The sequence below is a fragment of the Sarcophilus harrisii genome, chromosome 1, assembly GCF_902635505.1.
Source record: "Sarcophilus harrisii chromosome 1, mSarHar1.11, whole genome shotgun sequence".
Taxonomy (NCBI): domain Eukaryota; kingdom Metazoa; phylum Chordata; class Mammalia; order Dasyuromorphia; family Dasyuridae; genus Sarcophilus; species Sarcophilus harrisii.
In genome coordinates, this window is record NC_045426.1 from 551,570,280 (window position 1) to 551,858,637 (window position 288,358).

General features: G+C 34.1%; 6 protein-coding genes and 1 long non-coding RNA gene across 21 annotated transcripts; 3 read left to right on the forward strand and 4 right to left on the reverse strand.

Annotated features, from left to right (window-relative positions):
* Positions 1–909: 909 nt before the first annotated feature.
* Positions 910–65,776, reverse strand: SYCP2L (synaptonemal complex protein 2 like). Of its 6 annotated transcripts, none has more exons than XM_031946857.1 (31): positions 65,657–65,776; positions 64,874–64,898; positions 60,483–60,568; positions 60,025–60,113; positions 57,107–57,141; positions 56,344–56,486; positions 52,894–52,946; positions 52,387–52,432; positions 48,403–48,495; positions 48,239–48,299; positions 45,476–45,627; positions 43,561–43,651; positions 41,492–41,583; positions 36,540–36,597; positions 36,373–36,457; positions 33,818–33,869; positions 30,711–30,769; positions 28,643–28,694; positions 27,447–27,502; positions 24,660–24,708; positions 20,608–20,758; positions 19,868–19,917; positions 18,671–18,794; positions 17,927–17,997; positions 17,692–17,761; positions 13,260–13,367; positions 10,328–10,416; positions 8,864–8,955; positions 5,925–6,024; positions 5,764–5,822; positions 910–1,007 (listed from the first exon to the last, which is right to left on the reverse strand). In XM_031946857.1, the coding sequence occupies exons 1-31, from the start codon at positions 65,759–65,761 to the stop codon at positions 983–985; spliced, it is 2,421 nt and encodes an 806-aa protein (XP_031802717.1). In that variant the 5' UTR covers positions 65,762–65,776; the 3' UTR covers positions 910–982. The 6 variants fall into 6 exon arrangements, with proteins under 6 accessions (XP_031802717.1, XP_031802716.1, XP_031802715.1 ...); XM_031946856.1 differs by having other exon boundaries at positions 36,373–36,460; XM_031946855.1 differs by having other exon boundaries at positions 41,492–41,586.
* Positions 65,777–74,055: 8,279 nt separating this feature from the next.
* Positions 74,056–84,818, forward strand: GCM2 (glial cells missing transcription factor 2). The gene is made up of 5 exons (XM_003760187.2): positions 74,056–74,145; positions 78,975–79,227; positions 80,952–81,064; positions 81,944–82,066; positions 83,917–84,818. The coding sequence occupies exons 1-5, from the start codon at positions 74,056–74,058 to the stop codon at positions 84,796–84,798; spliced, it is 1,461 nt and encodes a 486-aa protein (XP_003760235.1). The 3' UTR covers positions 84,799–84,818.
* LOC116420642 lies at positions 79,275–126,533 on the reverse strand. The gene is made up of 4 exons (XR_004231023.1): positions 126,349–126,533; positions 124,733–124,806; positions 93,247–93,366; positions 79,275–79,690 (listed from the first exon to the last, which is right to left on the reverse strand). It is a non-coding gene; the product is annotated as an uncharacterized LOC116420642 (long non-coding RNA).
* An 18-nt stretch (positions 126,534–126,551) lies between these two features.
* On the forward strand, positions 126,552–205,680 carry MAK (male germ cell associated kinase). Of its 9 annotated transcripts, none has more exons than XM_031946861.1 (15): positions 126,552–126,632; positions 146,718–147,045; positions 148,414–148,468; positions 150,842–150,963; positions 158,786–158,865; positions 162,817–162,949; positions 165,826–165,997; positions 168,677–168,844; positions 172,531–172,836; positions 177,495–177,667; positions 181,557–181,702; positions 192,039–192,170; positions 194,649–194,765; positions 197,249–197,278; positions 200,090–201,626. In XM_031946861.1, exons 2-15 carry the CDS (start codon positions 146,945–146,947, stop codon positions 200,242–200,244), a joined length of 1,890 nt encoding a protein of 629 aa, XP_031802721.1. In that variant the 5' UTR covers positions 126,552–126,632; positions 146,718–146,944; the 3' UTR covers positions 200,245–201,626. The 9 variants fall into 9 exon arrangements, 8 of the variants coding, with proteins under 8 accessions (XP_031802721.1, XP_031802720.1, XP_031802724.1 ...); XR_004231022.1 differs by lacking the exon at positions 126,552–126,632 and adding an exon at positions 126,646–126,810 and having other exon boundaries at positions 197,249–197,400; positions 200,090–200,264; XM_031946860.1 differs by lacking the exon at positions 126,552–126,632 and adding an exon at positions 126,646–126,810.
* Positions 205,591–215,300, reverse strand: LOC100923659 (transmembrane protein 14C). Of its 2 annotated transcripts, none has more exons than XM_003760182.4 (5): positions 215,159–215,300; positions 211,426–211,502; positions 209,559–209,660; positions 208,457–208,544; positions 205,591–206,075 (listed from the first exon to the last, which is right to left on the reverse strand). In XM_003760182.4, the coding sequence occupies exons 2-5, from the start codon at positions 211,499–211,501 to the stop codon at positions 206,018–206,020; spliced, it is 324 nt and encodes a 107-aa protein (XP_003760230.1). In that variant the 5' UTR covers position 211,502; positions 215,159–215,300; the 3' UTR covers positions 205,591–206,017. The 2 variants fall into 2 exon arrangements, with proteins under 2 accessions (XP_003760230.1, XP_012397099.1); XM_012541645.3 differs by lacking the exon at positions 215,159–215,300 and adding an exon at positions 213,059–213,081.
* A 6,715-nt stretch (positions 215,301–222,015) lies between these two features.
* On the reverse strand, positions 222,016–239,459 carry PAK1IP1 (PAK1 interacting protein 1). Its single transcript, XM_003760183.4, has 10 exons — positions 239,136–239,459; positions 235,943–236,105; positions 234,782–234,902; positions 234,601–234,675; positions 233,882–233,934; positions 232,724–232,869; positions 232,505–232,602; positions 227,189–227,288; positions 225,051–225,186; positions 222,016–224,581 (listed from the first exon to the last, which is right to left on the reverse strand). Exons 1-10 carry the CDS (start codon positions 239,217–239,219, stop codon positions 224,385–224,387), a joined length of 1,173 nt encoding a protein of 390 aa, XP_003760231.1. The 5' UTR covers positions 239,220–239,459; the 3' UTR covers positions 222,016–224,384.
* A 14,593-nt stretch (positions 239,460–254,052) lies between these two features.
* On the forward strand, positions 254,053–256,958 carry C1H6orf52 (chromosome 1 C6orf52 homolog). Its single transcript, XM_003760184.3, has 4 exons — positions 254,053–254,207; positions 254,667–254,856; positions 255,507–255,543; positions 256,641–256,958. The coding sequence occupies exons 1-4, from the start codon at positions 254,137–254,139 to the stop codon at positions 256,781–256,783; spliced, it is 441 nt and encodes a 146-aa protein (XP_003760232.1). The 5' UTR covers positions 254,053–254,136; the 3' UTR covers positions 256,784–256,958.
* Positions 256,959–288,358: the final 31,400 nt, after the last annotated feature.

Sequence of the window (288,358 nt, forward strand, 5' to 3'; positions counted from 1 at the left end):
AGTTTGCCATTTTCTTTTCCAGCATATTTTACAGATGAGGAAACTGAGGCAAATATGATTAAGGGACTTACCCTGAATCACAAAGCTAGTATACAAGACCAGATCTGGCCTAGTTAAAACTTAGTAAATACTTATTGACTCACATCCTGGCCCTTCCAATTTCTACCGATATGATGATCTCTTCTGTACTTCCTAAGGAGTACATTTCATCATTAACTGCCTGTGGAGTTTGGATTACATGACTTTCAATAGCCTTTCTAGCTCTAAATGCATTGATCTTAATCTGTTTTCAATGGTTTAAACTGATTAAAGTATATTTGGCATATTATAAACAAAATCACTGCTGAAAGAAGTGTTTTGACATTATGATAATTCAAATATTTAACTATGTAAATGATTTCATATGCTAATCACAGAAATTTTAAATTTTTTTCTATTTTGAAAATTACTTGACTTCATTATATCAGTTTTTAAGAATCAAAACTCACACCTGATGGGGAAATGAAAAATGTTCCTGTCTAAATGAGAACCTTTCTAAAATTTAGCACTTTTCCCTCTTATTTTTCCTTCATTTTTCCAAAATAAAAAGATTTAAATTTACCTCTAAAACAAATTTTAAGAATAGACAGGTGAAAATTAAGAACAATGGAAAAAGGAAATAAATAACTTTGGCAGAAAGGAAAGCAGATTTTAAAAATTACGAATCATTTCAATTGATTTTTTAAAAGAGTTCTTAAAGTTGTTGACTTTATGAACATTCATTCTTTTGACCAAAGTAAGTGTTTTGTGGATAAATAGCTAAACAAAAAGCCAATTTCAAACCAATGCAATATTTCATATTCAGTTCTAGTTCAAATAACTCAGCAATGGAAATAGAACAGAATGGTATCAACACCAACTGCTAACAGCTGCAATGTCAGTGTATCATTTATTTAGTCAAAATTATTTAGTAAAGAGAAGAGAGTGATCAAGCCATCTTCATTCATCTTTTCCTCAGGTAGTTTAGTCTGTGGTAGGAGAGAAAACACAGATGCAATGAACAAAATCTGACAGAAAACCTCACTTCCACCCAATTCCCTTTAAGAATTGCAATTAAAAAAAGACATTCCTTGCCCTAAGATACACCACAAGATCACTGAGAAGTGAAGATCTAATTCAGTTCCAATTGATCAGTGATGGACAGAATCAGATACACCCAGAGAAGGAACCCTGGGAAATGAATATGGACTACTTGCATTTTTGTTTTTCTTCCCAGGTTATTTTTACCTTCTGAATCCATTTTTTCTTGTACAACAAGAGAACCGTACGGTTCTGCACACATATATTTTATCTAGGATATACTGTAACATATTTAACATGTATAAGACTGCCTGCTATCTAGGGGAGAGGGTGGAGGGAGGGAGGGGAAAAGTCTGAACAGAAGTGAGTGCAAGGGATAATGTAAAAAATTACCCATGCATATGTACTGTCAATAAAAAGTTATTTAAAAAAAGATCACTGAGAAGTTATGGACTAGTCATGGAATGGGAATTCTATCATTGTGGACCAAATAAATGTGATCTTTTCCCTTTCCTTCTGAATGGTGCTATTTAAGGATTTAGTTCAAACTCATACATTGCATTTATCCATTAAAAAAAATCTTATGTATATGATATATATATATATATATATATATATATATATATATATATCATACAGAGAGCGCATGGAGAGAGAACGAGAGAGAGAGACAGACATTTTATAATTTATCCTGTATACACACTTGTTCCTTCCACATCATGCCTTTCCCTGTGATGTTCTTGAATTTTGTGGATTGGCATCTAAAATTATTTGAGAATTTGTGGGGTGTTTTGCAGAAACTGTAGATGGCACATGAAGGTCAGCAGATGACACAGAGCCCAAGACCAAATACTTAACCCAAATTGTACAAAAAGGTAAATGCCCCATTAAAAAAAGAAAAAAAAATCAGACTTCTCCAATACAAAAGGAAGGCCAAAAACTTTTATGTGGATTTTTCAGATCATAGACGAGCCATACCTCTTAACCCCCTTGATGTGTCTAAAAAAATGGAAATAAAAATACTTGCACTACACCTCTCACAGGGTCACGGGAAGGAAAGCACTTTGCAGAACTTTAAGGTGCTACAGAAATATTGAATGAAGAGGTATGTATGGAGCATTCTGGCTGCTAATACTAGGATACAAAGAATCCTAGGTTACAGGAGTATCCATTTAGCTTTAAAGTGACCTCATCTAATCTAAAATGAGGTATAGTAAGGTTAAGTGCTCAAGGTCACAAAGTGGCAGCACTGGCATGCCAATCAGAAATCATGGATTCCAAGCTGGAAGGGACCTTAGAGATCATCAAGACCAGCCCCTTCATTTTATAGGTAAGGAAAATGAGGCTAGCAAAAGTTGGATGATTTGCCCAAGGTCATGCAGAGTTTCTAAATGATTCAAGTAGAAGTGGAGCTCAGATTCTCTGACTCCAAATCTAATGTCTTCACTATTGTACCATACTGTTTCTCAAACAAAAGGAACAAAATGCACAATCCATGCCCTTGAAGAACTGATAATCTTAATTAAGGCAGGTAGAATGGGAAAGTCTTGCTAGTCATAGCAGTAAAGTAGGATCTTAAATAGAGAGTATATAAGATAGTATTCAGTGCTTTACTAGGAACTGTCATAGGGAGAGGGGGAAAAAGAAAAGACATGATAGAGCTTTCATTTGAAATTTCCCTCATGCTAGGCTAAGGTTTAAACAGCTTTGCACTCTACAATTTAACTCATTGGGGGAAAATTCATATATCTCCAAACAAAGAAATGTATGTACTTACTCTGGAGTTACAACATAAAAGTGATGTTATTGTGATTGAATGAAGTAGTCTGGAAAAAAATTTGGCAGTCTCATTTTCTGGATTCATAGCCAATAATTAAATTGACACCAATCACTAGAATATATTTTTAACTCATTGAGATTAAGTAAAAATCTCAAAACAATTATAATTTCAAGTGGCTTTTAAAAGTATCTTGTCTAAAAATAACTATTTTAGTAGCCAGGATTCTAATACTATCAGACATTCAAATTTTGAATTTGTCCTGAGGATTAGTATCAGTGAAGGGTAGAATTTTTGAATCTTCAGAAATCTTCTTTAATCTACCACATTTCCTCAAGGTAGAATTTTTCTGATTTAATTTGGGTAAAGTTAGGCATTTCAATAAAATCTTGAGTATTCTTTTGTTTCCACTGCATGCATTTTTCTCTACTAAGGCCTGAACTAAATCAAGTTAGACACATCTGATCTTAACCTCCTCGTAATTTATCAAAATGATAGCTCTAAGAATACTTAGAAACTTTATAAGCCAAAGACTTAATTTTGCTAGAAACATTGAATAAGGAAGAAGCCTCAAGGGCTTCAAATCGAGACAGAGTACTATTAATGGTAGAATGCCTTTTGTGGATGAGGTATTCTGAAACTCACAAGATAGCTGGGCCAAGTCAGGAATGAGAAGGGAAGGAAAATGTTCACCATTAGATGAACTTAACAAATAACTTACTAAAGTTTATTATCAAAATTAAGCAATTCCAAGTTTCTCAAAACTAAAAAGCTAGTGTTTATAGCCAGCATTTATTTGGACTTTGGAAAATTTATAGAAAGAAAGAAAAACAGACAAACAGAGATTCAGAGACAGAGACAGATATAGGTAAGTTTTAGATATCAGTATAAATAAGTATATAGGTAGATATAAAGAGATATCTCCATAAACTATAAATACATATTGACAGAGATGATTAGATATTGATATATATAGCAATATAGATAAAATATAGCCATAGGTAAATTCTCATACTTGAGTCTCACAACTGCCCTCTGAGATAGGTGCAATTTTATAGCCTCATTTTATGGGAGAGGAAAATGAGGTTGGGAGAAGTTACTTGCCCAGGTCATACAGCTAAGTATCAAAATGGTTTTCTTGCCTCCAAGGTCAGTGTCCTATCCATTAACTACCTGAAGATGGTGTTTATGAAGACACACAAAAGAACAGTTTTTTGTACTCTAATTCACAGAAAACTATCGGCATTGAAGCCTAATAATAATTTTTAAAAATATATGACAACCATGAGTAAATATTCTTTAAAGCACTTCAAAAATTGTAAAATACTATGCAAAAAAAAAACAAAAAAAAACGCTTGTGTCTTTTAATTAAAAGGATAGCAAGAACTCTCCATTATAATGGGACAGAGATGGGGGCAAGCATGTGGAACTGGAAAGCTTGTAATTTACTCCACTAGTACATATCATCAAATTTAAGATATTTAAATTTTTTTTTTTTTGCTAATGAAAAGTAGAAGTGCTGTGAGGATTGCAAAGTTGGAAGAAGCCTCAGAGGTCATCCAGGCTAACCCATTCCTGAACAAGATTTCTCTCTATAGAATCATGGGCATGATGTCTACTAGCCTTTGTTCCAAGAATTTCAATCACTCCTGAAGCAGCTCATTTTATTTGCCAAGTCTAGCCCAGAAAGCTCCCTAGAAAGTACCATGGGAATAGCAATTTGTGCTGGAGGAGTTTTGTGGTTAACTGTATTTTTTGTGTGTGTCCGTAATATTTTTATAGATATCTTTTGTAAAATTTTACTGAACTTTATTTCCCATTATTTTCCCTTCCTCTTCTCTAGTACCCAGAGAGCCATTCTTTATAATAAAAAATAAAAAAGAATGGGGGAAAAGGGGAAATAGTATAGCCAAGCCATCATCTCTGTCTGACAATACATACGATATTCTACAGGTATATTCTTCATTCTCTGCAAAAGTCTTACAAATATGAATTTTGAAAACTATCTTTACATGTATTGGGAAAAATAAAACACTTCAGAAAAAAAATTAAAACGAGGCAGCTTAGATGGCACAGTAGATAGAGCACTGGCCCTGATATTAGGAGGACCAAATCCATCCTCAGACACTCAACACTTACTAGTCATATAACCCAGGCAAGTCACTTAACCCCACACCCAAATGTCTCATCTAGAAATAACAAAAAAAAAAATAAATAAAACATAAAAATGTAATTGGAAAATATTTATTCAATAAAATAAGTAAAAATGCAATACTATATATAATATATGTGTGTGTGTGTATATATATATATATATATATATATATATAATGCTCATTTGCTTTTTCTAAATCAATAGGCTGCCTTCAGGGATCTATTTTCTACTTAAATTTGACATCACTGTTGTATTGCATTAGACTAAGAATTAAGAAGACTTAAATTTGAATCCTATCCTAAGATACTTATTAATTATATGAGCCTGGGCAAATTACTTAATGATGATAACTAGCACAATTATAATGCAGTCAGGTTTGCAAAACATTTTACAAATATTCTCAAAAATGAATATAATATCTCAATATACTGAAAACTTATTAATACCTATTCCCTGGTTGAGGAAACTGAGACAAAGGGTGTGACTTTGTCAGGGTCAGAAAGCTAATGTCTGAGATCAGATTTGAAATCAAGCCTCCAGGCCTGACTTCAGATCCAAATTGAAGAACATGCTCCAGAACCAAGAGTCTATGCACTGAACCACTTAATTGTCATGACAGCTTTGTCCTTCCCTGCTTTGCGTCTCAGTTTCTTTATCTGTAAAATGAAGCAGATTGACTCACTGGCTGCTAAGATCCATTCCATTTCTAGAACTATGACTCTATGACTAAAATTACTGAACCTAAAATAATGCTTTTAAAAAAAAAAAGTACCTTTGCATTTGTAGATCACAGAATGAATTCAATTTGGTGCATTGTTCCTTCCAAACATCCTAAAATTGATGCAGAGAAGAAAAAGTTGCTATTTAATATTACTTTTCCCTATAACATAAGCAGATAGATCTCAGACAAGAGGAAGATAAGCAAAAACTTACCAGGATTTCATTCTCAAGATCTTTCAAAGCTTGAACATCCTTCTTAAAGTTGTCCAATTTTTGAAGAATGCTCATATGGAACTCTTCTATCTTATCAAGCCTGATTTGTGAGGGGGGGGAAATTCACAAAATTAGTTATCTGAGGAGTTTGTACACCTCGATAAAAAAAAAAAGACCACTCTTCCTGTTGCAGGAGATGATATAGCTGAAATGGTTACACATATTTTGGTTTGTCATAAAAGTCATATTAGTTTTTTACTCTCTGGAAATTGTTTATCTACAAATGAAGCATTTTGACATTGGGCCGATCATTTCCAAAGGCTTAATTTTTCATGAAGTTATATGTTTTTCTAAATTAAAAAGAAATGGACACCTCCAATCCAATTGATAGAGGATAACAAGTGAGGGGCGGTGGTTTACAAGAGCTAGAGTATAAAGGAGAACAAATCCACTCCCAAATTACTTGTTCATTTACATCCTTCTCTAACATTACCTAACATTGTCTTTGAACATTGAATATTTAAATGTATTATCAAAACTCCAGTTCTCCATCTACATATATAGTAGAAAATAGATTTCTATTAGTAACTATCGTCTCCCTCCCCTACTTAATACCCATTTCAAAACTTATTTGTACTAAGGGAATTGTAGACCTAAAAAGATGATGGGTTTGATATGTGGCAAGCTCCAGGAATCACAGGTAGAGAACCAGAATATGTAGCAGTTACCATGAAAATGCTAGGAAGAAAGCTTCCAGCAAACTGGATGAATCCCAAGTGTCTGAGACTTGTATAAGATTAGTGGGAATGGATAGATTGACATCTACATTGCTAGAAGGAACTCCCAAATTGCTGGCAGATCTTTTTGGTATTTGAAAGAAAGGGAAACAAGCACTTTCTAATGAAAGCACTTATCATCTCACACCTAGACAATTATAACCAAATGTTGGATCTGCCTGCCTCAGATCTCTCCAGTCAAATTGATGCTCCTGAAGTACATATCTGACCATATTATCCTTTATTCAAGAAAATCCACTGACTTCCTATAGCCTCTAGGATCAAACATAAAACCCTGTTTGGGACCCTTCTAGCTTTCTGATCCTCTGGCACCTTTCTTTTCTTCACATTGTCTATGATCCAATTACAACGGCCTCCTTGCTGCTTCTCATGCAAGAAATTACATCTTCTGATAGATTGTCCCCCATGCCTGGAACTCTCTCTTCTTCTCATTTTTACCTCCAAGCTTTCCTGGTTTTCATCAAGCTTCAGCTACCATCCCATTTTTTTCCCCAGGCCTCCTTAATGCTAGTGCCTTCCCTGTGAGATCATCTCCTCATCATATATATATGACAGCTATTTGTAGGTTGACTTTCCCATTTAGAACATGACTACTTTTGAGAGCAGGGAATGGTTTTTGCCTTTCTTCATATCCTGAGCACTTTGCACAGGACTTGGCTCATTGAGGAAAATTAATAAATATTTGCAGGCTGACTTTATTCAGAGCAACTTGTTTTCCCAAATTGTCCCAGATTATTTGTTTGTTTAGTTTTTGCTTTATTGAAATATCCAAACTTGAAATCTGACCATTTAAGCAGGAGTCTGAAAACTAAGCCCTCTTTCTTAATACTTTATTGGCTCCTAATAGTTTTTTATATTGAAACATTAAGATCTTCCTCTAACAGAATAAATAAATGAAGGCAAAAGTATTTATTTAGTACCTACTATGGCTAAGTACTGACTATACTAATTCCAATAACCAAGTTCATTTTAATGAGGAAGACTATATAAAAGAGTTGTGGATAGAGAATAGAATTTTAGAAATAGTATAGATTGTATAAAACTTGGTCACCATACTATCAGAGAACCAGGGTCATGAGAGCAAAATCTGAGTAGGGGTGGGAGAAAGAAGATGATCAGAAGATAGGTGACATGATTTGAAAAAGGCCACATATTGTTATCTAACAGTTTTGAACTAGAAATCAGAAAACCTGCATGTTGATCACTTTATGGGATATTGAGCAAGTCAGTTAACTGTAATTATCTCAGTTTCCCCAATAGTAAAATGAACACTATCACCTTTGCTTTACATATTTTTTATGGCTTTTATTAAGATGACAAAACATGAAAGTTCTTTAAAAAAAAGTTCTAAAAGCATTATTCAAGTATTACTAAACTTTACACTTAGAAAGAAAACCTACTTATTACCCTCTTCTGTCTTATGCCATTATGTACCTTTCTCTTCCTTAAAGAAGAGAGGCCTCGCTAAGACACACCTCAACACCATACCTGTTGCTTTGTCTTTTTTTTTTAAGGTCATCTCCAGAAAAAAAAAATGTAAGGGCTAAGCCATAAACAGTATGAATATTCTCTTAAGCAATGCAGATTACAATCCATCCTGTCCAACTCTTACCCATATCCAGTTCAGAAACAATTCCTTTTCAATTTAAAAAAAAGATGGTTTTTAAAACAATTTAAAATTTTTTTTGTATTACCTATATTTTCCAACATAATTCTCCCTGCTTCCTATCTCAGATAGCCATTATATATAAGGATAGCCATGGGACTTGTGATTTCATTGATATAGGGAACTCTGCATGAGGAAATTCCCTTTGCTTATGCAGCTTGGAACCTCTTCTGCAATTTATAATACTAAGAAGTTCAAAGACTTGCCCAGAGTCACACCATCATGGTATGTTAAAAGCTGAGCATGAAAGAAAAAAAAAGGAGGGAAGTAAGAAAAAAAAAAAGAGAGAATGGAAAAACAAAAAGGGAGGAGGGAAAAAGGAGAAAAAGAAGAGAAGAAAAATTTATGTGGTTACTACCATGTGATACAGATACGGCAAGTTTCCTTAAATTTCTTGTTTCTTTTTGCTTCCTGTCTCTATACCACTTAATATCACTGCACTTTTAATGACCTTGTTCAATTTAATGATTATTTACCTACATTGATGTATCTGGTCTAAAAGCATGGTTAACTTCTCAGATGCTTTCATAGAATTTTGGAAACAAACATCTTTTTTCTTGTTCCTAGACTGAATCGTAACCAAAAAGTTAATTAGATTTACATAGATTTCATTGAAAACAAGGATTCCAGAACAGAGGGAAGGTAGAGGGATTAATGTGGAAAGTGATCAATAAAATACATGAAAAAACCCTAGACAACATATGACTAAAAGCACCATATTTTCATTTAAAAGGATAATGCCAAAATGCTAATTGATGACACTATTGATTAGTGAGGACAAGAACATATGGCAACAAGTCTCACATTCACTTCATCAGCATATGCTATTTTAACTTATATAATTTTCTTAATAATAACATTTTAACATTGGAAGGGACCTTTGAAATCATCTCCAATACATTTAGTTAAAATGCTAGCAATATTCTGAGTTGCTTTAAAGAAAAATAGCAAAAGTTTTAAAAGATTGCTATAATTGCTGACAAATATTTTGGCCATATATAAGACAAGGCCAGTCGATTACCTTCACTGTTGCTATGGACAAACATTGTTTAAGAAGCAATGAAGCAAAGCCTTCTGTCTTAACACTAATTAGATAACATCAAATCTTCTATATTCAACCTTCTTGATTACCTCAGCTGCTACACCAGTTTCCCTTTCTAAAATATTTTTGTACATTGGCTCTATTTTGTACATACTTATTTTTGTATATATTTATTCTACTAGAATGTAAGTTCCTTGAAGATAGGAACCACTTCATTTTTGTCTTTATCTTGACTCCTGGAACAATGCCTGAATCATACAAGTGCCTAATAAACACTTATTGCTTAATTGATTCTAAAAGAGCCCACAGAAAATTGAAGTTATTCATACTACATGCAATCAGAGCATGAAATCCCCATATAAGCAATTTTAAATAAAGATGTAAGTTGCTTTTATACTTGATTTCCAGGTGTTCCACTTCTCAGACTGCCTTTAAACTTGTCTTAACTAATTTTCATAATAATCTCTCTTCTTATTTTATTACATCAGGGTTCCTCCTGGATAATATTGGTTTTACATTTTCTAAACTTTTTTTTTTTTTTTTTACTAGCACACAGTCATCCATTCTTATTAACTTGGTCAGAATGACTGCAGTGTTAATGAGGACATGAACAAGAGTTTACGCATATACCTTCCAGGTCTCCTGAAAGACAAAAACACTGGTTATTAGAGAGACTCGGTGATTCTGTATATGGATCAGAATAAGTCTATTATTCTTCTCCTTCAAACTCAGTGACATTCAGTGAAAAGAGACAATTAGGCATTATGAAATAAACTGAAATTGGTAGTTATTCAATCACTGCAACCTGTTCTCTTACTATTATAACGTGTGATTATGTCAACCTCCACTAACTCTTACTGGAGTAGTGAATTCACCAAAGTGTCAAAGTCAATATTACCTTAAATCTTTTCTTCAATTCTTTAATAAAATTTTCAAAGGTAGAGATGACAGAAGATTCTCCTAGATTTTCTGGCATAACCTGTAAGGCTAAGTATTTCTTAGAATAAGCTGAAAGATACTTTTAACTTGTAAAAAAAAATTGCATTAAAAACAAGTAAACATTTACTAAACATATACTCTGTGCCTATTACATAGCATGCCCCCCAAACATAAATCGTGATTAACTCAATGATCAAACAAGGTTCCAGAGCACCAAAGACAAAGTCTATTATTCTCTCCTTGACAGAGAGCTGATGGATGCAAGATACAATTACACATACCTTTTAGACAGTTTTTTTTAAAAATTGACTGTATTTTTTACAAAAGTTTTCTTTTTTTCCCCCAATGCTAGAGATGGAAGAGAAAAAATTAATTTGTTAATTTAAAAAATTAAATTAAAAAGTCATGGAACAAGATCTACTCTGAACCATGTTGTCATTTTTTATTCTTCAGTCATCTCAGACTTTTTGTGACCCCATTTGGAGTTTCTTGGAAAAGCTACTGCAATGGTCTGCAATTTTTTATCCAACTCATTTTACATGAGGAAACTGAGGCAAACAGGGTTAAATGACATACTTCATATAGTCAATAAATGTCTGAGGCTGTATTTGAACCCAGATCTTCCTGATAACCCCATTCCATTCTGTCTTTTCTAAAATTGTCTTCTCGATTATTCTCAAATAACTTTTAGTATTTCCTTGTTTACTGCTACTTTCTTCTGTCTATAAATACATTCATTTCTCTCTCATCTCAAAAAACCTCATTTGATCATAGCGTCTCTCCTCCTTTGCAACTAAACTACTTAAAGGCCTTTCTATTAGGTGCCTCTACTTCATTTCCTCTCTCTCTTAAACTGAAACAGCTCTCTCCAAAGTTACCAATGTTTTTGCAAATCTCATTATTCTTAATATCTCTATAACCTCTTCTTGATAGAGAGTAGAGTCACAAAAATCTAGAGAAAAAAGACTCTCTTGATCCCCTTACCTCTCTGAGTACTGCTTCTTAGTATTCTTTGCTGAATTTTAATTTGGTGCCTACCTGCTACCCCTCAAGATGCTCTTCAAGACCCTTTCCTGGTATTCTCATATATTATTCTTCTATACTATTTTGCTTGGTGATTCATTTAATCCCACTGATTCAATCATCTCTATGAAGATGATTCTCAGATCTTTTTATTCGATACTAACCTTTCTCCCAGGCAGAAAGATGGCACAGTGGATAGAGTGCCCGGCCTGGTTTCAGGAAAATTTCTTCCTGAGTTTAAATCTAATCTCAGATGCATAATAGCAGTGTGACCCTAGGAAATTTATTTAACCCAGTTTGCTTCAGTTTCCTTACATGTAAAATGGACTGGAAAAGGAAATGGCAAAACTACTCTAGCATCTTTGCCAAGAAAATCCCAAATGGAATCATAAAGAGTTGGGATACAACTGAAATGAACAATAACCTCTCTCCCAATCTCTGATCTCATATCTCTCAACTGCTGCCTATTGGATATTTTGAAACGGATGTCCCATAGACATCTTAAACTCAACATGTCCAAAACCAAACTCATTACTTTTCCCCAAAACTTTCCCCTCTTTGTAATTTCCTTGTTACTGTCAAGAGCACCAACCATCTGGTATATGCTCAAAACTTCAACTCTTCATTTAGCATATCCAATCTGTCACCAAATCCTATTGATTCTACTTTGACTATCTCTCTCCTACATGTGCTATCTGTTCTGACACTGCTACTGCTCTGATACAGGTCATCACTTCATACCTGGCTTATCTCAACAGCATATTGGATGGTGTCCTTATCTCAAGTTTCTCTATGACCCACTCAGCTATTATAATTATTTAATACATTTTGGTGTTATCACTTAATATATTCTAGTGACTCGCTATCACCTCTAGGGTCATATGTAAAATCCTATGTTTTTTGGATTTTAGAAGCTTCCATAAACTTCCCCACTACCTTTCCAGTCTTTTCAATATTTTTCTTCCTTTACTGTACTCTAAATCTAGCAATGCTGGCTTTTCTTGTTCTGTTTATAAGATAGTCTATCTCTAGACTTGGGGCATATTCACTTGCTGTTCCCAATGTTTGGAATTCTCTCCTCTCTTATCTTTATCTCCTGGATCCTCTTGTTTTGTTGAAGAGCCATAAAAAATTCCACCTTTTACAAGAAGCCTTTTCTAGGGATACTTAAGGCTAGTTTCTTTCCTTTAAGATTAGTTACAAATTTTGTATTTATTTTTATATATGTATATACATATACACACCGATCTTTATATACACATAATTATATATACATATACATGTATGTATATGGGAATATGTATGCATATTTACATAAAAGTATGTGAATTATTTACATATACATATTGTGCATGCATATTGCTTTTACATAGTAGTTTATAGAATGTCTCTCTCATTAGACTCTGAACTCCTTGAAAGCTGGGGCTGTTTTTGGCTCTCTTTGTCTCCCTAACACTTAAAACAGTGCCTGGCTCATAGGAAGTACTTAATAAATGTTTAGTGACTCAACTTTCTATATCAAAATGTCCTTCTCTGGCTACCACTCCCCTTTATGTGATGTTCCCATTGCAATGTTAACTCCTTGAAGATAGGAAGTATATTTGATTTTATAATTGCATCCTCAGCATCTAGCACATAGGCAGCATGTAATAAATGCTTTTTCATTCATTTTTTCATTTCTTTTATAATAATCAAGCCCTAAGCAAAACTTTAAAGTAGGTGAAGTATATCTTCACAACTATTACCTCCCCTCTTGCACTATCCTTGTAGTTCATCAGTCACTCACATTGGCCAGATTCTGATGTCAGCCTTTTTAAACACACAATTAACATTTTCCCTTTAACTTTGCTATATATATATAATGTTACCTTCAGATCCTGTGTTTTCTCCTGGCATTAAGGCAAGAGGGGAAAATGATGTGTGGTCCTCTTCTAATTTTTGGTGTTTTGGTTTTATCAAAGTATGGTCTGAGAAATCTAAAGGCAAAGAATGCTCCATAAACATCACATTATCCCAAGGTCCAAGTTTTCTCCTTTCTGGAATTTAATAATAAATTGAACAACCACAAGACAAAGTACAGAACATTGCTTATTACTAAGGAGTTTCTATGGTTACTACTTTGCTGCCATGTCAACTGATTCAAAATGACCAAAGGAAATAAAAGCATTTCAAATGATAACAAAAGAGAACAGAAAAACAGAAATAATTTCTCCCCAGAAATTACAAACATTTTGCAAAGCAAAGGTACAGCTTGAACTAGGAGCCTCTGTGTTTTCACCCCAGAACATTCCCTCCAACCTACACCATCCTTCTTTCACTGGTAAGTTCCTCTTAGAACCTCCATTTTGGGGAAAAGTACCAGGCCATCTATTCTTCTGTCTCTCTAGATTTTATCACCATTCCATTAAATTTGTATACTTCCCAGCTTTTTAGATTCCTTTTCTGTGTTATCTTTGCCCATTAAAATGTAAGCTTTTTTCAGGGAGGATTATCTTTCTTTTTGCTTATTTTTGCACCCCCACAATCACTCTAGTGTCTGCATAATAATTGCTTGTTAAATGACTAATAATGTTTAAAAGACACAATCTTTTTAGGGCCAATCTTGGGCTAAATCAAAATAAATACTTTCTAGTACCCCTTTCATTTTTCCTTTCCATTTCTTCACTTGTTTTTTTCTCTCCCCAGTCATCGACTTTTCTCATTTTAGAAGTCTACCTTCCAGGCTTTTGTTGTAGTGATCTACCTAAGTATCTCCTAGGCTACACCTCATGTTCTGATCCTCTTCTCCCATTTAAAATCTGAAATATGCTCTATTTCCCCCCCCCCCCTTTGATAGATAGAACCTGTTTAATTGGAGCCTGGAAAATGGAATTCAACACTTTGGTTTTAAGGATGGAGATTCATTGGCCAGACCATACATAGCAAGGATGTTATAAATGTTAGCTATTATTATCAAGGGCAGCCCTACAAAAGTCCCTTATTCTAGTACAAATACATTGAAACTGATGAGGTTAGTGGCAGTTAGAGAGTTGTGGAAATTCCCTTCTGATCAGAGGTGCAGGTTCTTCATGGAAGAATTCACGAACCTGAAAAGTTTTAGATGGTAAAAATGGAAGTTTATTGTTGGATAGGAAGCCAGTTTTGCTAAGAGACTGACTTTTTTTTAGTGGCATAGTCCTATTAGGGAAATAAAGGCTGGCACTATGAAGAGAATGCCTTCTCAGCAGGCAAGGTCCTACTTTGAACATTCTGCAAAGTAAAAGGAAACCTATTTTATGAGCAACTCTTGGCAGGGGGTTGGGGCAGCCTGAGCTGATCAGACCGGGATCTCTCAATTAAATGTGAAGTCTTTCCTGAGACTGTGACTCTCCAAAAGATCAATAGGAGTTTGATTTGCCCTTGAATGGTATTGCTTATCTCCCTCTTGAGAGGATGTGAAACTATTTGGAGTCTGGATTTTTTCAGATTAAAGGGGACATGGTTTTTATGATATTACAAGATTTTTACAGAGTTCACTCAGGTCATACAGAGTTCCCTTGCATCAAAACCTCAGTTCAGTGATACCCTATCATTTATAAAATGGGATCCTTTCCACCACACACGTAGGAGTGAAACCATACTATATAAAGGATCCTTTTTGCTCTTCACAAATGAAACTTCCTCAGATTATGATATGGGATAAAAATTTGGCTTCTAGAACCATTGGAGCATTGAAAATAATAATGGGACTGTTTCCCAGAGGGCCACTGTAAAGAAAGCGATATATTAGTATGAATGTAAATCATTGCCTACTATAGTTTCATAGATTTAGACCTGGAAAGGACCTCAGAAGCCACTGACTACAAACAATTGACTTTAATCTGATAAAGGGAAGACTCAGAGTCAAAGGTTAAATAGGGTAATAGATGGAAAAGCCAAGATTTGAACCCAGATCTTCTGTTACTATATTCAGCACTTCACCCCCACCTCCCCACCCCCACCTCCCAATTACTTTAATCTCCCACTTTAGAAGGAGCTTTGATATGGAAGATAGATTAGGCTTATACAGACATGGAGCAGGTGTTGTAGAGGGGCAAATTCTGGCTTCACCTGAGGAAATTCAGGTCTGACTATTTTGTTTGAGTATATGGAACAGTTTGAAATGATGATCTACAATAGTTTAATACCTAGAATATCCAGAAGTAGAACTGGTGTCCTTAGGAAGAATTAGGTTCCATCAAACTGGATGCCCTTCGATGGCAATAAGATGGCACTAGTCAGGCAAGTTATACAGAATATTGTGATCCAGGTCCAACTAAATGGCTCCTGAAAGTCTTTTTAACTACATGATTCTTCATGAGTTAAATTCATCTCTCTGCTGAGTTTTAGTTAAACATTTCTGTTTAAATATCCTATTATAACCTTATGGCCACCTTGGTCAAAATTAGACATCATCATTTTCATCCCTGCATGGCATCCCCCAGTTAACTTTTCCTCTTAGTTTGACAGTGTTACTGCTATTTTTTCCAAGCATCTTTCCCAATCATCTTTCTCTTGTCTTTACCTTATATTAATGTCTCCTTTATGTTTTTCCTTCTAAATGGCTCTTGTATCTCTTTCTTTCCCTCTCTTTCCACTGCTATCATACTTCATCTCTTACACAGACTATTACAATAGTCTCTTAAATAATCTCTCCTATCTCGCTCTGAATGAAATCCCAATAGTGATACTCTTCTAATTCGAAAATAAAAAGTTAAGCAGTCAATATACTAATTCACTCAATTAACTTAAGCCTTACTTCCATCTTCAGTTAGTATCAATTTCCTTAATAAGTTCCATAGTTTTACAACTTGCTTAGTTTAACATTTTCTAAAAAGTCAAATATTTCCTATAGATTTCTGAATACACAGAAAAGTTTCAGAGAAGTTACACAATGGTTTTCTCCTATCTTTCTAGATTAAATCTCCTCAAAAAAAGAGATGAGATATATTTTAATTTTTCATCTCTCTCCATGTCCCCACTATCAACAAGTCAGCAGTGTGATATAACAAGCAAAAATGCTAGTATATTAAGAGACTGGGAGTGAGTCTAGTCCTGGCACATATCTTAGTATCAAACTTCAAGGTACTGTCCTAAGCAGAATGGATTACATCCTAAGGTTCATTAGGATGCAACAATACATCCAGAGTATCCCAAATATACCTGCTTTCTTTACCATTCTAAGCAGAATAAACTACAAATTGAAGCCAGATGTCTGGATGGAAAACAAGAAATTGAATGTGAATAAACTTTGTTTTGCTTTACGAGGGAGTTTGGAAGAAGTGAGACTTGTATTGGTTTTAGCAAAATCTTCCTTTTTAAAAGAAAAATAAAGATGGTTTATATTATATCTTTTAAATATGTGTTTAAAATAGGTATTAATGTGTTTCTATAAATGACATCCAACAGAGACCTCATTCATTCTGCTTTTATCATTTTCTTCCTTGTCTCCCTCTACTCATATTCTTGAAGTGATTATCTTCAAGTGTTTAAAAGACTATATTGTAGAAGTGAAGTGAGACTCCTTATGCTTGGCCCCAGAGGACAGAACTAGGAAAAACATGTAGAAGTTGCATCAAACTATTAGACGTGATCCAAAATGGAATGGATAGCTTTGGAAGATAGCAGGTTTCCCTGCATCAGAGATCTTCAAGGAGAGACTGCTGAATACTCAATAGGTATGGCTTAAAAAGGATTCTATTTAGGTGATAAATTATATACCATAGTCATTGATGAACCTTCCAACTCTGAAATTTTTAGGCTAAATTATGTCAAAGGCCTCTTCCAAAACTAAATTTTTATGGTTCTAGGATCCTTGATTGACTTTGAAATAATACAATATGTTCTATCATTTGAGCCTCATTAAAGGTATTATCAATCCATATTTTGCAAATGGGAAAACTGAGGATTAGTAAACTTAATCATTTGATTATGACCACATACCCAGTAAGTAGTGGTACTTGAATTTAAACAGTTCTAGACTCCAAAGTCAAGGTTCTTTCCACTGTATCTTTAAGAATGAATAAATACTACTTAGATCAGAGGTAGCTAATTTACTCCTTTCTATGGCAGATAAATTTCTTTTTCTATCCTGCATTAAATGTCTAAAAGGTAATTGAAGTAAGTGCTAAAGAGATATCTAGTGGGTTCAAGTTAAAATTATGTGGCTTTTCATTATTTTTACATTTATCTCTGTGGCATTGTCATTTCCCCTCTTCTATCAGGAAAGAAATACTACATTAGAGTATAAGCACAGGAATATGTATGTCACTTTAATTTTACCTGATACCTCCACATTTTGCTGTTTTCGCTTAAGGATGGCACTTTCCATTGATGATTTGGTTGCTGCAGGCTAAAAACAAAATGATAACAATAATAAACAAAAACCAGACACTATGAAATTGCCTCTTTTACATTAAAATAATAAAAACCTAGATCATGTGTTCCCCTAAAGTTAAACATATGACTATATCAAAATACTCATATTGAGATAAATCAATAATAATATATATTTTACCTGTGATATATCCTCAGTGACATCTGAGTACTCTGGGGAAGATGCATCACATAATGAGGATGCACTTTGGACTTGGGAGTCAGAGCCAAGAAGGATAAAGGATAAACAAATGCATTAGGCAATGATTTCAGGTAGTCAACAAATGAGAAGTTTTCAAATATTAACTTGCATTTTAGATAGAAGAAAAATTATTTTTGCCCATTTTTAAGGAATTAATGGCATGCCATTGTTATACAGGCCAAGGTTAGTGAGTTGCCATTGGTCAGAGTTATGAAGCCTATAGAAAGGGAGCCATCAAGTGCTACCTGACTTAATAGTTGGAAACCTTTTATCACTGATTTTGCATCAATGTGAATTATATTCTCCTCTTTTTCCTTCCACCCACTTCATTCTTTTCTTTAATTCCCATTCCCCATTCCCTTTCTTCTTTGCTTATGTCTTACACCTGCTGATGGCACCTGCGGATCATGACAAATAAAAAGAATAAAACTTTACTGGTGAGAGGAAGAAAAGGAAAACTCAATTTTACATTCTTCCATCCAAACTGATTTCAAAGATTAGAATGGAAACCAAGTGCCCTTCTCCTTGCTGAGGATAATGGGATTATGTGAAAGGAAAACTTAATCGTATCCTTTCATTATCAGAAAATAATGTAAAAGAAAAAAGCCTCCCCCTTCCCAATATATACACCAGCAATTCAATTAGGTATAACAAATGGGTAAAAGAACAAAGTTGGGGACATACAGGGCTTCTTCTTGGCAGAATCTTCTGGTGTTAGAAAGACTGTGCTATCTTGGAATTCTACCACAGGCAAGTCTGAGGTTTTGTTCTTGTTTTGCCTTGAGATCCTCTTTCCTACTGATATAGGCTAAAACAGAATTGATTAGATTTTTAAAAATACCACCTTGATACTTTTTCCATCAACAACAGGAAGTTGCTAGACCTTTACAACATCCTTCCAAGAATCTTGAAAAATAGGTTCTTATATATATTTTTCAAATAAAAAAGTCCAGAATATATACCAATAAAACAAATATCTCATGGCTAAATGTTTATCTCAATTTATATCTAGACCAAAGAATAAAAACAAGTTTATAAGTAAATATGCTAACCCTTCTTTTCAAAATATATTTTATTTTTAATTCATGGAAGAAGAACTTTCACAACACAGTATAATAAAAATAGATGATTGCACATGAAACTGCAAATCTACCATATAGAACCTGTTACTCATTCAAATACACACCAGTTATCATGAAATTTTGTTTTATCTTCCCTCCCCCCAACCCTAGAAATGGCTACAAATAGAGGTATGTGTATATGTATGTGTGTGTGTGTGTATATACACACATATATGTATACAAACATACTATATATACATATGCACACATGTAAATATATATAAAATTGTTCTGTGTATGTTTATATACACATAGGTAAAAATCTTATATATATAACACACACACACACACACACACACACACACACACACACCTATTACTTCTTTCTCCACTGCATCAGAAGTTCCTGGGGTTATTCAATAGTCAGAATTTTGAACACATTCAAGATCCATTCTAAATGATTTTGTCATAAATCCTTTGCAGTTTCTGAATAGGATAATGCTAAGTATACACAGACACATGGCTGAATTTTTCATGTTTTTCACATCAAAAACAAACAAAAAAACCTGAATAAGCTACTCTAAAAATTCACATGTAATAGTTTAGTTTGCACAGTTACTTCACCTTAACACAAGAACGTGGACTTTTCCCATTTTATGATTTTATTTATCTGAGTCTCATCCCACCCTGCAGATGAAAGCTTTTATTAGAATTTGAAAGAAGGGATTATTTTGTCTCCTTTCGTCTCCTCAGTGCTCAGCACCGAGTTAAAAATTTAGAAAGTGGTTCATTTCTGTTAAGTTGGAATACATCTACTTACTTTGACCTTTCGCTGATCACTGCCACTACTTGCAGGTGACAATGGCAAAACTGAAAGGAAAAACAAGCCACTAGCACATTGCTTTATTTCATAAGAAACAGACAAATCCTCAGGCCTGTTATTATAGTTCTTTACTTTTTAATCACATTAACTCTAAACCACTCTTCTTCCCAGTTAAAAGTTCTCAATATCTGAAACTATTGTCCCAACACAACAGATTCCATTCTATTCAAGCTGTACTTTATTGTACCATAAGCACTTGTTCTTGTAACTGTGCCTTATCTCATCCTTTTTTCTCCACCTCGAGAATTCCTTGTCCATTCCTTGGGGACAACAGAATTCCTCTCTTTTCCTCAAATCCCATCTTGATTATGATAGCCTTAACTTTTAAAAATTTGACTCTAGCCAAATTAATCATCAAACATTTATTAAGTACCTACTATGTGCCAGGCAAAACCAGTTCCTGTCTTCAAGAAGTTCACATTTTAATGAGAGAGACAACAAGCAAGCAATTATAATACTTAAAGTTCTAAGTTGAATGTTACAGAGTAATTATGTCATGTCATTTTTTTCATGTGTTGAACATGTATAAACAAATACAGAAGGTGGAGGCCAGGGACTTCATTATATGTCTGTATCACCTTTTAGTACCCAGCACAGAATTGAACAAATACCAAAGAAATACTTGTTACTGATTAGCTTATAGTGGGTTTGTGGGGCAGGTAAAATTTTAAACTTACCTCTTAACTTACTTCTGACTCTTGGCTTTTTCTGCTTCAAGTATGTTTTAAAGTTTTTTCCCTTTTGGCTGTTGACCCAAGAGCTTCCACTCCTATCACTGCTGGTTTCACAGTTACTTTCAGAAAACAGGTGTTTCCTAAAATCACTAAACTTAAAGACACAAATTCAATATGAAATTTCAGAAAATTATGGTTAATATATCTATGGATTAAAACACATTACCACTACTCTCAAAGGGATGGCATTTTGTTCCAGATGTCTAGATTCTCCATTTGGTGATATGCTTTTTTTTTTTTTTTTTTTGAGGCAATGGCGGAAGAGGCAGGGGCAAAAAGGAATATCAAGAGAGCTATCTCCCTAAAAAAAGTTTTTAATCAGGTGGTTGTTACTATAAAACATGACTACATAACTGAACTTTAGTTAAACACTTACAACTTTAACATTTTATATGTTCTTACTCCTCAAAAAGCTGCATGAATAGAGCCTTGAGTTAAAATTCTTCCTTTTAATGACAAAGAAACCCAAAGCTTAAAAATAAATTTTAGAAAAAAGGTATAATCCTTAATTTTATGGAAAGAGGGAAAAAACTTTCATTTCTTTCTGAAGTTTCTTGAAAGTTTTGTGCCAGCAATCTTAGATTTAGGATATTAGTTTCATAGCACGATTAAATTAATTACTGAACAATCACCAAGAATTTATTAAGGACCTGAGATGTATTAGGTTTTGTGGTAAGTGCTAGATATACAAAGAATAGGAAAAAACCCTTTCTTCCTTTGATGAGTTTATATTCCAATAGAGACAATTACTCTATGTAGAAATAAACGAGATACTATATAGTAAATACAAGGTTACCTTATAGTAAAATACACTAGTAGGTGGGAGACCAGGACAGGTCTCCTGTAACAGGTAATAAACTGAGTCTTGAAGATACGGCTGCTAAGAGGTGAAGGGAGAGCATTTCAAGTATATGGTAACTGTCTAGGTACAGAGAAGCAAGAGGAAAACCATAATGGCTGTACTATAGAGGGGATAAAATATAAAATATTAGAAGAATACTGTAGTAGATACACAGCATTCATCCCTCTATACCGCTCTAGGTTCTTAGAAGCAGTCTTGTTCATTTGAATCCATACTCAAAACACTAGTAAGTTGGAAGGTTACAAGTATTAGTGGTCAAGGTTTTAGCAGTAACTCAAAGAGAAGAGCTAATTACTAAACAATCTACTTCTTGAGCCTACCAGTGTGCCTCCCACTACAAACTAGCTAACCACATTAATTCTTAATTAGAAACATTTAAAAAGCAAAAGACAAAGCAAAAATAATCCATTCTATCATAAATCTAGGATACATTTTCTGACCAAAGCACAGTATTTAAGAGGGACACTTGGATACAAACTTATAAAACCATAACATGGAGATACATGAATGGGAAATGTATGCCTGTATTAACTCGGCTCTGAAATGTGGGCTTTGATATCTTATTTCTCTTAAAATCAGTTTGTATAAGAGTTCATTGATAGCAGAGCCACTCCTCCTCTGAGCAGCTGAGGTAGTGCTAGGCTCCATCAGCAAAAAGAATAAACTGTAAACCCAACATGTACAAAATTTTTGTAGGGCTTCTCCTTTGGCTGGCTGGGAGGAATTTTCACTCTCAGAGAGTGGCAAAACAGGGAAAGGTAAAATGAATTGGTTTTTCCAGCCAGCAGAAGCAAAGATTTCCCTTGTTTAAGACCTAACTGGAGGCCTCTCCTGAAATCAAACTCAATTTTTCTAAGATCTGAATTCTCTCTATCCTAATGGTCCAAAATAGGGTTTCAGTAAGATATCTCACTTCTATCTCATTTTAATCACCTAAAATTATTACTTCTGCTAACTATGATACAATGAAGCAATATTTATTAGTCACACAGTCATTTAGGAATCTGAATTTGCTATAACTTTTCAGTCTTTGTCAGTCATACGTGAATCAGATACTAGACAAAAGTGTACATCAAAGCTCTCTCTATCCTGAATAATTGCCTTCTTGCTATGGGCTATTTCTTGGCTTTTCTCTCCCAACTTTCCTTATTTGTGCCCCTCTTCCAATTAGCTAAATGATTCATATCTAGAAGAAGTTGTGAGGAGCTTTAAAAGCCAAGTGCATTTATATTTGATCCCAGTGGAGGAGAGAATGGAGTTTATTGAATAGAGAAGTGACATGGTGAGAACTATTCCTAAAGTGAAATGCTTTGGCATTATGTGGAAGACAGATTGAAGTAGAGAAGGACTTGAAGCAAAGAGACCAGTTAGAAAGCTACTGCAATGATTCAGGCAAAAACTGAAGGGGGCCTTCTGAATTACAGAAGTAGCTATGTGAATGGAGAAACCAAGGAGAGGATGTTATGGAAACATAAGAGACACAATTCAGTAACTGGCTATGTGGAGCGAGAGCAAAGAGTCAAGGATGCCACTGAAAATGTCATACAGAATGAATCTGTGTGACAAGGGTGATGACACCTTCTAAAGTACAGAGAAATTTAGAAGATAGATAAGTTTTAAAAGGGAAAATGAATTCTGTTTTGGTTGGGTTTGAAATGACTACAGGCAGGAGTGTTGTCCTGACCATTGAGTAACAGCCAACACTCCAGAAAAATAAGTATGATCCACATGTTTAATTTGAATTATTAACATTTTAATTTTTTTGACAAAACAATTGGAGTTAGTGACTTGTCCAGGTTCACACAGCTAATATCTGAGGCTGGATTTAAAAATCAGCAAGATGAATCTTTTTACTCCAGGCTTAAACTATCCTCAGTGTCACCTAGCTACCTAACCATAGTCATTTAACAACACTTAAGTCATTCATTTCTGTCACCAGAGGATAATATCCCTGTGTTGAGGAAAGACCTGTTTTTCCTCCTAATCCCCAAACACAAAAAGCTATGTACAAATTGACATTAAAGAAGGCAAACACAGAGTTTTCTGAATAAATATCTTTTCCCACTTCTACATTAAGGGGGGAGGAGAGGAAGTTATCCAAAGTTCAGAAAGTCAGTGTGTCACATATTCCAGGGAACAAGAGGGAAACTCCATGTTACTATCAGGCTTCCCTCATTCCCATACTACAAAAGATCGATAAGGAGAAATGTCTGGCATGCAATAGAAACTTTAAAAATTTGTTCCTTTCCTCTTTCCCCTATAATAAGATATTAGATTCTTCCATCTCCATGAAGTTGAAAAAGTCTGGCTGGGTTGGGATATGTATCATTTGAGAGACAGCTTTACCAATATTCAAATTAGATAATTTTATAAAGCTTCCCATAAAGGAATTTATCCTAATCCAGTCAGACTTTCTCATCTCACACAATTCTTGACTATAAGATCCCATAAACCCTCTGTGAAGGGTCCACTCAATGGATGGGAGACCTTGTAAGATTCCATGAGTATTAGAGCAGCAGAATTTAAATCCAGTACCTTTTCAATTATACCATGCTGCCTTTTCTGTCTGAATCCATCTGCTCTTTCCATCTTCCTCCACTCCAAGGTCACTTCTACCTTTTTACATTAAGAAGGCTATAAGGAAGCAGAATGCTAGAGTCCAAATGTGGTGATTTTCTGCTGTCACCATTGATGGATGAACACAATTTTCTATACAAAGGATTATAATTCTGTTCTTGTTTGTATCTGGCTTAATTAGATCTCACACAAAGCTTTCTGTAAATTCACTTGTTTCCTTCAAGTTTTTTTTTTTTTTAATAATACTGAATGTACCTTTACATCATCCCTCAAAACTTGTTCCAAATGAATTTATAAACCACCATTGCATGTATTTCTACACTATTTTTTTGCCCCATTCTAGTTTTAAAATGAAAGAGAATATGAAGTGAAGAGATATTAAAGAAACCTTATGCTAAAAAAACTCATTGCTTCCTTCCAAAATTATCCATTTGAAGCATATCATGATATATCCATTTTAAAAGTCATTAATTTAGCACTCAATATGGCCTAGAAAGGAGAAAACACACTCAATATATAAGTAACAGAAGTTATACTTGGTATAAGCTGTACTTACCAGTTTTCTTCTTCCTTGGCTTTTGTAACTGCTGAAAGCAGAGCTGGCCCTGAGCAAAAATGGTAAATTAAGAGGATTTTGCATTTTCTATCTTCCATTCACTGACTCAGTATTTTCTTCTAGCTACTCAGGAGTCAAATTTTAGCTCTCTACCAAGCTTTAACTTCTCAGAGTAGTATCTATGTTTCATACCTTTTTAAAGCTTCTTATTATATCTCATTCTCTCAGACTCTAGAAGTAGACAGGAATCATAAAAAACAATCCATTTTCATATGTTGATAAATTACACTTTCTGGGTGATATATGCATTTTTACAAAAATAACAATAATAGCAACTGGTAGAGCATTCTACAAATATTATCTCATTTTATCCTCATAATAACTCTAGGAGGTACATATTATTATCCCTATTTTATAGATGAAGAAATTGCACAGAGTTCAAGTAACTTGCCCAGGATCACATAGTACCTGAGATTAAATTTAAATTTCAGTTTTCTAGACTCCTGGTCCAACAATATCCTCAATTCCATCAAGATGTCTTAATAAAGGTTTTGGGTAAATATCATGCTTTAATTCAAAAAAGAGACACTGACAGTAACAATTTTCAGTATAATGGAATATATATATATATATATATAAATTTTTTTTATGAATCTGATAACATTTGTAAACATTTCCATATACAAGAGACAGAAAAAAGGACTGCATGTGAAACACTGACAAATTATTTTGTTTGTTTAGTATTTAATGGAATAATATCAAAATTGCCTTGCTTATGATCTTTCTCAACTTCATCCTTGTTCTGACCTTTCCACAAGTAGGATCAAGGACCAGTGGAAAGAATACCAAGTTGGAAGTCAAATTAAAGACAGACACTGTCAATGCCAATATGTGACTTCAAACAGCTCATTTCACTGCCTCATTAGCTTCATTAGGCAAAAAGGGGAAATTTTAGTTGTCCTACCAGCCTCACAAATTATAATCAAATGAGGTCAAAAAGGCAAAAATGCTTTTGAAAAAACTAAAAGTTCCACCAAAAATAATGTGGAATAATTTGGATTGTTAATATATCCAAGAAAAATTAAAAGCAAAAGAGAAGAAGTAGCCGTGGTAATGTTTGTTCATTTGTCAAAGTGGACAAAATCTCACATTTACACCAATGTCCATGGGGTCACTTTAAGTCTGGGGGCTAGATTATTATGAAAAATTTCCTATTAATTACTGTCCTAAAGTAGGATAGGCTGCCTTAAGATGGGAAGAGTTCTGTCATCTTGGAGATCTTCATGCCTGACCACTATATGTATTATAGTGAGAATTCCTTTCATTAATTATTTGGACTAGATGGCCACTGAGATGCTTTCCAACTCTCAAATTCTGTGACTATGGGGGAAAATATATTTACCTAAACAGAAGATTTCCTCTCAAAAGAAAAAAAATCTAGAATTAAAATTGAAAGATTCAAGCATCTGTGATTAAAATCTCCATTTCCCCTAAAGAATCAGATGAATTCTCATGGATTACAGTTCTAATCTCTTCCCTAAAATCCCATTTGATCTGTGCAGAGTCAGAGCTGGAAGAGGACTTATGGGTCGTCTGGTTTGACCTTCTCATTTTACAGAGCTTAAATGACTTGCCCAAGATCACTGGATAAATGACAGAAGCTAGATTTGAACTTGGGTCTTCTCACTCTAAAAGCATCATTCTTTTTGCTGTGTACACTCCCTGTATGATTCTTTAAGTGAATAAAAGATTAGATTGACCATTACACTCTGTTAAATAAAGGCAGATGATATAATGAGAAGTCTTATCTTATTTCTTCAAATGATTCTGACACTGCTTCTGTACCCCAACAAGACGACTCCCTCCTTTAAGTTCTAATCTGATCTTTAATGTGTTGTAAAAGTAATTCTGGGTTCTTGAAGGCCATGTGAATGAAGTCCAAACTCTAGCAAGTTCTTACAAGGTGATGATTATTATTCAGTTGTATCCAACTCTTTGTGATCCTTTTTGGACTTCTCTTGGGAAAGATATTACAGTGGTTTGCCATTTCCTTCTCCAGGTCATTTTACAGATGAGGAAACTGAGGTAAACAGGGTTAACTGACTTATCCAAGGTCACACAGCTACTATCTGAAGACAGATTTGAACTCTTGAAGATGAGTTTTCTTGACTCTGGGTCCAAGGCTCTATTCACATAACTATCCACTAACTCTAAGCCACTCAGGTACCCGCTAGAAAGGTTTAAGAAGGTGCTCAGCTTTGAGCAACATCCAACATCTTAACTGCTAGTTAGCAGTAAATAATAATAGCAGCTAACGTTTATATAATTATTTCTATATGCCAAACATTGTGTTTATCACTTTACAATTATTACCTCATCTGATCATCACAACCACTCTGGAAGGCAGATGTTATTATCCCCATTTCACAGATGAAGAAACTGAGGCAAATAAGAGTTTAAATGACTTGCAACCTTCTGAGGTTGGAGTTGAACTCAGATCTTCCTCACACAAGGCCCAGTGCTCTAGTTCAGAGAGGTTTATCACTAAAAAGGCAGCCAAGTAAAGAAGCTCCTGGACACTGTCAAGGTCTATCATGATACAATCTATCACGAAGGAATACTAATCCCCAGAGAAATCGTGGATCATTTGAAATATTAATTGATCCATCTGATAATACAAAATAGAATAGTGAATATGTACTTTTGAATGCCAAGTTGCTATATTTTTTCATTTAAAAGTAGTTTAATATAGTTCTAATTATCCTAGTTGAGTCACTTACAACATACCTCTTTCTCTTGGATGATCTTTTGTGGCTGAGAATCCTCTGCTTTGCTTCAACAACCTAGAACACAGACAAGAAAAATCATAATTGTCTTCAAAAGCAGTTTCATATATTTCTCATATATTATGAAAACATCTTATTATTTTTACTCTAACCTTATTACTTTTAGTGACCTAAATTGCTGGTAAATTTGAGAGTGACAAATTTAAACACGCATGCAAAGAGACTTCTGTTTTGTTTTCCTTTCCCAACAAAACCCTTTCACATATAATTGCAATCATCTATAGTACTTAAAAAGAAATTGAGAAGTATATGATCTTATGAGAACATAGTAATATTGAGTGCTGGTAGCTTTTTTAAACTCAGAACTTTAATTCAGGCAGAGGAAAAGAGGGCACTTTTAGTTGGGAGTATAAGAAGTGGCCCATTTCATAAAATACAACTTAACAAAATCAAGTGGACTTTCTCAGAATACAACTGAATAAAATTATTCTTCCTGGTGACACGGCATAATAAAAGAAAGCCTGTCTTGGGAGTCCAAAAGACTAGGATTTAACACACCTCTGATTCAGACTCACCATCTGATGCCGGGGAAGTTACATAAATTCTTGGTGTAAAAAGCAAATTTCAACTTTTGGAAGAAATGTCAATTTTCACTGAAAGAGGGAGACTCCTCACCGGGAGCTTTCTACAGCAATGAAACAGGTGCAAACCAAAATTTATTTTGGAGGTGAAAGAACTAAAAGCCTACTCTCTGATACTGAATATATTGTTCCTAATGACATGCTGCTACAAGAATTTGGCTAGTTTTTATTATTATTATTATTTTGTAGCTAGGATAATTCTGAATAGAAAAACCACTAATAGAACATTTTAAGAATGCTCAGTTTAACTCTCATTTATTTCTTGATGCTCAAGATTAATGCCAAAAACATTTAGTTCAGTTTTCTGTGGGTGGTCAGATTTTTTCCAGATTTTCATAAAATAATGAGTCAGAAGAATAAATAGAAGGAAGAAATTAAAAATATTCCCAGTTAATATATTTTAGAGGCCTTGAAGATATGACAACAATTAATGATTACAATTAAATGTGAATGCTGGCTACTACACAGGTAGGTTCTTCTTGTAAAACGGTTTCAAACATGCACAGAGCTTGAAAACACAGACCAAAATATAGACTGTTCTTTTATGTCAGCTTACCACTTGTGAATACATATGATCAAAAGACTTTTCAAAGTCATAAGAATTCTCTCTGAAAAGATAAGACAAATTTATTAAAATGTGCAAAAGTATAAGATGCAGAGACAAATTCACAACAGCTATGTAGTTAATAAGGATAACAGAGGGGTAAAAATAGTGGGAAATATTTAAGGAAGTCAGTTGAGAAAGTGTGTGTGTATATGTATGTATATTTTTTTAACTAAAAGTACCAGATTTAAAAACTACTACATGCTTAAAGCTCGACAGCCAATTTAAAGTATCCGAATAAATATGATATTGGGGCATCTACCTTTAAACCCTAAGGTTCAAAAGTCTTACAAAGTTCAATTATTTTGTTTCAATATAGCCCTACATTTCAGTTTTTGAAATCTTTCTGAGATAATTTTGATCATTCTCTTATGTACGTGCAAAATTTCAGCTAAACATACTAAAAATTGTAATGAACTTACAAATGCAATCACATATGCACAAGAAGGTTTCTTGAGTCTTTCTAATGTGTTGTTTTCCCATGGTTTTGCCATGAACAATAAAACTTTGAGAAGTACTGTTAGGTAGTTGCATTATTGTACCACCTAGTGGAAAAACTGTAAACTGAAGGGTCTTTTTGATGAGTGAAAAAGGTAGCAATAGCTCAAACTTTCCTAAACAGCCTTGTAAAGAGCCCTAGGCATTCAAATCCCTAGATCTGAGTACTCCTAGAGTCTAAAAATAAGAGGAAGGGATTTATTAAATGTATTTAATCTTTAATGTTGATTTAAAAGAAAAAGAACATATAACTATATTTTATGGTACTGTGCATATACTTTGCAGCAAAGGACTTGTTTTAGGTGGTTCCTGAGTAAGAGAAGATGAATCAAGTTAAAATTGGGAAATGTTTAATCAAATAAATAAAATAAAATACATAATGTTAATTTGTGACTTTCTAAATCATTATGGGTAGTAATTTGTGCTTCACAACTATTTATGGGTCATTATTGCTGTATATTTATGTTCCTTTTAGTGGGCTCTACATAATTTTACTAATTTAAATTATTGCCATTTATACTTGTTATATATTTGTTACATTTTCTATTATATTCAAATACTTGAATAAAAGAGCCACCCTCAAATTATATCATATGTGCCTTGGACCGCATAATGGCAGGAAAAAAAAGATGGCCTATAACAAACATCTAAATTACAAAGAGGAAATATGATTATAAATACTTCTCACAAAATTACTTTACACACTACATTTTTGAAATGTAAGTACTAAATATCTACATTTTTTTCGAAATTCATGTTGTAAAGAGTGAGAAGCATTTGTATCAGCTAGTAAGAAGTTAAATACAAATTTCCAGCTACACCTGGATATTTCAGTGACTAAAGTTAATTAGCCAATTTCATGATTTTAAAAAGACTGAAGAACAAATTAACAAGTTAACAACATCTTACATATCTGCAGAGGTATGGAACAAGAGTTCTATTTCCCAATACTACCTTTCCCCTCAATCATAGGATAATAGATTGTTTTGAGAAGATTAATCATTTGCTGCTAAATCTGTGATGAAAACTTTAGATCATTAACATATCAGAATAGTGCCTCAATTCAAAGTTTTTCCTCATTTCGGGACCAGGTACAAATTTTGGATGATAAAGAGGGAGGGAAATATTTGGATTTCAGTCCCTTTTCTGTCTTCCTCAAAAGCAATGATCAAACCTAAGATCTACGAAGGGTCAAGGAAATAGCTTTTATATTAACTGTTAGAACCATCTCATATAGTAGGTGCATTATTAGGCCAAGATTAGAGTCTTTTTTTTCTACATATCTAACTTTTCTTGATGACTGTATTTTTAGGGTGCCATTGTCTAATATAGGCTATATCCTACACTCTGTACTTGCTGCACATTAATTTTTCTTTGCTTCCATTTAAGAAGAAGTTGTTTTTAAAAAGTGTGTGTGTGTGTGTGTGTGTGTGTGTGTGTGTGTGTATGTATACATATATTAATAATCAGGTGTATGGCATTAAGGCTTGGCTTTAATGCTACATAACAAGATGTGCCATACTGTGTTTTAGGAATGTTCTTGCTTGAACGTCTTTTTCGTCTCTTCTTTAAGCCAACAGTCTGAAAGAAATAAGTTTTAGTAAGTTAAGCTAAAAAATTAAAGGCAGTTTTAGTAATTTTTATTCTCATTATTGGCAAAAACTTCTATCAATACAGAAATAACCATGAAATAGTCGTGCAGGATATATAATTATGTAATCATAACTAAATAGAAAATGAAAGATATAAAAAAATGTGTCATATTAAACATAGAAAACCAGAACCTAAATAGTAAGGTTACAAAACTGTTAAGAAGTAACCAAAACTATTAGAGGACTAATTTTAACTCATTTAAATATGTATTAAGTACCTACTGTGTGGCACCACACTAAATAATGAGGCATGTACAAAATGAGAGAATACTTATCTTCAAGAAGATTACAAAATCTAGTGCAGGATATGATATGCACACAAATAATTACAAAATCCAAGACAGGATATGACCTGAAGCATAAATAAGTATAATAGATTGTGTCTAAAAAATCTTAGTGAGATTTTTTAGCTACAATAACTTAAAACTACATTAAAACTACATTCATAATACCCAGCATGATGTAGATATATTATGTACATAAAAGTTCTTGATTCAGTACAATGAATCCTATGAATGCCTATCCCTACTCCATTGCTGGTCTGAATTCCATGTAGTAGCACGGCATCAAGATAAGTTTGTGTCTGCTTCACTTGCACAAGTCAGGCAGCCTAAATCCTATTTTCAGAGTTGGCTGCTACTTATGAGCTCTCAATCTTGAACCTTTCTGAGCCTCGGTTTCCTCATTTATAATATTAGAGAAATATTTGTTCTTCCTCCCTCAAATATTGTGAGGATCTATTGAAATAAAGTATGTAAATTTCTGCCCTGAAATGTCAGCTATTATTATTTCTAGAATAACTAGGAGAGTAGTAAATCCCCATCTGTACCACCCCTATTTTAAAATTAAAGCTCTACATCAAGAATCTTCTTGTTTTGTTTTTTTTTCTTTCCATTAAGCCCAGAAACTTACTTGAAAGATAAAATTGCCTCTAATTCTAAACTTTTCTAAAAAGAAAGATTTAAGGATAGTGGATAAGGGAAGTACTTTGAATTAACTAAAAAGGTAATTGAAACTGATATTAAACAAGAAAAAAATGGCTGAACTGTCTTAATGCATTACTAATGCTAAGACTCAGTAGGAAAGTTGGCAATAAATTTGTGCTTACTCCATCTCTGAACTTTTAATTCTGTGAGTCTTGAATCTGACCAGTGATAAGGGATCTCTAAATGGGAATATAAAATGCTTTGAGGAAAAGGGAGTTACTGTTTTTGACTGGGATGATCATTGAAGTAGTAACATCTTATCTGGGTAGATAGAGAGAGAACAAGAAAGAACAAACACTGCAGGCAATTGAAACATTTAAAAGTAATGTGCAACAATTTGTCACATTTTACTGTTTCTACATCAATAATGGGACAGGCTGGATGGCACCATAGAGAGAGCCCCAGCCTTGGAGTCAGAAACTCCTGTTCCCAAATTCAAATCTGGCCTCGGATACTTATTAGCTGTGTGACTTTGCATAAGTAGCTTAACCCTGTTTGCCTCAGTTTCCTCATATGTAAATTGAGCTGAAGAAGGAAATGGGCAAACTACTCTGTTACATTTGAATGGAGGGATGGAAGAAGGAAACAAACCTGAATAGGATCATGACAATTCAGACACTATTGAAAAACTACTGAACACTATCTCATCATCTTTTCATCAGCCCTCTCTCTCTTCTCACCCAGATACCACCTTCATTCAAGCCTTCTTTATCCTTCACTTGGATTTCTTAGCCTCCTAATTAGTGTCTCTGCCTCAAGCTTCTTCCCAGTTCAGTTCATCTTCCACACTGCTGCCAAAGGGATCTGACCATGGCACTATTCAATTTCAGCGGTTTCCTATAGGCTTTGTAAATAGAAATTCTTCTGCTTTACCACATCCATACTTCCCCTCCTGTACTCTGCAATCCAATCCAATGCGCCTTCTTTTAATCACAATGGAGACACAGCTAGAGATGTATTCATATATGCTATGTATATTTGTGTTTATAAATATATATGTATGCATATGTATTACATATATAATAAATATGAATATATGTGTACATACATGCACATATAAAAAACACTCCAAAATCTTCATAACAAAGAACCAGAACAAAGTAGATGCCCATCAACAGGGGACTAGCTAAACAAATTATTGTATATAAATAGTTACTGTGCTGTAAGAAATAATATGATGAATAAAAACATGGGAAGACTTAAGTGAATTGATGCAAAGTAAACCAGAAAAACAATATACATAAATAGTTATAACTATGTAAATGTGAATGAACCATTTAAAATCCAAGAGTTTTAATTTTCAAGCAAATTGGGAGACCCAATTGATGAAGGGTCACAGATTAAGTATTTGGATTTTTCCAAAGGTGCAATCAGCAACTTCAGTGGCAGCAACTTCAGTCACTGCAGAGCTTCAATCAGAGGGTAGATGACCACTTGTTGGGAGTGTTATTGAATTTCACTTTAATCCAAATCAAGAGTCATGATTTGGATTAAAGTATAATTCAATAATATACTTCACACATATACTACCCCTCCCCAACAATATTTTCAAGTGTTTTAGGTTTATAAAAACACTTGATATACATTATCCTAAACCTTATAACAATCCTGAGTCACATACTAAAGGAATTATTACAAGCATTTTTCAGATGAAGAAAGTGAAACTCAAAGAAATTAAATGACTTATTAATGTCACACAACTATTATCAGAGATGGATATGACTCTAGCTGGGTTCATCTCTCTTCCCCACTGTGCCATACTACTTATTAAATGACTTTTAGAATTCTGATTATAAGTCCAAGATTCTTCTCCAATGAATAATGTTTCATTCCTAATTAATTCAGTAAAGTGAAAGATTTATCAGGAGGCTTATTATTATTTTAAAATAATAATATTATTATATATACTATATATATTATTATTAAAAGGTTTATATTAAGGAGGACACGTAAGAAGGCTCTGAATTGCACGTGCTGCTTTCTTCACCTACCTTCAATGAACTCTCCTGAACAGTTACAGCAGTCACAGGTAAATAGCTATAGCTAAGCACAAACAAAAGAACAGAAAAAAATCAGATATAAACATTTTATGATATTAAAATCTTAAAAAAAAAAAAAAGATTTGAGTAACCGATTATAAAATGGGTTTTTCCCCCATGCAAATGGGATAAATAGCTAATAAAATTAAATTCACATTTATATAACTTTCCTTACAACCACTCTGAAATATGAGAAGTACAGATATTATATCTATTTTACAAATGAGGAAATTGAGATTTTGGGAGGGCAAGTGCATTGCCCAGGATTACCTAGTTCAAATGTCAGAGGCAGTATTCAAACCCAGGTCTCCTGACTCAAAATGTAGTACCTCTTACTACCATGCTTCTTAAGACCAGGCCAGTTCATTTCTTACTTTCACTGCCTAGCAGGGTACCTGGCACACATTAAATGTTTAAAAGAGATTTATTAATCGACAGATATCATGGTACCTTGTTAAAAATATCAAGCTCTTTTAAGTTTCATGTATATATGCATACATATAACATCTATATGCATATATAGAAAGCTTGTCCCAAGTTTCAATATAGTTTTAAGCTATTAGAGTACTTTGTAAATGCATATATATATATATATATATATATATGTATGTATGTATACATATATATGCTCTTCATAGATCTTGCCAATTCTGGAAGGTATGCACTACAAATATTTCTATTTCTATTTTACACATGAAATTGAGGCCCAAAGAGTTTAAACAACATGCACATCCCTGATAACAACATTAGCAAGCAGGTAAGATATGAACTTACATCTTTGCTTAACTTCAAGTCTATTACTCTTTCTACTATACCATGCTTCCTTGCAAAGCTAAGTTTTGAGCACTACCCTATACAAAGAGGGGGAAACTCCCAATTAATTCATGAAATATGAACACATAATGATGGTTTAAAATGTAAATCTCTTATGAGGTAAGTACCCTTTTGCCAAAGAAGGTGTGGCTCTAAAATGAAATTGATATATTAAGACTCCATTGCTTTAGTTTCTTATTAGCTGGGATTAATTCCCAGCTGATCCTTCAAATAGCTGGGAGCCAACACCAGGAAAAATGCTAAAATGAGAAGTTTGCTTTTAACTTCTTTTCCCAGCACCCTTTCTTCCCTAGAATTAATGCCCACCTTACACATCACATAAATGTTTCATTTTCATATAGAAATGTGTCAGGGCATATAATGATTTGTGACATAGTGTGTGGGACAATGGATATAGTGCCAGGCCTAGAATCAGGAAGACTCGTCTACTCACTTCACATCTGGCCTCAGACACTTACTGGTTGTGGGCAAGTTGCTTTACCCTGTTTATCTCAGTTTTCTCATCTGTGAAATAGACTGGAAAAGGAAATGGCAAATCACGCCAGTATCTTTGCCAAATGGGGCTACAAAGAGTCAGATACTACAAGCAACTAAACAAAATAAGTGGGGAAGCAATTGATATTGTTTTGTCTTTAACTTATAAAGACTATCAGTCACTGAATGGAAGGCTCAGGATCTATATCGGCAAAGAGAGGGACTTTCATCAATGAAAATATCTCTTTAGTTTCAGTACATACAAAATGAGCCATATGGATTTTAACTTTCTTCTCTACATTATGCTTATGCTGTCTCCTGACTTCACAAGCATGTGAATCTTCCAGCATGGTACCCTGCATGAGATTCTATATACTAAATCAATTTTTTTCCTCTCATCAAAACAGATCAGTCTCTTGTCCCAGTCTCTCAGACCCTGCTAGATCATTTGGTAAGCAAATTCAAACTAAAATGTTCCTTACACCTAGAGAATTAATTTATTTACTAAGAAATATCTTACAATGGTAGAATTGCAAGTACCATAAGAGATATAATGAAAGCTTTCTGTCCCCTAAATTATACCTTATGAGCAACTGTTTACTACATATTATATAGATTGATGTTATGCCTAGCTACAGGGGAATATTCTCCTTAGGGTACCTGGCAGGAAAGTATCTTCACTCTAAGAAATAAAAGAAAAAGGGAGCTACCAAACACATTTTATTACTATACTTTACTACAGTTATCACATTACCCGTGACAAAACAACCATGGACACTGATACCATTTATATGAACAAAAATTATAATCCATCTAGCAAGATGCCAGACCTTGGTGGTTTACCAATCCATTGCAATCTCCAGGCCACACTGTAGTGGTCTGCTACTCTGCCCCCTGGATTTCCAGACATTACTATCTTTCTTGCCAATGTACCTAAAAAGTACCCCTAGTCTTGACATCTTTAGTAGTTATATACCCTTAGGCTTACCAGAACTTTTCTTTCCATTATATATGTGTTGACTTCTCCAAACAAAATGTGAGCTCCTTGACAGCAAGAATTGTCCTTCTTTTCTATTAACATCCTTTGTATTCTTTTCTATTTGTATTGCACAGTGTTTAGCATAGATAGCACTTAATTTTTTAAAAGAATCATTTTTTTCAGTATTCATTATTTCATTTGCATTTTGGAAATCACTTACCTAGGCTTCCCATCTGATTTAGGAACCTGGGTTTTATCCATTTCTTTTAAGCTGTCCAAATAGTTCTGTTTTGAAGCAACTTGTTCTACTTGAAAAGAAAATATTTTAAACTTATTAAACATTTATGTGTGATGGGCAAATCCTAGCGACAGTTAACTATATCTGACCTTGACTTGGGTCTTCCAAATCCAAGAAGTGAGCGGAAGTATTATTTGCATCACTTTGCTATGGAGGAAACATTTAAAATTATCATGTGTCATATAATCTGATATTAAAATTAATACTTAAAGTTACACAATGAAGGGGGATTGATTCAAAGTTGTCTTTCAGTCCATAATATCTATTTTATCTCATAAATGAAACTCCCTAATTCTGCATTTCATTAATTAGTTCCTTTTGAACAGTACTCAAGAAATTTGTCTTATTGAGGAGGTACTGCAGTATTCTGGGGCTTAATACAATCAGCATGTCTTTCAAAGATAGGAACATCTAGATGACCTCACCAACTCTATAAAATCTCTCTTTTATTTGGACATTAGGAAGAACATCTATGATGATGTTGAAGCTACACATTTCTGTTTTATTATTATTTGATACTGATAACCACATATTAAATCAGCTTAGCTTTATGTTTTCATCTATGACAGCATCTTATATTATCTTGATATGCATAAGAGAAATCTATTCATGAAATCAATTAAGCCTGCTGACACTGATATAGTACTTTAAGATTTACAAAATTCTTTCCTTATAAAATATTCTTGCAAGATAGATAGAACATGTATTATCAGCTAACAGAGCTTAGCATAGTACTTGGCATGTAATAGGCATTTAATAAATATGATTATTAATCTTCATTTTATAGATTAAAAAACTATCTCAGAGAAGTTAAATTATTTGCCTAAATTCACACAACTTGCACACCTTAGAGCAAGATTAACTTGGGTTTTTCTGAATTCAAGTTCAGCATTATTCCATTAATCCATGCTAGAATCATCTGCAATTGGCTAAGGCATCATTCTTGGATGAGAATCTCCAGTGTTAGGAAAGAAACTATAAAGTACTTGTCTCTTTCAAAAGACATTTCCCTAGGTTTTTGATTATATTATTGTTTAAGAAATGACAAGCAAGCTGATTTCAGAAAAGCTTGGAAAGACTTACATGAACTGATATTAACTGAAATGAGCAGAACTAAGAGAAGATTGTATATAGTAACATGATTATGTTACTATATACTATATATATATATATATATATATATATATATATATATATATGTTACTATGGCTCTTTTCAACAATGAGGTGATTTAAGGCAATTCCAATAGACTGGGGTTAGAAAGAGCTATCTGCATACAATAAGATAACTATGGAAACAATGTGAATCAAATGATAGTATTTTCACCTTTTTAGGGGTTGTTGTTTTCTTGGGGTTTTTTGGTGGGGGGGGTTCCCTTTCACCTTGAAATCTGATTTTTTTTTGCACAACATAACAAATATGGAAATATGTTTAGAATAATTGCACGTTTCTAACCTATTTTGGATTTTTTGCTATCTTGAGGAAGAAGAAATAAAGGAGAAAAATTTGGAAACAAGGGTTTGCAAAGGTAAATGTTACCTTTACATGCATTTGAAAAAATAAAAAGCTATTAAAAAATATTTCCCAGCACAAACGTTCTCAGAACTCTAAAGGTGGAAGCAGCAGCAGAGGTCATCTTGTCTAACACCTTCTTAAAGCACAAATCCTTTATTATCTCAAATGATGATCCAGTCTCTGAGTGTTCATTTCTAATGTAGGATGGAACTCCACTACCTCATGAGAAAGCCCCCTGTATTCTGATAACTGCCTACTTTCTACCCATTTCCCCTAATTCTGCTTTCTAAATCCAAACAGAACAAATCTAGAAATCACTCTTCTACAATGAAAACCCTTCAAATACTTGAAGATGATTACTGTGCTATCCCTGCTTTCTCCTTTCCAGCCTAAACACCTTCACCCAATTCTTCTATGGTTTCAAAGCTTTTTACCATTCTGGTTGCTCAAGTTATCACAAGTTAGAGACTGAAGATTGTAATAGATAATAATAAATTGTAAATAATGATTTTAAAAGATAATAGTAAAAAGTAAATAATAATTCTAATAGATAATAATAGATAGTAATAGATAATAATAAATAGATATTAGATAATAGATAATAATAGATAACCCTGAAAAGATTATTCTAGCTGTGGTCTAAGAAGAAAAGAATATAATAGAAAGTATTATTTCCCATGTTCTGGAAAAGCTATTTTTATAAATATGAGACCTAAGACCAAATGGGCTTTTTCAACTACTAAGTTGCACCATTGACTATGAGGTAAATGTGAGTCAACTCAAACTCTCAAGTCTTTTTCATATTAATTGCTTTATAGGCATATGAGTCCCTTATTTTAAAACTTTATGGTTCATTTTTTAAGCTTCACTGCAGAATTATATGTTTATACACCCATTATATTTCATTTTGTAATAATAAAAATCCTCTGTTTCATTGAATGATCACCTATTCCTCTGAAGGATTATACTCAGTTTTTCTCATTAGGTAATTCTAGGTTGCAATCCTAGCTCTATTGTTCTCCAGAATACCATATTCCAAGCCCTTTGGTCTTTAATGTAGAGGCTGCTAAATCTTATGTTATCTTGACTGTGACTCTACCACACTTAAATTGTTTCTTTCAGGATGCTTGCAATATTTTCTCCTTGATCTGGGAGTTTTGAAATTTGGCCATAACATTCCAGGACTTTTCATTTTGGGATCTCTTTCAGATAAGTGGATTCTTTCAATTTTTATTTTATCCTTTGGTTTCTAGAATATCAGTTTTTCTTGATAATTTCTTGAAAGATTATGTCCAGGGTCTTTTTTTGATCAGGACTTTCAGGCAAGCCAATCAATAATTTTTAAATTATCTCTCCTGGATCTATTTTCTAGGTCAGTTTTTCCAGTGAGATATTTCATGTTTTTTCTATTTTTTTCAATTTGTTGCATTTGCTTTATTGTATCTTGATTTCTCATAAAATCATTTGTTCAATTCTGTTTTTCAAGGAATTATTTTCCTCAATTAGCTTTTGTACCTCCTTTTCCAGTTGGCCAATTTTGCTTTTTAAGGCATTCTTCTCTTCATTAGTTTTTTTAAAATTTCCTTTTGCATCTCTCAATGTTTTCCCTAATTCCCCCCCCCCCTTACTTGATTTTCAAAGTCCCTTTTGATCTCTTCCATACCTAAGTCCAATTCTTATTTTTTTAGAGACTTGGATATAGGAGCTTTGATTTTGTTATTTTCTGAGTGTGTTTTGATCTTCCTTGTCACTATAATAACTTTCAATAGTCAGAAACTTTTTTGTTGTCTGCTCATTTTCCTAACCTATTACTCTTTTAACTTTGTTAAACTAGGACTCTGTTTCCAGGGTGGAGGACGCACTGTCCCAAACTTCAGGAATTTTGTGCAGGAATTAATTAATTGTGTTTTCAGAAATCTAGGAATCTGACCACAAACACTCTTTTGTGCTCTGGAGCTGTTAAGTGTGTCCTCACCACCATAGCTGTAAGATCTAGTGTACTAGCCGGGGCTGGGGCTCAACAGACTGGAGCTATGCTAAGACTGCACGCCAAACTCCTACCCCGTTGCCCCAGACCCTCTCCACTGACCTTTGGAGTCCTCTCTGGTGTCCTGGGCTGAGAGGCAAGAAGCCTCCAACACTGCTGCTGATTCAGAGCTCCTGCCTTGCTGACACTGGTGTCTGGGCTAGGACTCGGGCCAGGACTGAGACTGCACTAGGATTGTGTTCTGGTCTCCTACTCTGGTTCCACAGACCTTTTCTTCTGACCTTCCAAGTCCTCTTTGGTACCTCTGCATTGAGAGGTCTTAAAGCCACCAGTACTGACGATGATTCAAATGACTGGCTGAGTTCAGGGCTGTGCTAGTTCTTCCACCCTTGTGTCACAGACCTTTTCTACTGAGCTTCTAAGTTTCCTTCAGTTAGAAAATGTTCTACTCTATCTTTTTGGGTGTTCTGATGCTTTAAAATTTTTTTTAGAGTCATTTAAAAGTAGTTTGAAGAAGAGGTTGGGTTAGGTTCCTGCCTTTACTCCACCATGTTGGCTCTGGCCTCCCCTCACCCACACACATACACCATCTTGTTAATTATGGCTCATTTTTCTTGTCTGTTGAGATCTTTTCTGAGTCCTAATTCTGCTATCATATATTAGCTAACTTTCCTGAGATAGCTTAGTTTTATAAGTGTGCTATCTATACTTTCAGTCTGGTAAAATCAGCTAGTAATAAAATGGATTGTCATTCTAGAAGAGTATCTAAATACCATTTAAATGACAACCTCGGGGAACTGAATACTTATACACCTTGCAAAATGATGAAAGGGACAGTTTCAGAGAAATCTGGAAAGACATATGTATTAACACAGTGAAATAAGCAGAGATAGAAAAACAATTTATATAATAACTACAATATAAAAATGATTAAACGTCTTAATTAGTCTTAATCAATGAAATGAATAACCATGGCTTCAGAGGACCAATGATGAAGTATATTACCCACCTCCTGAAAGAAAGGTAATGGAATTAACATAAAGAATGAAATTTGCAGTTTTGAACCTGGTCAAAAAAGGAACTTGTTATGCTCAACTATACATATTTGTTACAAAGGGTTGTTTTTCTTTTCTTTTTTTTTCTTTTTTACTGGAGGTAAAGGTAGGAAGGAGAGAGAGATGCTTAACTTTTTAAAATTTTAATTTAAAAAACATTTCACTCCAGTGAAATAATAGGAAAGGAAATCTGTTATAATCTTCAGCCTCTAATCGAAGGAATAACTATTTGTGTCACTGACTCCTTTAGAAATTTGAACCTACAGATCTTTTTTCTAATGATATTTTTAAACTATTGAAAGAAATATTAAATTTCATTAAAGTTTAATGAAAATAAAGATAAAGCTTTTTTTACCCATCAAAGATCAGAGACCTCCTCAGATCTATCTGGCCCCCAGATTAAGAACCCTTGCTCAAATATCATCTTTAACAGTCTAATAGCATACAGGCTTCAGTATCAAATTTCCAAATTTTCCATACTTACTGTTGTCTCAGGTTGTTCAACTACTTCAGAAGACTCATAAAAAGAATCATTTTTATCATCTAGCACAGATTCTTCATGATACATAGGTTCTTCTACTTTGAAAAACATTTGATGAAAACGTAAACAGCACTTTTAGAAATGAACAATTTAGTTTTAGATTACTGATATCAAAACATGCTTCAAGTATTTGCCTACATACATAAATATATGATTTTTCAGGTTGCTGATACCATTCATAACTTTGATTTGAAATTGTGTTCCTTGTTAAAGTTCTCCTGGGAAGGATACTATTTATACCTCAAGTCAAATGCATTTATAAATCTTAAAATAATATAGCTATCAAGTATCTTAAATATTACTATCTAGTCCAACCAAGGACCTGAAAGGTCAATTGACATAGTTTATTCTTCTTTTGACTTTGCTTCAGTCTCTCCAGACCACCATTTCTCAACTGCCTTCTTGTCCTGAAAGATACCTCTGCCCCACTGTTCCTTCCCTCCCATTTGTTCCTCCCAGAACTTCCAATTTCAAGAGTCCAGACTAGACAGCCTTCATCCCAATCTGGGCTCTGCTTCTGCCTCTATGGATTTTACCCCATTCTCAGGTGTTGGTACCTACCTTCTCCTTTCCCTTTTAGCTCCCTTTTTGTGATCCGATTTCTCCCATTAGAATTGAAGGGAGAAGCTTTCTTTTCCTTGTATTTGTATCTCCAACCTTAGCATAGTACTTGACACATAGTAAATGCTTGTTAACTTGACTTGTTGAATTTGTCCAAAGATTCACAAGTAACAAATTCATTTTCTTTCCACTACATTCAAAAGTCTTATCCAGAATATTTTGATAATCAGAGAACAGAGATACCAAAAAAGGAAAAGGGGGAGAGCAAAGAACAACTTTGTATCACAATTTTTCACCAGTTACCACTTTGTCTGCTTCCCTAGAGAAATTTGCTGTTGAAGGACTCTTATGATGCCTCTGCACTAAGGCATCTGAGAAGATCATGAAGTCACTGCCATCTTCTGGTAAAAGCTGATAATTTAGTACTATCTCAAAGACTTAAAAATAGGAAACTAAAGGTAGAATTTTAAACATAAGTGTCTATGTTATTTTAAGTCATATATATGAAAACATGGAATTTGAAACAACCTGGCCTAAGGAATAAACAGTATCTATTCAGATAAGACTGGATAAGAACTCATCTGTTCAATGCAGATATTTGGAAATGAGTGTGGGGGGGCAGGGATTTTTTTTTTTAATTAGATACAGGACCTTTAAATTTTTGCAACAACAAAAACAAGATGAAAATCAAAACATCCTTCAGGCAAAGTGCTTGAAATAAGTAAGAAGCTTACAATTTAGATTTTAAAAAATTTAAGCATCTCTGATTAATTTGCTCTCAGAAGGGTGGTGAAGCATGTTTCCCACTTTCCTTAGCAGCAAAGTGCCATTAGACCATAGATAAAATGTGGTATTAGTTGTCAGGTCCAGTCAATATTCTGTTGTTCTGAACAATGTGTTTAAAAAAAAAAAAAAAGGAAGGATTCTCTTGGAGATAAGGTAGTCAGGAAGTGACTTTTTTTTTAAAGGACTTCAATGAACAGTTCAATATAATATAGATAATTCATTAAAACAAATACTCCTGGAAGAATAACACCTTACATTTATCAATTATAATTTTCCAATTCCTCCAATTCCAATCATAGTTTTTCAATAATTACTCATCACTTGATTTAACAGATAGGGAGCAATGTTTTCATACCTAATATTATGACATGTTTTTCATATACTCCCTCTACTTCTAGATCCCTAATATTAGATCATTGCTTATACACAGCTACACCTCTGAGAAAGAATCAATGAATTTCAGAAAATCAATAACAAATTACTTTTGAAAAATTGAACTGATAAGCTATTGACCTCATGAGAAATGTAAGCCTAGTTATGGTCATAGAGGGAGCTGTATAAATCATGAAGAATAAAATCAAAGAAGTACCACTGTCCTTGAACATCATCTTGATTATTAATTTAGGTAATTAGCAATAGGATTATCTTCTAGCTTCCATATATACCTGCTTTTTCGTCATGGTAACAGAGACTCTCTTGTTCCTTGAAATCCTCAAGAGTTTCTGATGGTTCTTTTTTTGTCCGATTAGGGTTCAGCTAAAAGCCAAAGAAAAACAGGTTTTCATTTTTTTAAAAAGTCCTATTTATGCTTAATATCTTTCGCAAAAAAATGCTAAAAAGCATAGTGAGTATATGGCATAGCAATTTGGGGCAAAATTGAAAAATAACCTTTCTAGAGCCTTTCCACCTATTTCAAGCTCCCTTTCTTCTCCTAGCCATCATTCCAAATGGCTTTTATTTTTAGGCCCACCCAGCAAATGGAAAAGAAAGAGGAATGGATCAAAATGAATGCATGCTTTTTAGGTTCTAGAATCCCAGAGACTCTTAAAAAAGTATAAATAACAATATATTAAATAACCATAAGAAGCACTTTAAGCTTTGCAAAGCACTGCATTATAACTTATTTGATCCTCACAACATCCCTAGGAGGCCAATGCTATTATTATCCCCACTTAACAGATGGGAAAAATGAACAAGATTAAGTGATGTGTCCACGATGACACAACTAATAATTATCCAAGGCAAGATTTGAATAGATTCTAATTCCATCATTCTTATCAACATAGCCACCAACTGCCTCAGGAGAATTATAATCATCTTAACATTTTAAAAAAAAAGAATCTTCAGGGATATTAAACTTGGAATTAGGGTACCCAAGTTCAAATATTAAAGCTGATGTTTTTGTTTTTATTTTTTGAATAACTGAAAATCATTTATTAAGCATTTTTATTAAAGCTTTTTATTTTCAAAAGATATACATATGTATAGAAGAATTATACATGTTAAACATATTGGATTACTTACTATATAGAGGAGGTGGGGGAAGGGAGGAACAAAATTTCAGCATTCATCCTTGCAAAATCTTGTGTTACCAATTATTAATTGGTATCTTGCCTCCCTCCACAAATATCCTCAATTTTTTTCATATTTTGTCTGTACCTCTTTCTCCATTGCACATTCCACTCTCCTATTTTGACCATATTTCTGTGAATTTTTCCTTTTTCCCAAAGATACAAGTTTTTTTTTTTTTGAGTATAGTCTGTCATTTCTATTCAATAAACATTTACCAAAAGCCTATCATTATCTTAGTTCTAGTGCCTTCTCTCTGTTTTTTCCTATTTATCCTGTATATAATTTGTTTTTACATATGTGTTTACTTGTTACTTCCATTAGATTGTAAATTCCTTAAAGGCATAAGGCACTACTTAAAGAGATCAGAAAAAAGTTTCGTATAGGTGGTAAAATCTGATCTTAGAAAAAGCTTGAAGAAAGGCTTCAGAGATTCAACAAGGCAGAGATGAGAAAGAAGACATCCCAACAAAACAAAAGTAAGCCTTAAAAGTAACCACTCAAAGCCAGTTTGTTATGCTAAACAAATTTGCTTGAATTGTTACATTTGATACTAACCACCTGGGACATGAAAACAAAACAATTTATCTTTTATTTTCAAGGAGTTTATAAACTTAATAAAGATTATGTTCTTGGTTCCTAGTGATTAAGTTAGAAACCTGAGTTCTTTTGTACGAAATATCTGGAGAAGAATAAAAGTAGAAACAAATAGCAATATAACGACCAAATGAGCAAGGGACCAATCTCTAATAATACTCAAAGTGAAAAAAAGAGAAATGGAATTTGTAGATGGGAATTAGGTGTGGTAAGTGGCTTATATATCCTATGGCATTGCATTTCTTAAAAGTCATGATTTATCTACAAGTAAACAAAATTTCCACCATTTCCAAAGACCTCAAACGTTCCAATCTTTTCTATCAATGAAAATTGACTTTTTAATGCCAAACACATAATCACAAATACTGACATGTTTTTAAATGACCAAAAATTAAATTAAAAAAATGAACTTGCCAGGTATTTGTCTGGTCCAAGAGTTCTCATGCAAGTCTTTAGTATATCAGATTGTAAATCAAAATGTATTTCTATTTTCATCACTTCTTTGTTGTTGAAAAGAAAAAGAGATTTCTTCGGGCAAACAACAAGGACCTTCTTTTTTCCAGCTTCTAACAAAAGGAAAAAAAAATAGAAGGGGAACATATTATATAGCAGGTGTAATGAAAGATTGGTTTTACTGTTCATAATTTCAAATCATTGAATTAGAAAATGTTTGCTCACCATTACTACCTGCCCAAATTTTCTAGAGTGAGTAACTTGTATAGATATGACACTAAAACTTGTCAGTCAGTTGGTTGATTTGTATTTGACTCTCTGTGATCCCATTTGGGGTTTTCTTGGCAAAAAGTACTAGAGTGACTTGCCTTTTCCTTCTCCAACTCATTTTACAAATGAAGAAACTGAGACAAACAGGGTTAAGTGATTTCCTCAGAGTCACATAGCTATAAATGCCTGAGGCTAGATTTGAACTCAAGAAGATGAGCACACTAATCACTGAGCTACCTAGCTACCAAATAAATTGCAGGCAAATAAATTTAGCAATTGTTTTAATAGACTCCAACACTTGTCATCCAATCTGTCTGTATTATGACTGGAAAGAATGAATGAACCTCCTTCACATCATTACAAAGTAGTCTGTCATCTTTTAAAAATAACTTAAGGTTAATCAGATTGTTCTGTAAATTGCTGGATAGACAGCAGTTGTAGGCACCAAATAAGCACTAAATGAACTCTTCAACACTAAGAAAAAAAATGAAAATGTACCTTTGGTACCTTCCTAATTTCTCTTTTAATTCATTGTCTATTTTCTTTCTCTAGGTGTGGAGGTCCTTTTGATCCCCCCAATCTATTCCCAATCCCCAGTGTTGCTCAGGTCCACTGACTGTGTGTTCAGTAGAGAATCAACTCAGAAGATTTGACTCTGAGATACAGTGTGCCTGGATACTACTAAACCTAACACTGCCTCAACTGGCTGTGTCCCCAAAGAAGGTTAATTCTTGAGGTCTTACTCTGAATGGATTCCAATATTAGGCACAACAAATTTGGAGTCAGAGAACTTGGGTTCAATTTCTGCCCATCAACTTAGACAAATCTATGTGTCTCTGGAATATGATTTCCTCACTGTAAAAGGAAGGAGTTAGACTAAGCAGGCCCCCAAGATCCCTTTCTAGTCTCAAAAAAAAAAAAAAACAAACAAACAAAAAACCAACCTATGATTATCTTATAGGTGTCCTGAGTAGGAGATATTGTATGCAATACAATACTTTTCTCTTTGTGTTGATTTTATTCCTACCTTAATTTTTTTTCATTATCCAACATTTTTTCCTCCCACATTTAGGAGAAAAAAAGGAAAGAGAAAGGAAAATACTCTTACAAGTATATCAAGAAAAAAAATCCCCATATTGGATATGTGAACATATAGAGTATGTCTTACTCTAATTAGATAATTACTTCACTACCAGGAGATGGGCAGCAATCACGAATATGTATTTTTACTCTTAGTACATTTCCAAGTTGATAAAACAGACACCCCACACATATACATTTTTAAAAACAAATTCAAAAATTAGATTTTTCTTTTACAATATGACTAACATGGAAATAAGTTTATAATGTTTGTACATGTATAACCTCTATCAGATTGCTTACTGTTTTAGAGAGGGAAGAGAAAAGGGAGGAAAGGAGAAAAAAATCTGGAACTCAAAATCTTACAAGAACGAATGTTGAAAATTGTCTTGACATGTAAATGGAAAAATAAATACTATTGAGGAATATATATATATATACACACACATACATACATATATATGTGTATATATACACATACAATACATATATATATATATATATATATAGTTGCAGAACTAAAGTCCTGGACAATTTATTTTATTTATCACAAAAATAGTTATAGGAAGGCCTAGAAAGGTGTGGCCAGATTCTATAAGCAATGATGACTGAACCTCTTAGTCTCCCTTAGTCTAGGAGAGAGGAGGTGAGGAACCTGGGGGTATGGACAAGACACTTAGCACCTCCTCCTGGGCATGCTTATAATCAATGTATTACCTGTTTTTTTTTTTATAATAACTTTTTATTGACAGAATCCATGCCAGGGAAATTTTTTTACAACATTATCCCTTGCACTCACTTCTCTTCCAATTTTTCCCTCCCAACCTCCACCCCCTCCCCTAGATGGCAAGCAGTCCTATATATGTTGAATATGTCGTAGTATATCCTAGATACAATGTATGTGTGCAGATCCAAACAGTTCTCTTGTTGCACAGAGAGAATTGGATTCAGAAGGTAAAAATAACCCGGGAAGAAAAACAAAAATGTAAACAGTTTACATTCATCATTTCCCAGTGTTTCTTCTTTGGGTGTAGCTGTTTCTGTCCATCCTTGATCAACTGAAACTGAATTAGGTCTCTTTGTCAAAGAAATCCACTTCCATCAGATTACATCTTCATACAGTATTGTTGTTGACGTATATAATGATCTCTTGGTTCTGCTTATTTCACTTAGCATTAGTTCATGTAATTCTCTCCAATCCTCTCTGTATTCATCGTGCTGGTCATTTCTCACAGAACAATAATATTCCATAACATTCATATACCACAATTTACCCAACCATTCTCCAATTGATGGGCATTCATTCATTCATTTTCCAGTTTCTGGCCACTACAAACAGGACTGCCACAAACATTTTGGCACATAATGTATTACCTTTTATACTGAAACTGCTAACTGCTTCCTTTAGAAGTCTTATGGAATCCCACAGTTCATCCTTAAAAAACAACAACAATAAAGGAAAAATGTACATATACTTTCACCCAAATTATCTAGAAGCATTTTGATCCAATCAGATGTAGTACAAAAATAATCTTTACCTCAGGATTATCTATATAGAATGTTATGCTCTGACTTCCTATGTTAAAATCAATCCAAAACTTCTCCAGGTTTTCATCATGTGGCTTCCTCACCTGAAAACAAAGGCCATTTCAATCATACATGTGCTTTCCCAAAAGACAAACTAAAAGAAAAAAAAAAGCTTTTCATTAAAAAAAGGAAACTAGGATAGAATGACAATTAAAAGAGAAATTTATTTCAGTGACCATTTTTCTTGCTTCCCCAAGACTTAAGTTTTTCATTTTTGTCTATATAGAACAGTGGGCACTCACAAGTTGGAAAATGACCTAACAAAACAAAAAATGAATGGAATACTATTTGCTATAAGAAATAATAAAAGGGATAGTTTTAGAGGAAAAAAAGGGAAATTTTGTATGAACCAATGCAGAATAAATCAAGCAAAACCAAGAGAATAATTTTAAAAACAATATCATAAAGAGTTTTGAAAGACTTAAGAATACTGATTAGTATAATGATCAGACACAATTTCAGAGAATCAGTGATGCATGCTACCCACTTCTTGATGCAGAAATGATAGACTGACAGACTGAAACATACATTTTGGACATGGTCAAGAGTGAGAATTAATTTTTCTCAAATAGGTAAATATTATATATGCATATGCATTAAGTATGGACATGTGTATATATATATATACATATAAATATGTCTGTAAATAAATAATATCAGTAAATATATTATGTATTTGTTAATAAGGTGTCCCCCCCCCCCCCCCCCCCCAAACAGAGCAGGAAAGGTAGTAGAGAAAAAAAATGCTTGTTCATTGAAAAAAAATGTTAAGAAAAGAAGAGGGGCAGCTAGATGACACAGTGGGTTGAACACTAGCCTGGAATCAGAAGAATCCAAGTTTGAGTTTGGTTCTGATACTTAACTGGTTATATGACCCTTAGGGAACTTACTTAACCCCAATTGCCTCCTAAGAAAATAAAAGGATGGTAAACATTTGGGCTACAGAATGATTATCTACAGAGCTGTTGTTTCTCAGTAAAAATATAAGGAGAAAAATTTGTCACCAGTTCCTGTGTTGACAATAGAATTAAAAAGTTCCAAAATACCACAACAAACTTTTCAAAAATCATCTGTGGATCAGAGATGTCTGAGGTCATGATGACCTTTTCACTTTCAAATGCCAAAATATTTTGTTTTTATAATTATTTTATTTAAACATTTTGTATTATACTTATCTGTCTATATATCATGTATGAGTGTCACATCTCCCATACTAGATTGTAAACTCCAAGGAAGAAATTAGGTCTTATCTGAAATTTCTCTCTCTCAGTATTTAATACTGTACTCTGCCTTTTTTCCCAGCCTCTCCTCTGATTTCATGGTATAACAACAATAAAGCTAGCATTTATATAGTGCTTTCTATGTGCCAAGGACATACATTTTTACACATAACCAATGTGGAGATTTATTTTGCTGATCTAAGCATATTTATTATGATTTTTTTCATCATTAAGAGCATAGTGTGAAGGGAAAGAAATAAATGTTTGTAAAAATGAATTAGAAGAAAAAAACAATAAGGGAGAACTCTTGGAATTGGGTATAACTTAGTCGAAATTTAAGTGGCCAGGAATGAATGAGCTCGCTTAGGAAAAAAAAAATCTAAAATATGTTAATGAAGAAGAAATTATGAATATAACAAAGACACATGGCAAAACTTACATTGATTAAAGTGATCAGAGCCAAGAAAAATCATATACACAATGAATATAATCATATAAATGGAAAAAAACAAAAACAAAAGCCAACACTCAATGAAATAGGGGATTTTCAATCATTTCTGAGAAAAGACCAGAGTTGAACAGGAAAATTTGGTCTTCAAATATAAGACTCAAGAGAAGCATAAAAAGATAAATGGAAGGGAAATAAAAAACTATTTTAAAGGTTAATGTAGAAGATAATATGTATAACTCTTGAGACCTGAATCTTTGTGAGGGCAATTAGAAAGGATATACTTAGAGGGTGTAGGTATAAGATGACTTTAGAGTGATGATATAAAAAAGAAATTAGGGGTGGAAAGAAGATTATATTGGGAGAAAAGGAAAGAGCAGAAAAAATAGGGTAAACCATTGTCACATAAAGAGACAAGATCTATTACAGCTGAGGGAAAGAAGAGAGGGAGATTAATATTGTTTGAATCTTAATTTCATCGGAACCTCATCTCAAAGAGGGAATAACGATACATAATTTGATAAAGAAATTTGTCTCACACTATAGGGAAGTAGAAGAGGAAAGGGAAAAGGAAATGAGATGGCTAATAAAAAGGAGGGCAAAAGTAGAAGGGCAAAAGGATAAGAAAGGGGGGCTGAAAGAGGGAGAGCAGACTGAGGGAGGTGATGGTTAGAAGCAAAACATTAATGAGGAAAGGGTGATATTAGAGAGAAGAGTATTACCTGGGAAAAAGACTGTGGGGAATATAGAGTTAGTAATCTTAACTGAATGAGAATGGGATGAATTCTTCTACAAAAATGGAAGCAGATAGCACTGTGGATTAAAAGACAATCCTACAATATGTTGTTTACATGAACTAGGGTTTCCCTTGGCTACTACATATGTTTCTGCTTGGCAATCCACTTAGACAATTTTTAGATACTTTGGGGCTCTTTGCTATAGCAACTAATATTGATTATTAAGCTTCTATATGAAATTTCTGCAGTCAACTTCTATTCTTTCTTCTACTTCGTAATATCAATTATGTGTTTATATAAGGTGACTTGAAGTTGTTTTCATTGATTGCCATCCTTTCTTCTTCTAGTTCTGCATTAATTTTGATTGTTATTTTAACAAATTAATTGTCTGCTGGTACATAGCTGATTCAATCAGGATCCCCAAATCAATAATGAATTATTTGCTATAAATATAATCAATTTTTAAAATTATAAATTTAAAATATAGTCAATTTATTTTCTTGTGATGCTCCTTGGTGCTTGTTCAGTCTACAACTTTCTGGTTCTTTTCTTTAAAAAGTATTCATTATGATAGGTGAGAACCTTATGTGTAGTTTATTAATCTTTAGTCTCTCTCCTCTTCCGTATTTTTCAGTCACCTCATCTACTTTCTCCTCTTGCCACTGAAGTTGCCAAATATCAACATACATGTTGATAATTTGCAGGATCTTATCAAATTCTTTATATAAGTATTCATTTATATTTTTCATTCTCTGTAAAAGATGTATATACAAATTGCAATTTCCTTTGCTGTGATCTGTTTGCAAATTCTTATCAATTATAAGTATTGCGATAAGAATGAACAAATAAAGAAAATGATGTTTCTTATTGCCTTTGGACACAATAAAACTGATTTTCCTAGCTCCTTCATTTGGTTTTCCAAGAAGCACACAAGAAGCATAATTCTATTTGGCTGCAACTTTTTTCTATTTTCTGATTTTGTGTATAGAGAAAATGTCAAAATTAAAATGACTTGGTTCCTCCAGTAGCATATAACTAGACAAAAATCTCACAATTGGAATACCAACAGCTGAGTAAATATTTATAGATAATTTAAGAACTCTGGAATACTTAAGCATTCTCTGCCCTCTTTCCATCACCCTACTACCACCATTACATAAATGGAAGGCAACTACACAGGAGGGAATGGGTCTTTGTGTTTTTCTTTGCTCATTAAATTGCCAGGGCCAAATAATTCATCACAAATAATTGGTATATAACTTTCTGTACTTAGGCTGTTTGGACAAATTACACATGGAATATAAGTGAATTGTTGGGGCTCTAAACATTCCAAATATGGTAGAATCCTAACAGGTATAGCTTTTAGAAACAATATCATATCCATGTGCCATAATGAGGCAATGGAGCAAGATTTTGTGGCACTTTGTCCATATCACAAAAAAAAAAAAATAGATTTCACATTCATAAATTGACTGCATGCAGTGCATTCATGGGGACTGGGGGAAGAGGGAAGAAGAGAAATAATATTACCTCATATCCATCAACAAAGGCAGCAATACATGGAAATGTATAAACCCTGCAAAAAGGTATATTATTAGAAAAATGAATTGAGCCAAAACAAAAATTTAAAAGCTTTATAAACAAGTGTTTTCATATAAGTGAGCTATTATTAAATCCCTTTGGAGATTTAATTGGGCAAAGCTTCAACCAATAAATCTCAAAGTTGGCTGCTAATAAATTGGTCAATCTCTAACAACGAAAATAATGCATCTAGGATAACAGATAAAGGAGGAAAAGTTGTTGGAAGCCCTATAATTCATTTCTCTCATTTGACAGATTAGGAAAACTGAGGATCACAGAAATTGAGTGAGTTGCCCAAATTCACACAAATACAAAGTCACATAAGTAGGATTCAAACCCAGGTCTTCAAATTCCAAAGCCAGTTTCCTTTTCATTTATTGTTCTAAAATATCAAAAGTACTTCTATAAATCCTATTGCTACCACTAAACTCAAAGGTATTCAAATTCAAATCTTACCTCCTTTTATCACCAAGCTTATCATTTAGGCAATTAAGAAATCTTCTACTGTCCTTCAAGATAAAACAAGTGGTAGAATCGTTATATGTTTCAAGACTGAGATTATAAACCAAATTCTTATTGACTTGTATTTTACTTTTAAAATGCAAAAAAAAAAAAAAATTTTTTTACAGGAATTCAATGGAAATAAAATAAGAATGGTTTATGGCACAAAGTTGAACCGAGGTCTACAAAAATTAGAATTATCACAAATTCTAAAGAGATTGATATCTAGAACATTTTTCTCCAAGAGAAAGTTTAGATTTCCAGTATGATTCATGCTGCCATTTTTTAATCCCTTAGGAAGATAAGCAAGTTCTTTTCAACATGTTATACTACACTATTTTATTTCCCATTGTAAGTTTCTTCTCTCCCTCCCTTAGTCCACTTTTGATAACAAATGAGCATGGATCACCTACTCAGATGAATATTTTTCAGATGTATTTGCCTAGTTCTTTTCCGGATCCCTTCATCCCACTATCAAATAGTGAGCACTATAAGAATATATAATCGTTTTTGCATTTGCCTAAGACAAAAGAAGCTAGGAGGAAAAATCTTCCAACTCTGATCCCCAAAACACATTCTAAAGTTGAATAACAGATTTCTGATTATTTATTCTGATTTTATTCTTAACTTTGTTCCCTTTCATTATCAAGAAAGTATTATATTCACTTCTAATAAGACCCCCTCATTTTCCCTGGCATTTCTCTGAATACTAAGTAGACATGTTAATGTATTTTTTTTTATATAAAAGAAATTGCAATTTTCTTCCTCACATCAAATCTTAACTGATTTCTGGTGCAATCTACCTTCTACTCCCTTTTTCCTCAACCTTCATTTTCCACTATGATTACATATCCTATGAAAAAACAAAGTATCAGAAAGGCTGAAACTCTTATCTATAGTACACATAATTAACATGTGAAAAAACTCATTTTGTGATTCTTTAGGGTAGACTAAAGGCTCCGAGGAGGCTTAGTGGTCATGTGAGCTAAAATACTGTGAAAATTTCAGATTTAATTAAAAGAATAAAAACAAACAAAAAAGTAATTAACAAAATTCTCATTCAATATGAATATCATCAGTTGTCTTATAAGTATAAAGATAATATTCTTCCAAAGAATCTAATCCTTCACATTCATCCTCTTTAACCTTAACTCCTTCATATAATGCATTTATTTCAGAATACAATGTAAATTGGGCAACAAAATTCTAAGTTAATGTTGCTCTATTTCAGAGTTGCATATGAGGCCCATTCACTTGTTCAAAAAGTATGGAAGCATGTTAATCAATTTTTTCCTCTAGATTATAGGATATTTGGAACAGGTACATGGAGAGAGTTCATCTTCCTCAGTTAAAATTTAGCCTCAGATATTTACTAGCTATGGGACTGTGATCAAGTTAAATAACTGCCTCAATTTCCTCATCTGTAAAACAAGCTGGAGAAGTAAATGGCAAACCACTATAGTATTTTTGCCAAGAAAACCCCAAATAGGTCACAGTCAATCATGATTGAAATGACTACACAAGAAAATAAAGGATTTGCTATTTGCAAAGCCCATGTTCCTTGGATTATGCAATGTAATTTTTACATCCTACATCAAACTAATCTCATTTTGTATACCCAAACACATTATGAAAATCCTCACTTTCACTGCTTTAGTCAAGTTCTTTAATTCTAGCATGTTATTCCTCTTATTCTTCCAAACTTATTCAAAGTTCATTTTAAATCACAACTTCTTCCACCAAGCATTCCAACTCCATCTTCAACACTAATATCTAGATCAGTTGGAAGGGTCAGAGTTTTCTAGTACCAACTCCTTCATTTTACAGATAAGGAAGTAAGTCTTAGAAAATCTTTAGTAGCTTGCCCAGTTATACTGGCAGCTACTCTCCAGAAGACCAATTTTATTTGTCTTTTTGGCTTACACACAGGCCTCCAGTGATAGTTTAAACTTCTTAATTAAGCTTATGACTTGATCCAGATAATTGCAAAGAACTCACAATGAAAAATGCCATCTGACTTACACAATAATAAGAAACCGATAGATTAGCTAAGATAATATAATAAGATAATAAGGAAAAGACAATGATAAATGTTAGAGTGGATGTGGGAAAACTGGGACACTAATACATTGTTAATAGGGTTGTGAACCTATACCATTCTGGAGAACAATTTCAAACTATGCCCAAAGGACTATCAAACTGCACATACTCTTTAATCTAGCAGAGTCTTTACTGGGCCTGTATCCCAACAAGATCATTAAAAAGGGAAAAGGACCCACATGTGCAAAAATGTGTGTGGCAGCCCTTTTTGTAGTGGCAAGGAACTGGAAACTAAGTGGATGCCCATAATTTGAGAATGGCTGAATAAGTTATGGTATATGAATGTTTTAGAATATTATTGTTCTTTAGAAATGATCAACAAGATGATTTCATAAAGGCCTGGAGAGACTTGCATGAACTGATGCTAAGTGAGCAGAACCAAGAGAATATTGTACACAATAACAAGATTATGTGATGATCAACTCTGGATGTGGTTCTTTCTCTGGCTGCTTGAAATATTTTCTCCTTGATCTGGCAATTCTGAAATTTAACTACAATATTCCTTAGAGTTTTCATTTTGGAGTCTCTTTTGGGAAGTGCCTAGACACCACAACACGCTAGGTCCCTGTGCTACTTTTGTGTTTGGCCATCTCCCCAGCCCAACTGAAACAGACTTTTTCTGAAGTTCTTCCAAAAACTCTTCTGCTGGAAATTTGTTACACTCTAAATATTTGTGGGTTCTGTTGCACCAGTTCAATGGCTTGATCTAGTGTTGATCTGAGAGAATCCAGTAAAAGTTCAAAGACCTGTCTACTCTCTACCATTTCTACTCGGCTTTGTGTACATGACAAATATGCAAATATATACAGAAGAATTATACATGTTTAATGCATGTTGGTTTACTTGCTGTCTAGGAAAGGAGGTGGAAGAAAGGGGAAAATTTTGCAACACGAAGTTTTGCAAGGGTGAATGTTGAAAACTATTTTTGCATGTATTTTGAAAATAAAATGCTATTATTTAAAAAAATAAGAACTATTGATGGAATCTGAATAGAGACCAAATCATACTATTTCTTTCTCTTCTTTAATTTTTTTGTTCAAATTTGAAATAGGCTTTATCTGATTGCACATGTATAACCTGTATCAGACTGCTTACCATCTCAGAGAATGGAGAAGGGAGGGAGAGGATAGAATTTGAAACTCAAATTTTATTCATAAATTATTTTCACATGTAATTGGGGAAAAATTACATGTTATTTTAAAAAATCTCTGGTAACATATATATACATATATAATTATATATATAAGATATATGCTATATTTCTTAATGTTTGCAAAATTAAATTTTCTAGATAGGGCCTCTTACTGTCTCAAATTCTCTGTCTCTTATCTCTTTGAAAGCTACAGCAACAATGTCATCTTCAAACAATCTATGGGCAAGGTCAGCTTGGGACTTTTTGCTCATCATCCTGCACAAGGCTTCAGAAAGAGCAACTTGTAGATCATAATCTAAGAAAAAAAATCAGAAATGGTTATATTTTACACAAATTAAAAATAGCTCCCTCTTCAGAAACAACCATTGCTTCAAATTTACTTCACTAACTTTAGTACATTATTTTGGTACTACTTTGCAATCTATCCAATTATAGATAATATAATAAGATATTTTTCTTTTAAAAAGTTTACAATTTTTATATTGAACTTGAGGTTTTTTTATTTATTATAGGTGAAATTTAATCTAATTTAATGCTTATACATAAGGCTTTACTGTTCACAGTAAAGTTCACAGCTTGAATCACAGATTCAAGACCCACAGAATTAAGGGATGTTAGAAGAATCCTTAAAATGCAAAAGGATGCTTAAAATTATTTTATAAAAGGCATACATTTATTAAAAAATTTTAAATTAATTTTGTTAAAAATTTCTTTGGAATATAATTACATAAAGCAAGATTATCCAAGATGGCTTCTCATAGTAACTGAAATAATGAATATCTTAATTTTTTGTATTAGCAAAATGAAATCTCTATTTTAATTTCACCTGGATTTAATTCTTATACAAATATAACAAATAGCATTATAAAAATACACCAAAGCACTTCCAATTAATAAGGCTTCTAAACATCTTACCACCTATCTCCAAAATTGCCATGGCAAGGCCTTTCCTGAAAAAAGAAATTGATAGATACACAAGTTCATTTAAATTCAGAGTGAACAGTAAAGCCTTATGTATAAGCATTAAATTAGATTAAATTTCACCTATAATAAATAAAAAAACCTCAAGTTCAATATAAAAATTGTAAACTTTTTAAAAGAAAAATAAATATTTCCTGAATATACAATTAAATGGTAAAATGAAAGGTTTAATAAATCATGAATTAGCTTTTTATTTTATGAACAGCTAATTGAGGCATTTATAAATGAAAGCGAAATTCCAGTTACTGTCCCCTTTCTGTGCCTCAGTTTTTTCATCCAAGAAATGAGATCTATGAGATTTTTAAAGTCCCAAGTCAATGGTTCACACTTCTTATAGGGAATATCATTTATACTCATTGCAAGTATATCTGTCACCTAAGGGAAATTCAGTTTCTCTAAGACTTGTGATTATTGATACATGATATACATGGCCTGTTTTCAAATCATTTTTCAAATCAGACTAAACTTTGATGTGAGAGTTTGAAGTTATAACTAGCATATCATCCTAAATTATCTATTTTTAATGGCTCAACCAAATCCAAAGTAAGAAGTGAAAAAGTGAATTGCTGAACTCTTTTTTAAAATCCAAAATAATTTAAATCTCCATTTTATAGGTATTATTTAAAAAGTTTCATGGAAATTTCATGCTATGCTTAAATACATACAACCACACATGTATATGCATTAGTACTCAGTAGTCAGTCAACTAATTCATGCCTATTTAATTAAACTTGAAAGAAAAAAAATCCCAAAACAGTAATGCAAATAATGTTACTTAAAAATAAGTTGTCTCGTTTTGCCATATGTATGCTCCCTACCTTTAAAATCCAGAAATGTCTTGGATTGCTCAAAACCATACTTCTAAAACTAAGTTCAGTCAGTCTATATCAAAATTATAAGACTATATTAAAAACTGTTTTTAAAACTGGAGGAAATGATCCCAGATGTTTGAATGTGCAATTAAGATTACTGAAATCACCTATCAGTAGAATCATAACATCATCTTTTCCAATTTGATCTTATACTGTAAGAAAGCCTCAACTGGAAATGGGGACAATAATAATACTTGTACTAACTGCCTCAGGGTTCTTGAAAAGAATCCACTTTATAAACCATAGTGCTATGTAAATCTGAGAAGTTGCTATCCAAATCCCGATTCAACCATGGCAAAAATCCTTGTATGTTACAGCTAAATTAACAAGCTCTATTCCCTATTTTAATCATTCAGTTCTAATACTTGGGAGTCATCTTCAGCTTTTCACTTTCATTCACTTGCTCTGGGTAATCAGTTACCAAATTCTTGATTCCCTTTTCTCCACATCCCTTGTATCTGTTTCTTCTCTAGTCATACCATAAAAGAGGTGATAGCTTTTTATCACCTCTTACCTAATAATTGCAATAGTCTCTTAATGATCTTCCTCTCTTTAGTGTCTCTCCTATCTAAGCCTCTATATAACTGGCAGTTTCCTAAAATAGAGTAACTTGCCACTCCTCAGCTCATCAAGACTCTGTGACTTTTTAATGAATATAAATTAAAAGCAAACTTCTTTATCTGACCTTTAAAAGCCTTAATAACAACTTATTCCCAGTGTATTTTTGCACCCTCAACATACATCACTCAGTTTCCCTAGTTTGAAGAATGTGGGAAGCAATCTCACAGTTTCTTACATAGGTCACTCCATCTCTCTTTTCAGGCATTGGCCCTGAACATTCCCCATACCTGTAACATACGACTTCCTCACCTACACCTGGGAGAATCTGTCTCTTCCTTCAAGACTATCAAAATACTTGGGAAATACCTAGTTTTCCAGAGCTAAAGTCCAAGCAAGCTGGCTATACCCTGAATTTAGTTAGCATAACAATAATCCTTTGCATTCTGGATATCACTTTGGCAAAGTGTACTTCTTGGACAAGTACCAAGTGTTCACTGAGGGATTTGGCTCCCACTTTCTCCCAAGGTGTCCATCACACATTCACAATCCTTATTCCTTATAACTGCCAGATACCGTACTCCTGTTCCCATCACAGAAATCTGGTTCTGTATCCTACAGAGTAATTGGAACCAAAACTTGAGACTAACTGTTCCCACAGGACCCTGGAAATGTCAACCATGAGAACCGTCTTGAGAATGATTGTGTTGTGGTCCAACCCTTGTCATGTATATAAAGTGCCCCAGCCTGAGAAGCATTAAACTCTTCTTTGGAGCAGGGGCTTCCATTTGCAACCTTCATTTTCTTCACTCTGAAATTAAACTTGTTTGGGTCCTGACTCCCATAAGTTAGAAGCCAGTTTCAGCTTGGGTGACAAGATACAACTTCAACAATGTATCTGTCCACTCAAAGCCTTTGCTAATCTTCCAATTACCAATATCTCCTCTCCTTAACTACTTCATATTTATTTTGCATTTGTATTGCATATACTTGTGTATATACATAAGAGCGCATGTATGTTTGTGTGAATGTATGTATATGTCTCTCCAATAAAACATAAGCTCCTTGAAACTAAGGATTGCTTCATTTTTGAATCTGCACCTCTAAGACAACGCCTAGCACAGTTAAGGTGTTTGAGAAATGATAAATGTTGATTGATTGATCTTATTCTATATGAACTGCCCATAATTAGTGACCCAAGAGACCATTTCTTCATAAGCATCTAATTTTAAAGAAAAAAACACCTCAGGGCCAGAATCACAACAAAGGGAATAGTATAATATTCTAGGTTGAGATAATATATAAAGCACTTCACAAATCTTAAAAATACTATATAGATGTTAGCTAATGTGGTCTTATATTTAATCTTGCATTATATCATAAGCTTTGGAACATTTCACAATTTTCTATGAGGCTACTTACGTGAGAGAGACTTTGTTTTCTGATAAAGGAAATTTCACCATCTCTCCTCGAGGCATTTTTTCCAAGATGGAGTTCAAAGTCCTTAGAGCCTTTGAAGAGAGAAGGGGGGGGCGCAAATTTTAGGGTTAGAGACAGGCGGGGGGGGACAATGATATGGGGGGGTAATGACATGGGGGAGTAACAAGACAGGCCAGGGGGGGCATTAAACATGACACAGAAAGCCAAATATTATTTCCACCCCCAGATTCCCTAATCATTTTTATAATCTAGAGCTGAAAGTTATTGAAAGGTCATTTAGCCCAACTGCCTAATTTTTTAAGTAAGGAAAAAGATCAAGGAAGTCAAATGATCTCTGTGTAGTAAATGTTCCAAGTGAGATTAAACTTGGGTCCTCTGACTCCACAGTCTATCTTTCCACTACATGATGCTTGCCACTATTTTCATCAGTTATAACTTACCTCCTTCCGAATCAAATAATCAATTGTCTTGTCTGCCACTAGAAGTCCTAAGTTCACTAAGAATGAATCCAAGAGCTGACTTTTTCCTAAAAGCAGAATATCGATAACAATGTAACAATATAACTTTTGCCAAATTTAAAACCTAGATTCCATTGAGCTCATATTTGTAGATCAATGCTGAAGGATAGTTATTAAAGTCAGATAAGATCTGGTCTTTTTTCCCCCTCCATATGGTTACTTGAATGTAGACTCCTGCTATGTAGGAATTTAAGCAATTCATGTTTACAAAAAAACAGCATGATTCTATTGTAACAAAAGGACTCCAGAGTGTAAAGCCATTAAAAAAAATTTTTTTAAAGCTCTACGCTTTTTAAAACCTCTAATAACTTTCCAAGTGTCACAGCTTTTGACCATCCTTAACTATAATAATCTTACCATGAACTGCCTGTGCCCTAACTAGCTCCCATCTTTCAATATCCTAGTTGAAATGTCAGGGTCATTTTTCTTTACAAACTTATTTCTTTGCATGATAGCTAGTGAATCCCAGTGTGCCCTCCTTTAATTGCTTACATTCAGACGTACTATTTAACCTACACAAAAAACCTCTTTCTCCTGTTACCAGGAATTCAGTTCTCCCCAAACTTACCATTGCTTACTCTTACCTTCCTCTGGCCACCTCTTTTAATATATATGCCACCTGAAACACTCACTTGATTGTAAAGCACTTCCTTACTTCTTTCATCTTAATTAAAATCTGATTGTTCCCTACACAGATACCATCTTCCTCAACACCCATTTTCAAGGCTGTTAGCTACTTCTCTCATAGCTCTGTGATTCATAAAGGCAGAAAATAATACCAAACAGCCATTTTTGGACCCTTGATTTATTATTATCCCTCAATAATCTCTTCTCTTTCAAGATACACTTACATGTGATTTCATCAAGCTATCCAGATCCTCGTCACTGGCACTAATCTTTCACCTGCCTCAATTAGTTCAACATCTTCTTCCTCACTCCAAACCCTGCCCTTCATCCTTAAGAAGCTTCAGTTTTCCTAGAGGTCAGTGGTTCTCAAAACTTTTTGATTCCAGCACCCTTTTACACTAAAAAATAATAATAATAAATTGAGAATCCTCCCTCCTCTACAAAGGCTTTTGTCTATTTATATTGAATAGTATTTGTCATATTAATTAAAACATCTTTATTTTAAGATGTTTTCTTAGCATTATTATTGTATAGTATCTTGGTGTTTTTATCTAAATAGATTTGACTTTGTGAACCCCCTGAAAGACTTCTGGGGAGTCCCTTTGATCCCTAAATTGCACCCTGACAACAGTTCTTGTTGATGATAATTCTAACATCCTAGGCTCACAGTTCAACCTCCTTTTCAATCTTTCAATCTATTTCTAACCTACTTCAAATATTTAATTTAGCTCACCAGAAATTGATCCCCTTTTTCAAAGCTATAAATTCAGAAATTCCTTTCTCTAATTATTATATCTCCTGACTTCTTTTCTAACTCTTTTTATTCCTTCAATTCAATTTTATTTTAATTTGCAAATTGTGTTTCTCTTCTCTCCTAGATTTTCATCCACTGAAAAGGCAAGAAAATAATCTATGAAAAATATTTATAATCAAGCAAAACAAACTTTGCTAGAAGAGAGGAGAGGGCTGCCTTGCTATCATCATGAGGACTTTAGATTTGTGATTGATCACTATATTGATCAGAATTCCCAAGTCTTTCAAAGTAGTTTATCTCTACAATACTATTATTGTAAAAATTGTTCTACTGATCCTGCTTCCTTCACTCTGTATTAGTTCATATAAATCTTCCCAAATTTTTTTCTGAAATTATTTCCTTGTTCATTTCTTACATAACAATAATGTTTCTATTCCTTTCATACAACACAACTTCTTCAGCCATGACCCAGCTGATTCCTCCTCAGTTTTCAATTCTATGTTATCACAAAAACCTCTGTTGTAAATATTTTTATACATATGGGATCTTTTCCCTTTACTTCAATCTCTTGGAGGTATGGACTAGTAACATTATCACTAAGAGCATTTTAACAGACTTTTGGGTATATTTCCAAATTGCTTTCAAGAATGCCTGGAACAGTTTGCAATTCCATCAGCAGTACATTGAATTACTTCTCTCCCTCACACACACAATTCCTCCAGGATTTAGCATTTCCTTATTTTGTTTTTTGTCAACTTTAACTCTCTGATGAAAGAAAGATATAGCTATAATTAGATATACACACATATGCATGTGTGTACATGTGTGTGCATGTAGAACTACACAAACACCCATATACACATGGATGCATGTATTCATATATACACATATGTGCATGTATGAATACACATTAATACATGTGACAGCTAGGTGGTACAGTGGACAGAACATTCGGTCTGTAGAAGATAAACCCAAGTTCAAATTTTGCCTCAGACATTTATTAACTATGTGAACCTGACAAAAATCACGTAACCACTGCTTGCCTCAGTTTCCTAATCCATCATCATTTAGAGAATGAATTTCCTCATTCCCTAAAATAGGATTATTTACCCAGTTATTCACAACTACCCTTGTAGACTAAGCTCCTTAAGAATAGGGTCTCATGTCAATTTTTGTATCACCCCTCACATATAAATGCTTAATAATTATTTGTTGAACTTAATTTGATTTTTCCTTCTTGCCGTGCCCTGCCATGTCTATACAGTTAGCACCCTAGTTTAGGCCCTGACATCCTAACATCTCTGCCTCCAGCTTCTCCTCTCATCAATTGGATCATTATTAAAACAAACTTCATATTGCATATATAGATCTGATCATAGCACTCCCCTGCCCAGAAATTTTCAATAGATGTTCCTTTCCTAAAAGACTAAAAGCATATTTCTTATCCTATTATACATCATTATTTATAATCAGGCTCCAACATAATTTCCTAGTCTTTTTCCCACATTACTTTGGCTCAGTTAAAATATGAATTACTTTGTTAAGTAAAATGAATTAATAACTCTTCTCTGATCTAGTCCCTCTATTAATAGTACAACTGCACAGACCAGTTATCCATGAATAGCCTCAGTCCATTGAATTCCGTGCCTTTAAGGTTCAGCAAAAGTGCTGGTAACTCCATGAAATCTGCTCTAGTTTCCATAGCTGGAAATCCCTCATCGTTCAATCTCTTATATTATTCTGTCTGACATTTCTCATGCACTTATCTTCTCACAATATAGTCATACACTTTCACTTTGCTATAAATTAAATGTGAGGTATTATTTAATTACTCAGAGCAAGAACACTGTTAGTTTTTCCACTTGCAAGTACTGTGTTCAATAAATATCTGTCGAACTAAATCATTTCCCCAGAACTACAGAATCCTTAAGTTGATTAATATTTCAACAAGTATTTAAGTGTCTAATATGTACCAAGCACTGTGCTACAAGGAAACAAAAGAAGGGAAGAGTCCTCTGTCAGAAAAAGCTTACATTCCAATGGGGAAGACAAGTAAATAGATGCAGCATATCGTGAATAAACACAAAATAGTTAAATACAAGCGAGTTTGAGAGACAGAATTAGCAGTTGGTGGAGGGGGCAAAGAGCAAGAAAGTTTTATTGCAAAATATGTTGACAGAGCTACCTATTAGAGGGAGAGTGGATTCTGTGAGGTAGTGGTAAGGAGGCAGTGCATTCCAAGGATGAGGAGCGCTAATACAAAAGCTAGGAGACTAAAGATAGTGAATACAGAGTGAAGACAATGAGAAGGCTAATTTGGCTGAATCAGAGTGTGGGAGATGGAGTAATAGCCAATAAAACTCAAAAGATATGTTGGGGCAAGATAGCAACAGGTTTTAAAGTATAACTTAAGAGTGTTTATTTCATCCTAGAGGCAACAGAGTTGATTGGGTAAGAGAATAATAAGCTCATATCTGCACTTAAGGAAAGCTGTTGGTAGTTCTGTGTAGGATAGACTTTAATAGGAAAGGACTTGAGGAAAATTTTTGTTGTTTTGTCAATTAATTGTGTCTGATTCTTACTGACCCTATTTGCAGTTTTCTTGGCAAAGACAATGGAGTAGTTAGCTATTTCCTTCTCTAGCTCATTTTACAGCTGAGGAAACCGAGGATTAATTAAAAGGCTTTTGCAGTAATTTAGGTGAAAAATGACAACCTGAAGTGATATGAAATCAGGTATTAGACAGAAATGATGTGAAGGTAAAAATAGCTAGGTTTGGTTGAGGGAAAATGAGCAATAGAAAATAGAGCTCTTGCAAAGCTGACACCCATATTGTGATTTTGTGGCAAATTCCAACAAGACACCTGAAATGAATACTCTGCTAGACTTTCTGCTGATCACTTCTTAATTAAAGCAGCCTTAATTTACTTACCCTTATGACTGCATCTGGAAATTACCTAACAAAAAAGGGAAAAACATATGAAGAAACTGAAGGAAACAATACAATAGTGTTATATACATAATTATGCTTTAATTTAAATGCCAGAGTTTTCTGGATAGAGCACTGACCCTGGAGTCAGAAGGACTCAAGTTCAAATGTAGCCACAGATAATTACTACTTGTGTGACCCTGGGAAAGTCATTTAACCCTGCCTTCAAAAATATAAATATATAAATGCAAAAATTCTTAAACTGGAGTTAATGAACTTGTTTTGTTGATAATTGCATATCAATATAATTGGTTATCTTCATAATTCTATGTATTTTATACATTTAAAAAAATATTTTTGAGGAATCAGCTTCAGATTGCCAATGGGGTCTAAGACACAAGAATAGACACCTTTATTTCAACATTATCACACTGGAGAACAACGGGGGGTGGGGGGGTGGGGGGTGGGGGGTGGGAGAACTGATGATAAATCTACTTCAAATTTAACCCCTTAATATATCTAGAAACAAGTCCATTTCAGTTGTTATCAATACCCATGTTACGGAAGGAAGACATTTTCCTATAACATTCTGTTCCCAAATCTAAATTGCCTACAAGAAAATGGTTTCCATATTAGGTTGAAGTCTCAGAATAAAATTAGAAATACTCACTAACCTCACATTTTACAGATAACAAAGCTCTATAAAGAACCTTAAGATTCTCAAAATTTCTAATTAATTATATGGCATCTGACAAATAAAACATCCATTCCCATTCTCTGTCTTACCAAAGCAGTGCTTAAAAAGTCTTCTATAACTTTAACCAAGGACACAGTTATAATTAGTTCTCCAGTGGTCAGAAATTCAATAGTTTTTTCAAACCAGGAAGCCATGTAAAAATAAAAAAAAAATAATCACAAATGACCCCATCACAACTATCTATCGTACTAAAAAAAAGAAAAAAAAAGAAAAAAAAGAAAGCTTATGTTATAGAATTTCAGTCTTACAAGACAGCTTTTTTTAAAAGTAACTATTTTTTTAAATACACCTTAAAGCCTCATATACAAGGAATTTCAGTCTGTAGTACAACAGACTTTCTATTGGACAGAAACATATACAGGTAAAGTCATATTGTGAAATGAAAATATATACATAAAATACTAAAGAACGACAACATGATATAGCGGATAGAGGACCAGCTTTGAAGTCAAAAGACTTCAGATCTTGCTTCTGTCATACACTAATTTGTGAGACCAGAGGCAAGGGACTTATTTACTCAAAGGTGTCCTCTGTTAAATATTTAGCAGGAGGATGATATATGCTTTTAAGTTTAAGATTGATTATATAGACTTAAAATGTTAATACTACATCTCTGATTTGTGGCAATTGCCAATTTATGTGGTGTGAATGGTTGGTCACACTAAAAAATTTAACAATGGGTTCCAAGACCAACATATGCTTATATTCATCTCAGGTGACTCAGAAGGGACATTCCATACCTGAAACTGCCTAAAATATGAAATCACAAGTGTAGAACACCACCAACAACCAAAAAAAAAAAAAAACCACCAGGCCATTCAGATGAAAGAATTAGGATGACATTATAGGAGCTATTTTTAATAGATCTCTAGAACATGAGTGAAAGATGAAAATCCTAGATTTGAGATAGTACTACAGGAATGAAAACTTCCAGAATTCTAAACATTCATCCTGCTGCAAATCTAGCTGCAATCAAAACCTTTTCCTGGAAAAAAAAAAAAGCTTTCAAATAATCCATTTCTTGGGATTCCCAAAGCCAAGAATCCTTTCCCACTTCAAATTTCCCTAGAGCAATTTTTCTGGATCTCTCCTTGAGCTCTGTTACCCTCTTTTTTTTATTATTCTTACCTGTCTCTATTGTCTACACCTCCAATAGATTATAAACTGCTGGGTAATTAAATATTTGTTGAACTAAAGAATATAGATCCAATTTTATACAGAAAATCTATGAAAAAATGAGACTTGTTTTCAAAGATTCAATTTACAACAAACTTCTGGGGCCATCTTTAGGAATGTGTTGTGGCAATATTTATCCATCTAAAAAGGCAGTCCATAAATAGAACTCACAGCACTGGGTTAAGGGATTAGGGTTGGAATGGTAACTTCATGGGCAATGCCCACCTGTATCTTTCTGGATACATACACACACACTTAGGATCACACACATACATACACGCTCAGTACTCAGGTCCTTCCTGGCTTCAAGTCAATTTTTTTTTTACTGGTAGACCATTTTAACCTCTTTTTTGGTGTTGGATTAATTATAATTCACATGAAGCATTGGCAAGGAGCATCCATATACATTTCTCCTTAAATATGATGTTGAAAGTAGTAGAAAAAATAACATCTATTTTAACACAACAGTTAAGCAAACTAATTTTTCACCTAAAAGTGAGGGGCAAGGAGAGAAAAGTGTTATCAAGAAATGATTTCTATATAAAACAAAAGATTAAGACTTTTAAAAAAAAGCCACCATCCAAGGCCATACTCCATTTAATTGGGACACTTATCTTTGGGATCAGTCCTTGTTGAATTAAGAGATGCTCATCTTTATTGGTATCATCTATGAAGAACCTCTGAATACATTTCAGCAACAATGAAACTCTCTGGAATTCATTCTTGCCCAATTCCTGTATTTTCATGCCACAATGTTAGTAAAGCTCAGAAGACACATGCTGATATTCTAACTTCAAAAACCTGACTTACCTTAATTATCAGTTCATCAAGATGTAGCAATAAGAGTTGGTTGTATTTTTGACAAAGAGAGTTCTCTTTTTGCTGCAAATATTCTTCTATTTTTTCAAATCCATGACCATGAACTGCATCAATTATAAGGGATTGCAGCTGGGGAGATAAAGATTTGAAAACACTTTTGAACAAAGTTCATTAATATATATTTGAGTTTAACAGAAATACCATTATAACTAAAAATTCATCATGGAGATAACTTAGGCTAAAGATAAGGTTCTGAAACAGAACTATGAAATTGAGAATTTCTTTTCAGTTTTATCATGCACAACCACAATGATAATCCTAAATAATATTCTACAATTTTAAAAATAAAAAATCAATTCTTTAGGTCCTTAAAATAATAAAAATTGCCAAATATAAATGTACTAATTCTTTTAGAAACACTAGTGATTTTAATGAAGAAGGAGTAATATCATTAATCATAACATAATATTTTCACCTTTCTTGTTATCATTTGCTTGCTTGTTTTTTTTCTCCTATTTTTTTCCTTATTGATTTGATTTTTCTTGCACAGCATGATAAAATGTAAAAATATGTTTAGAACAACTGCACATATTTAATCTGTATTGAATTATTGCTGACTAGGGAAGATGAGAGGGAAGGAAAAAATATGGAAGACAAGGTTTTGCAAGGGTGAATGTTGAAAATTATTTTTACATATATTTTGAAAAATAAAAAACTTATGAAAGTAAAAAATTAAAAATGTCATTAGAAATGATAAAAAGTAGTAAATACTTAGGAAATAGGATCTTTATAAGAAATATGTAAACTGAACATTTTCTACTTATACATTTGCTTACAACTGGCCTTTTTGTAGATCAGGAGGTCTCTGTTCTCTCACAAGACATACATCCCAATTATTCAGTCCTCTGTAAAAATCTGAATATGTGATGTTTCTCACATCTCTCACATACTCCAATATTACAGTTCAAATTATATGACAAGATTGTCATGAGCATATGACAACTTAGATATTTCTCTATTTCCTAAATTTCCATTTGTTTTGGCAAAACTTTAGCAAATCTGAAGTTAATACCCAATAATCTATATCTAAAATAAATTATATAAATAAATTATAAGTTACAATTATTTTTAATTTCTCTCATTTCAACTGTTAGTTTTACTATTGTAGCATAAGAAGTCAAATTTAGAATTACCAAAAAACCATCAATATTATTGTTGCATAAAGTAGTAAAGAAAACACAAAGATGAAGTGTCCTTACAAAGAACTCAGCAGACATGGTCTTATCTTCAGTGATGCTGTGTAAAGAAGCTTCCTTATTCTCAATCTGAAAAATGGTAAAACAAAACAAAAAAAAAACAACCCTGTTTTTTCATTTTTATCCCAATAATTTTTCAAGGAGAAAAATGATTTTTATCACTATTTTAAAATAAGGATATTAAAAGTTTGTAGTTTTAATATGAATAATAAACATGTTAGCTTAAAACCTTTATATAGCCATTTATAAAGGGAAAAAAATACTCCCAGCCTATTTTTTTAAATCATCCGTGAGAACAAATAAAATATTAGGAATAGCAAACCAAAATCTCATTTCAAATGTGGTTCTACAAATAAAAATTTTAAATTGAGAATCAATAAATGATCATTCATATGGAAAGTTAAAATGTCTGTGAAAAACCAATTTGAAAATCAGACCAAATCAATTAAAAATGTTAATTGTAGGCCTATTCATAATTTTAAGCATTTTTAATTTTTTTTTTTTAACAGAGCTATGTAATTTCATCGGTGCAGGGAGCTCCATTATAAGGAAATTCCTTCTACAAATGCTGACAGGCAACTGCTATACAATGATTGTCTGGAAGTGACTTATCAAAGGTCACTCAACCAGTATCATAGCATGATGGACATGGTGCTAGGTAGATTCAGGAAGAGCTCAGTTCAAAGCCTATCACAGAGACTTTTTATTAGCTGTGAGAGGTTGAGTTTGGATACAGGGGACAAATAGCAGGATCAGAAAATCAGAGCTCAAAATAATTCTCATCTTGTAGGAAGAGGCTGCTTTAGACCCAGAAAATGTTGGCAACCTGTTTGTCCTTTCTGGAAGGGGACAGTGACATCAGACTGCCCAAAGTCACCAGCCTATGGACCTTTCTTCAGAATGATGTTTTTGAATACATAAACGACAAGGACTACAAAGAAGACAATGCCGAAATATAGATATCAAAATATTCACAGATGCCAGCTTAAAAAAAAATCCCCAAAACAAAAAACAAACAAAAAAACCCACCCGGACATGATCACACACTTTGTCACATGCTCTTTGTTGTTGTTATTTTAAGCAGCGTTTTGTTTTTTACACCCCTTATCTAAGACGCTAACAAAACCTTTGTTTTTATTTTTATTTGTTTATTTATTTTGGTGAGGCAATTGGAGTTAAGTGACTTGCTTAGGATCACACAGTTAAGTGTTAAGTGACTGAGGTCATATTTGAAAAGCAGGTCCTCCTGACTTCAGAACTAGCACTCTCTCCACTGCACCACCTAGCACCTCTAACAAACTTTTCACAAGCAAGGCAAAATAAAGTTTTTCCAAAGACGAAGGATAATTAGTCACCCAACCTGCAGGACAAAGAGGACCCCGAAAGAAAATTTTCTAAATTTTACGGATGAAGAAATTGGAACTTAGTTAAATGACCCACCCGGAATTTGAACCCAGGAACCCAAATACGATGCTACTGCAGTTTAATGGCTGGAATTTAAACATACAACTATAGTAATGTACCTCTCCAAGGAGAAAATCAATTCCCTTCCTGCTCTAGTTTAACTCGCTCCAAGGAGAAAAAAAGGGGGACCCTGACTCTCTGCAACCTCTCTGCACACTGAGGGTAAGGCAAAGTATTGATTTGAGCCCCTAGGGCCCTCCCCATACTACTCACCTTCATCCTGCAACTGGAGTAACAGAGCAACCCTCTCAGTGGCTCCGGAGTGCTTCAGAGAGCTCTCAGAGCTCTGCTGATAAGAAGCAGCTGCTCCAGCGTGGCGGATTGGCCCCCAGCCGTATAACTAAAAGCCCATGGCTTTTGTTCCCCATGGGCTACCTGGCTAACACTAAGGAGATGGACACTTGGCGAATCCCACCTTCAAAGTTCGTTACCGCCTGTGCTCCTCCCACAGCCACCCTCATTCCTCTACCATAGGTCCATGAACTAGCTAGACCAAGACTTCTAGATTCTCAAAGGCGTTTCCCCGCACAAATTTAGCAAAATGAAGCAAAGTCTTTAGCAAATATCTAAAAGGCTTTTCTGCTTTAGGACAACAGAAATGCCAGCAAAAGATTTAAGCCTTGTGATGTCTCGACTTCCCTGACCTCCCAACCAGTGCTTTGGAATTTTAGTAAAGATCTAGTTAATCGATGCAGGTGGCAAAGAACTTGAAGGAAAGAGAGGGTGCAAGTATTATTATCCTGGGGAAACAGCTGAAACCTGCAGGATGGCTGCAGAGGTGGGCTCTGCCTGCCCTACAGGTAGTAACGAGTTAACAGCAAGCATTTATTAAATAATAACATTCATTCTATTGTCTATAGCAGATTCTACTTGCAGGGCAGAAACGTTTTTGCTTATCACAAAATCTCCAAGTCAGATTGAACCTTACAGAACTTCAGAAGCTTTCTAAAACTGTCCTTGATTCTCTATCCTTACTACCTTTAAAAGATTCTGTGTTCTATGTAAACCAGCAATTAAATACCTACTCTGTGCAAAAAACAGTGTTAAACTCTGGAGAATACAAAGGTAAAAATTAAACAGTACCTACCTACTATCCTCAAGAATTTACATTGCATTGTAGTTTTCAAGAAGTTCATGGTTTCATGGGACTTTGGTTGCTTTATTTTTCTTAGCATATTAATTTGGATTTAAGTGCTTCACTTCTGATTCCACTTGATCTACAAGGATTCATCCCCAGCCACCCAATTCCACCCACTCAGCCAGAATTCTGAAATACCCTCCTTCCACATTTCCCAATGCCCAGCCAATATAGTTTTATAAAAACTCTGATCTTCACTACCTTCTTCCACCAGTCTTCTCCAGATTCGGAATCCTACTTGGGGAAATAGAAAAAGGTATTCTAGATCCTGGATTGGGAACTAGGAAAGATTCAGAGAAAGTCAATAAAAGCAATCAAATCTCTTCAGGAACTGAAAGTCTTCCTTCATTCACTTCCTTTACTTTTCTATGTGAGAAGGAATACTGAGCCCTTTACAATCCTTTCCCCAATCTCCAGCACCACCACTTCAAGTCCCCGATCAAGGAGGAATTCTGTGAAATAGTTTAGCTATTTCAAAGAATCTCAGGAGTAGTGGGTATGGTTAGGTAAGTTTGTAATACACTAAGAAATTATCAGTACCAGAAAATCATGGACTCAAAGAAATTCTCATCTTGAAGGAAGAGGCTGTTTTGCTCCCAGAAAATGTTCACAACTTGTTCTTTGTCCTTCATACTCAAAGAGAACCATGATATCAGAGAGATGATGCCATGACTTGCAAGTGAATTAAATTTAAGTGAGGGAGAGTTGTGCAAAGTCACTAGCCTCATTTTCTCCTCTGAAGCCATGTGGGTCCAGTAACAGGATACACAACAGGATGACTGGAGATGGCTGGCAATAATAATGATGTTAGCATTTTAGCGAAAGCAATCTGTAACTCTTGAATGCAAAACACTTTCCTGTCAGTGGGCTCATGGCTTACATGCCTTTGAACAAGTCGGTGAACCACGGAGAAGAAAATGGAAATCACTGTGCTATAGGACAATCTCTTCTATGGAAATAAAAACCAATATATACTCTACTAGTGAGTTTGTGGAAAGATATGATAGCAGGGGCTTGGCTACTCCTCTCCATCATGCTGCAAAGGAAAATGACACCCTAGAAGTGCTTGCAAAAAACTCTGGAGGTTGGAAAATGCAGACTAATAAAATTAGATGATGGCAACACAGACACCCAAGGTGTTGTGTTAGAAAGCACTTTGGAGTTGGCTGCTAGTTGACCTGGTTTAATACTAGTTTCTGCTACTTAATAGCTATGCTATTGTGGACAAATCACTCTCAGCTCTGGGCTTGTTTCCTCTCTATAAGAGAGTAGGTTGAACTACATGTCTGCAATGTTAATTTTTAGTTCATAATTTTGTGATGTAGATCAGAGTTCCTTATACCTTTAGGTTGATGCAAAATTGTTTATTTCGGGCCTTCATAAACTTTTTCCACTTGTGATCCCTTTCTGCCTGAGAAATTTTGCACAACCCTGGGTATACAGGTATATATAATAGGTATACAAATCAAACAGTTACTGATGATAAATCATAATTTGCAACACCTACATTGTTATGTGACTCTATACCAGAGTCACAACCCAGTTTACAAAGCTTTGATCTATATTGAAATATCTGCTTTAATAGATAAGATGCATCTGGATCTCTACATTTTTTTTCAATTTTTCTGAAGTATTCTGATTTTACATCATTTACATTCCTCTAGTATGTATCTTTCCTCTTTTCCTCTCTCAGCTATCCTTTAAAACAAAGAATTGAAAAAGAAAGAAAGGAAGAAACAGTTCAGCAAAACTAGTAAATATCTCATCCAAGTCTAAAATGATACATAGAGTTCCGTATCCATTGCCCCCACCTCTACAAAGAAGGGAGGGCTGTACATTGTCGATTTTTGAGGGGGCCAGGCTTGGTCCCCCAAAAACAATTTCCAAAGTCGTTATCTCATAGCTCACCTGTGGAAAATAGATTCAGGAGCAGAATCCCACTACTCTTATGAATCTCAGGCAGCAGTATTTAGTTGGTAACCTCACTTAAAATAGGAAGTTCGCCACCACTACTTGCACACTAGACGTGCTCTCTTGCGTCCAGTCCCCCTCAACTGAGAGTTCCTGATTCAGACTCCCTCTAGTCTCTCAAAGTAGTGAGGGATTCAGGGGTCTGTTCGCTGATTAGATCTACAATTCAGGAGTGACAGGACTTTGGGCAAAGAAAAGGCGGGGAGAAAAACCTGCCCTCCCTTCTCAGTCTACATAAATCAAGGGGGAGCCTCCATTGGCTGGTGGTGAAGTGTGCATACTGGGCTTTCATCCTTGCAGCCTGTCCTCTTCAGCACCAAAGTCCTGAACTGGAACACAGCTCAGTCTCCCCAGGCGCTTTACCTTCTCCTTGGGAGATGCTTTCCCTTCTCTCCCTTACTTCCTTAATTTCTAAAATTTAGCTCTTTTTATTTTATTAAGAAAACAAAAACAAAAAAACAAAATCAACGTCTCCAAATTCCTTTTGAATTTGAAAATTATTGTTGATTTTTGTTTTTTTATTCTCTGGATCAGGGGGTTAGGTGGAGTTGTTTTACCTTGGGCCAAGAAGGAATAAAGAAAGCAGAGAAAGAGAAGGTCGAAAATGGCAACGGATGCCTTTGAGGAGGTGGACTGCACGTGTTCCTACGGGATGAAACTTAACTGGGACATCAATGATCCCAAAATGCCTCAAGTAAGTGAGAATTGTGTTGAAGAGCTAGATCTATTGAGCTTCTAGAGTTTTCCTTCAAAAGAAAGGCAGAAATGTACATCTATCTACCTATCTATCTTTTTACCCGCTATTTAGTTTTACTTTGCATAGATACCCTTTATCAGAATAAAGGCCCCAAATTTAGGTCCAGTTTCCTATTTTTCAGAAATAAGCTCTTAAATCCCTTGCACTCAAAATCGATAGAAACTACCCCTTCTGTCAACAGATCAACTTTCAGAAATTTCACTTTTTCTGTGCAATTTTGAAGTGATTAGATTGAAATATAACAAGAAAGAGAACAGAAATGCATCTCTGATCTCCACATCCTGATTCTCCCAAAAGCTTCTCCAGTAGAAAAAGAAAGCTTGTGTCTTTCTTGAAATGAACAGAAAAGATTTTAAAATCTGTTTCATATGATTTATATATTATTACTTCTAAGGAAAAACATGAGATGTGACTATGAAACAATGCAACTAAATTTATTCAAATTTACCAGTCTCTTCATCAGACCTCAACCCATCCATTTCAAAGGAGTAACAGTAGTATTGTCAAGGCTCAAATCTTTTTCTTTCTCTACTTTTCAAACTGCTCTCAAAATCTAAATATTATTCTTTTGAATATATGCAACCATGCTGCCTTTCTTAAGGATGGATTTAAATTTTGGAAGAAACATGTTGTTTCTCCTAAACTAAGTTTAGGAGGGAAAGTGTGAGGGAAAAGTGTGTGTGTGGTTTTTATATTCACAGAATTTAGTATAGTATTAGGCACTTAATAAATGTTTACTGATTGATTTATTTTTTTGAACCAGTCAAAAGTTAAAAGAATTCAAAATTAGTGAACAAGTCAAGTAATTAGACATTTGGGGTATAAAAATAGCGTAAGTGACTTCCTTATGTGATCCTTAAAAAAACTATAAAGACATTTCCAATCTGTAAAATGAAGATATTGGACTAAATGGAGCCTGATTCTATATATTTAGAAAATAACTACAATTTAGGAGAAGGAGAGGTAGTTTTGTTTAGTTGAGTCATAGGCTTGTAGTCCAGAGACCTAGAGTTTATAGGAAATCATAAGGAAAAAGAATTTGAAGGCAATTAGACATTAGGAATTATTTAATCAAATCATTTCATTTGATGAGGTAAGGAAACTGATATTCAGAAAACCTTAACCTCACCACTTCATAGAAAATGTGGGCCAGGGGAAAGAACATTGTCTTGGGATACAAGAGATCTAAGCGCCCTCTCTCTTTCACTAAATTGGTGTGTAACTATAATCCTAAAATATTGAATTCTTTATTGTATTAAGTCCATGGGTGAGTCCCTGGTCTTCAGTTTCATCATTTATGAATTTAAGGGATTGGAGTAGATGATCTCCAAGGTCTCTTCCAGCTTTAAATCCTATGAAAGCATTTAATTTTGATAGCCATCAAAACCAGACTGAGTTCTTAAATAAATAAATATAATTAGTTCTCTCTTCCAGAGAAAGGGAGAGTTCCTGTGGTCAAATAAAATAATAATCAGAAAGTGATTAACATAATTCCTGGCACATAGTAAGCACTATATAAATGTTAGTTCTTCCTTCCTCCTCTCTTTTTCTTCCTCTCTCCTTCCTTTTTTTCTTCCTTCCTTCTTTCCTTCCTTCCTTCTTTTCTTCCTTCCTTCCTTCCTTCTTTCCTTCCTTCCTTCCTTCCTTCCTTCCTTCCTCCCTCCATCTTTCTTTTCTTTCTTTCCTTCTTTCTTTCTTTCTTTCTTTCTTTCTTTCCTTCCTTCCTTCCTTCCTTCCTTCCTTCCTTCCTTCCTTCCTTCCTTCTTTCTTTCTTTCTTTCTTTCTTTCTTTCTTTCTTTCTTTCTTTCTTTCTTTCTTTCTTTCTTTCTTTCTTTCTCCCTTCCTCCCTCCCTTCTTCCCTCCATCCCTCTCTCCTTTCCTCCCCTCTTTCTCCCTCCCTCCTTTTTTTCTCTTCCTTCCTTCCTCTCTCTCTCTCTTTCTTTCTTTTTTCCTTCCTTCCTTCTTCTCTTCTTCCTTTTTTCTTTTCTTCTTTCTTTTTTTTTATCTCTTAGGTAGAGAATAGATATATTTCCAGAAATACTAAAATGTCACTAAGTTGTTAGGAGGATATTTGGATTTTTAAAAGTGAGAATTCAACATATAGAAAATGAATCCCACTTCTGAAATTTTTTTCTCAGTTTTGGACATTGAACATATTCTCCATTTGGTTTTGTGATGAAATCTTCCTGGAAGGACAAGATTAGTTTTCTGCCTCCAAACCCAAAGCTGTTACACACAAAATTTTCTATATCCTATTCCCATCAAGCTAACCTGTTTCTTGATAATTGAGACATTACTTAATCCCTAATTCATTCTAAGATATAACGCTTGAAATCAAAGTTTTCAGCATGTCTTTCTGGTTTAATTTTCCTCGGGGATAGCATTAATTTGTTTTTAATTTTTATTGATCTTTTTTTTAATATCACATTCATTTCCCAATGTGTCCCCTCTCTTAACCTATTCTAAAATCTTTCCCTTGAAACAAAGATTAAAACAACTAAGCAAACAAAAAAATAACTCACTAAAACTGACCAGTTATTCACTAAGCAGAGAGGGAGGGAGAAAAGTACATTTTCTCATGTATTGAAATGGAAATCAAGTTTCATCATTATAAATATAGCATTCAGTTTCATTTTATATTTCCTTCTGTTTACATTGTTATTTTCCTGGTTCTGTTTACTTCACTCTGCATTTATTATTATTATCATTATTATAAACATTCATATAGTACCTTAAAATTTGCAAAGTATTATACAAATATTATTTCACTTTAATCTATAACATCTCTGAGAGGTAGATCCTATTACTACTTCCATTTTACATGCAAGAAAACTGAGGTAAATAAAAGTTAAATGATATTCCCAGGGTCACATAGCTAGTATGTGTTTGAGACTAAATTTGAGCTTCTATCCTCTTGACTTTAGATCCAGAACTTTTTCTACTGTACTACTTAGCTGCCAAAGACTTCCCAAATGCCTTTGAATTCTTCATAGTCACTATTTCTTTGAGTATAAGAGAATTCCATTACATTCTCGTACTAGAGTTTATTTACCAACGAATGGATTATAGTTCTCTGCTTCCACACATAATACTGATATGAATATTTGCATGAATATGTAACCTTTCTGTCTTTGAGTTCCATGAAGATATTTTAGTTGCTTTTAAAAAACATAATTCTAAATTTCTTTCCAGAAATGTTAGACCAGTTCAGAGCTCCATGAACAATGTAATAGTGGGTCAGTCTCCCCACAGCCCTACCCATATTGATTATTTCCAGCATTTGTCATCTTTTCCAGTTTGTTATTTCCAGCATTTGTCATCTTTTCCAGTTTGTCAGGTATAAATTGATACCATAAATTCTTTTTTCAATTTTCATGTTTCTTAATGATTTGGTACAGTCTTTTATGAATTGTTTGTTCATATATTTTGAACTGTTGGGGATTGATTCTTGGTGTTATATAGTTTTGCTGATTCTCTATATGTCTTAGAAAAAAGATCTTTTTCAGAGTTAAGGAAAATTATTTTTCTTAATTAATGTGTCTCATCCTAATAAAATGGCATTTATTTGCAAATATTCATGTGGCTTAAGAGTTCATTCTCATCAAAAAAGATATCTTTTAGCTCTAGAATTTGTTAATTTGTTGTATAATTCTCACAATAATCCAATGAGAGAGGCACCCCATTTTAGAGATGAGAAAATTGAGTCTGAGATAAGTTAAATGACTTTTCCTGGGTCACACAACTAGTACTTGTCTGAACAGGATTAGAATGCAATACTTCCTGATTTCAAGTTCAACACTATTCATTATCGTGGACTTGGAAATATTTTCATGAAATCAAAGAATTTTAGAACTGTGAGGAACTTGGAGAATTTTAAAGCGGGAAGGACTTTGCAGATGAGGGAAATAAGTATTAGGGAAATGAAGTGATTTCCCCAAGTTCATATTTCTAATAAATGACTGAGATGAGATTCAAACCTTGAATAAAAGCCCAGTGCTCTTGCTAATATCCGACTATGTTGTACTTGAGACATAAATAAGGTGACTTCTTATTCTCTGCCAAAATAATCTCCTCTTTCAGCTTTAAAATTTTATTTGTAATAATATTTTATTTTTCCCAATTACATGTAAACACAATTTTAACATTTATTTTTTTAAATTTGAGTCCCAAATTCTTTCCCTACTGTCTTCATTTTCCCCCTCCCTGAGACAGTAAGCAATTTGATATAAATTATAATTTATACATGTGCAATCATGCAAAACATGTTTCCATATTAGTCATGTTATTTAAAAAGACAAAAAAAAAACAAAAAACCTCACACCAAAAGAAAAGAAAGTGAAAAATAGTATACTTTGATCTGTAGTCAGACTCCATCATTTCTCTTTATGGAGATGGATAGGATTTTTCATCATGAGTCTTTGGATCATTGTATTGCTGAGAAAGTTAATCAAAGTTGATCATTATACAACATTGCTATGACTGTGTAATGTTCTCTTGGTTCTGCTCTCTTCACTTTGCCTCAGTTCATGTAAATCTTTGCAAGTGACTTTTTGGCTTTCCAAGGAACAGGTTCTCCTTAATGTAAATTCTGAATCCTTTGTTAATGTAGTAGATAGATGATTGGACATTTAGTTTTTTCTATACTAGTTAACTTTTATCTAATGCTTTCTCTTTTTTTCTGTCTCTTTCTTCCTTCTCTATTCTTCTGTATCTCATTCTCTTCTTCATTTCCTAACTCCCACCTTCCATTTTCCCATGCCTTTCAGGAGCCTAAACAATTTGATCACTTCAGAGAATGGCCAGATGGCTATGTGCGTTTCATCTATAGAGGAGATGAGAAGAATGCTCAACGTCATCTCAGTGGCTGGGCCATGAGGAATACCAACAACCACAATTGCCTGATCCTCAAGAAATCTTGCCTTGGCGTGGTAGTGTGTGCAGGGAGCTGTTACCTACCAGATGGTTCAAAGCTACAACTTCGGCCTGCCATCTGTGACAAAGCCCGGCAAAAGCAGCAAAGTAAGATAGGGCCAGAGAGGAGGGAAATAGGGGATGGAGGGGAAAAGGGAAAAAAGAAGAGAGGAGAGGGGAGGGCGGCACAGGAAAAGATAATTCAAAGTCATAATATTAGATCTCGAAGGGGCTTTAGACAACATCTTATTTAGCACCCTTATTTAACAGATGAGGAAACTGAAGGAGTTAAATGAATTACTAAAGGTCCCACCGGAGGACCTTAAGTAGGACTTCAATGTAAAAGGAGCATTATTCTGACATGAGTATTTTTCTACAGTGATGGGAAGGAAATGGGGTGATGCTTTAAGATTTTAATTTCTCAGATAAAGGGTCACATATTATTTGATGAAATTGTGAACATGGGTAGACACAATTGTTCTTGGGCAAAATTGTAGAGCAGATAAAGTTTGCTTGATGTCTTCTAAGTTGAGGGCAGCTATCTCCCTGTGGGAAAGTCTCCTTCAGGGACCTAAGGAGGCCAAAAGAGAGAGATTCTCCTAAGTAAGAAAAAACAAACTTCATCTATTCCACAGTTTTGCTCAATACCATTCACATTTGTCCATGTTCATGATTTCATAAAATAATAAGTGACTCTTTATTCCAGGACTAAAAATACCAAAGTATCATCCTACTTTTCTTTTAACTATCATGGAGAAATACTGATTTCAGAATAATACTCCTTTTACAATGAGATCTTAATTCTATTCCTCCTTGCACTTATAGCTCTTTTTGACTCCTATCTACTCTCAGAAATGGTAGTTCTATTCACAAAATATCTTTAACAAAGTATGGAATGGGATAAGAAGTGGAGTGATTATTGTAATCAATTCCACATACCCCATGATAGCCCAAACATAGGAATCAGCATTAGAGCTAAGGTTAAAATTGGATACATCAAGGCAGTGGAATTTTAGGGCTGAGAGTTTCCAATATTTTCATTTTATAGACAAGGACCTGGAGAGCTAAATGACTTGCTCTGTGTCACACAGAAATGACAGAACCAGGACTAGAAGCCATGCCTTCTGATGCAGTGTTCTTCCCCCTATAGCATGCCACTTCCATTAGCATCCCAAATGTTTACATTTTAACAAGACACCCTAAAGATACAATCCCAATGCCTCACCACAAAGAAAAGAATCTTCAGTTGTGACAGGCAGATGAAAAGGATGTTATGAGGTGTGGAGGGAAGGAGCAGTACTCAAATTACACTGTGTAAGTGACTAGAAAAACAGATTTCCAGAAGCCATGAAGGATGTCTTGTCCTCTGTTTAAACAGCTCTATCATTTTGTACCTTTGCTTCAGGTTTCTCTAGGGAAAAGAGTAAAGATGGAAAGTTGTAAAGGTGCTGGCAAAATCTGGGCATAAATTTCACAGAGATGAATAGAAGGGAGGAATGAATAATATAGAGGGAAAAGGCAGCCTCACAAATTGTGACACTAATTTGACTGAGCCCAGATTCTCTGGTTCTTTTCTTATGCTTATGTCAGCTAATTCAGAGGGTTTTAACAGAGCTTGGAAATTTGTGACCATGGAACCACACAAAGTGATGGTGAGATATTGTGGTATGTTAAGCTATTTAGATGGAATGGCTTGGTCACTGATCAAGTAATCTAAGATAACAAACTGCATTTTGAAATATAACTATTATCTTTCCATCATTTGGGAAAGTTTGTGGTGTCAGTGTTTTGATTGTAGAGAGACCCACTAATATCTTCTCTTGATCCTGCAGAAAAAGCATGTCCCAATTGTAATTCAGCTTTAGAGTTGATACCTTGCCGAGGTCATAGTGGCTACCCTGTTACTAACTTCTGGAGACTCGATGGCAAGGCAATATATTTCCAGGTAAGATAAATCTATGTTCTATTATAAGGATTTAGGTGAATTCTACACAGAGTTGTAGGTCCAGAGAGGGAAACATCCTCAGAAACTGTCTAGTCTAAACCCCTAATCTTATAGATGAGAAAACTAAGGAATAAAGAAATTAAATCATTTTTCAAGGCTACACTTCTAAGTGGAAAGTGGTTGTGATAAATTTGAGTACCAAATATACCCAAACATCTTAAAATATACATTAAGTCCATGCTTTCAATGAGGTGGAGTATTATGAGATATCTAAATAAGATTATTAAGACCCATAGAGGTTAAATTTCTTTCTCAAAGTCACACAACTAATTAAGGGTTAGAGTAAAAGGAAAGAAGGGATTAGAATCCAAATTTCCTGTTTCCTAGTGTAATATCTGGTAGCACAGGGGATATAGTTTTGAATCTAGAGTCAGGAAGACCCAAATTCAAATATAGCCTCAGGTACTTATTATTCATATGACTGAGCAAATCACTTAAACTCTGCCTCAAGTTTGCTCAACTGCATAATAAAGATAACAATACTTTCAGAGTTATTGTAAAAATCAAATAAAATCATATTTGTAAAGTGCCTGGTACATAGTGAAAGCTATGCAAATGTTTATTCTCTTCTCTTCCTTTTTATGTCATGACTAAATAGCCCTAAATAGTATTTTAAATACATTTAATATAGTTTATATAGAGAATCTTGATCAACATAGCTATACAATCGGACTTTTGGATAAACAGAAAGCTTTTATGTATAATACCTCATAAACTATTATTACATATATTCTTTAAAAGTTAGGATTCTTAGAACTGTTTAGCTCCTATCTAGGCTTAGGTAAACACATGCATGATTAATATTTTGAACTGATGCAGGCCAAAGGAGTTCATGATCATCCAAGACCAGAAAGTAAATCAGAAACAGAAGCAAGAAGAAGTGCTATTAAAAGACAAATATCCTCTCACCAGATTCAAAAAAAGAGGAACATGGAGTCACAGGTATTACTTTATATTTGTACGATGCTTTAGAGTTTAAAAAGTGTAAACTTGTTTCTTCATTTCTTGAGACAATATACTAACTATAGTAATATGGGGACATCCTGAAAAAAAGAAAAAAAAAACCTCCTGTTTCTGATTTTAATTAGCTACTTTATATTTTTATTTTCATTTTATACTCATTAGAACTCTAAGAGGTTGGTAAGATTACATTACTTATTTGTACATATGTTGTTTCCACATTTTATCATGCTGGGGATATTTGCTTTGTCCTTCATTCTCAAAGGGGACTATGACATCAGGGAGGTGATACCATGACATGCAAGTGAATTATATTTAAGCAAGGAAGGGCTGTACAAGGTCACCTGCCTCACTTTTCTCTTTAGAGCCATCTGGGTCCAATGGTAAGACATAATAGTTGATTAATGAATGCTTGTTGATGGAGTGATCAATTGAGGCAAGGAAAATGAGGGGAAGAAAGAATTTGAGATTACTCTTTTTTTTAATTGTTAATACAAAAATAAGCACATTAATACACATTTTAGGGAGTCTTTCATTCTACTGACTTAAGGACTAGGCAAAAATTTTCTGGCAATTCAATCCAGGAAAACCTATTTTCCAAGGACAGTTTTTTGGTGTACCCAATGTTACTATGTTACTATGAACAATGGCACAAGCAATGTATTGAATTGGGAGTCAAGGGGCCTGGATTTAGATTCTTGTTCTGCTATATGGTCTTTTGCAAATCATAGCTCCTCAGAGGCCACTTAATATAGTATTGTCATTCTTCCCTATAGTAGGGGATCTCCTGTGTAGCTCTGTCCTATATAATCAATTGCTCTGCTCTGCTCTCTCCACACAGTTCTACTACAATATGAGAGAAATCACCACATTCTCACATCTGCTTATTAAATCTTAACTTGACCTAAGGAGTAGATAAAAATTATGTACTACCGATGGAAATGCAAGTTTAGTTATTTTTAATTAGCTAGCCTTAAAAGTCTGAGAAGTTCTCCCTGCTTTAGCTCAAATTCAGATAATCAATCTGTTTTGTGCTCAGTGCTGTGCCTTGCACTGAAGAGTACACAAAAAATATAGGACCTTTATTTCTTTATTTTTAATAGCTTTTTTCCTTAATCAAGGAGACAAATTATAAAAGACAAGATACAATCAGTAAATAATTGAGTACTAAACTCTGAAGTTCTGATAATCAATAAAACAAAAGTTGAGGAAAGAGAATGTTTTGTGTGGACTGGAACAACCTGAGTAAGAAGGGACCATTAACCCACTCTCACTTATGGGTGACAATGAGATTGACCTGATCAGCATATGAGGGAAGGAAGATGATAATAAATATTAAGTAGTAGGTAGGAAATAAGATTAGATAGATTATAGAAATAAATGGTTGAAAGGACCTTAAAAGCCACCTACTCTACCCCTCTTGTTTTACAATTAAATAAATCAAAGTACAGGGAAGTTAAATGAGTTAATCTTTGGTGATTTACTGTTTGGAATTGCTATTTTAAAATGATCTTCCTATGAAATTTCTGAAGTCTGCCTTTTCTTCAAGTCTCAGAAGCTAGCAACAACAATTGTTGATATGGAATAAAGAAAATATAATTTCCACAAAAATGTTAACATAGAAGATAATGAGATTTTGCATCTTAATCTGTTTGAAAGATACATTATTCATTTCAGAATGCTTTTCTTCCAGTGAGGTTATTCTTATAATCTTTTGCTGTTTTTCCTAATTAAGAAGTGTACTGGGGCAAAACTAATACAGGTTATTGCTATCATTTACATGTTAAAACATTCGAGTCATTTTATTCATTTGCCTATGCTTTATTTTTCAGATTGAACAGTATCAAGATGCCAGTGGTCATTTCACAAATACTTTGTCAAGCTCAGAAAATCTAGAAGGATTCAATATATTTACAGACACCAGCTTTCCTATTCTAGCTCAGCCTTACTCTTCTTTCCAAAAATCTGATTCCTACAAAGCTCTCTACAACTCAGCCTGCTTTCAAGAAGACATAATTCCTCCCTTTCAGAAATGTCCAAATCCTAGAATCTATGTGCCTAGGCCAACTTGTGGCTATGAAATTACAGTCCCCAATTACATAAACTCTAGCCCATTTCCCAATCTCTACAAAGATTCTAGTAAAAAACACAGTGATACAGACTGGACTTATCTCAATGGACAGTGTAGTGTCAATTCACTTAGTACCCATGATAGGAACTTGGATGTCTCCAGTAAACATCATGGGAGGAAAGCAACTCTTGGGAAAACTGTCTATGGGCAGAGGAATGACCTTGGACAATTCCAGGCTTCTACCACTCACCCTTATTATAATTCAGAGTATTCCTGCAGGTACCTAGGGAATGCCTCACCAGCAGCTCCAGCTCTGCAAACAGTGATCACTACCACTACTAAAGTATCCTATCAAGCCTATAAATCACCTGTTGTGAAATACAGCAACAACGTATGTGATGTGAAAAATCTTCAGAGCTGTAGTCATATGTTGGATTGTACCCCAAGGACTGTCTATCCAGAAGTCAAGTTGCAAGATGACTGTCAAGAGAGTAAGTCCATTTTGCCATATATTGATGAATCACTTCCAACCAAGGGAGAACGAGTAGAAGCTTGGGATGTGTATCGATGTGGTTTGGCCCCTGAAAACAATTATACTGATCAAGTAGATCAGCTCTTTACATGTGAGAATGAGGATTTCTGAAGAATACTCTGAACGGTTCAAAAAACTGATTATAATTTGGAGAGCATGACCACACATTTTTCAAGTGGTGATTGCAATAATTTTGTGGTCCATGATGTCATTAGTGCAGATACTCCCTCCCCTGACATAGATCATAACCCATATCTTAATAGATGGCTTCATGAATTGTTATGACAATTTTTTTGTATTTCATGGACAATCATCTGATCTGATGAAAAATCTTTTTTAATTTAGATAGGCTGATCCTTGGAAGACAAACATATGGTCTGAACCTATCCTCATAGTCAAGAACACAAGGAATATTGTAAAGTATGTTAGACTTTGATTCAGGAGACAATTGGGTTTAAATGCTATCTCAGATACTTATTTAGTTAAGGGACATTGGACAAGTCATTTAACTTTTCTGATCTTGAGTTTCTTCATTTTTCAAATGAAATAATAATCTCTGTAGTACTTAACCTCTGAATTGTTCTGAAAAATTAACTGAGATAATGTGTGAAAAATGATGTGAATACTTCAAGATGCTATACAAATATGAAGTATTGTTACTGTTAGGATTTATCAGAGCTTGTGCATCACTGACATAGTTTTTGAAGACCAGGGGTCACCTAGTTGCCAAATGAAGTATCAAAGGAATACTTCTGTCTTCAAAAAATTTAAAGAAAATCTATTTTTGGCTGTTAGAGACTTACTGTATTTACAAAAAAGATGTAGCTAAAATACTTGCTATAATGATAACTTACTTTTATATTTATTTAAAGCTTAAAATATGTTCCTCCTTACAAATCAATGAGATATATAGTAAAAGTGATAGCAATTCCAATTTACAGATGAAGAAACTGAGACTTAGAAATAATTAGTGACTTAGAAATTAGTGGCTTTTGCATGTATTATATAGATAAAAAGTGTTAAGAGTCAGGATTTAAACTTCAGTTTCCTTCTCAAAGGCCAGTGCTCTTTCTAGTATGGCATACTTTCTCTTAGAATAAAAAGATAAGTTGGAAAATATTTGAAAGCATTTTTTAATTGCAACAATTTTATCACATGGTGAAGTAGAGCTTTAGTTATATGTAGTACTTGCATTTACAAATGAGAAAACTAAAGGCCAAAGACTAAGTCAAAAGTGCATATCTGGTTAGTGGAAAAGTTGGAATTAGAACTACAGATCTCATGAGTAAATATTAGTTTTAATAATATTTTAAAGGGGGAAATTAATATAATTGAAAGTAAGAAAACTATTGAATTAATAAATGAAACTGAGTTGGTTTTATGAAAAACCCAACAAAATATATAAACTTTTCATTTATTTGATTAGAAAAAGGAAAGAAGAAAATCAAATTGCTGGTATCAAAAAGGGTAAACTTTTCACCAATGAAGAGGGAATTAGAGTAATAATAGGAGCTATTTTGCTCAACTGTATGCCAATAAATCTGATAATCTAAGTGAAATAAATAAGTACTTACAAAAATATAGACTTCCCAGATTAACAAATGAGGAAATAAATAGTCCCATTTAGGAAAAAAAAAAACTGAACAAGCCATTAAATGAATTTCCTAAGAAAAAATGCCCAGGGCCAGATGGATTTACAAGTGAATTCTACCAAGCATTTAAAGAACAATTAATTCCAATACTATATAAACTATTTGGAAAAATAGGGGAAAAAGGAGTCCTATCAAATTCTTTTTATGACACAAATAAAGTTCTGATAACTAAACCAGGTGGGATCAAAACAGAGACAAAATTACAGACCAATATCCAAAAAAAAATTTCTTTTTGCTGAGGCAATTAGGGTTAAATGACTTGCCCACGGTTACACAGCTAGAAAGTGTGAAGTGTCTGAAACCGGATTTGAACTCAGGTCCTCCTGAATTCAGGACTGGTGCTCTATCCACTGTACTACCTTGCTGCTCTTGATGCAAAGATTTTGAATAAAATATTAGCATAGAGATTATAGCAAGTTATCACCAGAATAATACACCATGACCAAGTAGAATTTATACTAGGAACACAGGACTGTTTCAATATTAGGAAAATTATTGACTATATCAATAACCAAACTAACAGAAATTATTTGTTTATCTCAATAGATGCAAAATCTAACATTCATTCCTAATTAAAAAACAATAGAGAACATAAGAATAAATGGAGTTTTCCTTAAAATGATCAGTACCACCTATCTAAAACCATCAATAAGCATCAAATATAATGGGGATAAACTAGGCATATTCCCAATAAGATCAGGAGTAAAACAAGATTGCCCACTATCACCATTATTATTCAATATTGTATTAGAAATGTTATCTTTAGCAATGAGAGAAGAAAAAGAAATTAAAAGAATTGGAGTAGGTAATAAGGAAACCAAATTATCACTCTTGCAGATGATATGATGGTATACTTAGAGAAACAACTAAAAAAATACTAGATACAATGAACAACTTTAGCAAAGTTGCAGGATACAAAATAAATTCACCTAAATCATCAGTATTTCTATATTACCAAAATAGTCCAGCAGCAAGAGATAAAAAGAGAAATTCCATTTAAAATAACTATAGGTAATATAAAATATTTGAAAGTCTACATGCCAAGACAAAGTCAGGAACTATATGAATACAATTATAAAACACTTTATACACAAATAAAGTCAAATGTAAACAATTGGAAGAATGTCAAGTATTCATGTATAGACTGAGCTAATACAATAAAAATGAGATTTCTACCTAAATTAATCTACTTATTCAGTGCCATACCAATCAAACTACTTTACAAAGCTAGAAAAAAATAGTAACAACATTCATCTGAAAGAACAAAAAGTCAAGAATTTCACTGGAATTAATGAAAAAAAAGCAAATGAAGGTGGCCTAGTTGTACCAGATCTAAAACTATATTATAAAGCAATGGTCATCAAAATCATTTGGTACTGGCTAAGAAATAAAGTATTTGATCAGTTGAATAGGTTAGCTTCACAAGACACAATAGTCAATGACTATAGTAATCTAGTATTTGATAAACCCAAAGAGCATAGCTTCTTGGATAAGAACTCACTATTTGACAAAAATTGCTGGCAAAATTGGAAAATCATATGGCAGAAACTAGGTATTAACTAACACCTAATACCCTATACCAAGATAAAGTCAAAATAGGTTGATGATTTAGAAATAAAGAATGATATTATAAGCAAATTAGAAGAACAAAGGATAATCTACCTCTCAGATCTGTGAAGAAGGAAGATATTTCCAAAAGAAAAAAACTAGAAGAACTAAAGTACAGTATAAAATACAAAATGGATAATTTTGATTATATTAAGTTAGAAAGCTTCTGTACAAACAAAATCAATGCAGACAAAATTAGAAGGGAAGCAGAAAATTGGGGGAAAAAATCTTTACAGACAAGGGTTCTGATAAAGGTCTCATTTCTAAAATATATAGAGAATTAACTCAAATTTATAAGAATACAAGCCATTCTACAATTGATAAATGGTCAAAGGACATGGATAGACAATTTTCAGATGAAGAAATTAAAACTATTTTTAGTCATAGGAAAAGGTGCTCTAAATTACTATTAATTAAAGAAATGCAAATTAAGACCACTCTGAGGTACCACTACATACTTCTCAGATTGGCTAAAATGACAAGAAAAAATAATAAAAATGTTTGAGGGAATGTGGGAAAACTGGGACACTAATACAAAGTTGGTGGAGTTATGAACTGATCCAATCATTCTGGAAAGCAATTTGGAACTATGCCCAAAGGATTATCAAACTGTGATAATCCCTTTGATCCAGCAGTGTTTCTACCAATCCTGTATCCCAAAGAGATCATAAAAAAGGGAAAAGGACTCCTTTTTGGAGTGGTAAGGAACTCAAAACTGAGTGGATACCCATCAGTTGGGGATTGGCTGAATAAGTTGTGGTATATGAATGTTATGAAATGTTATTGTTCTATAAGAAATGATGAGCAGAATGATTTTAGAAAGGCCTGGAGAGAACCACATGAACTGATGCTAAGGGAAGTGAGAACCAGGAGAATATTGTACATAGCAAAAGCAAGATTATGTGATGATTAATTCTGATGGCCATGGCTCTTTTCAAGCAGATTCCAATAAACTTGTGATGAAGAGAGCCATCTGCATCCAGAAAGACGACCTTATGAGGATCACAACATAGTATTTTTACATTTTTTTATTGTTTATCTGATTTTTTTAGTGCAGCATGATAAACGTGGAAATATGTATAGAAGAATTGTATATGTTTAACATATTGGATTATTTGCTGTCTGGGGGGGGGGAGGAAAGAGAGAGAAAACTTTGGAATACAAGGTGTTCAAAGAGTTAATGTTGAAAACTATCTTTATATGTATTTTGGCAATAAAAACAATTTTAAAAATAATATTTTATCTTTTCTTCAATTACATGTGAAAATTTTTTTAACATTTAAAAAAAATTGAGTTCCAAATTCTCCCCTTCCCCCCAAGATGGTAAACAATATGACATGTTATACATGTGCTGCTAGACTTGGGGTGCCCTCTTAGGATGGGCAGTAAGACTGTCCTGAGCACTGCTACTCCCTATATAAGCAGAGGCTGAGTTAAATGCACAAATGACCACAGACCTAACTCACAGGGAACTGTTCATCTCAAATTGGATTCTCTGGCTGAGATGCTCCCCAACTGTAGAGGATCTTAACAGGGAAGCCTGTGTGTCTCCCTAAATGAGGAATGCTGTTTGATGCTAATAATTCTGGGGTTATCAGGGAGACTGGTCCTTGCCATAAGTCCTTGCATGTTTCTAGTTTTAGTTTGGTTTATTTGCTTTACATAGGATTGGTCAAAATTAGGGTGCTAAAACCTTCTAGAGGAAGGTAATTCAAAGATTTGAATATTCAGAAGAAAGAGAGTGTGGAATGTTATGTCACAGTTCTCAGTTTCTCTAATTATCCTGACCTGACTCAGTTTCTCTGCTTCTCAGTCCTACAAAACCTCCCCTCCCTTTTTATCAGAATATTTGATAAGGATAAAAGATCTTATGTTTTAGAATATCAGAATGCCTCTCCCTATCCCAAGCTACCAGAATGTCAGATACCATCTTATCAAGATGCCTCTCCCCATGTACGGAGTGCCTTCCCCTATTATATCATCCCTCTCCAGAGGCTCACCCCGCCCTGTCAGTCTTGTTTCCATTCTCAGCACTCTGACTCCGCCCCTGCCTCAGTCTACCCCCTGAGTCTGAGCCATGTGTATATAGATCATTGAGAACTCTCATTGTTTCCTGGATTCTTGGAGATGATAGTCTCATTCAGCCCTAGGACCAAACCATGGATCCATTTGGTCCCAGTAAATCTCTCCCTTTTAAATGAATTATTAAATACTCTCTAATCTCTATCTTGTTCAGTTTCTCCAGCATTATGTATGGTGCATCATACAAAGAAAATAACTACCTTCCCCTGATTTCCATCTTACCCCTTGGATCTAAAGTTAGAAGAAATATAGAAAGGGTTTGCCTTGGGCATGTCCAGATTGCCTAATGTGCCAATATCCTGAATTTTATTTTCCTACACATATAGGGCTGTATCTTTAAAACTGACCATTCTGAGGCTGAGGCAGTCTCTCTGACTCTATTTTTCCCTCTACCTCCATCTCTCTCTCTCTTTCTCTCTCTCTCTATCTTCTCTCTCTATTTCTTTCTCTTTGTTTCTCTTCTTCCCCATCTCTCTCTCTTTCTGTGTCTCTTTCTCCCTCCCTCCTTCTCTTTTTTTTAAAATTTTAATAGCTTTTTATTTACAAGTTATATGCATAGGTAATTTTACAGCATTGACAATTGCCAAACCTTTTGTTCCAATTTTCCCTTCTTCCCCACCCCCTCCCCTAGATGGTAGGATGACCAATACATGTTAAATATATTAGAGTATAAATTAAATACAAAATAATAAATGTCCAAACCATTATTTTGCTGTACAAAAGAATCAAATCTGAAATATTGTACAGTTAGCCTGTAAGGAAATCAAAATGGGGGCAAAATATAGGGATGGAATTAAATAATGGTTTTAGTCTCCCAGAGTTCTTTCGTTGGTGTAGTGTTCAGTTCATTACTGCCCACTGGAACATTTTGTCTATCTCATTGCTGAAGATGGCCGGTCCATGAATTGATCATCATATAGAATTGTGGTTGAAGTATAATGATTTTCTGTTCTGTTATTTACCCAGCATCAGTTCAAAGTCTCCCGGTCTTTCCAAAATCATCCTGTTTATTTCACGAACAATTATCCCATAATATTCATATACCACAATTTTTTCAGCCATTCTCTAATTGATGGGCATCCACTCAGTTTCCAGTTTCTGGCCCTACAAAGAGGGCTGCCACAAACATTCTTGCACATACAGGTCCCTTTCCTTTCTTTAAGACCTCTTTGGTCTTATAAGAGCCCAGTAGTAACACTGCTGGGTCAAAGGGTATGCACAGTTTGATAACTTTTTGAGCATAGTCCCTCCCTCTCTTGATAGGAAACCCTGAGAAGCCAGAATGCCTAGAACTCTAGACCAAAGAGGATTTTGGTCTTGGCATCTAGGACTGTGCTGCAGAGAAATTGAACTAATATCTGAACCTAATACCCTTCCCCTCTCAGAAATAAAGGGGTACAAAGTAGGGAAAGGAAAGCTGTTATTTTCCATCAGTTAAGGTAGGGAGTAAGTTGTTTGTTATACATTTTGAAGTAAATATTCCTTTGCAAAACCAAATCTGTTAATAGTTAAATAGAATTGGAGTGCAGAAAATCAGTTCCTACTCGAGTAAGGGAAATACAAACAGTGGAGACTAGAGCCAATGGCAGAGCCCAGTTGTCCCCAATACAAAACCTCATTCAATATGAAATCACAAATCCCCATTTCACAGTTTACTTAAAAAAACATATGTAATAAATACTACACATAATTTTCGAAGCTTTCCTGTTTTTCTTTGCTTCCTGAATCTTCTTTTGTTCTGTGTTATGTACTTTTTTTCCTCCTTTCTCACTCTGCAGTAGAGAAGGTCGCCATTAACATACATATGTATATGATTATGTATTTGTGTATATATGTAAAACCATATTATACATACTTCTATGTATCAGTCCTTTCTTAGAAAGTATATAACAAAGCTATTTAAACTGTGGTTCATGCACATAATTGAATGTGAAGATTGCAAAAAAATTTGCAATAGTAAAAGGTTTCTGAATGTGCAAGGACCAAAAATTAATTTAAAATCAATGTGCAATGAATCTGAAATGTTTTCAGCAGCATTTGCCTATATTGCATCTACAACTTGGTTCTGAACGCGCACCATGGGCATTTTATGCTCCATATACTATCAGCTACACAATGCCAGTGAACACTGTCAGCTCAGACTCAAGATTATTGTATGTAATGAATTGCAGTGTTTTTGGTGTACATACAAAGTTTTCTGCTCTTACATAATCAAAATAGTTGTTACAGAAAATAAAGACTTACAATTTTCCTACCATCATATCTCAGAATGTAAGTATCAAATTAGTATATATTTGGATTGGATTGTATTAGAATGTTTGATTTTAAAAATTGCTGTTATCTCCTTTTAAAGAAACATACATGTTTAATTGCAGCAAGTAAAAACAAAAACCCTTTAATAATATTTCTCCACCATCAGTGCTATGTGTGTATATAAGTGAATATCATTTTTTAAAAATTAAGCATAAATATAATTTCATAATCTAAAGCTAGTATTTACTTCAGAAATTATTAGCAATATTTATTTATATTTTAGGACAAAAAAGTGGCTAACTACCACTTATCCATATAAGTGAAAATATAATTGCAATATGGCAGTCTTCACAAACAGGTTGTAGTACACCTAAGTTGATAAGAAAAAGAAAATATGTTGAATCATTTTTGAAATATGGATTTACTTTTAATAATGATGATGGTGTGGAAAAATCTTTATGCTTAATTTATAATGAAATTTTGGCTAAGGAGAACATGAAATCAACCAAACTAAAATCACATCTTAATACCAAGCATGCAGCATACTGCAAAATCCAATGGAATACTTTTTAAAATCTTCAAATTAAAAAAAAATCACATTTTGAGAAATTTGTTAGTCAATGAAAAGTATTTACTTGCATCTTATGAAGCTTCTTATTTAATTTAAAAACTAAAAAGCCCTATGTAATAAGAGATCTTGTGTTACCTGCTGCAATTAAGATATCAGAAATAATTCAAGGAAAAAAGTATGAGGATGAAATTCATAAAATTCCTTTATCAGATGATAGTGTTTCCAAAAAATTCTGTAATTAATAATGACCAATTCCAACAGCTTATTACCAGACTTAAAGGCAGCCCAAAGTTTTCGATTCAGTTAGATGAAACAACTGATATTTCTCTAATATGTAACAGTTGTTACTTTGTGTAAGATACATTTATGAAGGAAACATACATGAAGACTTACTGTTTTGTTGACTTTTGAAAGGCACAGAAGAGAGGAAGATATCCATCTTAAAGTTGGTTTGCAGTGGAAGGTTTTCAATGGAAAAATTGCATTGGAGTCTGTAGAGATGGTGCTGGAGCACTGATGGGCAAGAATGTTGGATTTGTTGCTAAACTTAAGCTGGTGGCAATGAACCTATCACTTTTACTCACTGTTTGATCCATTGGGAGGCATTTATACCCCCCAAAAATTATCATAGTTAGATTATTGTGTTTTTCAATACTTTCAAAATCATTAACTTCATTAAAAGACATGCCCTTAACAGTCATTTGTTTTCAAACCCTTGCAAAGACATGAACTCCAATTACAAAAGCTTATTATTATATGCAGAGGTAAAGTGGCTCTCAAGAGAGCAATGTTGTAACAGAATATTGAAATATTTTTGACTGAGCAGAAATATGATTTTGTTAATTTTTCATAATGACAAGACTTTAAAAATCGTGTTGTCAAATATTTTCAAAAATATTTAAATATCTTGCTTCAAGGCAAAAACTGTAACATATCTTAAAAAATAAAAATGAAAATTTTACTTTAAAAGTTAACATATGGAAGAATAAGATAGAAATTGATTCTTTAGAAATGTTTACAGAAGATTTTATAATTGAAAATAACCACACCAATTACTTAATTGTTAAAGTTATAATTGATCTTCTGAAATGTCTATAAAAGCAATTTCAGAAATACTTTCCTTCAAATTTTGATTCTAAAAAAACAAATTGGCTTCATAAACACCATACTCAATTGAAATAAAAACCATCAGTCATCTGCCATTAAAAGTTCAAGAATTTGTCAAATTAATAAGTGATACAGTTTTAAAACTTGAGTTTCCTAAAAACTCATTAAATGAATTTTGGTTTGGGATTAGGACTGAATTTCCAACAACTTCAGGCCCTAAACATACCTCTGCCATTTTGTACTACATATTTATGCAAAGTAGCATTCTCAGCTTTGACAACTTTGACAACTATAAAATCAAAATGTTAATCAAATCTTTAAAATGTTGAAGATGCTCTACATTCTGCAGTATCAAATATTCCTCCAAGATTTAATTCTTTATGTAAAAATAAACAAGTACATTGATCTCATTAGTATGAAATTGCTTTCATCTTTAATAAATAATAAAATTATATATATATAACTGTTTTTAAATAAAATTTTTATGATTTCTTATGAGTACATGTTTGATTTGTATACCTATTTTATATATTTATATGCCCAGCATTGTGTAATGATTTCTTGAGTAAAAGGGGATTACATGTGGAAAAAGTTTAAGAAACCCTGCCATGCAGTATCTTCTTTCTTAGATTCTTTGTAGTTGATTTGAGCGTTTATAATAATCAAAATGACTTAATCATTCAGAGTTGTTCTTAGAGCAATATTGCTATTATTGTGTACAAACATTCCCTTTGTTCTGTTCATTTCATTCTTCATTATTTCATACAAGTCTTTCCATGTTTTTCTAAAATTAACCAGATCAGCATTTCTTACAGTAGTATTCCATCCCAATTATATGCCACAGCTTGTTTATCCATTTCTCAATTGATGGGTATCCTCTTAATTTCCAATTATTTACCTTGAATGCTATTTTAATTATTTTAGAACATGTAAATTCTTTTCTTTTTTTCTTAATTACCTCGGAAAGCAGAATAATAGTGGTATTACTATTTCAAAGCATATATACATTCTTCTATAACTTTTTGGACATAATTCCAGATTATTCTCCAAAATGATTAGATTAGGTCACAGTTCCATTAACAGTGTACTAATATCCCATTTTTCCACATTCCCTCCAATATTTGTCATTTCCCCTATCCTTTTAGCCAATATGATAAATGTAAGATGATAATTCAAAATTGTTTTCATTTGCATTTCTTAAATCAATAGTGATTGAGAGATTTTAAAAATAGGACCAGCTATAGCTTTGATTTTTTCATCAAAAAACTGCCTATTGGGGCAGCTAGGTGGTGTAGTGGATAGAGCACTAGGCCTGAAATCAGGAGGATTTGAATTCAAATTTGATCTCAGTCACTTAACTCTTCCCAGCTATGTGACCCTGGACAAGTCACTTAACCCCAATTGCCTCAGAGGAAAAAAAACTGCCTATTAGGGCAGCGAGATGGCATAGTGGATAGAGTACTAGCCCTGGAATCAGGTAGATATGAGTTCAAAGCCTGCATTAGAAATTTCACACTTACCAGCTGTATAACCCTGAGCAAGTCACTTAACCCCAATTGCCTCTCAAAAAAAGTTAAAAAACAAAAAACCTACCTATTTATATCCTTTGACCATTTATCAATTAAGAAATGTCTCATTATAAATTTGAAAAAGAAAAAAAGTAAAAAAATAAATTTGAAAAAGTTCTTTATATATTTGAGATAGGAAGTCTTTATTTAAACAATGCCCCACAAATTTTTTTTCAACAATTTTCTGCTTTCTTTCTGACCTTGGCTAAATTGATTTTATTTGTACAAAATCTTTTAAATTTAACACAATAAAAATTATCCCATTTTATACCTCACAATACTATCTCTTGTTTATTCATAAATTATTTTACTTTCCATAAGTCTGATAGGTAATAATAACATGTATTAATTTTCTTATGGTATCTCTTTTTATATCTAGGTCATGTATCCATTTTGACCTTATCTTGGGAATGGTGAAGGATAATGATCTATGCCCAGTTTCTGCCAGACTGTTTTCTAGTTTTCCCAACAATTTTTTTTTTTTTACCAAATAAGAAATTCTTATTACAAAAGCTTAAATCTTTGCATTTGTCAACTACAAGATTATTATAATCATCTACTATTAATGTATTATATATCTATTCTATTTTATGTCTAAATTATATGATCTACCTTTCTATTTCTTAGCCAGTAATATTTTTTTTAATTTTTGCAATGATCTGATCCCATCAGTACTAATGTAGTGCCTCATTGATATAAGCTGCTATTCGTAATAACCTTTGCTCCTATTTGGGCAACAGAAAGCAGAAAAGTCTCCACAGTCAATGCAGAAAATACCTATACCAACTTTTTTTTTTATTGGATTCAGCAGCTTACTTAATTCAGTGAGGAAATGAAGGTAGCAGAAGTCATGTTGTATGAGAAAAATCAGAGCAAAAGGGGAAAAAAAAACATGAGAAAGAAAGAAAAACAAACAAAAAAGGTGAAAATACTGTTCTGATTCACATTCAGTCTCCACAATTCTTTCTGTGTAAGTGCATGGCTTTTTTCATACTAAGTCTATTGGAATTGTTCTAGATCACACTATTACTGAGAAGAGCTAAATCTATCATAGCCGATCATCACACAATCTAGTTCTGTTTACTTCACTCAGCATCAACTCATAGAAATCTTTCCAGGCTTTCCTGAAATCTGATTATCATTTATTTTTATTATAATAACTTCTTATTTTTCAAAATATATGCAAGATAATTTTCAACATTCACCCTTGCCAAATCTTATGTTCCAAATTTTTCTCTCTCCCCCTCCCACCCCCTAGATTTGTATTAACAATACAAATTATTGGTTTGACAATTCACCAGAATTGTGAGGATGAATTTAGAGATGTCATCTAATTTATTCTTCTCTTGGGGCTGGGGCAGCAGAGTTGGCTAAAATAAACTTAATACTTAAAAAATCAGTTTATTAGAAATTATTGGTTGTGTGTTCTTTATATGTTCTTTATATCTCTGGGTCTCAGTTTCTTCCTCTAAAATGAAGGGGTTGGACTTAACGGCCTCTAAGTTCCCTTCTGGCTTTGTTTTTTTTTTTTTTATAATAGTTTCAATTTATTGAGTTCCAAGTTAGGGCCAGCTGCAATTTGACTTAGAATCTATAAATCTTTAAATCTATAATTCCATGATATTTTTGTGCATTACTGTCTTGGCAAGAATATTAATTCTTATTAAAATCAATAGGTGGATGGGTCATTTTCCCTAGAGGTATATAAGCTTTTTTTTAAGTCTTGGTCTTGTATTTATCATGAAAATAAATATTAAAAGGTTTTACACATTTTTAAATTTATATATTTATTTATTTATGTTTATGTATGTATCCTGAGTCCAGAGTCCTTGAGAAGCTCAATTCTTTCTCTGGATTCCTCTTTCTATTTGATCAAAATAATTATTCCAGAGGATCCCAACAGTGAGAACCCCAATCACTAGTCAGATATGAGTTTTTAAGTGATCATCAGACAACTCAATAGTGTTAACCAAGTAGGAGTAAGCTATTATGCCTCATGTAGCACTGTGTGTGAGGCTTTTCCATGTCTTCCTATAAATCCTCTACAGAGCATCTGTCCAGTGATGGAAATTTTTATCTTGATCTCTTGCTGCTTTGTGGTTGTCAAAGGACATGTAGAATGACCATCAATCCATTTGAGGGATGTGGACCTCACTCGCATTGTCATTACAAAACTATTTTATCTCCTTTTCTCAGTCATATACTTTTCCAATATTATTCTTTATCCCATACCACTCTTCTTTAGCCTACCATATGAGAATACTCTTTGGAAAATCACAACTTTAAATCACTGGAGAAGAATCAGAACAGTTCTAATAAATAACAATAACATATTTAGATATTGTTTTACAATTGGCAAAACATTTTTACAACAACTCTTTAGAGTTATTAATTACTTTGTGCAAGTATAAATTACTCTTATTTTACAAGGAACAGGAGTCAGGAAGATCTGAGATTAAATCATTCTTCAGACAATAACTATCTATAGCACCCATGGTAAGTTACTTAACCTCTCTCAGTCTCAGTTTCCTCATCTATAAAATGGGGGTAATAATAGCATCTACATCACAGAGTTGTTGGGAGGATAATAAATGTAAAGATTTGCAAGCCATAAAGTGCTATATAAGTGTTATATGATAACAATAATAATGATAATATTCAACTATGTTAGTTTAGGATTTTCCTAGGATCACATGGTAGATAGTTTTGGAACCAGGACTCTAGTCTTATACTACTGATTTAGCATTCCAATAGATAGATAGCATACAGGCTAAGAATTGGATATAAATAAGGTATTTCATAAATATTTTAATTGAACCAAATTAAATTGAAGTACCAAATGAATGGTATTAGCAAAAATGCTGTAGAAATTCAGAGTATGGAGAGATCACCATGGGCTAGAGAACAAACTACCTTATTTATATAAAAGGATTGATCTGTCTTTGTTGGCAGAGTAGCATCCAGAGAGTCAGCAAAAAAAGCACTTATTATTCTCCCAAGACAATTCATATTGCTACCTAGTTTCATAAATGTATCTCTCTACCTAAAATGTTAGTTCTGGAAAGACAAATTACCCATTCTCTTTCTCACTTATTTTCCATAGCATTATGTGCATAGAAAGCACTCTAAAATATTTACAAAATGAATTTGTAACATTGAAAAGTAGACTATCCTTTTTTCATTACTGAAAGTGAACACAAACTCTTTTTTTTTAAACTATTCTTTTTCAAAAGAAATTTCACTTATTCCCCTTTTTTAGCCAATAGCTCATATTTCAATGGCAATTTAAGGCTTACAAAGCATTTTGCTTACAATAAAGCTGTAGAAATATGTGGTAAAACTAGTATTTGAAATAGAGATGTTCAAAATAGTGCTAGAAATGCGAGCTGTGGCAAAATTACAAGAAAATGAAGATATGAGAATGAGCAAAGAGAAGACAAAATTATTAGTTTTCACATATGATATGATGATTTATTTAGAGAACCCAGAGAATCAGATAAAAATATAATTGGGACAAATAATAATGTTATCAAAGTTGCAATACATAAAATAAACCCATACATAATATTAATCTTTTATCCCCTTTCATCAGCATTTCTGTATATCACAAATAAAATTCAGTAGGGAGAGAAATTCCATTCAAAATAACTAAAATAAGACAAATTACAAGTTACTTGTGAGTCTACCTGTCTAGAACTATACAAGAACTATATGAACACAATTACAAAATATTATGTGAACTATTCATGAATTGGTTAAGCAAATATATGCAAAATGACAATGCTACCCAAATAGATACAAGATTTCAATCAAAGTTGACAATATAAACAAATTAAAAGAGCATGGAAGAAATTATCTATGGATAGAGGAAGAACTCATGATCAAACAAGAAATAAAGAAGTTCATAGGACATAAATTGGGCAATTTTAATTACATAAAATTTTAAAGTTTTTGCATGAACAAAATCAATGCAATTAAAATTAAAGGAGGAACAGGATATTGAGGGGAAATCTTTACAGCATTTCTCCAAAAAAATCTTATTTCTAAGCTATAAAGAGAACTGGTTTAAATTTATGAGAATAAGAGATAGCTCTTAATTGTTAAATTATCAAAAGACAAGAATAGTCAGTTTTCTGTGGAAGAAATCCAAGTTAACAATAGCCATATGAAAAAAATGTACTATCATTAATAATTAGAGAAATGTAAATTAAAGCTCTGAAATAACACTTCATACTCATCAAATAGGCAAAATTGACTTAAAGAACAAGAAAAGGAAAGGAAATGACAAATTCTGGAAGGTTTATAGGAAAAGATTAATGTGCTATTGGTAGAGATGTGAGCTGCTCCAGCCATTCTGGAAAATCATTTTGTAACTGTGTCCCAAAAGGTATTAAACTGTATGTACCCCATGACCCAGTATTACTGCTTCTAGGTATATACTCACAAAAAATATCCAAGAAAAAAAGTCCCATAGTACAAAAATATTCATAGCACCTCTTTTAATAGGGGTAAAAAACTGGAAATTAATTTACTTTTCACCAATTGGAGAATGGCTGAATACACTATGATTCATGAATTTGCTGGAACACTATTGTGCCTCTTATTTGGATTCAGTTTTCTCATGTGAAAAAGGAAGAGACTGGATATTTGAGTTTTATGTCCCCTCTAACTCCAATATTCTGTGATTCTTTAAAATAAATGATGATTTTGCATAAAGAAAGGTTGATGGGAATTGTTTCAGACAAACCTAGAATTGATTCAAAGTGATACAAAAAGAACTAGGAAAAATAATTTACACCAAAAAATAATATAAAAAAATAATTTTGAAAAGACTTTGGAACTTTAATCAATGGACAATCATAATTCTAGAGGACTTAAAATGAAACATGAACCTCCAGAAAGAGTTGACAGACTCAGAGTATGTACTGAAATATCTTTTATAGTCATGTCCATTTTAGGGGCATGACTAATGAGAGATTTTTTTTGCTTGATTATACATATTTATAATGGGTTTTGGTTTTCTTGCTTTCTCAACAGGTAAGGAAGGTTAGAGAAAGAGAAGTCAGAATTGAAAATAAAATAAAATTGAATTTTTTAAATGAAATATGGATATAGCATTGAGCAGCACCTTAGAGATCATCTTCCTTATTTTACTGACAGGAAAATTCAGGCCCAGAATATGATTGCTCAAGAGCATACATGCAGTAAGTTACAAAGCTGGGGTTTAACATTAATATTGGTGATGCCAAAATTGGCCATTCAAGTTCAGAACTCAACCATACTGAGATCTGGAAATGGAGGTTCAGGGAATTTAAATACTTTTCCTACAGACTCACAACCAGAAAGTAAATGAAAAAAAAAAGAAAAGAAAAAGGATAGAGAGTTGCATGTTACTTTAGAAGTGTGTTCATGTCTTTCAGACACATTAACAAAGAATGTTTACAATTGGTTGTTAACAGAAAGTGAAAATAATCCAGCTTAGCCTATATAATATGTATAATAGGACACAGGTGGGCCAAAGTTTACTCCAATCTTCACATTTTCATGGGATGTTCCTTCTACATTACATCTCATTCCTGGTTCATGTCCAGGGATGATAAGTATGCCTTGACAAACATAATAAATCACTACTTGAGAAGCCCATATCATAAACTGGCAAAATAAGTGAGAGAAAAAAACCAAAACTAAAATCAAAGAACTAGAATCTGAAATAGTGTTTTAAATTACTCCTTAGTCAGTTGGGAGATGGGTAAATGAATTGTGGAACATAAAAAGGAATGTTACTGTATGATAAGAAATAATGAAAGGTTATTTGAGATAACCTTGAATGTTATAAATTAATGAATTATGAATTAATTAAAGAGTAAAATGAGCTGAAAGGAAGAAAAAAGATGGCAACTATGAAAAAAAACAATTTTTAAAAACTTAAGAACTAATCAATGCAAGGACAAACCATATCCCTAGGGGCTCTAAGATGAAGCATTGCTAGCCACTTCCAGACAGAAAGCAGATGGACACATGGTGCAGAAAGGCTACTGTGTTGATTCATTTTGTTTACCTACTTTTTTATTAAAAGAGTTTTTCTTTCTTTTTTTTTTTTCACTTTTTAATTGAGGAGGAGATTGTGGTGGACAGAAGCAAATGAAGCAGCAGCAGGGGACAGTGGGGCAGAGAAAGAGATTGAAACTTTTTAAAAGTAACATTAGGATTTATTACATACTTTCTTTTGTTGAGGCAATTGGGGTTAAGTGATTTACCTAGGGTCACACAGCTAGGAAGTGTTAAGTATCTGAGGTCACATTTGAACTCAGGTCCTCCTGACTTCAGGGCTGGTACTCTATTCCCTGCACCATCTTGCTGCCCCTATTAAAATACTTTTTTAAAAAAATGAAGTAGCATGAAATGAAGATTCATGATTTCATATAAAATCTTGGTGTTCTCATACACATATGGAAACTCATTAAGTTCATAATAAAAATTTTATTTAAAAAAGATAATGAATTATTACCTCCTACAAGTATTTAAAATAGGGATCAATGTTTGAAAGAAATAAAGACTATACCATGATTTAAATTCCAATTTAAAGATTCTTTTTCATTTTTATCAGAGCTCATTTCTAAGTGTTAACACTATCTCTACATTTATTTTTATATTTAAATTTCTATTCTTATAGAACCAACATATCTTAGAACTTTATAATTCTGAATATTAATTGATTCATAAAATTTAAGAATGACATTGTTAATAAATGTCATCATACAAAACACTCATAATCTCTAAACTGCATGGATTAAAAAGCTTTCAAAATATAAAGAACTATCAGAAGAAATAAAAATCTTATGTGAACAGATGAGATAAACATAATTCCCATCATTTTTTTTTGTTATCAGAATTGTCCTGAGAAAACATTTCATGAGCCTACAGAAGATAAGCTTCCATTTTAATACTTTTACTCATTTACAAAAAGCAATTATTTTACCTGCCTAGGTAATAACCTAAAATATTTAAGTCAAAAAGAATAATAATGGGATAAACACATTGCTAGATCATTACTGTCTGAATTCAATCAAGCAATATGAGAAGAAATATTTTTCAATAATAATAACAATCACATTTTTGATAGTAAATTATTGTTTACAAACAACTTTCTTTGAAATAACCCTTTGTCATAGGCAGTATGTATATTATTATTTCAAATTTTAGATAAATAAATAAGATTTTATAGAGTTTGTGACTGAGCCCAGGTCCTCGCAAGAAACTTACCATCTCACTGAGGAAATAATATTTATCATGCATACAAATAGAAGATATTATATTATTAACTAATAATAATATGGTACATATAGTAAGTGCTATAGAAATTCAGAAGAAAGGGGAATTGATCACCAATTAAGTAGTTAGGGAAAGCTCCAAGAAAAGAAGCAGTAATTCCATAAGTTGGTTGATGATTTAGATATGAATGGGATCTGGACAGGTGAATAGTTGAAAGTACAGTATAAGACTACAGGGGAAGACAGGCAGTTACGTGGCTCAAACTTAACTGTCATGTTTTCACAGTGATTAATTCTCATTACACATGATAGCAGAATATTTGAACTCAGATTAGTGTTTAATGTACTTGAGGAAGCAGAAGTGGAATTTAGAAAGATAAAGTAGAGAAAAGTAGGACAGCCTATTTCATGTTGGAGATGGCACAACTTTAAAGGCAATGAGCACAGCGCAGCACAAAGAGCATTCAGATGGCCTGTGTTCAAATCTCCATACCCCCTTGACATTATTATGTAACTTTAGTTCAATCAAGAAACCTTCCTGAGGTTCATTTTCCTCTTCTATAAATTTTTTTTAAAATTGCACTAGATTGCCTAGATGTCCAGGGCTGTGATCCTATGATAAGTATCATTGTATATACTACAGCACTTTAAAGAGAAGTTTCCAAAAGAATGGAAATTATCAAGAATGCTTTTAGAAGAAAAAAGTGATTGAGAAGAAATGAGTAACTACTGATCCTAAAGATGGATACTTATTTTTTATCCTGTAAAATCATTTTGAGAATGGTCTGTGCATAATTGAGGATTCAATCAAAACATTAAAAGTGAAAAGTAGACATTTGCAGAAAAATTTTGATAGCCATCCACATCTTTACAAAAAATTAATTGAGAACTAGCATTTTTTTTTGCCAAATGCTTTACAAATATGAATTGATTTAATCCTCACAATGACTCTAGGAGGTAGGTATTATTATTACCCCCTTATTACAAATGAGGAAACAGAGACAGAGGGTAAGTGATTTGTCTAGGTTTACATGATTATTAAGTGTCTGAGAGGAAACAAACTCACATCTTTCTGACTCCAGGTTCAGTGCTATTCACTGAACCACCTGATAGCATATTTTCCTCTAGAACATTTAAGATCATATTGAGTTTATTGACTACAGAACCAAATTTGATTTTTTAAAAATAATTATAACTTTTTATTGACAGAACCCGTGCTTGGGTAATTTTTTACAACATTATCCCTTGCACTCACTTCTGTTCCGACTTTTCCCCTCCCTCTCTCCATCCTCTCCCCCAGATGGCAAGCAGTCTTATACATGTTAAATATGTTATAGTATATGCCAGATACAATATATATGTGCAGAACCAAACAGTTCTTTTGTTGCACAGGAAGAATTGGATTCAGAAAGTAAAAATAACCCAGGAAGAAAAACAAAATGCAAACAGTTTATATTCATTTCCCAGTGTTCTTTCTTTGGGTGTAGCTCTTCTGTCCATCATTGATCAATTGAAACTGAGTTAGATCTTTTCTTTGTCGAAGAAATCCACTTCCATCAGAATACAAAATTTGATTCTTTAAAACAAATTTCATCCTCTCTCCTCAGACAGGCATGCAAAAATTATACAAGAATCAAGCATGAGAGGTAAATAGAAAATCACCTAAAATGTTTACAAATATCAAGAAAGATGTCCTGTTTAGAGTTCAAATAAAATTTTTGAACTTTGTGGTGAAATTCTCCAAATGCTCCTGTGCAGATAAAATTATACTGTTTGTCTGGAACTCGGGAGTACTGAAAAGCCTTTTCCATAGAAATACAACAGAAAATCAACATAATCATCCATCCCAAAATTACAAAATGAAAAAAAACACATTACCCAGACTATGGCAAGCAGTTACATGGACAGCCCATAGAATTAGTCTAACTCCATATCCCTGTAGATCTTATGTAGCCCTGTATGTCAATAATGATTCAAGTCCAGATTGATATAGGAAGAAGATTTTGGGCATTTGGGAAATTGTTCATCACTTTAAACAGTCTCATACTTCTTGTTACCAATGAAGTCAATTACTCTAATAACAATATTTTCTTCAGATTTTCAGAACTTTCTATCAACCAAATCCGAATGTAACAGAAAAATTAACATATAAGAGTCAATACCAAAGAGCCAATTTTAAGGAACGCAACATGAACAAACTGTTTAAACATGTACAAATTGTTTAAGTTTTCTGTACATGGGGAATATATAATTTATGTTTAAGATTTATATAAACAATAGGGTAAGCTCAAAAGAAAGACTGGCAGAGCAAAGGTAAAAAATAGTAATCATGTTATCCAAATGAAGTGCAGAGGAAGAACAGACCCAGAGGCATTAGAACGGGGAGGAGGACTCATAGTTCTGAAAACTTATTCACATAAACAACAGTACATATATACCATGAAGGGTATAACAGCCTCCAAAATCTATAAAGAATTAAGTGGGGGAGGGATAAGTGGATGGGGAAGCAAAGGGTAAGGGAAAAAGACAAGGGAAAGATCCTTGGGTGGGGGCAGTTTAAGTAATAGTAAGCCAAGTTATGGAGCAGAATTTAATGAGTCAGCAGGGATAGGAAATGTGTGTACGTGTGGGGTATATGCGTGTAAAGTCTATGTATGTATGTATACATCTATATTTCTATATATATAAATATATCTTTCTTAACTTTAGCTTACTTGGGGATGGTGGGGGATGAAAGGAAGATATGTGTGTGTCTATGTATGTGTGTGTATGTGTATATATATAATCTACATATCTAAATATATATATGTATGTCTATGTGTGTATATGTATATGTATATGTATATATCTACATATAAATATATCCTTTCTTCACTATAGCCTGTTTGGGGGTAGGGAATTGAAAGGGGGAAAAAGAATAAAGTAAATAATGTGCATAAGAGAACAAAACAATTTACAAGGAAGTAAAGAAAAGAATGAATATATATATATATATATATATATATATATATATATACTCTCTTAAATTGATATTTGTTGTTATATATTTTTAATCCTCCCTAATGTTTTTTTGTTTTGTTTTGTATTGCTTTTCTGTTTTTCTTTTCGCTTATTCTGTTTCTTCAAATAAAATAAATTTGGAAAAAATATTTTCTCAGTGATCTCAGAAAACAGAATCTAAAAAATAATTTAAATTAAAATTAGCCCCCAGAGAAATAAAAAGAAATATGGTGGGTGTAAATAGGCTGTTACAAATAATGACTTGGGTGAGAAAAGTTATCAAAATGTATTTTAGAATGTATGTGGGACAAGAAAAAGAGGTGGAAAAGTCATTTAACAAGAATAAAAGACAATAGATGGATACCCCAAAGATATTTGATACTCCTTAAAAATTAGAAGAATGAGAGAAAGACCTCCAGGATCTCATCTTTGGATTACCCATTAAGGATCACAGTAGCTTTCAAATTTTTTGATCTTAGAATTCCTTTATATTCTTAAAAATTATTGAGGGCCTTTTTATACTCTTAAAAATTATTATAGAATCCTTTATACTCTTTTTTTATCATATAGCTTTTTATTGATAAAACATATTCATGGGTAATATTTCAACACTGACCCTTGCAAAAACTTCTGTTCCAACTTTTCCCCTCCTTCCCTCTATCCCCTCAGTCCCATACATGTTAAACATGTTAAAATATATGTTAAATACACAATGTACATATACATATTTATACAGTTATCTTATTGCACAAGAAAAATCGGATTTAGAAAGAAGGTAAAAATAAGCTGGGAAGAAAAACAAAAATGCAAGCAAACAACAACAGAAAGAGTGCAAATTCTATGTTGTGGTCCACACTCATTTCCCAGTGTTCTTTTGGAACGCTCTATACTCTTAAAAATTATTTAAGCTCCCCAAAGCTTTTGTTTATTTGGGTTATATCTATTGCTATTTACTATATTAATATGATACCAAAACCAGTCAATTTTTAGAAATAACAACAGCAAACTTAATAAACATTATATTTTAATTTAAAAAATTTTCCTAAATGAAAAAATAAAGTCTTCTAAAAATTTACATATTTTAAAATTTTTTTTTAAAAATTCAACTTATTAGAAGATATCTGGATCATACCTGCTCCTGCATTCAATTTTTTGGAAAACAAAAATTTTTAGATGAAGTACATGAAGAAAATATGGCTTTACCCAGATATGTAACTGGAAAAGGGAGGAGTATTTTATTAGGTAAGTAACATCTTTGTATTATTAAGAAAGTAATTGCAGACTTCTTGAAAAGGCATTAAGGAGCCATAAGAGTCCTTGGGTCATACTTTGAGAATCACTGTTCTAATGTAAATATCAAGAGTGCTAGATTTCTACTTTAACTAATAAACGATCGCAAAACTAGCAAGAACCACAACAGAACCTGTATTACTAGGACACATTTCTTCCAAATACCTTAATAGCTTAAACCACTGATGTTGCTAGTATTCCAATAAACTAGTTGATAAAAGGATCAATCAATCCCAATTTTAGAATATAAAAAATAGATGAACAGAGATTTCCAAAAACTTGAGTTTTTCTCAAGTCAGTAAATAATTTTGTTTCCATAGTCATTGCAAGCTAAGACATGGAGTGATATATGATCTAATAAGAGGCTGTCTCATTAACTAATGCAAAAAGGAATTATTATTATGTAAAAAGTTTATCAATCAAAAGTCTCAAAATTCTTGGATCATTCACCCAAAGTAAATAAGCTGAGGGCTAATTTTCTTGAAACTAGTACCTACATATTAGCCTTTGGCTTAAGGAAGCTCCGCAACTTTCTGGCCTCAAAAATAAAGTTAACTAAATACAATTCTACATTGTAACTACTAAGAAACATCACAGCTGGTATTAATCTTTTAACCACCTCCATTTGGATTTATATTGATTGGAAAGTAGGAATATTATTTTCCTACAGAACTCAGACACTCATTTTTATAAAATATCATATGCAGGAAATTTGAATTTTTTTATTCTGTTTCTTAGTTTTTCTTTTGTGATATTAATCATTACACAGTTCTGAAACTCCTACTAATAATGTGGACTTTGAGCTCAAAAATGATTAAAGATTGTAGATAGAGATAAAGTTGCAGAATGACATCTTTCTGGAGAACTGCTATCCATCTACAAATGAAATGAAAAGCTGAAATGTGAAATCTATAGTTTTCAAGAAGCATGAAGCTGCTGGGTCAGCCACTACCTCTGATAATCATCTTGCACTCAGGAAGATAATACTCTTCTGATTACACAGTGGTTGTTTTTAAAAATACACACAGTCACTCATTTGATCCATTCTGTTTTCTTAAACTTGACATTCATGCTTATTTATTATCCCCAAACAGCAAATTTTGGGTGGAATTAATTTGTATAAAATTTGAGGGAGATGAAAATAAGTTGGAAAAAGAAAAAAATTTTACAACAATTTTTTAATGATATTGTAAGGACCCAAGTATATATTTTTTTCCTTTCTTTATTAGGAATGTGGAACATCTATGAGAATGACCAAGTAAAGAGACTGAAAGAGAGTCTGAAAGAACATTCTTCCCTTCCTCTCATCCTAAAGGAGAGAGGAGTTGAATTCTCACCAGAGGTGAGAAATGAATAAGCCCAATGAAGGGAGAATTATCACAAACATCGCTAGCCTTGCACAAACAAAAAAAGTAGGGAAAAAAAAATGTCTGGGTCCAAACAAAATGGGATTATTCTGAGATGGCCTTTGGTCTGCTTAAAAAAGAAAAAGAAAATTTTACAAGTTTTCCAGAAAAACCCTAGAGGCTTTAATTGAACAGAACAGTAATTAGTTCATGATGCCTGGGGCTTTTCCATAGGAAGAAAAATGTAAAACCTGACAATGAAGCTACACTCAGGACATTTTTTCCCCTTCTCATTCCATCTCCATGGTGGGATCAACTTTCTCTCTCAGATGCTTCTTCCTTGACATTTGTATCTCAAATGAACATATTTTCTTCTCCCTTGTCACTTCTTACATCCCAACTTATCTCAGATACAGAAAATGCTTATTGTCACTCGCATGTGAGTAACTTCACAAAAATTGAGTGAAGACTCAAGGTGGATGGAAGGGATTCAAAAAAGTCCTTAAGTTCTGTGGATGAGGGTTTATAAGGAGAAAGATCATAATCTTGGAGCCTATAAAACAATCCCAGATTGTTTCAGAATCAGCTTTTTAAAACTTATTGGTTTAGTTACAGGAAAATTAAGGCATTTTGACTCATTCCTTGTCTCCATTAAGCCCTCCTGTCATCTGTGCAAAGAAGGAGGAAAGAGAGACTGCTACTAGTATAATGAGGCAACTGACTCCTTCTGCAGTTATAAGCAAAAGTGTGCTGTCCGTAGTCTATGTAAAATCACTTTCTAATTGTAGCCTTTTCAGGCTACAGGTAATGGTATTTAAAGTGAAGAATACTGATAAAATGATATAATTCATTTTCCTCTAATATGTCTCCTTTTGCTTTATATCTAGAAGGGGGCAGGGAATGGAGGATAATTTAAACTGAACAGATAATCACCTCATTTTGTCAATAAATATTTAATAATTAATACAAAGTAGTATGCTCACAAAATGTACAAATATAACAGGAATGTTCAATATCCAAATATATATGTGAACATGGATAACATTATAATGCCTTCCATAGTGGGAAAAATCACCTTAATAAAAAAAAATTCAGATTTGTATTTCCAAAAGGTTATTTTAATAGTAAAGCATTAGTTGCGTATAATTACTTTAGAGTTTATCATTTACTAAGTCAAAAAGTTTAGAATTCACATCTCAGAAGCAAAAATAAAGAATTATGTACTTTCATGGATCCTAATTGCCTCAATGAACTTCAAAAAATCAATCAGTTCAATATTTCCATAGAAATCATAGTGAAGCAGACCAAAAAAAAAAAAAAAGACAAAAACCAAGGTTGGGAGCTAATTAATCTTCATGATGATGAGCATCTCAGAATAATGATAATAGTAATGATATTCTAACCTCACTAAAACATCAACTCCAATATTTCTGTAAAACATGAAGGAAACTGAGTTTTCAAAAGTCAAGCCATAAAATACAAATTAAAGCATGTTCTATTAATCAGGGAAGCCTGAATATATAGACCATATATCTGTCTTCTAAGTATCAGCTAAGCTAAACTCAGAAAATGATAACCACAAGGATGGTCACAAGGTGATGATTTTTCCCCCACTGGCATCAAATCTCAGAAACTCCTTATAAAAGGTACTAATGCTTTCCTCTGAGAGTCTGTTTGCAAGGTCAACTCTTTATTGAGGTTCATTTCTTATTCATATTAATAAGGCTTTATTCTTGCATCAATAATTACCCAAGATAGAAAATCATCACATCTTGAGTACTCACATGGGTTAGCACCACATCAAAGATTGTTTCTTAGTTCTAGATTACATCTATAATCTGGAGAGGGTAGAAGTATAATTCACACACAGGAAAGAGGATAGGGAATCTATTTCTGGGAAAGTATGATGACTTCTAATAGAAGTTCCTTGCTCCTTGATTTTGAGTGTGTGTGGACATCTCTAGTTGGTTCCAATCTCCTAGCCATGTAATAAGGAGATGAACTGTTGATTGGTTGTGTAGGTGCAACTGGGGTATTAAAAAATTCTATTCAACATCATGAGAGAAGAGCTGTTACAGTGCTCTGCAGGGGGTAAAGAAGGACCTCATTCTCTCATCTAGAGCAAATAAGAAGCTAAGAGTCCATGGATTTCTGTCTCTTTTGTGTACATCTATTCTTGCTTTGGGGTAAAGGAGGTTGAAAATGGCTGTAATCATGTACATTTTGAAAGGAGAGTGAATCTCCCAAAATATTAAAGCCAAGTTATGAAATTTACTGTAAGACAACCAAGAAAGACCTACCCAGCCCAGTTTTGCAATAGCAGAGATTCAGACTCATCCATCTGTCCATCATCTGTGGCATATTTGGATGTGGTGAATGCATCTAGTAAAGGACAGAAGTGATATAGGGGAGGATGAACCCCCCAGGGATTGATGAAAATGTTTGTATTTCTGTTTTTGATTTATCTTCTGATTAGTGGCAGCTAAGAATGGGAAGAACTTATCAGAATGGAGGCTCAAACCAAGAGTAATTAGAGGAAAAAATAAATTTACAGATAAGAATTTGTTAGAATCCCGAGAGGAAACTAGCAATTTTACTCTGGAAGATAAGGTTCAGAACACTACTATACACCCTTGAACTTAAAATATGGATCAGAGATAAATGTAAAAAATAAGAGCTAATATAGCCAGTTAGATACAAATATACAGATTCAACTCCTTTGCAGGAGAATTCTGTATGGTCCTGAGGTTTTGATGCCCCTTCTATGAACCATGTAGATGCTAAAGAGGAAACTGAGCTGCAGATATAGAAGAAAATGGAAGTAGTGAAGGTCGATTAGACCAAACATGGAGCTAGAGGAACAGGACGAATATAGTGGAGTAGCAGTTATGGAGTGACAGGAAAATTCCTGAAGGAAGAACTACTAGACCTGGACCAAACAGGAGCCAGAGCTAAAAACAGCAAGAATAATATAGTTAGTTGCCTTTATTCTATAATGATGATGTCTTCCTGAAGAGTTAACTTTATCAAGGGAATTTCACATGAGAATCATAACATTCTGGTACTAAAGTGCAGAAAAGTTATGAGTTCAGAAAGTACCCACACTATTCTCATTCTTCTAGAATTTCCTAGGGCCTTTGATACTATTAATCACTCTTTCCTTCTCTACATTCTCTTCTCTCTAGGTTTTCAGAACTCTATTCTCTCCTACTTCTCATAAAAATTCTCCTACTTCTTGATGGTTCCTCCTCTGTTTCCTTTGCTATATATTCTTCCATATCAAACCTTCCAATTTTAGTGTCCCGCAGAGTTATGTTCTGGTGCCCCTTCTCAATTTTACTTGGTGAGCTCATCAGGAACCACTGATTTAATTACTTTCTCTATGTTTGATGATTCTCAAATCTACCTATCATCCTCCAATCTCTCTGCTGATCTCCAATCTTGCATCTACAGCCAGCTTTCAAAAGACTTCTTGAACTTGAGGTCCAGTAGATATCTTAAATTCAATATTTTATCCATCACTAAAAACATCTTCACTCCTACTTTCACTATTATTGTATGCAACACCATTCTCCCAGTCTCTCAGGCACACAACAAGAAGTAGTTATCTGTAATTCTCCACATCTAATATATTGCCAACCCTATCAATTTCATTTCGGTGATATCTCTCAAGAGGACCTCCTTCTGTCCTCTGACACTGCATTATTACTTCAACTTGGATTGTTGCAATAGCTTGCAGGGTTTGCCTGCTTCAGATATCTCCCCACTTCAATCCATACTTCATTCAACTACCAATGTCATTTTTCTGAAGTACATGTCTGACTACTCTCTCTCTCTGTCTCTCTCTGTCTCTCTCTCTCTTTCTCTCTCTCTCTCTCTCTCTCTCTCTCTCTCTCACACACACACACACACACACACACACACACACACACACACACGCCTACAATGGTTCCCTGTTGCTTCTAGGATGAAATACAAAATGCTCTGTTTAATGTGTTCAAAGACATTCTTAATCTGTTTCTCCCACTTCCCAGTCTCACACCTTACTTTGCACTATGGTTCAATGACTTTTGCCTCTTTGCTATTCTTTAGCTGTCCCCCATCCTAGAATGCTTTTCTTCTTCACCTCTATTAGTTTCCCTGGCTTCTTTCAAGTTCCAAGTAATATCCCTTTTTCTACAGGAAGCTTTTACTAAGCCTTCTTAATTCTAGTGCCTTCTCTATCTTATTTCATATTTTATGTAATTTCTTTGTATATTTTTATAAACCTTTCATCTCTCCCCTTACATTGGGTTCTCTTTTCGAGTAAGGACTATATTTTGACTCTTTTTGTATTTTCATAGCTTAGCATAATGCCTGAAACCTAGTAGGTATTTAATAAATGTTGATTGATTGACACAAAGTGATAGAGCCTTAAAATATTATAGAAACCTTTATATAGTACTTCTAAAAATAATACTTTATGGTTTTCAGAGCCTTTCTTCATAGCACTCTAGTATGATATTTGATGCACATAGCATTATATTTTTTTTAGATGACAAAATTGAGGGTTCAGGAAAGTGATTTTCCCAAGTTCATGAAACCCATCAGTAGCAGATTCAGTGGAATCACAGAACTTCAGAGTTGAGAAGGATATGAGAGGTGTTCTAGTCCTTTATAATAATATGTATTTTATTGTGTGCATTTATAAACATTAGTCTAAGAAGGGATTCATTGGTCTCACCAGAATGCTAAAGAGAGTCCATGAGAAATGTTTATACTCATGATGAATATATATGAAAATGACTATAAGGACTATTTAAGTACTATTTTTCAGTCTCAATGGTTCATTCTAAAGATATTGTGTATAGTTATGACTGAAAATAACTATAAATAAAAGAGGGAAAAGGAGCAACAAAGATGTATTTAAATATATAATATAGGGAAAAGTGTGTATGATATACAATTTAAAGTTGAGAGAACATTTTTAAGGCAAAGCATATCTCCCTCATACATTATGAATACCTCCCTAATAAGTATTTTCAAATGAACATATTTCACAATTCCTTTTTATAACATAATGCTATTTTGAATTATTTTTACAAAATAAATATACATAAGATATATTTATCTTCCACATTTAAATATAGCTCAATAGTTATCAAAAGATAATTTTTTATTAAGTATCTACTCTGTACCATTACTGGTAGTGCAAATGCAATAAATTAAACAATCCCTACTCACAAAGAACTTATATTCTAAGAGGAGAGAGAGCAAATACATAAAGAGAAAAAAAATACATAAAAGCAAAATACAAGACAACTTGAGAGAAAGTGTGGTGAAAGGACTAGCAAAAACTTCATGGAGAAGGTAATTTTTGTGCTACATCTTAAAGGAGGAGAGAGCTCATGTGATGTAGAAGAGACGGCATACATTCTAAGAATGAAAGACAGCCAATGCAAAGTATCTAAGAAAGGAGAATGGTCATTTTGCTAGTATGAAAGAACAAGAGAGAGAATAATATTTAATGAAGCTGTGACGATTAAGTTGAAGCAAGATTAAAGAATGTTAAAAAAAAAAACCCAAAAGGAGAGTTTGTGTTTTATTTTAGAGGCAATAGAAAGCCATTGGAGTTTATGGGGTAGGAGAGTAGCATGATTAGACTTGTGTTTAAGGAAAATCACTTTGACAACAATGTGGAGGATGGAATGAATTGAGGACTGATACAAATAAACTAATTAGGAGAATGTTAAAATAATCCAGGCAACTGGTAATGAGGATATGAACTTATTGTTGCTGTTGAATTGTTCAATCGTGTCCAGATCTTGGCAAAGATACTGGAAAGGTTTGCCATTGCATTCTCCAGTGGAGTAAGGGAAAAATTAAGTGACTTGTCCAAAGTCAGACAGCTAGTAAGTATCTGTCTGGATTTGAATTCAGATCTTCCTGCGTCCAGGCCCAGCATTCTATCCATGGTGCCTGAAAATATTAATTAGATGATAGCTATGTGAGTAAAAAAAAAGGTTTAGATAGAAGAAATGTTGTAAGAGTAGAAATTACAAGATATGGCAACTGACTGGATAAGTGAGGTGAGGGAGATTGAGGAATGAATAAAACCAAGGTTATGAACTTCAAAAGCTGGGGAAAAAATAGTTGTATCTTTGACAACAGGAAAATTTCAAACAGAAATAGGTTTGGGGGAAAATATAATGAATTCTGTTTTTAACATATTGAATTTGAGACATCTCTGAGACATTCAGTTTGAAATATGCACTAGGCAACTGGTAACTTGGGATTAAAGCTCAGAAGAGAAACTGGAGCTGCATATATAATAAGTGGAAATTATTAACATGGAGTTGTCAATTCATGGAATTTATATCCATGGAAGCTGATAAAAACAAAATTTACCATTAAGTCCCATTTTTTATCTAAAGAACAGTACTTTTAAGGAATCTATAAAAAACTTAAAATGACAAATTGGAATGCAAAGAATACTTCTCTTTAAGAACCATGTCACAAGTTAAAAAAACAAAAACATTGTTCAAATTATTTGAACAATGTGGGGTAAACACTTCTTGAATTGCTATCATTAAGCATGGACTTAGTGAAATATCATATTGCCATAACTTTTTCTGAGTCAATGAATTAAACATGTAAACAAAGTTGGTGGTCTTGGAAACATTGATAAAAATCAGATCCACAAGTTAGTGTTGACAGAAGCAAGCATACCTCAGGTGGCATAATATACTACTTTCTCATAAGCAGGATAAAGTTAAGACATATTTCAGAAAAGATTGAAAGGAACTGAACAATTTGTTCCAAAAGTTATATTCAGGTTTAGTCTACACCTAACATAAAGCGGGAAAATGCTCATAGAGAAAATTAAGTTGAGATTAAAAATCTATTTGAAGGGAAGTCTAAAACACCCAGATTGTTTCTATATTTATTAAATAGACTGATTATTCTTTTAATTATCTTCTTTAATTTGTGTTAGATGGACCATTTTTCATAAATGACTTTGATAAAGATATAGATTTTAACTCATCAAAATTGCAGTTCACACTACAGTAGGAGGTATAGCTAACACATTAGGATAACTGAGACAAAATTCAGAAAGATCTCAATTTGCTTAAACTTTTGGCCAGAAAGAGTAAAAACAAATTTAATAGGAATTAACATGAAGTCTAGCCCCTGAGTTCTAAAAATCAACTTCACAAGTAGAAGATAGAGAATATATAGTTAGAAAACAATTTATTTTAAAATATTTTTGAATATTTAAGTGTATTGTAGGTCAATGTGGATATGATATTTTGGTCAAAAAATTAATGTGATGTTAGATCACATGAAAAGAGGAATAGGATCTAGAACTCCACCCTAGTCCAACCACAACTGGAATTTTAGGCTGTATTCTGGATGCTATATTTTCAAAAAGACAGAAATAATTTGGATAATTAATAACTTGGTTATTCAGAGTGTAAAAGTGGAATACACAAGGATCTCAAGTTCATGACATATAAGTATTAGTTGAAGGATCTGGGTATATTTATCCTGGAGATAAAGAGATAATTGTGCGTATATGATTATAGTCTTCAAAATATTTGAAAGACCTTGACATTGATGGAGTATATTTGTTGTTTGGTCCCAGGAAACTAGGGGCCAAATTGGTAAACTAGGGGCCAAATTGGTAAACAACTAGGAGCAATTGGTAAAAACTGGAAAACAAAACAAAACAAACTAGACTTCCTGAAAAGAGAAAATACCTTATAAGTAGTTATCTCAGAGCAGTAGGACCTCCCTTGGTAATTAGTGGTGTAACTTCATATTGGATATCTTCAAATCAAGGTTGAAGCACAACTTGTCCAATATGAGAAGAGGACATTATTTCTCAGGCACAGGTTAGAACAGATAGTTTCTGAGATTACTTCCAACTCTGTGATGCTAAGATACAGGATTTTAAAAGACGCTTCAAGACACTGGAATCTTACATTTTAATGAGGATATGTAAGTTCTTAAACTTGAATTTCAAGAATCAACCTCAAAAGTAAAAGAAAGGGAAGGAAGGCATGATTAGAGAATAGTTAATCTAACAAAATATTGGAGGAGGGGTTTAATGCATTTCAAACTCAATATAAGCCAACAGAGTAATATCAGAATCCAAGCAAACTAAGGTCATTTTAGGCTGCATGGTATGCAAAAGAAATTAATAGCTCCTTAATATACTCAATATAGTTTTATGTGATATAAGGATTAATTAAATCAATGACAGTTCAGTCTGCAGAAAAAAAATTTAGACAGAACATCATGATAGTTATGTTCAAGTATTTAAAGGATTGTCACACATGAAAGATTCCAGATTTGTTCTGCTTGGCACAAGACAGAATTAGAAGCAATCAGTGAAAATTATATGTGGCAGTTTCATTCCAAAGACTTCCCATGTACATGTGAATAAGCCCTGAATTCAGACCATCCATCCTATGGCCTCTGCATTCCTCAGACTTTCCAAAGAAGCTGCATCATCCCTGTATTGAGGCTACCAGCCTATGGCCTTTGTCTTTACCATTAGGCCTTTCTCCAGTGTTCTGTGGAGCTTTCTTGGATCAGGCAGGCCTTGATTTGCCAGCTCCTGCATCCTGTCCATACTTCTCTAAGCTACCTTGTCTAGTCCTAGATTCTAAGCAATGGCCTTCATAAGCATAAAATGGAGAAAAGCAGTGGAAAAACTAATTTAAATAAATTTATCAAATCAACCAAGCAAAGTCACCTCAAGAGCATTTGAGGATTAAAATGGAAGGGCAAGAAACAAAAGGAAAATGGAAAAGATCTGGAAAGCATATTAAAACAAAAAATGGACAATGTGATCGCTACATAGTCTCTAACATCTTAGTAATACATGTTCTTATAAGAATAGCAAAAATGGCACTAAAGAAAACAAAGATTGAAAATTTTACTATATTGGACCAAGCACATATAAATAAAATCTATGCTAGAAGTGATCCAATTGTGAAGTCATTTAGGAATCACTACGTAAGGTGGCTAAAGGAAGAGAAGATACCAGAGACATGGAAAAAAATCTGGATTATATTAATGTCAAAAAGAAACACAAAAACAGGTAGCCAAGTAGTGTAGTGGATAGAGTGCTGGACCTGGAGCCAAGAAGATCTGAGATTAAATCTTGCCTTTGACGCTTATTATGTGACTCTGGGCATATCACTTAACCCTGTTTATCTCAGTTTCCTCATTTCTAAAATGAGCTGGAGAAGGAAATAGAAAAGCACTCCAATATTTTGCCAAGAAAACCCCAAAGTTTTCATGTCATGCCTAAGACATGAAGAGTCTGACATGCCTAAAACAATTAAATACCAAGAACAAAATGTAAAAAAAATAATGAGTAGGAAACTTCAACAACTACAGACCTATTAAAAATGTTTTATGAGAGTCATTTATCTGTACAGTGGAAGCATCTTTACTGAGGGCAGTAAAATGAGAAAACTTTCACAATTAATATTTAACAATTGTTCATTCCTTTCAGGAACTGAAGCAAACAGTGTTAAATGATTTGCCCAGGGTCATGCAGCTGGAATCTAAGGCTGTATTTGAACACAGGTCTTCCTGTCTCTAAGACCAATACTCTATCCACTGAACTACTAAAGCTATCCCATATGTAACAATAGATTAATTTTATTATTTACAACTGACTGAAAGATGTAGATCAGATATGTCAAACACACAGCTTACAAACTGCATTTTAGCTGATGGCGATACTTCTGAGTAATTGTAAATGTAATTTGGGAAATATTTTACAAAATAAATAGAACTATCATAAAACATAGATGTCAATATGTGGTTCTCTAAGCAAATTGCACCCAAAGTGATCCTTATATATGGTGTAGCAGCCCCTCTCTCTAAGTTTGATAGTGCTGATGTAGAGAACATAAGATCCCATTGTACTTAGTTTCTTGGTTATAAAGAAAAAAGCAAAGAGGACTACAATTAATTCACTATTATTCACTATTACCAAGTTGGATTTACTCCAGGAATTCAAAGTTGGTTCAACATTAGGGAAATTTAAGTTTCTAGAGCTCAAGTAGGATGAGATCAAAAAGTGAAAATTCTAACAACAACATGCTAATCATATCAAAAAGGAGGGGCTTCTAATTAGATCTTCTCTCTCGAAGAAAATACTATAAATATTATCAGTTGATAATATAATAGTATAATAGTTTTAAAAAGATGATCACAATGATGTTGAATAAAAGTTAAGAAAAATAATGAACTGATCTGTTTCCTAAAAAGACAACAGGTGAAAGCAGTTGAAGATACAGAATTGATTTCTGACTTTGCCTTATAAAATGTTGGTAGTTCTATGAATTATTCCAAAGTTCTTGGGCAAACATGCAAGTATACACAGGCAAACATATATCCACATTCACACTATCACTTTGGCCTTATAAAACATTAGCCAATTATTGCACTCCTTTTTAAAAAACAAAACAAAACACTCAATCTTATTTTATTAAAATATTTTGCTTTTGTATCACTCTCATTTTTGAATATCTGTTTCTCTCCTTCCCTATCCTTTTTTACTTTACCCTTTTAACAAAGATTTAAAAAGAAAAAGAAAAGAGAAGTGTAGTAAAAATAACCAACATTAATTGTCTGAAAGCATTATTACATCACATTCCTAATTCCTCACCTTTGCAAAGATGATAGAGAAACACATTTTTCTCAACTCTGCTACTAGGTCAAGACTGGCCATTAAATTTATGCAGTACTCACTTTAGATTTGCTGTTCATTATTATTCTCTCCATTTTAATTGTTATCATCACTGTGTTTACATATCATCTTTAGATTAATTATGAGAACAGAAGGCTAGCACCTGTATCTTAAGCCACTGAAAACTTGCAAAATGTGTCAAAGCCAAGTTACCTCAAGACCAATAAGTAGAGAAAAGATTGTCTTTAAGTTCAGGCATATATGTTCTGACCAATGAGATCTCACAAAATTATTTTGGTTTTCCTATAGTAGTCATATTATAAAATAAAAAAAATTAGAATGCAAAAGAAAATATGCATCAATCTGCACTCAATAGTTCATAAGTTCTCTCTCTAGACATGGATAGCATTTTTAATCATGAGTCCTTTAGAATTGTCATGGATCATTGTATTGATCAGAATAGCTAAGTGTTTCACAGATGATCATTCTTACAATATTGCTGTTGTTTTTATGTATAATGTTTCCCTACTCCTGCTCATTTCACTTTGCACCAGTTCATGTAAGTCTTCCCATTTTTTAAAATCATCTTCTTCATTATTTCTTATAGTACTCAATCACAATCATATGCCAATTTGTTTAATCATTACCCAACTGAAGGGGCATCCCATCAATTTCTAATTCTTTGCCAACACAAAAAAGAACTGCTACAAATATTTTTGAATATATGCATCCTTTCATCTTTTGTTTTTCTTTTTAATCTTTTGGGGGGTATAGACCTAACAGTGGTATCACTGAATCACTCCAAGGATATGCCCAGTTTTATAGCCCTTTGGGTATAGTTACAAATTATTCTCCAGAATGTGTTGGACCAGCTCACAACTCTACCACAAGTGAATTAGTGCATCAATTTTCCACATCCCTTCCAGAATTCATCATTTTCTTTTTCTGTTATGTTAGACAACTGAAAGATATGAGGTGGTACTCAAAAATTATTTAAATTTGCATTTCTCTAAATATTAGTGCTTTAGAATATTTTTCATATGACTATTGATACCTTTCTTTTTCTGAAATTTCTTTTTGATTTCCTTTGACATTTTATCAACTGGGGAATGGCTCTTTTTTTTTTTTTTTATAAATTTATGTCACTTCCCTAAACATTTAAAAAAAATGAGGCCTTTATTAAAGAAACCTACTGTAAAAAATTACTTCTAATTTTGGCTTCATAATTTTTGTTTGTGCAAAATTTTTAGATTTAGTGTAGATCTCATGTATCTTTTTTAAATAATAGCTTTTTATTTTCAAAATATATGCAAAGATAGTTTTCAACATTTACCCTTGGAAAAACCTTGTGTTCCAAAATTTTTCCCTCCTTTCCTCCCACCCCTTCCCCTAGACAGCAAGTATTCCAATATATGTTAAACATGTGCAATTCTTCTATATATATTTCCATGTTTATCATTCTGCACAAGAAAAATCAGATCAAAAAGGAAATAATGGATCTTGTATATTTTTACAAACACTATACAAACAAAATTTGCCAATAAGGAGTCTCTATATAAGAAAGAGCAATCCAGCTTCAAACTAAAATTTATTGTAGAAAGATTCATCCTTAATATTCAAATGGATATTGGCACTTCTACTTACATGGAAAAGATAAAGCAGAGAAACAGCTCCTTATAGGCTCGAAAGAGCATGTCCCTGAATGATTTTGCTAGGATTCATGCTCCAGGCACTCAATATTCAGTCAAAATCCAGATGCTGTAACTCATCTCCTATAACAATTAACATTTTTAAATAAAGCAATATAAAATATATCCAAATTATGTTTTGCATTTTATTTTCATCTTTTAGTGGTACAGAGTGAATGTTTGCTGCATAATTATCCATTCAAAGGAAATTTGCTGCTAAGTATTGGGAACTGAATGAAAGAGTGTAATTACTTTTCCAGTTCTGGAACTTGCCCTCTAAATCTAAGAAAATAAATTTCTACATATTTTCTCATGATTCTCTGAATGATAAAGTTCATCATTCCTTAAAATAATATTCTCTTACACTAATGTGTCACAATTTGTAAAGCCTAATATCTGGGGATATGGAAAAGTTAAGAGACTTGTTCAGGAGCTATTATGTTGTACTTGAAATCAAGCTAATCTTGACTCTGAAGCAAGTTCTATATATGCTACACTGCTTCAACCTTTTGCTATGTAATATTATTTTATAAATTTAAAACCTGGCTTCTTGAATCCTGACCTTGTTAGTTATTCTTCCCACCTTTGAAATGTAATATGACTGATTTAAGTCCACTTTTTCGGGGCCATGTCCATTACATCTAACCTTCTGGTTTTAGATAACCTGAGAGAGACTTTGTGTCTTCTTTTCTCTGCAATCAGCTTGAGCCTCTTTTAACTGTGTTTTACTCATTTTTAAGGGAACAGTGACTAGCAATTCCAGTTCTATCTAATTATTTCACATTAGATTAACTTTTATAAAATTTACTCTGAAAATATTGCAAGAGTATAAACACAAATATTTCCTTAAAAGATCCAGGAACATCATTCTACCTCATCCCCTCTCTGCAGATGACACCTTAGATTGGGGTAGGTGGCAGAGATTAAGCTCAAAATTTAAGCAACTTCCCCTATCTAATATCTTTTCCCATTATGGAGAGGAGGACAGTGATGTCATAGGAAGAGTTAAGTTAAATGGGCAACATCCATACCAATTCTATGGCAAAGGAAATTAGAATGGTGTTATCGAACCCAAATATCACTGATGGCTCAACTGGTTTTTTTTTTTTTACCACAAACAGGACCCTTCCTGATATTCCCTTCAGACACTCAGAGTCTTTCTAAAGAGGAACAAAGGAGAGCAAATTCTTGGCTTTAATAAAGTCCATATGGAGTTAAGATGAGAACAACGCTAAGGATAACTACTCTTAATCTAGCTTCTTGTCTCCTTTTGCCCCCCAATAAATACTTTGTCAATATACACGGAATCTCCCAATTTCATACATGGGAGGAATGGTAGAATTCTATACAGTCAAGGTTATTTTGGCATATAGCCTGGTTCTAATGTAGGGTTACATACTTATATTAAAGCTTTTTCATGATTTACCATTGTCCTATCCCCCATTACCCTAATAAGCCTCTCATTATGGCAAAGAAAAACAAATAAGTCAACAACATAGTAACCAGGGCTAATGATTTCAATATTCCCTACCTTTAATATGCCACTTCTGTAATGAAAGATTTATTTCTAATCTCTTCTCAGAGGCAACATTAGTAATTATAATTACAGTCTTTGTTTCCTCATATTGTTCTTTCTATTTACATTACTATAATGCTTATGTAATGTTTTTCTAGCTTTGTTTACTTCACTCTATATCAGTTTCTACAAGTCCTCCTATGTTTCTCTGAATTCCTCATATTTGTAGTTTTTATGACACAATAATGAGCCATCCCAATCACTTACCATAATTTGTTCAATTATTCTCTAATTCTCCTATTTTTTTTCTTAAAACAAAACTGTCCTATCTGTCCAACTATCTTCTATTGATAATTATCACATTCATGATATTTACAAGAAAGACAAAAACTTACCTAAGCAAAAATCTCCCTGAAAATTTAAACTTACAAGTAAAAGCTAATGAGTATATGAAACAACATGAAATATTAAAACAAAATCAAAAGATCAAAAAAGAATAAAAGAGAATGCAAGTTATCTCATGGTAAAACCAAGTACGTGGAAAACAGATTAAGGAAGAAAAATAAAAGGAACAATTGAACTTTCTGCATGCTTGAAAAAAAAGAATCTAGACATAATGTTTCAAGAAAACTTAAAAGAAAACTGCCCATGGTTCTGCACACATATATTGTATCTAGGATATACCGTGACATATTCAACATGTATAGGACTGCTTGCCATCTAGGGGAGGGAGTAAAGGGAGGGAGGGGAAAAGTCGGAACAAAAGTGAGTGCAAGGGATAATGGTGTAAAAAAATTTATCCAGGCATGGGTTCCAGTCAATAAAAAGTTATTTTAAAAAAACCTGCCCAGATCTCTTAGAATCAGAGGGCAAAGAGAAAATAGAAAGAATCCATTAGTTACTTCCTGAAATAAAGATTAAAATGAAAACTATCAGAAACATTATAGATAAAACCCAGAACTTCCAGGTCAAAGAAAAAAATGCTTCAAGCAACCAGAAAGAAAGAATTTAAATAATGAAGATCCATAGTCAAATTCAAACATGATTCAGAAACTGAAACTATAAAGAATAGAGATTTTAGAACACAATATTCTAAAAGTTATTATATTTGTCCTTCATAAAGGCATATTCTTTCACTGTAAAAATTAGAAACAACAAATATTTAAATGAATAAATTTAATTATTGAAAACCTCAAATGATGATCTAGAAATTATTATCAAATTATTTCAAATTCCATTTGGGTGGAAGCCAGCTAATACTACATTTGCCAAAATAATGTTGAGAAATACAATATATGTTTCCCAAAAAATCTTAGTACAGTTGTAAACTAATAAAGCTTTACTACTTTAAATCTAAGGTTGGCTTCCATACAAACATTATTTAATTTTGAGTTCATTTACTTCATGTACAAATGCAGAAAATAGCATAAAACAGCTCAATGGTACTATGCGAGTCTTATCTCAGATAGGATCTTTTTATTCAAGCCATATTAAATTACCTTTGTGCTACATTCCCTATCAGAGGATTTACTAGGTGAGTCTCAGTTTTTTAATACTTTGTTTTGAGCTTTGTTTTCACCGAAGAAAGGAGATGCATTTATTCAAGAATTGTATTATAAAGATATCCATCTATTGCTATCCTCATCCCCTTTACTCTATCCTCATCTCCAAAGAATTTCATACCCTTGCCAGTCTGGATGAAGAGAAAAATATTTTGTAAAAATATGCTTTAACAATATTGCATAAATATCAGTCTGAACCACCAAATAATCTAAGGTAACTTTAGGTTTTCATGAAATCTTTTGGATAAAGCTACAGATTTTAATTTCTAGGGAGACAACGAAGGAGGACACTGGTACAGACTTGAATTTCTTAGGGGAGGAATAAAAGTGGACCAAGGTGTGGAGATGATATAATTGAGGGCAGGAACGCATTCAAGGATGGAGGGAGTATATGTTTAAATATTTTATATAGAGCAAAGGTTCACTAGTTATGTATTTCTGAGATGTTCTGATAAACATATTTTCTGACCCTCTAATTTAAATAATTTGATCCTATTTGTATTATAAAAAGACACACTTAATTTTTAAACTCCATTAATAAAAGTCCTGAAGTAATGTAAATGAGAGAAAAAAACACATCACCAGAAAAGTTCCTGTTATATGTATAGTAATTACTCTAAGTCCATTCTTCATTACAAAGACTGTATGTCCCCCAACAAACTTTCAACAAAGTTTATGGGTACCCTTGAGTTGTTGTGGATGCAATTCCCTCATTGTTGAGTGCTAATAATGAATGCCCCAGCAACAATTTAACCAATTTACATCAATTAGCTTTTCGAAAGGATAATTTACTTCAAAGATATAACAAGAACAGAAACTCATTCCTGGAGATACCTACCAGCTCATTCCCTGGAGAATATGGGCCAAGACGTCACTTTCTTAACTTTCTGAAGCTCATGAGGTCATAGCCATCTTTAATTTAAAGTAGAAAGAATAGACACAATAAGCAAAGTTTTCATAGTACTTTAATATCTAAGAAACTCTGTCTTTACAACCTGTGAGGTTGGTAGTGCAGAGTATAATTGTTATTTTGTAAATGAGGACACCAAGTGTTCACTCTAAGAGTTCCAGTTAAACTATAGATTCCCTGCATATAAAAACTTCCATTTAATGTATTTGCATTTCCAATGCCTTAGTGTCTGACACATAAAAGACACTTAATAAATATTATTGATTTATTCTTCTTGTCTTGCCCAAATATCTACTACAAATCTGGTTTCCTGATTCCAAAATTCACCTATTGCTGCTGTACTTCACTGATTCTGAAGAAGTGGTCCCTGCTTTACAATCCCAGTTGGTACCCCCGATCTACTGCCAAAATTAAAGTCTTAATCAGTTCACAATTTGAAGGCAATTATGGCTCCCTTTTGCTGGAGTCTAATATCTAGAGTGTCATTCAAGTTTAATTCCTTATTGAGCACTTAGAAAGAACTCAAAAATTAATTTGTTGATTGAGTATAAAGGGCTATGCAAATGCATTATTAACCTAGAAAATAAACGTTTTCATTATGTAGCAAACCTAACTCTTGAAGGGTTTCATCCCTAACTTTCAGGATAATTACTAGAGGTACATTCTTTTTATTTGATCATTCAGTTATAAATTAGCATCTTCACATGCATGAGAGGCTGGTGGCTTCAGATGTCATAATAGAAAAAAAAAAAACACAAGTTGTTGGAAAGGAATATTTAGTTATTGATAAATGGCACTTGGCAATTGACTTCTGGAATTGTTGTGAAACACTGCTACCCTGTGATGATTTAAGATATAGCATTCATTCAGAAGAGAAGATGCTGTTCAAGATGTTTGTTGTAAATGAAAGAAAATAATAAGTAATGAAAATTAAAACGCTGATTTCCCCACCAAATTTAGCTGCAGAAATTCTTCTCCTTTGGATAAGAACATACATTAAAATTTCAGCTTTGTGGTTTTTATTCTCAAAATATTGTATAAAGCATTTTTTTTTCTTTGAAGTTTAATTGGATGACAAATTTTAAGAGTAGAGAATTTAAGGATTTTTTTTTTCTCCAAAAAAGAACAGAAAGCACACAGTTGTAGCAAGATTAGGATAGGATTAGTATAAAAGGGGGAAAAAAAGCTGCGTAATAGGAATATGTACTTTTCCCCAGAAAGAAGGCCATTCTTTCCAACAGAAATTCTGATTATGACTGGAAAAGTATTAAATGACAAATTCATTGATTCATCAAGTTTCGTCAATAAATTGTTGAACGCCTAACACGTGGAAAGTATTCTATTATATGTTCTGGGGAAATAGGAAAATACTAGCATCTTCCGTCAGTCTGATTGAGGGTCCCACGAGTTTTTACGGAAACAACGTTGGTTTATATGGATTCTGATTAGAACGGCTCCCTCTGGGTTAATTAGTGTTTGTTAGATTGGATTAAACTCTGAATGGGGATGGAGTTCAGCTTCGGGACTCAAATACATATGCAAACCTTTATTGCTCAAGTGATCTAGGTCTCTTCCCTTCACTCCCTCCAGAACCAGCCCAAGGAGCTTGGAAGGAGAACAGGAGAACACGCCGCCAACCTGTACCACCTAGAACTCGAACCAAGATGGCGGCGTGCGTTTCCGCCCCGGAAGTCGCAGCCCGGCCCCTTTCACCTGAACCCCTCCCCCTCTGGTCTCCGACTGAGAGCGAGGGTGTGATCTCGCGCCCCGTGGTTTCCAAGGAGACGAAATACACACGGCGCCGGAGCTTCACAAGGGAGTGAGCGAGGTAAGCGGGCGGCGCCGGCAGGTAAACCTGAGAGGGCCGCCGGGGCCTCGCCGCCCTCCCGCTCTTCTCCGTCGAGTCCAGCTGGCCCTGCCCGGCCCGGCCCGGCCCGGGATGCCCCCCCGGCCCCCTGCCCGACCACGGCCAACCGCCGCCGCCGTGAGCCGGGGCCCAGACACCGGTGAGGGAGGGGTTGCTGTGAATGGGGTTTCGGGGAGGGGAGGTGGGTGGCTTGGGGGCCTGGCGGGGTGAGGGGCGGGCCGGGCCTGTGGCGGGATGCTGGGAGGAGGTAGTGTGTCTGAGAGAGAGAGAAAGGTGTGTGAGGGACTCCTCTCCCTCGGGAAGCTGGAGGCAGGCACCTGCGGGACGTGAGATGAGGTGTCAGGGTTCGGTTCGAGGAGTCCCGGCTTTCCGGCTCCCTTACCTCTGCCCGCCGCCTCGGGAGGATGCGCTCTCCCGCCCCCGCTGGGACTTGTGCTGAAAATACTCAACTGAAGAGGGCATCATTTGGGGACCCCAAGTTTGATGCAATACTCATTAGAAAGGGAGAGACAGAGAGAGAGATTGAGATTGAATTAGCTTTGGACAGAACACATAATAATATCGCACTCGGATGCAGCCCCGTTGATAGCGTGATCCTTACTTAAGTTGTAAGTCTTTTGAATGAGAAGACTTTGCTTTTGTGTCTCCTCCTTGCTTCCCCCTTCTCCACACCCACCCGGTCCCCGTGGTATTAAGGCTGCATGTGCTGATAACTCCTGAAGGACTCAATAAGCATAAAGTCTCCTTTCAGCAATACGATTTTCTCTCGGCTTAATGATAATTCTGGGTGCCGGAAAATGCTTCAAGGTAGCAAAGCTTTGATGGTCGGAGTTTAATGAAACTAGACATCTGGGAATTTAGGAGTAGGATTAGAAACCTCAAATTCCTGGAAAATGTAGTGAAATGTGGTTTAATAGTTATATTAAATTCTTAATTGATAAACTGAAGATTTTTTTCCTTTTGTTATTTAAAAGAAAAACTTAATTTGAGGAAAGCTATTAGCCCCAAGTTGTGTGTTAAAATCAACTATTCTTTTCGATGATGCCAAACTCCTTATAAAGAAAAACAAAAAGTTGGGAGTCGGCCTTTGGACAGAACAGGATGCATACAGAAAAAGGTTTCTTACTATTTATCTTCCATACATATCTTGTAGTTTTGCCTCCTTCCTCTTATCCCCACACCTAAGTTGGCTAGTATTCTCTCCCCTTTATTAAAAGTTTCCTCAGAAAAGTATCATCAGATATTGTACCACAGTAGAAATTTGATGTGACCTTGGAATAATGACTAAATCTGTTTAGCTTTGTATTCTCATCTATAACATGAGAGGATTGGATTTGATACTGATTTAACAGCTCTAAGTTGGGGGTCCTATGAGGTCAATCTGTAAGGAATTTTCCTATTTTAAACTATGTCTCTAGTTATGGAATGAAAAGATTTCTCTCCTGTTTACTGTACTTCAAGTCTGGACAAATTGAGAATAATATCTATCTGTATACCAAATAGAATCATGAGCACACATTATAAAATGTGGTTTTTTTGGGGGGGGAGGTTGTATATAGGCATACATATATATGCCTTCACTTTTTTCATCTATAAAATGGGGATAACAATATCTGAGCTGCCTACTTCAATGTATTGCTATAAGGAAAGTGGTTTTTTTTTTTTTTAACTTTACAGCCCTATAGAAATGCACATTGTAGCTAATAAATTCAATGTTCATTATGTTCCTTCCCCCCAAAAAATCTCAGTCAATATTGATGTGATCTCTTATAGATATCCTTTTCTTCCTTTCTTCTGTATATGTGTGTATATATATATATATATATATATATATATATATACATAACTGATTATGTGTATGTGTGCATGTACATAAAATTTCTTTTGTGGTTGGAACTTGTAATTTCATCCATTTAGAGAACTCTTGGGTGGAAAAAACTCTTGTCCCTCTACCATATAAAAGGGTTTGAAATCCCTTCCAGATCTGAAATTGTTAACTGTGATTCTAATCTGCTATTCTTTCTACTGTTACACATCCAGTCTCTGAACTTCACTTTCTTCATCTATAAAATGGGGATAACACTATCTGAGCTGCCTACTTCAATGTATTGCTATAAGGAAAGTGGTTTTTTGTTTTTTTTTTTTTTACTTTACAGCCCTATAGAAATGCACATTGTTGCTAATAAATTTAATGTTCATTATGTTCCTTCCCCCAGAAAAATCTCAATTAATATTGATGTGATCTCTTAGAGATATCCTTTTCTTCCTTTCTTCTGTCATCTTTCCCCATCTTCCAATGAGATCACTCAAAATAGAATATTTTAATATTGTTTTGTAATTTCCATTTCCTCAGAAATGAAAAGGACACTTTCCATGAACTGTAGTTCCTTGATCTGGAATCATCCTTGGGTAGAAATTACCTAATCTTCCCTGTCTGGAGACCATAAAACAACAATCTAGTTTATTGTTAAGAGAGACAGCAGTATTTCAGGAGAACAGTGAATCAAGAGTCACAACACTTGAGCCACCAAGAGGATAAATGACTCACCAGGGTCATATACCTGGTTATGTCTCAGAACCTGTTCTTTAAGTACAAATCTTTATGATTTCAAGACTGGTGTGTTCTCTGTGTGTGTAAATATATGCAATATGTTGCATTATGTGTGTATATATATATATATATATATATATAAACATGTATATCTGATCATGTGTAGATAATATCCACGTATATATGTGTGTGTATGTATGATCATAAACAGCTTCAAGACATAAATCAGAGAAGATATATGGTTTATGACATATATTTGTATGGAGAACCTATAGACCTTGTCCATCAGTTTATATATCTGGAAACAAATGGTACAAATGGATTGAGGGGGCCCAGTGTTGAGCATGAGGAAAAGGACCTTTTGGAAATTGCAAAGACCCTTTAATGATCCCATACTTTACATGAAAACAAAGACCCACCTTTTGATATCATTCTATTTGTTTTCTGAAAAATTAAAAATGAATATTGCATAGGGGGCAATGGAAAAATATGTTAGGATATGAAGAGACTGCAACATATAACCTATGAATAACTTAAAAGAATGGCTCTTAAAGATATATCAAGAAATAGTATACTAAAAAGAGAAAATAGATTGGGTATATATGATCAAGTCAAGGAATGACTAATGAATAGCCAGAGTGCTCTCTATATTTATTCATGTTATTAAGAAAAATCAGAGGCTTTCAGCAATACTGGGTGTGGAGTTGTTATATTTAGCTTAAAGATTGGCATGGGCAAAAATTGAAAGGATAAGCAGGTATTGATAGATTGTCATCTATGGTATTGGAGAGAGCTTCTAATCAATATAATTACTTATCTATTTGCATTTTTGGTGTGTATATATTTGTAGATAAATATATTTACATATGTATATATCATGTATATTCAAATGAACATATGTATTTATGAGAATGTATATTTATAGATACACAAGTATACATACATACATATGTGTATATATATATGTGTATGTACGTACATACATATGTATATATAGGTATTGTGTAAGTATACGTATATTTTTGGCCACAAATTGTAGTATAGTGGATAGAAGGGCAAACTTGGAGCCAGAAAGAGCAAGGTTCAAGTATTGTCTGACACGTACTATTCTCTGATACATATGAGCTGTGTAACTATGCACAAATTATCTTCTCAGTGTCTTAAGTAACCCTTTAAGACTGTAAAGTGAAATTAATCTGGACAGTTTCGTTGATGGAATACCCATATTAGAAGTTCCCTATACTAATGAAATAATAATAGTGAAAATTTATATAGCACTTACCACAGATATAGCAAAATCACAGATTAATCATAGAGGAAGAGGAGGGAAAGGGATATTGACAGGGAAGTACGATTATATAAAAAGAAAAAAGCTACTAATGAAAACTTGTTTAAAACAATATTTCTATATATTAAGATTCAGCCCAGACACATTAAATAGAGAACTGACTTATGAGTCAGGCAGATTTGGGTTCAAGACTCACCCCTCACAAATTAGCTGGAGTCACTTTGGGCAGTCACAGATTCTCAATGACCCCAGGCCTTTCTTTAAGCCTGTAAGTGACAGCAGGTAGAGGATGATCTCCTGTGGTGAGGGAATTTCCTCTTGGCAGTCCTTTTTAGGGATGAAATCACTGATTTGCCCTACCACCTCCCAGTTATATCTATAAATATCTATATCTCTATATATATGTGTGTGTGTATGTGTGTGTATGTGTGTATATGTATACATATATGTTTGTATATATGTATGTCTAGAAAGTATAGGCCCTCTCTTTGAGATGACAGTGATGATTTATGAACAAAAGAAAATAGACAATATCTCAACTCCTATTTTGCATTTGTTTTCTCTGCCAAGATCTTTGGAGTGTAAAGAATAGAAACCAAAATGGCTGATGTGTGTGAGATACTCATAAACTGTTCTTGAAGAATTCAAGTCATCTGACTGAGATGATTTCTGTCCTAGGATACTGAAATAACTTGCAGATGTAATTGCTGAGCCATTATATAATACTAGAAGTTCAGGAAGAAAGAATCTTCCTTTGTGGAAGTGGAAGGTCCATGGGTATGGATCATTGTGTTGCAATATAACATCATTATTTTTTTTTTTTGGTGTATTGATTTATTTGATTGATTTTTTTTCCTCTCAGAAAAAAAAATAAGGGATATTAAAAGGAATGACTCAGAGAAGGGAAAAGATAAAATAAATACAGGGAAAATCTAAACAATTAAAAGAATATTTCAATAATAACATTTTAAAAGGTAAGACAACTAGAAAAGGGTGACTGTTGTTACAGTTTCCAAAAAAGGAAGAGAATTTATTTTTACTTTCAACTGAGCTTGATTTTGTTTCCTGACATAATTCTAACGCAGTCTTTAAAAGTACAGATATCGTCAATGTGTAAACCCTAGCCCATTTCAAATCTATGTTTTCTTTAGTGTTGTTTTCACCTCTTCTATATGCATATCTGGGATGGTGATATTAAAAACTAAATGTGGTAGCTCTGTTGTCCTTATTGGTGAAAACATTTGTAATAATTTTTTTTTCAATTTGTTTAAATCCTATTTTTTTTTCTTACTCTTTTTTTTTTCTGTTTTTATCCTCAAATGCCTCTGGTACAGTTTTGTTTATTTGAACAAGTTTTCTTTAAACTATTTTTCCCACCCTCCATTGTTTTTTTCTTATGAAGTAATATTAATCATAATTATCCACAATTCTTCTTTGTAATATTTTACAAGCAAGTTGATATTATAAACTAGTGTTGGCTTTGGCCATCATCTTTTTTCATTTGGCATATAAGTAAAGTATTTACTGATTTGGTGATATTTAGTCTTCTTTGGTGGTCTTTGTTATATTGATTGACTTATACTGATAGAATTTCGGCCTACAATTTATATAACAATTTATACAAATTATATAACGATATTGTTTTAATATCGTTTCTGCTTTTCACTATTTTCATTATCAATTTCTTGTTTCTGTACATTAGGATTAAGTTGTTTCCTTTGGATGTTGTTTCTTTTTATCATTCAGTTTGTGGTTTTTGTTTTGTTTTTACTAATTCTGATCCTTGTTCTAACAAGGCAATGATCTGATTATATCATCAGGGTATACTCATCAATAATTATTTTTTTTCTCATCTTTTAAAACACCATCAATTTTATTTTTGTAATGTTATTTAGTGTTGGCCATTTTCAGTACCACTGATTAATTCTTTTCTTTAAAAAAAAAAAAAAGTATTCATGATGTAAAGGCCTGAGGTTCCTTTCTCTTTGGCATCTTTTATTCTATCTTCCTGAGTTGAGCTTTCCCCGCTTACTTTTCACCGTATTTATCCCCTTTTTTTCGTTGAAGTCATTGAGCATCAAAGCACATATTAATATAATTTTGATGGACTAATCAAGTTTTTTATAATAATTGCTCAACTTTCATCTTTTCTTTTTTGACAACCAATTATTTTCATAGTGATCTTTTTGTAAATACTTGCAATGAACTTTTTATTATGATAATCAAAATGACTCATGAAATGTTTCTACTTACATAAGGTTTTATGTACAAACCGTACAAACAAATGTACAATGTTTATGACAAACCAACTTTTACAAATCTTTGCTTTGCAAGGTGTACTTGTGAGGTTTTATTTAGTTGCAACTTCTTTTTTTCTTCCTGTCTAGTTTCCAGCAAGAATGCCAATTCTACTCCTCCAGCATTATATTCACTCTTTGGACATTAAGCAAGGAATTAATTAGAAAACCAATAGTCAAGTTTAAATTATAAACAGACTTTAAAAATTGTGCAGCTCTTAGTACTCTTTTCCATCTTTCTACTGTTATCATCACAGAAGAAAATGACATACAAGGGACTGCGGATTCTTTTCTATTTTTCTCCACAAGTTCATATTTTGATGCCTTATAGGTAATATGGAGGTGAGCTAGGGCTCTCGAAGGTTATGTTAATTAAACATGTTTATCAGGGTCAACCATATTGGAAGGCCTTGGAGAACTTATGAAGAGGCTCATCACAAGTAGGCTGCCCATTTAGTGATGATTTCTTTGGCCACAGCAACACATTGAACAAACCAAAGAATAAATCCAGTAGAATTAAATATTTCTTGCTCTTGGGTTACAGAAATCAACTTCAGAATTATAAGATGCAGGAAGATATAGCTAAATAGTCACTTATCAAAACATATTTGTTAGTGACCAACTTGTTGATTAATTTTGCTTAACATTGCATATTTGTTATTTGAGAGAATTTCTTGTGTTATATGTGTGTATTTATGCTATAAATATAGGTTTACTGTGGGTGGTGATAGACATGAAAAAATAAGCATCCCTAAAATATTTTAAAATAATATAAAAGAAAAAAGTGAGAAAGATACAAGTAGAATAACTGTGTTGTTACTTTGTTAATGCACATATATAATATAAATATTTATTTAGTTAAATACTGACCTTAATGGAAATTCACATATTATTGTATAAATCTATTCCTTATTCTATATGCTGAAATATTTGTTGATGAACATTAAATTCATCATCAAAAAATTTAAAAGAAATTATAAAAGCTAGGGTGTTTTAATTTATTGCAAGCTTAATATGGTCAACAGTGGAATATTGCTATCAGCTAATGTCACAGAGAGTCACTGTGTTCAGGTCTGAGATGTACTTTGCTCTGTGTGATCACCTATGAAGTATTGTATTCAATTCTATGTGTCATGGTTTAGAAAGAATTCTGATAAGAAATGAAGGCAACTTTCAAAAAGGACAATTGTGATGGGGAATGCGCATAACCCTTGTGATAGATGAAGACTGGTTGAAGGAATAGGGAATGTTTAAGCTTTCATTAAATATTTGAAGGACTGTCTTAAAAAAAAAAAAAAGGAAATCAGACTTGTTCTGCTTTGCCTCAGAGGTAATAACTAGGAGTAATGGATGGAAGCTGAAAAATAAATTTAAAGATTATGTAAGGAAAAACGTATATGAATTTGAACTATCCAGAAATGGAATAAGCCACCTCTAGAGGCAATAGTGAATTCCCTCAATAAATGGACTTTTTCTTAAAATAGTCAGGAGCATATATTTAAAACCGACAGTAAGCATCATATGCAATGGGGAAAAACTGGAACCTTTCCCAGTAAGATCTGGAGTGAAGCAGGGTTGCCCATTATCACCATTATTATTCAATATTGTATTAGAAACACTAGCCTCAGCAATAAGAGTCGAGAAAGAGATGAAAGGAATTAGAGTAGGCAATGAGGAAACCAAACTATCACTTTTTGCAGATAATATGATGGTATACTTAGAGAACCCCAGAGATTCTACTAAAAGCTATTAGAAATAATTCATAACTTTAGCAAAGTTGCAGGATACAAAATAAATCCCCATAAATCCTCAGCATTTTTATACATCACCAACAAAATCCAACAGCAAGAGATATAAAGAGAAATTCCATTCAAAATAACTGTCGACAGCATAAAATATTTGAGAATCTATCTACCAAAGGAAAGTCAGGAATTATATGAGCAAAATTATAAAAAACTTTCCACACAAATAAAGTCAGACTTAAATAATTGGAAAAATATTAAGTGCTCTTGGATAGGCCGAGCGAATATAATAAAGATGACAATACTCCCTAAACTAATCTATTTATTTAGTGCTATACCAATCAGACTTCCAAGAAAATATTTTAATGATCTAGAAAAAATAACAACAAAATTCATATGGAATAATAAAAGGTTGAGAATCTCAAGGGAATTAATGGAAAAAAAAAATCAAATGAAGGTGGCCTAGCTGTACCTGATCTAAAACTATATTATAAAGCAGCAGTCACCAAAACCATTTGGTATTGGCTAAGAAATAGATTAGTTGATCAGTGGAATAGGTTAGGTTCACAAGACAGAATAGTCAACTATAGCAATCTAGTGTTTGACAAACTGAAAGATCCTAACTTTGCGGATAAGAATTCATTATTTGACAAAAACTGCTGGGATAACTGGAAATTAGTATGGCAGAAATTAGGCATGGACTCACACTTAACACCATATACCAAGATAAGATCAAAATGGGTCCATGATTTAGACAATAAAGAATGAGATTATAAATAAATTAGAGGAACATAGGATAGTTTATCTCTCAGACTTGTGGAGGAGGAAGAAATTTGTGACCAAAGATGAACTAGAGATCATTACTGATCACAAAATAGAAAATTTTGATTACATCAAATTAAAAAGCCTTTGTACAAACAAAACTAATGCAAACAAGATTAGAAGGGAAGCAACAAACTGGGAAAACATCTTCACAGTTAAAGGTTCTGATAAAGGCCTCATTTCCAAAATATATAGAGAATTGACTCTAATTTATAAGAAATCAAGCCATTCTCCAGTTGATAAATGGTCAAAGAATATGAATAGACACTTTTCAGATGATGAAATTGAAACTATTACCACTCATATGAAAGAGTGTTCCAAATCACTATTGATCAGAGAAATGCAAATTAAGACAACTCTGAGATACCACTACATACCTGTCAGATTGGCTAAGATGACAGGAAAAAATAATGATGAATGTTGGAGGGGGATGCGGGACACTGATACATTGTTGGTGGAGTTGTGAACGAATCCAACTGTTCTGGAGAGCAATCTGGAATTATGCCCCAAAAGTTATCAAACTATGCATACCCTTTGATCCAGCAATGCTACTACTGGGCTTATACCCCAAAGAGATACTAAAGAAGGGAAAGGGATCTGTATGTGCCAAAATATTTGTGGCAGCCCTGTTTGCAGTGATCAAAACTGGAAAATGAATGGATGCCCATCAATTGAAGAATGGTTGGGTAAATTGTGGTATATGAATGTTACGGAATATTATTGTTCTGTAAGAAATGATCAGCAGGATGAATACAGAGAGGCTTGGAGAGACTTACATGAACTGATGCTAAGTGAAATGGGCAGAACCAGGAGATCATTATATACTTTAACAACGATACTGTATGAAGATGTATTCTGATGGAAGTGGATTTCTTTGACAAAGAGACCTAACTCAGTTTTAATTGATCAATGATGTACAGAAGGAGCTACACCTAAAGAAAAAACACTGGGAAATGAATGTAAACTGTTTGCAGTTTTGTTTTTCTTCCTGGGTTATTTCTATCTTCTGAATCCAGTTCTCCCTATGCAACAAGAGAACTGTTCGGCTCTGCACACATATATTGTATCTAGGATATACTGTGACATATTTAACATATATAGAACTGCTTGCTATCTAGGGGGAGGAGGTGGAGGAAGAGAAGGGAAAAATTGGAACAGAAGTGAGTGCAAGGGATAATGTTGTAAAAAATTACCCTGGCATGGGTTCTGTCAGTAAAAAGTTATTATAAGAAAAAAAAAAGAAATAGAAGAAAAAAATATTGAATTCCCTATTTTTTTTGTGGCTGCCTATTCCCCTAATTGAAAATCAATCTCAGGTAAGAGTGTTTAACAACTTTATTAGATTTTGAGGGGTTATTTGGAAAAGAAATCAATTTTTCTTATTTGAACTACATTATTTTCAGTAATGGATTTTTTAAAACTGGTATATTGTAGCTGACAGAGAACTGGAAAGAATATTTTAAATATTTGGGTTTTTTTTATTATGCCTCTTTTCCATATGTACAAATTTATTTTCTTTATTACATAATATAAGTAGATGTATATTTCTGATGATTTTCTATTCAAAAACACTGGCATTTTAAAGACTCCTTTTGAAACTTTCCTCATGGCATTATAGGATGGTTTATAAATCATGTCAAATCAAAAACTGAAAACTTTAATCTATATAAGAGCTGATTAACATATAAATTAAGCTTTTTTGTCCTCTAAGTGTACCTTGCTTTAATCTTTCTTTAATCTTATGTAAATAGATTAGCAGTATGGACCTAAAAATAAGGCTTAGGTTTCCAACAGAATTTCTCTTTTAGGTCATCTTAACACAACTGTAGAACAGGAAGAAAATGGAGTTGAAGGAAAGAAGAAAGGATATATTTGCTTGTTTATTGTATTTTGTTAAATACATATATAATTTATTGTGCATAAGAAAGGATATATCCTATATAAATGTGTTTCTGTATATGTATATACATATGGGAATGAGAATCTATATGTATGTGTCTATATATATATATATATATATACAAGCATTTGTATATATTATGTATGGACTACAACGGATGCTCTAAAGGGTAGAAAAATGTTTTAAAAAGACAGGAAATGTGAACTAAGAGAGGAATTCAATAAATATTAGTTAGTTGGATGATTTTTTAAAATTTCATTTGGGCCATAAATAGTTTTCTGGTTATATTTGCTAAAGATTATACTTATGTGTATATGGTTAAATTTCTTAAAGATTATGCTTATTTGCATATATAACTTTTACTAAGTTTTATAACAGTATATAAAAATGAAAATATTAATACAAATGAGCATTACTTTGTTCCTAACTTGCAGAATTCATTTTACTTAGGCAAAACAGAGAGGTAGATATTATAACTAAACGTGTCTCAAACGCTCACATTATCTGTATTCTCTTGTATTTTTAGAAGTTTAGTTATCAATTACATTTTAATCTGATTCACCAGCATAGCTCTGATGTAGAAAGAGCGTTTTCTAAAATATTTGCTTGGGATCTAGGATTTAAATTTACTCTATTTCTAAATATAGTCTAAATCTCAGTTGTACACTTGCTTGAAAACATTTTAATTGTGATTATGATTAATGAATGACAATACTTTTTTTTTTTTTCCTGGTGAGACTGGAGAGGAAAAACTGTGAAATGCTTTATTACAGGCCATCCTTAACTTACTAATGGTTTATGTTCCAAAAGTTAATTTTTAAATCAGTTGTTTGGAACTCCAAATATATTTTCCTGTAGAAACAGTGCTATAAGAGAATGACCCATAAAATATCAAGTTAACTTGTTATGTAACTGAAGCAATAAATATAACTCAATGATTCTCCAGGGTATCTAAAACCATATGATTGAGAGGTGGGGGAAGGAGAAAAGAAGCAAGGAAAGAAAAAAACATTTATTAACTGTTTTCTATGTATCAGGCAATGTGCTAAAGTTTGGGGATACAAATACAAGAGGTAGCTGCCCTCAAAGAGCTTGCCTATTAATGGGCAAAGTGAAAGAAGAAAGGTGATAAAGTTATCTAATGAGAGCCTGATTTAAATTCAGAGAAAGTTGGATGTAAAGGCCGACCATGCTGGGACCTTGAGGAAGAAGATACTTGGGGGAAAGATGGCTGCTTAATTGGGGCCAGGAGGTGGCAGGACCACAGGACCAAAGGGACTTCCAAGAGCCCATCTGTAGAGAAGGGAGGGAGGGAGAACAGACCGTCACCTTTCTTTCCTGACTTGTCCATAACCCCATCCTGATACTCAATTAGGGGAACTGGGTCTTGTAGACCCTCTGTTACTGCCCTCCCACAGCATCTTAATCAGCTCTTTCCATTATCCATGATCCATGTTCCATGGCTGCCTCTTTTCGCCTTCTTTGTCCTTCTTCCATTAGTGTATCCCTTCCCACAGCCTACCTGCTCTTTGCCAGATATCAAGAAGTCAGGGATGGAATTAAATACATCCCAAGTTGTCCCACTCCTTGTGATCCCAGTCGAGGCTTTCTTGGCAAAGAAAGATGCAGAAGCAGAGTGAAGTGATAGGCCTGGGGTTCCGCAGTTAAAGTGTCCGAGGCCTACTTTGAGTTCAGGTGGAGGGGTCTCCCTTACTCCAAGTCTGACTACCTATGGTGCCACCTACCTGCCTCTACAAAAACAAAAATGAAGTAGGGATGCTTTCGCACATCTTTTGATCCTTTCTGGGACACTTAGATTTTTAAAAAGAATGCTTATTGACCTAAATAAATCTCTTGGTGGGGGTATTTCAGACATTAATAGTGAAAAGTTTTGGGCAACAAGAGGCTATTTCATTGGTATATTGCCATCCAGGTGGCTGGCTTGTGGTCATTCCAATTAAATTGTTCAGGTTTTCATTGACATAGCCACTTCTGAGGCCTGATCCTCAATCCTGTGATGCTAGCATCCTGGTTCTTCCATGCCCAAAACACTTCAGCTCTCAGCTTCAGGCATTTCTCTGCCTGTTCCCGATGCCTGGTATACTTCCTCCACTGTTCTGCCTGCTTGCCTGCCTCTCTTGACTTCCTTTTAAGTCCCAACTAAAATCCTATCTTTTACTAGAAGCCTTTCCCAACCCTCTCTTAATTCTGGTCCCTTTTCTCTTTGTGTACATTTGTTTTTATGTGTCTCTCCCACTAGATTACAAATTCCTTGAGTGGAGATTCTTTTGCCTCTTTTTCTATACCTAAGCCTAACATGCTTAATATTATGCCTCGCACTTAGCAAATGTTTACTGACTGGTTGATTCTAGCTTGATGAATCAATAGATGTATAGTTAATATTAAATAGGTGTGAAAATTAGGTACTGGGAATTCAAAAAGCTTGCATTCTAATGGAATGAGAATAGAGTAGAGAACCTAAGCATATAGATGTGAAGTGGGTTGTGGTCCCTTTAAGAAATTGTATTTCCTATTGATCTGTGATTCCTTTCAGATTCCCAGCCCCTCCTGGCTAAGACATATCCTCCCCAGACAAGTTGTCTTTCCAAGATGCCAAAGCCTTTGAGTCAATTACAAATCCTGATCAAAAAGCATCCCTTTGAATTCTAATAGGAGATCTGGGCTTGTCCCAGGCCCCACTGGTTCTGATCTGCTTGGGCTGTCCCAACCCCCCACTAAGACACCCAGTATAATAAGCTTCCATCAACTAAAGTCTTTGCAGATGGATCTTGGCAGCTCCCTTTGCTGCCAAGACCTTCTGTCCACTGAGAACTGCATTTCATTCCAGAAACCCTAATCTTATTTTGGTTCCCTAAATCTAAACTTTATCACATGTAGATAAATCCAAAGCATATACCAGGAAGACAGTAAGTAATCTTGGAGGGGAAAGTATTAGAGTGGGACCCCAGGAAAAAACAAATGCAGAAAGGTTGAGTTGACTTTTGAAGAAAATCAGAAATTCCTTGAAGCACAAATTGGAAAGGAAATATTCCAAACATGGAGTCCGTCCAGTGCAAAGGCACATAAATGGAAGATGTCTTCCGTATTGTGTAGGGCAAGCAATGTGGTTTCTCAGAAACTGTCTGCTAAAAGTAAGAGAAACCTTAGGCCTCAGTTTTGCTTTCTTAGAAATCATGTAATCTTGAAGAAACAAAACTTTTTATGTTGTTACCTCATCTCTAATCAGCCCATTATCATCCATGGTATAATAGTGCCCAGTATTCTTTTTTTTTTTTTTAAAGAATTGTTTTCTTTAGTCACTTTCTATGCTTCCTTTTATAAGTTTTCATAGCTCTCATGCATTGCTCTTCTTTTTCTCCATTTTTCTTTTATCACTCTTTTTAGATGTGATTTTTAACTCTTCCAAAAGAGCCTTTTGAGTTTTTAGAATTAATACAGAAATTATTAATTATTAACTAGAATTAATACAGAAATTTAGAATTAATACAGAAATAATACATTTCAGAATCTTACCAGAAACCAGAGTTTCTTCCTAGCCTATAGTTTATATAATTCATCCCATTTTTTACTATTGGGAATTTATCCTTCTCTAATCCTGTAGTGCCTCTCTCATTAGTATTTTATTTTTTTTTATTTAATAGCCTTTTATTTACAGGATATATACATGGGTAACTTTACAGCATTAACAATTGCCAAACCTCTTGTTCTAATTTTTCGCCTCTTACCCCCACCCCCACCCCCTCCCCTAGATGGCAGGATGACCAGTAGATGTTAAATATATTAAAATATAACTTAGATACACAATAAGTATACATGACCAAAACATTATTTTGCTGTACAAAAAGAATCAGGCTCTGAATTATTGTACAATTAGCTTGTGAAGGAAACCAAAAATGCATGTGTGCATAAATATAGGGATTGGGAATTTAATGTAATGGTTTTTAGTCATCTCCCAGAGTTATTTTTCTGGGCATGGCTAGTTCAGTTCATTACTGCTCCATTAGAAATGATTTGGTTGATCTCGTTGCTGAGGATGGCCTGATCCATCAGAACTGGTCATCATCTAGTATTGTTGTTGAAGTATATAATCTCATTAGTATTTTAGTACCTCTCTGTAGTATCTATCTCTTTCTTCCCAATATTTTCAGTATTACTGATAGTCATTCAGGAACTATATTTGTCATTTTTAGTATGCTAGATATATTTTATCTGCATTTGGTATCAAACTAGGTTACCAATTCACTATTAGCCATTTTTGTTTTCCATTTGGCCCAATTACTACTTTTCTTGGCAGAGATTAAAAATACACAATAATAGTTGAGCAATAGTACCCTCTTTCTTTTGTCAAATGTCATCATCTCTATTCTTCTGAGCAATTGATCTTGTCCCTTTTTGTCCTAATACAACTTTTTTATGTATATTTTTTATCGATCTCAGATCTCTTTGAGCTTTTGCATTCTTGTATCTATTAATAACTTTTGGATTCCTTCTGTTACCTGTCTTTTTATTTTTGTAATAAAATATGTTAAGTTATGTATGTGTATATTTTAAAGATATATTTGTGAATTTCCTGTATATCATTTGTGGTTTTCTTGTATTTCATCCTTAAGAAATTGTCATTCCACCTGTGCTGACTTCCCCATGAAATTTCAATCTAAGGTCCTTTTTCTACTCCCTCAGAATCCTAAAAAATATATGTGTATATAGTGAGAGGAGGGACTCATCAGACTATGAGCTACTTTCATTTCTTCTTCTATTACAAATTCCAAGGTGGAATGATTACTTATTTCCAAAGTTCCTATCATTTCCACTCTTTTGTTAATGTGTTGGATCCAGAATAGAATTTCCTTATGTTGGTTTCTTTTACCTTGTGACGGATGAAATTATAATTAAGACAAATCAAGAAATTATTAGAGTCTCTGCATTTGGGGGGGAGGGAATGTGAATAAAGGGGACTGGGAATAAGGAAGGGAGAAGGAAAGAGGGGAGAAGGAAAAACAGAGGGAGAGAGAAATCTTAATCAGATGGTTAGGTAATTGAAGTCCTATCATGATAGCATACATTTGTGCCATGTTTACAAGCTATTTTGTAAAACCTATCCACTTTCTTTTTCTCTCCAGATGTTCTCTAATTTACTTATCCCTCAGTCTAAGGACAAAAATTCTCTCTATACAAAAAATTTGCAAGGAAAAGATATGTGGCTCCTAGGACCCACAGGCCCTCTAGAAAAGCTATCCTAACTTCCAGATATTTTGTGGGTCCACATTAGCTTAAAAAATAGCTCCTGAATATCCACCAAAATATTTATTTTTATTAATCATCCAATAAGATAAAAGTAACTCAGAGCAAAGGCATTTGATGAAATAGAATGGCAGTATATTAAGAAACACATTACTAGTAAGAAAAATCAGAATCAAAATACTTCCTGAGGGCTTACCTTATACTCAGCAAAATAGCAAAGATGACAAAAGATGGGAATAATTGGTGTTGGAGGGCCATGGAAAGAAAGGAACACCTATACACACTTGGTGTGGTTGTGAAATTGTTCCAACTATTCTGGAAAGCTGTTTGGAATTATGCCCAGAAAGTAACTAAAATGTCCATACAATTTGACCCAAATATCCTAACAACTATATTAGAGATATGACCCAAAAAGCCAAAGATAGAAGGAATGGACCCATATATACCCAAATATTTATAGCAGCATATAGCAAACATGGTCGAAGCTTATCTATTACCAAACATCAAATTGTGGTACATAAATGTAATAGGATATTATTGTGCCATAAGAAATCATGAATATAAAGAATTCAGAAAATCATGGGAAGATTTGTATGAACTTTTGGAAGGTGAAATAAGTAGAACCAATAAAATGGTATATACACCAACTACAAAAATGTAAATGGAAAATGTAAATATTAAACAACAACAAAAATTGTTATAAAATCATAGTGCCCAAGCCTTCCTTCCCTTGTAGAGGTGGGGGACTAGGTTTGAAACATATTATATAATGTTGGACTTGTTGATGTGTTAGTTTTACTAAATTGCTTCTTCTCCCTTTTTTCTTATTTGTTGTAAGGGTGACATAAAATATATCAATAAAAACTTTTAAATTTTAAAAAGAAAAAACATGGTAGTAAAATAGTAGTACAACATTTTTTTTCTTAATTCTCTCCTGTCAATAAACATATCATCAGTAAGAAGAATAGAGACACTTACAGAACATTTGGGGGAGATACACACACAGATTATACATGTGGCCAAAATGAATTCATAGAGGGACATACATCTAAGAAAAATATGTGGTCAAGGAGCATGTGCAGAGAGATACACACATAGAGCTAACACACTTGGCCAAGGCACATATGGAGAGGGATAGTAAAACTTCTCAAAACTGAAGAGTTGCCAGTGTCCCCTTGCAATGTCATTGTACTTTGTTACTCCTGCTTTCTGTTGTTGTTGTATGGTGTGCAATCTCTGCCAGGCATATAGTCTCCTTTAGACATATGGGGTGTGTAATTTTTTCTGACCTTTGATGATACATATTTTCTACCATCTTTGCAGATATTCTTCTTGGCTGATCTGACGTATATACTGCTGGGTGGTGTTTTGCTGGTCTTATAATTGCCATTCTGCTAATAGTCTGCTAACAGACCCCGAATTTCATCTTTTCAGGGTTCCTGCATACCATCCTGGATCCTAATATATAGTGGCTAGGAAACTGTTTCCTAATAAAAATGAGTGGACTTACAGCTTTTTAGTTATATCTGTGCATCACTACAGTCAGCTAAGCAGCAAAGCCAGGCAGAATATCATAAACTGATTATATCCATGTTTCTTTTTTTTACCTAAAATTATATCTGTTAATCATGTTCTTGTTCCAAACTCCTCTCTCTAATATAGAATTAGAAAATCCATGCATTGCCCACTTAATTCAGCTTTGTATATCCCATATATCTAAACCCATTGGGGGAAAGAAACCACTAGAAGTATGTGGCTATCAGGTCCCACGGTTTGTCTCAGTCCTAGGATAATTTCATATTTCAAGCAAAAGAAAAAGGAGAACATGAGGGAGTACAACTCCTTAGATGGAGCATAGAGGTATTGCTATTTACCTCTGTTCCAAATTCTTGCCTTATGTATCTGTTGCCCTATTTTTGGAAAGCCTATTTCCATTCATTTTAATGGGGGAAAATTATGTAGTGTTTTTGGATCCTCAGAGATATGCCTTTTTTGATCAAACATGAATAAATAACAAGGTCATAAATGGCTGCTTAGTTGATATCACTTAGAGAAAGGAGAAAAAAGAAATGTATAGGTATTGAGGTGTGTTAAGAACAATTTGATGCCTAGAGAGGCCTAGAGAACACTGCTTACTTCCAAAGGATTACCATTTTCTTCATCCTCTTCTGGAGCATCTTTCAGTGAATTTAGAAAAAACAAACAAAAAAAGTAAGATAAAAACCAAACAAATAGGCATAATAAAGGCCTCTTGGAATACCCAGAGTATTAGGTAGATTAATTAGCAACAAATTGGTCAGCTTTGTTGGTTCTGAAACCAAAATGATGGACTCGTTAGTCTTTATGTACAGCATTCCATCTTATCTCTGCTTTTGCAAAGTCTCTTTTCCATTCCTGAACTTCTCCCCTTCTTCACTCAGCTTCCTTTAAAGCTCAACTCAAGCCCTATCTTCTATTTCAGGTTAATTTCAATCCTCTTCAGTTGCTAGTATTAGTATTCTTCACCCACAGTTACTCTGTTCACTTAGTATAGACTTTGTAACTTGCACACTATTTTCTAAAGTAAAGAAGAGTGGGAAGGACGAGACATTTCTTCTTTATCTTTATATTCCCAGGACATAGTTCAGGATAAGCACATAGCAGGCATTTAAGGTTTATTGAATGAAGGAATAAGTAAAGATACTATAATAAAATAAAAACAAGCTTCTCAACAAGTTCATTGTTTAAAATGCCCTCTCACATTTTGGTATCCTCTCACTTATCATAAAAGATCAATTTAAATTAATTGAAAGAATTACCATCCACATAGTTGTTAGTCACATGCTTTTCATAACATTCATAACAATTCGTATATATTTTGTGTTTCTATTTCTAATTTTTTTGTACGTTATAAATGCACAAGTGGGATCATAGAATGATAGCTGTAGAGCTAGAAAGGACTTCGAAAATCATCTAGTCCAATTCTTTCATTTTACAGATGAACAAATTAAGTCTTAGAAAATTTATACATTATTTCATGTGATTAAATAATTAAGGCAATAAGTTTTTAAATTTTTCAAATAATGAAAAAGACAAGATTATTATTTGAAGTTACAAAACTATAGTGAATTTTCAGTATGTATTAATACTTCATCAAATAAACTTGATTATATAGCAACACCTAGATTATTTTTGATAGTATACCTTGAAGAAATGTTTTAATTATAATTCATTTCACAAATGATTTATTGTCAAAGCCTTACAATGTTTTTCTAATGTATATTGTACCATTTGACAAAAACTAGCAGTTGACTGAAAATCTGCAGGTAGCTTCTAGGATGCTGCTACTTATATGAGGTGTTCCTAAAGGTCTGCACTAATCTGTTTTTAAAAGTGATGACTTTTATATTATTATCTAAAATAAAAAGTGTTAAGCCTTTGGTGTTATCGGTTAATCATTACTTTTTTATTGTTTATTTATACCATGATGTGTGGTATAGAGTAGCAAAATAGTGTTTTGTGAAAGATCACCCAATAAATCATTATAGAAATTAAAATTTTCCAGTCTACAATAAACTGACTGAGACAGAGCTATTAGTCAGTGGCACTCTAATGAAGTAGATCTCAGATCTTCCTCATGATCTGAGATGTACTCTCTTCTGGTATGTTGTTTTTAATAGGGTTTGATACCCAAATATGCAAAAGAAGGATAGTGAAATACAGGATTTCATTGGTTGATAAAACTTGCCTTTGAAAGGCCAAAAATAAGATATCAGCATGAGTATGTCAAGTTGGATAAAGAATGGAACATCTCCCCTGACTAAGAGATCATCATAAGACTGTTATCCATGATGGAGAAGAGATGATGTTCTGGAAGTAAAATAAATTGGAGAATTTTTCAAAATATCATGGTATCACAGACCATTTCATGCTGGGTTTGGGCATAAAATCTGAATAAAACATTATGGAGATATCTTTCTCAGTATTCTTGTGTAAATGTACCTTATGACTTAGTAAACAGGTAGTGAAAGGTTGAAGCCCACTAAAAGAACATATCTTTCTAATTATTTCTTATATGATTTATGTAAAATACCACACTGATTAATATTGATTGGAATAGAATAGGGGTCCAAATGAATTATTTCTCATATCTTTTCATGTAGTCTCTGAAGAAAACATCTCATTTTTGTTTTTCTTTTTTTAAGGATGTGAATAAGAATGGACACATTATTTATTTGCCAGATTCTTTATTCCTGGATCTCATGAACTTATAATCTCGGGGAGGACTATATATTAAATAATGATACACCAGTCACAGATCTTAACAACATTTTGAAGGAAAAGAAAGATTTTTTTTAAAAGAAGCATACAAGTTTCTTCTCTACAAGTAAACAATTTAATTTAATAACTTTGGCTGCATCCATTTTCCAAAATGAACCGATATACAACGATGAGACAACTAGGAGATGGCACCTATGGGAGCGTACTTATGGGAAAAAGCAATGAATCTGGAGAGCTGGTGGCTATCAAAAGGTAGCATTTTTTTTATGTTTCCAAATTAGTTTTTGAGACCAGTTTATAGTTTACTGTTAGTCTGAGATTCATGGAGTCTGCAGTCTGTTAGATTTGAGGGTATAGCATGAATACAAAGAGACTTAGTGCAAGGTAAGGAGTAAAGGGAAAAAGGAGAAAGCAGAGAAAGACTTATAGCAACATTTGAGTAGCAAAAGAGAACGTGGGGAGACCAGAAAAGAACTTTCATAAGAATTGGCATCTGAAGTAAAGAAGAAAAATATTCTTAAAGGTGGAAAAGAAGAAGAAATATATTCTCTGCATTGGCTATATGACTTGTGCACATTCACAGAGGCAGAGGAGATGGCACCCCATGTTGAGGAAATAGCAAATAATTAAGATGCCTAAAACACAGAGTGAGTAAAAGGGAATAATGTATACATTAGTGAGGAAGGCTAAAATGCAAGATTGAGATTGTGGAGCACCTTTAATTGCAGGTTATCCTAGAGGGAATAGAAGATTTTTAAAAAGGGTAAATGTCAAGATTGGCCCTATCCCTGGGGAATAAAAGGATTAGAAGAGATGACTTTCAAAATCGCTTTCTCTCTAGCATCCCCTCTTGGTTGTCAGGTTTTAAAAATCCAGGATAAAATTTAAAAGAAACTAGTAGTGTTCTTGTCTGATATGGAGGCTCTTCCTTCAGCCTTGTCCCACCTGAAGTACTTTTTCTCACTCTAACCCCCCCCTTCTAAACCAGCCTGGCTTAAGGGATCTATAGAGCTCATCTCTCACAGGTATAGCATACTACACTTTTAACCCAGTTATCTTATCATTCTATCACTGGAGATTTAGTCATGGTTTGAAATAATCTTGCTTGTAGTACCACCTCAGGGTCTATCCTTTCTGGAGCAATTGGTTTTTCAGTTGCCTAGAAGTTGGGTTTCTCCTTCTCCCTAGTCAGGTGGAAAGAGCTGCAAGCTGGGCCTAGAAATGTCACTGATTATTGCTAAAAGGGGTGAACTTATTGTCCCTAGGCTTCTCCTTCCTCCCCTTCCTTTTTTGCCCCACTCTTACTATTTTATCTCCAGGGATCCACTTTGCCCAAAGGCTCCCCTTCCACTCCTTTTTTCTCAAAGAAATAAAAGCATGATCAAAAGTCTTTTAAATTTTCCTTTTGACAGATCTCCCTAAAGTGAAGATCTTGGTCACTTAGGTTAGGTTAATTAGGGGCATAAAAGTATTCAAATCGTAGAGAGGATTATTAGCTGTGTATTAATAATTAAGAAATTAAAGCTAAACTATTTTCTTAAACTTATCGTCAGCACAATAAAAAAACTTGAGTTCTTCCAGTACTGATGCCAATGTACACTAAATTTTTCTTTATTTCAGAATGAAAAGAAAATTCTATTCTTGGGATGAATGCATGAACTTGAGAGAAGTTAAGGTAAAACTCTAGAGGATCCCTAAAATTCATCTATTCCCTCTCTTTGCCTCCATGAAAGGCATTAGCTATATCATATACACTGTGTATGCTTGTGTTATTCTTAAAGATTTTCTAGGAATATTTTTAAGTTGAGGGATATGTCTAAATTATTATTGAAGACTAAGGCAATGGACAAAATCTCTTACATTATACCTTTGGACAAGAGTAAAAGGTCTAACATTTCATACAGGAAAATCTTTGAGAGTACTCCTATTGACAGATTGTGCTGTCTGAAGACCAGTTTAGCTAAGTATGGAGGATTTTATTACTAGTAGGCTGACCATCTAGTTCATAAATCCTTTGACCAGAGCAGCTCAGGTAACAAAAATTAAAAGCTGCCCACAGTTCTATGTATTGTCCTCCTACCTCCACAGTTATAAGGTTGGAGTGTTTGTTAGCCTTCTTCAGATACTTAACAGATTATGACCCTGGGTCATTACCTTCAAATTCATATTTCAATTTTCTTATCTTTACAAAATATTTATGAGAATGATCTACATATAAAGTCTGTTGAAGAAAATATGAGAAGAAAAAAGTAGGCTTTTGCAAACATTTTTAATCGCAACTTATATCTTTAGAGTCATGTTAAGTAGTTGACTAAGACAAAGAATACAAGATCCTGCTGTTATTGTTCATTGATTACAAAACTGTCATTAAATTATGAGAGTAATATTCAACCTTAAAGATTCTTCTCCAACAAAAAAAGTCTGTCATGTATACATTATTATCATAAAGTGCCTAAATAAGTAGAACCACAAAGGTAACTGTTAGCAGCCCTCTGTTAATGACAAATGAGGCATAAATCAGAAAGATACACATTTGTGAAGTTCTTCAAATAGAAAACATTCCTCATGACGGTAGGTCCTCCAAATGTTCCCATTTACAGATGATCTTGTGCTGATTTCATCAAGCCCTAAAGTATTAGGAGACGACCTGAATGAAATCCATGTTAGTCTGATAATCTCTACAGGAAAAACTAAGGATGAAAAATTACTTTTGTCTAGATAATAATAATGCATTTAGATTGCCATTCATGGTGTATTAGAAAAAATGGTGGGCTTGGAGTTGGAAAGACCTTGTAGGCACTTTGAGGACAGAAACTGTTTCATTTATGCTTTTTATTTCCTGCCCCTGACACAGCAATCTGACATATGCTGGCACTTGATACTTGTTGATAATTTGATTGATTGAAAATGTGGTTTCAAATCCTGGTTCAGATAACTTACTAACAATATGACCCTTTTAAAATTATTTGACATTTCTGACCCTTAGTTTCTTCATTTATAGCACAGGAATAATATCATATCCTTTACAGAGTAAATATATAGATATGATTTTCTTCGTGCCTTTCAACTAACTACATGACTGTAAAGGTTCAAGTTGCTGTAGAAAATTATAAAAATTTGTTCCCTTCTCATATTTATGTCAAGGTTACCCCTTGATAAATGTGTAATTATTCTCAAAAAGATTTTTTAAAGGCAATAAACAAGAAATATGAGTTGGTAGATATTGCTACTAATATTTTGATATACTAAAATTCAGTGTTATCTTTTTTCTATAAAGTATTTAAGAATACTGTTATGTTTAGCTTTTTGAGTACATTGGGTAATTTGTTTATATATATAATATGTTAAATATTAAACTTTTATGTGTTAGGTTTTAAAAATAGAGATATCTTTATATTTGGCATGGAAAAATTTTTTCATGTTAACAGATAAAGCAACATTCTCCATTTATATAACACCTTGTCAGTGGTGGCTGTGAATTTCATTTTCTCCTTCATCCAGAAATAACAAAGGACTAGGAGAAGATAAAATATAATAATTTTTTCCTCATGTGACCCTTCCATTATTGAGATGAACTATCAATTTTGCCCTGAGATGTCAAATTAAAGAATTTTTAACTAAGTAGAATTAATTGACTGCATGGCAGTATAATTTGTTGTTGGAGAAGCAGTTTGCTATAATGGAAGGAGCTTTGTTTGTGGAGTCAGAGAACCTGAGTTTAAACCATGCATCTGCCCCTGACTTCCTGTCTAATCTTTTACAAATAGCTTAGCCACTCTGATGACCAGTTTCCTCATCTGTAAAATGAAGGGGATTAGATTATAGTAGTTGTCTTCTAAGATTCTTCCCTGAATCTATTTCTGTATCTGTGAACTTATGACTAAACGACTTATAATTGTTAAACATAATCAATATAGATCTGAAAATATCACCCAGGAAGGAACAAATGAATAAAAATATGATAAATTAGTTAAATTAGAACTGGTTCAAATAAGAGGTTGTTAACTTTTATGACACTACATTTTAATTTATATTTGTTGCTTTGTAGTCTCTGAAGAAACTCAATCATGCCAATGTGATTAAATTGAAAGAAGTTATTAGAGAAAATGACCATCTTTATTTTGTCTTTGAATACATGAAGGAAAACCTCTATCAGTTAATGAAGGACAGGTATGTCTCTATTTTAAGATACATACAAGTATAGTTCTCCCCCACCCCTCCTATCTTTCTATAATTTCATGAATGTATTAAATATATAACTTCATGAATCTATTAAATATTTTGAACTCTTATTACTGAAAATTACCATTTAATAAAGAGATAAAAGATACATATATTGCAGAAAATATTTATAGCAGTTCTTTTTGTGTGGCAAAGAATTAGAAACTAAGGGGATGTCCACCAACTGGAAATAGTAGAATGTTACAGTATAAAATGTGATGGAAGATTATTTTGCTATAGAAATGATGGCTGGGATAGTTTCAAAATAACCTAGAAAGACCTTCATTAATTGATGCAAAGTAAAGTGATTAGAACCAGGAGAACAGTCTATATGACAGCAGCAATATTGTAAAGATAAATCAATTTTGAAAAACTTAGCAACTCTGATCAGCATAATGACACACCACAATTCCATAGCATTCATCAAATGGATGCTATCCATTCCAGATAGAGAACTAATGTATTCAGAGGGCTAATTGAAGTCTATTTTTCCTCCTTTGTTCCTGATTTTTTAATGAAATGACTAATGCAAAAAATTGTTTTGCCTGACTATATACATACAGACATATATTTGTAATGGGTCGTACTTTTCTTGTCTTCTTACTAGATGTGGAATGTGGAAGGAGAGAGAGAGAATTTGGAACTAAAAAGTTATCTTAACATTTTCTCACATCTTGGGGATGAGGAGGAGAGCAGTCCACAGATGTGGAACATTGTATATAACAGCAAATATTTTAAATGTAATAATAAGTTTTGCTGATTTTAACTCTTCTTTAATTTTAAAAAATTATTTTGTTACAAAGAATGGTTCTGTGAAGGGAGGTACAAAGAGAAATCTAGGCAATGTAAAAATATATGTTATCTTTAAAAGTGATCAGTTAAGAGAGGAAGAAAGAAGAAGGAAGAAGTTTGCCAGATTTCCCCCACAAATAAGACAAAACTGCACCTCAGGGTGAACAAAGAGTGATTAAAAACAAATAGAAGCTAGACCAGAACCATGGTCCTCCTAGGACAACTGGAAAAGATCTGAAGAAAGACTGAATGGAACTTTGGCCCCTGAGAAGTGTTAAGTACCTCTAGATAGTTTTACTGAAACAAACCAGCTGCAAGCCTTGGGTTTAGCTAGGTTGGGAAGTAGCTTCAACCCCAGCCACAGGAACTTTCACTTTTCAGAGAGTGTGGGGAGTCAAGAGTTTGAGTTGGGGAAGGACTGAGGGAACTTCTTTTGGTAAGGAACACCAGACCCAGGTATGCTGCCAAGGCAGCCTTGGTGAGAAACACCAGCACATATCTAGTGAGTGCAAAATCAGTGATTTAGGAATGCTGTTACCTTGGGCCACTTATGGGAGAGTGGAGTTCTTGATTTCAGGTTTCAAGGAAAAGGGAGAACTGAAAGAGAAACTGAGGCCAGAGGCACCATGCCCCCCAACACAGGATTAGGGGTGATTACACTAACAAGCTGTTATTTTTTTTTAAATGAACAGGCAAAGGAGAAAGAACCCAATTATAGAAATTTATTATAGGAATAATTCATCTTCAGAGGAGACTACTGGAGTAAAAAAGAGCCTCTCCTACCCTAAAGAGTAGTGTTAAATGATTACGTGCCAAAAAAAAAAAAAAGAATTTATAGAAGAAATAAAAGAGACTTTTAAAGTCAAATGAGAGATATTGAGAAAAAAAACTTTAAAAAAGACCAATCCAAGAAAAACAAGATTATCTAAAGTCAACCAACTAGAAAAGGAAATTCAAAGTCTTAAGGAAGAAAATGACTCTTTGAAAATTAAAATTTTTTAAAATAAAAAATTTTACCAAAAGTTTGGGGTTTCAGCCTTTGATTATATTGGGATATTGTGGCCTGGAGCTAGGCAGAAATCTCCAGATGAGTTTGAGGCACTAATTTTCAGCTCAATAAAGAGTGGTGATTATGCCCCAAGCCAAGATCTCCAACTGAATTGTAGATGGTGATGACTATGGAAATTTCCCTTATGAACAGGAGGGTAGGGCACCTCCCAGAGGTCGGAAGGAGTTTGAGATTTTTAGGGTTTCTTTAACCCAAATCCATCCTTCTCCCCCAAAGATCAAGGGGGACACAGTTTACATGATTACCCTCTCAAGTAGTCACCTCAGATTCATTTGGGGCAAAAGGGATGAAGGTCTCATCTTCTGAAGCTGCTTCAAGCTGACAAGAGCTGTAGAGCCATGCCTATGTTCAATGGGGATCCAGGTCAGGAGGGGAAATGCGAGATCTGAAGATGACAACAGCAGCATCTAGGGGATGTTGAGTGTCCGAGTCAGTTCTCCCATGATCTTCAGACTGAACAAGTAGCTAGAAGTTCGTAACTTGGGGCCTGGAGGAAACAAATTTCACAAGCAGGTTAAAAGTGGCATCCAGGGTGGAGATGCAAATAATGCTTCAGGTTCCATCTGTGGACTGCCTTAAGGATGCTGATGGCCCACCCAACAGTCCTGAATGCCCCCACTGCCCAAGGAGCTCCCCAGCTGAAAGGCTAAGAAGGAGTTAACACTGGCAAAAGCCTCAGAATGACATCAAGAAAAACTGGAGAGAAAATGCTGGGTGCAAAGTTCTCATCCTTGAAGTGGAAAATGGCAAAAAAAAAAAAAAAAAAAAAAAAAGACTAGAGTGAGAGAAAACGACCCAGACAGTTTCACCCTTCTGTCTCCAAAGTGTTGTCAGGCTCCTGTGGAAGAGTAGCTTCAGGTCATCTATGGGTTCACAGGAATATTCTGAAATATCTGAAGGAAAGGTACAGAAGCTACAAGAATGTTGATGGTTAAGAAGGGCCTTCCATACAGACTAAACTTGTCAACAAAGACCAAAAGCAACTTGACACTTCTCCAAGGAGGTATATGTGTAAAATCTATTTGCCAATCTTCCCTGGATATGTGCTTCTTCTTTGAACCAGTTTTCAGGAGAGAGGGAGGTTTAACAACTCCCTCAGGACTTACTGGGCCGGCCTGGCAGACCTGTTTGATTGTATCTCCCAGCTTGTGACCAGTAAAAATGCGTTTCACAGAGGACTGAAGAACATTTCTTCCCAAGTGTGTAGCCTGGTGAAGACCAAAAATAAGTTTCCACTGACTTGGCTCTGGGATTAAAAGGTGGCTTGAGGGAGTTTGAAACTAGCCAGAAAGAGAAAGGGTGTATCCCCGTTCTTCTGCAAGGGCTTGTTCCTGTGAGCTATATGAATGAATGTAAGAGTTAGGGAGTTGGGGGGGGGGAATTAAAGGTGCCATAGTCAGGGGTGAAGAAGGGGCAGCAGCTCGAGCAGCTGAATCTGCAAAGTCTGGTACTATTCCTGTGGCCTGAACTGAATCTCCCTTTTGGTATCCTTTACAAAATATGACTGAAACCTCTCTGGGTTTGTGGACAGCTTGCAATAGCCAGAGAATTTCTCCTGCATATTTAATAAGAAAATTCTTTGCTGTCAAAAGTCCCCTTTCTTTCCATATAGCCCCATGAGCATGCAAAACATGAAAGCAGACCTAGAGTCTGAATAGATGTTCATTCTCATTCCTTTCTCCAGTTCCAAAGCTTTAGTTAGGGCAGTGGGTTCAGCTTTCTGGTTGGAAGTTCCAGGAAGCAAGGGCTTAACTTCCAGGGTGCTATTGAGGGTCACCACAGAATAGACCTCCTCCTTTCCCCATTTTCAAGAAAACTCAACCCATCTGTAAACCATTCACCATCTGGATTGTCAAGAGGAATGTCCTTCAAGTCAGGTCAGCTGGGATAGACAGAATCTAAAGCTTACTCACAATAATGAGTGATGTTTCCTGACTGTTGTCCAGGAGCAGGGTTGGTGTAGGGTTAAAGTGTGGCACACCCGGAAAGTCAGGGGTTGGGGGGAGTGTCTAATAAGAAAGCCTGATATCTAGTGAGCCTCCCACTGGCCAACCACTGATGCCTTTTGGCTTCTAAAATGCTCTGAACTTGATGGGGAGGAAAAATCTCCAATGGCTGCCCTAGGGTGAGTTTTGAGGCTTCTTCACTTAGAAGGGCTGTAGCAGCCATAGCTCTTAAGTCGAGGAAGGCCATTCTAATGATACTGTCTAGTATTTTTGAGAAGTAGGTGACCAATCTGGGGCCAGGTCCAAGAGCCCGAGTTAAGACCCCCTAGTGGCTGACCTCGCCTTTTATCTACGTACAGAGTGAAAGGCTTTTTAGGTAGGAGGGGAGGGGTCAATTTGATTTTCAGGGTTTTAAAAGCCTTGTCCTGATCAGGGCCCCATTCTAGGGGAAGATTATTGGATCCTTGAATGATAGAATTGTAGAGGGGCTTGGAGGGGCTTGGCAATAATACCAAAATTAGGTATCCAAACTCTGCAGAAACCAGCCATGTCCAGGAAAGTGCTTAGGTACTTCTTTCAAGCAAGACTGAGAGGCATAAAATGTTATATTTCCTCTCCTTGGTCAGAAAGCAGAGGTGGGGGTAAGGTTGTGGCCCAGATATTTGACAGACTGGCAGGCAATGTGGATTTTGGGTAAGGATACCCTGTAGCCCCTCAAGGCTAGGAAATTTAGGGGTTTTATGGATGCATCTATAAAAGTCTCTCTGTTAGGACTGAAGATCAAGATAAGATTGCAGCTTGAAATTTCTTAAATCTTTATCCAGTACTAAAAGTTTGTGCTTAAGAAATTTCTCAATCCTGACTAAGGCTGGAGTGGCTCACCCAGGGATTCCTTGGTCCCAGACAGAGAAATCTATTTTCTCCCAGATTTCAGAGGGAATATGGGAAGGCTTTGAAAGTAGCACAGAAAGACCACCTGAGGTCTGAGAAGAGAAAATTGGGTCCCCAATTTCACCATTAAATTACACCCCAATAAGGGAGCAGGATAGGAGGGAATAATAACAAACGAATGTTTAAATAACAGGTCACCAAATTGGCAAGGCAAAGGAAAATTCTCCAAACAATTCTTAAATTTCCCTTCAATCCCCATTCTATGGGGGGAAGGGCAAGTGAGACCAGAGTGCCAGAGCAAGATGGAAAGGAAAGTTCCTATACTAAAAAGAAATTCATTGGTCTTACAGGCCACATCCAGCTGTTAGGCTATTGTGGTGGAGTGAGGTGGAACTTGACTAAGCCCCAAACTCCTCCTGATAATGCCAAGGTCTCAGGTTCAATACCATACAGGCCACTAAATGTTGTGATATGAGAAATGAGGGTTGAGAGATCCCCAGACAGCAATGGGGTCCCCTGGCCGGTGTCGCAGGCTTTGTAAAAGAATTTGCTATCCCAAAAGGTTAGCTTTGTGGCAAAAATGTGTTTATTACACTGAGAAGAAACAACATTACTCAGTAGGCAAAATCCTGTTAGGATTTTTTTTTTTTTGCAAAAGTTTGGGGTTTCAGCCTTTGATTATTTTGGGTTTTTGTGGCCTGGAGCTAGGGACCAATCTCCAGATGAATTTGAGGGACTAATTTTCAGCTCAGTAAAGGATGGTGATTGTGCCCCAGGCCAAGATCTCTAATTGTAGGAGGAGATTACCATCTGAGAGTTTCACCTATGAATAGGAGGCCTCCCCCAGAGGCCAGGAGGATTTGAGAGTTCTAGTCCAGGACCACCCTTCCCCCAAAGATCACAGTTCACATCATTAGTTTGTAGAAGAAGTATAAAATAAAGGAGATGACGTAGGTTTGAATTGGTTAAGAATTTATGTAGTTGGACATGGCTCTCTTCAACAATAAGATGATTCAAACCAGTTCCAATTGTTCAGTGATGAAAAGAGCCATCTGCCCCCAGAGAGAGGCCTGCCTGAACTGAGTCTGGACCACTACATAGCATTCTCACTCTCTTTGTTGTTGTTTGTTTGCATTTTGTTTTCTTTGGGTTTTTTTCCTTCTTGATCCAATTTTTCTTGTGCAGCAAAATAACTATAAATATATGTATATATGTGTGTGTATATATGTTTATATATATATATATATATACACATACATATATTGGATTTAACATATAAACACATTTAACATGTTTTGGACTATGTGTCATCTAGGGATTGGGGAAAGGAGGGAATAATTTTGACCAGAAGGCTTTGCAAGGGTCAATGTTGAAAAATTACCCGTGCATAAATTGTTTGTAAATATTGTATTAAAGTTTAATAAAAGAAAGAATTTATGTAGTCTAGTTACTAGGGGGTGAAGAGAGAATTATCATTATGAATAATGAAATCCTGGAACAAGAACTGAAGTCATTAAAGAAAGGTGGGAGAAATACTTTGAGATCAGAAGGAAAGATGGGTTTTGTGAACTTTAAAAAAGAAAAGATTAGCAAATGTTAGCAGTATAGCAACAGTAAAAAAAAAAAACCAGGTAACTAAATGTTTGACTGGACAAGTCACTTAACATCTCTTGGTCCTGGAATCCTACGTAAATAGAGTTGTAATAGAGAGATGATTTCATAAGACCAGAAGTTTAGACTCATAAGGGATCTTAGAGACCAATTCTTATTTAATAGATGAAAAAATTGAGATCTAGAAAGGTTAAGCAACTTGCCCAGTGTCACCCAGTAAGTCACAAAGACAAGATTTAAACCCATAGCATCTAGCTCAAAAATCCAATGCTTATTATTTTGCTTGAGGGAAGATTAAAATTTCTCTTAAAGTAGAAAGATGGAAAGGGATATTGGTTAAAAAGTTTGAGAATGTACGAGTTTGTCGAGAATAAAAATTCCAAAGAACAGTGGTATGAGTGATAAAATGAATGAATAGAATTGGAAAAAGCTTGGAAAGATATGATAGATCAGTGTTATTAATGAAGGCTCAGGAAAAAGTGCTATGGATGTTGCTGAATAATTGAATATTCTGTTATTAAATAATCAGGATTGAAAAAAAGTTCAGGAGGAAGTAGATTGATTGATGATTGCTATATTGATGGGAAGACATGCTTAATCCACTTCATATTTGAAACATTGGTATTACTGGGTGTCTTCACAAGGTTACTTCCCCAGACATACTTTATTCTTTATATTGACATAGTATATAAATTGATTGTAAAAGACTATCTTCTGTTTGTGAGCTGGTCTAAATGTTCTAAACTCAAGTTTAGTAAAATGGTTGGCCCACTCCAGCAAGTCAATGAGGAAAAACAATTTTCGTTAATGGTTCTTGATTTTGATGATGTTAAAGATCAAATAATCATCACTAAATCATAGATGATGTCATCTTTATTCTTTTTAGTAGCCCCAGTGCCTTGTTTAGGAAGCACCAAGTAGGCAGAACATCTTTTAACATAAATGATACACTAGTATCATTTTGTTTGAGAGTCAGTGTGACCAAAAATTCATTACCTTATAGTCATCCTAGTGATGGATCATATCAAGGTAAGCTGTTCCTTGGATTGTAGATATACATACAATCCATCCTTGGATTGTAGATATACATACAATCCATCATGGACAAGTTATTGTTTTGATAATTTGTTAAGTTTGAGCTGACAGTTCTTTAAGGTAAAGTTAATCTTTAAACAGTTAAATATTAAGTTAATTAAATATTTAAATGCTATGCTGTGCAATACATACATATAAAATATTGACACTGATTTGTTATCTATAGTGCTTTTAAGCATAGTGTATTTCCTATATTATAATCCTTTTATCTTTTCTGTTTTTATTATAACTTTCTAATTACATATATAACATAATTATAACTATAGTTATAGTTGTTTTGTATGATTCTGGGGAGAAAAGGAAATCAAGAGATGTTTTTTAAAATTTAAATCTAAAAAATAACTATTGTTCATTTGCCTTTTTACAGAAACAAGTTGTTCCCTGAGTCGGTCATCAGAAACATTATGTATCAAATTTTGCAAGGACTAGCTTTTATCCATAAGCACGGTATGTGGTTTTTGTGTGCCATTAATATCATTTTCTCTGAAAAAAGGCAAGATAAGTACAGGAATTGTAAGAGAGCCATTTACCAGTGACAAATACAGACACATGCATATCTCAAGCAACCCATATATCTTATCTGAAAACTGGTCCTGTACTGGTCAATCAATTACTGTTTCCTTGTTCCTTTGATTGAATACAGATACTTAGGGGGAGTGGACACCTTTTTTTTCAGATTTTAGGAAATTGTACCCATTGATTTCTTCTTTCCTACTTTGGAAAATCCTTAATCTTTCCTTCAACTAAAAATCAAAAAGCACCTAATTTTGTATTTGTTATTTGTTTTCTTTTAATTGATCTTATTTCATTGTTTTTACTACATAAATATTTGTCTCATTCTATATCCATAGTTTGAATACAGAGAAGTCCATCGACCCATTTGTTGTGCCTAATTTGCTGATAAATTTTGTAGCTTATATTGTTTCCTCAGTTACTATTAATTTTCCACCATAAAAGCTAAATGCCAAAAAGGAAAATATTAAACTACATTTAAGAATTTTTTCCTTGTGTATACATTTTGTGCACAACTAAATGTGGCTTTAAAATTTTAAGATCTAAAAGACTTAAGAGAATTGAAAATTAGTACTAATTTGGAACAAGTTGGTAAGCCCAACTATACACATGTCAATTATTTTTTAGAGTCTATTTTTTTTATCCTCAGAGCCTAGTCTTATTGTTGAATGTATATAATATTTAATATTTTAAAGTAGCATTTAACTTTCTGTTATGGACCTCTTTGGCAGTTTGGTGAAATGAAGCTATGGATCCTTTCTCAGAATAAAGTTTTTAAATTCAAAAAATGAGATTACAGAGGAAATAAGTTATGTTAAAATAGTATCTGACAAATACTAGGCAATTAATAAATGTTTGTTAAATTGAGATAACTTCACCTCCTATCCCTCCAAGCATAGGGTAAGGAAACTGAGGAAGATATCCCATGAAGTTGGAAATTAAGCAGGGCAGTAGATACAAAGTGCAATAAACTGTGTCCAGTTTTTCTCCTCTATAAAACAAGGCATTAGAGTATCATCTTATAGCTCTTCAAACAGAGGAGAGAGGAGGCTGAGGGAGGTGGTATCAGTTAAGGCCAGAGTTAGAAACATGGTAATGAAATAGACATCACTTTAAAATTTTGTGCAGCAAATTATAGTCTTTCTTTGCTGCTTTCAGCACATTTGTTTTTTCTCAGTTATATTGATTAGAGGGTCACTAATGACTTTTAATTTATATAATTTTACATATATTTTGAACCCTTTCTTCTCTGCCATGACCCACAAATATCCCTGGGCCCTAAGTCTAATACAGAAATTAAAAATGTATTACGTTTCTATCAGAACTTTTCAAGGAAAGTTTTTTTATATTGCTTTCTCATAAATGCTTTCTGAAAACTTATCGAAGAGATCATTATCTTTATTCCCTGTTATTTCACAATTCTATTGATTTTATACTTTTCTTTTAGAAACACTTGTCTCCTTTTCATATTTGTATTTTTTTGTAACCTATGGAATAAATTATGATTTCTAAAAATACTACTAAAACATAATATTTTACATCTCTATGTTGCAAATATATTTTATAATTCCAAATCTTAATTATTGCTTTTCCCACATAAACTGTTGTATAAACTGAACTATTGTGTCTAAAGATTCAAAAATATGCTAGTACTAATCATTAAAGGTTAATTATGTATGCATTATTGTATAAGCAAATGATTATTCAAACCTTCCCTCATTTTACAAGTGATAAATAAACACAAGTGATAAAGCCAAAGTACAGAAAAGTTGTGATTTACCAAAAGTCACATAGGTAGAATTTAAACCCAGGCTATTTTGAGTGAAGTCCCTCTGCACTAATCTGAGTTAGCTCTCAAATAATTGAAGATGGTTTAATTTTCCAAACAACATTGTGAAAAATATCAGATTTAATCAGTTCATTGATTTAAACACAATAAATGTTTTAATGAATGACAGCATGATATAGTATGAACACTAAACTTAGAAACAGAAGGCTTGAGATTTCATACTGGTTTTTTAATTTACCAAAGTAACTGTGGGTAAAGTCACTATTAAATGAAAATAATTTTGACAAGGGTTGTTGTGGGTAAAATATTATGTAAATGTGTTATTATTATTGATATAATAATGTCAATAGAAGGGAGTTTGGGCATGAATAATTTAAATTGTCTTATAATACTAAAATCATGCATGTTTGATTCAATAGTTGTAATTTTGGAGTCATGATTTCCCTTCCTCTTTAATGTATTTCCTAAGCTAATTTGTAAAATTAATTTGCCTTAACTAGATAGAAAAAAAATTGATGATAGAAAATAGATTGAAGGAGCAAGTTAGCCTGAAATCAAAGTTAATAGCAGATAATTCACAAAGTAAATAATAAATGCAGTCAACTATATAGAATATATTTCTGACTTTAAACACTAAGGCTCCAAAGTGATAGATGTTTCAATTTGCTTAAAAGTTTGATAAGCATTTCAGACCTACAGTTTATAGAAACATATTGTTAATGACTAACCAAAAATAAAAAGATGACTTTTTGAATCAAACTGAATTATTGATATTTTTAAAATTGAAATCTCTCACTTAACTACCAAATTTCTTAAGCTAATATTGGTGAGAATCTACCATTATAAATATTATTATTTTTAACTTTATGTAATGAAAATGAGATTTTTTTTCTGCCTGAAATTAATCTAGTAGATTGACATGTCATCTTGTTTTCTTAATGCCAGACAAATGTTTTAGTGGATAAAGCTACTAAAATCTTTTCAAACTATCTAAAATAATTTGGTAGGGGAAGGAGAGTTTTTACCAACTCTAGACATCCATAATACATTTAATTTTCTCTTATGTCACTTATACTTCGATATTTTCAAAGATTCATTATTTCATCTCTATGGGTACTGCCTCAGCAGATACTTTTCCCTTTATCGTACCTTCTTGAAGAGGTGCTGTGGCCAAAAAAAATTTAGAACTTGGTAACTAACCCCATGTAGTGAGCTTCTCTGACTTTATGTAAGTTCAAAAGATAGATAATATGCAATAAAATTGTTTGCTGAACTCATATTAAAAGCCATCTGTTGTATCAGACTATAAAGCCCAACTTCCATCAATACAATCTTTAAGAATTTAAGGTCAATTCTATGCCAGATTGAAGCATTGGAATAGTGCTTTTATGGGGTATTCATTATGACACCAGTAGAATATAATTATTTGAGCATGTCAACTACATCCAGATTAACCTCTAAAGAGGAGTTCCTAGGAAAATCAAACAGAAGATAGAATATACATTACGTGTTTTTTCTTTGGCTTACTGATTTTCTGCAAGACTCCCTATATTTCTATTAGATTTTAAAAATGCAAGTCTAGTTATAATGCTACTGTTTTTACAAAGGTGGATTGTAATAAGAATCATAATCCTTTAAGCTTATTTTACATTAAGCAACTACTAGAGGAAATTGGTTCATCATAAAAGGATTTTAAAATCTAGAATTGTAAGTAAGGGAACTAATTTAAGGATGTGGGCTTCTAATTTTGATTGTAGGCTTCGAAAGCAGAAGTATTAAGCTCATATAATTTCACCTTTAAAGCAAGAAATAGGTATATAAGGTTTTTTTTAACTTACCTTGAAGACACCTTTCAAATATACAACCATATGGTTCTTTGACCTAGAAAGAAAGATTAATTATTAGAGTCTTCCAAATGCCACCCATCCTTCCACCACAATTACTCCATTTAGGCAAATCATTTATAGTTCACCTCCTAAATTTAGGCTTGTAATTGTAGTTTATTTTCTAAGAGAGGTTTTAAGAGAAGATTAAAAATATATATAATTTGGACAATAAACACAGTAATTCATTAAGTTTTCTTCTCTGTTCCTAAGGATTTTTCCATAGAGATATGAAGCCAGAAAATTTGCTTTGTATGGGTCCAGAACTTGTGAAAATTGCTGATTTTGGTCTTGCAAGAGAATTAAGATCACAACCACCATATACTGATTATGTATCTACCAGGTGGTAAGTAACTAATACAGGGGGAAAAATAAATTAGGTTCATATTGAAGTTTCACTAAAAATACTGCCATAAAGCTTTTTTCCAATTCAGTATTCACTTAAGAGAGAATGTAGAACTCAGAAATTTCCTTTTGTTAAAATTGAGAAATGTCTTAACTAAATGGAGGGACCTAGAGAGAAAAAAAATTAAAAGTATGTTTCTAAATAGAACACACCATTCTACTTACTAAGGACCCACCCAAGCTACATAATTTGAGAAATTCTTTCATTTAAATGAAAACAGAACTATAGAAAATGAGTGAAAAGAAAATAAACTCAAAGATGAGAGTCAGAGTGGTATAGCGCAAGAATTTGGAAGGAGAGGACTGAGTCAAAAACCACACCCCAAACTAGCTTATGTGAGGTAGTTTACAGGGTAAGATTTGGATAAGATTCTTTATTTCTCTGTACCTCAGTTTCTTCATATGTCACAAAGAGAATGAACTAAATAATTTCTAAGGTCCATTCCAGCTCTAAATATTATCCTAAATTAAAAGTTGGAATAATAAAATTTTGCAGTGACTTAAAAAATTCCTTTTATTGAGTTTCTAAATTATTTTAAAGTATCTTCAGGATGGATGAAATTTCACTTTAATATGGAATTTATTCTAGATATCTGGGTGTTGTCACAACATCTATACCTCATATCATTTAATAGAAATAATGCTTTCTAAATATTCAGGAGTTAGAATCATTATGTTAATAATTTGATATTAAATATTCTTAGTGTAGGTTCTGGTAGTGCTTTCTGAATAATAAAGTAATCTTTAATTATTTCCTGAGTCATTCTCAAAAGTTAGTCCTTCTTCTGAATCCCATAATTGCACCAATTAGTTATACCAATGTGGAGTCCACTATGCAATAGATTTCATGTACTTTGTAACTCAAGGCCTTTTTTCCCCTTACCAGCAAGCTCATTAGTGCCTTTTTTAGGTTTCTGATCACTAATATTTCCTTTAGCTCCCTATAATTTCTTCACTCTTTGCCTTCCATTCAAGAAAAGATCACATATATATCCTTCACCCCCACTTTCTCCTTTGTCCTTTGCCTCACTCCACAGACTCTCCCAGAGGAAAAGAACTCTATCTAGGCCCCATCGCTTCTGTCTTTTGAATTTTGGCTTTGCCTGCCTTGTCTTTTCTCTGAGTCCCTTCAGAGTCTGCTTACCCTTTTGACTTCTTTCTAAGTGTCGTGTTAAAGTAGATTTTATAAGCTGGCTCTTTTCCTCTGAACCTGCACTTAATAGTATAATCATATGTTCTACCTATATATATCATATGGGCCTCTACTTCCTTATAGTACAAACTTGACTTCCTCTCTGGTTCTGGACACAAGACTCAGGTGAACCTACCTTAAACTTTTCTTAATATATCTCACAAAATAAATATTGAAGATGGGCCTTTCTCCTTGACAAGGTCAACTCCTTTACAGGCAATCCAGATTGCCCCTCCCATCTTTTCCAGAAGATTGCCCCTATGGGCATTTCTTTCTCCCCTTTAATAACCCCTTATGTGCTGGCTCCTTCCTTATTGCCTATATTTACCCGAATTTCTCCATCATTCTTAAAAACCCCTCACTTGATCTTACCATCTCCTCCAATTCTCATCCCCTTCTCAGCTAAGATCCTTTAAAATCTGTTGAAATGAAGGTATCTCTAATTCTCTCCTCTCACTTTCTTTGTAGCTCTCTGCAATCTGGCTCCTGATCTCATCAATCATTTTAAACTATTTTCCCCCAAATTTCCATTTATCTCAGTTACCAAATCTAATAAACTTTTCTTTGAAACTGTTGATGGGAAATAGTATGGTGGAAAGTAGGTAATATATACCAAGATAAGGTCAAAATGGGTTCATGATTTAGACATAAAGGGTCAAAGATACTAATACAAAATAGTTAATTTTGATTACATTAAATTAAAAAGGTTTTGTACAAACTAAATCAATGTGAAACTGTTGCTAGTCTTCTCCTCCTGTATAACTGTTCTCTTTAGGTTTTCTTGACACTATTTTCTCCTGGTTCTGTCCCATTATTGGGCTGACCACTCCTCTATCTCTTTGCTGGTTCTTTATCTAAGTCATGCTTCCTGATCAAGAGTGTTCCCCAAGAATTTATCCTGAGTCCTCTTTTCTTTTCTCTCCATACTGTATTACTTGTTTCTCATTTCATCCAGAGCCATCTCCAATTGACCTGATCTCTATCTTGCCACTGGACCCAGATGGCTCTGGAGAGGAAAGTGAGGCAGATGACCTTGCCCAGTCCCTCCTCACTTAAATCCAACTCATTTGCACATCATGGAGTCACCTCCCTGATGTCATGGTCCTCTTCAAGAACAAAGGACAAACAACAACTATATATATATTTGCCTGAGTATATATATATATATATATATATATAACTGATATATATATATCTGAGTATATATATATATATATATATATATATTACTATAATTACTAACAAAATTCATAGGATCATATCAAATTAATTCTTACCCCTTCCTCTCTAGGCACCAGGCAGGGTATAGCACCACAAACAATCAAATGCTGTATTGCCTTATGTTTATTGCTGCTATTGGTGGTGGTGGTGGTGGTGGTGGTATGTGTGTGTGTGTGTGTGTGTGTGTGTGTGTGTTCTGATATATTAACTAGATTATAATCTCTCTGAGTTCAGATTATATTTTGTGTCCCTGACATTTAGCACAGTTATCTTTAGATGACATACTCAATAAATGTTTGTTAATTGGACAAAGCTTATAATTTGAATTAGGAGTCATTTTGTTAATAAATATTTTGGACTGCAAATAGAACATATATCTTGTTAAGTATTTTATTTTTCCACAGGTATCGTGCCCCTGAAGTTTTGTTAAGATCTTCAGTGTACAGTTCTCCCATTGATGTTTGGGCTGTTGGGAGCATAATGGCTGAACTATATACACTGAGACCACTTTTCCCAGGGACAAGTGAGGTAGATGAAATCTTCAAAATTTGTCAAGTGTTAGGGACTCCTAGAAAGGTAAGCACTTTTGAGTATTGGATCAGATTTTTACCTTTCTTTTTATTGGCTAAATTTTGTTGACCCATGGAGACATTAGCTTAATTTCAAAGGATTTCTCAATCAAATAAATCCAAAGATAGCATACAAAAGAGAAAATAATTTCACCCACCATAAACAATAAACCAATTCTATTATATATTATTATTAGTAAATATTACTGACTGCTTAAGTTATATAGGAATGACTAGATTAATGAGAGAAACTCCACAAATCACACAGGAAAAATCAGACTGTTTTTATTAACATACCTAAAGTCCCTAACATATTTTATATAGCACCGTAAATTCTTGGTTATAGTAATCTCTATAAGACAATTTCTCTATTGCAAAATATATGTAAATATATCCCAGTATTCTAGAAGAAATTCATGCTATGATAAATCATAAATAAAAATGTTGAGAAATGAAAGAGAAGGAAGAGTCAAAGTTGACTTGAGGATTAAGAATTGGGTATTGGGGGCAGCTAGGTGGTGCAATGGATTGAATACCAGCCCTGAAGTCAGGAGGACCTGAGTTCAAATATGGCCTCAGACACTTAACACTTCCTAGCTGAGTGAATCTAGGCAAATCACTTGACCCCAATTACCTCAGGGGAAAAAAGAATTGGATATTGGGAGGTTGGTGTGACAGAGAGGAATAGAAGTACTAAAATAAGAAGCAGGTTTAGCGAAGTTAGATCTGAGATATGTTGCATTTGAGGTGCCTGTGAAGCTGGCCAGTAGTTGCAGTTATATGTCTGAAGTTCAAAAGACTTAAGTAAGTGCTAAAGATAAGTTGTGGAATTCTTCAACCTGGAAGTCCAAGTCACAGAAATTGATGAAATTGTCGAGTGAAAAAATGTAAAGCTCTCCGAGAAGCTAGGCCTGGGCCACATAAAGCAGCTTAAGAGGAGAAGGAGAAGCCAGGAGAGGAGTGGCCTGACATAGTCAATGAATAGCTGGAAGGGAATTTAAAAATCATCTAGTTCAATCTTTTTTTTGATAGAGAAACTGAGTCACAGGGAGATTTCATGACTTGCCCATCACATATCTATTACTTGACCAGCTCAGTGTTCTTTCCACCTCTCAAACTTGTCCCCTCTAAGAGAGGAGAGCGGACCAAGGGAAAGTGGTGGGCCAAAATATAAAAAAAAATAAAGATACGTCAGGGAGAACAAGGATAGGAAAAAGGATTTAATAAGTAAGAGGTCATTGGGGACTTCTGAGAGAATAACTCTTAACTATTTTTGGTTAGTAAGGATTAAGGTGCTACTTCTATTGTCTTCAGTAAAAGCACAGAAAAATATAACCTAGAAAGTATTTACTAAATTCTTGAACATACACTTTTGTTGTTGATTTCGGTTTTAGGCAACCTGGTTGATTTTAATATGTTTAGATTTTTGCTAGGTTTTCAAAAATATAGTTCTCAGAAAAAAAATGTAAGGTAGTGTGTGATCTTATGCATAATGAAACTGACATCAATAAACCCCACATGAAAATTATTCTAATTATGTTACAATTGATGATATGGGGTTTGGCACCAAATGGTGGCAAGCACCAAAAATTGGGGTTCGGTCTTGTGAAGAATTCACAATGGCTACTCTTTTTGGCAAAAGGTAGATTTATTAGGGAACAGTGAAAATGAAGGGATACAATAGACACCAGGAATTGTAAATATGAAATAGAGTGGGAAAGCATATAAAAGACAAGTTCCTCAGTGGACTCACAATACCAGTAGAAAGAAAGCACCCCATGAGGTTGGGGTATGTCCTTAGCTGGCAGGCTAAATCCTGAAAGGAATTTCGCACATAAAAGAGTTAGCTATAAGGAGGAGAAGTGGGGTTGGGAAGCATAGTGTAGCTGAGAAGATAATACTATGGGGAAAAACACCACAATTGTAATACCAGTTGAAACAGGCTAATTTCCTAAAAGGATTTAGCAAAGAACAGGGGCAAGACGACAGATTTATAGGAAAAGTTAGAGAGACCAGAGCTTCATGTTATTTATATTTGCTAATTTTGAGGCTTATAGGTAAATTTGAGGGGCGGTCTATTTACTGTTGTCTTGGGAACTTGGTTATCACTGACCCACAGATTGTAACTATATTATTATATTCTTAAGGCCAGGAGATTTGAGAATTATTGACAGATCGTTAGAACAATAGCACTCTTAAGGTCAAGGGACCTCAGAATTTCCCCTAGAAACTGTATCCCATCATAATCACATTTCATTCATGAGAAAACTGGTTTTGTTTTGACTGTTTTTTTTTTTCGGCTTAATTCTGTAAGCCTAAAACAGCTATCCTTGAGCAAGTAACTTAACCTCAAAGTACTGCAGACAGTTCTCTGATCCTCCAAATTGTAAAATATTGCTCATCTGCATTAGTGTGGAGAATTTCCTCACTGGGATTTCTCAACACTGGTACTTACTTTAAAAAAAACAAATAACAAAATTCTACTTGCTCATTGATTTGCATAAATATTATCTAAATTCAAAAACACTCATTGTAATATGATTAACTTTTATTGCTAGATCTCTATTGTGGCAAAATGAGATATATAATTTACATATATATATTGGCTTTGGATCTCTATTAGATTTCCAAATGGAAAAAAAGGAAAAAAAGACTGTGTCAATTTCTTCTTCTTTTTTTTAAATAGAGTGACTGGCCAGAAGGATATCAACTTGCATCCTCTATGAATTTCCGATTTCCACAATGTGTTCCTATAAATTTGAAAACTCTAATTCCCAATGCAAGTAGTGAAGCTATACAACTTATGGGCGATATGCTGAATTGGGACCCTAAAAAACGGCCAACAGCAAGCCAGGTATAATGACTTTTTCCCTCACATTTGTGTTAAATTCCATTCTTTAACACATTTTCAACTAATACCTTTTCAATACAGGTATCTTGTGCCTCTTTATAGTAGAACTGATCTTGACCAAATTATGAAATCTTTGAATTGTAAAGGTTTCAGGTTTCAGAACTCTGAAGAGACTGCCCTTGAATGGATATTAACATGATTGTGTGATTATGCTTCTCTTTTGCTAGGGAAATTTCTGTTTTAAAAAAGAAGCCTAGAGAATGACCTTTGCTCTATACAGAAATAATAGATTTTTAGGCAACCTTTGAAAGAAGTATTTCAGATCAGAAAAGGAAAGAGATTTGGATATACTTCAAATCACATTATAAAGATGACCAACTCCCTCTTTGCATAAGACTGGTCCTGCTTTATAATTTGAGAGTGGAATTTTTGTTGTTGTTTCATAGAGATATTATGCAATTCTGAGAGGATCCATTCCTTCATTCATAACAGAATTATAATTCCCTACAATGCCACTAAGCATACAAGAATTTCTGTTCCTGACCTCCTCACTGATAGGTAACATGGAGTAAAGGAGAGGGGCAGTATCCTCCCTTCAGTATTCTGTATTCTAAGTGTGTCTGTCTTGGCATTTGCAAATTTGGCATACTCTTAATCACATCAATCTCTTAAAATTGTATGACTTTTCTGCTTAAAGGACCTAGGAAAAAAAAGTGATTCTGAGGATTAAGCTAAGAGAAATGCTCAAAATTCAGCATTAGGCAGAAGCAGCAGAACCTAAATTCCAGTACACGAGACAAAAATTAAGAAGTGCTTATATGTTGCTTCTTGGCATTTAATTTTTTGTTATCTGAGAGTAAAAATATACTGTTGCCTCCCTCTAAGTCTCTTTTCTTCCCTCAGTTTCATCCTTCATTGCCTCTAAGTTCCCCCTTCTACACTATTCTGAGTCGTTTTTTCAGTGATGTAACCTATTTTCTGTTATTGATGACTTTTCTTCACTTTCTGTATTTCTTCTTCATTCTACCTTCATCTTCCTCCTCTTCCCCTTTCACTTGTAGTTCTGGCAGGAGATACGGATTGAAAACACTTAACTTTTTACCCAGAAGGATTTTCCTTTTAAGATATGTCAAAATACTAATCTATTACTTAAAAGCAAAGCTTCTTAAACTCTGGATCTTAACTCCATATGGAGTCAAGTAATTGAATGTTAGAGTTGCAAAAAATTTAGCAACAGGGAAAAATATTAAATGTTCTGCCAAGATTTAATTCTTCTGTAAAAATAAATGAGCACATCCATCTCATTAGTATGCAAATTTGCTTTTATATTTGCCTTTAATAACTGGTAAACTTATATGTATACCAAAGAATTGTTTTAAAATAAATTTTTGTGATTTATTATCAGTAAAAAGTTTGATTTGTATACCTATTTTATATACCTAGATACTTAGCTTTGCATATAAATCATTTATATTTATCATGTTTCATTGACTATTATGATTATCTCTAATTTTGTTTTATTCTGCTACTTCATTGTGGAGTATCATTTGGCCAGGTACCTTGTTCTAGCCAAATTTTGTATTTTGGCCCGAAGTCCTAGCATACTACTTTGCCAAAACAGTAAATATTTAATATCAATATTTACCAGATTAGATAATTACTACATGCATGTATTATTAAAATTATTTCTATATGAAAGGAAATATTTGTCAATGTAAATATATTACAATAAAAAATTCAAGAATATTCAATGATAATTATGTAATTTCAGGAAGTTTCAAATATTAAATGAATTGTCCCAGTAACTATTTTCAGGTGTTAATAATAATATATTATGTGATCTATCACTAGTTTATCCATATAAAGAAAAGAAAAATGCTCTTCTTGTCCTCATAGAATCTTATTTTAAAATTACTATGAAAAATTTTATTTTTATATGTTATTTTATATAATTTCTTTTTCTTTATTATTTCAGTTGTTTGAACTATTTTTTTAGTGTTTATAAACACAGTGCAATTATCTGTATCTGATGGAATCTCTGCAGACTTGTAGGTTCAAAAAAATGTACCTTGTACAGGCTCCATTGCTTCAGGTTGTACATTTGTATTTCTTGCATTATTCTAAATTTATATTATACTTTATATACATTGTACAGAGAACCTCCCAAATAGCCTGATCTCTTCGAATAGTCCTCTATGGGCTCTTTTCCTGATAAATTAGCAAAAATTAAGTTACCTATCCCTTAACTGGGAAAATAGCAAATAAGGGCAAAGTGACTTAAAAAGGTACTGATCCCTGCTTTTGAGTAACTCTCCTGTACCCTATCTCTTCCCTAAAGGGTGGTCCTGGAATTTTTGGTAACATGATGTCCTTAGATTTAAGTCTTAGGAATTACAATATAAATATGTAGCAGCAGCTAGTACCTGGCCTAAAGTCAGAAGGACTTGAGTTCAAATGTGGCCTCAGACATTTAACAAAAAATATAAATATGTAAAGCACTCAGAACTGTCTCTCTGTAAGAGAAGGTAAAGTGATGCAGATCAGACTCATTTTCCCAAACCACTTCTCCAACCAGTGTTATTTATAAATAACCCTAAAATTAGCAGGCAATAATAGTTCTCAGTCTTCCCATGAAGACTCTGAGCTCTTAGTTCAGAAACACAGAAAGATAGGTAAAGTTCCTCCTTTAGCTGCCTTTGTTCTTTCCTCTCTTATTTCACTCCTGGCCCCTCTTTCCCACTGCTAGCAAATTCTAGTTGCCAAGAAAGCAATGCTATTTTCTCTTTGTTCAGGAAACAGAAAGACTAATAGTCACCTTATTTTTTAATAGGTGAGGAAGAATTTAGGAATAGATTACTTCATGTCCTCCTTATGCATACAGGGAATTGGTATTCTGAATGATCTTACCATGATGCCTCAAAAGCTCTACTCCATAGAATAAGAGGTCCTTGGAATTTGCAAAGTGTACTTTTAAAAATTATTAGTTTTATAGTAATATAGTTATAAGAAACACCAATTAACAATCAAAGAAAATATGGAGTAAATCTTCAATCCAGACTCAAATTTGAATGTTCTTTATTAAAGATACACTTTATTAGAGTAAAACAAAACAATATTATAACATATTTAAAAAGTCAAACTTTTTTTGAAGTTTGTGTGTCCCCTTCTGAATCTGCCTGTAAGATATTACCTTTGGTCTTTTTTTTTATTACAAAAATATTAATCTTAGTTTCTCTTTTATCCTATGAAAATCCTTCATATTTTAATGCATCTACTGTCAGTGTTGTGTATGTTATTTACTCCATAGTTTACAAATGTTGGTAATTATGATACTTAACATAATGAAAATTATGAATAAGTGAAACTGAACATTCAAATCACAAGTTTTTATAGATTGCATAGATTTTCTGAAGGTCAAAACTGACTTGATTATTTTACCACCACTAAAATCAATATGTCATTAACTATCACATCTAACTTAAAGTAATAAGAAAATCAACCGATTTTGACAAGCTACACATTAAGCTCTTTAAATTTTTAGAGTTTTGGATTTATGATAAATGCTACATTTACAAATGAGACGACATATGTAAAGCACTTTGCAAAACTTTCAGGGATTTCTAAATACTATCTGTTATTATGATATAAGTTTTTCATATGTTGATTTAATGTCTTCTGTCTTTTTTCAGGCTTTGAAATATCCATATTTTCAAGTTGGTCAAATATTAGGCCCTCCTCCACAGTACTTGGAACCAAAACAATCTGTGAATAAACAACTTCAACCAAAAGAGTCAAAACAATCTTTTGTTGAATTAGAACTTAAACCTCCACCAGATGACCAGGCCCAGTCACATCCCCAACAAAAAATTACCCATCAGCCACTACAACCAATTCAGCTATCACAGAACTTGCCTGCCCAGCAGCCTTCAAAACAACAGCCTCAACAAAAACATCAAGAACCATTATTCCCAAGTATCATCAAAAATGCATCACCTGTAAGTAACTGGCATTAACAAAATGAAACAGTTTCACTAGTGAGGTTATCAGAGTTTTGTTGTCAGACCCTGAAAAAACCTTAGAAAATATGTGCCAATCCTTTATTAAAAGTACTTCCTGCCCAAAAGACGAACTTAACAAATTTGTGGGTTTAAATAAATATCCATTGGGGAAAAAAAAACATACTATTCTTCTGCCATTTAAGTATGAAAATCAAAATAGAAACCTGACATTGGAAAGCAATAAACTCATAAACTCTATACATTTTTAAAAAGCAATTAGTAATTGAGATGCAAATTTTAAAAAATTTAAAGAATTTTAAATTTTAATTTTATAAATAAAAATTTTAAAGAATTCAGTTCTTGAGTACAAATTTAATTTTGTATCTATTTTATATTGTTTCCAACTGTCAACTGACTTGGAGGATGTTTTCTGAATTATATAATATGCAGTATCAAACTTTATTTTTAATGTTTTCTTTGAATACCCTTCTTCCTCTCCCCTAACTATATTTCCAGAGATTTGGTCCTCATTCTCTTTCCCACAAAGAAATTAGAGATCTTTTCTGTAGTTTCAACTCTTGTTTCTATGTGGATTACTTCAAAATTTACTTTCATCTACCTCCTGACCATACCCAATTAAATGTCCCTCATTTCCATCTAACTCAAAATGTATATAACTAAATTGCTTATCCCTTCCTCAAGAGTAGCTTTCTCTCCCAGATTCTACTTTTCCATTAGTCATAACATTTTTTCTTAATTATCCAAATCTATATTTTTAGTTAACTGTGAGTCCTTCCACTCTCTCCTCTTCCATATCTTGTTGTCACTAAGTTGTTTTTTTATGATATCATTCAAATTCATCCATTCCTTTCTAATCAAAGAATCCCAGATTCTCAGTGTTGGAAGTCACCTCAAATACTGTCTTTTCTAGCCCATATCTGAACAAGATCCCTGTTTCTCTGTCTGGAGGGTTATCATCCCATGTTTCATGATGGGAATGTGCTACCTCCTGAGGAAGTCTATTCTGATTTTATGTAGTGCTGATTATTAAGAAAATTTTCCTTATTATCAAGACTAAATTTGCAACTTCTTAGTTCTTTTGGGGGCCAAGTGGAACAGGGATAATTATTCTTCATTTACTTGAAAGCAGCAATCTCAATCCCATAAGTCCCTCTTCCCTTGTACATATCCCCAGTGTCTTCAGTCTGTATAGAGTATAACGTGTTTTCTCTTTGCACCCCTCTGAAAATTCTCAGCTTATTAGTGTCCTTCTCAGAACAGAAAACAGAACCGGTATGGTCTGACCAGGACAAAGTATAGTTGTCCTGTAGTCACTGTGTCATTTTTGGTACAGATTGTATTAACTTTCTTGGTTGCTGTCACTGTTGACTTATAATCCACTACAAATTACAGTCCTTTTTTAGACAAGCTGTTGGCCAGCCTTACTTTTACCTTCCTCCTTTGACATAACTGACTCTTTGCAATTACCCTTTTCCTCTCCAGGAACATTGTAAGTACATAATCATAATTGTTGACTAATCACTCAGCAGTAATAACAATTAATTAGTGATGATGATAGTGATGATAATAAGGAGAAGAAGAGCACTGGTAGGATTGGTGATAGCTAAAATTTACATAGAGCTTTAAGGTTTACAAAGTGCTCTGTAAACCTCATTTCATTTGATTTCTCAAAACAAGATTGTACATTATATGTTATTATTAGCCCCTTTTACACACAAGGAAACTGGCAGTTAGAGGGATTCAGTTATTTGCTGGGGGATCATGTAGCTGTGATGTGACTCAGTCCAAGTTCTCATTCCAAATTTCCTCGCCTTTGTCCTGCATTGATTGGTCCTCATGTTCATTGAGAATTCCTTTAATAACACATTCTAGAGTTTTACCAGAAATGTGGGTCAAGCTCATTGGCATACAACTAGCAAAGACTAAATTTTTTTTTCCTTTTAAAAACAAGTCAGCACTTTTTTTCCTCTCTCTTCTGCATATCTTATATTCTCCTTGATCTTTCAAAGGTCACTGATAGTGACTTAACCATCTGTTGAGTTCTTTCAGTCTCTTAATCTCACTGGAGATCTTTAAGCAAAGGCCAGTTGACTACCTGTCAAGTGTATTTTCGAGGGAATTCTTTTTTGTTCTCATATACACAAGTTAAATGATCTCTTTCTGTTTCCTTATTTATCTTGTTTTATTTTCCATTACTTATTTATGCTTCAGCTTTTACATACCAAAGTTCTTTCTCTTGGCAGAGAATATAGATATAAAGTATGAGTTAAGTAGCTCTGCCTTCCCTCTGTTGTTAGTTCATCTTGCCCTATCTACCCCAAGCAATATCACATTTATATGACTGAAAACTAGTTTTTGTTGTCCTTTACCTTCCTTATCAGCCTCACCTCATTCTAAATTTCAGTGCTCTTAATATATCCTTAAATAGCCATACTGTGTTTTTTTAAAATTATTCATATCTTCATTTGATCCAGCTTCTATATGTTTTTTGAAAATATAAATTAATGAGTTGTTTGTACATTATCAGTCTTCTATGACTTTGCCTGTAATTCTTCATTGTACTTGTCTTTCTTTGTAGCTACAATTAATTTAATTAAATCTTGAGAGTCCATTTTATCCTTACTTCTAATGAACTCATTGGGATCTTCACTATTTTTCTTTGAACCCTGAAATCACCAATATTTAGGCTACATATCATATCATTGCTAACTTTTATTACTTCTCTATCACAAATTCTAAATGAACAACTTACTACCAGAGTTCTCCTCATTTCCACCCCAGCAACCAGTTCCTTCTTTTTGGTGAGAATCATACACAGAGTAGACATTCCTTTGTTCTTTCTTTAAAAGGAAAAAAAAAATACTATTTAGTTAAGTCAAGAAATAATTATATATTTTGCTTTTGGCAGTGAGATATCTTTAGCAGATTGTCTGAGTGATTGAAGGTTCCAATTCCTACTATTCCATATTCTCATCTCAGGTTTTGGCTTTGTTTCCTGAATTCCTCATCTATTTCATCTTCTTTCCTAGGTGTTATATATTATTCTGTGAAGATGATGTTTCTCTGTATTCCCCTTTTGATCTTCAATCAAGTTTTTTCTGCCATGCTTTCTCCTCCCCTATTTTCTGGATTTCTTATTCTTAATATCTCTATTTTTTTAATGTATAATGCTACTGTTTCACAGAAATTAAGTTTTATGCCATAATCTTATTCCATATATATATATATGTATATATATACATATATTCTATATTTCATAGGAAACTCTCAAGATATATGTGACCTAAATGTGAAAAAGTACATCATAAAAATAAAGGAGAACTGAAGGAAATGTCTTTCAGATTTATTGTTAGCAGGCAAATTTTTAACCAAGCAAGAAAGAGAGATCATTAAAGACCAAGTAGACAATTTTGATTATGTAAAATTTAAAAGATTTGGTACTAATAAAAAAGTACAAATAAGACAATCTATATTCTTATTTGAGGAGCATGGGGGGGAAACTTTTACATTACATATGTCTGATAAAAATATGTCATCTAAGAATATATAAGGAATTGATACAAATACATATGACTTACATATTAATATACAATAATAATATTATTATATACTATATTAATATATAATAAGTAAATAAATGGAGAAAGGATGTGAACAAGGAGTTTTCTAAAGAGGAATTGCACATTATTAACAACTGTGGAAAATGGTCTAAATCACTAATAATAAAATTAAATAATAAAAATAAAGCAATTCTGAAGTTTTATTTAGGACCCAATAAATTAGCAAAATGATTTTTAAAATATTGTTAGAGGAGCAGTGGTGGAACAAGCTGACTACACTACTGGTGAAACTGCAAGTTAGTCCAATCATTCTGAAAAACAGTTTGGGACAATATAAGAAAAAAAATATTAAAATGTACATATCTTTTGACCAAGTAACTGCATTCTTAAGCAGCATATATCAGTTTGTAGTCAGTGGCAGAAAGAATGTTCCTATATGTAATGAATGAAATATGGAGTATGGTTATGGTAGTTGATGATCATTTAAATTTTTGCTTTTGTAAAGTATTTATATTTTTTGACCACTGATCTATTGGAGAATGGTTCTTCCAATTTATATTTTTTCACAGGGCTACTCCTAACTGTAACTCCTAACTGTCGTTTTCCATTTCTTTGTGTACTATTCATTCTTTAAAGTAGTACAAAATTGATCTCTTCCATGTTACTCTAACTTAGATCTTTCTTTTTTCTTAATTCCGCTTAACACTTATTGTCTAGATAGTCTAGTCTCTTTTTTTTGCCTATTCTTATGTTAACTTGATTGTGAGTTAATTGAAGGTAAAAATCCTCCATATCCAGCACATTATCTTACAATAATAGGTGTTCAAGAAATACTTGTTAATTATAAAAGGCAGGTGCAGTGTATTGAGAGGAATATGATACCTAGAGTCAAGAGAATTAGCCTCATATTCCCCCTTCCAGCACTCAACTTGAACTTACTTTCTTCACCTATAAAAGTTTCATTTTAACTACTTAATTCATTAAGATCATTATTAGACAAGTGTTTTGTAAATCTAAAGGACTATATAAATACGAGAAGATTATGATTAACATGACTTTTTTTTTTTACTATAGAAGCACAATGTTGCAGTGGGTCATAAAAGTGGTAGAAGGCGTTGGGGTCAGACTGTGTTCAAGACTGAAGATAGTTGGGAAGATATTGACGACTCTGATTTTGGAGTCTCACATTCCAAGAAGCCCAGCATCTCTGTTCCAAAAGAAAAGAAGAAAAAGGATTTGACATTTAGGTAAGGCTTCCATTGCAACAACTGAAGGTTGTTTTAGCTAATGGCAACTTTATTTTAAGAAAAGATTCTTGGAGAATGTTTTCTTTCTCTTTTTATCTCCCATATCCAATTGGTTCTTCAGTAAGTTTTAAGCTAATTAAAAACAGCCGTTATTTTCATTTGATTTTGTTCTAAATCATTTCATTGTATTTCTTACTGAGCAGGAATATTTACTTCTAACATGTACCATTTTTTAAAAAAGTATTAATCATTGATACTAAGTGTTTATAAAGTAGTTTTTGTTTTGTTATTTTTTTTGTTAAAGATATTATATAATGAATTTAAGCTAAATGTAGTATAGGATTTACAACTGACTTTTTTTTTAAATAAACTTTTAAAAGATATTCTAAATTAAGCTCTGTGACTCACAAAATATACAATATATGTTACGGTCTATTTCCTAATTTCTTTACAGTGGGCATAACTATTAGCAAACGAGCAGATGAACCCCACCCTAGTGTGATGTTAGCAGAGAACCAGATTAGAAATCTTTTGGAAAATTTTTCAACTTTTGCTGAAATTTTTTTTTAATTTTGATCTTTGCTATTTCTTTTTCTTAATTAGCAAGTTAGATGGAAGACACTGTGTGAAGTAAAAGAGGAGTTAAATATTATTGAGACTTATGGAAGGGTATTTACTTTAGTAAATTTATTTTTTAATTTTTTTTCTTCTAGGTACTCAAGAGAAGGCAATGAGAAAAGGGATGATACAAGTTAGGGAAGCTTGTCCAACAGCTATTTGCCATCATGTAGTATATGGGCTGCTGCCTTGAAAACCTAAGGTTGCCCAGTTTGAATCCTGGTTTGCTGTGGTTTTGGCTTTTTAAAAATATATACATTTAGTGTATATAAATCTTAATTCACAGAGAATGCTGACTGTGATGTTTACTTTTTTCCTTTTTTTTTTTTTTAATTTTTTGGTTTGAGATGAGAAAATTCAGCAAAGGGAAAGTTGTGCTAACCAGGATTGAGATTAAGGCAGTTTTTAAATAGATAATGTGTTCATCTCTCATTTACCTATATACAAGTTAAATTTATCTTTTTCCTCCCTAAAAGAAAGTTCAGGAAACTACTGAGAAGTTGGTTTTGTGTTTGAATTATATTTTCAACAAATTGTAGGAATTTTTTTAAAACCTACACAATTCTCATTTTAACTGAATTTTATTAAATTTCCCTTGGAGGGGGTGAAGAATGAGGAAGAAGGTAAAGAAGGGAGAAATAGGACAGTCCTTCTCAAACCAGGATTTGATACTTAGATTTTGAAGGTGGTAGGCCATGCTCTATACTATGGTAAAGTGAGAATGGATAAACTTCTCTAATTTATATCACAATCTACTATTCCTGCTCCCTGTTCCCTTCTCCCTCTCACCCCACTCCCAAATCAAAAACAAGAATCAAAGGTTTAACATATGTGTATACCTTGTAAGTCTGGGATTGCAAATTCCTTGAAAACAAGAACCATGCTTCATGCTGGTTTAGGGTATTCTCCACTGTGTTTTGAAAATTTCTAAATATATGGCCAGTATTCAGATAAACACATGTTGAGTAGCACATAGTTATTACCAAATATTTTAAAGTTATCCATTTTATATCCTTACAAAAACCCTGTGAGAAGGTGGTATGAGTTTTATCATCTCCTTTTTGCAGACAGTAAATAAATCAGACAAATAATTTACTCAGTTATATAATTAGTAAATAATAGAAATAGGATCAACCCCAGGTTTTCTAATTCTAACTCAATTGAACACGCATTTTTCCATTGTTATAGTATCCCTTATAACTTGTTCATAAAAGATACCTAGATAGTATTAGAGGCCCCCAGATAATCAATAAGTTTATAATATTGAGCTAATGATTCACTCAACAAAAATATATTGAGAAACTAATGAATGCAAAGCTCTGTACTAAGTGCTGCAGTGAAAAAGACATAGTTCATATTCTCAAAGATTTTATAATCAAAGAGTGATAAATACATAAAATCAAATTGCTTTAAAATAATTTATTGTTGCCATAATTATAATGTTAAGAGAGTTCAGACGAAAGAGAGCAAAATTGCACTCAGCTAAGGAATAGGGAGAGATCAGGGAAGGTTTCATGAAGGAAGGAAGGTGGCAGTTAAGATTAATTGGAACAATTAATGGTCACTAAACCCAGATAGTGAGAAGAGCATCTGGCTCCTCCTGATGAATTGAAACCTCTTAGCTGAGGTAAATTATATCCTATGGTACTTACAAAAATGTGATTGTTGTTCCACTGGCAGTGGGTTTTAGAAATAGTGTGGAAAAGAGGTTAGAAAAGGTAAAAATGTTCTTGATTTTCAAAAAAGAGAAGAATATAAGTCTGCAGATTTTAGAAGACAAGTGAACTTGACTTCAGTTTCTAATAAAGCACTAGAATGCTTAAGTAAAGGAATGATTTGTGAATATCTAGAAAAAGATGGGGAGGGAAGAGAAAATAAGCATTATATACCTTTATATGAAGTATTCTAAGCACTTTCACAAATATTGCCTCATTTGATTTTTGTAGTAAGCCTGAGTTGAGGAAACTGAGGTAGACAGAAGTAAGTGGTTTGCCTAGAGTCATGCAGCTAATAAATGTCTGAGGCTAGATTTAAATTCAAATCTCCCTGACTTCAAGATCAAGCACTCTTGTCAATTGCATCACCTAGCTGCTTTCTATAATAATAACTGTTAATCATTTAGGACATTCACAAATATCTCATCCTGATGATCACAAAAGGCCAACATAGATTTATCATATATAGGTCATATAAACTTATTTCCTTTTTTGACAGTTATTTATCTGGTAAGTCAGGTGAATATTGTAGCTATATCTTGCCACTTTTTAGACCATTTGGTAATTCCTCATGTGTTATTCTTATGCAAAACATGAAGAGAAATAGTCCAAAAGGTAGTATAACTAGGTGAATTTAGAACTGACTAAATGTCCATTCTCAAAGATTAGTCATTAAAAGTTTGAAGATAACTTGGAAGAGTACTCCAGTAGAATTCATGAAGATTATTGGATAAAGGAATAGAGGACATGATTATTGAAATTGCAGATGACATAAAGCTGGGGAGAAAAACTAACAATTGCAGATGACATAAGGCTGGGGAGAAAAACTAACAACACTGTGTGACAGAAACAGGATTGGGATAGACCTTGAAGATAAGATACAACAGTGGACTGAAACTAATAAAATGAAACTGAATAAGAAGAAATGTCAAAATCATAACACTGGGCTATAAAAATCAACTTCACAAACACTTTAGAGAAGTTTGGATAAACAATGATTTGTCTAAAAATGATCTGTGGATGTTAGTGGGGTATAAACTTAATAACTTAGGTCAAGAGTGTGACCTGACAAATCAAAAAACTGATTGACCCTTGGGCTTCATTAAGCAATGAGGGGAGGAGATAGTTCCATTGTTCTTCCCAGACTGTTTCTGCAGTTTTCTGTTTAGTTTGACACACCATACTTATTTTGTGAAGGGCATTGATAAGATGAAAAAAAGTGTTCAGGGAAAGGAGGGTGTACAGGGTAGTAAATGGCCTTGAGGTCAGACCATGTGAGTATCATTGAAAGGAATGGGATGGTTAACCTGGATAAGATATTCAGTGGAGGGAGGGAATTGGGATGGGGGTGGGAGGGAAAATATGATAGCTGTTGTCTTTTAAGGGCTGTCAAGGGCTAGACCAGCTTAAATCCATAAGGAAGTAGCTGTAAAGATGGAAATAAAAGTTCAGTGTTAAAAACAAAGCAAAAGAATTCTTAAAAGGATTTATGAAGAGTAAGAAAAGAGCATTTTTGTTTTGTATATTCTGATACTCTTTTACATATTTATTTTCAGTGTACCAGAACTCATCCCCTCAGGCTCCAGTCAGACAGGAGGGGAAAATAAGAGTTTGCCTGCTGCTTTCTTAAAAAATGATCCTAACTTGTCATCCACTTCAGCTGCCAAACAGTACTACTTGAGACAATCAAGATATCTTCCAGGTAAGTAAAAACCACATTAGATGAATTGTATAATTTTTATGAAAGCTACATTCAAAAAAAGAGAATCACCTATGTGTATATATATTCATACTAGAATGTTTGCTCCCATTTTATTTAAAAATTCTAATTTGGATTTATATATGCATGCACACACATGTGCATACACACACATACAAAACTCCTGATTTCTCTAAATGACAAGTTTTGAGTTGTAAGCAATATTTGCCCTGCCACTCAACACTTTTAGAATCATAGACTCATATAAATTTAGTTCTGGAATGGACTTAACTTTACAGATAAAGCTATCAGTTCTTCTGGGCCTCTTCAGCAGTTAGTTGATGTGTATGCAAGAACATTCCAAGGATGATGGAAAATAAAACAAGTTTATGCAGCTAAAGGCATAAATTGAGAATCAAGATAGTTGCATTATAGCTCTGGCCCTTTTTGCTAGCTAACAACAGTTAGCCTACTAAGTTACTGTGTTTACTTGAAAATAATACAATTGCCTTATAGTTATATATTTTGAAAATATTTTGTACTTTATATTTCAGTGTATTTAGGGTTGGTCTTTCCACTCAAGTAGTTCAAATTAGTCAAGCTTCTATGTAACATTAAGTAATTATTCTAGTAATTTGTTCATTTGTATCCAAAGGGAAAATAGTGTACAAATATTAATGATAAGTACTATCAAAAGAGATATTATTATGTAAAGTATTGGTTTCTTCTTCAAAATTTAATTTTTACAAAGAAAAAATTTATCTGTTTCAAAAACATACTTTTTAATTGTTTTGAATCTACAAATATATATGTGTATATATGTATTATATATATATATATATATATATATATATATATCTTTAAAGTGTGATACAAGGAGTTTTTCTTCTATCTTTATGTTATTGAAATTTTTGGTAGGGATTTACACTATCCTCTAAAAGTAGTAGAAGGCTTTGGGGTTCAAGTGAGGAAGAATTACCTCCTGCATCCTAATTAACCTAATGAGACTAAAACTTCATTTTCTTTGGGGAAAAAAAAGAGAGAGAGAGAATTACTAAGGGTAATAGAAGAAATCCTGACAAAATTGTCACAAAGGTGAGGTTTGCATATTACATCTATAGATTTATATTTGCAATCAATTTTTGTGATTAACTTGTCCCCAAATTAACTGGATTAACTTCTCTAGGACAGTGCACTCAAATTTATTTGTATTTATTTTCAACCTTTGGAAGTAGCTTCCCATTTCCAAGAACCCCTGATTTTCTCCAAAGGTCCATTGAGGACAACGGGTTTTACTGATGTCCTTGCAGTTCTGAAGCTTCCCTTCCTCCATAGCTGGCTGGCTACCTGAGTCCTCGAGGTCCTGGAGTACATAGATGGCAAAAATCAGTCAACATTTTGAAAAGAAATGATTTTTCTGCTGGAAAGAGTCAAAAGTCTTACAAACCATAGATATAGATATTAAATAAAGTGAGTTCTCTATGAAACAAAGCAAACTGTTGTATGGCTTCTTTTCTCCTCTCCTGAACCAGGTGTCTTTTCTCCTGACTGTGTTTTCAGTCAGATCATTTACCTTAATTTTGATCATTTTTCAAATTGTAGTTTATTTCCCAAAATATCATTCTATGTTTCTTCTTCCTTGTCTTCAACATGTTTTAGAGGCTCAAAATAGTACTTTTATTTAAAAAAAATAAAGATATGCTAAATTCTCATTACATATTATTAGATAAATTTTAAATCTCATTATAATAGGATCAATTCTGAAATGAGAGCATCTAGCCTTATTCTCTTTCCTCCCTATTTTGTTTTCTCCAAATCTTATTCCTTTTCTTAATTCCACTTCCTTTCATTATTTTATCATATTAAAATATTTCCTACCCACTTTTTAATTCTTAATCTTTTTCTTTCCCAATCAACAAATTTCAACAAAAAAAATTTCAACAAAAAAGAAAAAAAAAGTCACATGGACCATATCTTAATGTGATTAATATTGCTGCCTTCTTCCTCACTGACTTTTTTTTAATGCAGGAGAATAATAGAAAATATCTAAGGGAAAAATAAGAGATTCTTATACTTTTAGGGCTGATCACATAAAAGAAGACTTTTGGAAATAATGGTAAATATTGGAAAGAGCACTGGGTTAGTAATTAGGAGCCTTTGTTTTAGACTATTATTGTTACTTCTGGGTACCACATTTTAGGAAGACATGTAAACAAGTTGCCCTGTCCAAAAGCAGGTGACCACTAAAATTGTGAATCCTTCCTAGAATTGAGTAAAAGAAATAGTGATTGTTATTCTAAAGAGGCCTTAGAGAGAACATGAACTTCGCCTTCAAATAATTGAAAGGTTGTCTTGTAGAAGAGAAATTAGTCTTATTCTGCTTGATCCCAGAAGACCTGTTATTCAATTAAAAGTTGCTAGGCTGGATATCAAGGAGCTAGAGCTATTTACTATCTGCATTACCTTGGCAACTGACTTCATTTCTCTTGCTTCAAATTCTTCATCTATAATCTGAGGCATTTGAACTAGATGACCTTCTAAGGTCTAGTTCTTACCTAAATATATAATCTTATAGAGGCAGATTCTTATAAGAATACAGAAGTTATAAGAATATAGATATTAGTATGAAAAAAGGATGCATCAGAAAGTAATGAGGTCACTGACACTGAGAATGTTCAACACAGGCTAGATTACCATTTTTCAGCAATACAATTAGAGAGGACATTCATGCTTTAGATAAGAGTATAGATTAGATGAATTATGAGGCTTCCTTCTAATTTCCTGCTTTGTGACCATAGACAAATCAGATTTTCTGAATCTTGATTTATCTCATCTATAAAAGTTGGACTATATGATTCTGTTGGTTTTATATCTGTAAATTTCTTTATCATATGCATACAGTATTTCAAAGTCTAAATAAATACAGAGTAAGAAACAGAAAGGGTGAACAAATTAGGCATATAAAAAAGAAGTGGAAATAAGAATCTCTATAAAAGATGTCTTCATTAATTTCTGTGAAATTTTAATGGTGATAAATCCTCATACTTGTAATACTATCCCATTATCCAGATAGTTATGAAAAAATGCACACATAAACTAGGATAATCCTAAGTATAGTGCTTTTGACCTAGAGAAAGTGGCATTTTAGGTTATTGGAAAAGAGCTCTACTTAGGTCTATAAGTACCATGGATGTGTGGAGGTTTATTCTCTCTATTTTGAAAATAAGACAATGTAGTAGAATCTTTTCCTGTCTAAGAACCTTCTTTGCAGCATACCTGACACTTGGTCATTCTGGTTGAAGCAGGTACTCAATATCCACTCACTTTTTTTTGATGAGAAGAGACATGGCAGTCAAAAACTATACCAGCTCATATGATAAATTTAATTACAAAATATTACAGAGGAAGGTGGTTCAACATTATTTGCAAAACAAAGGATAATGGAGCAGAAAACATCTGCAAAAAACTTGGCATGAAACCAAGCTCTAAGACAGGTCATGAACCTAAAAGGAACATGACAAAACAGACACAAAATAGATCATTGTGTTCATGGTTTTTATCTCTGATAAGAGTAGAATGATCATTAAAAAAAAAAGAAAGAAAAAAAGAGTAGAATGATCATATTTGGGTTCTAACAGCATAATCCTAAAGAAGTGGAAACAAAGAATAGAAGAATTATACAAAATAAAGGTTACCTGGAGGTGACCTAATTTTGAAACCGCTGAGATAAAATGTTGATATGTCTGTAAGAGGGAAAGATCTAGAATAACTAGAAAAATCACAGAAGGTATATGATGCAGATTACATTAGTAACTACCAGTTCATGTCTACTTACCCCTCTCTAAAAAATATGACAGTACTTTTCATATATACTGACATTATCCTTTTACAACAGATGAAAACTGAACAGAGTATCTTTTGCACTTGCAAAGATTTTTTTGCAAGTCCTTTGAGTTTTAAGCAGTTGCTAGTAGTTCTCTGGCGAGTAATTTTGTTATTTAATTACCTAGGTTTACGGCTAAGCATAGTGGGGTCTCTAATCCCAGTTTGTACCTTAGCTTTAGTGTCTTCAGCATTAGTAAAGTCATGTAAGTTGTGTATTTTAATATCAACTAGGGCGTATTACAGCATAATTGAGTTTTAACTTTATTTGTCTGGTTGTGTGCTTAAACACCCTTTACGCCGCGTTTCTGTTAATTTGGGTTAATCGTATGACCGCGGTGGCTGGCACGAGATTTACCAACCCTTGTTTATTATGATTTAGTCAAACTTTCGTTTATAGCTCAATGTTAGTCACTGCTGTAACCCGTTGGGGTGTGGTTAAACAAGGTGTCATGGGCTGCTGTTTTAGTGTGCCTGATACCAGCTCCTTTATACTTTAATAAAGTTAAAAGGGCATACTCACTGGGTTGCGGAAACTTGCATGTGTAGGTCTAATAAAAATTAAAGTAAGGCCAGGACCAAGCCTCTGTGCTTGTGGAACTAATTAAAGTCCATCTAAGCATTTTCAGTGCTTTGCTTTGCGTTAAGCTACACAAACAGTGAATTATGAATTTTAAAATTTATCAAAAATTTTGAAAATTTTAAGTTTGTATACTATGTCAGTATTAAATTTATTTTAATTTTTTTTCGTTTTTTTTTATAAATTTTAAATTTGGAATAGAAAACGGTTGTGTGTTTGATTGATAGAATATTGGAAGGTATTTGTTGAAGAATCTATATAAGTAGAAGTTTGACAGTGAGTAGCGGCGGGTTGGATTTAGTTAGGCCTAGTTGTTACTTATATGTTTTTAAAGCCTATTTCTCCGAGGTATTTAGTTACCATACTAGAGGACTATCATCCGGTTTTGGGGTTTGACGGAAGCGATAAAATTTAGTAAGGGGGGTAGGGGGGTTTAGTGGTAGAAAACTTTTATAGATATATTTGTATTTGTTATTGTTTTAAACGCGCGCACACACACACACATACACACACATACGTACACACATACACACACATACATACACACATACACACACACATACATACAAAGATTTTTTTTACATTAAACCCTATTGGAGTCACAGGTTATAGATGGATTTAGAGATTACAAGATCCCATTGTGTTAGTTATTTATTGGTTGTGAAAAATTTAAATTGTTAAAATAAAATACAATTTTAAAGTCTCTCTGAAAGTTTCCCATGCATATGTTAAGATCATAGATACTTCCTTGATCATTGTAACCAAAGAAACGACTTTGTTATCTAGTCCTCTAATTATTAATATGAAATAAGGCTTATAATGGCAACACATTGCTCACCAAAAAAGTGATCACTGCTTTCATGAAAGATATCCTGTGAAGGATTCAAATAAGAGTAAGAGAGTTTTGCCAATTACATTATGCTGATTGTAGTAAGACTTAGAAAATTATGGAGCTTTAAATAAATTATAACTTACTTATTGGTATAATAGAATATTAAGTTTCCATAACAATAAGTGATAAACATATAAGGACTTATTTGAAGGTAAAAAAGCAAGATAAACCAGAACTGCATATAAATTGACTATATATAAAAGAAAGCCAGAATTAGTGGAACAGATTTGGAGAGATTTGAGAAACTGAGTAAAAGTATTTTTTTTGGCTTATTTATCATTAATTTTGCTTTTCCTATTTTTAAATGCTATGGGGTTTTTTGGACAGATTTACTTTTTGTGCTTATAATAAACATAATTTAAAATATTTTATAGAATATTATAGAACTTCTTCAGTTACATTCACCTTGTTTGAAAAGGGGTCAGCAGGCAAAATAAATGGCTGAGGAATAGTTCTTATCCAGATTATGGCATGTAATTAGATGGGCAGCTCGTTTAATTAGTTCACCTATCTGGAGATACCAAAGTCTATAAAAGAATCAAATTTCTCAAGACCTAAAGGTTAACAAACAAACATTTGGTGTTCATAAGTAAGCTACAGCAGGAAATTATCTTGAGCATAAAAACAGATGTATAAATATTGCCAAGAAAATATCCGGCCAGAAAAGGAGGTGGGTTATTGATACATCAAGAGAAGGTACCTGTACTGGTACCTATGAAATCTTAAAGGGCCTTCAGAAAGGCCTCTAGGATATTGGGTAGATCCTCTTTGGAGGATTTACATGAGGAAAAGAAGTTATGATGGTTGTGATTAGTATTGTCTAAGGAAATTCTCAAATTGGTAAAAACAAAACCAAAAACGTAGTTTCTTTAAAGCACTGAAGCACATTTGCCAGGAATCTTGCAAGTCCGTCATTTTTTTTTTAAATAAAAAGCTTGAAACTGAAAAAGAAATACTTTTTTTCCCTGACCCTTTTAGACCATAGTTAACAGTGTGAAATGAAAAATAGTAGCAGAGATACCAGAAGCTCACAGGAGACAAAATCCAAAAAATGAGCTAGGAATGAACCTCATTGCTCCATCTTTTTAGATAAATGAACAAAAGTTAGCAAGCAAAATGACCTAGAGATTCTAATTTAAGAAAGCAAACTTGATATCATGATATCACAATATCACTGAGATTTGATGGCTGAGATCCAAAAAAAAAAAAAAAAACTGTCTCTAAAGTAAATCTTTAAAGAAGTGAGTAGATTGGGAGGCAAATTAGCATTGCATAATTTTTGGGACTAGAATTATGATTTCATCAACAGAAGAATCTCAGTAAGGAATTTCTTCCTATTGGTGCAAATTGGCAACTTTTCTGCAATTTACATTCTTAAGAGAATTGCCTCAAGACCCTAGGAGGTTAAGTGCCTTGTCCATGGTCATATAGCATGTGGCAGTCAGTGGCTGAGCTGAAACCCAGGTCTTGAATTTATTTTTATTATTTTTAATTGAAGGGTTTTTTTATTTTCAAAATACATTCAAGGGTAAATTTTCAACATTGACACTTGAAAAACCTTGTATTCCCATTTTTCCCTTCTTCCCCCACCTCCTCCCCTAGATGGTATATAGTTCAATATATGTTAAACATGGTAAAAAAAAAATGTTAAATCCAATATAGTAATGCATATTTATACAATTATCTTACTGCACAAGAAAAATCAGATCAAAGAGTAAAAAAAAAAAATCAGAAAATAAAATTCAAGCAAACCTCAACAACAAAAAAATGAAAATGTTATGTTGTGATTCACCCTCAATTCCCACAGTCCTCTCTCTGAATGTAGATGGCTCTCTCCATCACAGGTCTATTGGAATTGGCCTGAATCATCTCATTGTTGAAAAGAGTCACTTCCATCAGAATCATTGTATAATCTTGTTGTTGCCGTGTACTATGATCTCTTAGTTCTGTTCATTTCATTTAGTATCAGTTCATGTAAGTCTCTCCAGGCCTCTCTAAAATCATCTTCCTTGGGGCAGCTAGGTGGTACAGTAGATAGAGCACCAGCCCTGAAGTCAGGAAGACCTGAGTTCAAATCTGGTCTCAGACACTTAACCCCAATTGCCTCAGCAAATAAATAAATAAATAAAATCATCCTCTTGATTATTTCTTATAGACACAATAGTATTCCATAACCTTCATATACCATAACTTATTCAGACATTTTCCAACTGATGGGTATCCAGTCAGTTTCCAGTTAATTGCCACTATAAAAAGGGCTGCTACCAACATTTTTGCACATGTGGCTCCCTATCCCTTGGGATATAGGCCTTGTCTAGACACCACTGGATCAAAGGGTATGCACAATTTGATAGCCCTTTGGGCATAATTCCAAATGTCTCTCCAGAATGGTTGGATCCATTCCACTAACAATGTATCACTTTCCCAGTTTTCCCACATCCCCTCCAACTTTTGTCATTATGTTTTCCTTTCATTTTAGCCAATCTGAAAGGTATGTAGTGGTATCTCAAAGTTGTCTTAATTTACATTTCTCTGATCAATAATGATTTAGAGCATTTTTCATATGACTAGAAATGGTTTCAATTTCCTCATCTGAAAATTGTCTGTTCATATCTAGGTCTTGAATTTAAAGCTAACTCTATTCACTGACTTTCCTTGTATATTGTATTATTAAAATGTTGTGTTTATGCAGGAAAATCTAAAAACTTGAGTGGGAATGAATTTGGATAAACATAAAGACAGAAGTGATGATGTGTGTGATTAGGAAAAAGGAAAGATTTTCAAAAAGGAAAGGAGAATGATATTTGGTCATGAACCCTAAGTCATGACAAAATTCTAGAACATGTTATTAAAAGATGGTGAGTTAGCATCTAGCAAAAAAGAAGTGATCACAAACAGCCCATGTGGTTTTTCCAAAAAGGGTTTTGTCAGATCAAAAAATGTTTTCATTACAATTTTACTAATCTAGTATATCAGAGAAATAATGTTAATGTAGTTTACCTAAGTCATTTTAGCAATGATTTGGCAAACTTTTCATGCTATTCTTGAGGAAAAGATACAAACAAGTAGACTGGATAATACAATTAGGTAGTTTGGAATTAGCTGAATGATCAAAACCAAAGAGTAGTCATTAATGGTTCCATGTCAGTTTGGAATGATGTCTACTCTGATGTGCCCCAGGATTTTGTACTTGACTTTATACAGTTTTAACATTTTTCTTAATAAAATTAATGGTTTTTAATCAATGATTAAAGTATAGATAATATGCTTATCAAATCGGCAGTGCTAGAAGAAATACTTAACATTAGATAAAAGAGAATCAAAATAAATTCTTACAGCCTAGAAAACTGGGTCAGATGTACTAAGATGAAATTTAATAGAAATAAATGTAAATTTTTACATTGATTTCACAAGTACAAGATGAAGAAAATGCAGCTACATAATTTTATCTAAAAAAAAAAAAGCTGGGGCTTTTAGCTCAGTATATTATGGCAATGAAAAAAACTAATGTGATCCTGGTCTGCATTAAGAGAAGGATGATGTCCCTAAATTCAGTAGTACTAGGACCCAGGCAGACCACATTAGAGTATTGTGTTGAACTTTGGATGCCTCATTTGGGAAGGTACATTGGTACATGGAAGAGTCTTAAAGCATAGAAAAAGGCCTTGAGATAATTCCATGTAAAAATCAAAGGAATACCAGATGTTTACCCTGGAAGATAAAAGACTTGTGTAGGATATGATTATTATTTCAATTATTTGAAAGGCTGTCAAGTTGAAGAGGGAATAGACTTGTTCTGCTTGGTTTTAGATGGCAGAACTAGTATGATATAAGGAAGTACATACTTCCTACTAGAGCCATCTAAAAATGGAATGGACTGCCTTGGATACTCTCAAGTTCCTGCTTCCTGGAGATCTTCAAAGACTAGAAGACCACTTTCTTATTTTTTAATGTTAAACATATACAGTTCTATATTTATTTCCACATTTATCATGCTGCACATAAAAAATCAGATCAAAAAGGAAAAAAATGAGAAAGAAAAAAAGCAAGCAAACAACAAAAAAGGTGAAAATACTATATTGTGATCCACATTCAGTCCCCACATTCCTCTTTTTGGATGCAGGTGGCTCGCTCCATCAGAAGTCTATTGAAATTGGCTTGAATCACCTCATTGTTGAAAAGAGCGACATCCATCACAATTGATCATCATCACATAATCTTTGTTGTCACTGTGTACAATGTTCTCTTGGTTCTACTTATTAGAAAAAACTTTCCAATTATTCTTATTCAACTGTGCATTGAACTAGAGGACCTCTAAAATTTTTTAATTTCCAACTCAGATTCTGATGCTCAATCTACTAGTACTATAACTGCTTTCAAAAGAATCAGCAAACTATATGTAAATTATATCAAATTGCTTACCATCTCAGTGAAGGAGAAAAGAGAAAGGGAGGGAGAGAATTTAGAACTAAAATTTTTTAAATGTTAAAAATTGTTTTTACAAGGGAAAAATTCATAAAAAATAATCAGCTAGGTCGTTTTTTTCCCAAATATCTAGAAAAAAGGTACAAAAACCTCTTCTTTTTTACTACTGCAGCTAAGAGAATATTGCTTGTACTTTTAATGAACTAAACTCATAAGTAATTTCAAATTGTTATCATTGAAAAAAAGTAATTTCAGCAATATAATTTTTTTCAAGGAAATTTATGAAAATTTAACATCTTTACTTAAGAGCCACCACTAATAGCATCTTAAAATATTTTATTTTTATAATGTGTTCTGTGAATGTTTCTAGAATATTTTAACATGATAACATTTATTATTTTTTTAAAAGGAGGATACTGTTTTCAATATTTGAAAACATTTTAACCTAAAATTCTTTCTATTCTTGGTTTGAGATTGCATGTTTTATCATTCTTCAATGATGTTCTTCAACATTTATTTTTGCCTTCTAACCTTTGAAATTACTGTTTTGCCTTTTTAAGGTGTCAATCCTAAGAATGTGTCTTTGTTGACCCATGGAAAAGAAGGAAATCCATATACTTGGAATAATTCTATATTTTCCAAACCACTGGGGCCCATTGGTGCAGGACTTGCTTTCAACAGGTCTAATGCAGGTAAAGCAGAAGATAGCACTCAAAAGAAATCTTTCCTCCGTTTTTTCCTTAGGATTTTTTCGTTTGACAAGATTTTAACATGTGGACTGTATGTAGGATATTTTGGAATGAAATCAAGCATCCCCTTAATCTTTTTAGGACTTACTTGTGCAATGACATCAAATTTATCCCCAATGTTAATCACTCATTTTCAAAGGTTGACTTTTCCTTATCTTTTTCAAAACTCATTCATTCATTCAATAATTCTTTACTAAATGTCTATAAATAAGATCCCGTGCTAGGTGCTGGAGATACAAAGACAAAAAGAACAAAGTCATTCCATTGAGAAACTTATGTTTCATTGGGAGACACAACATATACATTGATTGCTGTATATAACTTCAGGCCAGAGAAAGCACTAACAATAGCTGGATAGAATGGGGATTCCCATCCTGGTGTCTATGAATTTAAAAGTCTTAAGAAAATATTTTGATAGCTATACTTGAATATAATAGCTTTCTTTTGTAATTCTGTGTTTTATGCATCTAAAAACATTACTCAGAGAAAGTTCCATAGGCTTTATCAGACTGCCAAAGGGGTATGATGAAAGACAAAAAGTAAAAAAACCTCTGCCTTTGGAGAGGGCATGTAAGTTGAGAATAAAGGAAACTAAGAATTTTAGGAACAGAGTTAAGGTGAGTTCATTTCAGAGACTGAGGACATGAAAGACAACCAAAGGCACAGATATGGGAGATATGGAAGGTTTATAGAAAAATTGAGTATATCAGTTTCACTAAATGTATAGTGTGTGAAATGTAGTAATATGAAAATAAATGTGGAAAGGTACACAGGAGCCAGATTTGGAAGGACTTAAATAAGCCTACCTAGGAGTTTGTATTTCATCCTACAGGCAATAGGAAGCCATTGAAGATTCTCAAGCAGCAGTAACATGATCATATTTGTTCATTAGGAAGATTATTTTGGGGAATTATATGAAGAATGATTTAAAGAGGAGATTATAGTTAAGAATATGCTGATTGTTTATTCTATTGCAATTATCCAGCTGAGAATTAAATAGGACTTGGATTGATTGGTTGATGGTCATGTGAATTGAAAAGAAGGACCAGATACAAGAGATGTCATGAATGTAGAATTTACAAGATTTGGCAATTGATTGGATACAGAAATGAGGGAGAGTGAATAAAGATAGCTTTGAGATTGCAAACCTATATTATTGGAAGGAAGTAATGGAGGGCCAAATTTAAAAGATGAAGGTAATGAAGGTTTCCCATTTTGGAAAGTTGACTTTTAGATATCTACTGGATATTTTTGGGGAGATGTTCAGCAGCTAGTTGGTGATATGGACTGCTATGCAGTAGAGAGAATCAGTTGTTTCTTTGTTTTTTTCGAAGACATTTTTCATTCTGTTCATTCTTTCCTTTCATCTGCCTTCTCTATAGAAGAAAGCATAATTAAACCAATTGAAAAGCTATCATGCAAAGAAATGTTACCTGAAAAAATAGAGGAAGCAAAAGGTAATATTTGGTTATTAGAAGTAGATGTATTTTATTCACTGTATTTATTCATTTTTCCCTCTGCTTACTTTATACTCAAAACTAGCTTTTTGCTTCAGATTTTACACTTTGAGCATTAGTAAAAACTACCAGGATTTTTTCATTAACTTTAAATTGCTAAGTTTTATCTCTTGAGCTTTTAAGAATTAGAAGATATGGCTAGAGACCTTCTGTATCATTTAATAAAAAACTAAATAATTTCTCCTTCATTTCTCTTCTAAGTAGAACAATTTCTGAAGAAGAGTTTGGGAACAATGAAATTAATCCCTCTTGCAAAATACCTGTACAAGGAGAAGGAAGTTTCCCTGTTTTTTTTTTTTAGTGTCTCCTTTCTCCTCCCAGGATCTTTCCCTTCCATAATCTCTTTCTACCCTTTCCCATAAGCCATTCAGGGCCATTATAACCTGGAAAGAGATGGGTCTGCTTCCCAAAAATAGGATTGGGAAGAGAGAGAGAGGGAAATGTCACACAGAGGGAGGCTCATAGAGAAAATGTTTGCTTTAACTAGGAATATTCTTGAAGAATAAATACTGTTAGATACAATAGCAGTAATTCTGTGACTGACAAATCTTTCCACATATTCTACCCTATGTTTCCATATTAAAATTATGGGTGTCTAAAGAACTCTAATTCAGTTAAACATATTAAAATTATTATATTTTATTATAAAATTATTATATTTTGCCAATGCATATAATACAATTCTACTTAGTATACATAACTATGTTATAAAAGTAAGTTAACTGGAGAAGGTACAAGTGTAAATTTTACACTTTTGATAATAATAATGCTTGCTAATTATGAACATCTCTATGTCTTGTTTGTTGTCTTGTCGAATAGGGAGCATACTCTCTATTCAAAATCATCCTATTATGTTTTTGGCTTGTCTATAATCTGACTGTAAAACTTCATACCATGTCAATAGGAAATTATGGAAGTTATACTACTTACAATCAGCCAGGATATATCCCTTCATTTCACAAAAAAGAAGTTGGCTCAGCTGGCCAAAGGATACACTTAGCACCTCTTGGTGCTACTTCAGGTAAGAAGTGGCCTACTATGTAAATTTCAAACTACAGATTATGTAATTGCTGTTTCATGAAGGTTAAAAAAAAACCTGAGACAAATCAAAAAGCCATTGTTCATTTTAAGTTTGTTTTCATTGATTCAGTCATTATTTTGCTAACAGAGTTCTATTTGTTTATTAGCAAAAGGTCTCTTTTTCTGGCATCCCATAACAGGTTGGTCTGGGTTTCACAATAAGTTTCATGAGATAATAAGATTTAGAACTGGAAAGACCCCCCCCTTCCCTTCATTTCACTAGTAAAAAAATTGAAACCCAAAATGGTTAGGAGGCTTTGCTCTGGATCCCACATTAAGTGGCTTTCCTCTATAGCGCCATTACTTAGTGAACAAAAAGCTGTGAAATCCAGTCATCCGATGACTTTTATTTTCCAGATTTAGCCCTCAGTGGGTCTTCTCTTACCTCAAAAAAAGTTAGCCCTGGTAATAGTGTCCCTTGGCCACCCAGCTTCAGCTCATAAGCTTTGTCTATGATTCAAGATGGAGCCTCTGTGTCTGAGGTAACTTAGCTTTAATCATAAATTTTCTACACTTGTACAGATAAAATTAAGCAAACATTAAAATGGTACTTTTAAAGCAAATATAGCATATTTTAACTTAATAGAAGTAAAAAAAAAAAAAACTTCCCATTTATAGCAGTATGAATAAGGAATGGTCTGCCTAATTGTTAACGCTGTAAAGTTACCCATGCATATAACCTGTAAATAAAAGGCTATTAAATTAAAAAAAAAAAAAAAAAAGGAATGGTCTGCCTAGAAAAATAGTGAGTTCTTTATCTCTAAAATTGGTCAAGAGAAGAACAGATGATACTTTGTCAGTCAGAGATGTCAGTCAGAGTTTGGTAGAAGGGGGATTCACGTTCATGTATGGTTTGAACTGGATGGTCTTGAAGAAATCTGTTCCAACTCCAAAATCCTGTCACTTAAAAAAAATAAAAACAACAAACTACTCTGGAACACAATTTATTATTTTTACTGGAAATCTAATTATTACATTTACGTGTTCCTAATATTACACATTGATTCTAATTCAAAATTTCTAACCTTACTAATTTATTCTTCTATTTTAATTTAGAGTGCAAACTTTCTGTGGGTTTATACATGACTCTAATGTCTGGTAAAGTTTGACATTCTAGTTCCTCCAGAACACCAATCCTCTAGCTTATGGGCTTCTATGGGCTTTCACAAACCACTGATCAAAGGGAAAACTTGGGGACAAACCATCTAGCTTCTTTGGGGCTCCTGACAAAAAAGGTTCCTCTCATGTCTAGAATCATTAACACATTAGATAATCATTCTCACTTTAAAAAAAAAAAAGTCTCTTGGCTTCCTGCTCTCAATTCCTTTATTTTCTGCTTCTAGTGAAAAAAAGAGGGAAAAGAAAAATAGATCTAATTATGCTGCATAGCTGGGTCTAATACCCTCTTTGATGACAATTAGCATACTTGTCTGCCACTTTACCCTTTGGTTCAGAAACTAAAGAGCCTCTTTCCTTAATTTTTTCAGACTATGAAGAATATGTTTAAATGTATTTTTATGTAATAGAAGCTTGTTTAAATTAATTTGCATAGCATTTTAAAGCAAGTTGATCTAGTAACTCCCACTGGCAACTTCTTTTTCCTCATTATGGACCTTTGAACTGATTATATGCTTAAAATAGTCAAACATTTGAATAAAACTAAACAAAATTAAATAGAATAAACTGGTTTCATTATATAAGCCATTCTCTAAGATTAAAATATCACAATCAGGGTTTGAAGACTTTAAAAAATATTAAAAGCACTCAACTCCTCTGCTGAATTTTTATATTCTGTATAGAAGAGAAGAGATGGAAATTTAAAGTGACTGTGCTCAATTAATCTTATTTATAAAAAGAACTGCTGAAGGAATTTACAATTATATATAGAGAAATGATTATCATAAGAAATATTACAATAAAGCAAACTCATAAGGAGTTATTTACCTTAGCTGGATAACAATTTGTAGCAGATATTAAGTATATATATTTTTTAATACCTGGGTACAGAGTTGGGACTTGGTGTAGGCAAAGTGGGTAGCTGCCATGGGCAAAGTACCTGGCAGGGCACTGAGAACAGTTTTTAATATTATTCTTTAAATAAATGCTTATATTTTTAATGCCAGAAAATTCCAGCAAATCCTCTTGGATAATAACATATTGGGTGGGGATACAGAATGAAATTTTCAAATCTTGCCTAGACCCCATGGACACCTTGTCCCTGCTCTGCCTCTGTGCCTCCAGTAGGAATAATGCTATTTTTTTTTAAAAGTGTTTGTTAAGATTACATTTTTAAACCAATATGAATGTCATAATTCATATATTAATTGTTCTGTCAGGTTATCTATCATGCTTATTCCTGTTTCCTTTTTCCAAAGTAAATGTTATCTTATAATTTTTCATCTCTTCATTTACTCTGCCTATCAGATAAATCTACAGCCGGTGATAGGAGGAAAGGTAAAAAAAAGAAGTAAATGTTAATCACTCTCAAGTGATAACCTTAGGAAAACATTGTGTGTAAGAGAAGTGTCTTCCAGTGCTCCCACTTTTGTGAGTCTCCCACAAGAAAATAAAAGCAGGTCATTACTGTATTTACTCAAATATTTTCCCCCTCTTGTATTCTCTTGCTGTCTTCCTTCTTCCCTCTCACCAAATTTTAAGAAGAAAAATCCTCCATTGACTTCCAGGATCACACACATTTACACATTTTTGTCCCTTCTCTGCTCTGGAATGGCAACCATGACTGCCAGGAGAAAGTCCTTGGGTTTTAAGAACGTCAATCAATTTCACAGCTCAAAACAGCTTCTTGTTTTAAGTGGAATATCCTTGGCAAGGCAGAATAAATGTTTAAATTAAGGCCATACCCTACCTGTGCATCTTAACACTGTTTGCCAGTAGCTATATGGAATCTGGGGAAAGAGAGCAGATTGAATCATTAATTTCTTTATCTCTATCCAACAGTGCTTCTCCCTGTAGTTATAGTAGGCATTGAGGTTCCTGGCAGATATGACAGAGAGAGACAAGGTGTGTCAGGCCTTCCAGGAGACATAGAGACAGTTATCTAGGGCTGTTTCCTTCCCCATTCCTACCCCTAGACCAGCGGTGCTTCCATACTCTCATCAACAGTTTATAAGGAAAAGAAATCCTGGATGTAAACACCCACTACCATTTTTAATCAGTTTTCCTAATTTCCTCTCTAAAGCACTTAACCAATCTTTCTCAGATAACTTAGATATCTGTCTCAGTGCTCCATGCTGCTTTCCCCCTCCTTACTCCCCAGTACTCGTCTTTCTGCTGTTGAATCCCTTCCTACCCCACAATGTAAAATAACCCATCATATCTCATCTACTCAGACCCAAGCTATTAGCTAGCTAATAGAAGCACTTATTACAAGAGCTAATGATCTTTGCATGCCAATGTGAAAGGCATCTACATGGGTAATTAATATATGTACATTTTAATTGGTACCTTCTGGGGACACCGTGCCTCACCTTTATTGTCCTTAAGGTTGGAAATTTCAAGCTAAATCAAAAAGGAGGGACAGAATTGTGTTAGGCAAATGAGAGAAAAATTTTCCTGGCAGTCATTGCTTTTCAACAATTTATCATATAATATCACAGCCTATACTTCCTAAAGTATAATATTGACTGCACAGTTCCACACTTAAAAGTCTTTTTTTCACTCTAAAGAGTGGCAGAAGACTAAGATCCAGATGCTCGCATAATTCCCCCCACACACCCTGTTTTAGAGTGAAAGTATCAGAGAGAAATGGGGGAAATTATGCGAGTAAATACGGTATAATTGGCCTTAATGTGCAAAAATGCCCATTTTGGCCTCTACATTTCATCTTGACATTTGGGTTTTAATGCAAGGATGGCAGACACTACACAATGTGAAATGATATGCCAGTGGCAAATGAAAAGCATCACATAACCTAATTCATGACAGAGAACCCATTTTTCCATGCCAGTTATTTTAGGGAAAAAATTATGGAAACCAAATTACCTATAAAGTACTTTAGTTTTAGTTTCATGAGAGATAAGTATGCCTGCAACAGAACTGATGAAACTGTTCAGGTAAAGATTAACTAATCACCATGAGTGAAGAATATATATTTTTTAAGTCAACCAAACTTTTGGCTGAATGATCCCAATCCACTAATAAATATCCTGCTATCACTGATTTGGGGTCTGTAGGAACATTATTATAATTAGCAAATGATCACTAAGTTAGCATTCACACTCTTTCTTGCCTTTTGGAGAAATTCAACTGTTCTTGATTCAATGGAATTAAATTTTCCACTTTTAAAATAAAGTATAATTGTCTTACTTTGTAACTTCAGAAATACTTGTTGGAAAATATTTACAGGATTCATAGCACCAAATGAAATTTTTTATAATTATGCAATGTTTGGATGCCATGTACTTGCCTCATTTAGACTCATCTGCATTGTGACTGGACAGTTCACTAACACTATGTATATTTAAAGATCCCTAGACTAAATAAAGACCAGAAATTCTGAGTAGGTCCAGCCAGCCTGACTCAACTGCAGAATAAGCAGTGATCTGATCAGCATAATGATAGCTGGCATCTACATGGCACTTTAAGGTTTGCCCAGCACTTACATATTGGCAAGAGCACTGGATTTGGAGTCAAAAGGCCTGAGCTAATAACTTAGTTCTATAATTTATTATATATGCAACTTAAAAACAATCCCAGAGCCTCTCAAGGACTCAGTTTCCTTATTTTTAAAATGAAGAGATCAGACTAGCTGAGGGTTTAAGTCCCTTTTAGCTCTAAATCCTATGGTCCTATTAAAAAAAAAACTACCAAAAACATATATTATGTGATACACAGATATCTATATTTGTATATCTCTTTCTTTATACACACACATGTACATGCGTGTGTGTGTGTATATATATATATATTATATATTTATGAATATCCTTGCCAGCATGAATCAGAAATATCCAGCTGTGTGGGAACTTGAATATGATTCCCTTTCTGTTGCAAATTCTAATTTTGCCAGCAGAGCCTCAAAAGTTCAGCTATAGCTCTCTATATGAGCAGTGCTTCCGTGTCCACATTTATAAAATAGAGCCATTAGAGGTGTTCAGGAGAAACCACTGAATGAGTCTTTTGAAAAACAGATTGAAATTTTAAAACTTTTCCCCCTAAAATGGTAGGATTAATGACCTTCCTTGAAATGTTTGAAATAAAATCAATTTATGTAGTTCTTATTTCTAATTTTGGTTTTTTTTTCAGATTATGCCTGGAATACAAAAACTGGTCGGACCCAGTTTTCAGGCCCTACTTACAATCCTACAGCAAAAAACATAAATATTTTAAACCGTGCACATCCCGTTCATTCAGTACATGGAAGAACAGACTGGGTGGCCAAATATGGAGGCCATCGGTAGAAGGCTTGTTTCAAAATGCCCTCCTTGTTCTAGAACAGTATGTTCCATTGCTATACTCTTTGAAATGTCTAAAAATGTTTATTTCCACTGATTTCTGGGAGAAAATCACAAAAGTGGATAATTTAATGGCAAAAAATCATCTTGTATTTTATTCCATCCTTAGGCATGAAAAACACATCTCTTACCATTATTGTCTACATTAATTTAAGGGTAGAATTTTACAAAGTATTGAATAAACTTTGCCAAAGTATCAAGTATTTTGATCTACAAATGAATAGATAATAAATACAAGAAACTTTTTTTTTTCTTCTTAAAAACTCTTGAAAATGTGGGCCCTTTTAAAATACACTAAACATTCTCTCCTTGTTGCATTGTTTTGGAGAGGGATTGTTCTCAGATTTCTGTATTTATCTGAAAACTCCTTTGGACCATGATAGATTGTTGAAAATGATGCTTATTTGGGCAAGCCTTTTCTACTGTATTGACTGATGAAAAGCAAAAAATATGATAGCTTGCCATTTTTTAAATATTTTATAAATATTAGGCAGAGATCATTTTAACCTTCCATCAAATATTTTTCTAAGGAAAATATAATTAATACAGAGTATATCAAAATTATGCTATAAGGATATAGTAGAAGATGATTCTATACACTTTGTGTCTGGTTTATCCAGCTACAAATGATATGTTCTGGTGACTGTAAATTTCAGTGGCCTGAGGACTTCCAAATTAAGAATAAGTGCAGCATCAAGAAGATTCCTAAAGTTGTGTTAAATTTCTGTTCCCCAGCCTTGTAGAATGTGATTTTGTTCCTGAAAGTAAATTGTTGATGTTGTAGATCACTAGCTATACCTTTTTCATTTGACCTAAAAAATAAAACTCATTCATTTGCTGTAGCAACAATGGCACTAAAGATGTATTTAATAATTTTATTTCAGAATCTGTTTTTCAGGGAGACATTTTAAAGTTTGTACCACTCTATTTAAACCTGCCGATTTGTTAACTGGAAAGACTGTTTATTCTTTTAAGATACAACAATGTTATCAATTGATATTTTTATATATTTTAATACTTTGTTTAAAAAAATGTAGCTGTTATTGCCATCATCCTGTGTTCTATAATTTGTGAGCTGTATCCAATGGCATGTTAGCAAAAAAATCAAGCATCTTTGCTACAATAACTGCGCCTTTCATTGTTGAAAAATACTGTATAATTCTGGAAAAAAAATCTAAAGAATGAGTTGTCTGATTAGTAACGTGCCACAGTTTTAAATCAACCATATTGCTCTGTGTTTCTTTGTACCATTTGGTCAGTCCTTTGATTTAATAAATCTTTTATGTAATTGATAATCTCTTAACTCTGAAGAGTGTCTATTGAAGTAATTACAATTAAAAAACAGAGTCATAGATTGTTAGAGATGGAAGGGTTCTCAGAGATCATACAGGTCCAGGTGCCATCTTCTGACTTTGTAGATATGGAAACTTGCTGAAGTTCAAATTGCTAATTAGTTAAAGAGTTGGGCCTAGGATCTTGGCCTCCTGACTCCTAGTCTAGTGTGCTTTCCACCACATTAGGCAGTTTATCATACTTAAAGTAAACATGTAACTATTATTCCTCAAGGTTTGTCTTGAAAAGGAAGATAACCTTGGGGCAAGTCTTGCCAGATTAGTTATTTGCCACATACCCATAAAAAAAATACTAGGTTAGTAGGAAAGAAGATTGATTTAATGTTATTCTACTAGTGTGGGTGACATAAGTGGTCATTTATAGTTTAGTAAATATTTGATCTTTATTCACAAGATTATCTATGCCTATAATATTATTTCATTATGTAAAAGTTATGCTAAAAATATGGGATGAAATTTTTGCATTGTCTTGACAAGATTTTCAGGGTTTTATAAATTATTAAAGCTCAAATGCTTTGTGTCATGAGCTTGTAAGTAGAAGTATGTACAAAGCTTATATAAAACTTAAAACTGTCAAAAATTATCCTATTTCCTTCTACTTGCTTCCATCCAATAGATTTTTCTATTCTGACAACAGGCATTTTATTCATTTTAATTTAATGTGAGTACTACCAGCATTGCCCTATCTCTAGATAGTGGGGTAACTCTCAAGCTTTGAATATTCCAAGGGAAGACCCAAGGAATCTCCCTATTGCCATCAATGTGGGATCCATTCTGGATTCTAAGCAGTTCTGAAACCTTGATAGAAAAGGAACCAAATTTTTTGTTATTTTGGTTTTTGTTACACATCTATTACATTTAGCATTACATGGTAATGATGAAAGATCTCCTTAAGACAACGCTAACAACTATAAATTCCAACCTTAACTTTCTAATTATTAAATAGTCATAGCTATATGTAGGGCCTCCTTGTTGAGAGATAATATGGATCTGGGGCTCCTGAGGCTTCTATTCTGAAAATGGCTCAGAGCAAGAGGCTTTTTTGTACCCTTGAAGAGACAGAGTGCCCTTCTGCACTTCTGTGCCCTAAACAATTCTGCATTTAAGTTGAAGATGCTGACCCTGCTCGGGTAAAGGGAGTTCCTTTTTTATGAAATCACCCTTCCAGTCTCTTTCCAATGCCCATGGAAAATCTCTAGTGATGATCAATTGCCCGAGGCAATCAACTGCCTCTCTGCTTTCAAGGTTTCAGACCCAGCTTAGCTGCAGGCTAAAAGCAGGTCTCTCTAGGATAAAATTTACTCAATTTTCTACTCTATAGAAATCCTGGGGAAAAGAAGCTGGAGGGAAAAGTTTGGGGCCTTTGAGCATTCAGGATTGTCAGCAGATACTCACCTAACATAAGTTCAGCCAACAAATGGTAACTCATTTATTTCGCAAGTAGCTTGATATCACAAAGAAAGCAAGGAACTGTTATAAAAACTTCATACTGAACTAGAAGTTATTACTCTTCCCTTGGCACTGTTAGCAAAACAAAACAGAACTAGAATAGACCTGGATTGCAGTAGGATCTAGATCTGTTAAAAAGAGCAAGAAAGAATACTTACACAATCAGAAGGATACCCACAGACCTGATGGGTGTTTGAAGAGGAAAAAAACCCAGAGGAAGGTATAGCTGTCCTTTGTAGATTAGTGAGGAGGCAGCTAGAGGACAAATGTGATGTGTCAATGGTTCCCTGAACCCCTCTACAATCTAATGTTACTGTGCTTGGAACTTCCTGCAGAGCTGATGGCCATTGGTAGAATTATTCACCAGATGGTAAAGTCTATGATAACAGGGTCATTCAGATGCAATCCAAACTATAATCAATAAAGGGAAATGATCTGTATCTCTTCTTGTCAATCTAGGAGCATATTTGAAGATGCTATGAAAGTAAGGGGCTAGCACTTAGATAAAAAAATTTCACTTGGATTTATAATCCCAGGTTTTGTGAAGAACTAAGTTATAAAAATGATTATGTTATTATACATATGGAAACAGTTCTCAAATGGTTCCCTCAAAATCAGGAATCATCTGAAGTCCAAATCTGCCCTTGTTCAGGAGCATTTAGTACTTGTTCCCTGAGAAAACAAAAATGAAATCCCTTCCATTAGGCAAATAAGATTTCCCAGGGGCTGGTACTGAAAAATGTTTGTTCAAAGTATTATATATGTTTATTTTTCTTATTAAATGGTAAGAGATCTGGTAGAGCACAAGTGAAAAATACTAAAAAAAAAAAAAAAAAAAAAATTAAGCACTAATTTAGTCCTAATCTGTCCCTGTTCATTTCTCTTAGTTTCCCAGAAACATATTTCTATAAAAACCCCAGAAACAACATCAGAAGAAAAAAGTGTTATGACTAATTGATTTTCTATATGCCTTGTGATTTTACTAGCTTGTAAGGTTTAATGTTCAAGAAAAAATGTTCTGACTTAACTGGGAATAGACTAAGGCACAGAATTATAATAGGTAACATTTATAAAAAGGATTTTTTTCTTTAGCTGTCCACATCAGAAAGCTTATAACTAATGCCATCAAAGTACATATCTGCGCACACACACATGCCCGTGTATGTGCAAACATATAAACATAAAATACATTTTGTGGACAGACATACCCCAAGTCTTACCACCAACTCCCCTTATTAAGCTACTAAACAGGTAAGCAACCACCATAAGATTAATATTCAACTAACCGTTTTTATGGAATTAACCTAAACATAGCACAAAATATGTAGATTCAAAATTTCTGCTCCTTACAAGGAATATTCCTATTAAAATGGGGAAAAAAGCTTACTGAAGATCTAAGTGTTATCACTGAACTTATTTTCCCCTAAAAAAAATCAGCTAAATACTTAAATTGTCCTTGCATTGCATTTATAAGTAGCAAGTCTTACTTTTATCGTAAAGATAGGAAAATTAAGGGTCAGAAAAATATAAAGCCTTTATGGACACAAATGAGAAGTGATAAATACCTAGAATCCAAATTTCAAGGGTCTTGGGCAAAGCAATACAATCAAATCCAGATGCAAAATCACTTTAAGTCAATGGAGTTATTTGAAATCTCTAAATTCAAAGCCTAAATACAGTGGAAATATCCAGATTACTAATAAAGTAGAATACATCCACAATATAGGAGTACAACTTAAGTACCAATGGGTAAGTCAATGACAAGACTACAAATGGAGACCAGACTTCCCATCTTCAGTAAAGGGAACCACATTGCTCAAAATTCCAAATATGTGTGTGTATACATGTATACATATACACGTATATATACATGTGTATGTGCATAATTTAGTTTTTCAAGGCCTGAGAGATCTGTATTTTTAAATTTTTCCAAAGTTTCAAATATAAAATAGAAATAATGGTGGTCATTGCCCACTTAGTGTGTCTGACAGCTCTACTTCAAGCCCTTTTTGTCAGTTCTCTAAACTCAGATGTCAAATCCTTCAACTTTTGGCCACCACTGGATATTTCTCAGGATTGCCTTCTGAAAATATTTAAAACCCTTACCATAACATGGTCTGTTAGATATATCACAGAATTGGTGCTAATGTGGGTCTGTCTTAGTTCCCATATAGAGTTTAAGCTTTCCAAGTTGCAGTCACTTATAGCACAGACCTGTGACACAGATGGCCAAGCCCATGTCAATGCTCCACATAATTGAGCCCCCATTTGTAGTACAGTTTTCATAGTCTCAGCATTCATTCAAATGAGAAATTTCTCTCCCTTCTAAGTCTTGACAAAGTTCCCCTGCTTGCTTCTCAGCTCACAAGGTAGCTCAGAACCCATCATTACAGTGTACCTGCAAATAAAGTGTAAGGAAGAACTGAAAATTACTCAGGAGATGATCAGTGAAGAAGCTGCTCAACTGCAGATATGAGGTACCAGAATAATATGATTTCATAAAACATTTTAATTTCTGAATCAAGCATGTATAATTGGGAATAATTAAACATTATGGAAATACAAATTATTATCTTTCTTTCACAATGTGGCTCTTTGTGATATAGTAGACAGCTCCTGAAACTGGTACAAAATATTTCACTTGTCACAAGATGGTGAAACCCACTAAGACTTCTTTGGAGACAACCGAAGACTGGACCAAACTATTAACCATGGCAACCGAATATGAGATGAGATTGTGACCCATCAATTATTGGATCCCTCTATAGATAACAAAATTCAGTGCTGCTTTGGTTTAAAAAACAGAATCTCCAAAAATATCAGGATATGTACACATGCTCGGGTCCTCTGCTCATACACTTAAGTGCTGGAAATTTCTGAAATTCTTGATCTCGTATCAATTTCAACTCAGATTTTAATTATGCTTGCCGGGGCTTATCCAACATCTTTAGACCAAGTCTTCCAACCATCAGGAGACTATTAAAAGGAAATACAAAACAAGTTAAAACAGACATGCTTTAACTATTTTGTGAGACCTGATTTCTTCCTGATTACAGTACCTAGTTGCATTTTTAATTGACACTTAGAAAAACATTTATAATAATAGATCATGTTAGTATAAACACTTGGAGTCTACATACTAAAATGTAACATGAAACTCTTATTTCTATCTCCCCTGAGAGATACTCATGTCAGACTTTCTTATACTGTCAAAATGAACATTTCTGCCTAACAAAAATAACCTCCACTAATTTCAAGCAAAGTTTAACATAATAACATATAATAGCATAGAGGCTTAATAGAATTTCACATTCAGGGAAATTTTTAATCACATCCATTTTAAGGAAAAGAACCCTGTGAAAGTAAGACACTGGAAGGAACCTCTGCCAGTAAGCTTAAGTGATAGAGTATTAAGGAAGTAAAATAATTGTGGTGTTCTCTTCTTTTTGTAAAATATAAACTTTCTCTGGGAGCAGGTTTCTTAGGGAGGTTTTCTGGAGGCAGCCTTAGTTTTGGTTCACAGTAATAATCACTCCAAATGCAGCCAGCTGTCAAATCTTTTCTTGTCTCCTTCAATACAGCCCGGTTAGTTTTATTAGAGGCCTATCTCACTCCTTGGTTCCAAGACCTCTTGCAGTTTGTCTTTTAACTCTTCCAGCTTCTGCCTCTAGCTCAACTCGACTCATGGCTTCTCAATCTCCAACTGACACTCCCCTCTCAATCTTTTCAACTGAATTCTCCTTATTGAGCTTCAGCTGTTTAGGTTGACTCCTCCTCTGAGAGTGGGATTATGGGAAGGTGTGAATTTGGATATCTCATACTGAATCCTGAAATCTCCCAAACGTGTGAGCTAATGTGTGAACTCTCAAAGGTGTTAACTTAAGCATTGTTTCCATCAACTCTAATGAGTTAACACCTTGTTTCAAGTTCTGGCCCATAACATCTCCTTGTAGGATCAGATCAATCATACTGAAAAATGCTAAATTAGATAATTATTGTCTCTATCAATTCTAATGACTTAACCCTTTGTAAGGATTCCAACAAATAATGGACAATTTTAAAGTTGGAAATGGATTCAAAGTGGGGAAAAAAATAAAATTACTAAAACTTTAGGGATTATTAAATCTAAAGTAGAAACTGCAAGGTGAGGTGAGGAGAGGAAGTGCCATATTCCATTCTCCATTTTTTAAAATTTTGTGATTTTTTTTCTGACTACAGCAATTAATCCCTTAAAATTCTGGGCATTGTTAATATCTCAATAGCTATTTTTACTCTTGGTATGTGATGTTTTTAAGAGGCCTGCTACAGTTTTAAGGTTGATTTTTAATTACAAACTGAAGATTTAATTTAATTTATAAACTAATAAAATTCCTTAAAAATGGAATGCAATGGTTTTATAATGGAAATCAATGGAATAAATGAAATTTATTTAATCAAAATTTAGAGAAAATTTTCTACTAAACAAAGGACATTTGCATGGATAACTGGTATAGTATATAATAGTAAAGGTGCTTTGATGTTAGTAGTAATTGTTACTGTTCTGGCCAGAAACTCTAAGGGTCTTCCCCTCCCAGATTGATTCTTTTAAGAAGGTCTAACTAGCCCAGTGTTTGCTTCAATTTTTACCTAGCTTTTAATTACTTAATGGGCTTGGACTCAGACAAACGGAGCTTTAGGACCTTAGCTTAAAAAAGGCTAAATCTCCCACTGCCTCTGGGGCCACCAGGACCATCACCAGTGGTCCTCACCTCTGTCTTGCTGTTGGACTTCATTGATTCTGGAGGAGAGAGCGGGGCCAATGACTTTGTACAGTTCTGCCTCACTTAAATCCTGTTCACTTGCAAGTCAAGACAACACCCTCCTGATGTCATTGGACCTCTTTGAGAATGATGGATGAATAACAATAAACAACTTTCTACCTAGGTTTGCCCTTTGTAGAGGGCCCAAAAAATAACTGTAGACCTTGGCAATGAAGAGGAGTGGGAAGGGAATGGACAGGAATCCTGGTGTAAGCCATTCTCTCTAAGCTTGCTTGGTCACCTGGGCTGTCCCTTTAGGTATGATGTAATCCTCACTTTCTGCTTCAGGCTTTTCTATCACAGAAGGCAGGTTTTAAGCGTTATCATTATAATTTATTATCATTATATTAAGCGTTATCTATAGCTGCATAGCTACCCCTGCTTTAGAGGGCTTTGTCTTTAGGCACATGTGTATAAATTTAACACATATAGCTCGCTTCTTTCTTTGCTACACTGAAACAAATGATGAAACAACAATTATCTTAGGCAACAAATAAATAGCCACCACAAATAATCTCTACTTAGACTAAATGAAACAGAAACATTTTTGGACAATACCTGGCACCCGAAATTAAGCCTGCTGGCATGAATTTTCCAGAGTTGTAGAATCTCATTCCCATGATGCCAGTTAGAGTTCCTGACGCCACTGATGGAAAATATCCAAAAAAAAAAAAAAAAAAAAATACAGTATATCTTTAAGTGGCAGTAGGTGATGTAGTGGATAGAGCACTGGTCTTTAAGTCAGGAAGATTTATCTTACTGAGTTCAAATCTGGCCTCAGACACTTACTAGCTGCGTGATCCCTGTGACATTTAACCATTCTGTCTCAGTTTCCTCATATCTAAAATAAGCTGGAACAGAAAATGGCCAACTACTCTAGTATCTTTGTTAGAAAAATCCCACATGGGGGATCCAACTCACAATGAGTTGGAAGTGCCTGAAAAATGACTGAACAACAAAAGTTTGGGATTGAATGAAATAAGGATAAAATCCTGTGAATCATTTATGGCCCACCTCATCCACAGTCTTTTCTGATCAAGGAAGCTGTAAGTGCCCTCTCCCTCCATTGGTTCCCAGAGAATTATATGCACATCACTTACCTACACAATTAGAATATGTTTATTTGGTTTTGCTTTCCCCCATTGTCAATGCTGAAGCTAATAGGTCTGAGTGTAATCTCTATTGTCCTCAGTAATTTTACACATTAATTTTAGTAAGAAAATCTAAATCACAACTATGCAAATATACATAACAATAAATAATGCTCTATATTTAACTTTTTCTAAACATTAACAGAGTTGCAAACAATTGGAATTTTTTTCACATTCTGGATCTGTGACTTCATATGGATCATCTGTGAAATACAGAATGACCAGTAGGGAAACTTTATACAGCTATAGATCAACACCTAGTCTTAGAGCTGCCCAGATACCAGAGGTTCCTTGACTTATTCTAAGTCATACAGCTAGTATATCAGATAAAGGACTAAAGGACTTTAATCTAAATCTTCCTAACTAAGAAGGTCAGTTCTTTGCTCACTATAAACTACTGCCACTCAAACAGGAAAAGTGTCTATAAATATAATGAACTCACTAAATCCCACTCCAAAACCCTCAAGCTAACACTGTTTCCCAGTTGGTAAATCCAAAAGAATACTTACCTAGGGAAAGCCAAATGTTCTTGGGATCCTGAGATAGCTGATAAGCTCCAAGGCCTGCCAAACCACCAAAGAGAAGACCAGCAGCCAGAGATGGGACACTTCCTATAACAAATCAGACCCATATTAGTTACTTCTCACTGTGGGCCACGGGCAGTCTGCCCTTACTAAAATTACCTTTAGTATGATGAGAAACATCAAAAAAGAAGTATGATCCAACTAGTCACTGAGGAAAGAGGAGGAGAGAAAAGGGGGGAAAAGTTAAAAGGGAAGTGATGAAACTAGTACCAAGAAAAGGGAGAGAAGAAAAGAGAAAGGAAGGAAGGGAGGAAGGAAAGAAGGAAGGAGAAAAGGAGGGGGAGGAAGAAAAGGAAGGAAGGAGAAAGGGAGGGAAGAAGAAAGGATGGAAGGGAGGAAGGAAGGAAGGAAGAAAAAAAGGAGGAAGGAAGGGAGGGAGGAAGGGAGATAGAAAGGGAGGAAAGAAGGAAGGAGAAAAGGCAGGAAGGAAGAAGGAAGAAAAAAGGAAGGAGGAAGGAAGAAAAGGAGGGAGAGAGGGAAGGAAGGAAGGAAAGGAGAAAAGGGAGAAAGAGATCAAGGAGGGGAAGATGAGAGGAAGAAAGAAACACTATACAGAATAGCTACCAAGAAATAATAATCACTGAGAATCTCCAGTGAATTCTTTCAAAGTCTAAATTGCATTGTATTCAAGGAAGCAGGAAAACAACTGGGCACTAGTATAGTGGATGGAATACAGACCTGGAGGCAGAAAGACCATGGTTCAAATTCCACCTCATACACTTACCAGCTGTGTGACCTTAAATATTAACTCACACAACTATTATAGCTCTTTTTCTCACTTGAAAAAGTAGAAGTTGAACTCAATCTTTCAGGTCCCTTTCAAATTCTAAATTTATAAGCCTATAATAAATAAGTTTACAAGGATGAAAATTTGGGGGTGGAGGGAAGTATGTGCTGCAAAGTTCACTTTCCAGAAATGTTCAAGGATGCCGGCCGAATATACATCCTTGGGGACTCACAGCAAGATCCTGTCTAGCTTTATGAGTATGGGATGATAACTATTTGACATTGAATGATAGTCCCATGCCTTGGGCCTCTGTCTTAGTAAGCCATTTGTATAAAGTAAAGATAACAATGAAAAATTACAAAATCAGACGCAAGCTATTTTGCTGATACACTGGATAACCTTTTAAAAAACAACAGTGAGCTGTATTTATGTAATTGCTACAGCAGAAATAACATTAAATGTGAAATCAGGGGGCTGGAGTTTAAATTTTGTCTCATATAAGTCAGTTCATCTCTCTGGGCCTCAATTTCCTGATCTATAAAATGAAGGGTCTGAACTAAATGATATCTAAACTCTAGTTTAATTTTGATCCTAGGCCTATGGCCCCCCTCTCTCGAGCCATTCATGTAGTTTAAGTGAAAATATAACCAAAACAAAAAATTTGTTATGATACATCAATTACACGTCCTTCAAAATGGCCAGTCACTAATGACAATAGACTATGAAAAATTTAACTACTCTAATCCATACAATCCAAGACAGTTCCAAAGGAGCTCTAATGAAAAATATTTATGTCCAGAAAAAGAATTAATGAATTCTGAGTACAGACTGAAGAATACTTTTTTTTTATCTTTTTTTTTTTTTTTTTTTGGCAACATGACTGATATGGGAATACATTTTACATACTTTACATGCATAATTGACATATTATTGCTTGCCATCTTAGAGTGGGAAGGGGCTAATCAGAGGGAGAGAATTTGCAACGCAAAATGTAAAAATAAATTACCATTAAAAACAAAGTGGTCAATCACCAGTTAGACAAGATTTATAAGAATCAGAGCATACCTGCTTTTGCATAGCCAATTATTCCACCAGAAGCAACCAATGCTGCATAGCCAAAGCCAATCCAGTCCAGAGCCATCCTGATAACAGAAAAATAGGAATTCAATGACAAAACTCTTCCTTTAAGAAAAAAAGTAGTTGTCTACTAATTGACAAATATTTATTTATATGTCCTGGGAGCTTTGCTAAATAAGCTGCTGCTGTTGTTTGTCCTTCGTTCTTGAAAAAGAAGACATCACAGAGGTGATGCTGTGACATGTATTTAAGTGACAGAAGATTGTGCAAAGTCACCAAGGCTCATTTTCTCACCCAGAGTCATCTAGGTCCAGTGACAAGAAATAGATTAGGATGACTTGAGATGACCCTGGATTCAATGGAAGACCTTAGTCTTTTTAAGCCCAGATCTTTAACATCAATAGGTCTCATTTTGACTGAGAAAACACCCAATCAGTAATATGTCTGAGTCTGTCACTCAGAAAAATACTTAACTGTGGTTGTGGATTGTGTGAAAAGAGGAATACAAGGTTTTGGGTGGAGTGTCAGTAATGCCTAGTATCTCAGAGAGAGGCAGACAATAGACTAGGTAGGAAGAATTGAAAATATTTTTCATATGCTCTTTAAAATTCCTGTTATCTCAGAGTTTCATTTTGCTCCTTAATTATGTGTTATGATGGATTTCATTTCTAAAATGATTCTTCCTATCAACTGGGAGATGATTGGTAATGAGAGAAAAACCAGATTTAAAAGAACATAAATACAGCAAGAGCTGGCCCTGAAAATTTCAGTCAGAGTTTGCACTGTTCAGGGCAAGTGAAATATGTGACACCATAAAAAAAAATTTACAGCATCTTCATGAAAGCTGGGATAAGTAATAATAATGTATTCTTAAAATTTTGTTTTCTTGGCATGTCAATGACACAGAATCCTAACTAAAGAAGAAATACTTATAGGCTAGGGGGAAGCCCTCCAAAACTCTTAAATGGGGTGTGGTGGTAGAATATTGCTTCCTTCTTTTATTTCAAATATTTAAGTATACAACTTACTCTCTGGTGATATAAAGACAAAAATGAAACAGTTTTGGTCTTTATCTGTGAATGTAGCTTTGTCTTAAATATCCTTTAGTACTCAGAAAAGTAACATTACTATAATTCAAGAGATCTAGGTACTAATATTGGTTCTGCCAATATATTGTTCTACATGACTGAAGGAAAGTCCTAACATTTTGGGGACCCATGATAAATGCGCTAATGCTTTGCTTAAAAAGAGTTATTGCCTGTTGAAAACTGAGCTTAACATGTGTATAAATTCTGGCAACTTTTCCTTCTGTTAAGTTAAAAGCCAAAATTTGAAAGGAAAGCCTCTAGCCTCCTTTGCTCCTTGATCTTAAAAAAAAAAAAAAATTCTCAAGCTGTCTGTCCATTTTCTGGGTTTGTACTTCTAGGCTCCTCTTTCTATTTCTCCTTCTCCTACCTGTCCTTTTAATATTAAGATAAGATACATTTATTTCATTTTTTAATTTATAAGATACAGATCCTGCACCTTGTTTATCTTTTACTCTGAGCACCTAGCAAAGACAATGAACACAGAGACCAATAGCTCTAGTTTCCTTAACTGTGAACTCCCTCCACCTGCATACCTTAATTGAAGGTTAAATTGGCTTCTGAGGGAGGGGAGGAAGGAAGGAAGAGAGAGGGAGGAAGAGAGAGAGAGAGGGGAGGAAGGAAGAGAGAGAGAGAGGGGAGGAAGGAAGAGAGAGAGAGAGGGAGGAAGGAAGAGAGAGAGAGAGGGGAGGAAGGAAGAGAGAGAGAGGGGAGGAAGGAAGAGAGAGAGAGAGGGAGGAAGGAAGAGAGAGAAGAGAGGGAGGAAGGAAGAGAGAGAGAGAGGGGAGGAAGGAAGAGAGAGAGAGGGAGGAAGGAAGAGAGAGAGAGAGGGGAGGAAGGAAGAGAGAGAGAGGGGAGGAAGGAAGAGAGAGAGAGGGGAGGAAGGAAGAGAGAGAGAGAGGGGAGGAAGGAAGAGAGAGAGAGGGGAGGAAGGAAGAGAGAGAGAGGGAAGGAGAGGGAAGGAGAGGGGAAGGGGAGGGGAAGGAGAGGGGAAGGGAAGGGGAAGGAGAGGGAAGGGAAGGAAGGAGGGGAAGGGAAGGGGAAGGAGAGGGGAAGGGAAGGGGAAGGAGGGGAAGGGAAGGGGAAGGAGAGGGGAAGGGAAGGGGAAGGAGAGGGGAAGGAAGGGGAAGGAGGAAGAGGGGGGGAAGGAGGGAAAGAGGGGGGAAGGGAAAGGAGGGGGGAAGGAAGGGGGGAGGGAAGGGAAGGAAGGGGGGAGGAAAGGGGAAGGAAGGGGAAGGGGAGGGAAGGGGAACGAGGGGGGAGGGAAGGGGAAGGAGGGGGGAGGGAAGGGAAAGAGGGGGGGAGGGAAGGGAACGAGGGGGAGGGAAGGGGAAGCAAGGGGGGAGGGAAGAGAGAAGGAGGGGAGGAAGGGGAAGGAGGAGGAGGAGGAAGGGAAGGGAAGAGGGGAGGGAAGGGAAGGGGGGAAGGAGGGGGAGGGGAAGGGGAGGGGAGGAAGGAAGGAGGGGGAGGGAAGGGAAGGAGGGGAGGAAGGGGAACGTAGGGGAGGGAAGGGAAGAGAGAACAGGGGAGGGAAGGAATGGGGGAGGGAAGGGAAGGGAGAAGACGGGGAGAGGAAGGGAAGGAGGGGGAGGGAAGGGAAAGGGGAGGAGGGAAGGAGGGGAGAGGGAAGGGAAGGAGGGGGGAGAGGGGAAGGGAAGGAGGGGGAGGGAAGGGAAGGAGGGGGGGAAGGGAAGGAGGGGAGGGAAGGAGAGGGGAGGGAAGGGGAAGGAACGGGGAGAGGAAGGGTAACGAGGGGAGGAAGGAAGGAGGAGGGAGGAAAGGGGAAGGAGGGGGAGGAAGGGAAGGAGGGGGGGAAGGGAAGGAGGGGGAGGAAAGGGAAGGAGGGGAGGAAAGGGAAGAGGACGGGGGAAGGGAAGGAGGGGGAAGGAAGAAGCGAGGGGGGAGAGGAAGGAGGGGAGGAGGGAGAGGGGGAGAGATTGAGGGTGAAGGAGGGAGTAGGAAGAGGGGGGGGAGGGAAGGGGAAGGAGGGGGGGGGAGGGGAGAGATAATTTTTTTTTAATTTTAGATAATGAGGCTAAAATTCCCCAGCAGCAATCCAGCTCCTACTTTACTTGCTCTGTATTTAATGAGACCAGGATCCATCTTGCAGGCCTCTCTTTCCCCTTTTACTTATTCACCAATGCAAGAACCTTCAGTTAAAATATACCTAAGTACACACACACACACACACACACACATCTGTCTGAAGAACATAATCTGAAATAGCCCGTACACGATACACACATCATGCCTAGAAAATATCTGGAAATACCTGTACACACACACACGCCTGGAGAATATAGTCTGGAAACAGCATTAGGTTGTTTTTTGTTTTTTTAATGCGACCTTTACCCAATCTGCCCGCAACATACTTTCATTTCTGACGCTTGAAACTGTATAAATTAGTCCCAACATTTGGCTTATTTAAGCACTAGAGTCAACACATTTTACTTAGTCTTGAACAACATTCACAACTTGCTTTAAGTGATGCAAAAAAATAAAATTAAAATTAAAAAAACCCTCCCAAACAGACAAACCAACAGAAACCCGTGCCATTTGCAAGTCTGTAAAGTGCACTTAAATCCCTTTAAACAGAACACCGCAGGGAAAGCTGACACCCCAGTCTAGTAACTAACCTGTGAGCAAGGGCGCGTAGGGGTGGGACACGCGAGACGAGCTGAAGGTTCTAAGGGAGAACGTTCGGAGGCTCACCGTTCCAGGATAACCGAACACTTCCGGGGAAGAACGAGTGCGTTCCTAAAAGCCTTCCTTTAAAAAACAATTAGCAAAAGCAGCCAATCACAATCGCCGAGCCGGGCCTTGCAGAGCGCGCTGGCTGGTCCCAAGGATCGGCCCCAGTAGATTACGGTCAAGGAAGTTTTCGGCCATCCTGAAGACGGGGAGAATTTGAAAAGACGGAAAAAAAAGAGTTTGCAAATAAAGCTGCTGACCACAGGATCCTGCTTTCGGAAGGGAATAAGGGGAAATTGCTGAAAAATGCCTGCGCCTCCCCCCCTCCCCCGGCTTTTTATTAAATTTTATTTTGTGCCGTCTGGCTAATGCGGGCTAATTATTTTGCGTGACTACATATATAACGGCTAATTATTTTGCATGACTATACATATAACGGGTTTTGCTTTTCTTGCTTTCTATGACAGGGAAGAAGAGAATTAGGAAGTGAAAATAAAATTGAAATTAAAAACTAGAAAATTACAGAAGTGAAATAAATGATGGGAGATGAATCGGGGCAAGGTTAGTCGTTTTCAATCCTGCCCGATTCTTTGTGACCTCATTTGGAGTTTTCTTAATAAAGATATTGGAGTAGTTTGCCATTTCTTCATCTCTGGAAGTATGCTTACTTGTAAACAACAACAACAAAAAAATTCCCTGTTCTAAAAAGATATCCTGGTTGCTCAGCTATTCAGTTCTGGAAAGGGTTATGAGGATTAATGAGTTAATTGCTATATGATAGCATTGAATTCTCAAGATGATTAATGGAGTACAGTGTAGTTAATGCCTATCATGGGATCAAACTCCCCTCATTTTAGGCATAGGAAGGGAAGGGATAAGTAGATCGTAGTAAGATAGTAGAGGCAATTCAAATATAGATCCTCTGATTTCAAAATGTACTCCATAAGGAGTCATCTGTTGTATGATAAATATGACCTAAAATTGTTGGAATCCTAGTGTTAACTCAACTTGAAACAAGGTACTAAGTGGAATGCTTGTGTTCACACGTGTGGGAGATCTTAGGGTTTAGTATGAGATATCCGAATTCCCACCTCCCTTGAAGCATTCAGGGCCAGAGAGCACTCTGGGAGAAACCCATAATCCCTCTGTCTTAGAAGAGATCCTATATAAGAAACAGACAGAGGCTCTATCGGGGAGTTGAACTGAAAATACTGAGAGAAGAGTTCAGCTGAATTAGATTGAAGAAGGGAGCTTCGGTCAGTTCAGCAGAAGCCCATTCTCAGAGGCACAACCAGATTGGGAGATCATATATATAGAGGAAGCTCTCAGAGCTTCAAGGAATTACTTCGGACATTGACTGAGGTCGGAGAGGAGCACTCTGGGAGGAAGCCCACAAGCCAGAGGGCGTGAATTTAGGGTTAGGGTTGCTCCGAGGCAAGAGAGATTCATTGCATCTTCCACCTTAGTGCTGGCTGGAGGCTGAAGAAAGCAGAGGCAGAAGCAAGGGACAATTTGCAAGAGCTTTGGGAACCAAGGAGAGAGAGAGGCCTCTAAGAAAAACTAACCGGAGCTATTTTGGAAGGAGAAAATAAACATTTGCATTTTATCAGCTGGCTGCATTTTGGAGTGATTAATACTTGTAACTGAAACTAAGGCTGCCTCCAGAAAACCTCCCCAAGAAACCTCTCTCCCAGAGAGAACTTGTATCTTTTAAAGAACAAAAACACCAGCATAAAACTAATATGCTATTTAATGCCACCAATAAATTTATGATTTTTAAAAAAATAGCTATAACAAAAAATTCAATTAATTGTAAAGTGACACTAGCATCTCCTTTGTATATTCCACAACATATTTGAAGGTAGCATTTGGATTTAATCCTGCTCTTGCAGCTTAATAACTTGCAGGACCTTGGATTTGGAGTAGTCACTAACTTTTTCTGACCTTCAGATTCCATCTTCGTAAAATGAGAATAGTAATACCTACACTATCTACTTCTTAGATTGTAAAAAGGGATAAAATAAGGTAATGCAGGCAAAATGATTTTCAAACCATACAGCATATACATACCATATGTAAATGGTAGTTATGGCTACTTTATTCTTAAACATTTCTCAATAACTTTTAAAACCATTTTTATGCCTCGCTCCACATACTTCACCATATAAAAACTTTTCTACTTCTTTTCATCTGATCCAAAAGAAAATTATCCAAGTGCTCCCTTTTCTTTGTCTCTTAGATTCATTAACAATTGTAGACTATGCAATTTGCTGGCCTTTCAGTTGTGAATTATTTAGCTGAACCATTAAATATGTCTGTTGGGTGTGACCAAGATTATACAAGGACCAGTTTAGGTCTGGAGTCTGCTGATCTTCAGTCATTATCTAATCACTTGTGTCAGCTTCAAGGGAAGTATTTTTTTTTTTTTTTTTGAGTGCTAAAAGAAGATAATATTAGTTTCTAAAAGGAGGCAGAATTTCACTTAGATAATCATAATATTTTCCAATGTCAGAACTCATAAAATGTGAGAGGTGATTTGGACATGAGACATCATCTTATCCAACCTCATTTTGAAACAATGTAATCTGAGAGACAAGGTGAAATGACTTGTGTTATGTTCTCATATACTTTATAATTTGGACATCTGGATAGAATTTAGAGATCATCAGAATCTTAGAAATCCCCTAGTCTAGCCTCTACATTTTCCAAATAAGAAAACCTAGGTTCATATAGCTTACATACCTTGGCTAAGGTCATATCATATATGCAGTAAATAAGATGTTAACTCAGGTCTTCTCCCTCTAAATCCAAGGTTTTATTCCACAACAATATTCTTTTGTTTATTAAATTCTGTAATCTTAGAGACAAAACCAAAAACCAGGCTGTGGCAAGAGTTTTAAGAACAATTCATAATACAAATCATGCAACTTGGGATTTATAATCAGGTGGGGAAAAAAATTAGACTTTCTCTGTTTGGTCTTGGACCAGAGGACAGAATTAGGAGCAGTGGGTAGACATTGTATAGAAGCAGCTTTTGCTTTAAGGAAATTTTTCCTAATAGAGCTTTTCAAAAGTGAAATGGGCATTCAAAATTAACCTGAGGAATTCAAATAAGGGCTAGACAATTACTTATCATAGATGGTGTAAAAAGAATTCTCATTTAGATACGACTTGAACTAAATGGCTTCTGAGGTCCCTTTAAGTTCTAAGATTCTATAATTTTATGTCAATTGTTGCATAAACTACTGCTTGATGTGTGTAATATTGGATGCCAAATTTTAATATATTCCTTTTTAATATTATTCATTTTAATTAATTTAAATATTAATATTAACAATTTGACAAGGTTATTCTACATATTGTTCTCTCAATTATTCATAGCAGTCAAGGGAAGTAGTAGTAGGAGTAATATTAAAATTATTTTTATTCCATTTGAAATTAATTTTAAGGTTTTGCTTGAGATTTACCTTTTCTAATGAACTTTCCCTTAAAGTTCCTTTATGTCCTATAAGCTCATTCCAGGAGAAAAGTAAGGGCATGCAAAGAGCATGCTATGTATTAAGGAGAAGCTACATTGTGATGAAAAACTGACTATGGTTAAAACATTGAGTGGGTGAAGTATTATACAGGTTGTTTAATTTCTTTCCATTAAAACATTCTTTTGTCAAATTCCTTTAAGCCTAGAGACAAAATCTAAAATCAGGCTATAGGTGTGTGTGTGTGTGTGTGTGTGTGTGTATGTATGTGTGTATATATATATGCACACACATACATATACATATATACACATATATGTAATATAAATATATCATAAATTATATATATTATGCAATTCATAATGCATATTTTTTGTACAAAAAGGAAAATCATTTTCCCACAATGTAAGGCAGACAATCATTCAATAAATATTTATTATTGTTGTTTACTTGTTTTCAATTGAGTACAACTCTCTGTGACCCCATTTAGGCTTTTCTTAGTAAAGATACTGGAGTAATTTTCTATTTCCTTCTCTAAGTGGTTTTATAGATGAGGAAACTGAGGCAAACGAGTTAAGTGATTTGCCCAGGGTCACACAGCTAATAGGTGTCTGAAGCTGTATTTGAATTCAAGAAGGTGAGTCTTCCTGATTTCAGGCCCAAGCTGCAAATATTAATTGAGTACCTACTATATGCTAGGTATTAGATTAGGTACAGATTGTAGAAATAAAGAATAAGACAACACTTGTTCTCTAGAAAATTAAAGTACATAGAAACTATAAATCAAGGCAGAATGTGAAAATACAATGAGATGGACAAAGAAAACATTCTATATTGAATAAAATTAGGGAAAGCATCAAAAAATTCCACTGAGGTTGAAGGATTTTGAGGGAAAAAACCTGTAATTCCATCATCTTTCTGATTATGTAATTTACATATTTCATCTAATTCCTCCTTTTTTCTGTAAGACTAAAATTTTTTCTTACCTCAAAACTTCAAAATGAATGGAATTATCTGTGATAGCCAAATCTGTAAAAAGCTTCAAAGATGAAAGGTTCATGAGTTAACATCAGGGAACTTTAATATTTAGGCTACTGATTGAGTCTCTCTGCTTCCCAACAAATTTCGGATTCCCACCAGAGACCTTCCTTAAACTCCTCTTTAAACTGAAAGAATTAGCAGAACCAATTCTGCCCAACCTTTCAAAGAAAAGAGACAGGGAATACAAGGGGGAGCTTCAGGAAGACTTAGGCAGAGGGTTAGTTCTCAAAGTCATAAATTAGAGAGGAATGAGTGTGAGAAAGGGCAGAAAATCTGCCTGGAGCCAGGCCTGATACCACAAAGATTACTCAAGCCAGGGAACTCTTGTATCAGATGATTCCAAACAAGAGGACCCAGCAGCCTGACCTAAGGTGTCTATAGAGTAGAGGAAGAAGGAGGAACCAGGAAGTGAAGAGGATTTCCTAAGGTGAGTGATGTAGAATACAGAAGAGAGGCAGAAAGATCAAAATATCTCATGGACTACCCATAATCACACAGCTAAAGTGTGCTGGATAGAGAGAGCCTGAATAAAAATCTCTCTTTTAACAGAGAAATCAACCAAGAAGGTCATGAAAAATATATGGAAGAATAACTAACACTTCCAAATGAAACTAGAGTATGCTGAACAAGTATTATTACAATAATAACTAGCATTATTTTTCACCTTTATTGTTGTTTGCTTGCTTTTTTCTTTCTCATTTTTTCCTCTTTTCACCTTGTGCAGCATGATGAATTTGGAATTAGTTTAGAAGAACTGAATATGTTTAACCATCATTGGATTACTTGCTGTCTAATGAAGGGGAAGAGGGGAAAGAAGGGCAAAAATTTGAAACACAAGGTTTTTCAAGGGTGAATGTTGAAAATTATCTATGCATATATTTTGAAAAATAAAAAACTATTACTTGAAAATTAAGCCAATTAGGTTCCAGGGGGAAAAAAAGCATTTATATAGTGCTTTAAAGTTTGCAAAATGCTTTACTAATATTTTATGCTCTCATTACCTTTAGAACTCACAAGAGCAAAGGTTCCAGTCTCCACCTAAAAAGGAAAACATCAAACAAATGCAAAGAACAAAAGCTGAGGTCTCTTTCTCTTGACCAAAGGACCTCAGGAAAAAAAACCCCACAGCTTCACTCCTTAAAAGTATGATCTCTCACCTGATACTACAAGCAAAGGTGTTGGTTAAACCCATAGAAATGGAGCAGCTGAAAGAGAGGAATGATGGAATCGTTTAGGCCTCTTGGATGCCTTCATAACCAACCAAAGAGCTTCTCATTTTCTGTTATAAGCCACCCACAGCCACATACAAAATGTCTACATATTTGTACAATTTGTACAAATTGTCTACAAATGCTCCAGTCTCTCTATCCTTTACACATCCATCATACTTCCTGGAAGAAGGCTCCCAGCTTTTCTATGTGGTGATGTTACCATTAACCAGCTTTCAAATTCCTCAAAGAAATGATTCTTACCAAAAACAAAGGAAACACTTTACAAATAACTCAAATCACAAATACTCTACTTAGAAAAATATAGTAAATTTTATTAAAGAAACAATACAGATATTTAAATGGTTAAATATAAAAACAGTACAAAAGATATTTAAAACATGTTTAATGGGAAAATGTGCAACTTTTAGATTTCAAATTGAAACAAGGGCTGATGTAACCTCACCCCTTTATAATCAGACTCTAGGACTTCACAGACTATTATTTTAATTATCAGGCAGGACTAGGTACAGAATGCATTGCACTCCTTTCCTTCCTTCCCTACCATTGCTTGACCCAACCATGACTCAAAGAATGAGAAAACTTTTGCCTAAAACATGAAACCAAGGTATACAAAATGCAACATTTTTTAGACATGGCTAATGTGGGGATTTGTTTTGCTTGACTATACATGTTACATGGACTTTCTTTTTTCTTTTTCTCTCTAGTTGAGGGAGTTTTTTAACTGTAAAAAATTTTTTTAAAAATCATTGTTTTAGCAAAATAACGGTTTGGACATGTATACTTATATTGTATTTAATTTATACTTTAACATATTTAACATGTATTGGTCAACCTGCCATCTGGGGGAGGGGATGGGGGGAAGGAGGGGGAAAATTAGAACAAAAGGTTTGGCAATTGTCAATGCTATAAAATTACCCATGCATATAACTTGTAAATAAAAAGCTATAATTAAAAAAAGTATTAAAAAATAAAATACAATAAATTCAACAACAAAAAAATCATTGTTTTGCATAGCTTCACATGTAGTTTATTAATGGAACTTAGGGGTGGGGACAAGGGAGAGAATTGCGACCCAAGTTTTTTTTTTTTTTTTTTTAATGTAAAAAAGTTATTCTAAATATAACTGGGGGAAATATTAAATAAATGTGATTTTTAAAATATTATCATTGCTACTGAGGGCAAGACAACCTACTGCCCCATGACTTCACATCAGATGTCATTTTGTATATACTTTTTAATTTTCTGTCCTCAGTTACATTCTAATGGGGGAAGACTACCCATAAAGAGGAGGTGAAAAGGGAAGAACAGCAGTACGAATATGGAGATGGTCAGAAGTAACACAGAGGCCTAGTCCTAACAGAGTTAGAGTGAATGCTCATCTTTCAGAGCACAGAATCCCAGGGGCAAAATTCAAGGTCCACAGGGGAGAAAGATGAAGATGACAGATAGAAGTGGTATAATGAAAGGATGAGATGGTCAGGAGTTCCTTATACAAAAGAAATCACAAGTCCAGGTTTTATTCCCTCATCCCTGACACCTATTACAGTACATGGTTTATAATCGGTGTTCAATATTAATGCTTGGTGAACTGAGAATTCAATTACATTCACATTAATGTCCATATTGTCTCTAACAAGACAAGGACACCACCTCATCTTATTGAAATGGAAACTATAAGTGATGAGGTTTTGCTATAAAGTTCAGAATATTTGTTTCTAGATGTTACATATAGAAACAATAGCTTGCTTTTTTATATAACAACCAATTGGCAATGCATTTTCTTTGCAATGCTATGAAGTAGATGATAGGAGCATTCTAGAGATGAAGAAATGGGAGTGACCTATTCATTTCCACTGATAAAATTAAATTTAGTTGTACTATTTAAATATCATAGTACTAAGGACTTCAGTGGCAAGAACTTTTTCATGCTACAGAACATAAAGGGGATATGATGGAAGCTTTTTTTTTTTTTTTTTTTTTTTAAGATTGTAAGCTTTAAGAACTATGTAGTTTTACAGATGAGAAAAATGAAACACACCTTTTGCCCAACAGAATCCTTTAGATCACTTTGAGAGGCAAATGCTTTTATGGTGCTTAGATCTAAGCCATTCTCTAGTCACAATGGATACTTCCTATATAAATAGATATACTTTCTGCATTAATAGTGTCAAATATAAACATACTTTGGAAAACAAAGAAATATAAAGTCATAATTTAAGCTTTAGTTTTAAAAAAATCTTTGAAGATTAAATCAAAATAGTTAAATAGCAATTAAGTGGTAATCACTTAAAATTTTTCAAATATTATTAGAACTACATTGAAACTTGCCTCACCAATTTTCACTATAGGCCATTATTTCATATAAAGGCCATCTTAGTGGATCTAACTGTGTAAATAGCCAAAGGTCTACTTGGTAATTCCACAACACTGAATCCACAGACTCTGTATTGCTTTGCAAAATTTTTTCTATATATCTAGTCAGCAAACACCGGCACTAACCTGATCCTCACAATAAACTTTCACTTCTTAATCCCCTATGAACTCTTATGAATATTGAACTTCCCATCTTTGGAGAAGTTGAGTCTATTGATTAAAGCCCCAGACTCATGGAAGATGTAGATTGAAATTTCAGATACAATAGGTTGCTAGCTTTTTCAGACTTTATTCCTGCCATTTTTATCCTTTTAACATGTAACTTAATATTTGCAAATCCAAGTATTTATTTTTTATTTTACTCACATAATATGTCCTACCCATAAAAAAGGAGTCTTTGAATAATTATCTCATTACTTAAACCTTGCCTTAAAAGGAAAAAAAGTTGTAACTCACATTTAATAAATTTTTTATTTTATTACTTCCTTGTTCATCTCTACAGGCTTCAAGTATTTGGTTCTCTGTATATTTGCATTAAGCACTCTTTTCTTAATTTTGCTATTTCAATGAGCAGAATGAATACTGTGTGATCATCTTTACTGAGAATACTGAGTCACATGTCAACTACGATTTGCTTTCATTCTTGGTAGAAGTGATGAAAACAACATTTTAAATGTTAGCCTTTCCAACATCATTTAGAAACTTTTTCAATTTTTTTTAAAAACAATTTTACAACTTTTAAAAAATATTTTTCTCACCACACTGATAAAATCCATCTCTATTAATTTTACATTTGAATTTGAAAAGAATAGGATTAGAACTTCTGAAGATTATAAATTCAAACCTTATTTACTTTATATAAAAATATTGCATAGTTTATGTTACTATATTATCGACATTCAACAAAGAAAGACCTTTAGAATATAAGTTTTCATATATATACCACATGAATCTCATATGTAGAAATTCTTTATTTTTACTAAAAAAATAAGATTAGGAAAAATTGAGAAATGATTCCATTACAAAAACTTTCTTGAATTTTCAAAGATTTATTCAGCGATTTGTGTCTTTTTTCTTTTCTTCTTTTCTATTATACCTCCCAATTTTCTTTTCTTGACTGACGGTACATTTTCTGCTTTTATTGGTTTTTTACTTTCCTTAGTACAACCAACTTTCTTGGACTGTTGCTGTTTTCCTGCTGACTCATCAGATTTCAGGGGGTTAGTTATGAATTCTTGTTGTTCTTCTGAAACACAACGAAAGTGACAATGAAGAAAAATTTTTCCCCCCAAACACCAATAATAATGAAATAATAAATAATGAAATGGAGAATAGATATATCAATTTCTCATCTAAAGCACAATATTCATTTGTTCTCTGCACAGTATTCTCTACTATAAGGAATTGTGATATACTGATTTCAAATCAACAACAAAAAGATAAGGGTTTCTGGGAAGTGAGGTCCCAGACCTGGTCCTCCTCTTGATCTCTTCCTTATCAAAACTCTACAGTAGCTTTACACCTCTAAAATTAACATTGTTATTGTGACTTTCCTAATAATCTGTTGCAGGCAGCAAATTGTAGCCAAGGACAAACACTGGGAAATACAAGGCATATCTAACAAAACTCTAGGGAGAGGGGTACACACCTTTTAGAACCACTGTAAAAGATAAATGAAAATTTTAAATGTAATACAAGTGATCAACATCAGTTACCAGGAGAAAGGACTGCAGCTGTAGGAAGTTGATCTTCAACATCTGCTTTAACATCTGTAACTCTGTCAAGCCACACCCCAAGGCAGGTAAGTCTGGCTTTAGTATTTACTTCGCATAGTAAGGATGGAGGAGTCTTCTGAAGTGGGAGAAAAAATTGAAAATATGTTAATTTTGAATTATTTTAATGAAATTAGACTTTACATTTAATCCATTAAGAAAACTTTAAGATTTCATGCCATAAACAGAATTAACTTCAAAAGTTCTTTTGGTTTTTATTTCAGTATTATAACCTGCATAATTATAAAAGGTAAAAAACCTCATAATAAAGTAGTAAAACATGGATACAAATCCTGAAATACAACAATCTAGGAATAAAGCATGACAAATTATGATTTCAAAACTTTGACTACTAAGTGCAAATCAATTCATTTTATGGAGTTGTTATTGGGAACAAAATCACCATCAAAACAAAAGACTTTGATTCAATCATTGCAGTTCTTCGTAAAGTACTGTTACATGACATGCAAAATTACTTCAAATTACACACACTATGTATGTAAAAACAGTTTACAAACAAAACTTACTGTGTCAGGATTTTAAAGACTATGGCCCTGACTACCCACTCACTATACACCATTCACTTTTCTGCCCCTGGTTTCATGGTAGATAGTTCAGAGAACAAAGCAAAGTCAGAGAAACCTGGTATAAATCCAGTCAGACATTTACTAGCTGTGTGATTCTGGGCAACTAACAACCTCCATTTGCCTCAATTTCCTCAACTTCCTCAACTGTGAATAATAATCCCCTATGTGTCAAGGCTGTTGTGAGGATCAAATGAAATAATATTTGTAAAGTGCTTAGTAGAGTACTTATTTTGGCACAAAGCTGTTATTTTTCCTTTCTATCTCAAAGATAAAGAATTTAAAATCTAGTTCAATGACAAAAAAATGAGTGAGATGGGATGTATTTAAAAGACCACAAATAGCAACCTGGAATTTCTAAAATGTAAACCTGAAAAAAACACCCTTCCCAAGATAAAAAAATCAAGTCCCTGCCTCATTTCACACATCCAGATTTGTCCCTCAGGAAAGTTTTTATTCAAAATCACTGTAGTTTGTAATGGTGCAGAATAGAGTTTAGAAGTGGAAGGGGACCTGAAAAGTCACTTAACCTATTTTAAAGATAAACAAAACTGAGTGCAAGAGAAGTGACTTGCCCAAGATCACTCAGATAGTAGCAAAAGCAGACTTTGAATTCAGGTCCACATACTTAAAATGTTTTTTTTTTGTTTTTTTTTTTTTTTTGCCTCTGGCTAACACTATTAATCAAAGCTTATTTCATGGTAAGTTTATCTCTTCTCTGAATTTTAAAAAGGAATTAAGTATATCTTAATTCACATTTGGGCCATGGAATTTACTCATTTAACTCTGAAAATCTATAGTGTTAATTATAGATTCCCATTAACTGTAAAAACCTCCCCAAGGCTAAACATATCTACAATGTAAAAAATGTCAAAAACCATACAGTAATAGAACAATTCAGATGGAAGTCCATTTCACTTCCCAACAATCTGATTCAGAGGTGTTTTTGATATTAGCCATGTTTCATATTTGCTAAACACTTTATTACAGTGCTTTCTCCTATCCCATTTGTGCCTTATGACCATCCTGATAGGTGGGACAGACATGGATGTCCCTATATCAGGTTTGAAAATTGTGTTCCCTATGTCTTAAAGAGTTTCTAAGCTCTCTACAGAAATAAACGTGTAAGTCATTCTCACATACACATTCATACAATCCCCATTCCCCTCTCCCCCTAAAACACATATCAATAAGAGTCAATTTTCTGGATTTAGATACATTAAAAAAAGATCATCAATAAAAGCTTTTGTTAATATACCTGTTACTCTAGACAGATGCCTACCTATAAGCCTGGCCTTATGGAGATTATCACCACTATTTATCAGATAAGGAAACTAAGGTTTCAATGGGTACCCTGGTTGTCCAAAGCCAGGGGGCTATCAAGAGTCAAGATTCAAACTCGGGTCCACTAGCAAAATAAGGAGAAAACTAATAACCAAAACTGCAGTGACCACTCTATTATAATAATGTATATTTGAATTATGCTAGTGTACTGACCTTGTTTGGTTTATATCTCCACATTTTGATGAAGCCATCATTAGATGCTGTAACAATAACATGATGCTCTGGGACATCAAAGCTGCAAATATCTTTTACTCTAGAAGAGAAAATTAATCTGATGACAAAGAGCTCCTCAAGAGCTACATTTGAGTGGGGTAGGAGAGGGAGTCAAGACATATATAACTGGAAAGTATTATAGAAATACAGAGTAAATATTTTAAAGGGTGTGGCAACAGGTCCTAAGAGAGCTCTGAAAGGTCTGTAGCTAAAGAAACCAGAGGGTATGAGCTAGAGGTCAAAGGAGAGAATTCCTGAGAGCACATCAATTGGGAGTTGCAGTGTGAGACAGAAAGGCCTGTTTGGCTGGATTAGAGAATGGGCATGGCAGAACGTGGAAAGGAAGAATATTAAAAAGATAGAAAAGGTTCAGGTTGTAAAGAGTTTTATATGGCAAAAGTCCTTGTATATGGTCCTAATGTTAAACAGGGCTCTACAGGACCAGGAGATCATTATATACTTCAACAACAATACTATATGATGACCAGTTCTGATGGACCAGGCCATCCTCAGCAACGAGGTCAACCAAATCATTTCCAATGGAGCAGTAATGAACTGAACCAGCTATGCCCAGAAAAAGAACTCTGGGAGATGACTTGACCAGTTCTGATGGACCAGGCCATCCTCAGCAACGAGATCAACCAAATCATTTCTAATGGACTAACCCTAAATGAACTGAACCAGCTATGCCCAGAAAAAGAACTCTGGGAGATGACTAAAAACCATTACATTGAATTCCCAATCCCTATATTTATGCACACCTGCATTTTTGATTTCCTTCACAAGCTAATTGTACAATATTTCAGAGTCTGATTCTTTTTGTACAGCAAAATAACGTTTTGGTCATGTATACTTATTGTGTATCTAATTTATATTTTATTATATTTAATATCTACTGTTCATCCTGCCATCTAGGGGAGGGGGTGGGGGGGGGGTAAGAGGTAAAAAATTGGAACAAGAGGTTTGGCAATTGTTAATGCTGTAAAGTTACCCATGCATATATCCTGTAAATAAAAGGCTATTAAATAAAAAATAAAAATAAAAATAAATAAATAAATAAAAATAAAAAATAAACAGGGCTCTAGCCAGCTTTTAAGATTTTAAATTGCAGAGGCAGCTGACCTATAACTGGAAGAGTTTCCTCTCAAGAAAGCTTCTTTTAAAGCTTTTTTAAAGCTTTAAAGCTTCTTTTAAAGCTTCTTTAAAGCTCTAAAATTTTCTTAGTAGTATTAGATTTTCCAAAATATGTTTGGAAAAATGGTACTGAATTCAAAGATGAGAAGTAAAAGGCTATTATTGAGAAGCTTCATACCCGTTTATCATGAATATTTTCTTCATGAAGAGAGTCAGAAGGTACTGGATATGTTTAACATCCATATGAAAAATGAAACTGACTATATCCATCAAATAGATAAAAAAAAAAAAAAGAAACAAACAGATCAACTACTTCTTGGCAGCAAACTACTACTTCTTGACACACAAGGCATTTAAAACTCAATCCATCATGAATCTCATCAACAATGAGATGATTCAGGTCAGTTCCAATGACCTTGTGATGAAGAGAGCCATTTGCACCCAGAGAGAGGACTGTGGGAACTGTGTGTGGATCACAACATAGTACTTTCACTCTTTTTGCTGTTATTTATTTGCATTTTGTTTTCTCTCATTTTTTTCCCTTTTTGATCTGTTTTTTCTTGTGCAGCATGATATTTGGGGAAATGTATTTAGAAGCAATGCACATATATATTGGATTACTTGCTCTCTAGGGAAGGGCTTGGGAGGAAGGGAGGGAAAAAATTAAAACACAAGGTTTTATAAGAATGAATGTTGAAAATTATCCAAGTATGTATTTTGAAAATAAAAAGCTTTAAATAAAATAAAATAAAGTAAAACTTAGTCCATGTATATAGGCAAATCTCAAATTGGTTAAAGCAAAAGTCAAAATCTACACCAGGTGGAGTTGTGAAACGAAACAACCATTCTGGAAAACAATTTGGTACTATACCCAAAGGGCTATCAAACTTTGTATACCCTTTGATCTAGCAGTGCATGTGTCCACTGGGTCTATACCCCAAAGAGATCATAAAAAAGGGAAAAGGACCCACATGTGTAAAAATGTTTGTAGCAGCTTTTTGTAGTGGTAAGGAAACAGAAACTGAGTGGACACCCATTCGTTGGGGAATGGCCGAGTAAGTTATAATGTATGGTATGGAATATTACTGTTCTCTAAGAACAAATTGAAAGGATGATTTGAGAGAGATCTGGAGAGATTTACATGAGCTGATGCTAAGTGAAGTGAGTAGAACTACGAGAAAACTGTATACAGCAACAAAAAGATTATAGTTGATGATCAACTGTGATGGATGTGGCTCTTTTCAAAAATGAGGTGATTCAGATCAATTCAAATAGACTTGATAGAGAGAGAGCTATCTGCATCCAGAAAGAGGACCATGGGGGCTAAATTGGATCATAACATAGTATTTTCACCTCTTTTGTTGTCTGCTTGCTTTTTTTTTTTTTTTCTCACTTTTTCCCTTTTTGATCTGACTTTTTTGGTACAACATGATATAAAAATATTAAAAGAACTGTATATATTTAACCTGTATCAGGTTGCTTGCTGGTTTAGAAAGAGGGAAGGTAAGAAAGGAAGAAAAATTTGGAACACAAAGTCTTACAAAAAAGAATGTTGAAAAATTATTTTTCCATATGCTTGAAGAAATAAAATACTATTGAAAAAAAAATTTAAATTAAAAAAATTAAGAAAAAAGATTATGGGACATACACACACACACACACACACACACACTATGTTAGGATAAAGATAAGAATACTTGGTGAGTAATAACAAGAGCCCTAGCCTGATTTATATAAACAAATGATTATGAACACTGAAAATGAAGAAAACCAACAATACTGACTCAGATTATCATGACTTCTTAGGAGACATATATCAGATGTGTAATAGTGACCAAAAGGAATCAGAAATCCTAAAGGCCAAAAATTATCCCCAATAAATACTCTGCCAAGAGAGACATGGCAGACAAGGAAAAAATGTTGGATTAAAGTACAAGCTTTTTGCAAAATACCCCAGAGAACATTGATGATGGAGAATTACCAGCACTATCATTTCATAAAACAGTAAAAAGCACTAGAAAACTGGACAAGAGAAAGTTTGGCTTGAGATGGAATGGAATCCATGTCTAAAAGAATTTGGACATGAAACTGAAAAAACCACAAACGTATTACAGCTTCTAAAACAATACATTCCTATTATTGGTGACTAAAACTACCACCCTCCTTAGATTCCATCTTCTATATACCAAATGCTTACTATTGTAATATGTAAATAAAACGTAAAAAACGAAAGATTGGAAAATCTGATGTACCTGACCAAATAAACAAAGAAGAATGTGTGCAGAAAGTAACCATTTAAGAGGCACTGTAGATCAGTTATTAAGATCTCAAAGAGGACAATTCTAAACAAATAAGAAAGCATCACATAATGTATTATCCTCACCAAAAGCAATTATCAACCATGTGCCTACTTCTTTTCTCTAAAATCTTTAAGACTGTACAGAACTAAGTGACCCTTAATGAAAACACATGAGATACCTGGGGAAGCTTTTACTCTATCTTCTACAGCAGATCATAATTCTATAATCACAGACTTGACAAATATTGAAAGGCTAAGATCCCACTGTTCAAAAACAGATTCCAAAAACCATCTGACTTGACAGAACAGAAACCATCTTTAAAGCCTCATCTCACATGAATTTTTAAGAGTTGAAGCTAGATACAGCAACAAGAATTACTCTATTACTATTAATCTCTCAGTATCAAAATGACATGAAGACTCAAACAAGGAGACATTAGCTTGCCAAAAAGTGTTTGTCATGGAAGACATATCCTGTGTAATTAGAAGAGGTACTTCCTATAAATCACTAGGTTCTCTAAATGTTACCATTTACAGAAAATGTAGTAATTGCTTTCAGCTGTGATGTAACAAGAAGGCATACTCAAAAAGATTCTTATCATTCAAAAGACTAACCTAATAAAACATGTTGGAAAAACCAAGTGGATGAAAACAATATCTTGCAAATTATGACACATAACTTAAGAGGTATGATAAACTGGACCTAAAATTGGAAAAAGAGTAAGAGCTAGCTAATTTTTTGGAAATTGTTCTGTGCTTACAGTAATTCCCAAATTGTTCTCCTCCATAAAAGCCCAATTCTTATCATCTTATAGGCTGTGAATCATGGAACATTAATCTCAGATTAATCTTTCAGTTTTGAAAGCAATCCAAACAACATAGGAAAGACACATGGTGAATGAAAGCAGACACTTATTTTCTTTTTTTTACCCCTATCTCAGGTTGTACAGAAGCTTTATCCAGTTTATAGATCTTACCTCACTACTGACTAGCATGAGCTTTGGCCTGCTCCATTGACTTAAGTCAGTTTTATCTTCCTTAGGCATCTTAGTAGCGCCTTTCTCCTGGGGGCTTATCTTTACAGGAGCTAGACTTAATGAGGAAGATATTCAATTAGCTTTAGCCCACTGCAGCTTAGAATTCCCAAACTCAAGTGATCCACAAGCCTCAGTAACAGGGACTGAGGCAGAGACACATTGCCAATGCTGAAAAACTGATATCAAGGAAAGCATGTTTGACCAGAAAATTGGAGAACAGGGAAGGAATCATAAAAGAAAAGTGAAGAATAACAGTCGAGTAGTCCTAGCTCTACACTGGTACCCTCGAAATGTTAATGAAGATCAGAAGAAGGGCTCCTGCAAGCAAAATTTCTCTGGAAAACTCCTAGAATGGATGATATCTCCTTGCCTGATCTGTGTCATTGATCTATTTTCCAATCAGAACCAAATTAGTTTTAATAAAAACTAATCGGACATCTAGAAGGGGTCATTTCATTCTTTTTTCATTGATGCTCTTAATTTTATAGATTGTTTTTCCCCTTTGTTCCTCCAAATAACTGCTATGTTATTTCCTCTAAGTATCCACCTCGGCAGACTGGTATAAAAATAAATCTGTACATTAATTCTGGTAGCATTGTCATTTTTATTATATCAACATACTAGCTATGAACAATGACTCTAGGCCCAGTAATCTATCCCCTGTGCCACCATGCTGCCCTTGGGGATGTGTATATATGTGTGACTATGTATGCATTTAAGTGTAAACACAGACATTTATACAGGAAGGGAAAAAAGAAATAAGCTTAAGTGTTAAGAAGAAAATACCTGTTTTCATGAGCCTTAAATTCACAGAGACATTTTAGTGAATCACAATCAAACAACCTTACAATTTCTTCATCTCCAGCCACAGCAAGTATGGAATCCTAAGAAGAATCAAAAACAAGAAAATGTACCTAAGTATTGAACGAACACACACACACACACACACACACACACACACACACAGAAACACACACAATTCCACTGTTAGTTTTATGTACTTACTGAAATAAATGTAACAGAAGAAATTCTTTTGCCAGCAGTGATGGTACCGGTAATGGAAGCAGTTTCAAGTTGGTAGATGTCTATCTTGTTTATTATGACAACTATATATTTCTCTCCACCAGGGGACCATTCAACTATGTGAGCATCTACAATTTTAAAAATAATTAAAGAAATATTTGTCTAACTGTCTAATAATTTTAAAAATCACAAAAAAGCAATAAAAATATTTATTTCTACAAACTTTACTATGAAAGTTAGGAAAATAGAGGACCAAAGTAACTTCACAGATTTAGGGCTGAAAGGGACCTAAAAGGTCATCTGATTGAAAATCCTCTTTTTACAGAGGAGGAAAATAAGGCTCAAAAGTAAAACTGATTTGCCCAAAATCACTAGGTGCTGCCAGATAAAAGAACTAGGATTATTAGAACTCAGATCCTCTCATTCCCAATCCAGAACTCTCTACACTGTACTACACTGCTTCCTTTTATCTTCATAAATAATTTTTCACATAAAATTCCCAATCTGGTAAAAATTACTTTAATTACACTTAAACATAATCTGCCAATATAAAATCAAGATCCATTTCCTAATAGATTAGTTAAAATATTCAAAGCTTTTTTTGTTAACAGTTGCAAAAAATCTGGAAATTGAAGCCCATCAATGAGATATCTGCATAAATCATATGTGAATACAAACGAATATTTTTTTTCCAACTTTGGAGATGGTCCTCTTGTTCCATTAAGAAACTAATACAAGAAATTCAGAGATTCAGGGGAAAACTTGCACAAAGTGATGAAAAACAAAGTTAAGAATCAAAGAAAAAACTTAGACTTGTTTGTAATATGGTAAGCAAAAGCAACTTTAAAAGGCATACAAATTCTGATTAGCTGCAATGTTTAATGTCAGTGCCAGAGATGATGAAACATAACTCTCTCTTTTTTATAGAAATGGGAGACTATATGGATATGAAATAATACACACATCGTGACATTGCTTGATGCATCTACTATTTTTATTTAAATGTTTTTCTTTGTTTCAAGAGATGATTCAATTGGAAAAGAAGGCCAAGAGTTGCTATTAAGCAGAAATGACTATTATAACTACAAAAGGCAAAATAAAATTTAAAAAACAAAAACATTTTGCCAACAGAATACTCACTTTGTTTTATGTTTTTTATGAATGCTGATCTTCCTTCAATAAGATTCCATGTTCTGTAAAACAAGGTTTTTTAGTAATATAATCAATATGATTACTAACTAATACTAAACAAATACTCAATGTTTGCATGATGCTAACAGGAAGTTAAATCAATGAAGTGTTAATTAAAACAAACACAGAGAAAATAATATATCATTTTGTTAAAAACATTTCATCTTGGTGATTTAGATCAGGGCTTCTTAAACTTTTTCCACTCACAACTTCTTGTTGCTCAAGAAGTTTTTACATGACTTTGAATTACAAGGTACATTTACTGATAATAAGTCATAATTTTACTACCCCCATATTCAATTATGAGATCCCATATGGGGTTGCAACCCATAGTTTAAGAAGGTGGGATATAGATGAAATTCAATGCCATAGGAAAATTTTAATATGAGGGATCCAGAATCCATCATCATTTTCAATGTATATTCACAAAAACATATTATGTGTTTGATCCAAGAGTGATGTTCCCACTTTTAAGAGCTAATTTTTTTACAAAATTTTTCTTTATATGAATATATCTTGAAAAGATTAATAGCTTTGACAAAGAAAACATAAAGAAAAGCACCCAACTAAGTCAGTAAAATATGCTACAGTAAAAGTTCTTGTTTTGCTTGGAGATCAATGACTAATTCTATTACTGCTAACTAAAAATTTGGTTAACTATTGCTTACCGTAATGTCTTGTCTGTTCCCACTGATAGTGCCAATTTGCCAGATGGATGAACAGAAAGAGAAGTCACATGTCCCCTTAAAAAAAAAAGGGGGGAGGAGGGGAAGAACTATAGTTCAGCATCCAATTTTAGTTACCATGTTAAGAATTTCAATGGAGGTAAAGAGAGAGGCTCAGACTCACTTATGTGCTTTAATAGACTTCAAGCAGTCCCATCTCTTTGCATCCCAAACACAAATTAGTCCATCTTCTCCTCCACTAATTAAGTGCCCATTACCAAAGAATTTCAAACAATTTATTGTGCCTATCAACAAAAAGAAAGTCAAAGTTGCCACAATTACATTACTGCTATACTTTTAAATTGAAAATTCCATCTTATGTTAGGTACACATATGAAAAGCTACCAGTTTAGCACTGTTAAAGTGGAAAGTCTTAATTTGGACAGTTAAATATTTCATCCATCAGTATGTTTAATTCAAACATGCTGATTTGACACTTTTAAATTTAAACAGCAACTCAGTGTATTACAGTAGAAGGTCATTAGATTCAGTCAAAGATTCAAATCCTTCCTCTCCTATTTAGTTGTCTAGTTCCCTTTGGCAAGTCGTATCTCTCTGGGATTCAGTTTCCTCATCCTATAAAAATGAAGGTGCACCTGGTATAGGTGACGTCTACATTCTCTTTCAGTTTCAAATATACAATCCTATCACTGGTTTCTCCCAACATGGTAGTGGATATGTATTGTTCCAAACATAAGTGACCGGCTGAAGAAAGTGGAGTGGTCAGCAATTAGGTCTTTGTTTCCTCACTGTTACCACTTTAAGTGAATTCAGAGCTATGGCCTTATAAGCAACACCTTCCAAATTAAAGTGGCTAGATAGAGAGAATGCTAGACCTGAAGTTAGAAAGAATCAAATTAAAATCCTGATTCAAACATTTGGGCGAGTCACTTGATTTCCTGAACTATAAAAAGAGTATAACAAGAGAACTTCTCTCCCAGGGGTGTTATGAGGATTAAATAAAATAACATACTTAAAGCATATAGAAATCCTAGGCTTTATGTAAATACTATTATTATTTCAAGTGAATCAAACTATCACAGATAGTCTGACATAAATGGTAATTTGTACACAAAATGTTAGATATATGCCATAAACACTAAGATGTCTGCTAATTCCAAATGTTGATTCTAAAGCATACAACCATGTTGATTTTGTTACCTTCTTGAACACTTCATGTTAGGTAAACTAATAGTTTTATTACATATTTTAATGATGAGGTATTGATATATATGTAAATACAACACAAAATACCAATATAGTCATTGTAAAAGAATTTCCTTACCATTATGATGTAGCAATGCTCCATGTTCTACCTTTTTTTTCATGTCATAGATGTGAATTGTTTCATCTTTGCTTCCAGTGACCACAAAACGATTATTTACAGCCACTGCTGACAAGGAGGCAGCATGGCCGTGGTGAGTAAAATCAGCCACAGGAGTCCATTTCTGAAAGTGAATAAGACAGACTCTAAAGTCACAATCACAACACATGTTAATGGTTATATTGATTAACTTTGACAAGGGAATAGATTATTTTCAATAACCAATAGTAGCTGTAAATGAATCCTGTTATAGAGAGGTAGAAAAAAAAATCAATGAGTACAATCACTGGACAAGCAAAAATTGAGAACCAAATAAGGAAGGCCAGCATGTCATCTGAAAAGCTGGAGGACAAAATATACTAGTAATGCAACCTCTTCATCATACTTAATTACTCTCCAGCTATCATTTCTATCTCTTATCCATTCCAATCTTGGACTCTATCCCTAATTCCGGTAGCTTTGATAGGTGAGCTCTAATCTTTTCTTACCCCAAACTAGGTTCCCACAAAACTTCCATTTTATTATCTTACATATACTATTCCCTTTCCAGCTGCCCTTGATATGTTAACTTTCCTTCTTAGAGTGTAAGCTCTTTGAGGTTAAGATTTATCTTGATTTCTTGCATTTATAACCTCAGATCTCAACAGCAGTACCTGGAACATAGTATGTGCTTAATATTATATGTTCTAATTATCTACTTGTCATGAATAATTCATCTATACATATTTCCATATTTATCATGCTGCACAAGAAAAATCAGATCAAAAATGAAAATAAAAAGAGGAAAGAAAACAAAAAGCAAGCAAACAACAAAAAAGGTGAAAAAACTATGTTGTGATCCACATTCAGTCTCCATGGTCCTCTTTTTGGATGTAGATGGCTTTTCCCATCACAAGTCTATTAGAATTGGCCTGAATCACGTCAATGTTGAAAAGAGCCACATCCATCAGAATTGATCATCACATAATCTTGTTGCTGTTGGCAATGTTCTCTTGGTTCTACTCACTTCACTTAACTGATTTTCATATCTCTTTAGGACTCCCTAATATTCTACTGATCGTTTCTATAGAACAATAATATTCCAATGCATTCATATACCATAACTTATTCAGCCATTCTCCAACTGATGGGCATCCACTCAGTTTCCAGTTTCTTATCACTACAAAAAGGGCTGCAACAAACATTTTTGCACATGTAGCTCCTTTTACTTTAATGATCTCTTTGAAATACAGGATCAAAAACTATATATAATTTGATAGTCCTTTGGGCATAGCTCTAAATTGTTCTCCAGAACGGTTGGATCAGTTCACAACTCCACCAACAATGTATTAGTGTCCCAGTTTTCACAAATCCCCTCCCAACATTTATCATTATGTTTTCCTGTCATCTTAGCCAATCTGAGAGTAGCAGTACCTTAGAGTTGTCTTTAATTATCTACTTATCTAAGTAATGTTCCCAAAGACCATTAGATTTGGGAATATTAGAGCTGTATGGCGGTTACAATCATATCTATTACACGTATTCTAAGGGAATGATTTATCAATATCAATAACAAATCTATCTATCTACCAATAGAGATCTATCAATAACAAATGTCTTGATACCAAGGATGATGCTTAGAAGTTAACCTATCAGTACTGAGGCGATGTTCACTACCATCCAATTTTTCCACATTGAGACTGACAGAGAATGATTTAATTAAAAAGCACTTTAATGTTTATTTAAAAAAAAAAAAAACACTTTTAAAACATCATTTTATTTGATTCCCTCAACTATTCTACAAAACAAAATCCAAGCATTAAAGTTACATGGCTACAAAGGGTAAGTTAGGTTCCAAAAGACTCAACTATCATGACCTTGTACTCAACTTCTGTCATAAGAACACTCAACGTTTCTGTAAAGTAACCTGAAATAACTGAAAGCAGACAAGATGAGGGGAATACTTTTGTGAGAAGCAACTTCAAATAATGAACATATTTCTTTCCAGATGGAAATCTGGAGCCAGCATCGCTAAACATAAGGTCCACAACAGAACCCTAACCATGGACAGCTCCCAAAACGACTAAATCAACAACTTATTTTAAAAGGACTCTAAAATTTCTAATACAATATCCTACAAAAGCAGCATGAGATAGATACTACAAATAATATCACCACGACTTTGCAAATATTGAAATACAGGCTGAGAAAAGTTAAATGATTTATGCAAGTCATACTAAGAAATAATTTTAAGCAGCGATGAAGGGCAGATAAAAGAGTCAGAGGGCAGGGTCTAAAAGTGGAGTTCTGGATTCTAAAGGTAGAACAATTGGATCCTAAAGGTGTCTGCTGGTGATACGAGTAAGGGTATGACCATTTTTGTGTGTGATTGAGAGTGCTTTTATCTCAGGTTATCTGAAAGTTTTCGCAACATTGCTAGTTCAGGAAGCTCAAAACAAGGAGAGAAATCTAGCACCAAAAAACAAAATCCCCAACCTTGTTGTAAATAACATAAAGCAGTAAAAGAGTACGGCATGAGATCGTATGAACTAAAAAGCATTATGAAAATCAAAGAGGAAGACGTCACTGTGGACCTGTATAATTATAACTGGTGCAATGGCGGGACAGGGAGCTGCAGGACTCAGAGAATTAATAATAATAATAAATAATAAATGCCAAACGGTGTACAAGAGCCGCTAATAGCAAGGCTGATAACAGATACAACGCCGTTCTTGGGACTGCTAAAACTTCTAATTGAATGGCAGCTGTATGATTATCTGGACCCCGATTTCTCCCCCTGCCCCCCCTTTACGGGAACATTAATATTTGCACCCACTAGATTTTGTCGGCAAAAGCATTTATTTGCCAAAGTGAAGAAATTACAAAAACAGCAAGTTCTGATTATTCTGGAGGAACAGATTTTGAGCCTTTCCACCAGAACTCGGGGCGATCTCCTTCCTCCCCATGTGAAACCCCGGCTGGAGCAGGCCTCCCACAAGACTAAAGCGTTCAGGTCTCCGCTCCCGGCCCAGGGCTCGGTCCACGTGACGCCATTTACATGACGTCAAGCGGAGGAGACTGCACGTCTCGAACCCCGACTTCCCAGCCCCGAACGCAGCTGCTCCGAGGCCCGAAGGACACAGCCCTGCCTCTGAATGCGCTGCCCCGCTCTCACCTCGCTCTTGTCATTCGGCCCGGGCTCCCTGCGCACCGAGAATCCGAAAAGGACCTGCTCGTAGCAGCCGCAGACTAACTCCATGCTGTCGCGCACGCGTCGCCTTTCCTTTTTCCTTCCGGAGCGCGAGGTCGAGGGCGGAGCCAGGGTGAGTCATCACCACGGAATGCTAGGGTCCTTCTCCCGCCGGCGCTCCGGGGTAACGTCACTGAGAACGCAGTGCTGTCTACCTATGCGCCTGTTTTAAACACCATTCTCACTGCAGTTCCACTAATTTTTCCAAGATTAAATCAAGTCACTCAGAAAATGACAAATGAGAGAAATTGGGAAGCGTGGGAATGGAGACAGAAGGTATTTCTAAGAGTTGGACTTGTGATGTCAATTTAGACTAGAAATTTCTGCTACGGCGTGACGAAAGAGCGGAGGCGGGACTTGGGAGCACGTGGGCTGGGGGACTAGGTGGGGAGAAGACTGGAATAGAGGGGCAGAGAGTGGGGGCGGGCCTGAGAACCGGGAGTGGAGGGAGGGGCGGGGACAGGGGCGGGGACAGGGGCGGAGATAGGATGGAGGGCGGGACAGGGGCGGAGATAGGAGGGAAGGGGCGGGACAGAGAGTGGAGAGGGAACGCTTTAGTGGAGAAGAGTGGATCGTAGCGTGATCTGGTCCAGCTGTTCCTATGATTTAAGTTTGCAGTTCTTAGTTTCCTTTGACAGTTAAAGAATTTTTGACTTTTGCGAATAATTTTAATTACGAATATGCAGTGATTTAACTTTTATGTCCCTCAAATCTTCTAAAATGTGGGGAATTGGGGTTCCAAGGTATTGTACCACCTTTCTGTCTAACCCTGGAGCCAGTCGGGAACCTACAGGTTGTATAGTACAAACTCGCTCATTTATTTATTTACTTTTATCTTTTTTGTTGACAAGTTTCATTGATAAAGGTATCACCTTAAATGCCACAGTCATTACGTTTCGTAAGGGTGCGAACCCAGCGCTGGTCTCGGAGTCAGTTTCTTTTTTTTTTTTTTTTAATTTAATTTAATTTAATTTTTTATTTAATAGCCTTTTATTTACAGGATATATGCATGGGTAACTTTACAGCATTAACAATTGCCAAACCTCTTGTTCCAATTTTTCACCTCTTACCCCTCACCCCCTCCCCTAGATGGCAGGATGACCAGTAGATGTTAAATATATTAAAATATAAATTAGATACACAATAAGTATACATGACCAAACCGTTATTTTGCTGTAGAAAGAGAATCAGACCCTGAAATATTGTACAATTAGCTTGTGAAGGAAATCAAAAATGCAGGTGGGCATAAATATAGGGATTGGGAATTCAATGTAATGGTTTTTAGTCATCTCCCAGAGTTCTTTTTCTGGGCATAGCTGGTTCAGTTCATTACTGCTCCATTAGAAATGATTTGGTTGATCTCGTTGCTGAGGATGGCCTGGTCCATCAGAACTGGTCATCATATAGTATTGCTGTTGAAGTATATAATGATCTCGGAGTCAGTTTCAAATGGCACCGTGGATCAGTAAAAGGTTTCTGGATGTTTTATATCCTGCGTATTAAATATTTGGTCAAGTTTTTTGTAAAGATAAACAAGCACATCCATCTTATTAGTTTGCAAAGCTGCTTTAGATTTTAATAAATGATAAAATCATATATATACCAAAGAATTGTTTCAAGATAAATTTCTTTATGATTGATTATCAGTAAATGTTTGATTTGTTGCCTGTTTTATATACTTATATACCTAGGATGACATGAAAATTTCTCAAGCAAGAAGAGGCCTCAAATGAATGTAGTTTAAGAAGCCCTGGTCACATATACTATCTGCATGTACATGCAGATTTAGGGAGGTAGTGATTTGGCCAACTTCACACAATCTCCTTAATAGGATTTGAACTCTGACACTCCAAATATGGAATGAGAGCTCTTTCTACTTTAATACATTTGACTCTGTGAATCTATGGAAATCATAGTTAGTCTAGGGCTTCTTAAACTTTTTGAACTTGCCACCCTTTTTTGCCTAAGAAATTGTTATTAGGTCCTGATTATATTGTTATGTAAAATAGATATACAAATCAAACACTTATAATAAATCATTATTTATCTTAAATTTATCTTAAAGGAAATTTATCTTAAAACAATCCTTTGGTATACATATAATTTTTACCATTTATTAAAGATAAAAGCAAATTTGCATACTAATATGGTGCATGTTTGTTTTTAATAAATTATTAATTATAATTAAATGATTAAACCTTAGTCTAATATTTGATACCTTTTATTGTTGCCAATTTTTTTGTGATATCCTAATCCTAACTCATATGGAGTCATGACCCACAGTTTAAGAAGCTTTGTTTAATGTGCTAATCTAGGCAACTAAATTTCCATTCCAGAGTTCTATATATAGCCAGTTAAATCACAGATCTGTTCCAAAACAAATGAGCAAAAACTAGTATCTCTCTTCCTAGCCAATTAAATTCTCCATTCCAACAAAGAAAAATAGTTAACCAAAACACTGATGGATAGAGCAGAGTCCATTTACAATAATTTATTGAGTACCTAATGTATACCAGGCACTATGCTAATCACTAGTTACAAAAACTAAAATAAACAGTCCCTGTCCGGAGGAGTATTACATTATCAGAAGTTGCCATACTTTTTTTTTTCCCCCCCAACATTTTGCCTTAGTCCCAACATTTCCCTTACTCCTTCCCCTACCAAGTGGGTAGATTTGGAGTCAGGAAGAAATGAATTCAACCCTACTGTAAATACTTTGTAACTATTTGACTGTGGGCAAGTCAGAATAAACAATCTCCACCTCAGGCTCCTCATCTGTTAAAATGGAGATCATAACTGTAACAAATTCACATGGTTATTCTGAAGATCAAATAAAATTAGTTTACCTAAAGCATTGTGCATACTTTAAAATGTTATATAAATGTTAGCTACCTAGGGAGACCAATATTGGACTGTGGCATTTAATCCAATTGAAGCCCCCAAAGTTGTTTTACGCATGATGTTGTTATTCACGTCATGTCATTCATGTTACCTCTTATTTTTATAAAGACACTAAATCCCAGAGTAGTTTACCTAACTAAATACTCCAGAGCTTATGATCCAGTGATATCATCAGCCTTTCAACAAATATTTTTAAAATGCCTTTTAAAATTTTTAAAATGGGATAAAATGTATCCCAGTGATCAATATTGGGTCTTTTGTCCCCACTTAGATCTGAATAAATTTCATCTTAAATTTTACCATAAAATGCTTCAAGCAGGGATAGAGCATCAGCCCTGAAGTCAGGAGGACCTGAGTTCCAATCTAACCTTTGACACTTATCGCTTCCTAGTTGTGTGACGCTGGGCAAGTCACTTAAGCACAATTGTGTTGGAAAAAAAAAAAAAATGCTTCAAACAGAATTCAAACTAAAGAAATTGGAAACAAAGTTTGAATAACAGAAGACCTTTCTTTGAGAGTAAGTATGTTTAAAGACCAGGTTAAAAGGTTAGTTGGACTTTACTGCTAAAGTTCAGAGGTTGCTCTTTCATGTAGGTTAAAGTGCGGTCTAGTACAATGCTTGTCATAGACATTGGTATGTTTGTTAATCTTTATTAAATGATCCATTAAGTTTAGTTTTTTTTTAACTCATTATCTATATTAATTTATTCTTTTAGAGCTTGTGAGACATTTTTTGCTAATTGATTTGCAAAATGGGCAGTCTGAACAGATTCTGAAATAAGTGAAGTAATAATCACTATAGTTGCTAGCACTCCAGCAATGAGTAATCCAACAAATCTCTTTTTCCTACTTCTATTGTTTTCTAGTTCTCTTTTGATATTATTCCAAGCCTGTTCACCAGCTGACCCGTACTAATTGTCATTAATCTTAGTAGGCATTATAAGATGTATTTTCAGTAATATAAACCATAGGCAATAAATTAGAAGCAAGATATTGGGAAAAAACACAATTGTAACATTTTACAATATATCCTCCTGATACATTTGTGATTTAGAATCTAGTGCCATTTCTTAAAATGGTATTTGTAGTTAGAAACATCTGTGGATATTTTAAACATGTCTGTACAGCATATTTCTCAGGGGCCTGAAATGTGGAATCCCATATCTGAGATGTGAAAATTTGTACTATCCTAAGTACATTGTAACAAGGGACCTATCCAGACACTGCATAATTTGGGTTCCATTCGCCAACCAGTTCCAATTCTTCCCCAAACCACTGGGACCAAAGTCCTCTGGGAGTAGGGGTAATGGTATCTTCTAAAACTATTTCCTGCTGAGAATGTTTGTAGACATGAGTCATTTACAGGATCCCATTCTTTTTTGGAGGGGGTGGTAAGCTGAAACTGATTGAAGAATTCAATGGTTGATTCCACTTCTTGAAGCAGGTCAATGCAGCTATAATTATTGAAATCTAGAATAAAAAACAAATCTAACAAATAGAGATTAGGATAATCTGAGATAGAAAGACAAGCCCACAAGGACTGCTGTAAGATGTAAAGAGGCCAATATAGATTGGCCAGCAACTTTTCATGTAAAGAAATATATTTTTGTCACAGGACACACAGTACACACAAATGTTAAAGATGTTTCAGCTTTAGTTTCAATTAAACAATAAAATGAACAAGTCTCACAATCATGTTAATTGTTCTTACATTATTTTAGAAACCTTTAAGGATCTTATTTCATACAGATATAAACATCTATTAACAGATGACTAGGCCAAATACTCATTCACCAAATTATTTAGGATATAAGGACTGCATATTTTCATATTGAAAACAATTATTATGTAATTGAATTTTTCTTATGACTTCTATTGATCATTTGCTCTGGTTATAGAAATTTGCTATAGGAGGAAAATACGGTATGACTATACTAGCATCAAAACTGGTTCATGTATATGCCTGGAAGCATATACATGATAGATTAAAGCATTCTTTGTTCAGTTTGATATCCAATTATAACAGATCCACCTTATAGCCAGACTTTGCATCGTATATTGGTCACATCTAAAAACCCTTGTAAAGTTAACAAATATGAAGCAATTCTATTCCATAAAGAAGTTAGCATTCAAATAGCATTTGTTTTATGCTAAGAACTTTTGCAATCATATGATCCTCACAACAATAATCATTATTATTTCTCTTTACAAATCAGAAAACTGGGCAAAGATAAAATAATGTGCCATAAATTACATAGCTAATACATATTTGCACCTGAAACAGAATGATGGGCTTACCAAATGCAGAAGCTGACTGGCTTTCTCATCTCATACTGCTATGTTGGGTGCTATCAGAGACACCCAGATTCTTCCCAGGCAGTTGCTGGATAGAACCTGCTGAAGGCTGGGGTAACTGGTGCCAGGATCTCCTTTTGATGGTAGTTTCAGGTGTCAGGACTAAAGGAATGCTGACAATGGGGTCTAACCTCTACTCCCTCCCCATTTCCCGAAATTGGGTTGAAAAGGTCTTTGGGCAAGGTTGTGTAGATAAAGAGGCTAATTGTTTATTGGTAGCGGCTGCAAATACCATCTACTGCCTGCAGGTGATCCTCAACCTCCTTAGTCTGACTTTTTGAATCAGCGATATAATCTCCTCTTAAATTTTTGAATAATTTTGTCAGTACATGTATTCCCATATTCAAATATGGTCTTATCCAATTAATATCCCTTAATAATTTTTGATAATTATTTAGAGTAAGCTAATTATCCCTTCTAATTTCTATTTTTAAATTGGCTTAGAGTCAGCTATAGGTTGCATCCAGAAAGCCTCTTTTCCGGTACTCTAAAATCTTCACTATGATTTTTTTTTAAATATTATTTTCTTACCCTTTTATAAGGTATTATTAGTAATTGTGTTATCCTTTCCCCCACTTTTTATTAAAATATGCTGGTGAGTAGTGGCTTAACAAAGAATATATATTTCTCCTAAAAAATCTAAATCTACTACTCCAGGCACAACCGTAAGCCCCAGAATGACTATGAACTATGTCCTAAAATGAGACCTAGTGTACCAGAAGGAAGAGGACTTAAGACTCCAGTAAGGAGAGAACATGTTCCCATATTATCAATAATTCCCTGAAACACTGAGCGGGACAAATCAAAGCCAGCACTTCCTGGAGTATCTTGCATTAAATTTTGTGCTGTCAATAAATCGGATTTAAGGTATTGTCTGCAGACACCACTTGGGGAGGAATAAGGGAAAGTGCAGTTCCCATTATTTGACCCGGCCAGAGTTTGCTGGGGAAATGGTTTTCCCGATGTCAGATTATCTTCCTTATCATTTGGAGAGCTACATTCAGAAGCCCAAAGTCTGCAATTCCTACATTTTGGACATAAAGTCAAAGGTTTATCTATGAAATTGAGATGAGGTGCAACTTTTTGGGTAGTATGATTTTTCCTTATATGACCCAATTGTCCACAATTATAGCATCCAGAAGAATTTGAAAAATTCTGGCATAGAGATTTGTCCTGATTTAGCACAGCAACCATTACTGCAGCTTGAAAAGTAGAAGTCCCAACCTCCTGATACCTTTGGATCATTTCTATTAAGACATTTTTTATTTTCTCCCAGCTAATGCTTTCTTATAATGAGCATTAGCATTTTCAAAGACAAGTTGTCTCAATAAAATTTAAACTGCCTCCCCATGCTGATAGAATGCTGAATTGCTATCCTTTAGCTACTGACAAAGTCAGCAAAGGTCTCATTGAGTCCTTGCATGATTTTTGTATAAAATGTCCCTCTGTCCCTGCTACCTGATTGATTTTGTCCTAATCTGATTCAGTATGTGCACTACATTGATATCAGCTGGACAAGAATCAAATTCATATCTAATATTTTATATCTCATATCTTAATCCTCTTGTTAATCTGGTGATAAACTACTTTCACTTCTTTTTTACTTTCTTTAATCCTTGACACTTACCAAAAGATCACTCTCTACCAGGCCTTAGGAGTCCCTTTCTGTTCCGGCACCAACTATGTAAGTCCAACTTCAATGAACAGTGAGAGTGTGAGAGGTTATAAATTTAATATACAGGAGTCAGGTGGGATTTGTCTAAACAATACATTTATTAATCTGAGATCCAGAGTTTATATATTCTTTAAGCTAGTATTACATTAATACTAGAATTAAACTAGTGTTACAATAAAACGAGAATTAAATTGGTGTTGCATTAACACCAGATATCCCCAGGTGGCACTATGTACATTTTAGGGTTAATGTATAGATCATACTTTAACATTTCAGTTGGACATTAACTTTAAGCAGTAACTAGAAGTAAGAAAAACAGAATCGTCAATAGTAGTAACTAGTAATAACAACGTACCTATCATAACAGATTCATAAATAGTACAGTTCATGATGCCTTTGTTCCTGTTACATGTAATTTTTTTTAAAGCTTTTTATTTATAAAACATATGCATGGGTAATTTTTCCAACATTGACTCTTGCAAAACCTTTTGTTCCAAATTTTCCCTTCCTCCCCACCCCCTCCCCTAGCTGGCAGATAGTCCAGTACATATTAAATATGTTAAAATACATGTTAAATCCAATATATGTATACATATTTATACAGTTATTTTGCTGCTCAAGAAAAAATCAGATTAAGAAGGAAGAAAAAGAAAAACTGAGAAAGAAAACAAAATGCAAGCAAATAACAGAGAGAGTGAGAATGTTATGTCGTGTTTCATACTCTTCTCACAGTTCACTCTCTGATTGTAGATGGCTCTCCGTTACCTGTATTCTTCACCAAGTTTATCCTAAATTTATCTCCAGTATGTCTTTCATTTATTGTTATGGGAATGATGAGCCAATGCTTTGAACTGTGCTCCCTTACATAGAGTAGGTCTCAAGTAATACCTGGATTGAATTCTTCCTTTACAAAGACATTCCAATTTCTTGTTTGAGTGGCCACTGTTTCAACCACATTGGAAGGCCTCCTTTCCAATGAGTAGAGGAATCTCTACCTTCTCAACGATGGCCATCATTAAAAATCCTGTCTCTACCTTTATCTTCAGGTCCTATAAGTTATCTGGATCCTACAAATTCACTGGGAGTTGTGAGATGACATGTAGCCTAAAAACTCCCTCCATCTGTTCACTCTGTCATCTTAACCTGCATTCATTAGCCCAATGCCATCCTTTGTTGCATTTCGGGCATGGACCAGGGGGCCTAGCTATTCCTTTATTCTTCCTACAATCCTTTTTTTTTTTTTAATACGCATAAGTAACAATTCTGACCTTCCTTTCCTGCAGACATCTCCTCTATAACAATTCTTATAGTCTGCGTTGCAGTTCCGACCCCTTGACACCTTCGTATATCTCAGTAACAATCATATCCTTTCCCTCTCCAGTCAGAGCTCTCCGGCAGTTCGGATTTGCATTTTCTCTATCTAGTTTTTGCAGTATTATAGAAGCATCTCGTTATCACTAAAGTTTTTCTGTATTGCATGTGTTAGTCTATCCAAGAAGTCCGTGAAGCTCTCCGTGGGTATTTGTAATATTTTTGTGAATGATGTGCCTCGATCTGCCTAGTATCTATCTGAACCCGTTCCTTCCTAGCTGCTTCAGCAATTTGTTGATTAGTCTGAATATCATATCCCAATTGATGATGTAAAGGAGTGTAAGCTCCCATTCCCGTAAATTGTTCAAATGTATTGTTAATAATACCTATGTGTCTATCTTTTGACACTCCTCATAAAATACATCTTTCCACATATAATAATCACCGCCATCCAAAGTTACATGTAGCCAATCGAGAGGACATAGGGCTGTTTGCTATAGTGTCTATTAATGCCATTACATGTGGGCTATGGGTCCCAAACTGGGATGATCCTTCCGGTCTTTAGCTTTAGCATTTTAAAATCCAGTGGCTCTCTATGCACATTGCCTGGATTCTGTGGATCCGGCACAACATTTGCATATCTAAAGAAACCTCCAGTCCTTTCCCCTCAGGTGCTTTGAAAGTTCTTTGCGCTGCACTTAACAGCGGTCCTCCAGTGCTACGGAACAATGCCGCCTTCCTTGGTTTTTTCTACATCATCATAAAGGTGAAATGAAGGAGGCGGTGGTGCAGTTGACAGCATTTTCTTCAATCCACATGTTTTACACACTTTTCAGCCTCTTTCCCCGAGTCTGTTTCTTCGTCTTCCCTTTCGATATCCTCACTCTCTTTGTTGGGCATGGTTGTAGCTGCCTCTGCTTTCAATGTTTTTGTAACTAAAGGAACTTCGGGGGCTTGTAAGCAAATTTTTAACAATTCCAAATGGAGAATGCTGTTACAGGACAGGCTTCCGGACTTTCAGCTCCAAATCTTTCACTCACCTGCTTTAGATTCCATGGGTTTTTTTTTTCCCCTCTGAGAGTGGATAGCATTTACCATCATGAATCTTTTGGAATTGTTTTAGTTTGAAATCATAAAAATTTAACAACTTCTTTGAAAGAGGAAGAATGAAGAGTCAAGGAAGACAGAAATTGTAAGTGTGAGTGATTAGAAGGATAAAGATCCTTAAATGGGAACAGGAGAATTTGGAAGAGGGAGATTAATTCTGTTTTGGACATATTTTGAATTTTAGATGCTGATATGTTACTTGGGTGTTGTCCAACAGAAATTGGAAGATGTAGAACTGAAGTTTAGGAGAGATATATACAGATATGATATTTATCTGCACAGATAAGTGAAGCTAAGGAAGTTGATGGGATGACATGACATCGAATAGGAGCTCTGTAAGAGACCTATAATTAATGGGTATAAGATGAATATTTTAGAGCAAAGGAGACAGAATTAGCAAGCAGAGAGGAACAGAACCAAGACAAGGTACTATTTCAGAACCAAGGGACAAGAGAGAATCCAAATTAAGGGTATGGTTGATAGGATCAAAAACCACAGAGGCCAGGTGGACTGAGGACTAGATTTAGCATTTAAAATCATTGGTATTGTTGGAGAAAAGTTTCAGAAAGCACTGTGGTAGAGTGAGATACCAGTTTATAAAGGAATAAGAAATAAGCAGGAGGGGAGTAAATAGTGGCAAATATAGATAGACAAAGTTTCTACAAACTGAAGGGATGGTAGGATAAAGTGAAGGCTTTTTTTTTTTGAGGGGGGAAGTAAGAGGAATTTGTGGAGAAGTAGGAATGTGTGTGGCAAGGAAGGAAACAATAGGAGACAGGCTAAATCAATCCACATCAATCAAGTGAAAAAGAGGCTGAATCAATTAACATCAATCAAATATTAAATAGTTACTACGTGGTAGATACCATGTTAAACACTGAGGATACAAATACAACAGTTTTTGTAAAGATTTTGGGAAGAGAGGGGAAGGGGGAGGAAGGGGGGGGGAGGGGGAGGAAGGGGGAGGAAGGGGGGGGAAGGGGGAGGAAGGGGGGGGGGGAGGAGAGGAAGGGGGAGGGGGAGGAGAGGAAGGGAGAGGGGGAAGAGGGGGAAGAGGGGGAAGGAGAGGGGGAAGAGGGGGAGGGAGGGAGAGGGGAAAGAGAGGGAAAGGGGAAGGGGAGAGGGAGAGGGAGAGATCTCCTTGACATAACTACACAATGAATAAATACAAATATATACAAAGCAGTTTGGAAGGGAGAACATTATTAGCAGTTAGGAAGAGCAGCAAAGACTTCCTTCAGAAAATGGTGCTTTACAGTGTTACTACTGGGCTTATATCCCAAAGAGATCATAAAGAAGGGAAAGGGACCTGTATGTGTACGAATGTTTATGGCAGCCCTCTTTGTAGTGGCTAGAAACTGGAAACTGGGTGGATGCCCATCAGTTGGAGAATGGCTGAATAAATTGTGGTATATGAATATTATGGAATATTATTGTTCTGTAAGAAATGACCAACAGGATGATTTCAGAAAGGCCTGGAGAGACTTACAAGAACTGATGCTGAGTGAAATGAGCAGAACCAGGAGATCATTATATACTTCAACAACAATACTATATGATGACCAGTTCTGATGGACCTGGCCATCCTCAGCAATGAGATCAACCAAATCATTTCCAATGGAGCAGTAATGAACTGAACCAGCTACGCCCAGAGAAAGAACTCTGGGAGATGACTAAAAACCATTACATTGAATTCCCAACCCCTATATTTTTGCCCACCTGCATTTTTGATTTCCTTCACAAGCTAATTGTACAATATTTCAGAGTCTGATTCTTTTTGTACAGCAAAATAACAGTTTGGTCATGTATTAAAAAAAGAAAAAGAAAAAGAAAATGGTGCTTTAGCTGTGTCTTAAAAAGTAAGTAAGAAACTCTGAGGTGGAAGAAAGGAGGGAATGCATTGTAGGCATGTAGGATAAAGCTATAGAAACGAAAGATGAAGTGTTATGGGAGTAACTGGGAAGAGACTATTTTGGCTGGATCAGAGGGTGGCAAGAAGAGTAGTCAATAACCATTTATTAAGCACATACTATTTGCCAAGCACTATGCTAAGTGCTGGGGATACAAATATGAAAAAGGCAGACTGCCCTTGAGGAGCTTAAAATTTAATGGAGCAATACAACCCAGAAAAGAGCTAAAAAGCAAGGGAGTGCAGGAAAAGTAGCTAGCATAGGGGGGATGATGGAAAAGCCAAGTAAATCCAAAATGACTGTTGGAGTAAAGTGAGATGTCAGTTCTCTTCTCTTCTCTTCCCTTAAATGGAGGAGTTTGTGACTCTGTTCTCCAATCAGAGAGCAGATGGTACAAAGAGAGAAGTAATGTTTTTTTTTTCCATAATGGAAAGAGCACTGCCTTTGGAGTCAAAGGAACTGAATCCAAATTCTCTTTCTAATACTACCTGCATATTTTGAAATCATATATGATACCTTGACAGACAATTATAGAGATAACACTTATCCTCTCATTACTATCAAACAAGACTTTCTGGGACTGTTGTTTTTTTTTTTGTTTTGTAAAATAGAGAAATAGAATACAGAGTAAGAAATTTTGTTTTTCATCTTGTGCCCAACTTTCATCAGTGGAGTAAAGTATTCCATTCAAGCTTCCTTGCACCTGCTAAGACTTTGGTGGGATGCTATTACTGAATGGAATGATTGGAGTTGTCAGGTTCCAGAGGGACTATCCTGAATTGAGAGTGATTGTTAGTGAAACAATGCAAGCACCACCAGAACATCTTCTTTTCCTCCTATCTCTGTTCCAAGCAAAGTGACAAATTTCCTTGCCAGACTCATCATGCATTCTGTCTCTTTCTTTCTTCTGAGAATGAAGAACTCAAGTCGGGAGAAGCTGATTCTGTCTCAGCAGCCAGCAGTGAGAGTCAACAACATTCCTTCTGTTCAATAAAATGTTCTCTTTTCCCCTCCTATCTTTTCCATTGTTCTCTGTTCTTTCTTTCATTGCTAACATTTTATTACTCTTCATATAAAAGAAAACCCAACAATCACAATATGATTAATGCTAACATAGGTAGAAATCAGTAGAGAAGTTTGGCTCTCAGTAGAAAGATGGAAGATAAATCCCCCCCCCTTTTTTTTTTTAGCATGACTTAGATTTGAAGGGTAGAAGGAAAATTACAATCCATTTCGAGTCTAACCATAGTGAGGCATATTAATATCACACCTTTAACAGGTGTTAAGCTCCCAGGGGCAGCACCAATCTCTAGCTTGATGTCCCTTATGTATCCTTATGATATCCCCAGAACTGAGGCCTCTTGATGGGAGGGGGATCAATAACTCCCTAAACTGCAGGAGTGTGTGTGGTGGTCTATAGGAACCACATAATTTCCTTTTATTCCTTTTAAGTTGAGACTAAACTTAACTATTAAATAGTTAAAATAGTACATGTAGGACCATACCCTTTAAAACATAACAAACAAAAACTACCTGAATAGTAGGATTAAACAAAATGTTTCCATTGTATTTATTACTAATGTGAAAAGATGAAAAACTAAAAGAAAGAAAATAATCAAATTATCATAATTTTAGTTTCTTTCTCACAGCATTTTGCAAAGCAGCTAGGTGACACTGACTAGCTATGAGACCCTGAGCATGTCATTTAACATTGTTTCTCTTTCCTCATCTATAAAATGGGCTGAAAAAGCAAATGTATCTACTCTAAAAAAATCTTTGCCAAGAAAACTTCAATTGGGTTCTCAAAGAATTGGACAACACTAGACAATAAATGCAATTTACAGGGTAGCAAGGGGTGGAAAGTTTATATAGAGCTGAACAATTGATGATTTCTTTTGAATAATCAAAAAAGATTTTATAATATTCAGGAGATGTTTGATTTTAGATTTCACTTGTTGATGAGAGGTTGTTGTTCTGATGGGGGAAGGGAAGGTGAGCTAGTCACATGACTTCCCACGAATTTTCCAAGGGACCTTTGAAATTCTATGAAGTATGGCTTTAGTTGACATTAAGTGTGAAAGAATTTGGAACTTTTTGAGACTTTTGAACTAGTGTGATTTTGACCATAAAATAATAATCATTCACATTTTTATAACACTTTGAAGCTGATAGTGTGTTATTTTTCTCACAACAATCCCATGAAGTTACTGTGGAAGTGGTATGCCTGTTTTACATAGGAGGAAAGCAAGGTTCAGAGATACTCATTATAAAAGAGCCATGCCATTCAGAATTTGAACATTCAGGATTTGAATCCAAAACTTCTGAATCTAGTTGTAGGACTCTTTCTACTTTCAACATACTTAATGGAGTATAGAATATTAATGGAAAGTGACTTTGATTTCTAGTCCATTTACTTTGTTAAAATTGAAGTTATTCTTTGCTAATGTAACTTGATTTCTCTTTTCACCATTGCATTTAGGCAACAATAAATATTGCTTATTGAATAAAAAGTAATAAAACAGTACTTTGAAACCCTGTTTTTGCAAAGGTTCCATAAAGATCACTATTTCGTATACATTGTCATTACTATAAATGTATGTATTTATCAAACTGTCTTTTATTTCTCCAAGAGGACAGTAACAAAATAAGAACAATCAGAACTCTAGGGAATATTACCTTTCACTTTTAGGAAATCAGTTTTAAGTAACAAGTCTGTAGCATTCCCCTTTGAGATAGGGAAAAATCCTGAATTCTGACTGATTTAAAGTTAAAGAATATTATAGTTAGATGTTTTGGTAAAAATAATTTGTGCTTGTCTTGGAAGAAAATCCTGTTAACAACCAAATGAAATCTTTAGGCAGTCTTTTCTTTATTGAAACACTGTATGGATTTTTGTAATATATATGGGCCCCGTAGATTTAATTTTTTTATGGATTGTAGGATCATAGACTTATTTCTGGAGGGGATCTTATACACCAACTAGCTCAGTGCAGGGTCTTCAGTAGGCTTATTAATTGATAAATAACTACATTCTTTCTACTATACCACATACACTGCCTCTTATCTTCTCATACCTTTGTTCTCTTTTTCTTTTCTCTCTCTTCTTTCTTAAATTTGAGTAGCAACTACTGCGGTGGCTATTATCAAAAACTGTTGATTCTTTTTAGTCTTTTACCATTTTCTGCAAAAGATGGCCAGGAAATAGTTTGTACTCATCAATTACATACTCCTTTCATCTGCCAAACATTACAGTAGTTTGATAGCATAATGATTACAACCAGAGAGGGAAAATAACCAGAACCACACACATAAAAAAGTGCTCTAGAGAGGTACTCTTATTTCCTGTTTAATTTCCTTTCAAAAGACTTGAAAGGAAATAAATATCAAATTGTAATTCTAAATTTTTGCTTATACAAAATTACTAAATTTTGCTTATTACATCACTTATTATGATGTGATTTTACTTTTTACTGTGTGAAAGTTATATATAGCCAAGAATTTAGCAACTAATTAGTGAAAACAGCCGAGTTAACTTTGAAGCAGGTGTATTTAGTGTTTGTCAAGAATTGGTTGTAGTATTTATTTAGAAGGGTAGGAGGGTTTGGTCAGAGAAGCAACTTCTATACTTGGCTTTTTTACTATTATTAAAAGCAGAACTTCAATATCAATGGCTAGGCATTTGAATTCGCTGGATTTTGATTTAACCCAACAAAGCAATTATTTTTGGTACTGGCAACGGTGAGGTTCCTTTTCTTCCCCTCCTATTCTTTATCTATAAAGAGAAGAAAAAGATACTAGTGTTTTAAATCTTATATGATTTCTAAACCAATAATTTCTTTTGAAACAAATGAAACTTAAATTGTCTTAGACTAATAATTTTTAAAATTAAAAATATAACTTTTCGGCTGTGGTGGTGGCACCAGTGCTGTTATTTGCAACTTATTCTAGGGGTCTGAAATTGAAGCTGGAAAGGGACATTGGATATCATTTAGTCTGACTTTTTATTTTATAGATGAGGAAACTGAGTTCCAATCTTGATAGTAACATGTCCATGTTCACACAGATAGCAGAGTTGGGATACAAACTAAGGCCTTATGGACACCCCCCCCACACACACACACACACACCTTTCCCCTGAAGCTAGAAGTCTTTCTATTATGCCACTTTGCCTTTTCTCATGGTTTTGTTCTCTATTAGGATGAAGGCTGAGTTACAACTTGACCACTGTGGTACCTATTACCAGCAGCACCAAACTTGCTATTTGCAGTCAGGTTTTGAACCATATTTTGAATATAACTATAACTGTATATTTTATGAGAATGTTCAGAATGTCTCCTCTACAAAAGAGAATGCTAAAGAGCTAGCTGAAATTCCAACTGTATCAGAGGTAATTATTTATTTAAATAAATTCATTGTATTTTATATTCCCTTGACTTTTCCATTTACTTTATTCCACAAATACAAAAGTTCACACTCCTTTATGTTTCTCTATTTTAAAACAAGACAGTGAAGTTAATTATATAAAGCTTTTCATTGATAAATGAGTTGAAAAATGAACTTACCTTTATTCAAAAGATAATTTTTATAGTAAATCCCTACAGATCTCGAACAATTAAGTATTTCAGGCTTAAGCCACCTAGAATGTTTCATTATCATGGTTTTTGAAAAGGTCCTTCTACCTTTCACAGTGTTATGTAACTAGACACACTTTTTAAAAATTACAATCTATTTATAAGAAAAAATGTATTTAAGGTTATGTGACTTTTCAAAATAAAAAATAGATGTAAGAATTTTTTAAATGTGTTAGACTTTAACAGTCATAGCTAGTCCTTCCTTCTTGGACAGATGGGGGAAAAAAGTTGGTATTTGTTCAGGGATTTTTCTTCTCACTTTCCTGGTTATAATTTACATGTAATTCTTCACAGGTTCACACTTCAAAATTTTAAATATACCAATTTTCTAAAGAATTGAATGATTATTAAGTAATTAGACTTATAGCAGTAACCTTTCTTTTAAGATCTTGATGTTCAATTTTAGGCTTGGACTACAAATAACGAGGAGGAGCAAACTGAAGGTAATGGCAATACTAATTGATATACTGCTTTGATTGAAAATGTTTATTATAATGATCTTTGTAGTGTTAGATACCAGCTAGGAAAGTTTTGTGTCATCCACAGTGAAATATACTATGTGTTGACTGGATAGGATCTGGTGAAGTTGTAAAGTTATTGTTATGGAACCAGAATTTAGTATTTAACGTAAGACTACAGGAAAAAAAAATACCAGATTACTAATAATCAGGAGGACTGGGATTTGAGTTTTGGCTCTATCATAAAAGTGGTTGTGTGATTTTGGTCAAGTCTATGCTATAATTAATTCAACCCCAAAATGATGGGGTCAGATTAGATGCTTTCTTAGATCCCTCCCAACCCTACTGGTATGTGGTGCTAAATTTTTTGGGAGGAGGAGCTTCCTTTTTCTTGTTCACGCTACCAACGCAGAATGTGTCAATGAGTGCCCTGTTCTTGTATGACTTGGCAAAGATAGCTTTGTTTTTTTTTTTTTTTCCAGTGAGAACTTACTTATTTCAAAGTATGTGGGGAGTGAGAATTTAGGTGGGAACAATGATGATGAGATGAAGGGAAAACAAGTTCCCCTCTTATTTTTCTAATGAAGGTCGGTGTTGGGGTGAGGGGAAGCAAACATAGGAGATTTTAAAACCTTTTCTGCTGAAATGTGTACATGATTCTTGATAGCCAGTGACAAATTAAAATACTGAGCCTTACATCCTGATTTAGAGAAATAACCAATCATTTCAGAAATTCATTCTTTAATATTTAAACATGAAGGTGGAAATTTAATATCTGAAAATAAAGTATTAAAGTGGTCCATTTCTTAAAGTTTTGGATAAAAGAGAGGGAGCATTTGTTGTAAACTTAAATGATAGCTTTTATTAAAGTGAAGTTTCTCCAAAATGGAACATTTTATTTTTAAAAGGTATTTTAAATTTCAATTTTCCTATTATTTGACCATATTTCACATTTTAAAAGTCTGTTTTTAAAGACTACAAAATGCTCATTTAAAATTATTTGGGGGACAGTTATTGAAAATACCAGCTGTTTAATTGTTTGCTGAAACCAGTCAACCTTCATGCCTTGTTGACTTTTACAGATCCACAGATTCCCTTGGATATTGAGAACCTGAACAAAGAGTTTATGGTGGGAAGTGAAGAGCTATATGACTCTCTAATGAATTGTCATTGGCAGCCTCTGGATACAATTGCTTCTAGAATCCCAAATAACATCCAGGAGTAACTCTGTAAATAGCCAGCAATTCCCATCAAAATGTATTGATACATTTGGGGATGGGTCAGAAGTCTTATTTTGTTTTGTTTCAGAGGCATTTATTGGAATATAATTGTTGCAAGTATTGGAGCATAACGAGAATGAATAATTACTTCCATAAAAATAAAGATACTTAACCAGTAAATATATTTTACTCTTTATTTAGGATTCAGGGTAATTTACCATTTGAAAATTGTGCTTTCCATATAAGCCTGTATCAGATTGTTTACTCTCTTGGGGAAGAAAGGAAGGAGAAAAACTTAGAACTTAAAATATTTTTTAAAATGAATGTTGAAACTTACATTTAAAAAAGAGAGAGACTCAAAGAAAAATAGTGCTCTCTTCTCTCCCTTTTGTCCTCTTCATGAAAGCAAAAATATAACTTTACCTCTTAAAGACTAATCATTCCTATATAGAAATGGACAGTATATCATCCCCATTTTGGGGTAACATTTAGTTCTTTATTGTGTCCTATGGTACATGCAGTGGAGACTTTAAGACTTTAAACTTTTAAATATAACTTAAGCTTAAAACAGATGCCTATGTGGCATAGAAAGTGGTTGGTTTTTTTTTTTTAATTTGTTTTTTTTTTCCTATGAATCCTGGAATTTATAAAAGGTAATAAAGGATATCTAGTTTATCTCCTCCTCCACTTGCATCCCACATTGTACACGCCGTCCTTAGAACTATGACTTATGTGGAACATAAAATGATTAACAAAACTGAATTAGTGGCCTAAGTGTATTTCTATAATATTTTACTGTAGGAAGTAGACTGAAGTGACTAATTATTGTAAGGCTACTTTCTGCTAGCCTTTGGATTAATTGTTCTCAAGTTTTAGATAGTGCTTGATATATATTGAGTGCTTAATAAATGCACCATCTTTTAACTGCATATATATATATATATATAAAAACACATAATTAGAAAAAATAAAATATTATTTGTTTTTCAAAAGAAGAAATAGAAGTACTCTTTTCTTTTCTTTTTTTTTTCCCCTCTTCTCTCTATGAAAACAAGAATACAACTTTACCCTTAAAAAGACTAATTGGTTTCAGTTGAGGCCAGGCAAACCATCTTAGATTTCCTGATAGAGATTAGTTGAACTACCACCTTGACTACCATCCCCCTCTCATATCCTGATAGAAACAGTTCAGGACCTTTAACTAAAGAGCTTTTTAAATAATGGTGCTTCCAGTTCAGGGGTCTCAGTTATTACGCTGGGAAGCCACCCCATATAGAGATTCAGGATGGCAGCTGCTCTCTTCAGCCATATTTATTAAAGCCTAGAAAAGGGGGTTTTTTTTATCCTCAAAGTCCTTGGGACTGTTCAATGATTCAGCATTAGTAACTGACATAATTTTATCATTGGAGAGATATTAAAGAAGAGGTATTGCTATCTGCTGTTGTGGACCCCAAGGGCCATGAGACCTTTCTTAACATATATAGAAGATTTCAGCTTTAAGATGTAATTTTTCCCCCATTAAAATATGAGCTTCTTAGGATGATTTCAGAAAGGCCTGGAGAAACTTACATGAACTGAAGCTGAGTGAAATGAGTAGTACCAAGAGAACATTGTACACAGAAACATGATTATGTAATGATCATTTTTGTTGGATGCAGTTCTTTCCAACAATAAAGTGATTCAGACCAATTCCAATAGATGTGATGGAGAGAACCATCTGCATCCAGAAAGAGAACTCGCTGAGAATTCTTAAGTAGAAAGAATGTATATTGTCTCAACAAAAATTTTCAATGAAGAGAAACCGAGGTGCTGAGACCAGCTCAAGGGCCTCACTGTGGAGAAAGTATGACACGGGACAGGCAGGTGCTTCAGCAAAGCATCCATTTATTGATCTGAGAGCCAGGGTTTATATACTCTTTAAACTAATGTAACAATAGCGTCAGATGTTTCTAAGTTGTGTAGTTTGCAATACAGATAGACATTAACATTAAAAAGAAACTAGTAGTACCAACACGTTTATGGCAACATAATCATAAATTTTCTAGTTTGTGATGCCTGGTTCCTGATACAGATATTCCTCACCAAGGCTATCTCTTATTTAAGACATGCCTTCTTGATGCCTGTATATCCACATAGATGACTTCCAATTGATTGTATTCTTGTGCTAGCAGTACTTCTTGGTATCTAGCAGTTCAGCACATCCTATTCTCAACCTTAGTCATGAAGGAATGGTGAATCTGCTTGCAAAGCAATCCACAGTTTCACAGAAAGTATGCAAACCCCTGCATAGATTTTGCTCTGCTTGTTGCTGGCCCTCTGTAAGGCTCAAAAGGCCAAACATAATGGCGAGGTCATTGGTCCTTTAATGACCAAAAACATATCTTACAATGGGAGCAATTTTTTTATTCAGTTTTGTGGTTACATAAGGTCCAGTGACATAACCTAAACTAAGACTGTGATTGGTACATAGTTTACTGACTAGCAAAAATAGGGGAGAGTCCTTCAGAATCTATAAAACAAAGTTGAATACTCTGAAAAGTCCCTAACCAGATACCTCTGCTTCACCAGAGATCTAGTTGCTGGAAAAAATCTCTCCTGACCAGGTTGAATCATCTTCCATCTGTCTTTATTCCACAAGAGGCAGGTCCAATCTCAATAGCATAGGTTCTCCTACAAAGTCTCATACAGAATTTTCTGCTCAGGCTTATATAAAATAAATCCACGTTTAAGCCTTAGAAATTTGTAGTAGTGATTAATAGCTAAGATTTTTAGTAATCATCAATAACCAAGTTCACATAATCCAAGTAAGAATCAACTTGCGGCAGAGGTCATTCATGGAACTAAGGAGAGAAAAAGTTCTTGTTCTATGATTTAATGGCCTCATTGAATAGAATTTGAATCCATGATTTTTTACTCTCTTCTACTTGCTACTCATGTGACCTAGAAAAAGATCACTTAAACCTTCAGGACCTCATCTGTAAAATAAGTAGTTTGTACCAGATGATTTACATGGTCCCTTGAAGCTGCAATGTTAGCTGATACTGGGCTGTAATCATTCTAAAAAAAAAAGTTGGATTATATTCTGAAGTTTTAAAAATTCCCTTTTCTAGTCAGTTGTTAAAAAAAAAAAAAAAAAAGATTTCCTTTGGAGCTGCACTTCAAAAATATTCTCCCCTTGAAGTGCTAATTTAAACTACAAAACCATAGTGTACAACGCCCAAATAAACACTGTTTACCTTCCATGGTGCTTTCAATAGCTACAAGCTAAACAAAGATAAGAATATATTCCCAGCTTTTCCCAGCAGGAACAGAAACATTTTGCTCTGTGGAGAGTCCTTAAAAAATAAAGAACCACTCCACATGAATGACAGAAACCAATTTTGTCTTTAACTTCTGGGAGACCTCAATCTTTCTTTTGATATTATCATTACAACAGTAGGGTGAGTGATTAAAAAAAAAAAAAAAAAAAGATTGCATGTTTTTTATTCTGGAGCTGGAGGCACTTTCTTGTTGATCTCATATTATGTGTTTATTAAAATACTTTTCAAAGCATGTTCATATACATTGTGTCCCCTTTAAAATTTTTTTTCAAGGCTTACCCATATATACAATATACTATGTTTATCTTTAAAAATGGAGAGAGAGAAAAAAATATTTAGGAACAGTCTTTAAAATGATTCATCCTTCTAAAAAGTACATCTGTTGGCAGGAAACTAATCACTGCCCCAGCTATGATAATTACTGCCATTTGGGGGGTGGGAAGGAACTTCTTTAAATAATCTTCTGAGCTGCATGGTATGTATCAATCTTTTGTGAGACTGATATCTGGACATGACTAAAATTCCAGCAGTTTTCTTTTTTTCAGAATCTTCTCACGTTCCCACACTCTTGGAGTAGCTGTGGTTTAAACCATATCATAGAAAAAGCATGCTTTAATACCTTATTGTCAAACATCACAATATACAACACTTCTATATACAGCCAAACCAGATTATATATATGAATGTATATACACATAAAAATATCTATACCCATACATGAGTTTTAATACATACATATATATGTGCATATATGCATACACTGTGTATACATATATTATGTTAGCAACCTCCTGATAGAGAGCTGATGGATTCAGAGTGCATGTTGAGACATTGTTTTTTGTCAATGTAAAAATGTGTTTTGCTGTACTATCTATGATTGTAATAGGATATGCGTGTGTGTATCTCTCTCTGCATGTGCATGCTTAATACAGGACTCGTAAGTTGGAGGAAGAGAAGGTTTATCTTCATTTGAAAAACAATTAACTTGAAAAAAAAAGTCTCTGAAGCTTGTCCAATATTTCTGGTTTTATCTTGCATGAATATAGATAGATATGTATATATATGTGTTCTAATTTTGAAGTTCAATCCTTTCAGAATTGTTTTCATATTTTAATTTGTCATCTTTATAACACTTATCTTTTAGTTCAATTTGGTCTTCATCTGATCAAATAATTTCATTACTCTTGTGTCTAAAGACACCAGTTCTTTTATAGCTATTGTATCTCATTTCCTGATATATGTACATGTAGAGAAGACATATGTAAATACATATACTTGCATATTATGCATGTATGCATTTGTGTGTGAGGATATATATACATATATATATATATATATATATATATATATATATATATATATATATACACATACTCCATTCAAGCTACATGAGCCACAGAGAGAAACAAAAAAATGTGCTTCTTATAAAGTCATACAACAGGAAGGGGATGTATTAACTTGTTATAAAGGAAAAAATGTATCTGTTACAATAGCCATTACACTAGACCTAAAAAACCCTACCTTCTTAGTCAGTAAATAAGCTTTCATAAAGGGCTGACTACATGCTTTATCAGATAGGATAAAGAGAAGGGACAACTTGTTTGAGCTACTGAGTGTAGAGTACAGGCTAGTTCCCTAGAGGAACTCCGGGTCAGCCAGAGTCAGGATAAATTAAAGTCCTTAGTCTTTAAGGGCAGAAGTGAAGGAGGCAGACAAACTGCCACACAACTTGCCAAAGATGTATCCTGGATCCTGGCGTCCAAAGTCACCAGCCTCTCTCCTCATTCTGCCGCCAAGTGACCCTGGCCTCTCTCCCTCGCCCTCCAATCCTTGCCTATGATTATTTTAACACCAAACATTCAGCAAGTACCAATGGTGAGAAGAGCCATTTATCCAAATATGTGCTAATAGAGTCATTATCTCACAGCAGAATGGGTAATTAGCCTTAAGTGCTCAGTTGTCTGATTCAAACATACCTTTTTGGAGTTTCAGCCCTCTACAACTGAGATCCTCTCTTATAAAATAATTAAAAGATAATATTGACAGAGAATGACATTTTGCTTTGTGCTGTCTCTGATGTATATGCTGAGACATCATATAGCCAAAAAATAAACAAACAACAAGAAAGGCAAATGAACAAAATGGAGTTGGTTATGTTGATTTCTAATAGACCACTTTTTATTCTTAATCCTCTTTCAAAACCTTAAAATACTTAAAAGAAATGCCCTCCTTCCTTCAGCTAATATTCATGAAGCATGAACTGAAAGTGATCTCCATTCTGGATGTGATTTCCATTCTGGATGCCTTTCCCTGGATGCTCTTGAACTTAAAATGTTTCTTAGACTATAATTATGCATATATATGTATATATATAATGCTTTAGGCGTGGACTGAATAGGGCAGGGCATTTCCTATTCCTATGCCTCTCTCAATGCAACCTAACATCATATTAACTTTTCAGGTAGCCATATAACTTTTTGATTTTGCACTTCTCTAAACTCCTCCATATCTTTTTCAGATCTTCTAAGTATGTTTCCTCCATATAGTACTTGTGAAGTTGATTTTTGGAGGGGGGGGGGAATCCAAATATAGGACCACATTTTATTCCTAGTGAATTTTACTATATTTCATCCAATGCTCTAGCCACAAGATTATTTTGGATTCTGACTCTACCATTCTGTGTGTTAAATACCATCCTCACCTCTCAGAATTTGTGTCATGTTAAAATTTAACAAAACATGTCAGTATGCTCTTTTTGATTTAAACAGGAAGCCAAGTGTGAATTCCTGGAGATCTGCTGCCACTTTTACGTCAATCCACTGATAAATCCAGGAATAGCTAAGTGGTATAAGAAATAGAGGACTGGTTTTGGAATCAAGAAGTTCAAATTTAGCCTCATATACTTACTAGCTTTGTGACTTTGGGCAAGTCACTTAACCCTTCTTTCCTCATTTTCTTAGCCATAAAATGAACTGGAGAAAGAAATGTCAAACCACTCTAGTAAGTCTTTCAAGAAAACCTCAAATGGGGTCAGAGGGAATTGGACATGACTGACAAGTTGACTTAACTAAATTGATGACTACTCTTCAAGTTCATCTACTCTACTACTTCTAAATCAATTAACTAGTCCAACTCACTAGTGAGGAAGACATAAGAAACTTTATTTAAAAAAAAAAATCTTTCTAAAATCCAAGTAAATTACATCTGCAGCAATATCCTAATCTACTGCTTTAGGAACTCTGTCAAAAAAAAAAAAAAAAAAAAAAAAAGGAAAAAAATTTAGTCTGGCATGACCTGTTCATGATGAATCCTTGCTAGGTCTTTGTAATCACTCCCTTTGCTATATGTTCACCAGCCATATCTTTCATGATTCACTCTTGAATTTTCCCCAGAATTGCAGCCACCTTACTGGCCTTGAGTTTAGAGACTCTATTTTCTTCTCTTTTTTAGAAAATTGGAACATTTGCCATTTTCCAATCTTATGGTATCTCTCTTATTATCCATGGTCTTTCAAATACTGCTGACAATGACTTAGCAGTTATAGCTGCTAGTTTTTCCAGTACTCAAATGTGTAATTGAATGGGCCAGATGATTTGAACTCACTAAGGACAGCTAAGGCATAATTTTAGTTGCTATCAACTGACTCCTAATCATTTTTGTTCCATTTCAAAGATGATAAAGATTCTTGATGGCAGAGAAAGGAGATATAAAGTAAAAACTGAATATTGCTAACTTCTCTGTCTTGTCAGTTACCATTGTCAGGTACCCAGTGATGACCACCAAGAGAATTGTTCATCTTTCAGTGTGTACATTTATACATTGGAAATCAGCAAATGATACAAGCCAGGTCTTGGTTTATTGTTTTGCTAATTGTTTAGATTTCAGAAAGTGGTGGAGAAAATGTTAATGGTGTAGCCTAAACTTAAAAGTTTGTAATTCTTACATTCCCCTCTCCCTCCCTCACCTCCACAAGAGTTGGTTGTTAAATATTGACAAGCATACCCCTCTCTATCCTCCCTCTCTCCTCCCCTCTTTCCTCCTCTGCATCCCTCTCCATTTCTCTCTCCCCATCCCTTTCTCTCTCCTTTTCCCATTCCCCCTATCTTTCCCTCTCTCCCTCCTTTTCTTTCCTCTTCCTTTTCTCTCTCCTCCTTTTCTTCTCTCCTTCCCTTTCTTTTCCCCTCCCTCACCCTCTTCCCTTCCCTCTCCCCCTCTTTCATTTCTCTTTCTCTTCCCTTCTCTCTCTCTTACTCCACTCTCTCCTCACTCTTTCCCCATCCCCTTTTCCCTCTTCCATCCCACTGCACCATTTTTATGTCATATTCCTTTGTGATTATTCACCCTTATTTCCATAGTTTGCTATTTTAAAAAAATCTAATTACCTAGGGATTTCTCTATGCATCTATGCATCCATACTGATCTCTTTAGGGAAATCCTCACTAAAATTGTTTCCCTTTGTGTACTCAGAATTTCATTCTTGAGGATCTTAAGATGGGAAAGACTTGCCCTGAAGAATTTTACTCCATATGATCCTCCCATTAAATCCTTTGAACCTTTTGAAATCTGCTTTCTCAAAATCTAGAATACATATCAGACTATACCAGGATTTCCTCTCTTTTATCACTGACATTAAACAGAAGTATTCACTTCCTCCCAGGCTTCCGATCATTTCAACTTCATCAACAAATTTCTCCTTACTAGTAAAAATCATATCCAGAACAGACTTCTCTTTGTTGTTTCCTCCTTATTTTGAAAGATGAAATTAACATCAAAACAAGTCAAAAAATATTAGCATCTCTGCTTTTGACAGGGAAAGTGCCAACAATCAAAATGATTGGATAAATGAAGTCTCCTATCATATGCATCTGTGATAGGCTTATTAATGTGTTTCCCAGAATTCTTATTTACTTTCTGTCCAACTTGTCTATAGTATATTCCAGGGACAAAATCGCATCTATTTCTCCTTCTATATGTTTTTTTTTCCATCATGCTTCCCTTCTTTGGTTCCTGGATTCTTCATATGAATAGACTTTTTGTCTAAATAGAAAATGTCATGCTCTCTCTTAAAAACTTTAGAACTGATTGCATGACACTGGCACAGGACTTCCCAGTATGTCATGCCCTCATGAGAAAAGACGCTGTGCTCTATGAACAAAGCAAAACTGAAGTAGCTCAAAAGAAATGTTTGATGAACAATTTGGGGAATCTGCCCCCAAATAATCACACGGACTGTTTGTGCTTCACCTGAGCATTCTGAGATTATTTTGGTCTGATCAACCACAGTCAGGCACATTATAATTTGACTCTAACATAGTGATATCATTTTGGTCTTTATCAAGAATGAATGACAAGAACCAACCAACTAATTAAAGGTTTTCTCCCACCAGTCTCAGAACCTCTAAGGTCTAAATTTCCTACTTTTAAGATATCAACTTGCTTTTCTTTTACCTAAATTTGGGACATTTCTATATAGATGTTTGAAATTAGAGGTTTTACTGGAACACTGATACATTGTTGGTGGAATTGTGAATACATCTAAGCCATTCTGAAGAGCAATTTGGAACTATGCTCAAAAAGTTATCAAACTGTGCATACCCTTTGATCCAGCAGTGTTACTACGGGGCTTATATCCCAAAGAGATCTTAAAGAAGGAAAAGGGACCTGTATGTGCAAAAATGTTTGTGACAGCCCTCTTAGTAGTGGCCAGAAACTGGAAACTGAGTGGATGCCCATCAATTGGAGAATGGCTGACTAAATTGTGGTATATGAATGTTATGGAATAATATTCTTTTGTAAGAAATGACCAGCAGGATGAATACAGAAAGGCCTGGAGAGACTTATATGAATTGATGCTGAGTGAAATGAGCAGGACAAGGAAATCATTATATACTTCAACAACAATACCATATGAGGATCAATTCTGATGAACGTGGCTCTCTTCAACAATGAGATGAACCAAATCTGTTCCATTTGTTCAATAATGAATAGAACCAGCTATACCCAGCAAAAGAACTCTGGGAAATGAGTGTGAACCACTACATAGCATTTCCAATCCCTCTGTTTTTGTCTGACTGCATTTTTGATTTCCTTCACAGGTTAATTGTACATTATTTCAAAGTCCAATTCTTCTTGTGCAGCAAAATGACTGTATGGATATGTATACATATATTATATTTAATATATACTTCAACATATTTAACATGTTTGGTCTACCTGACATCTGAGGGAGGGGGTGGAGGGAAGGAGGGGAAAAATTGGAACAAAAGGTTTTGCAATGCTGGAAAAATTACCCATGCATATATCTTGTAAATAAAAAGCTATAATAATAAAAAAAAGAAATTAGTTTTTATTACTGTTTCCTTTCTTGAATTGTGTTTCTTGTGAGTTATCAAGTATCTCAATTACTATCTTTCCTTCATCATTACTACTCATATATGTATGTGTACATATGACTGTGCATATGTAGATATATGCATATGTGTATATTTAGTTGCAGTCTTTTCTATCCCCCATCCTCTTTAGTTTAAAGCTCTTTTGAGTATATTTTCAAGGTTTCAGACAATTATGTTCTTACTAGTCTTCGTTAGGTATACTCTGTCTCTCACCAGGAATCTGCCATACCTATATTTTAAATTGTGATCCCAAAATTTAAATCCTATTGTCAGATGCCATCTTTTAAAACCAGTTTTTCACATTCAAAATAAAATTTTAGCCTGTCTTAAATGTGTGAGAGTAAGGAAATACAATTTGTGCCTTTGGATCTTTCTTTTCTTGCTCAAGGCTGTAGAGGGCCCAGCAACAAGCAGATCGCGTTAAAAGCTGTGCAGGGGTTAACATACTCTCTGCGCAGTTATGGATTTATTTGCAGCAGGCTCACCACTCTTCAGTAACTAAGATTAAGAATAGAATGTGTTAACCTATTAGTTCAAAGAAGTACTGTTAGCACAAAGATGTAATAAATATGGAAGTTACCTATATGAACATGTAAGCATCAGGAAAACATGTTTGATATAAATTCAAGATAACTTTGGTGATGAATGCATGTAACAGGAACAAAGCATCACAAACTAAACAATTTATGACTGTTGCAGTAAACAGATTGTTATTGCTAGTTACTGTTTAGTGTTAATGTCTAACTAGAATGTAATAATGGAAAGAACATTAAGTTAATTAAAAATACCTGGTGTTACTGCAACTCTAGTTTAAGGAGTATATAAAACCTGACTTTCAGATCAATAAATGGACTTCATAATTGAAATACCTGACTATTCCACATCATACTTTCTCCTCATTGAAGTTCTTCAACTGGTCTCTCAAGGCTTCATAATTTTTGATAATAATCTTTTGGCTGTGAGCCACTAGGAGTGAGGAGTTTTTATCCATTTTGATCAGTCAGAGCAAGTTGTCTTGGATGCTTGCCTCAGGAAGACAACAAATCTCTATTGTGTTTCTCAGGAAATCATTAGTGACTATTACTACTTTCAGCTTCTTTCCCAGACCCCCACTGAATGATCTCTGAGCTGATAGCTTTCCTATGATATCTTTCTTTAGCCAAAAAGCACCTATTTTCTTAACTGTTTTTCTTCTTTCCAGAAAAGCCTCAAATCAATTTTTGATCTCTGTGTTCAGCTCTCTGTTTCCTTCTGTGTTTTCCCTGAGTAACATTCTTCTACTTTCTAATATCCTAACAAAAATCATGTATTCCTTCCTCTTCCTCAGTCATTTTTTAAAAAATTTTGCTAACACCTTTCTCCTATTTCCTTTTGAATATATATTGCCTTATCAGCTTAGAGTGATGAGATGCATTGCTTGATGTCGTTTCATCTTTTTCCTTCAGGAGAAAAATAACAGCCACTCAGCTAAGTGCAACCCTTGATACAAGGGCACAATTCCCCTTCCTCTCTATACTGCTTGACATTAGTCTGAGTTTTATTTCTTTTATTCTTTTCTTAACTGTTAAGAAAAATAGTTAACATCTTTTAGTCAGAATTGTAACAAGGGATTATGCAGTAAGCAAAAAAAGTAATGGGCAAAATATTTGGGAATTTATCTGCCAAGGGAAAGTCAGAACTACATGAACACAAATACAAAACACAAATAAAGTCAGATCTAATCAGTTGAAAAAATATCAAGTGCTCATGGATAGGCCAAGGGAATATAATAAAAATGACCATTCTACCTAAATTAGTCTATTTATTTAGTGCCATACCAATCAAACTCCCAAGAAATTATTTTACAGATCTAGAAAAAATAATAACAAAGTTCATCTGGAAGAACAAAAGGACAAGAATTTCAAGGGAATTAATGAAAAAAAAATGTCAGTGAAGGTAGCCTAGCTGTGCCAGACCTAAACTATATTATAAAACAGTGGTCATCAAAACCATTTGGTACTGGCTAAGAAATAAAGTAGTTGATCAGTAGAATAGGTTAGGTTCACAGGACAAAATACTCAACTATAGCAATCTAGTGTTTAACAAATCCTAAGACCCCAGCTTTTGGGATAAGGATTCACTATTTGACAAAAATTGGTGGGAAAATTGAAAACTAGTATGGCAGAAACTAGGCATTGGCCCACACCGAACACCATATACCAAGATAAGGTTGAAATGGGTTCATGATTTAGACATAGCGATATGAGCAAATTAGAAGAACATAGTTTACTTCTCAGATCTGTGAAGAAGGAAGGAATTTGTGACCAAAGAAGAAATGGAATTCATTATTGAACACTAAATAGATAATTTTGATGATATTAAGTTAAAAGCTTCTGTACAAACAAAACTAATACAGACAAGATTGGAGGGAAAGCAATAAATTGAGAAGTTTTTTACATTTAAGAATTTTGATAAAGGCCTCATTTCTAAAATATATAGAGAATTGACTCAAATTTATAAGAATTTAATCCATTCTCCAGTTGATAAATATTCAAGGGATATGAGCAGACAACTTTCAGATGAAATTAAAACCATCTCTAGTCATATGAAAAGGTGCTCTAAATCACTATTGATCAGAGAAATGCAAATTAACACAGCTCTGAGATACCACTACACAGATTGGCTCTCAGATTGGCTAAGGGGACAGGAAAAAATAATGATGAAGGTTGGAGGGGATGTGGGAAAACTAGGACACTAACACATTGTTGATGGGATTGTGAATAGATCCAGCCACTCTGGAAAGCAATTTGGAACTATGCTTAAAAAGTTATTAAGCTGTCCATACTCTTTGATCTAGCAGTGTTTCTACTGGGCTTATATTCCAAAGAGATCTTAAAAGAGGGAAAAGAGACCCACATGTGCAAAAATGTTTGTGGCAGCCCTTTTTGCAGTGGCAAGAAACTGGAAACTGAGTGGATGCCCATCAGTTGGAGAATGGCTGAATAAGTTATGGTATACGAATGTGGTGGAATATTATTGTCCTATAAGAAATGATCAGCAGGTTGATTTTAGAGAGACCTGAAGAGACTTACATGAACTGATGCTAAATGAAATAAGCAGACCAGGAGATCATTGTACATGGCAACAACAAGATTATACAATGATCAATTCTGATGGACATGGCTCTTCCCAACAACGAGATGGTTGAGGCCAGTTCCAATGATTTTGTGATGAAGAGAGCCATTTATACCCAGAGAGAGGACTGTGGAAACTATGTGTGGATCACAACATAACATTTTCACTCCTTTTGTTGTTGTTTGCTTGCATTTTGTTTTTTCTCATTTTTTCCCTTTTTGAGCTGATTTTTCTTGTGCAGAAAGATTATTGTATAAACATGTATATATATATATATATATATATATATATATATATATATATATATTGGATTTAACATATGTTTTAACATGTTTAACATATTTTGGATTACTTGCCATCTGGGGAGGGGGTAGAATTAAGGAAGGGAAAATTTGAAACACAAGGTTTTTCAAGGGTCAGTGTTGAAAAATTATTTATGCATATGTTTTGAAAATAAAAAGCTTTAATGAAAAAATCAAAATTTAAAATTACAAAAAAGTAATGGGCTCTTGATTTTAGGCCCCTCTACTCTAGCACTCTGCCTTCAACTCTACCACCTGCCTAATCTGCAATCATGATGGCCATCTCCTTCACTAAGGGCTTTCTAGCATTTCTGCTGCTGTCTTCAAAACAATTGTCACACACACACACAGAGAGAGAGAGAGAGAGAGAGAGAGAAATTCCAACAATTTTTGTGGTGTAGCCTACAGGTAAAATATTGCTGATAAGCAGTACAAAAGCATAATGGATTGTAAAGTCCAAATTCCAAGGAGGTTTCCTTCTGGCAAAGTAACTTGGAAATGTCATCAGATATTTTCCTACCCAGACCCCTAAACTCTTCTTCTTTTTTTTTTTTTTTTTTAAATTTAATAGCCTTTTATTTACAGGATATATACATGGGTAACTTTACAGCATTAACAATTGCCAAACCTCTTGTTCCAATTTTTCACCTCTTACTCCTCCCCACCCCCTCCCCTAGATGGCAGGATGACCAGTAGATGTTAAATATATTAAAATATAAATTAGATACACAATAAGTATACCTGACCAAAACGCTATTTTGCTGTAGAAAAAGAATCAGACTCTGAAATATTGTACAATTAGCTTGTGAAGGAAATCAAAAATGCAGGTGTGCATAAATATAGGGATTGGGAATTCAATGTAATGGTTTTTAGTCATCTCCCAGAGTTCTTTTTCTGGGCATAGCTATAAACTCTTCTTTTTAAAAAAAAAAAAAAAAAAAAAAAAAAAACACAAGCAGGTGTTTGGGGAATGAGAATCTGAGCACTCACAGATTGGAAGATATTTTGCTGGCACTTTTGCCTCTGGTAGTGCAACTGGAGCAGCTTCTTTCTGCATTATCCACCCCTTGGAGTTTTCAAAAACTTGCTTGGCAGCTGATGTTGGGAAGCCCAGTGCAGAAGAAGAATGTGAAGCCATTATCCAATGAAATCACCTAGTCTGATGAAACTTAAGTCTTATATTGACTTTTCAATATTTCAATATAGGACATTACTTTTTACAACTTTGGAATCTATGATACTGCAAAAACATGCTTTCAGATCCTAAGATATTGATAATTATATAACTGGTGACTGGTATCACATTTCTTCTATCTCTTATGTCTCAAGCATGATCTTTTATTTTTTAATAGCATTATTAATATTATTGTTAGTAAAACGAATTCTACTATCTTTTTATACTTCTTGATATAGTAAGGTAGTGAATGATAATGCAGCTAGGCACAAAGGAGCTTATTTTATGTACACTTGGACTATTCCTAAATTGCTAAAGAGAAAGGTGACATAACTTTCTTCAAGGGTCCTGTTTTAATGTTCTTAGAAGCATAGATAGAGTTTTTGTGCTTGTCTAGTGTGATGAACTAGAAAAAATCATCTAAGTACAAGGACAAAAAAATAGAACTGATTATAGATCATGTGGCTTACTTAACTATATTTAGCACTTTGGACCCCTTAGCCATCAAGAAATTCCTGTTTCTAACTTTCAAATAGTACTTTCTGCTTCTCTCTTTATCTTCCATGTCTATTACCACTTTGAGATAAGGTCATAATGAAATTCTTGAGTCAATGGATATGGACGTTTTAGTCCCTTTAAAAAAATTCTAAATTGCTTTCCAGAATGGTTGGAACAAATTCAGCTTCACCAATATTTTATTAGTCTGCAAATCTTTCCATAGCCATGAAGAATCATGTTGAACATCATTCATTTAAAAAAATATATGTAATAATATGAAGACATATAACATAGCCTCTTTTCACAGTACTCAAGTCTGTAGAAAAGGAAGCATGAATTTAAGAAAAAAAATAGCTTCCATTCCTGAAATATTTCTGTCAAATTTATCTTAAGTGCAATTGAAAAAAATCCTTTTCATATTTAGTAATTCAAAAGATTTCTAGATTTCCTATTATAAAGGTTTGATTTAACTACTTCCAGGCCCAGGGTCTTTTTCTTCTCTTCAATAACAATTAAAGGAATACTTTTTCATTTGGCAAAGTTTCTCTCTTACAAAATAATGTGTATAAAATTTATTAAATAAGATTATAGAAGAAAAGTGAGTTTTTAAAATTTAAATCCAACATTGGTTCAACAGTAAGCTTTTTTTTTCCCTCAGAAAAAAGGAATATTTAGCAACTTATTGAGTTAATGTTTACCATTTTGTATTTTAACTTTTGTTTGAAGTGGTTGGACTTTAGCTTAGAATGACCACCTTATGATTACAGTCTAATGAGTAATAATTACATGGAAGAAACAGATATGGCACTAGAGGGCTCCCTCATTCTCTGTTACAGTTGCTTATGAATTCCACTCACCTCATCAGGTTCCAACTCACTACATATTTGTAACTCAATTTGCCATGTGAAATATATAGCTCGTCAATTATTGTTTATTTATTTGAATTGTCAGGTACAATTCTTAGAATCGTCTCTAAACCTAATCATGTATTTGTATTTTGAAGGAACTGCTATGACCACTTTACTTAAATAAGACCTGCCATCCAAGAATCCAAGTTCTCTTAAGTACAAATTATAGAAATTCTTGAAACATTCAATACTGCTCCTCTGTGATCTTTAAAAATAAAAATGTGCACTTTAATCAAGTGCTATAAATCTTAGATACCTTGTTTCTAAAATGCAACAAGGGAAAAAATGATTTGGCAAAAGAATTAAATGCAAAAATATGCCTACCATCCAAACTTCTTCTAAACACTCTACCAATCCATTCCAGTCCAATAAGCATCTTTTGTGGAAGACCCAGGAATACAAAACAAAAAGGAAAAACTATCCCTGTTATTAAAGAACTTATATTCTCTTAGAGAATTTGAATACATTCTTTTCTCCAGTGGCATTTTAAAATTAAATTTATAATGGATCCGATCCCCCTAAATTTGAAAGTAGATCTAATCTTAGTACTTTGGGGTGCCCAAGAAATGTGCATCAACAGGAACTCATCTATATTAGGAACCACTGACTTGCTTTCTTGAATTGGATACTTACTATTATCTAAGCCTTAGATTTTAAGGGATGATTTCCTGCCATAGAATCAGCCATCAAATGTATTTTATACTTTTCATTTCATGAGTTTCTCTCATGAAACTGAAAGGGCAGAATTTGATAATATCCTCCCCTTCCAGGGTCCTAAATATATTTTTTGCTCAAAGAGCCCCAACATGAGATAGAATTCTTAAAATCTTTCTTATTTTTACCCCTTTCCATTTCCCCAGATTTTTGTAGAACTCAATCTTATCTTAAGGTTCTTTTATCACACATTAGACTGGTTATCTATTGCCCTAAACTTTTCTAAAAATATTTCATAAAATGTTAAAATATACTAGAACTAACAAATGTTTTTTGAACAATTTAGCATTATAATTTATACACTCAAGTATTCATATTAGCTTTCCTAGTTTCTTTCAACATCAAAGACTGTTTTTCATAGGGCCCCACAATCCTTTATAATAAGATGTTTACCTAATTTGAGTATCCATACATTGTATCAGAATCTAAAAATCAAATGCACCTCTTTTAAAACATTGATAGACGGAGGATACAATTTTGGCACTGTAATTATTGTTTAGATTTTCTTGGAATTTTAATTTTCTTCCTGTGGGCTAGTAACTGAAGTTATTTGTTTTGATGTAGCATTATGAAGATAAGAAGAAAGGACACAGTATACTTGTATTCTTTTGGCTGAATCTTTAACATGACTCTTACCTGTTGAAGCTTTTTTGTCCCATATTAAAACTCTATTAGCCAGAGTACAATGTAATTTCTATGTTGCTTTTAAACTAGCACAAACTCCTCTTCAGGGTTCCTGCTTCTAGATGATGCTATATTTGTCTATTACATTGAATATGAAAATGAACAAGTTCATGGAGTTATTATTCAGGGTTTGGTTGTTTGGGAATAGGTTAAGCATTTATGTAGTTAGCCTGCTATATGCCAGACACTGTGCTAAATGCTTTACAAATATTTCATGTGATTCTCACAACCACTATAAGAAGTAGGTGCTATTTTTACCCCCATTTTACAGTTGAGAAAACTGAGGCAAATGGTAAAGTGACATGGCCAGGGTCATACAACTAATAAAAATTTGAGGTCACATTTGAATCCACGTCTTCCTGATTTCAGGCCCAATATTCTATTATGCCACCTAACTGAATTTACTATGAATCCCCTATAGCAGTGACTTGACCTCAACACTCATCCATCCTTTCTCTCTTGTCTTTTTGCCTCTCTGTCTCTGTCTCGTTTCTCTGTCTCTTCCTGTCCAGAGACTGTGGAGCATCTAAAAGAGGAGAAACCAGGAGATGAGAAAGATTCTAAAGAGAAAACAATAAAAAAAACTGAATGACAAAGAATTAAGAGGAAAAAGACAAAATTAAAATATAATACAATGATGGGGGATTTGCCAATATTGTATTATGAAAGAGATGATTCTATGGACTCCCAAAAAATCATAAAACAACAGCAAGGGGCTCCAGAATGCTTCAAGAGAGAAATGAAATTCTCAAAAAAAAAAAAATTTTTAATAATACAAAATCAGAATACAAAATAACAACAATCCTTTATATAGTGCTTACTATGTGGCAGAAACTGTGCTAAATGCTTTGCGAATATTAATCCAATTGATGCTCACAATAACTCTTCAAGATTCTTATTCCCATTAAAATAAGGAAACTGAGATAGAGGTTAAATGATTTGCCCAAAGTCATGCAATTAATTTAATATTAGAGGCTGGATTTGAATTCAAGTCTTCCTGAGTCCAGGTTCAGCATTCTATCCACTGTACCAAATTGAGTACATGATAGAGAATCTTATAAAGAAAAATGTAAAAGTAGAATAACAAATTAGAAACCCAAAAGTAATGAAGTGAAAGAAAATTTAACAGAAGAGAAGGTAAAAATGTTAAAAAGAATGTATGTATGAGTTCTAAGATGACTTGAAATTTAACATTAAAAAACAAACCAACAAGATCTTAACAACTGGTCCCATCACTTCTTGGCAAATAAAGGGAGACGAAATGGAAGCATTTTATATTCTTAAACTGCATCACTGCAGATGGTGATTGCAGCCATGAAATTATTATTTTTAATTAAATTTCTTTATTTAAAACTTAAATACAAAACAGAAAAAGAAAAAAATGCCATGTGCACAGAAGAACATGAGAGGATTCAATATATAAAATAATACATTTCCATTTCAAGAAAGTCTATATGATAAATACTCCACATTGTGTTTAGAGATGTCCATCTTTTGCTTCCTTATAAATTTTCTTTTGTTTGCTGCTGTGCACTTTTAAACTATCTTGTTTTTTTTCTCCTTTTCTCCCTATCCCCCTACCTCTACCAAAAAGGCTACAATTAAGAGTAGATATATTTATACATACATACATTTGTATAGATAAATATAAATATATATATACATATACAAATATATATAGATATCTATAATCATCCACACATATACATTCATATACTTCTATGTAAGACTATATTACATTTGTCTTCTGTTTCTCTGAAGGTTGATAACATCATCCTTTATAGGTCCAAGTCTTTCCTTAATTTTCTAAATCTACCAACTCATCATTTCCTACACCACAGTAATATTCCAACCTTATATTGTCTAGTTATTTTAAAGTAGTCTAAAACATATTTTTCTTTTTTGCTTAAATGTACTTTAGCTTTAACTTTGAGACCTATGATTACTGCTTCTGCTTTTTTTCTAATAAATTCTACTCCTGATCATTATTATTATGTTTGTAGTATCTCTTATTTTCTATTCCTGTTGATTCCTCTGGTTTATTTCTACCTACTACCTTGCTCTCCTATTACTTAACCTTCCCCACACTCCCAAGGATCCCTCCCTTACCTTCTTCCTCTAATCCTTCTCCTCTTTCTTTATCCCATTAATTTACACACCCTTCTATACTACTCCTTTAACCTTTTTCCACCTACCCCCTTATTTTTATATAAATTTAGAAGATGTTTATACCCGTCTAGATATTTCTGTAATGCTTCCTCTTTAACCCATTCCAGGTGAGAATATGGTTCCAGAACTACCAGCCCTTCTCTCCCATCTAATTCCTCTCGGTCAATTCTTCCTCTTGCACCTCATCTGTATAACATAATTGCTCTTTTTCCCTTTTTCCTGCATGGTTTTCCTTTTTAGAATCACATCATGCTTAACTCTACTCTAATTTTTCTTTTGAACTACCCAATTACTAATGATAATCTTAGACATATGATTTATATTTCCACATATAAAACATAAAGTTTGTCCTTGTAATAAGTCTTGATGTTTACTTTATATTTCTATTGGACCTTATTGTCAAATTTTCTATTAAGTTCAGGTCTTTTTGTAGCAAAATCTTGAAAATCTGTCAATATTTTGAACATATATATATATATATTCAAATATATATGTATGTGTGTGTATGCATGCATGTGTGTGTGCATGTTATATATGGGTGTGTGTGTGTGTATGTGTGTGTATAGAATTTCTTCTTCTTGTTCAGAATTATGCTTAACTTTTCTAGGGATGATATTTTCAGCTGCAACCACAGTTCTTTTATTCTTCAATATATAGTGTTTTAATACCTGTAGTCTTTTAATATAGCCACTGATAGATCTTATGAGATTCTGTATTAAAATTTTTTTGTTATTGTTTGTAATATTTTTTTCTTGACCTAGGGATTCCAGAATTTGGTTATGATGTTCCTGTATGTTTTCCTCATAGGACTTCTTTCAGGTGGTGATTGGTGGATTTTTTCTATTTCTACTTTCCCCTCTTATTCTAACATTACAGGATAATTTTTTATAACTATTTATGGTATTATTGTATCAAGATAATTTTTTTAGATCATAGTTTTCAGGTAGCCCAATTAGTCATGTTTTCTCTTCTTGATCTGTTCTCTCTATCAGTTGTTTTTCTTATGAGATGTCTCACATTTTCTTCTATTTTTTCATTCTTTATATTTTGTTTTATTATTTCTTGGTCTCATAATTTCACTGGCTTTCTCTTGCTTAAGTCTAGTTTTCAAGGTGGCATTTTCTTAAGATTCTAAATTCCCTTTTCTAGTTAGTTGATTTCCTTTTCATACTCTTCTTTTTCTTGAATTGTTATTATTATTTTCAATTTTTCCTCAATTCTCTCATTTGACTTTTAAAGGGTTTTTTTGTTTGTTTGTTTGTTTGTTTTTAGTTCTTCTATGAATTTTTTTGGGGCCAGTGACCATTTAATGTTACTCGTGAAGTTGGGGAATCTTTTTTTTTTTTTTTTTTTTTTTTTTGCTTTAGTATCCTCCCCTGAAGATAAACCCTGATTTTCCCTATTCCCATAGTAACTTTTTATGGTTGCATTCTTTCTACTTTACTTGCTCTCTCCTCCTCCTCCCCCTCCTCTTCCTTCTCTTCTCTTCCTCTTCTTCCTCCTCTCTCCATCTCTCTCTCCCTCTTTCATAGCAAATTGTTAGTATAATCACTTCTAGTCCTAGAGTATGAGGGACAATGCCTTTGGTTTCCCGTCTTCCTTCAGTTCTCCCCTCCAGGCTGGAACCAAAATCCATGAATTCTGTTCTTTTGTAAGCACCTGAATCCATCAGAGCCCTGTCTCTCTGTTTCTGCACTCACCGAGTGTGTGCTGATTCCTTCTTGCCCACAAAAGCATCTAGGCAGCACTGCTGGGACTAGTGTACCTTATCAGTAGATGTTCCCTCAATCTTCCTGACTCAGATGCCCAACTCCCTACACTGTTGGAGAGGTAAAAATTCCTATGCCTGGGGTCAAAGCTACTCCTAACCCCAGGATATATATATATATATACATGTATATATGTATATATGTTATATATATATATATACTTCCAGTGCTTATAGGCTTGATACAAAATACTCTCTTTGATGATTCAAACCAGTTCCAATTGTTCAGTAATGAAGAGAGCCACTTACACCCAGAAAGAGGACTATGGAAACTGAATGTGGCCCACAACAGAGCATTTTTACTCTTTCTGTTATTGTTTGCTTGTATTTACGTTTTCCTTCTCAGGTTTTTTTTTTTTTTTCCTAGATCTGATTTTTCTTATGCAGCAAGATAACTGTATATATCTTATTATACATATATTAGATTTAACATATTTTAACATATTTAACATGTATACTACTTGCCATCTAGGGGAGGGGGTGGGGGGAAGAAGGGGGAAATTTGGAACAGAAGGTTTTGTAAAGGTCAATGTTGAAAAAGTTACCCACACATATGTTTTGTAAATAAAAAGCTATAATAAAAAAAATTTAAAATACACTCTTTTATATTCCTATATCTTTTTCTAACAAGTACAATCTACTGAGATGCAAATGATTAAGCCCAGATCTTGGCTACTTCAACAGAGAAGTAAATAACATATCAGAGTAAAATTATCATAGCAATTTCCTCAAGTACCTTTCTCCCAAATGCCTTTAGTCTCCATTGTGGGCTGCTTTTCCTGTCCTAAATTCAAAGGTAAGTCTTTGATCCATTATTCATACCTTTGGATCATTGATCCAATGAGTTTGCATTTTGCTTCAGTTGCCAAGTTTCTTACCAATATAATAATAAGTATGTTTCTGCTATTGTATGTGGAAAAGGGAAGTTGGTGAACCCAAGCTACTGTAAGTATCAAAACCTGAAATGGATTCTTATCTCCTGGCCCTATATACACATGGACCAAACCTTCATTTTAGTATCTTTCTTCAGATCTTTTCCAATTGTCCCAGGAGAACCGCTGTCCTTCCCCAACTCTTTTAAAATGAATTCTACAAAAGGTTAAAATTACTGCTCTTGAAGATAGATTATACAGAAGCAATTTGAAATTATGTGCACACAAAGTGACTAAAATGCTCATACTCTTAAACCCATGGATACAACTACTTGATTTATGGCCCAAAGAAGTCAAAGAAAGGGAAGTCTCATATACAACAACATATTCACTATGATACTTTTTTATAGGATAATAATAAGCCAGAAACTGTGAGTACCCATTGACTGGGTAGCTGAATAAATTGTAGGATATTAATTTAAGAAAATATTATTATGCTATAAAAAAAAATTATAAACACATGGAACTCAGGGAAGGTATGTTTGAAGTGGTACATAATGAAGTAAGCAATTATTAGGAAAAAAAATACCATTGATTAAAATAATGTAAATGAAAAGAACATTAGCCTGCAGCCTAATAATGAGTGATAATGATAAGCACTTGGAGATTGGCCTTGAAAAAGAAATGAAATAGCTTCTTCTTTCTTATAGAAGAGAAATGGGAAACTATGGACACAAAATTCTGCATTTATCATCAGAAATGATCATGGTATCAATCTTGATAAACTTTTTCTTTATGATGAGGGAGTTTATTTGGTTATAGGGTATATAAGGAGTGTCATATTAGGAAATCACTGCCATGTAAAACTAAAAGGTATCAATAAAACTTATTTTAGAAATAAAACAAAAGAACATTATTGTTTAATTACTTAGGAAATTTCAGGAAAACCCCACATAATGTTGTTCTAGCCAATATCTGTAAGAGATCATTAACCAACTCTACTTTATGGTCATGAAATTTCAGTTTAACTCCACCTGTGCCCCTCCCTTAGGCTTGGAATGAAGTTCTTGCTTATGACATTGTTCTAAGGATCATCTGCTACTATTTTACTTAAGGTGATATGCAAAGTCAATCATTTGTGTTGAGTCAGTTTGGGACTAAATTTTAAAATCTTGTTTAAAGTTTTGAGTATAAGGCATCTGATTTACACAAGATATCAGGTGTACATGCTCCTTTCTCCATCTCTTCATAATTTTGTGAACCAATCAAAATGATTAGGGAGGAGCTGAGGTCCTCATGCACTAATTCCATGTCTTTGTGATTATATGCTCCATCAAAATAGCTTTTGTCCATACATGGAGGTCACTTGCTTCTGTCTGTAGAAAACAGCACACAATTCAAAATGCTCAGTCCTTATTGCCTTAGTATGCTGAATAAAAACCAGATAACCTTCTCTTCCTGAGTTTGACATATTAATCAGGGCAATTTCTGAACAAAAATTTTTTCCCCTTTTTTAACAGCTGTATTTATGATTATCCAGTTAATGTGATAGCAATGGTAACCCATTAAGATCAAGATGGAGATAAGCATCATGGGAAGGTGAAGTAATAGTATTCTGTACTTGCAGTGGTCATTGAAAAATAAACAAGAAACTGAGCAAATTCTACTACCCATCTTCTTCCCCCTGTCATCTAGCAGCACATATTCTCTAGGTAAGGAACATGCTAGGCTAACAGAAACACTATAGAGGAAAAGGTAATCTATACACACTCACATCTCCTATATGAAGTTCAGGGAAAAAATATTTTTTGCAAAGTTAGCAAAGCCTCTACAGAATTGGAGTTAGGGTGATGTGGTTCTTCTAATCTGTATTTCAAGTTAGAGCTGTTTGGGCATTTTCAGATCAACCCATGGGAGTAACAGGACCTTAAAGGGAACATGAGAATGGCAACATCAAAACAGGTTCTTAATCTTTACCTCAGTGATATTTCATCAGTTTTCTTGCCTTTACACAGTTTCTAGGTTTGAACATTGTAATTTCTTAAGAGGAAGAACAAGAAAAAGAGAAAGGGGAAGAGAGATTCTATACCTCAATGCTAAGTTGGCAAATTTATTGGACTTGTCCACATATCCTTGATTGGACTGTGAAAAAACATCTGTATATTTTCCAGAGCCTAGGAGATTCTATCACATAACATGAATTTTTAACACTCAATTGTCCTAAGATAATCAGCTTTTGTTCTGTACTTCATTTATTGGAAGTATATTATATCTATGATATGGAGAAGGAATCAAGCATTTACACAGTACCTACTATGTGCCACTGTGCAAAGTATTTTTATATTATCTCATTTGATCCTCATAACAAACCTGAGAGATGGATACTATTATTATTGCCATTTTACATATGAAGGAACTGAGGCAGAGAATGGTTTGAATGACTTGCCTATGGTCACAGCTAATAAGTGTCTAAAGCATAAACTCAAGTCTTCTTTACTCCAGGCCTAGTACTCAATACACTCACTGGACCACCAACTGCTTCAATGGATCAATAGAAACTATCAGAAGTTAGGCTGTATTGCCCAGGGGAGGAAGGGAGCAAAATGTTTATGTTGCATCATACCCTCGACTTACATTCAAATATCAGCTTCACTTTTGGCACATGCTTTATATTATAATCTTTCAGTATAGGTTGAGTAATCAGGCAATGGAATTTATGATTTATGAAAAGCAAACACTATAAGGAAGCACCATTGTTTATTCTGGATTTCTGTTTCTTTATTATTATTATTTTTTAATTTGGAGTTGCTGAGGATCAAAGATACCAGTTCAACTGGACTGGAATTTTGCTTTGGTTTAGGGTGCTCTGTCTTGAAATGATAGTTCTAGATATTCCAAAACAAATGGGTATGTTTCAAGCTCAAATTTGTTGGCAAAATTATTTGGGGAGTAAGCCATTTTAAGTCACTTGCTTAGGTCACGGATGTAGTGACCTGCAAGAGAAAGATGGCAAAAAAATTTCATTCTAAGAAGGGGAAGAAATATAGTCTACAAAAAGCAAAATAGATGTAAGTGTTCTTCAAAATGGAACCACTAAATAGCAGCAGAAAGAACATAATATGGAGCCAGGTGATATGGCTTTGAGCTCTGGCCCTACTTGTTGACTGCCTACACAGATTTGGGCAAGTCTACTTCTAAGCCTCATTATTTACATCTGTACAATAAATGGTCCCAACTTGCTGATACAAGTTGAGGGTATGAACCCTAGAAGGATGCTATATTTGAATTTATTCTCATTATATTAATTCTTTTAAAGATATCCCAAAAGCTTTAGTGCAGTTTTAATAACTATAAGCTCTAATAATTTAAAACTGCACTAAGACTTTTGAAACAGTGTGTGTTCATAGCTATATATAGATAGACTTTCTGTATCATTACTTATATCTATATTTATACACACATTCATCTAGCTAGCTAGCTAGCTATCTTTACTTGTTATGTTCCCCATTAGAATATATGTTTCTTTCAAGCAAGTACTATTTAATTTCTGTGTTTGTATTACTAGCACTTAACACAACACCTGGCACATAGTAGACTCAATAAATACTTGATTTATAGATTGATGGGCTCATAAATCTATCCAAATATCAATGTAAGGGAACAATTAATTACCATTCTACTTTGATGCTTCATCAATACAAGGAGGTGACTCTTGGATTTCCAAAAATATGTTACTCTCAGGGGTGGAGGCAAGATGGAGGAGAGGATACACATTTCTTTCTGAGCTCTTCTACTACTGTCACACTAATTACAAAATTCAGCCTCTGAATTAATGCTGGACTGGCAGAATCCATAAATATTGGTAGTGCAGCGAATTACCATTAGAAGATAATTTTGAAGACCCCCCCGAAAAGGTTTGTTTTGATTGGGTGCAAGAGGTGGCTAGACATAGGCAGGTAGGCAGAGCATGGAGGCCAGCCCATTCTGTGCAGACCTGGGTGGATGCGGTCTCCACAATGTGGTGCAGATTCTGTGCTGCATAGAATCCACAAGGAGGAATCTATACCAGCATTGGCTACTCTGCCCCAATTGCAAGCCAGTAGATCAGCAGAGAAGTTAAAAAAAAAAATCCAACACAAGAGGTAAATAGTGAATCTGAAATGCAGGAGTCTCACAGGACTTGACCATGCCCACCCAGCACCAGGAGTAAGTCAGCCAATCTCAGAACAGCCATTGCTGCTTTGCTGGTACTTGTGGAGGAAACTTGGAGAATCTTCCTTGCCCTAAAAACAGATCCTAACTTGTTTTTTTAAAAAATGAGTAAAAAGGCAAAGCAAACTCTAATTGTAGATAGCTTTTATGGTGAAATAGAAGAACAAATTACTAACCCTGAGGGGTGCAAAAGCAGATTGTCTCCAGATGAAACCCCAAAGAGTGATATAACCTGATCCCCACCACACAAGGCTCTCCTAGAAGAAATTAAAAAGGATCTTAAAAGAGAACTAGAAGAAAAATGAGGAAAGGAAAGGAAAACTTTGCAAGAGGGTTTGGAAAAGGCATATAACTCATTAAAAGATAGATTTTACAAAATGGAAAAAGAAGACAATTCCCTGAAAAACAGAATATTTGAAATAGAAAAAAATAAATAGCTCCCAGGAAAACTGAATTTGTGAAATGGAAAAAGAAAATACCTCCTTAAAAAAAATTTGTGAAAAGGAAAAAAATTCCATAGAACAAAACAACTCATTTAAAAACTCAATTGGACAAATACAAAAGAAGTTTTAAAAAAAAGTAAATGAAGAAAATAATTCACTAAAAATCAGAACTGAAGAAATAGAAATGAATGACTCAAGACATCAAGAATCAGTTAAGCAAAACCAAAAAAAATGAAAAAAATAGAAAAAATATAGAATACCTCCTTGGGAAAACAACTGACCTGGAAAATAGATCTAGGAGAGATAATCTAAGAATTATTGGACTCCCTGAAAACCATGATGAAAAAAAGAGCCTAGACACTATTTTTCAGAAAATCATCAAAGAGAACTGCCTGGATGTCATAGAATCAGAAGGTAAAATAGCCATTGAAAGAATTCACCAAACACCTTCTGAAAGAGACCCTGAAATTAAAATTCCAAGGAATATCATGTCTAAATTTCAGAACTATTGGATCAAGGAAAAAATATTCCAAGCAGCCAGAAAAACCCAATTCAAATACCAAGGAGCCACATAGGGATTACTCAGGATCGAGCAGATTCCACATTAAAGGATTGAAGGGTCTGGAATCTGATATTCCGAAAGATAAAGAAACTTGGAATGCAGTCAAGAATAAACTTCCCCTCTAAAGTGAGTATTTTCTTCCAGGGAAGAAGATGGTCATTTAATGAAACAGGTGAATCTATTTATTTCTGATGTAAAGACCAGAGTGAAACAAAAATTTGACCTCCGAATAAATATAGGACTCAAGAGAAGCATTAAAAGGTAAAAAGAACTCTTGAGAACTCTATTTCTGTTATGGGTATACATAGAGAATGCATGTATAATTTGATTTTATTGTTATAATATAAAAAAGGAACTTGAGGTAGAAAGGGGATTATACCAGAAAAAGGGATAAGTGGAGGTAAAAAGAAGGAAATTATATTTCATGAAGAGGCAAAGGAAACCTATTATATTTGAGGGAAAGAATGGAGGGGGATGAACATCATGTGAATCTTACTCTCATCCGATTTGGCTCAAAGAGAAAATCTTAAACACATTTGGTTTACAGAAAAACTTCTCTCATCTTACGGAAAGTCAGAGTGGAAAGGCAAAAGGGAAGGGGTAGGCTAAATAGAATGGAATACAGAAATAATAGGGGAAATAATAGGAAAGGGGCAGGGACTCTAAAGGGGGAGGGATTCTAACAGGGGAGGGCTGCTTGAGGCAAGTGGTGCTCATAAGTTAAATACTGGGGAGGGGATAAAGGGGAAAAGGAAAGAGAAAAATATACTGGAGATAATATGATGGCAGGAAATACAGAATTAGTAGTTTTAACCATAAATGTGAATGGGCTAAAGTCTCCCATAAAGCAGAAGTGGATAACAGACTGGATTAAAAGCCAGAATCCTACAGTATGTTGTGGACAAGAAACACATTTAAAGCAGAATGATACATACAGAATAAAGGTAAAAGGCTGATTCTCCAATTAATAAATAGTCAAAGGATATGAATAGACAATTTTCAGATGATGAAATTGAAATTATCTCCACTCATATGAAACAGAGTTCCAAATCACTATTGATCAGAGAAGTGCAAATTAAAACAACTCTAAGATACCACTACACACCTGTCAGATTAGCTAAGATGACAGGAAAAAATAATGATGAATATTGGAGGGGATTGGGACATTGATGCATTGTTGGTGGAGTTGTGAACGAATCCAACCATTCTGGAGAGCAATTTGGAATTATGCCCAAAAAGTTATCAAACTGTGCATACCCTCTGATCCAGCAGTGTCACTACTGGGCTTATTCCCAAAGAGATACTAAAGAAGGGAAAGGGACCTGTATGTGCAAGAATGTTTGTGGCAGCCTTTTTGTAATGGCTAGAAACTGGAAAATGAATGGATACCCATCAATTGGAGAATGGTTGGGTAAATTGTGGTATATGAATGTTATCGGATATTATTGTTCTGTAAGAAATGACCAACAGGATGAATACAGAGAGGCTTAGAAAGACTTAGATGAATTGATGCTGAGTGAAATGAGCAGAACCAGGAGATCATTATATACTTCAACAACAATACTGTATGAGGATGTATTCTGATGGAAGTGGATATCTTCGACAAAGAGAAGATCTAATTCAGTTCCATTCAATCAATGATGGACAGAATCAACTACACCCATGTGATGACTGCGTATTTTAAAATCAGAGTCAGGAATTCAGGTTAGGAGAAAATCTTCAATCTTTTATTCTCAGTAGACATGAAGAAGAATCAGAGGTAGAAGGGGGTCAGAGGTAAAAGGGAACTGAGTCAAGAAGCCAACCAGACCAGAAGCCACCAGACCAGCAGCCACCAGAACCGAATCCAGCCAGCAATCTCTCTCAGCCTCTCTTCCTGCCCCTGTGCCTCCACCCACCAAAATCGTCATTTCCTATACAACACATCAGGACTTGCACAGAAAGTGGGCAGGAGCCATTCTTTCTCCAAGCATATATATTAATAGAGTATAGTCCAATTACTATTTAGCCTCATGTGCTTGGGACCTCAGTGCATCAACTCAAGCCTCAGTCCATTACACACCCAGAGAAGGAACACTGGGAAATGAATGTAAACTGTCTGCATTTTTGTTTTTCTTCCCAGGTTATTTTTACCTTCTGAATCGAATTCTTTCTGTGCAGTAAGAGAACTGTTCAGTTCTGCACACATATATAGTATCTACGATATACTATAACTTATTTAACATGTATAAGACTGCCTGCCATTGAGAGGAGGGGGTGGAGAGAGGGAAGGGAAAAATCAGAACAGAAGTGAATGCAAGGGATAATGTTGCAAAAAATTACCCATGCATATGTACTGTCAATAAAAAGTTATAATTTTAAAAAAGTTAAAAGGCTGGAGCAGACTCTATCATGCTTCAAGTGAAGTAAAAAAAGCAGGGGCAGCCATCCTGATCTCAGATCAAGTAAAAACAAAAACTGATCTAATTAAAAGAGATAAGGAAGGAAACTATATCTTGCTAAAGGGTACCATAGATAATCAAGCAATATTAATACTAAATATATATGCACCAAGTAGGAGTGGAAATTCCTAAAGGAGAAGTTAAGAGAGCTACAAGAAGAAATAGACAGCAAAACTATAATAGTGGGAGATCTCAACGTTGCACTCTCAGAACTAGATAAATCAAACAAAATAAATAATAAAGAAGTTAAAGAGGTAAATAGAATACTAGAATAGTTAGGTATGATAGATCTTTGGAGAAAATTGAATGGAGAAAGAAAGGAGTACATGTTCTTCTTGGCAGTTCATGGAACCTATACAAAAATTGACCATATATTAGGACATAAAGACCTCAAAATCAAGTGCAGAAAGTCAGAAATAATAAATGCATTCTTTTCAGATCACAATGCAATAAAAACTACATTCAACAAAAAGCTAGTGGAAAATAGACCAAAAAGTAATTGGATATTAAATAATCTCATTCTAAAGAATGAATGGGTGAAACAGCAAATCATAGACACAATTAATAATTTCATCCAAGAGAATGACAATAATGAAACAACATACCAAAATTTGTGGGATGCAGTCAAAGTGGTAATAAGGGGAAATTTTACATCTCTAGATGTTTACTTCCATAAAATAGAGAAAGAGATCAATGAACTGGGCTTGCAACTTAAAAAGCTAGAAAAAGAGCAAGTTAAAACCCCCCAATCAAATATTAAACTTGAAATTCTAAAAATAAAAGGCGAGATTAATAAAATTAAAAATAAAAAGCTATTGACTTAATAAATAAAACTAAGAGTTGGTTTAAGAAAAAACCAACAAAATAAATAAACCTTTAGCAAATTTGATTAGAAAAAGGAAAGAGGAAAATCAAATTGTTAGTCTCAAAAATGAAAAGGAAGAACTTTCCACTAATGAAGAAGAGATTAGAGCAATAATTAGGAGTTACTTTGCCCAATTTTATGCCAGAAGAAGAAGTAAATTGGTTAAATAGTCCCATTTTAGAAAAAAGAAATAGAACAAGCTATTAATAAACTCCCTAAGAAAAAATCTCTAAGACCAGATGGAGTTACATGTGAATTCTACCAAACATTTAAAGAACAATTAACTCCAATACTATATAAACTATTTGAAAAAATAGGGAATGAAGGACTCCTACCAAATTCCTTTTATGACAAAGACATGGTACTGATACCTAAACCAGGTAGGACGAAAACACAGAAAGAAAAATTATAGACTAATCTCCCTAATGAATATTGATGCAAAAATCTTAAATAAAATATTAGCAAAGAGATTACAGAAAATCATCTTCCAGATAATATGCCATGACCAAATAGGATTTATACTAGGAATGTAGGGCTGGTTCAATATTACAAAAACTATTAGCATAATTTACTATATCAATAACCAAATTAACAAAAACCATATGATTATCTCAATAGATACAGAAAAAGCATTTGATAAAATCCAACACCCATTCCTATTAAAAACACTAGAGAGTATAGGAATAAATGGACTCTTCCTTAAAATAATCAGTAGCATCTATTTAAAACCATCAGTAAGCATCATATGTAATGGGGATAAACTGGAACCATTCCCAATAAGATCAGGAGTGAAACAAGGTTGCCTACTATCACTATTATTATTCAATATTGTATTAGAAATGCTAGTTTTGGCAATAAGAGAATAAAAGGAGATTAAAGGAATTAGAGTAGATAATGAGGAAACCAAATTATCACTCTTTGCAGATGATATGATGGTATACTTAGAGAACCCCAGAGAATCAAGCTATTAGAAATAATCCACAACTTCAGCAAACTTGCAGGATATAAAATAAACCCACATAAATCATCAGCATTTTTATACATCATTAACAAAATCCAACAACAAAAGATATAAAGAGAAATTGTATTTAAAGTAACTGTCAATAGTATAAGATATTTGAGAATCTATCTGCCAAGTGAAA

Bases quoted from the DNA above. Each gene is read 5' to 3' on its own strand.
- LOC100923659 (XM_003760182.4), bottom strand. From the start codon at position 211,501: ATGGCTCTGGACTGGATTGGCTTTGGCTATGCAGCATTGGTTGCTTCT. The intron at 208,545-209,558 runs GTAAGTATTCTT...ATTTTCCATCAG, and splicing joins GAACATTTGGCTTTCCCTAG to TGGCGTCAGGAACTCTAACT. The intron at 206,076-208,456 runs GTATTGTCCAAA...TCCTTTTAATAG, and splicing joins GGCTTAATTTCGGGTGCCAG to TCTCCTGATGGTTGGAAGAC.
- MAK (XM_031946861.1), top strand. From the start codon at position 146,945: ATGAACCGATATACAACGATGAGACAACTAGGAGATGGCACCTATGGG. The intron at 168,845-172,530 runs GTATAATGACTT...GTCTTTTTTCAG, and splicing joins AACGGCCAACAGCAAGCCAG to GCTTTGAAATATCCATATTT. The intron at 181,703-192,038 runs GTAAGTAAAAAC...TGCCTTTTTAAG, and splicing joins ACAATCAAGATATCTTCCAG to GTGTCAATCCTAAGAATGTG.
- GCM2 (XM_003760187.2), top strand. From the start codon at position 74,056: ATGGCAACGGATGCCTTTGAGGAGGTGGACTGCACGTGTTCCTACGGG. The intron at 79,228-80,951 runs GTAAGATAGGGC...TTGATCCTGCAG, and splicing joins AGCCCGGCAAAAGCAGCAAA to AAAAAGCATGTCCCAATTGT. The intron at 82,067-83,916 runs GTATTACTTTAT...TTTATTTTTCAG, and splicing joins AGAGGAACATGGAGTCACAG to ATTGAACAGTATCAAGATGC.
- SYCP2L (XM_031946854.1), bottom strand. From the start codon at position 65,761: ATGGCTTCCTGGTTTGAAAAAACTATTGAATTTCTGACCACTGGAGAA. The intron at 19,918-20,607 runs GTAAGTTTAAAA...TTTTCCTTTCAG, and splicing joins AGTCAGAAGTAAGTTAAGAG to TTTTGCCATTGTCACCTGCA. The intron at 17,998-18,670 runs GTATGTCCCCAA...CTGACTCCCAAG, and splicing joins TTCTGCCAAGAAGAAGCCCT to TCCAAAGTGCATCCTCATTA.
- C1H6orf52 (XM_003760184.3), top strand. From the start codon at position 254,137: ATGGCTAGGCATTTGAATTCGCTGGATTTTGATTTAACCCAACAAAGC. The intron at 254,208-254,666 runs GTGAGGTTCCTT...GTTCTCTATTAG, and splicing joins TATTTTTGGTACTGGCAACG to GATGAAGGCTGAGTTACAAC. The intron at 255,544-256,640 runs GTAATGGCAATA...TGACTTTTACAG, and splicing joins CGAGGAGGAGCAAACTGAAG to ATCCACAGATTCCCTTGGAT.
- PAK1IP1 (XM_003760183.4), bottom strand. From the start codon at position 239,219: ATGGAGTTAGTCTGCGGCTGCTACGAGCAGGTCCTTTTCGGATTCTCG. The intron at 236,106-239,135 runs GTGAGAGCGGGG...ATTCACTTTCAG, and splicing joins GGCCGAATGACAAGAGCGAG to AAATGGACTCCTGTGGCTGA. The intron at 224,582-225,050 runs GTAACTGATGTT...GTTGTGTTTCAG, and splicing joins AGCTGCAGTCCTTTCTCCTG to AAGAACAACAAGAATTCATA.